Source organism: Paroedura picta, chromosome 6, assembly GCF_049243985.1.
Source record: "Paroedura picta isolate Pp20150507F chromosome 6, Ppicta_v3.0, whole genome shotgun sequence".
Taxonomy (NCBI): Eukaryota; Metazoa; Chordata; class Lepidosauria; order Squamata; family Gekkonidae; genus Paroedura; species Paroedura picta.
Window position 1 is genome coordinate 89,855,095 of NC_135374.1, and position 288,358 is coordinate 90,143,452.

Consider the following 288,358-nt stretch of genomic DNA (forward strand, 5'->3'; position numbering starts at 1 on the left):
TCAGTCTCCTTACTAAAGCCATGAACAAAAGCTTAAAAGACAGTTACAAAAGCAACACATTGCAAGCCCCTATGGGTAGGTTGCAAGCAGGACTACATGTCCGCACATCAGCAGATGGAGAGAGCTGTAAGCTTAAATGGTAGAGGGGCCTTCCTCCTCACTAACCTAGATCCTTCTTTTTCCTGAAGAAGAGTAAGTGGGTGTTGGCTTTCTCAGCAAGGAATCATAGCCAAGAAAAAGTTCAAGCTTGTTCCTCTACCAGCCTTCTTGATTAACAACTTCACTGGTGGTCAGAGCCTTCCAAGTACTAGAGGGGATCCTGCTGCAGGATCCGAAGAGGTTGATAGTCACAATGGATGCCAGTCTCTCAGGTTAGGGGAGCGGGGTTCATTGCCAGTGCCCAGAGCCTCAGGACTTGGAACAAGGTGTCCCTGAGTATCAGCCTCCTGGAACTCAGGACAATATGGTTAGAGATTATGTCCATCCAGGCCCTCCTTTCAGGTCAGGTAGTTCTGGTCCATTTGGAAAACATGACTGCCAAAATTCAGGACTCTAAATGCAAAAAAGAGACTCCCTGAGTTGTTAAGTTTGCAATTAGGGAAACTAAGATTTTGTTGAGCAACTGTGGAGCACATTTGAGGCAGAAGGAAAGATCACTGTAAGGAAAGGGACAACAGTTGTAGGCAAAGCGCAGGAATTTCCAGTGAGACTCCAGAACTCGGCCTATGAGTAGAAGTTCCTTCTTGAGGAAGTAGGTGTTCATCAACTTCACTTCCTTTGAGTGTGGCAATTCCAAACTTTTTTTTAAAGAGTAGATAAGCTTGCTCTCTGTGGGAGCGCCTAGAGGCAGGGCCAAAGATTGGGGCCAGTGGGAGAACCACCCCTTCCCTTACAGGAATTCAATAGTTTGACGACCCCACCTGCTAGTAGGAGGAGTTTCTACTCACTGTTGGAGACTGCCTCGCTTCAGAACATGAAGAAATATAATTTTGATTGCAACAGATTGGAACAGATGTAAGTTATACTGCACCCACCATTCTTCCTCTGTCACTTGGCCTACCCAAGCTTTTGAAAAAGCCAGCTGCTAATGTAATCAAAGGAAAATCTGCTATATTTCAGAATATATGTAGTTGTGTTATATTGACTGTGTCTTATTGGGGAGGTCATACTGTATTCTGTATTGTGGTGAAAAGGGGCTTCGTTAGAATGCTGTACTGAAAGGATTCCAGTTTTTGTTTACTGTTAGAGAGACGGTCAAAGAAATGTGCCACCTGAAATAATCTAATATGCCAAATAAATGATTTTTAAAAAAGCCCTTATTCAGGACAGACTTTCTAGTTGCAGAATTTATTGCATGCAGGATTTCTTTCAGGGGCTGCAAATACTTTATGCTGGTCATAAGGATCAGTATCTCAGTGGCAAATTGTCTGCCATATCTGTTTATTTTTATTTATATTTATACCACACTTTTTCACAATAGAGACCCAAAGTGCCTAACATTGTTCTGCCCTCCTTCATTCTGTCCTCACAGTAACAACCCTCTTAGGTAGGTGAGGATAAGAGTGAGAATGATTTGCCGAAGCTAACTCCACAAGTTTTGATGACAGAGTAGAAATTCACTCCTGAGTCTCCCAGATCCTACGGCTTATCTGCACCGGGCTTTTAAAGTTTGTTTGGCTTGGTTTTAAAAAAGCCATCTGCACCTGACCACAATCTCCACTCTGATCCTAGTTGGTTTTTTCTCCCATCTGCACAACTGAAAATTGACTCTGCAGTCACACTACTTATTCCCCAGCATATTCAAGAGTAGATTTTCTCCACTTCAAGAGGAAATGCAGGCCCAGGGCATTCTGTTCCAGGTGCAGATGCCTTGCCTATTTCAGAGTTACTTTACTCACCCACCTACCCATGCCTCCACATGGACATTGTGCTGAAGTCTCTGCTGATTGGTTGGCTCCCAGCAGGAGCATACTCTTTCATTTTTGGTGCCGCCTAAAATCTGTCTGAGCTAAGCTGTTTCCCCTAATTTACAAGTCCTTTTTAAGTAATGTGGGAAGCACTCATACAAGAAAGAAAGATCTTCCCACATGTGCTTCGGAGGAGGGGGGGAGGCAAGAGAAATGGGTCGTTCTCTCTTTCAAAGCTTGGTAATTTGTTTCTTAAAGAGAGGAGGAGACATTGCCTATCTTCCTTTTTTTGGGGGGTGGGGGGTGGGAATGAGAGCAAATACCAGAAAACCTGGCAGAGTGACTTTGGATGCAGTATGTCTATAGTGGGTCATCAGTAAAGATTTTTAAAAAGTGTTTCCCACCCACCCCATTTTTTAAAGAAAGTGTTAAGTGAAAGTGTTAACTTTAAGATAAGAAGCACTAACATGCAAAATGCAAAACCCGGAAGAGAAAGCTCAGCTCCTGCCTGAAACCAAGCAACACATACCAATTAACAGCTCAAACAAAGGGAAGGGGAGAAAAAAACCTTGGCAATCCGGGTTTTCTTATTAATATGCAGATTTAAACACTGCAATTTGGAGGAAAATATCTGAAAGAGAAGATAGGTGCATAGGTCAGGAACAGATGAGAACCGGATAAGGATTAAAGAGCTACTGCTTCAAATTGAAATAAAACTGTGAGTGCAGACAGGACCCTGGTCTCACACGCTAACTCAGGGATTCCCAACAGGTGTTCCGGGGAACCCCGGGGGTTCTGTGAGAACTCCCCAGGTGTTCCATGGCCTTTCCTGGAAGTGCAGGTGGCCACCTGCCGCGTCATGGTTGGGCAGGGCACTGAACAGGGGCTCACACTAAGATTCTGGGTTGGGAAATGCTTGGCGATTTAGAGGGTAGAGCCTGAAAAGGGCAGGGATTAGGGAGGAGACAGATTTCAGTGGGGAATAATGCCAGAGCCCACCTTCCAAAGTAGCCCTTTTCTCCAGGTGAACTGGTCTCTGTCACCAGGAGCTCACTTGTAATGGAGGAAGATCTCCAGCCACCACTTGGAAGTTGGGAACTCTACCCATGCAGACCAGTTGTAGTTCTTGGAGATCTCCAGGTTCTACCTAGCAATGCAGCTATTACACTAATACAAGACAGTCAAATGTAGGGGGGGTTGGGGTTAGACACATCAATTCTGGTGACATCGGAGGACAGAGGGAGACCTGGCAACATCACTTATTTATTTATTTGTGTGTTTGCTTGTTTATTTATTTATTTTATTATATTTATATACTTCCCTCCCTGGAGGCTCACAACAACTTTGTGTGATGTGGCAGTGGAAGTGGCCTGATCAGATCCAGTGGGAATGTCTGCGTGACATCACTTTCAGGGGCACGGCAACGAGGCATGGCCAGCTGACCACATTTCCAGGGTTCCTCAAAGCCTGAAAAATATTCCAAAGGTTGAAAAAGGCTGCTCCAATTACTACACTGTGTTAGCTCTCCCATTCCAGTTATAACACAGACCAGCATCTTGTGATGTGGCCTTATCACCATTGTGAATTTCCACAACCACTTTATCACTCGCTATTGACACAGAAGGGAAGCAGGAAAACCAACCACACAATGACATCATGGTCCTGTGGGAGGAAGTGATTTGGGGATGTTCTTTGGGGGGTGTTGATTTTTCCCCTGGCAATTGTAACACCAAATTTCACTCAGAAAGTAAAATTAATTGGTGATCCCACTATGTCAACACCATGCAGAGTGTATCATGTACCTTTTTTCCCTTCAGTTATCAGCATAAATTACATACTTAATTTACAATCCCCAAACAATTTGACCTGAATCTTCATTGGCTTCAATGGGGAAAGAAAATCAGAGCAAGGAATCTCTCCTGAGCAGAGTTACATGCTTCTAAGCCCCTTGACTCTGATGGACTTCAAAGGGTGTAACTCTGCATGGCATGGCACTCTAAGAGGACATAACGGACAGAAATGAGAGAAGTCTTTTCCATTTGTTTTTACTGAGCCTTGGAAATTAGGTTTTTAAAAAGAAAGGAAGTATATTTTAGTTGCTTTCCTCTTTCTAGCAGCCACAAAATTGTCTCTGAGAATGTCCGGCGAAGTTCCGATTGTCACCCATATCACATTTTAATCATTGGCTCCCATCAAGCCAAGATACAGCAGCAATGTTTCCCCGTCAGATGAGCAAAATGTAGTAAGGAGCTGTCACTCCTCACCTGATACACCATCTGCTGAAGTCCACAGACATTTAGCCACAATAGAAGCATGGAAAAGATCCTATTTTAGTATCGAAAGATGTTATTAATTTTGCTTCTCTCAAAGCAATTTCATTGACATGTGCTGGTGGGGAAATCCTTTTCTTGCAGCTTTCTCTTTCGTTAGCCCAAAAACATTTTATACTTTCATGAGTCTTTCTTCTAAGAGTGTGGAAAATCAAAAAGAGATGGACAACAAGATAGTATGGTTAAAAAGATGCGCCGATTTTATAAGAAAGTGTTTGTCTGCCTAAAGTTGCCTTTTATCATCACAATGACAATGTCTGCTCATCTCCCCAGTTTTGCAGAAGTGCTTCACTTTTAATTCATTCATAAGATGATATCTTGAGGAAGGGGGAGGTGAGCCTGCCTTCCTTTCCAAAACAAAATAATATCACTAAACAATACATATTTCATATCGCTTTAGAATTTCAAACATAGTCACGTATAAATAGCAGCATAGCTGGTTGGGAGCGAAACTCTCTGTGAAAAAAAAAGTAATTAATTGGTGCAATACACAAAAGATTTTCTCCTTTTTTTGGGTAACCAGCACAGCTTTAATTACAAGTAATTGTTCTCAAAACCCCGCTGTTCACAAGTTCTACATTCTAGACAGTGATTATGCATGAAGGCACTAATCTATCACTTCCATTATTTTAGTCATCAGGGGTATGTTCATCAAAGTCTTGTGTGTAATCCAAACAACAAATCAGGCATCTCCCAGGCCTCCTTTCATTTAAAATTTTTGTTTTCAACATTTTTTCAGCACTCCGATAAATGAAGACTTAATATATAGTTCCCCCGGTTTTGATTCTTAGGGTCTGTTTGTTTTATTGATGAAAATGCCTGGGAAGCAAGAAAGGGATTCAAGCAGTATTCCAAGGCTGGCTTTCAAGGTGTTCCCATAGCACTGTCTCTTGGCGGGCTTTAAATATGTAAAGAGAGGTGAGACAAGAAGCAACTTTGTAGAGAAAGAAGAAAGAGAGAGAGTTCTAGCTAACTGTCCAACTGTTGTCATGCATTCATTCAGTCTGTTATGGAGGCAAGAAGGGAGGAAGTGTGCTCAAAGGAGCAGGAAGTCTCCAACTGAGCCAATCAGGACCCTGGAAGAGATTATTTGAACAATGTCAGAAAGTTCCTGATCTAAGTATGCTAAGTACTCACCTCCTCCAATGTCCCCTGCAGGATATTCCCCGCATGCTTTTGAATCATGTACATGTGCGTATTCCAGTGCTATTGACGAAAGAGGTGGAACGATTCAAAATGCTTAGAAGATAGATCAAATTGGGGCTCAACTTTTTTCTTTCCTTCACAGCTGAATGTTCACATGCATATTGGGTTACCAGCTCCAGGTTTGGAAATACCTGGGAATTCTGGTGGTGGGGCCTGAGGAAGGAGTCCAACTTCCAAAGTGGCCATTTTCTCCAGGTGAACTGATCTCTATCACCTGGAGAATAGCTGTAATAGCGGGAGCTTTCCACCCACCATTTGGATTATATGCATAGTCTCCAGCAAGTCTGTGTCTTCACAGCACATGATCTCCCAAATTGACAATCAGCCACAGCTGTTCCAATGAGATTTTTAAACAGGACAGCAGGGAAGGGCAGACTTTACACTTCTGGGAGCTATTTTAATTTCTTCCCAAGAGTCTGGGGAGCTCCAAGTCACAAAAGGGTGCCATGGTTGGAGCCTCTCTAAGGTTTCCAAACTCCATTTGGTGGCTGGAGAATTGCTGAGATTATAACTGGACTCCAGAAACAAAGTTGTTCCCCTGTAGAAAATAGCTGCTTTGGAAGATGGAGTTGGTAGCAGTACAACCTGCAGGAATCCCTCCCCTCTCCATACCCACCTTTCCTAGTCTCCTTCCTCCAAATTGCCAGGAATTTCCCAATGTGGAGGTGGTAACCCTAAATCAATAGAGCAGGTTGGACAGCAGTCGCAATGTTTCAGAGTAGGTATTCAGTGCTCCAAAAGGGAAATCCCAAACTTCAGTTTAAGAAAGTCCTGAAGATTAGGGAATAGAACCTGGAGCAAGGGGGTTGGGGGAAGGGAGGTGCCTCAGCAGAAACCTCAGCTGGCTGAAGAATAGTAGTAATTGAAGGAGATCTCTAGATCCCACCTGGAGGCTCTCAACTCTAGCTCTGAAAGAGGACGGAGAGCTGCTCCTAATACACTCCCCATTTGTCACACATCTTTTGTTTGTACCCAAAGAACATCAGACTACAGCAATCCCAAGTAGTTTTCCTGCATGTCTTGGCTTAGCTCACGTTCTCCAAGCCTAAGCCAGTGGTTCTCTCATATACTCTAAGCCAGTGGTTCTCAACCTTCCTAATGCCGTGACCCTTTAATACAGTTCCTCACATTGTGGTGACCCCCAACCATAAAATTATGCAAGAGTTCTTTCACAGGAATCAAACCAAAACTGACCAATGGCAATCCATTGTCTGTGATTGTTCATCTCTACCTCTTGTCCAACCATGCCGATCTTGCTCTTTTCCGCTGCTCCAGACAGACACTCTATCTTGATCTACCCCGCAAGGCTGTTGTGTGGATGGTGCCCCCCTCGGCCAAGCTGCTTGCCCTGCCGCAACCCCTATGAAAGGATTGTTTGACCCCCAAAGGGGTCCCGACCCCCAGGTTGAGAACCACTGCCCTAAGCCTTGGTGGCCCACAGTAGAAAATTTTGATCAGCATTCCTGCAAGACCTTGTCTCTCATTAGGCTCTACTGTGATAGGTTTACTCATCTAAACGAGGCCTTCTAAAGTTGCTACCCAGCAAACAGGTACGGTCAGCAGCTGTTCATATGCATTTTCAATAGCAGCTCCCGTCTTGTGGAAGACCTGCCTGAGGTGGCCAGAATGCTACCACACATCCATTATTCTGCAGAATGCATGGAACAGCTCTGTTCAAAAGGCATTTTTTAAAAAAGAGATTAGAACTGTAGAGCAATGGAACAGCCAAGGTAGACACCTTTATAATGGAACAGTATTGTGATGATGATGTTAGACATTCAGTCATGTCCGACTCTTGGTGGTCCTATTGCTCACCTGGGCATGCCGGTCCAAAGCCTGGATACATGGGGGCGGGGTTTAAGGAAAAACCTGGCAACCAACCTTGTAAAAACTTTGCCAAGAAAATCCTATGGAATGGCTCTCAAATAGGATTGTAGTTCACTGCAATGATTATTGGAGGTATCAACTGTCTTATGCCTAGCAATCCACTTTCTGTACTTCTTATACTATACTTGTCTTTAATAATATGCTATTATTGCTCTCTAGTTTGGTAATTTTAGTCCTATTACCCTGTTTGTTGTTGTCCTATGTTGCCAGATTGCACTGTTTATATTAAGGTTGCCAACTCTGGATGGGGAAATTCCAGGAGATGTGGGGTTGGGGCTTGGGGTGGGTCCTGATCAGGGTATGATGTCATACAATCCACCTTCCAAAGTCATCATTTTTCCCCGCAGAACTGATCTTTCAGTGGTAATTCAGAGATCAGTTGTAATTCTGAGAGATCCCAACAGGTGGTTGACAAGCCTAGTCTACCTGCTATAATCTGCCTTTATTGTCCATATAGGGAGACAATAAAGTAAGTACATCGAATAAATGAAATTATCTACATATACAGCCTTGTGTGAGCTGGCCAACATTATTAGTATTATTAATGATTAGTGAGTGTATATGTAATGCTTCCGAGTGCTTTACATATATGCTGCTGTTAGCCTCACAACAGCTCCATCATGCAGATTGGCAGGGCCAAGGCTGAGTCAGCATGGCTTCTTTAAGGACACCTCATAAATACATAGTCTAGCTCCAGAGGGAAAGCTCCTTTTATATTCTCCAAGCTACCTCTCTATTTTTTGAGTTACTGAATCCCCTCTATCAGGTGATTCTGTGCCCTCCTCTGTGACCTCTACACTATAAGCTGACTTGCAGTACATCACAAGTCTTGAATTGTATCTCAATAGGAATGTCACTCATGTTTATGGTTTGGCATGGCATCTTTTGCCTTTTGCCAGCGTTTTTTGTCAGACAAATGTGAATAATCTGACATGTTTCTCATGTGACACGAAAGCCCAAGCCAGTTTCTATTACAATCAATGAAATAAGTTCCAGGGAGGAAGACTGACACCGGGCCCAGCCACTGTAAACAAAACACAACTGCATGGGAAGGAATTGTGTCATGGGTACAAAATGCTTCAGACTTTCAGACAGTGTAAAAATATAACATGATTGACTTCAATGGGCTATCTCAGTTTACAGTAGGTGATTTACAAATACAGCCCCCTTTCTTCTTTCAAAATTAGAACTACACCGTGGAATTAGAACTATACAGTGGCTACGGTCTTTTTTATGAGTGAATTTAATGTGAATGGGGAAGGCAAGGAAATATTACCCCTCCTTTATTATGGTTCCCACAATGAGTCAGCCAGACTCTTGAATTTTATAGAGGAGCTGTGGGCTTGTCATTTCCACTCCCTGCCATCCTTTCAGGACATAAATTTGTTTTTCACACTTTATGGCATGGAATTTAGCAAAACAGTTGGGAGGAAAAACATGGGGGAAAGCAGTAGGGAAATGAAGGGTTAAATATTAAACCCAGTCTCTTGAAGATGGTGGTCCTGTGGCTGGGGAAGATGGGAACAGAATAGGAAATGTGCCTCACCTGCCTTGACAGAGTACAATTAACAGCTTCGCACACCATCAAGAGCCTGAGGATGAGCCTTGATGCTTCCCTATCAATGAAGTTGCAGATCACAAATGTTGCTCATCAGACATTTTATCACCTGCACCAGGTGAAACTACTAGCGTTCTATCTGACCCCAGAAGACCTAGCCACAGTGCTTCTCCCAAAGGTCTCCTCCAGGTTGGATTATTGTAACTCATTGTATGCGGGGCTACCTTTGGCACTGATTCGGAGTTTACAGCTGGTGCAGAATGCAGCAGCACATGTCCTTATGGGGACTCCATAGAAAGCCTTTAACCCATCCTCCAGTAGTTGTGTCTACTAGTCGAGGTCCAGATCAGGTTCAAGTGGACCACCTCTCTCATTATGACCCCCAGAGAGCATTGCACTCTGCTAACACCAGTTTGTTGGTAATTCCTATCCCTAAAGACATCAACCAGGGCCAAGGGCCTTTTTGGCCATGGCTCCAACCTGGCGGAATGGGTTGCCCACTAAAATCCAGGCCCTGACACAGTTGTCAAAGGGCCTCCAAAATGGCACTCTTCCATTGGGCTTATGGTTGGGGTCATGACTGTCTGGAACCTCTATGGGTCTCCTCCTTGACTCTCCCCCCCCTTATTTTAAACCATCCCCAGTCCATAAACCCAGCAGACATTATTAAGAGGGTGGGGGAGGGATACTGGTTTTAATTGTTTAGTATTATTGCAAACCGCCCTGAGCCCATTGTGGGGAAGGGCAGTATAGAAACTAAATAAATAAATAAAAATCTTGTCCTCTACTGCTATTATCTGATCTTTTCATTAGCTTTTTCCCTGTCAGAATGCCCCCATGGCTACAACACAATCTACAATCAGACTTGGCTGGAATACGCTTTTAATTTAAAAGTGGCTTCCTTTCCCTTTCCTTTGCCCATTGACAGCATTCACACATGTACACAAAAAGAGTAGACAGGAGTCTTCAAAAGGTATTTTTCTCTGAAGGAGAAAAGCAGCTTTGAAGGAGGACATTTTGAATGGGCAAGCAGCCAGAGGGGAAAGGTCAAGCAGTTCTTCACTCATGATCTAATTTTGATTTTTTTTAATGTAACTTCAGCCTCAGCGTTGTGTGAGCAAATGCCTGACTGAGTTGGTAATTGCTCCCCTAGCTTTTAATTATATTGTCTTAGGAAGCGAAGGGCATGTTCATGTGGGGGCCTCAGATCCTCCGATTCATCGCTACTGAGGACCTTATAAGCCAGACAGCAGCTGGACTCTGGAGGGGCCGCAGTTGCAGGCCTCACAGTAGAATGCAAAACCCCAATATATGACGTCTCTTTCTCCTGACCTTTCAGTTTGGTATTGAGCATGGAACTGGCAGCATGGGACACTCCGGTGTGGACCAAATCCAATTATCTGTATTTGTTCCATATTAAGTGTAACACACTTGGTGTAGTGGTTAGGAGAGCCAGCTTGGTGCTGTGGTTAGGAGTGGATATTTCTAATCTGGCAGACCGTGTTTGATTCCCCACTTCTCCCCCACATGCAGCCAGCTGGGTGACCTTGGGCTCACCACAGCACTGATAAAGCTGTTCTGACCAAGCAGTAATATCAGGGCTCTCTCAGCCTCACAGGGTGTCTGTTGTGGGGAGAGGAAATGGAAGGTGAATGTAACTTTGTGACTCCTTCTGGTAGAGAAAAGTGGCATATAAGAGACAACTCTTCTTCTTTTGCTTTACATACACATCTCGGTAAATATTTCTATACGGCCCATTGTTACCTAGAAGTTGTCTCCAGTATCCACCCAGAAGAATAATTGTGATGTGCCGTGTACTCTTGCATTCACCTTGATTCATTCACCGTCATTTTATTCTTTGATCCAGACTTGCCCATTTTGGGTTAGGGATCCTGGGTTGACTCAATATGTAAATACATCATAAGTTCTATTATAATGTGTTAAAATTGCCTTTATATAAAAAGATGCTTATCTCTTTATTCTCTTTATAGGCAGAATGGTGGAAATACCTTATAGTATTTTATTTTTATGTCTTTATTTTATCTGCTGACCGCATAGACACAAAAGAACCAGTTTACAAGTTTCCCCTCTCCATTTCTGTTTGCCACAGGAAAAGGTCAAGAAAAGGGAATTAAGGTATAAGGTGACCAGATTTTAACATTGGTAAGCAAGACACCATTGATCGGGGGGGGGGGGGGTTCTTGATTAAAAGTTTGGTCTATATGGAGCAACAAAAATTTTCATAGAACATAAAAATAGTATTGTAATATATATATAGCTGGGTGACCTTGGGCTCGCCATGGCACTGATAAAACTGTTCTGACCGAGCAGTGATATCAGCGCTCTCTCAGCCTCACCCACCCCACAGGGTGTCTGTTGTGGGGAGAGGAAAGGGAAGGTGACTGTAAGCCGCTTTGAGCCTCCTTTGGGTAGGGAAAAGCGGCATATAAGAACCAACTCTTCTTCTTTTTCTACAGTTTGCCAGGTGCCCCCAGATGTCCCTCCAAAAGTGGGACAATCTAGTCACCTTAAGTTAAGGTTATCTTTATACCTCCCTAATGATGACCCAAGTTGTAATGAATTGTAATGATCTTTGTGATCATGAATACACCAAGATGCAGCACTCTGCTTTGCTTGAGATACAGCTGCAGAAGCTCCAATCCATACACAGAATATCCTATGGTTTCCCCATTCATTTCAATGGAGGATCTGAATGTCAAGTGTGTTCCTTTACATGTTCACACTGGCTCCTCCCATTGAAATGAATGGGGGCATCCTGTGCCCACAAGGAAATCCATGTATATGTTTCAGCATATACAAATCTGATAGCTAGTGTAGTGCAGTGGTTAGAGTGCTGGACTAGGATCCAGGAGACCCAGGTCTGAATCCTGCCCTGCAATGGAAGCTTGCTGGGTGACTATGGATCATCGCATACTTTTAGGCTGAACTCACTCACAGGGTTGTTGGGAGAATAAAATGGAGAAAAGAACAATGAGAGCCACTTTGGGTTTCCATTGTGGAGAAAGGTAGAGAATAAATTATGTAAATAAATAATCATCTCTTATCTGTGCTAGCTTCAAAAGGTTGGTAGTGGTGCTACTTAGGTGAGAACCTGGCAGCAAATAAAACATTTTTAAAGTCTTCTATAAAATAAATGTTTCTGTTCCATCTTCCCTTTGGTTGCCTGGATAGCCCAGGCTAGCCTGATCTCATCAGATCTTGGAAGCTAAGCAAGGTTGCCCCTGGCTAGTCATGGCCCAGAGGCAGGCAATGGCAAGTCACCTCCAAATGTGTCTTGCCTTGGAAACCATAAGTCAGCTGAGACCTGATGGCACTTTCCACCATCAATACACGGAGAGATCCATGTCAAGTAATTCAGGATTGGGGGAGCGGTGGAATCCTTCCCACCACTTCCCTAAACCTTTCTTCACAAAACTCATAGAAAAGGGCATTTGGCTGAATGGGTTTTGTCATTCTTGTTCCTACAAAGTACAGTATGTCTCAGATAAAAGGTCAGCCCAGGACTCTGAAATCAGCACAATTTGGATCCATCCAAATTTCATTTCCACACTTCTTTGAAAAGATAATAGGTTCAAATTTCAGAAATCTCACAAAATTTATTTGTCTGGAAATTTATTATCAGGGGGACTGGAAACCTCTAAAGTGACCTTGGATATTATTCCATTATTTAACTGATTCACTGCAGGCATTTTGCAAGTGTCAAAACAGAAGTGTTTCAAGATAACAAATGTTGTGTGATTGTTAATGAAGTACACACACACACACACACACACATGTGCCTGTAAGTGTGCATGTTTCTGCCATTGCTGAGGCATATACTTGCCCATGCTAAGGCATGATCTCTGTAAATTAATTTCCCAGAGCCAAACAGATTTTTTTCCACTGTACACACTGCTGTCTTTTTGTACAGGTCTTGCTGATTGTCAATGGCTGTGGCACGAACTCAGCTTCAAAGACTTGATTGTGGTGCAGAACAGTGTGATTCGATTGTTTATCAAATGATGAGCTCTTAAAGAATTGTATTAGCTTCAACACAAACGCTCCAGTCTTTCTCGGTACTTTATTTTTTGTGTACCAGCAGAGAATTCCACTAGCTCTGGGCTGGAGGTGCAAACTCCTAAAGAAACATGAGCACACATTGAGACTATTATAGATAATGTTTATTAAATAAGCCTCTGAGGATGTTTTTCTTGGGTTGCTCTCAAGCATTTTGAAGGAGTCATGTTCCATGTTTGAGGTCCCATGTTTCTTCCTCTCAAACTATGAGCAGCTGTAGCACATGACCTACTTCTGTAGAATCCTGTAATGATTTCCTTCCTTCAGTGGCTTCAGGAGTCCCTCTTTGCCCTGTGAAAAAAGGGACAAATGTTTTAATCCAAGCAAAATGCTAACGCAGGTTTTGTTGGTTTCAGGGAAGAAACTCAATACAGCTACATCACTGAGTGTAGGCCTCAAATTGGAACCATCTGGCCTGCAGAAGCTCCATGAGATCTTCAAGGAAGGCATGGAAGCTCCCCCCCCCCTTTCATTTTTTTTCTTTTTCTTTTTCTTTTTTGCCCTGGGCTGTAATTCATACACCTGCAAAAGAAAGGGTCTTTAATGGCCGACAAGCTGGCCTATTGCAGGAATTCAACCTTTCTCACACAACTAAAAAAGCAACAGTGGCTAAAAGTGTGGAGGTTGAACGGATATATTTCATATACACAGGCTGAATGAGTCTAGCTGGAACGTGCTGGAGTTAAGGTCATCCAAAACATGACAGTCAATTGAGCCTTTCCTTACAGAAGCACCTAAATGGCCATAAAAATGAGGGCAAAAGACAGAGCGTGAACAGAGACATAAACACATACAAAGACAAAAGGAATCTAGAGTTCCCCTTAGTCATCTATATACAGAGCTGGTTTCCTAACTGCTACTGAGAAAGCCTTGACTATTGAGAGTTTAATACTTGTTTGCAGCTACTTATAACCTATTCCTTAAAGGGATTCCTCTTCTCCCCCTTCCACATAAATTAAGTAGCAATGTAAGTTATTCAGCACACAGAGGTGGGTCTGTCTTCCTTTCCGTTCAACAAATTAATGACTTTTCCATTAGAAGATACCGTTAAGCCACAAAGCCCATCAGACTGTACTCTGAAAAATCTTCTGATATGTATTTGTTATTGGGGGGGGGGGAGTTTTTTTTTCTGTTATAGCTGATTGGATATCTCAAAATAGAAATGTAATACATTTAGTGATCAGTAAAACAAAATCGGCTATAAATTAATACAGCAACTCAATCAGAACTCTATCCGGCATTACATCTAAATAATAAAAATTATAAAGATAGTCTGGAGAGCAATTGTAATTCCGGGAGCTTTTCAGGACTCACATGGATATTGATAACCGTACATTGAGGGCTACAGATTGCCAGTTCCTAATTTGATGTAGTAAATCAGTAGGGCTTCTCTGCCATAGATAAGGTTGTTGTCTATAAAAACATCTATTTCCGATTTCTTATGTGCACACAGGAAAGCACATTTTCATGCATAAAAGGCCATGCGTATTTAATTTTTGCAACATCTATAGACACAAGTTGAATCATATTTTAAATATGTAAAGCCAATAACTATAAAACTTATATTAAAGACAGTACTCTGATTAAAAAAAATAATTATTCCTAAAAATTCTTTCTTAGATTTCCCAATTTTCTCTCATAAGTTTTTCCACCAGGTAAGGACCACAACCCAAAATGTCCAGTGTGGACTGTATGAGATCTGATTTGTCTGCAGGGAGGGATTTTCAGAGGTAGCAAGGAGGATTCAGTTGTTGTCTCCTTCATCCTACAATAATATCAGATGCAAGCAAAGAAAACACTGAAAGGCAGAATATCCAATTCAGGCTGTAATAACCAATCATTCATGGTGCCGTCCTTTGAATACTTTGCTGGGAGTAAGCCCCAGTGAATAGGTATTTTTAAATAACTATTTTTATTTTATATATTAAAGTATACAAAAGGAAAAATAGAATAAAGAGAATACAAATGTGGTTAATCGATAAACTCAGATAAATAAACTCAGATTGAGATATCAGAAAGATCTCATGGGGTGGGGAATGGGGATATATTACAATGGATTTTGTATACCCTGTGAATAGGTTTTAGCAGGATTCTGCCATTATAGCATCTGTAAATAGACACGGGCACCAGGACGACACCACTGCCATCGGAAAGTAATTTAAAAATGTTGCAAGTGCCTGAGCCTAACTAGACACACAGTGTTCTTGTTCCACATCACCATTGGGGCCTTTTCTAATGCCAGATCAACTGCAGGAGGTCATGGTGTGGCTGCCATCTGGGCATTTGATAAAACACAGGGGGAGGAGGAGAAGTAGAAGAACTGGTTTTTATATGCTACTTTTCTCTACCAGAAGGAGTCTCAAAGCAGCTTACATTTGCCTTCCCTTTCCTCTCCCCACAACAGACACCCTGTGGGGCAGGTGATGCTGAAAGAGCCCTGATATTACTGCTTGGTCAGAACAGCTTTATCAGGGCTCTGGTCACCCAGCTGGTTGCATGTGGGGGAGCGCAGAATCAAACCCAGCTCACCAGATTAGAAGTCTGCACTCCAACCACTACACCAAGCTGGCTTGGTGCCCCCTCACACCCAGGCTCTTGCAAATGCCAAGGGTAGCCTTGTAGTGACCACCATTGGTTTCCATCTGACTAGGCTTTGAATTACTGTCTTAGACAATGCCTATTTTGATGGGCTGATTATAATATCCATGAGAGATGCACCTGGTTCAGGGATCAAAGGGAAACATGGACTTGAAGGACTTTTAAGGAGAGACAAAAAGAGAAGCCTAGAGTATACAGTTGGTCAGTTAAATCAATATATTCTGCTTTCTGTGACTGGTGTTGCCTGGTATGTGAATAGCAATGCCTGGAGATCCTTTTCATAGGATCTCCTATGATCCAGTGGTCTTGAGCAATAACTAAAGGTTTAATATGTAATTTACAAAATGAAAATGTATTAGACAGAACTTTGGCAACCAGATAGGTTATGTTTGGATCACTGTCTAGCATTAGATAGGGAATATTATCCCCTTTGTGTTTATTCAATGGAGAGCATGTTCAGCAATTCCTGAAAGTAGCTAAAAAATGGCATTCCAATATTTTGAGAGAGTATCAATTGAACCCTGGCTGCAAGGTTAAAGATGATCTGAAAGTGAAATATGACAAAATCTCCCCAGTAATATTTCAGGCAAGATGGTATTAAGGTGAGCTAAAGCATGAACCCTATTTCAGGCAAGATGGTATTAAGGTGAGCTAAAGCATGTGCCCTAACAAGGTAGCAACATGCCAGTCTACAGGGTCATTGACAGGGTGGAAAAGACCTGGGTGTAAACTGCACGGAGCTTTTCTTCCAACCCCAGATCGATTCAGTCCCTGCCCTCTACACAGAATGCGATTTCCATTTGGATTTGGGGCGATTTAAATTTTCCTTCTGCAGCAAGAAGGATTGATCCGGAGTGACCCTACCTTTATTGTGCAATATCTTGGAGTGCATTTAATGCTCAATATATTTTAAAATCCGGATTGGGAAACCAAACTCCATAGTAGAGAACCTATGATAAACCTTAAAGGAGAACCTTAAAGGAGAAGCCCCTAATTTCTCTCAACTTCTGTTGGTCCTGGATTTTTCCTCCCTCCTCTGCCTTTTTCGAACCCCCCCCCCTCCAAGAAAAGAAAGAGGCTCCCTGGCTCCTCTCCCCCCCCTTCAAGAAAAGAAAGAAAGAGGCTTGGCTTCCCCTCCCCCTTCTGAACTACCCTAACCACGTGCAGAAGACTTTCCTGTTTCAATGGGGAGGGGGCGGGAGAGGAAGACCTGAGTTCAAAGCAATCTGAATTCAACAGGATTGACAATGGAATAAAGAAAGTAAGTGCAGACTCTGCCCTGGAGTGTAAACAGGAGCAGAAGCCATCATGAGTAATGACGTATACTTTTACTAGGGCATATCATGGCATCTATCAGCATCTGCGAAAAGCCAGCGACCAAATAATACAGTGGGTTATTAAACACTCCGGTACTGTTTGAAAACGTGATTTATATAGTGCAATCATGGGCTGTATAAGAAGTTTGACAGATGTCTGTTACTTCATTAACTTGCTTCTCAAGATGAAATGGGAGAGGGGAACTCCTGTTCCATTTTGCAGGGAAATATGTGACAAATTTCAAAGGAGTGAGTTATTTAGAGGGAGCATTTGTCTTTGTGTGTCAGTGGTAAGGACAAGAAAGCTTCTTTATTATAACAAATTCAGAAAAAGCCTTAAAAACAGACCAACACCAGGGTTTGCTTTATATGTAAAGGAAGGGAACATCTGCTGAATGTTGCAGATGGTTAAAACTGAGGAAGGAAGTACAGGAGCAGACAGGCAAAAAGATGAAGCTTCTTAAGGCATCTCATTTGAAAACTGACAAATTTTTCAGGCAACAAAATTTAAATTGTATCAGCTACTGAGATTTCTTGGATAAACCCTGATATAAAGAGAGAGGGATGAAAGCCAGCATGGTGTAGTGGTTAAGAGCAGCAGCCTCTAATCTGAAGAGATGGGCTTGATTCCCTACTCCTCCACAAGCAGCCAGCTGGGAGATCTTGGGCCAGTCAGTTCTCTCAGAGCTCTCTCAAACCCGTCGACCTCACAGGGTGTCTGTTGTGGGGAGAGGAAGGGAAGGCGATTGTAAGCTGCTTTGAGACTCCTTCGGGTAATGAAAAGTGAGCTACAAAAAAAAAGCTCTTCTTGAACTTTACTGTCATCAAAACACCACCAAGGTTCAAAAGAGGGCTGAATTCACATATGAAACTTGCTGCTTGTGTGCCAATCAATGACAGAAAAAGATGCTACCAGAGCCTCCAGGTATGGACAGAAGATACCAATGCCTCCAACCTGCACTGGTTTATCCATGTAGCACATGGAGGATGTGCTATGGGCCCCACACTTCTATGGGCCCTGCACGATGCTGTACCCCCCCCCCCCATGGATCTGAGATGTAGCCTCTAGGGTTCTGCGCTCCAATGCATTCAATGCACTCAGCTGGCTTCGGCAATCACTGAAGCCCGAAGTCATAGCGTGGAGGGGAGGGACAGCAGCCCTCCCCTCCCTCTGCCCTGCAGCACTGGCCGCTTCAGGCTTCAGTGATCACCGAAGCAGCTGAAGCGTGCCAGAGCACACAACCCTAGTAGCTTCTTACCTCCCCCCTTTTCCCTGTTTAAGGACACTCAGAGTATAACCCCTTTCCACTGAAGGGGGTTCCTCTGCCCCCAGTCTGGCTGCTCCGACCCCAATTGTACTCTACTAGGGCCCCACAAATCCTTAAACTGGCTGAGATGCTACAGGACCCAAAAATCCTTAAACCACTTCTGCCACCAACTATGGGAACCTATGAACTTTCTCAGTTAAATAGGAGCAAATCAACCTCAATGGCCATACAGAAAGGCCAATTTACACTGATATTTTACACTTCAGGCCACTTGGTTTTCTAAGGTGACAGACCACCTTTGTCCTGTCAAAATTAAGTTTCAGCTTTGTTCACTCTCCTCTGACCCATCACTAAAACAAATCAGCCCAGCCAGAGAGTACGGTCCTTGCTCACTTCTTAATGCTGATCCCAAAACGTGCCCACAACAGAAAGATGAACCGGATTAGCTATGGCTTCTTCCTGTACAGCCCTGGGAACTATAATTCTATGAAAAACAAAGAAGGGAATGAGAGCAGGATTCCAGTGAAACCTCGACGTTGAAAACTAGATGTATTTGACAATTACTCCATTTTGGTGTAAATGAGAAATTGTCCTTCCTTGTAAGTGTGATTACTGTCTATAGTGCAGGTCTACAACTACACAGGGCTGTTATTGAGGATTCACACCAACCTTCCCAGTTTAATTCCTTCTACTTTATGTCTTCACTTCCAAATCTCTTGATGATAAACACCCAGTTTATGGTAACTAATGCACCAACAGCAGCATATAAACAGCTATTGCATTGGCTATTGGGGGAGGGGTCATTAGAACCTTGAATAAATATCATTTGCCTGTCCCACCTTCCCTTCCACTGGGGTCAGCTTTTGTTTTGTTTTTTTGGGGAGGGTGGTTTAGAAACATTTTTAAACCACATTTTTAAAAAAGGTCCTGCACTGGACAGTTAGAGGTTGAAAAATTTCAAACTGAACATTCAGTGTTTATTTTTCTTGGAGTCTCCTGTAGAAGGAACAAAATCTGAAGGCAAGACGCCAGCATCAGAGAGGTATCCTCAACATGTTCTGTAGGTTTCTGCCATTCACACGAAAACCCCTCACACACAAACCTATCAGTTTATCGGCTTCAACCACCTCCATTTCCAGCATCAGGGTCTTCCCAGAGCCTACCAGGAGTTATCCTGCACTTCCGCTCAGAGGCACAAGGGATCTGCTAAGCATTGCCCCTTATTTCCCAAGCTCCAGCCCTCAGCCTCAAGAGGCCTAACAAGCTCAAGAGAACAACTAACTAACCCATTCCATGGCTGAAGCATGAGTGATGGAATGCACGGACTTCCAGAATAAAGTTATGAGCTCCCCAATGAGTAGGGAAGGCTGGTCTAGGCTTGGAGCAAAGATCTACAAGGTAGTCAACTTGTGGTCCTCCAGATGTTCATGGACTACAATTCCCCTACCAGCATTTTCTGGCAGGGTCTCATGGGAATTGTAGTCCATGGACATCTGGAGAATCACAGGTTGACTACCCCCCACCAAGGGGAACCGTACATTTAATAAAAACTCGTCTGTTCTCAGCATTACTGAACTAAACTGAAAGGCCTCGGACTTCCTAACTCTCACGCCGTGCTAGCTACCTTCTCCGTTGGCGGAAATACCAGCATGCGATGGAATGGACCAGTCGCTTCTCACGAGAAACCGCCTGCTCTCTGGAAAGCACAACCCACTTTCTGTTTTAATAATTAATTCCGGGAAGCCACGAACTCGTGAGAGGCAGCCCAGGAACAGTCGGCCCCAAATGCTTCGATAGCAATTTCTGAAAGGAAAGAAAACGAAGCAAACCGAGCGCAGCTTTTAATAATCGATACGGAAAAGGGAAAGGACAGGGCCTTGTAATGTAATGGAGCAGCGGACAAAACGGGTTTAATGGGAAGACTAATTGTGGCGGCTAAATGGCATCGGCAGCCGGGATTCATCCATCCAGGGAACTGACCCTTGTTCTCGCAGAGATCAGAGAAGCACGGCCCAGGCATCAGGCCCTCGGCTCCTGCCAGAAGAGAAAGGCAGCTTCTGTTTGTCCGCCTCCTTTGTTCATTAGCCAAAGCTTTGTGCTGGAAATGTAGCCGTCCGTCCTCCCTACCTCTCTTCCTTTCCCTCCCGCTGAGAGGAGAAGAGCGGCTGACACTCTCGCTGACAGGCAGGGCAAGACAAAAGGGAAAGTGTGGAATGGGAAGGGGGGGAAAAAGAAACACATGTTAGGGGGCAATGCTCCTTCCATGGTGCACTGGCTGCGTCATGCGCCACCAAAACACGCACAACGTACAAACACAAGTGTCCTTCCCTTTCTCCTTACATGATCTGAAGTGAGAACGCCACTGATCTTATCACCGTCACTTTCCATAAATCATGTCAACGGGATACATGGAAACTCCGCAAGCAAATCAAGCACCGAAGATAATCCATTCAACTTACAGTTACAGATCTTAAAACAGGTAGAAAGTCTTTAGGGGCCCACAAAATCTGCTATAATTCATGAAGGATAATCCTGCTAAAGTCGTTACATGTATTTCTCTCCCCCCCCCCCCAAGCTGACAGCTGTCTTTACAGCTTTGGATAAGACTCTTTTGCATGCTGTTAAAAGAAATTTCTAGGAAACCCTTAGAAAATATGCATGTGTGTGTATGTGTGTGTGTGCGTGCGTGCATGCACGCACAAGCTTTATCTTCATCAAATGTATCCCTCGAAGGAATTATGCAAACAAAAGATTTACCTGGATGATCAGTTAGAAGATGGAAGACAGAATTAGCTAGATACTGAGGGATACATCAGAACCCCAGCCTTATTTTTCAAGAAGGGAGACAAACAGAAATAATGTTAGGCCGGTGGGGAGCTGTAGAAGTGCAGCAAAAAACAGTTTAATTAGATATATCATCTTTTTAGGGATGGATATCTAATGATGAACCAAGCCAAAATACTTTAATTGTCTCTAGAATATGGATATATCACCTCTCCAGACACCAGCTTGAGGAGGTTTACAGCTAAACAACAAAATAAAACCATTTAAAACAATAACAATATTTTTTAGTTTTGTTGTTAAGTAATTTATGTGAAGCACATGCCTGGGTGAGTCATGTAAATTATATGGTAGTATAAAGTCCAAAGCAGCCCTGGAAAGAGTCCTCCCCTCCCCCTTTATTGTCCAAGACTTCAGCTGAAACCAAGGCTTCAACTACAGTACTGTTGTGGTCACCTAGCAACAGCTACAGGGGGTGTTTTGTTTCCTAAAGCTACAGGTGTTACTTCTTTTTTGGCTGTCAGATTTGCATACCTAGGGCTTTTCAAGGCTGTGGAAAGATCTATTTGGTCTGTCCATGAATCCAATCTCTGAAGTTTAGTATCCGAATTTGGCCATATTGAGAATTAGATATATTGATAGCATCCCGGAGTTGTTGTTCCTGAAATATAGTTAACAATAAACAAGGTGCTTGATAACAGAAACAGTGTGAAAATCGCTAAAATCAAAATATTACAGGGGCTCAAATTCTGCAATGTTAGGAGATTCATCACTGACATTTTAATGAGTCATGATTGACTCTTCTTTGTCTTTTGGATCACATGAGATGAATTTCTTCAAAATATAAGTGCCGCTACATTGCAACTAATTTATGGCGACCCCAGCATGGGATTTTCAAGGCAAATCAGAAGCAGAGGTCATTTGCCACTGCCTTCCTCTGCAGGATCTTTCTTGGTAGTCCCCCATCCAGTTACTCATCTTACTTGCTTACAAGATCAGGTGAGATTGTTCTATCACACTGCCATCAGTCTTCTCCAAACCCTTTATTATAGGAAGTGCTCAGTGCAGTTTTTTTGGCCTGCTTTGGACAATATCCACACACTAAAGGCAGAGAAAGAGACCTTGTTGGTGTGGAAAATCTCCACATGATGTGTTTTGCACTGACTTCACCAGACTTTGAAGGGTGTAACTTTCATAATCACCCAAAGAATCACTTGCAGAACTTCTGCAGCAGACACAGTATAAGACATCGAAAGACTTTATTTCAAGCCTCATTCTGCAAGGGAAATTGAATCTAGACTTCATGCAAGCTGACCTTAGACTTCATTGTCTTAAGAAAAAGACAGGCATATGTTAAAAGATCTCACAGCATGTCCCAGATTCATGGGGTCTGCCCAGCTGTCTCCCAATTTTATACCAGAAGTGGCAGCCTACCAGCAAATTAAAAGCTGCTTCAATTGTCAGTTTTGCCCCTCACCCCATGTATCAGCCAAGCTGTCCACCCTTTTGGGGAGGGGGAACTAAGAGTGCATATACCTATGTATGCTTATTAATTACAAAAACAGGACATTTTTAAGGTGCAAACTATGGGGAACTGAACAGAGGTTTCTATGGTGACATCACAGGAACATCCAATCATCACTAGACATATCTCACATACTTTAAAATAAATGCAACTCAGGTTTTTTTAGAGGTTGATGCTGGAGAGCCTGGGTTAAGCTGAGCTCATCAGATCTTGGGAGCTAAGCAGGGTCAACCATGGTCAGTATTTGGATGGGAGATCTACAAGGATGACTTGGGCTTCTATGCAGAGGAAGGCAGTGGCAAACCACACCTTGTGGATGGGGTTGCCATGAAACAGCTGCAAGTTGATGGCCTACTCCTACTCCTCTTTCTTCTTCTTAAATTTGTTACCCAGCACTATCAGCAAGCCGGTATCAGCAAGTAGGTTACAGGATAAAACCACACATAAAACAATCATCATAACTCCATTAAAATATAACCCAAACCATGGTGATTGCCCACCCCTCCTCTCCCCACCCCACAACAAATGGCCCCATCTCGGTGAGCCATGAGGGAATCAACAGATGCTGATAGTTCACCCTGGCAATGGTCTGGCCTGATGTAGACTCACCTGGAGTCTCTCCTGGAGGGACCCATGAGCTTCTGTGTTACGGCCTTAATCATAGCCCCGACAGAAGAGCTCCGTTTTACAGGCCCTGTGGAATGCAGAAAGCTCTTAACAGTGGAGAGGCATAGATATGTTTGGGGATTTTTTTTTTGCAATGAAGGAGCTTTCAGTGAATACATGAACACATGAAGCTGCAATTCACTGACTCAGAACCATGGTCCATCAAAGTCAGTATGGACTATTTAGATTGGCAGTGACTTTCCACAGTCTCAGGTCTTTCCTATCACCTCCTTCCTGACCCTTTTAACTGGAGATTCTGGGAACTGAACCTGGGACCTTTTGCATGCCAAGCAGATGCTCTGCCAGTGGACCCACTGCTATGGGGAAATGCCTCTTTTCCTTAAGGGTATTTTGTGTGATTGAAAAGTTACTTGACTGTAATGTGAGGGTCCATTCTTAAACCACTCACTAAGTCTGTGTGGCTGGACATTAAGACTTATTCAGATGATCAGATGATCTTTTCATGCAAATGAAGTCCTTTTTATGATATGGATGTTTAAAAGACACTCCAAGTATTAAGAGTCGCCTTCCTCTAACTCTTTGTCATCAGCTCTAATGGCTGAAAGGCATGGACAACTTTCTGCATTTCCAAGTGTTATGGTTACTGTCCTACCTGGCTCTTTGCATTGTCTACATAGCTTAAAGGGGTTTGGGGAGCTGGGCAAATCTACAGCATGTTCTTTTTTCAGATACCCAAATTTGTAAGTAGGAAGTTACCATATTTTGTTCAGCATCATTTTAGCTGGTGGCCATTGACATGGTAGGATAGGATTCCAACACATTCCAAATAATTCAGATTTGGAAACTGACCATTATCCAAAATCTGTTGAAAGAAAGAAAGAAAGAAAGAAAGAAAGAAAGAAAGAAAGAAAGAAAGAAAGAAAGAAAGAAAGAAAGAAAGAAAGAAAGAAAGAAAGAAAGAAAGAAAGAAAGAAAGAAAGAAAGAAAGAAAGAAAGAAAGAAAGAAAGAAAGAAAGAAAGAAAGAAAGAAAGAAAGAAAAAGTGATGTGTTAAGAGAAGATCCCATCTTGGTTATGAAAAGGAGTGATGCAGACACACATATAAATATCTTCTTTTCTGTTACTCAAGGGACTTTGAACTCTACCTTTGGTTGCGTGCAATTACCATATAACTGAGGAAGTCTAACTAAGTTAGTTTATTCTTAGGAGACTAGTCTTGGTTGGTTTTGATAGTTACTATTAAAGATACTGAAGACAATACATTTTTCTTCCTGTTCAGCTTAATGTTGACCTACAGTTGAAATATAAGACCGTATTACTGCAGTTGAAAGAAATTCATGAGAAACTTACAGTATGTATTGAGCCACCTGACTTTTTTCTTGTTTGCTCAAATCCTCCTATGTGTATTTCTACCTCACTATCTTGGGACACATGTGAAGACCGATGTGTTTATGGCTAGCACAGGAAACTTCTGCATTGCACTTTTCATAGTTACTGCAGACCCACAGTTGGGACTGGAAGGACAAACGTTCTCCAGAGGACCATGGAAACATACAGAAGCAGCACTCACAATTGGAAAGAAACACATCAGAGCAGTCCATAAGTGTATCTGTTCATGAAAGTATACAAGTGCTTATTTGTTTGCTACATTTCTCTTCCACCTGTCTTCCATTTTAGACTTCAACAGGGTTCTCAGCAGGTCTTCCCATACAATTCCCAAACAGACCAGAGCAGCTTTGTTCCAACATATGTCATGTAACATTATATATTGATCACCCCTAAAATAACTGACAGTCTGTAGAAATTGAATGCTGCAAGCATCTCTGCAAAAAAAACCCTTTGAACTATTTAAGCAATGGCACTGCTAAAGTTTTTGGACAGATCTATGTATGGGGGTGGGGGGAGACTCAGAAGTAACCAAGGGACAGCCTAAACATGAAGCTAACTCAAACATGTTCCTCTTAACCAGGAACATTTGAGATTAACAAGGCAGGGATTTCCAAGGATGAGCACAGTGCCTGTTACAAATCCAAGGATGCTTACTGAAGGAAGAGCAGAGCAAAAAGCCAGCATCCAGCATTCCATTCACCTTGAGCTGTAGAATCCTGACAGCACTCAAAGAAAGCAGTGAGGGTGGAGTGTATTTCTTCATCTGTGCCTGTTCCAGCTAGACCGTTTCGGCATAGGTACACCAGAGAAACAGTGAAAATAAGAGAAGTCCTCAGAACCTTTGTCACGAATACTGAGGAGGAAAATGTAGGGACACTGAAGGGCCTTCATCTTGGTGTTTGGGGCTCTTTTTTTTGGTAGGGAGGGTTATAGTCCTACTCATAGTAAATCTAATTGTACTGCAATTTTCTTATTTTCTACTGAATGGGATTTCAACAAAGTTTCTGAATCTTGGAAAAAAATGTTTTCTGTATTTGTGGCTTCCTTGACCTCTCTACCTTAAGAGCACTGTTTTACATTACCAGGTAAATTCCCTTCTACCTCCGCAAGTATGGAGAAACAGTGACATTCAGTGGTCAGTTAGATTTATGGCATCTTGTTTTTTCTTGCAATTCCCCGAGGGTGCAAATACCCCGAGATAATCTTCTGTTTTGTTTTCGGCTCCTTTCATCTCTAGAGAAAGTGGGGAGAAGGACAGAGCATGAGAAGGAAACGCTGCCTGTTTAAGTAGAATAAAATTGCTCCAACATTAATTTCAGATTAGCTCAAATGTGTCTGCGCTGCATTTTTTCAGGAATAAACGTAACGTAAGGCAATGCAAGTAAGAATAAAGAATGTCATGATGTGACCTTAAACTGCTTAGTCTTTCTTCTTGTCTGCTTGCTGTCTCTTGTTTCAGTGTAAGAAATGTGTCTTCGGAACCAAGAATAAAATGCAGTCATTGCCTTGGCCTTCAAACTTTCTACAGGCTTTAATGTGCACAATGTATACACTACCTATAAAAATACTTAAATTTGTAGGATGGTGGAGAATACAAGAGCATAACCGGATCTGTCTCCTGTGCAATGCAATACGAAGCAGGGGGACACACTCTGGATATGCACACCATTCTGTGCATGGAAGGAAGGGATGGGGGGGGGAGTGGCTGGTCTGTGGGCAGCCCTGTATAGATGTGTGCAAGGGCTGAAACATCCTTAAGAAGAGGGTCCCATTGCAGTCATACAGACTTCGTTCCCTGTGAACGTGCTCAAGATTCATCTGCTTGGCTATTGTCACAACAGATGCCAACAATGCTGATTAGCCCATAACGAACTCTAGTGAACATGATGGGACAGAACGAGGAAAAAAGCCCTTTGTTTTTTTAATGGAATGTGTATTCTGGTTAGGGTTCTGTATTCTGGTTGATGTCACTTTTTATTTAGTGTAGAGAACAAAGAAATACACAAACTCATTTGAGCTTTGCTTGTGAAGCTGGCCTGTGCAATGCTGGATACAGCAAAAGGAAAGACCACAGAGGTTTCCCCAAACAAATCTAGAGAAGCAAAGTGCTGGACCATTTTTCAGTGGCTTCCCAAGATTATGGCTTACACCAGTAAAGGAAGTGACAAGATGGGGTGCAAAGATCTCGTGGCATGAAACCCAGTATTCCAGTAGCATGAATTACGATGTTGCTCCAGCTCTGCAAAACAGACTGACAACTTCATTTATCTGGACAGCGTCTATGCCTACACTCTACTCAAGGTAGCTCACCACATTAAAACAGTATAATACAATCCTAAAAAAAAAAAAGTGTTGAACTATCAACAGCATAAAACTAGGAAATAAAACAAAACCCAGCCAGGGGCATAAACCCAGCCAGGGACATAAGCCCCCCCCCCCTAAAAATAAACATTCAACAACATAAAAATACTTGGCTTGAATCCAGCAATGCACTAGCAGAAATGTGAACAGACAGCCCAATTCTGCTTCTGCAAGACCTTGCACAACATCCTGCATTTTCATTCCTAAATACTACAGTTCCCAGAAATTGGTTGCACAAGGTGTTGTGCAAGAACAAGTGGGGATAAAATAAATCTGACTTTGTACAGTTCGATACCACAGTCTTCATTTATGGTTTCCTACATGTGCCAGCGTTGCAGCACAAGTGGAAACTTGCTTTACATCCAACCCCATCTTAGCAAGGAATATAAAACAGGATTCATAAAACAGTCCTCAAATTACAAGCAATAAAGAAGGCTAGCCCTTTTAAAAGCCCACGTGAGTGTATGAAATGGTTTTTTCCTAATGCTTAAATGACACTAAAATTGGGATCAGCCAAGCATCAAGGTGGAGAGCATTCCAAAGGCAGTGCCACCTCTTAAAAAAAAACCCTGTTTCTGGCTGATACCTAACATGCCTCTTGAGAAGATTATTTTAACTGATGATGGATAGTCCTCCAGGTACTGTGTCTTGCTGTACCCTATTACAGAGACCCAGGGCTGAATCTGAAAGTTCATGGCACAGGAACCCTGCTCCATCTAAGTAGATACCTGACTCGTGGAAGCCTGCATGCAAGACCTTCTGGAAACCCAGGCATGCCACCTTGAGGTCCCCCAAACAAAGATGTACATGAAACAAGCAAATACAATAACACCAAGTTCCTCCTGACCTACGAGGGTTTTTAGGACCCCTGCTTGCTCAAGTTCCTCCATTCCTTCTTTTTCCTCCCCCCTGGTGGTTGTCTCTCAATGCTTACTGCTTCCTCTTCAGCCTTCTTATCTTGGCTGCTTAGTTAATCTAATTCCTAGGGCCTTTTATAGGTCAAGAAACTGCAGAACTATTTCTAGGCCTGGATCAAGTTTCCCATCACAGGAAAATGGGCCATTTCCTCTCCTTTCAGAGGAACTGGGATTGCAAACATTATATGATCATTGCTCCTTGAGCAGTTGGAATAGCCATCAGTGGACTTTTTCACACCAGCTCAATCAACCGGGCTCAGAAGCCTTACACCCACAACTACAAAACCATGTGGAACTAAAACAATGTGGAGCCATGAGATCTGCCCATCATTTTCTACATACATCACCTACCATTGTGAGCCCAATGTATTGCATCTGAAGTAATGTGAGTCACTTTGACCATTTATGCACTAGAGGGTTCATGCCGGGCTGCAGGCTGGAGTTTTAGCCATGGCAGGTTGGCCCACCTCTTCCTGCATCCACACAGGGGAGCTTTTGGCCCAGTGCACCTCATCTGACCTCGATTTGTGCTGCTGCATGGGCGCTGGGGCAGTGAAGATCCCAGTGCATAAACGGTCCTTGAGATACATTTCCCCCCTAAATAGCAGCATTAACAAAAATGATGAATGCTACATTGGGATTCTGGCACTAAAATTAATGCATTATAATCAGCTGGTGGCAAACCCTTCTCCATTCAAACTGTATTTGAGCCACTAGCTCTAAAATGTCTTCTGGGAAATTTCCCCCCTAATATTTTAGCATATGCACATTTTTGAAACTGCCACCTAGGCAGGGCAGCAAACCGACCACATGTTTGGCCTGCAGAAGCTTTCATGATGTCAAGATCGTTGGACTGCAGACAAAGGCTACAGTTTTGTAAATGGCCTTGCCCTTTTAAAAACCTCACGTTCGTTCCAGAAATCAGGAAGGAAGGACAGTTTCGCATCAGGAATTAATAAGTAGGGGGATTAAAGCAATCAAATCTTGAGCCTGTGCCAACCGTGGCCATTGGCCTTGGCTGCCTAGTCTGATGATGCTAACTCCATAGGTCCAACAGCCAGTGCATAAACTCAAGTTACATTTAATTTGTAATTGAAAATGTAATAATATTTTCATTTTGACATAAATAACTATTATGTACACGGAGACAATGTGCATGCAAGCCCATAATTTACAAACAGCATCAGCATAAATAGTTATGATAGGCAAAGTAATCTATGCAGCATTCTAGAGGAATTTTAGAAGTCATAAATCCAGTTGTGCGCATGTGTGCAGCTGTCCATCACCCTGAAGACAGTAGGCAAGCCATTGGGCGTGAAACCTCCATTAATGTATCAGAATTCCCATGGGCATAAGGATCACTTCATCACATTACACCTAGTTGGTAGAACAAGATGAACAATGCACTTTGAATGCACTTTAGAAGTAGATTTTCCTGTTCTGCACAGGAAAATCCAGCTGCAAAAGCACAAGGAAATCACATTATCCAACATGTGCAGAATGGGCCATAGTGTAGCAAGAAAAAGTACTCCACTGTTTTGGGACAGGATGAGGAGGCTGATGTAACTCTTTCATTACCCCATAGCAGCTATGCATAATTTAAAACTATAGCTGCCAGAGTCATAACTGAGCTCTGACCCATAGCTAGAAAGGATCCTACTTTGCTTAAACACCATGGAGCAAGTTCTGAAGTTTATGTTGTTCCACTGTTTATTAAAAACGGATGGGAGCACTTGACAGAAAAATCAAACTTCTGGTCATGGCTCATTAATCTTTGTTGTATCTGTCAGATACGTGTGTTTAGAGTCTCAACAAGGCCTGGAAATTAAGATTACTGCTGTGCTTTTGTGTTTGCTCTAATTTCGACTGGAGAGAAGTGTTACCAGTAGCTTAATAAGAGAGAGATAAGGAGAGAGTCATCTTATTATACAAGACAGAGCAAATGACATTTACAAGGCACCTACTTTCATTTTGGCCCTAATTTTAAGAAGCCGTTTAGCACTTACAGATGTATGGCTGCAAATGGTCCACTTCCCTGTTAATAAAGAAGTCCCCAAATGTATAATCAAAATTCAGCCCTTTTATTATTAACTAGCAGTAAAGCCTGTTGCGTCCAGGAATGCAGTGGGCACTAGATGTGAATCATATGTTATGCTTGACCGTTTACTCGCTGGGAACTTCACTGCTCCAGCTCCCGTGCAGGAGCACAAATCGGGGGTGGATGAGGCACACCGGGCCAAATGCTCCCCCGTGTGGGTGCAGGAAGAGGTGGGCCAACCTGCCACGACTAAAACTCCAGCCTGCAGCCTGGCATGAAGCCTCCAGTGCATGAACACAATTGTTATGTGTATTGTTTGCAGAAGCATTAGCAGGATGCTAATCCTCCCAGGGCAAGAGACGTGGACTCCCTTCCAAGCTGTGAGCATGGTGTTTGTTGATAGGTATGAAGAGGGTGTCCAGCACAGGGGTGTTTAATGCTGCATGTCATGGTTGTGAATGCTGTATTTGTGTGTTTGTGGTGTTGGATTGTTCTTGTATGCTAGAATGTCATATTGTGGTTTGGGGTGTTACTTTTAAAAACAGAAATGCAGACATGAGTGGAAGTGTCTGTGTGTGCCTGTGAGTTTTGTAGGGGAGTTACGTTTTTCTGTGTTCCGGTGCTTAGGATTTGTCTCATCTTGGAAGGCTGCCTTGCATATAGGTGTATTATGTTTCTTCCCATTCTCCCCCCCCCCCATAGTGTTAGTGGAAATTGTCCTGTGGCATTCATTGTTGTCGTGGAGCATCATGTCTTGAAGCTCAAGTCCTCAAGTAATGCACTGTGTTCATGTTTAGTAAGTGATGTTCTGTATATCCTATATCCTCATAGGTGCTTTCAGGAATGCTGCTGGCATCTGAAGGTAAACCTGGTCTGATGGTTTGAGTCAGATGAGACAATCCAAACAGGTCAGCAATCCTATGGAGATGAACTAATTATAACAGCAAGGAATTAAGAACTTCTGAGTAACTACAAGCAGTACCGAGAAGCAATAGGAAGATTACTGTATATAAGCATGCTTACACATCCTGACATCACAGTGGCTGTGAGCATACTGTGCGAGAAAGTAGTCACCAAGAAAAAGAGACTGAAATGTGGTAGAAAGACTTGCAAGGTATCTTCAGGGCACTACTCAGTTAAAACTCAAATTGTCAGCAAACAACTATCTAAAACTGATAGGATACATGGATGCATACTGGGCAGGAGATACCAAGGACAGGAAATTAATCCGTGGACATTTACTTTTGTATCATTTATTTATTTAATTATTTATTTATTTATTTTTATATACTGCCCCTCCTCTGAGGCTCAGGGCAGTTTACATAAAACGTAAAAACGGCACATAGAACTTAGTTTTCATAAAAAAAACTTTCAAATTACTTTCATATTATTTAATAATAATCATCATATACTTTATTTTTTATCTCCTCCTTCCTACGCTCAGGGCAGGTAACAATAATTAATAACAATAAAATCTTTAAAACAGTATAAATACAGTTAAAACATTCTGCAACATATTGGCTCTAACTAAATCCAGATTTTGATTGGAGTGTCCAATCTTTCCAGTTCAGTCTCAGTCCATGGCAGTGAGGCCAGCATTCTTGGAGGTTTATTAGAACTCTGGCCGTATGCCTGGTGGAATACCTCTGTCTTACAGACCCTGCAGAACTAGTTAATGTCTCTCAGAGCACTGGTCTCTTCTGGTAGCATGTTCCGCCAGGCCAAGGCCAAAAAGACCCTGGTCCTGGTTGAGGTCAATTTCTCCACCTTCGGGTCAGGGATCCTCATCAAATTTTTGTTCAATGACCTTAAAGAGTAAACAACCAATCTGTGTATATAGACAGTGTAATACAACTGTTTTTTATTGATGGTAACAGTTTGAATTAAGAGTCTATATACAATATATTGAAGGACCTCTATAGATAACAGTATGTGAGAGAATGCAAGTTTTCTAAATTACCTGTAGTAATTTAGGTAAATCACCTAATAGACTGGTTTAAGATGCTGTATTACTAGCACAATGTAGTCTTTTGTTACAAATATTGTACTTGCTTTTAAGCTAAGGAAAAAAGTTTAATAAATTGTTGGTGTCCCCTTTAAGAGTCTTCTTGACTGGTGTAGATTATCTAACTATGTTAGCACAACAAACTGATATAGGCAGAAATCAAGTTTAGGTTTGTTACTGGCTTGGAGCACTATAAAGAAATATCTGAGGCTCTGTTAATCGACGGTAAGTGTAGTTTGATAACTTTTGATGTGCAATAATGATTGGATTATGTTTATGTGGTTCGCAAGATTGTAGCAGTCAGATGGTGTTTTTGTTATAGCTTATAAATCCTTTAGGAAACTCAGTGTTATGTATTTGAATATTACCATTGGGTAAGTGTTATTGGGTTTGTAATGATGTTTATATGAAGATAGGTGTTTGTACTCATTGGAGATTGTATTATTATTAGAATCTGAAGAACAATGCTGTAATTTGAAACAAGGACTACAATCCGGATAACTTTTCAGAAATGTGGAGAATTGGAAACTGCTTCAGCCCTTGAGCTTTCATCAAAAGCATCAGTTGTATTACATTGTCTATATATACATATTGGTTGTTAATGCTTTAGTTGGTATTTTTAGTGATAAAGTATAGGCCAATATCCCTATTATAGATTTGCTTCAGAAGTCAGCATCAGCCAAGCCACTGTGCCTTTCACAATTGTGGAAAATCTTGACACACGCTTATCAGTGTGATCTGAAACAATGGAGTTAAGGTTCTAGAGAAGCATCTATGTTCATCATACCTTTCATTCAGGTAGGATGAGAATAGCAACCATTTGTCTATCAAAATATCCACATGTGATTCATTCTTCAAGATACTGCTCAAGCCCAAAATGCAGAAATAAGAGGCTGAACTGACAAAAGAACAGACATCACAGTGGTTCCCAAGAGTCTTTACAACACATGCAACAAATTAGCAGAGCATACGATTCCTCATAACCCCTGCTTTCAGAACAAATTTCCCATTTGGACACAACTGTTCGGAAGGCACATTTACCAAGTCAAAGAGTTCCCACAGTGAAAAAGACTTATTTTTGAAAATGTCCCAAACAGAAGTTCTAGAGATCAGGGAAAAACAGTTTCACTCCTCAAAAAATGATCCCGTTTATAATCACTAATGCTGTAATAGCAAATGGGACAATATCAGTAAAAACGATCCATGATTAAAGGTCAACAAGTGAAGTGGCCAGTTGCGATTCTTAGGACAGCTGTTGTCCCCTCTCCGCCGTAATGTTTACGACAATGGCAGGGAAAAGAGAGTGAACATTTCCCTTGGCAGAACCAAATCATGTACCATCTGGCCACCACTGTCAGCAAAAACCCCATCAAGAAACTTCCCATGTAGTGTGAATAATCCCTCCGTCAGCATTCCAGATGCTCTTGCACCATATTACAGATAAAGGCTCATTGTATCTGGTGCTTAAGTTTATACAAGGGAGAAGCAAGGACAAATGCACTCAAAAATCCTAGCCCCCCCCCCCCATGTGAGTAATCTGCTAGCAGGGTGTCAACTTATAGAAAAGGAAGATAGTCCTGTGTTCCTCTACAGCCCTGTAAAACTGGAATAGCACTATCTTGGGAAACGTGCTTAGTAAACCACTGTGTTCTTGGACAGAAGAATATTATGCAAATATTATATATATTTCAAGGCTCAATGCATACTTTATCTGATTGTTATAATTTGTATAACTGTTGAGTGTTACTATTTTTATATACTTGAGGATTGGAAGTAATATAACGATCAAGCTACATCCTTGATTTGGAGATTTTATTTTAGTGGCAATTGAAGATTTCGCTCATTTATTATGATCATTATCCACACAGGCATAATTTTAGACTTGCTTATTTCCGATATTATCTAGACATTGCCTTGTGTGAGTTGTCTGTTTCTTTCTTTCGGGGGTGTGGGGATGTGGTTCATGTGAGTGTTCTCACCGCTTGATAACTGCAATACGAATGACCTGCAAATGTGCATGGGCCACCATTAGTACAACACAACAGAATATTTAGTACTGTTAAAACTTGATGCCTTTCAATGTTGATTCACTCATTCAGCTACCAGTTATCAGTTCACAGAGAACCAGGTAAAGAGAAGGAGAAGTTGTTGTGTTTACCATCCCAAAAACATGAAAGCACAAAGGTGAACTAGATTGTCCCTTCGTTACCTGGTATAAACAAAGTGGAGGAAGGGGCCTTTAAATGGTGACACAGCAGTGCTATATCCACTTGACAGGAGTGATACTGTTTTAGATTTGTTGGTAGTTGTGCCTATGCAGAGAGAAGTTGGTACCTCCTGGGGAAAGGCCAGATCACCATAGAGCTTCCCTGACCAACCAGGACCTGAGGGAATAGTCCATACCTTCACTCACTTCATTGGTCTTTGAAGAATGTCACTCTTCTTAAGATGGTGCTGTTAAAGGCACCATGTTAAGCTCCAACATTGTATTTAAAAAGTAGTGAGACTTATTTAATTTACCAATTAATAAATTCACTAACACTGTATTTGGATAGCAGCCAACATGTTTTGGGACTAGCAGTATAGAAGATTCAAAGAGATTAAAGATATCAAGCTTTTTTAAAAAAGATAATATTTGTTCCCAGCACCCCAGCTTTTGCCCTCAGTTACAGCTGGCTGTCACAATAGCTGTAGACATCTGGTACTGTACTTGTCTTGAAAAAACAGAAAGTAATTCATATCACAACTACCTGGTGCTTCCAAGAAAGGGAATGTCATTTTTCTGATCATCCATTCAGTTAGCATCAGGCGCATTTCACACATGAGCTAACCAAACCCTGCACTTGAATTGTTCTTTACTGAAACAACAGAAGGCAATATTTTTAAAAAGGTGAATGGGGAAGGGTGGAATGTTAAAAGGGAAGTGCTATTATTTGTACAACTGATCTAGTTACTTCAAATTTGTTCTTCATCTTGTACATCTTGTGTGAATGAGACCTTGGGTACTTGTGGATTGTAAACTAAACATGAGCAGGCAGTGCGATGCAGTGGTAAAAAAGGTGAATGCCATTTTGGGCTGTATTAACAGGGGCATCACATCAAAATCACAAGATATCATAGTCCCATTGTGTACAGCACTGGTCAGACCACACCTGGAATACTGTGTGCAGTTCTGTTGGCCTCACTTCAAGAAGGATGTAGATAAAATTGAAAGGATACAGAGGAGAGTGACGAGGATGATCTGGGGCCAAGGGACCAAGCCCTATGAAGATAGGTTGAGTTCTCCGGTTTTCATGAATATTTCCAACAGGACATCTGATTACCCCTCTACTTTGAATTTTCCATTTCTATCAAAACCCTTATTCAAATTTGTTTTATAATTTTATCTTTTCTGCTGACATCTTTTCAGTTCTTCTGCTCACCTAAGTTTTCCTTCTTCACTTGTTAATCATATTAAGTATTATATAGCACCTGTTATAATAGTCCAACCCAGCCAATGTGAAATACATCCTATTTTCTTCCTTTTATGTGTTAGAATTGTGAACCTGTAGGATGGGACCCATTTGATTTCACTGCTGTGCAGCACCTACAACATTACAGGCACTTTCATAAGTAATGAATTATGATTATTTAGGGTAGAGCTAGACATAAACGGGAACCAATGATTCTTAAATTACAGATAAAAATACACCTACAAGACTACAAAAAGCAATGAAAGATCAAATATAATTGTAATGTGGCCCTTACAGTTTGTGAAATTAAACTGTGCATGTGTATGGGGGGGCTTTACAATGTACCAAACAAGCAAAAAAAAAAACACTCATCAATATCTATTTATTGACAGCTGGAAAAGCTTTGTACATATGATGTAGAGTGACATCATCAGTAATGACATCATGGCACTGAAACATAAATCTTATATATCTTCCCCTAAATCAAGAATGAATGCAAACTGTTTCAATTACAGGTTGTTAATTAAAACAAGGCACCAGAAAAACATTAATTTAAAACTCAAGAGATGCATCAATCTAGAGATGGCCATTTTTGCCCTTTCAGCGGCTCTAGCATCAGCTCTTGAAGGTGATTAAATGTTGTTTTCCAGGATTAAAGGAATTCGTAAAAGGCATTTTATTGGGAAGATTCTTATTTAAAGAGGTGCTTCAGGAAGTAATCAGCTGTTTTACAGTTCCATTGAGAAAGCAATTTCTCTGCCAGTGTAAGCTCAAATTATAACCATATCATCAGTCTAAGCAATGAAATGTGTATAATATTTCAAGGTAAACTATGTGGAAAGCATCTTGTAAAGCTGTATAATATACATGACTTTTAAAAATATATGTGATTAATAGAACATGAGTTAGAACGACATCATACAATATCCATAACAGAGGGCTCCTGGGAAAAATTGTAGACTGAATCTTACAAAGTACAGAAATAGGAATGTACATGTACTACATATACATAGTGGTATATGAATAGATTTATTGTGTTTGTGTTACCCGGGGATATATATATCATACTGGAACAGCTAGGCAATGTATCCAACTGTTGCACAGAAAACATTGACAACTTTCATTCAAGATGTTTCTGATTATGTTCCTTTCCAATTCATCAGTTGTCACTGAGTAGAAAAATATTGTCTTTGATTTTACTGTCTGGAGTCTCAGCCATCTGTTGTCGTTCACCTATAGTTGCCTTTTCTTGGAATACATCAATCATGGGAGTTAAAACACCTGATATTTAGAAACTTGTATTACAAAAATATTCAAGGTCTACACTATAAAATGAAGTAAAATGTAGAGAACTTTAAGGTAAAGCTGTAGTACTCTTATCGTGTTGATGTAAATTAGGGTTACTAAATTTGGGCTGGGATTTGGGGAGTAGAGCTTGGGAAGGCAAGGGTTGGGAAGAGGAGGGACCTCAGCAGATACATTGCCATCAAGACCACCTTCCAGAGTGTCCATTTTCTCCAGAGGAACTGATCTCTCTGTTCTGGAGATCAGCTGTAATTCTGGGAAGTCTTCAGACCCTTTCCGGAGGTTGACAACCCTGCTGTAAATCAAGTGTTTCGAGATACATGTGACAGAGCATGTTTGATTTTCTATTCAAGGTTTTGTTTCTGTACCTTTAAAAAAAATTCTATATCTTTCTAGTGTGACTGGCATTATGTGGTATTTAATAAACAAACATGTATTCAGACTTTTGGGATCTTCTCATAGCACCAGAAGCTACAAACTGCCTGCTAAGGAGCTCTGTCCTGGCCCTGCTAACGAGCTGGCCAGCCCCCGCCTGCCCCACTATATCTGGCTGCGAGCTGTGGCCCAAAGCCACCTTAAGCTGCCTGGCCAGGGGAGGGGGCCTTTTCAAGGCCCGTTCTTAGGAACGGGCTTTGAAGCTAGCAACAGGATAAAATTTTAAACGTTTAAAACTTGCAGAATTAGCTGATACTAATGTCTTCCATATATTTATTGATGGAAAGACAAAAGTAGTAACTTTGAAGGTAACAAAAGGAACAGCGTCAGCCAATAAAAAATTAATACTTTCCTCATCTGAGCTGGAAAAATTTACAAGATGTTGATCCAGCAGTTTATTTCAAATGGACCCAAGGGTCGATGTAGAGCATAGTGTACAATGTCTTCGACCTGATTAAGCCCACAAGGGCAGAGGTGTTGTTCCATGGATGTTTTTGTTTTGTTTGTTTGTTTTGGAAATCTGCCTTGTAAGTACTCAGATGGCCTGGTTTGAAAATGTGCACTGATAAATGTCTTTCTTAGTGTTACATTAGAAATGTCAGCTAAGTAACAAGAGAAGAATATGTTTTTCTTAATCTAAGGATAACAGAGAAAATTTAGATTGTCAGACATACATATCAAGGGGAGCGTCTTTTTCAAAAAGCCAATTATGAATTTGGCATTTATGGAACAATGCGAACTAAGGCTCTGAAGACGGACAGAAGTACCAGCACAAAATACAGAGAAGAGTGAGTCTTGACATAAGATCTGGAGAGCCAGTGTGGCGTAGAAGAAGAGTTGTTTTTTATACCCTGCTTTTCACTACTTGAAGGAGTCTCAAAGTGGCTTACAAAGTATTCAACTGTTGCACAGACAACATTGACAACTTTCAAAATATTTCTGATTATGTTGCTTTCCAATTCATCAGTTGTCACTGAGTAGAAAATAACTGTCTAGAGTCTCAGCCATCTGTTGTTCACCTATAGTTGGTTTAACTTGGAATGCACAAATCATGGGAGTAAATCACCTGATATTTAAAAACTTATATTAGAAAAATATTCAAGGTCTACTCTATAAAAAGCCAATTATGAATGTGGCATTTATGGAACAATGCGAACTAGGGCTCTGAAGACTGACAGAAGTACTAGCACAAAATACAGAGAAGAGAGAGTCTTGATACAAGATCTGGAGAGCCACTGTGGTGTAGAAGAAGAGTTGGTTTTTATACCCTGCTTTTCTCCTTCTGTGATTCGAATTCCTTAGATATCAATTTTGATAAGACCAAAATATTAATCTTTTCTAAATCTTGGAAGCATGCCACTTGGAGAGTTGCAAGGAGAAAGATTGAATGGGTTGCGTCCTTCAGATATCTGGGGCTTCTTTTTCATTATAACCTAAAATGGTCTACCCACCATAACACTAGTCTAGTAACACCGTAACACAATAGACATCCTGTGAGGTAGGTGGAACTAAGAAAACTCTGAGAGAAAAGCTTTCAGGATGATGATTAGACTAAGGTCACCCAGCTTGGCTGTATGTGGAAGAATGGGGAATCAAACCTGGCTTGTCAGATTAGAAGTCACCTCTCCTAACCACTACACCAAGCTGTACTAGTCAAGACTATTGTGGTAGTATCTGGGAGATCCAGGTGTGAATCTCCACTCTTGCCATGGAAGCTCGCTGAGTGACCTTGGGGCAATCATAGCCTCTTAACCTTCCTCACAGGATCATTTTGAGGACCAAACAGAGAGAGCGGATAAGCCACTTTGGGTCCTTATGGGAAGAAAGGCACTGTAGGAATTAAATAAATATGCAAGTAACAACACAAATGTCAGATGCCACCCAAAGGCCTTGTGCATCAGCCATTCATTAGCAACAACCCATTTGTGGACTCAGTTATAACATTTATCTTCTTGGTCAGAGGATCCAGGACTTGATTTGGCAATCTCATGATCTTGCAATAGAACCCAGCCTTGTCAAATTAGAAAGAGGCACGCTTAGCCCCCAGGGCTGTCTTCAAGGCACAGAAAGTGAAAGGAATGTGTATCCCTGCAGGGAGGGGGGGGGGAGTGGAGGTGGCAGCCTCAGGGAGGGAGAAAATCCCAAAAGCAAATGTCTGCACATAAAAGAGTGGGCTTTTGGAGTGCAGTCACTTAAAAACAGATCCCAAAAATGAAGGCAAAAGTAAAACTTGCAAGGGAATAGTGACTGGGATCCAGTTTTCCTGCAGTCTTTGAACTGATGTCCTGACCAATCAGTGGCCAACTACTGTGCTACATCAGCAATGGAGGTACAGAGAAGGGGGTAGAAGTTAATCAAGAAAAAACGCCGACATCTACACTTGAAATACTGGGGCTTTCAGAATGCTTTTCTCAGATTTAGTGGGTAATAACTACTCCTGGATATCCTGGAGAAATGGTGGTTTTATCGCGAGGTTGATCACAGATGTTGCAGGGGGGAAATTTAAAGTGATCAATATCAAAATCGAAATCGACTAAGGTGCAGATTGGGGTTAAATATGAGCAAGGGAGTCTTATTTCATTTTAGGTTTTTGTTTTATAAACAGACTGCAGCTCCTTTTATTCCTCTGTCAGGCAGAAACCATTACAGAAGCCTGCTGCCTTGCCCATTGGATGGTGAAGTTAAGTCTTAGCAAACCACTGGACAGGCATGCATGCCAAAACCTTCGTGTTTCTCAAGAAATTTCCTCAGAGGTCTACTGATGGTTGTCACTCCCTTTTCCATTTAATAACATTTACTTGTTAATTCATAATAGAAAGAAAGTTGTAAGCACAATCTACTGTTCACAGATGTTCTGTCCCACTCAAGTCCCAAATGCCTCAACTGTATTATTCCAGAAAGAATCAAATTTAGTCCAGGGCAGAAATAGCACTAGGACAAAATGCTATAATCAACCAATTTCTTATTTATTCAGGAGTAAGTACATGTCTGTGCTTCTTAGAAGAAAACGCCATATCCATTAGAACAAAAATAGAGATAGCATTATCAGTTAAAGATGAAGAAACAGCGCTGCCAAGATAAGAGGGAAAATTCCTATACTAAGACAAGAATAATAGGCCTATCAAGAAAAGTGCTGAACAGATGAAAAGTGGGGATTGAGAAAAGTCATCCTGCTACAGCTACTATTCAGTCCTTCAAATATCAAGAGAAAACTACGGGATCCAATCCTGTAATTGCTGTTTGTTTAGAGAACCACTGAAGCAAATTACATGTAATATAGGTATGCCTTGATGTGGATTGGTCCAGGCCAATCTGATCTTGTCAGATCTTGGAAGTTAAGTGGGGACAGTCCCGGTTATTATATGGAAGGGAAACCACCCAGGAAATCCAGGGTTGCCCTGCAGAGACAAGCAGTGACAAACTACCTCTAAATGTCTCTTGTCTTGAAAACTGTACCACAATTGAGAACATAAAATAATAATGCCAATCATCATTTTTCTTTATGTATAAAGGCAGGTCTTATAAAATGGTTGCATTTTCATATTTGACTCTACCACCTATGTATATATGTGGAAACGCATCATAACGGGCTACAATTTACTGAAGTATAAACCATACTTGAGTTTTGATTTTTAATAAGATAAACTTTGAATACCAGCCCCATGAAAACTTTCCCCATACAGGGCAAAGGGAACTCCTGATGAGGTCAACAAAGGAACTTGGGAACTGTAGTATATAGACCCTTTTGATCACTGAACTGCCATATTCTGATAAAAACAAAAAACAGTCAATATTCAAAATAAGTAAAGCGTATGTTGATGCAGTGAATACAATTAAGATACATTTTTAGCTTACTACACATATTTTATATGTTCATACATATTTGAATTAGCAGCTGGCTACCCTTCCAGGAACACCATCTCTAGAAAAGAGATTATGAATGTGGTGGCCCTTTGTGACCTGATACACACCAAGGTGTTCCTCAGAACTTGCGAGCATCCAAAGCTACCCTATTTCCTAACCCATGCATCTCACTTTCTTATCCCATTTCAAGTTCTCTTTACCTCACTCTGCTCCATTCATATTCCATTTCTCCTCTCTTTCCTTTGTCATCCTTCACATTCCTTTCTTCCCCTTCTCTGCCTCCACTCCTATCCCACTGCTCCGGCTGGCTTTGCAGTGTGCTAAAAGCAATAAGAAGATAGGATACTTGGGGCAGTATGGGACAGCAATGGATTGGAATGACCAGAGCCACTGCATGAAAAATCCAGGCTAAGAGCCTATGTTGGCTTGAAAGTTGTGCCTACAAGAAAAGCCACCAGTAGTTAGGGAAGGAGGAGACAATCCTTTCCGTTAAGTAGTAAATATATCCCTCAAGAGAGTGGAGGAAAAAAGTGAAGGGGTTTTGCTCCACTCCATCAACTAGTGAAACTCATCGCATCTTTCCAGCACCGACCACATCCCAAATATCTTCATACACGTGCCATTTAAAAACTATTATATACAGGCTTATGCAGCCAAGAGTATTTTCAATTGGATTTCCCTTTCAGAGTTCCCATTCCTGCAAAGATTTGCAGATAGTCATTAAGACTTTCCATCAAAATTTATTTCAATTGTATTTAGTTATTACTAAGCTCAGGCAATTACAATATTATCTGCAAGATGAAATTGCTGCTAAAACAGTAACAGCGAGATACACTGGAATAGGGCTGCCAGTTCTGGGTTAGCAAATACCTGGAAATTTGGAAGGTGAGGTTTGGGGAGGGACCATAGGGTCCATAGAGACATTGCGAAGAGAAAACTGTATAACTAAGAAGCAACTTTGAACAGAGTAAGACCTATTTGGGGATTTTCTTTGCAAATTAATCTTGGACCCCCCCCCTTACAGCAACATTCAACAAAGCAAAACCATGTGCAAGATAAAATTTTAAATTATAATTAAAAAGCCAGAAAACCCAGGAAAAAAAGAGAATTAAAAATCACAATCCCCCCACATATCCATAGAAATGCAAAGAGATTTAAAAAGAAGAAGTTAAAATAAAAAGAAAAAATCAAGTTTTTTTAGAGATTCCCTCCAGCAGTGGTCTTCTCCAGCAATGGGAATCCAGTCAGCCTCAGCCAGTCAACCAGCAAAAACTCTGACAGCCAGACTCTCTCCTCTCCCCCATAGTAGACCAGCAGGCAAGTAATGGAGTCAGGTAATTCCCTTTCTTTTATACCCTCTCTGATTGGCCAAGGACAGTTCCTGTTAGAAATACTTATTACACGCTGCATTTTTTAAAAGGGCATGTTCCCACCAACAATTTCCCTGAGATTACCCAATCTCCGCCTCCGCCCCATTTCCCGCCTCCTTTTTTTATAGCCGCGAATCAGACGCGACGTTTTCCTGGCGGTGCGCGCGCTTGCGCAGCTGTGCGACGTGTCGAGAGAAAGAGGGCGTGGCTAGTTTCCCCATTGCCCTCATTTAATATGGCGGTCGTGGGAGGACGCGTGATAGTGGGTAGCTCTGTTTGGCGCGTGGTAGGGAGGACCGGAAAACCACTGCTGAGAGCGAAGGTAAAAGCTCGGGAGGCGGAACAGACCCTTCTGCGGAGCTTAACTGTGTGTAGTGTCCGGGGGGGGGGGTCAGTTTTCGTTCTCGTCTTCCCTCCTCTGTGTCTCGCGCGTTGTTTCGCATTGTCTTCAAAATGGTTGCAGCTGGTCACTGATGGTGGACGCAGCGCAGAGTGTGGTTCCCTTGCCTGGCCTCCGGACTTTACCGTGCTTGTTCCGACCCATTGCTGCACAGGCCCACCGCAGAGGAAAACATTTTAATGCAAAAGCCGCATTGGGAATAAGACTGCCATTGCGTTTCTCTACCGCTTTCATGCTTTTAGTAAATTAGCGATAAGCAAAGCGAGTACGGGACTGTTTGTCAGGGGGTAATTCACTTTTGCAGTATCTTCACCGAATGTATTAAAATGACATGAAATTTTTATTTGTGAGGGACAAGGTGTTGAAAGAGCCTTGTGAACTTCCCAAGATGAAACTTATGTTCATAAAAACAATTACCAATATATATAATTTCCATTTATGTTGTGGGGGTGCCAACCTCCAGCTGATCTCAGGGCAACAGAGATCAAATCACTTGGAGAAAATGCTGGTTTGGAAAGTGGACTCTATGGCATTAGACCTCATTGAAGTTCCTCCCCTTCCAAACCCCCACTCCTCAAACTGGATTCCCCAAATTGTCAGGTATTTTCCAACTCATAGCTGGTAAACCTATACCTGGTATTGTTATTATTGTTAGGTGTGAAGTCGTGTCCGACCCATCGTGACCCCATAGACAAAGGTCCTCCAGGCCTTCCTGTCCTCTACCATTCCCCAGAGTCCATTTAAGTTTGCACCTACTGTATCAGTGACTCCATCCAGCCACTTCATTCTCTGTCATCCCCTTCTTCTTTTGCCCTCAATCGCTCCCAGCATTAGGCTCTTCTCCAAGGAGTCCTTCCTTCTCATGAGGTGGCCAAAGTATTTGAGTTTCATCTTCAGGATCTGGCCTTCTAAGGAGCAGTCAGGGCTGATCTCCTCTAGGACTAACCGGTTTGTTCACCATGCAGTCCAAGGGACTCGCAAGAGTCTTCTCCAGCACCAGAGTTCAAAAGCCTCAATTCTTTGACACCCGGCCTTCCTTATGGTCCAACTTTCACAGCCATACATTGTAACTGGGAAGACCATAGCCTTGACTAAACGCACTTTTGTTGGCAGGGTGATGTCTCCGCTTTTTAGGATGCTGTCTAGATTTGCCATAGCTTTCCTCCCCAGGAGCAAGCGTCTTTTAATTTCTTTGCTGCCGTCCCCATCTGCAGTGATCTTGGAGCCCAGGAAAATAAAATCTGTCACTACCTCAATTTCTTCCCCATCTATTTGCCAGGAATACCTGGTATAAAGTAACCCTATTGAAATAAGTTTGGAGAGCCAGTTTGGTGTAGTGGTTAGGAGTGCGGACTTCTAATCTGGCATGCCGGGTTCGATTCTGCGCTCCCCCACATGCAACCAGCTGGGTGACCTTGGGCTCGCCACGGCACTGATAAAACTGTTCTGACTGGGCAGTGATATCAGCGCTCTCTCAGCCTCACCTACCCCACAGGGTGTCTGTTGTGGGGAGAGGAATGGGAAGGCGACTGTAAGCCGCTTTGAGCCTCCTTCGGGTAGGGAAAAGCGGCATATAAGAACCAACTCTTCTTCTTCTTCTTCTTCTTCTTCTAAGTAAATGTGCTCAGGAATGGGTGATGGAAAGGGTCAGAGATGCAGTCTGAGAAAACAAATCTCACTTTGTTAGAGTGTTAGGATTTAAAGTTTCTCATCAGTTAGAGGTATTGGAGTTGAAGTCTCTGATGATCTCTTTTGGTTATCAACTTTCTGGGTCTAACCTTTTTATGTAAGGTGAGGGGAAAGAGAAAGCATGCTATACTTTCCAGTGGAGAGATTCATTATTGAACCTTACATGGTGTGTATATTAACTATTCATAGTGCATGTCTTTTGCAGAAAATTTGGAGTAGCTTAATGGAGTTTTTTAAATTAATGTCATTATCATAATCCTATATTTAACCAAACATTACCATTTCCCCCCTCTCTAGCAACACAGCCATTGTTGGTGATGTTTGCAGGCTTCTCAGCTATGGCCTACTACAGGCAAGATGTTGGGGTGCTTGGAGAAGGCATGGATTACAAGCATTACTAGTGTGTTTACATCTAGTAAACACCGGTAAAATGAATAGCACATCTGCTCTATTGGATGGCAAAAGTACTTTCTCTTTTGAGGAAGGTTAGCCAGATGGTCAGCAACACATGCACACACGCCCTTCAACGATGAGATCATTATTTGGGCAAAGGCCCATACCTGCTTAGATTACAACAGGATTATATTTCAGTTTCAGATCTCTTCTCTAAGAGTATGTGTTCTCTCTTCATTAACATCAGCAGTGTCTAGGAGTTTCCTTGGAATTAAACTCCTTTAAACCAGAATGTTGGGATTATCTGGTGAAAATACTGGGCTGTCGTTCATCTGCAGCGTAAATTCTGGTCATGATTGGCATCCCACTCCTAAATATGTTATTTGGAAGACATATAATGGCATTTGTTCCATCTGATGTTTTTTTAGATGTTTTCTATATGTATGTTTCATTTTGGTTATGCTTTCGAACTCATTTGAAGTTGATTTTTAGCTAGTTGCCTTGGTTTTGATTGGGTTGAAAAGCAGAATATAAGTATTCTCAATAAATATGAAATGTATGACAGTGTGAATAAACGTGCTTAGAAAACTATTGAAGTAAAGAAAGTTATTGTAGATACGTGCCATAATCCCCTTCCTACAAAAACTTCTTCCTTAGTTTGTTGTTCACCTTTATTGCGCTTTTATTTTCACTGTATGAAAGTCTAGAAACTCTGATATCTTGTCATCCTGTATGTGTGATCCTTTTGATTCTTGAACATAGAGAATTACAGTTTATTATACAACCCCTATCTACTTCTTCTTGTATAATTTTTTGCAGAAAAATGAGGAAAACTATTTTCTTCCATTGCATCTGTGGAAGTGTGTTGTAACTCACAAAAATTCATACAGGAATAAATGAAAGGTGTATTTGGACTTCTGTTTTGCTTTGCTACAAACTACCACTCCTTTGGCATGGCAGTGAGAACACGATATCTTTTAGGATGCAGATATTCTATAAGTATTAGTTTGGATGGACATTAACCAGTCGGTCTTTGCTGGCCACCATTCAAATTGTTTGGGAAGGAGACAAAGTTGACTTCAGATGTTAGAGAAAATAAGAAATTAGAGAGAATCTCTCTGTGTCATTTGCCATACTGCTGCATAGGGTTATGGAAATATGTGTTCAGACTCTGCAAGGGTCTGCATTTTCAAGGTCCTCTTTTTTTAATTAAAAAAAAAATTCTATGCTGCCCTGCCAATCTAGTTCAAGGCAGAAGAAGAGTTGTTTTTTATACCTGACTTTTTCTATTCTAAGAAGTCTCAAAGCTACTTCCCTTCCTCTCCCTTGTGAGGAGCTGGGGCTGAGAGTTCTGAGAGAAGTGGGACTGGCCCAAGGTTACCTTAGTAGGCTTCATATGCAGGAGTGGGGAATCAAACTCACTTCTCTAGATAGGATTCCACCATTCGTAGCCACTACACTCTGCTGGCTCTCTTGAGGGTCTTCAGGGTGGCAAATATTAATACACGAGGCTGCCCTCTGGCGCCAAGCACACCTGGTGCCCCAGGGAGGCAGTGGGTGCGTTCCACTGGTCCGAGGAAGCCCTCCCTGGCCCCCTCCTCCCCTACTGAAGCCGCAGTTTTCCCTGGGCCCGCGGAGCACACCCGCTGCCTCTGTGAGGTGGCGGGTGTGCTCTGTGGGCCTGAGGAAGGCCCCCCCACCCGCCCCCCGCAGCTTACCGGCTTGTGGCTGAAGTTCCCTGTGGGGGGGCGGGTTGAGAGGCCCTATCAGAAGGCGCTTCACGCCTTCCGACTGGCTAGAACTCCCAGGTGAGGGCCCAATCGGAAAGCGTGACCCAGACTGGTCCCACCCACTCTCCGCCCTCAAGGCCCTTAACCAAATCTAATACCACTCTAAGAGCGGTTACAGATTTAAGATGTTAATGATACAAATACACATAAGACATTTTAAGCAATTAAATAAAATCTGTTATTAACCCATAAATGCTGGCAGGGAAAACCCTGATGGGATAATTTCTTATGTAGTTTTCAGTCTGCAGGTCTTTGAAGCTGCAAAGGGAGAGTTATCTTCTATTACATACTGTGCTAGGGGAGGAAGTATGCATGTAAGCCATGCTTTCTCAGGGTTTCATGAAATCCTGGGGTTTCTTGTTAGCCCCAAAAGGGCTTTCCAATTCGGTGAGAATTAAATTTTATATATATATATTAAAATGTATTAAACATTTATCAGGTAATTATGACCATATATGGTCATGTTGGCCCCCCATGACCAATGATGGGCCTGTAGAGGGTGGGAAGGGGAGCAGCCTCTGATGGCCATGTACACAGCTATGCTTTCTAACCATATTCCACATGATCATGCCATTTCTGGAATTTCTCAAAATCTGAAGAATGTTTCAGGGGTTTCTCAGTGGTGAAAAAATTGAGAAAGGCCTGGTATAAGCAAACAAGGAGTGAAGCACAGAACAGTGACTATCCTCTGAAAAACTATTTTCCTTGTTATACCTTTTAAAATAGAAGCCCTTGGCATGCACCATTTCAGAAACACTGCTGACCTTGAAAATGTGTATGACTTCTTACGTATAGTAACTTCCATAATATTTTCAAACCCAAACACTATCACTAGTGTGGAAACCATCCTAGTCATAATAGGGCTACAATGTATTTGTATGTTAAGCTTTGCAACCCTGAAAGCTTTGAATTCTTTAATAGCGTATTATTATATGCATTATGACAAATTAATTATAGACAGAATTAGTCACAAACATATCCTTAAATATGCTGTAGAAATTATTGCTACAGGTTTGCTTTACATAAAAATCTACATGGCAATCAAATACAATCTTAAAGTGTTTCATTTGTTCAAAAGAAGAAAATACTTTCCAGCTGGTGCTCCCCAGAATAGTCCTTGTGAGGCAGGCAGGCAGGCACATTACATCTTTAGTTTTCTGCTCTTCATACACAAATATTCTGGTGCAAGTTCGGCATACGAGAAGCTTCTCTCCCGCTTCCTACTATTCAGCATTCTGTGCGCTGTCAGTGGAAGACAAATGCACAGTCATCATCTGATTAACTGGCAGCATGGCCTTGAAGACACCACAATCCTCCCACCAGTCAAATGCAGTGTATGTGGTGACTTCAGGTTCTGTGATTTGTGGAGCCTCGGAAACCCCCTGTGCAACTGTTCCCACTTGGACTGCTTGTATGGTGAGTAAATGGCATTTGCAGGTGCATTTCAGGAGCCTTTTCAAAAGCTGCAGCTACACCCCATGTAACTCGTGGCAGATGTCTTTGTCGAGAATAGAATTGGTGAAAGCTGTGAATGCTGGCTGGGGGTGTACGACAGGGGAGTACTTGGTCACTTTTTAATTATAACTTCCTTCTGCCTTTATTCATGGGTGTCATGCTGGCATGTCAGGGAATTGTGTGTGCGCAAGTTCAAGTTCTTGCTTCTGAGACCATAATGATGTGCTTGTTTCTGTGTAGTGCGGCGTGTCTAGCACAATGAGAAAAACCCAGTCGGCAGAAAAAGAGGGCGGCAGCTGTTGCATGGAGGAGCGCCTGTTGCCGTGTTTGTACTGCGGTGGAAAGTTTGCAGAACAGATGAGACGGCTGCATGGGAAATGCTTGTCCAGGACGAATCTCAACCACAGGACCTGTGTAAAGTTGAGCAGAAGATGAGTGAACAGGAGGAAGTAACTTCAGTGCTGCTGAGAAAGAGATCAGCATGCCATCTTCTGCCATGTCATTAACCTCCTGTTTAGTTGCTTTTCCCGAGCAGTTTTCCAGTTAGCTGCAAAGGCAAGCTGCTCCTGTTAGTTATCTTATTCCGGACTCAGCACCCACACGCAGTTAGAGTCAAAGATGTTATAGCCCTTTGTTGTGTCCTAGAGAAAGACCTTTGGGTGTCACTTCTCTTTGTGGTTCCTGAAAGGGCATCTGCTCAGGGCCAGTGTAGCAGCTGCATTGTCACCTTTACCGGCAGATAGCTCCACCCAGGCACCACAGTAGCCTACTGTGGAGAAAGTAATAGGAATTGTCGGTGTTTATTTTGAAGAAAGGGAACCTGGGTTTCATAGAGACTGTTGAGCCTTGCTTGAAAGTTACCTCCATTTTACCCCCCAAAAAACTTGCTTCTTTGGCTGTTGGTGATTAGAACCTGGTAGACTATCTTCTGCCCTTTGATCCTTATTGCCACACGTTTCTGGCTCAGTTCTTAAACAGTGAGCTAGTGCTTAATGTGCACCCTCATTCTGCAGAGGAAACAACTCATCTTTCTTGTCACACGTGACATAGGTTAGCTAAAATTACATCTGACTGTGATCCAAGTATTATGAATATTGTTGAGAATTGTGAGCTTTTGTATGTTCATGCATGACATACTGCATCAATGTGGTATTTATCTGGAAAATTTCTACTTGGCCATTCCAGATATCTGTTCTTGACAACTCACAAGGTAAAGAAAGGATAGTGAAATCATAAAAACAACCATAAAATTAACAAAGCAGGCCAAGATTTTGGCTGTGACACCATTCCTAAACATGAGCACAGGTGTGAGCAGCTTGCTTATGGTGCCAGAAAAATATGTGGCCGCTTCAGTCATTCTCCTGAAGCAAGTCAAAGACACCAACTATTTTAAAGTAGAATCTGCAGTTTATGCTACTGAGAGTACTCTTTTGCTGTAATTCCACATTCGGAAAAAAGATCAGCCAATGGAGACAGAGGTTAAGGAAATCTTTTGTAGGGTTTTATATTTCGGTTCAGAGAAGATAATGAAAATCACCAATGAGACCAACATAGAATAGTAGAAATACTTATATGTTGCTGGTGCTGACAGACCTATGAGCATGATTATTGTCTGTCTTATAAGTGCCTGTTGAAATAACAGAACCAGCTGTGCTGGTCAGACTGTGGCCTACCTACAACAGTCAAAATTCCAGTTCATCGGAAGAAATAAAAAATAGCCAAAAACCTGGTGCTCCAAAAAGCTTCCTGCACCCATTCCATCTTCAACAAAATGAGAAGAGTTGGTGAAAGAAGATGAGAACTTCTGAAATCAACTTTTGAAGGAGACAGCCCTTACCGTAGTTGTAGTCCATGGACATCTGGAGAGCCACAGTTTGGCCACTATAGGGATGTTATTGCAAATGGCATCCTCGAGGTGAATTCTGTCTAGAGCACACCCATATGTGTTTTCTGTGGCAGGTGCTTCTCTTAAAGTACAGTCATTGCACTGCTAATTTGCTTATTCCTGTCAGATTGGAGAACAAGGAAAGGATGGTCCAGTGTGGTGCTTGAACTATTTATGGTAAAACTTTCTGTTTAGTATGATGCTGAGGAAAGAATTAGTCTGGTGATTTGTGATTTATTTCAGTGAGCTTAGATGATGTGATGACCACGTTAGCGATTCAGTCGAGTCCAACTCTTGGTGATCCTATGGCTTAGCTGTCACCACAATGTTTGATCTTGTCCCGCTTCTCTTAGTTTTGTAGTGTTCTGGCCAGTGTCTATTTTGATTGCTTAGATATGGGTTTGTGTGAAATTCTATGGTGAAAGTAAAGTGTTCCTTATATTTCCCAGAATTTGCTGTGACTTTGCAAGCAGTCCTTGGATAAAATCTGAGCTCAGTCTTGATCTTATAGGTTGACCTTAAAATAACTTGGGCTCTCTCTGCAGGCCAACTCTCCACTGTCCTCCATGCTAGCTTCATGCTATTCTGTGAACTCTTCCTCTCCTATGTAAACGTCAGCACTAGGCAGTTTGTGTGTGTCAACTTGTTGTGTGTGTGAGAACAGCCATATGCCACTTCTCCTCTGGTTTCTCCTTTCTGTTCTACTCAATAGAAGAATGTGTAAGTTTTCCACAGTGTTGATGGGGAGGGGAGGGGAGGGGTCATTGAGACCTGCACCCATACCTGTCAAAATAAGTGGATTGTTGCCGTTCGTGCTTTGATACATGAAACATTAGGAGATATGTTCAGTCTAGTGGGTATTATATTCATTCATTAAGAACTCAGCCTTTGGAACTGCAGAGAATTCAAGGGACTTTTAAGTTGCAATTTGAATGTGACTTATTTCCCTCTGTGCAGTAAACACAGGCCTGGTAGATCTTGACTGATGTCTGATGTAGGACATAAAACCGTATTAATGAATGGATGTTTACTGCACAGACCAATGGACTATGCACTGTACATAGATAAATATCACAGGACAAACAAATTATAAATTCCATTGCCATTAAGACTAAATGGACCGACTGGAGGGGGGAAATTGATGTAACTCATTTTCTGCACAGCATACCAAGTTGTCCACATTCCTGTTGAGATGCTTTTAAGCCTGTTGCAGACTCAGTTTGGTTCTTTGTTTGGTTAATGTAGGTTTTCTCAAACAGGATTTCATGAAACCCAGGGGTTTCTTGATGGGCCTGGAAGGGTTTCCCAAATGGTTGGGAGTTAATTTTTTAAAATATATTATTTAAATTTGTTAAGCATTTATTGGGTGATATGACCATATATTGTCATGTCGACCCACCCACCCCTCCAAAAATGGCCAGTGGTGGGCCTGGAGGGGGGTGGGAAGGGGAGGGTCCCCAAGTGGGTGTGTACACACCTATGCTTCCCAACCTGCACAGTTATACCATATTCTGCACAATTATACCATTTCTGGGATTTCTCAAAGCCTGAAGAATGTTTCGGGTTTCTCAATGGCAAAAAAGTTGAGAAGGACTGGGTTAATGGTTCAAAATATTTGGCTGATGTTTTGTTAGTGGCTGCTGTTTGCTAGGGATTAGTGCCCTGGCACCTGAAAAGTACCAGTAAAAGCCTTTTCTACTAAGCGGAAGAGAAGGAGCATGTGAAGAAATGGGAGGCTTAATTTTGAAGAAGAGAGCAGACACATAGCTGTGATTTGGCTGAAGCACTCTGGGCGTAGGATTCGGTTCTCTGGTGCAGTATAGTAGAGCCATTATCCCCTTTGCCTCTGTTTGTGCTCTGTTAGTTTGTTTGTTTGTAAATAAAGCAACTATTACATAATCGCTTATAGGTCTCCAGTGCTCTTTTCCTCCGGGTATTGCCGCACCTGGAATTTCTTGACACTCAGAGAAGTGCATAACAAACTTAATCTGACTCCTTTAAAGAAGAGTTCTTTAAAACAGATTGTGGATGAATACTCTCCAAGCCTGTGTGTCTGAGGAGATGCATTTCACAGCATGTTTAAAATGCTGATGTTCTAACAGGGGGTCAAAAGCTGACAATAGGTATTCTCTTCAAAACAGCTGATCCTAATCCTGTGAATTTGCCACGTCTGATTTTGAGTGGATCCGTCAGTGTGATTTTGCCTGAAGGGATACTTAGGAAGAATGAGATACCTGACAAAAATATGAATGGTAGTTGGCTCTTGCCAGGTTTTCTGATCACTCTTGCCTGATTCCAATTTTTACTGCACATCCCATCCTCTGAGGTTTTAGTTTCTGTGTGTTCCTAGGGTACTGATCGACTGCATAATAACCTGACAGCCTCCTGAAATGGCTGATGTGCTAGTTTGGGATCTGCTACAAGAAATCTGAAAGGGCTGTAGATAGGAAATGCTGGTTACAGCTGGAATAGGAGAGTTAGGCTAAAATTGTGAGCTTTAATAGTATAGGTAAGGAATTACAGAATTGATACAAGGGTCTGTTTTTGTATTTGTGTTGTTAGAAGGAAGTGTCCCTCCCCCAGTAATATGTCTGAGTTAAACTCATTTACTGGCAAACTTTTGATGTAGTGGTTAGGAGTGCGGACTTCTAATCTGGCATGGAGGGTTCGATTCTGCACTCCCCCACATGCAGCCAGCTGGGTGACCTTGGGCTCAACACAGCACTGATAACCGAGCATTAATATCAGGGCTCTTTCAGCCTCACCTCCCTCACAGGGTGTCTGTTGTGGGGAGAGGAAGGGAAGGCGATTGGAAGCCACTTTGAGACTTCTTCGCGTAGAGAAAAGCGGCATATATAAGAACCTTCTTCTTCTTCTTCTAGGTTCCTATAGGAATAAAGAGGAGTGAAGTCATTCTAGCCCTGATCCTGGCTACTTTACTTACGTATAAATACAGTCCATTTTAATTCAGCAGAATTGAAATAAAGATATACTTCAAGTCACAGCTTAAAAATTGGCAGATCTCTGGATGTCCCTTTTGAATGGTTGCCTTTTGTAGCCAGCTGAGTAGGATCGCAAGTTTGTACCCTTGAACTTCTGCTGGGTGGTGATTTTGTGTGTATGAGAGAGAGAGAGAGAGAGAGAGAGAGAGAGAGAGAGAGAGAGAGACGTGTTTCTTTCCAGGGAGACAACTCCAGTAATCTGTTTATGGAATAATTAGACTGCTGAGAAGCTTTGTTAATATGAACACAGGAACAAATAAAGTAGTGCATAAAGATGGCTTTTTGCCAAGCTTGAGCCATTACTGCTTTGCCAGTGATTCTTCTATTCCTTTGGCAGAGTGCTTGATTGAAATTACAGTTGTCTTCCCCACTGATTATCTTGGTTAAAAGAAAAACAAATCTGTCTAGCCGTATCTTATAGACTTCCACAAAAGCGAGAAGATAACCGTCTCTTGGACCATTGTTTCAAGCAGGGATTGTGTTCACTACTAGGCATTGATGGCAATTGTAGTAGGGTTTTAAGAGGGAGGGAATTCATTGTTCAGCCAGAAATGTTGGCCTCCAAACTAGGCATTCCAAATGGGGCTTGTCTTAGTCATTGTGTTGGGCAACTGAGCTAGCAGCCATTGGTCTGTAGCTCCAAGGGATATTGAGAAAACACTTAAAAACACAAAGCAAAATTCTGGAAATGTCAGGACACAGATGGAACCTTTTTCCCTATGTGGTGGACTTGTAAAAAAACAAAAATATATTGGAAAAAAATAACTGAACATGCAGATTATTGTACATACAGTAATTAAATATGAAAAGTTCTTAGAAAGTTCTTATGGGGGGAATAAAAGTACTGTACTGGTAGATTTGGCTGTGAGAGAATTACCATAAGGCTACCCAGTGAATGTGAGCAGAGGTTTGAATGTTTCTGGTGGGTCCCTACCAAGTGGGACAGGGTACTCCAAAGGTTTTCTGAGCTGCTAGGTTATCTGCACTGACTGGTGGGTTCTGTAGTAGTATTGTCATCTTTGTTTTTGTACCAGTGTAATAGGGCAGGCCTTAGTCGTGTCCATGCTCCCATTTTGATAATGCAGTCTTTGCTTCTATCTCTCCCTCCCCCTTTCCAGGCACCAAGGATAATCTGCGCTAATTCCGCCATAGCGCAGAGGAAAAATGTTGCTGCTCCGGGACCTGAGAAATATACAGAAGTTTTTATTAAGAAACAGATTGAAGAGTTCAACATAGGAAAGAGACATTTAGCCAACATGATGGGAGAAGATCCAGAAACTTTTACCCAAGAGGATATTGATGTAAGTATGGTTGCTCAGTTGGAGAAGTAATTTACTGCAGGGTTTCAGAATTGAAAGCTCTTTGCTTCAGCATGAGCCTCTCAGCTCTCTGTGAATTTTAATCGAACTGTCAGAATACGAGAGAATACTACTATACATAGAAAACATTGCAACTGTGGCTCTGAATAGAGATTCTGCCCCTACTACTGTGCGAGGTCAGACATCACAGTGTAGTGCTCTATACTATACCTTGCTAAAGCACAGCAGGTTCTTTTAAAAACTACTAATGGATAATCCCCTTGATCTGAGGTCGTAAGAACCACTATCAAAGTTTATATAGCATTTGGAAGCATTTACCCGTAATTTGACCTGCTGAGTATACTTACACTGGGGTTGGTGTATGATACTAGAGCAACTAGCGTTGCCGGTGACCTTTTTCAACATGGTGTGCAATTCTGTGCTTTTGGACTTGGGAGTAAGTCCCTCTGGGACTTAATTCCAGTGTGTTTATTATTATATAGCATTCAGGTGGTTTAAGAGAAACCAATAAAATAACCACCATAATAAAAGCCGTCATAAGGTAAAACAGAAACTCAAAAGAATTCACAATCAACAAAGAGAAATCTAAGCCAGACTTTGGAAGCTCACAAGGCATAATAAAGCGACAATTTTTTAAAAACCCTGAAGTTGAAACAAAAATACTAATTACCAAAGCCTTGGGGAGAGATGACAGGCTTCCCCCAATCACCTATAGTTGATGTTAGGCTAATGTCATTGGTAAATGAGGTTTGAAATATATGGGAACAACTGCCGCAAAGGCTATTTCTGTAACGGTGTATTTAACCTACAAAAGCAAGAACCTGTCTTAGATGGCTTGTTCTTCAGCAAAGTGGGTGATTTCCTTATATGAACATTTTTGAAAACAGCACTTCTCTCCAGCCCCCTCATCTGTTTCTTCCCTTATTGTCCTCTTTGGCAGCGGTCCCCAACCTTTTCCAGGTTGAGGACGGCTTCTGGGGGTGGGAGAGAGCCGGCAGGGCACAAAGACACATGCGCAGCAGCGCTGCACAAACGTTCATGTGCAGCAGCACTGCACAAACATGCATGTGCAGAGCTGTTGCGCATGCATGTTTGCGTCCGCTGGGGGCACATGTGCGGCAGCATGCCGGTTGCCGCACCTGCCTCTCCCCCCCCCTTGCAGCGAGAAGCTAGCCGGGGCCGTGAGCGAAGCGGCCACTTCGCTCGTGGCCTGGCAAACTTCTCGTGGAGGGGGGGGGGAGAGGTAGGCGTGGCGGCCCGGTACTGAGGCCTTCGCGGCCTGGCCCCTGGCTGCAGACCGGGGGTTGGGGACCACTGCACTTTGGTACCTTGTATGATAAACCGCAATATCTCTGTGTTTGAGGCAGCCTGTGTTATAGAGCAAGCAGAGTGATGGTGTTGGGTTTGAATAACTCCTTGAGCCGTGAAAGTCACTCATAGGCTTGTCTAGTCACCCACTCAGCTTGCCTAACCATGTCCCTCTGATTTCATGTGGGGGGTAATACAGGATTCAGATTCAGTCCTCTAAATACTGGATGCTAAGAGAAGGGAGAGAAGGGATTGTATGTTTCCTTGAGCTCACATAGGTGTCTGGCTGGAAGTAGAATGTTAGACTATCAAATTTAATGTTCTCATTTACCTTTTTGTGTGTCAGGCAACAGGCAGCCTATCTTTTATTTCTAATCTATATTTCTAGCCTAAATCTTACTTTAATTCTATTCTACTTGTATCTAAACTTTAAATTTCCTGGCTAAATGCTGTTTCTGGCGATTCAAAGCAACAGGAGGAGACTGGGGAGAGACAAGCCTGTAAAGGTGCACTCTGCAAGAAACAAAGGAGCACATGGCCATTTTAAGCCTCTAGGGGCTCAGGCGGCCGAGCAGCATGCAGAGATGAGGCTTGGAAGACATTCTGCTCTTGGAGACTGAAATGGAGGCTCCGATGATTGAGCAGTGAAGTTGGCAGATGGGTCCTCTCAGACTGCCCCTTTCCCAATCAATGAGGAGGCTCCATCACTTTGGCGGCAAAGTGATGGAGATTAGAAAGATCGGCAAAGGAAGCCTCTAAAAAGCGCGCCATAAAAGATGGTGGACATTTTGGGTCAGGCGGAACCGCGGTGCAGCAAAACACCCCTGATGATATTCCTTTGGACGAGAAGGAAGACACAGTAAGCGCCACCGAGCAAAAAGATTTCTAGCTCCTTGTTACAGAAAATAATGAAAATGGTCAGAGTAAAAGAAAAAATTGCTCATAGACCCCATGAGGATATGGGGGGGAGGTGCAGCAGATCCCCATCACGAGGCTGCAGCCGAGACTGTGAACAGGGAGACCTGCAGAAGAGATCTTGGAGAACTAAGGCAGCCCAAAGATTGGGTGTATTATAGTCCTTCCAGAGAGAGCATACAATCCGAGGGGGAGGAATCCTCGGAACGGGATCAGGAATTTTTATCTGATGAAGAAATTGTGGAGAAATTGGAATTACGAGAACAAAATAAAGGGTTTTCAGACCAGATGACTACCAGTACTTAGTGGGGAGATATATGGCAGCATTAAATATTAAGCAGTCTGCAGTGGAAGAAGAGGTGAATCCCAAATTAAGGTCAAAAATTACTGAAGACAATACAGAATTTTTTCCTCCAAAAGACCAATTCCCAAAGTTGCTTCCTTTGCCACAACATTTTGAGAGATTACATAGAGCCGGAATGGGTAAAACCAACGGCAAATAGACAATTCCCCAGTCAACAAAGAAATCATAGGATATGCCTAAATATGCAGAATTATTTCAAACTCCAGTTATTGGTGCACCCATTATTGCATCAGAAACATGTGGGTTATTATCAGAGGAAGGTGAAGGGTCTGCGAAGGACCATTTAGAAAAATGTGCTTTAAGGAAGACCTCTCAAGCAGTGGCAATGGCAACAAAAGCAAACCTCTGTTAGTTCTGTTGTGGCAAGAGCTTGCACAGTGTGGGTGCACGAGGTAGCCCAGTTAATTCCTGAAGGCAGAAGACTTTCAGAAGACGTTCAGAGAGTTCTGAAAGCAGTGTCATTCTTGGCTGATGCATCTCTAGACACTTCTATCTTTACAGCTAGAGCCATGGCAATGAGTGCTGCAGCAAGACGGACACTTTGGCTGAGAGCGTAGCAAGCAAATTAAAAAGCCAAATTGATTGTGACTGCGTACCTATTTTATGGTGATAAGTTTTTTGGGGAAGCGTTGAAAAGGGTATTAGTTGAAACACGAAACAAAAAGAAGGCAATGCCTAGGACCTTGAGAAGGTCAGATAAGAGGTTTCAACTGGGTTCATCCTCCACTTTTAGCACTCAGAACACCCGGCCTAGGTTTTGCCAGGAAGCCAAAAGGCCTTAGAACTGACTTTTGAAGAGGTTACAAGACAAGCAAGATAGAGAGCAGAAGCAGCCAAAACAATGACTGCACAGCAGCAATGGTGGGAGGCAGATTAACCTTATTCAAAGATCGGAGGGTAGGAGCAGAGGTGGACAGATGGTCACAGGAGATTGCCCACAAAGGTTATGCAATAGAGTTTCAGTGCCTCCCACCAGGCACAAAGTCTCCAGTTTCAAAATCAAAAGAGAAATGTCTGGCAACAAAATAGTCAATGGAACATTTAATTCAGATTCAAGTGATAGAAAAGGTCTGGCAACAAGATTGGCAATGGAATATTTAATTCAGATTCAAGCCATAGAAAAGGTGCCAGAGGAAGAAAGGAAGCAGGGAGTATATTCAATACTTTTTCTAATCCCCAAACCAAATGGAGATTGGAAGGCGGTGTTAGATTTGAAGTATCTAAACAGGCTCATAAAGACGAAGAGGTTCCGGATGGAAAAATTAAGATCAGTCATAGAAATAGTTCAGTCTAACTTCCTTAGACTTAAAGGAGATGTACCCACACGTGCTAATATTGAAAACAAAACAGGAAATACCTCAGAATGTGTGTACAAGAGAAGCACTTTCAATACAAGGCACTTCCGTCCAGTCTCTCCATGGCACCAAGAACTTTAACAAAGTTGGTGGTGGTTCCTGTAGCGATCCTAAGAGACAGAGGGGTACACCTGTATGCCTTTTTAGATGACTTGTTAAGAGCACAGAAAGACACAACTCACAATGAAATTATTTCAGGGGTTTGGTTTTGTGATAAATGTAGAAAAGAGTGCATTAGTGTTGAAGCACAAGATGGAACATTTAGGAGTGTTGATAGACTCACAACAAGCAAAATTGTTCCTGACCCAGAAAAAGTTAGAAAAGATCACAAGAGCGGGAGTGGTAGTAATACGCAAGAAGATGTCATTGCTAATGCAGCTGGCAGCTCTGATGGGAGTCATGATTTGTACTCTAGACATAGTGGTGTGGAGCAGATTACATTCAAGAACATTGCAAAGGTTTCTCAGACCTCTTCAGGGTGGCAATTGTGAACAAGGAAGTAAAAGTAAGCTTACAGTGGTGGACAAAGAAGGTGAACCTTACACTGGGGGAGACTTTCAAAGAGTTAGAGCCAATAGAGGTATTGACAGATGCCAGTCTAACCGGCTGGGGAGCATCAGTGGAGAGACAAACCAGACAGGGGTCGTGGTCCCAAACACAAAGCAGATTGCCAGTCAACGTATTGGAAACGAGAGCAGTGTCCTTGGCTTTGACGCAGTTCGCACAGTGATTGTGGCAGACGGATGTCCTAATACAAACAGACAACATGGCGGAGAAGGGCTACATAAACAATCAAGGGGGGTCCAGGTCAGCCAACCTGCACAAAGAGGCCTGGAAAGTATTAATGTGGGCAGAGAAGAGACTCAAGCCCATAAGAGCAGAGCATATAAAAGGGAAAGAAAACATGACAGCCGATTGGCTGAGCAGGATGACCATTTCGGAAGCGGAGTGTCAGCTAAACAAGGAAGTGTTCAGGGGGATCACACACAGGTTAGGGATGCCACAGATAGATTTATTTGCATCAATCTCAAACAGACAAACTCAGAGATTCATGACCCGATATTGTTATCCACAGGCCAAAGCGACAGATGTGATAACGGCAGTAGGACCAGAAATGCTGCTTTATGCCTTTCCGCCCTTACCGGTCCTACCTCGGCTATTACAAATAATTTGGCTGAGAGCAGAGATAATTGTAATAGCACCCTTCTGGCCAAGAAGGCCATGGATTTCAACACTGAAACAATTAGCAACAAGGCTACCAGTATATCCAGATCTACTGACACAACGGCTAGTCTGGCACCCAGATCCAGAATGGCTCACTTTAACCGCTTGGAGATTGAGCGGAAAGTTTTAGAAACCTTAGATTACAGTGAAGGTGCAATTAGCAATATTTTGTCATCCAGACGTCGATCTACAAATAAAATCTGCAATTATACATGGAAGGTATAAGGTGGCGTAGGAGAAAGAAAGTAAACTCTTTGAGACCAAAAGCCAAAGAGGTGCTGGATTTCCTCCAAGAGGGAGTGAAGCAGACATTAAAAGCAGTGACCTTATGGGGACAGGTAGCAGCATTAACATCAGTCCTGCCCTTAATAGATGGGAAGCGTTTCTCAAGACATCCACACATCCTCAGGTTCCTGAAGGGAGTGGTGGCGACAGGTCCCCCAGTGGTTCATCATATCCCACCTGGAACTTAAATGTGGGGTTGCAGTGCCTCACCAAACATCCATTTGGGCCATCACCTCAGCCAGGAGAGCCTCAGAGTTGGCAGCGGTGTCAGCAAATAAACATTTCTGCATCGTGCACAAAGCCAGAGTGGTGCCTGGACTGGATCCTTCATTTCGGCCTAAGGTGGCATCAAGCTTCCACGTAAAGCAAGAGGAACCTTAGCACCCACTCGCGTCAAGAAAACGGGTTATAACCCGGACAATCTCATTTTCTCCTTATTACAGGTGTCAAGTGTAAGACCAGTTCAACATTTTCATCTTATACGTGTAAAAAGGTGAAGACAACAAAGAACAACATCTTACTTAGCAAAGCACAGTGCTTGTAATGCTTGTTCGATTTGCTCACATAACATCAGGTGTTGTAAATGCTTAGGCTGTATAACGGTGTCTGTTATACATAATTAAATTTCTGTTATAAAAATATGAAAGCCGCTTAGCAGTGGCAGCACAATTACCAGGCTTTACACTTGGAATGGTAATAATTCCTTCTGATGAGTGCTTATGCATCTCCTGTCGTCTACTGTTAATCAGCGCATGCAGTGCTTTTCCAAAGTTGACATCCTTGGGTTCTTTAACTTCCTGGCATTTTGGATGTGTATGTTTTAAAACGTGCCACATCGGGAAATGTGTTAACCGTGTGTCAGTCCTTTATTTCCAGTGGATTCTTGCACAGTGCAGGTTTTTATTCGTGGTTATATTGTGAAGAAATAGAAAAAGTTAAGCTGTAAATTACAAGGGTATGTCTTGGGGTGGGGGAGAACCTAGCAAATTGATATATAACTCTGCAGAAGTCTACCAATTGCTTTTTAATTGGTATTATAGACCGTGCTCTGAAATCAGGATGTTTTATTCTCTTATGTGTGAATATGCAGTATGAAGTTTCTCTAATTGATTCGCTTTGCCCATTCCATTTGATGTATCATTTTTCACAATATTTCGTAATTTGTGCTCATTTCTAATGAACAGAGTCGTTAGGACAGGCATGTCTAAGTACAACTGACAGCTAACATTAGGTGCCAGATGCAGTTTATAAAGCAATGTAGAACTGTAGAGAACAGTTTAAATAAATTAGCACCTGTACATTAGTCTCACTTGCTGGTAATTTATAAGCGAATCAGTAGAGATGACATTTAGGTAAGTCATTGATCAAGTTAACAGCTGCATGCCCGCTGCCCAGCTGGGATACCTAATTAATAGAGATTGCAGTCCTGACCTAGAGCTTTTCCCTGGGTTGCAAATGTAATCCTTTTATTTGGCGATTTCACTTTTACCGTATGTAGTAAACAATTTGCCTTAGTTTTCAATCTGGCAGATCATTTGACATGTAGGACACTATCCTCAAAAGTTATATGTACTTCCAGCTTACTTATAATAATAATTTGCTATCTGTTGACTGCAGTAACAACTTGGTTTACATCTCTCAGTCTAATTAAAAAGGTTCCTTATTCATAGTTATGAAGAAAAGTGAATGGTGCTATTATATTGGATTAATATGTGGTTACTAAGACTCTTCAGAGGAAGGGGTAGGCCAAAGGTCTTGGTTGACATTGACTTGCTGACTACTTGTCTAATGCCTAAATGTAAAACAAATGTTTTTAAGAAATTGGTTCCATTGACAAATGCCTTTGGGCAAGGGTATTGGGAGACTGTTCTCTTTAAAAAAAGAAAGAAAAAAGAAAAAGTTGTGGCCTGAAGCGCATTGATTAAAAGGAAAAAGAGAGCTTCCTTTCCAACAACAGCATATCAATTTTATATGATACAGGTTCACAACTAGTGAAGATTTAAGACATCTTATGTTGTTTAGTGCCCAAACGTGGAGTTGCTCTAAGTTGATTTAAGGCAAGTTTGGGACTGGAAGTAAGAGCAGTGAAGCATAACCTGAAAAAACTTGAGCTTCAGAAGGTAATGTTTTATCTGTGATATCCAATTGAAAGAGAGCTGGGAAATATCTCAGTTTTCCTGAAAATCTGTTTGCTAATTCTAAAATAAATAAAAATCACCGCATGTATTAGCATGAGCACATTTGTAATAATATTATATGATTATATTATCTTTATTAGTCCTAAACAGTTTCTTGAAACCCCATAGCTTCCTTTGAAGTAATGCTGCAATACTATGGAATAACATAGTAGCATTTGTAATAATAATATGGAATAACATAGTACAGTTATATGTAATAACTGGCACACGCCAGTTTCCTTAAAGGTATATTCGATCTGCAAGGTTGATTTTTAAAGATTGTGGAGACTTAACATTATTACAATGATCAAAATAGGACAGGAATAACTATCAGTCCATTCCAAATTTGATCCTGATTATATGGCCATTTATCTGTAACACCCATGCACGTCCTACAAGATATTGGCTGACACATTTTGAGGCTCCTTTTCTATCTAATGAAGGATTATTCCAGGGTAAATTTGAGGCACTATTTGTATGATGTTTGTGTGGTTGTTGCTGAAATTCTTACACAGGTTAAGAACTACTTGTTGCTGGAACCCATTAACTTTCTTTCCAGGACGTCCCTTTATGACTGGTGGTATTGGTGTGGAAACCTACTCTGTCATATAGGCCTCCCTCTTCCCCGCAAAATCATTGTTGTAGGAGTCTCCATGTTATCATGGGAGTTAGACTACGTGGGCAGCTTCCACAGATTCTCGCTCTCATGTTGTCCTTCAGGTTCCCCTTTCCCCCAGAAGTGAAATTTAATTCTTTGTTCGGCTGATGGGAAAATTGTGAATAATTAAATAAATCATGTGAATCATTAAATAAATTATTCAAAATATGGAAACATTGTCTATCCCAAATCCTTTGTACAGATGCATGAAAACTTTTTAAGTTGATGTTTAACTGAGCAAATAAACGAAAGCTTAATTCTGATGCTGCTGAGCTTCCAGTTGGATGGAAAGAAGGGTAATCAAGGAATATGATCAAGCCTATAGTACTCCCACTTCAAAGCCAGGCTGACAGCATAAGCATGTTCTGGAACATCTTGGTGGTTGTGGTAGCCAGGAACATGTTTTCAAACACAGAAATGATTTAGCCCCTCTCACTTAGGATTTCCAACATCTCAATATTAGGACATCATGCAAAGATTCCCATATGGCATGTGCTTTGATGCACTTTGGTTTTTCCTTTTATTTCATCTGATGGTGGTACCTAGAATGGTGTTGAATTTGATATTTAAGGTTGCCCTTAGTTTGTGGCTCGCCTATTTCAGAGCTATTCTTCACATCCAAGAGTTGCCCTCTTGATTAGAGCTGCTGTTGCATTTGCTGTCTTGAGAATGTCAAAGTTTCTGAAGGGTGTTCAGAAGCTAAGCAGGTCTGGGTCTGTCCAATGGGAAATCACCTGGAACTATACACGACATTGAGTACCACGATGAAAGAAGGATGGGACATAAAATGCAACGTTGTTGAGAGTAAAAAAGAGCCATACTCTATATAATAGAAACAATTACCATGGTTTCCTTAATAACCTGATGCTAGTGATGGCTGCTAAGAGAAACAAGTCGCTATTGCACAGTAAACTTGGATGTAATTAGTTGTCCATAGAAACACCCCTTTGGGAGAAGTGGTATCAGCAACTGCAGGTTGGTTTTTTTTGTGGGGGAGGCTGCATTGACCAAATTAGATGACTGAGCGTGCTGGCCGTGGATGCACCACAACTCAAAATAAAATTTGAAGTCTTCATCGATGAATGATGACCTTAGCCACTGCAAATGCTTAATATATAGAGAGTTTTATCAGAAGTCACTTGAAGTGATTTTTTTGCAAATTGCTTGCAGTTAAGGGTTTTCAAGCAAACTCAGAGTAGCTTTTCTCTTGATTTTAACAGTATGCCTAGTTCTCAAATAAGTAAACAGTTGTCTAAAAGAGTTTGATGTAGAATTAATGTTCTTAATCTGTGACTTCATGGTTCCCTTAAGTTGCCGTCCTAGTCACACTTGCTTAAAAGTAAGTCCCGTTGAACACTGTGGGATTTGCTTGTGGATAAACATGCATAGGATTAGGCTCATAGCCTACCTGCTTAGAATGTACACAAAAAATAGCCTATTCTGTTATGGAGTTTTTGCTTTTGTAGCTGAGATTAATGTTTGAATCAAGTCAAGCAGGCTAGTAAAGAAGAGATTTCTTAATAAGTATACACAGTTGGTCCCAGAATTAGATAATATATTCTTTTCATATGTTATTTTATATGGTATTTAATATCCGTTGGCTCACAGTGGGTTTTCCTATTGTCATTATAATTAATCCCCATTTGTTCACAAATAGATGTTCACCTACTCTGTGTATGTGTACAATATCCCCATTGACTAACAAATGGGAATTTGTCAAAGTGCTAAGAGAAACAAAATACTATTCCATAAAATCAAGTTAATCCTTTTTTGTTTGCGGCTGAATTCTCAGAATTTCTGTTTAGAATGCCAATAGGGTATTAATAAAGTGGTAGGTGAAGTCTTTATACACTTCACACATATTAAGTGGTTTGACAAGATTGACAAACCAATCTGTGTCCACATAAAGTATATCATCAGCACGTTATACCCTTGAGTTAATGTAACCAGCAATGAAGTACAATTCCTCAGAGAGGAAAAAACAAACTGCAGATTTGAGACTTATTTCTCATTGTTGTGCAGTTAAAAAAGGTTTTGTCCAGAATGTATATGCATGTACATAAAAGTTCAGGACCATCTTTAATTTTGCATAACATCCTGCCAGTCCTTGAATCTTAAGGCAGTATACATAGATATTTGAGGTGGTTCCCAACCACCAATGAACTGACAAGGCCCAGGCCTGCTGACTTCAGGAAGGTTGGTGTTCCTTACACTGCATAGTTTAAAATAACAAACTGGAAATGTAGCCAAATAAATGTTTAACTAGGTATTCAGTACAATTAATTCCCTCATCCAGTACAATGCATCTAAAAGTTCTACTGTGCGGGGGGATGGGGCGTTATTTTGCATAGAACGCAATCCCACCTTCCTGCAAAATAAATAAAACAATGCCCTGGTCCACCCTACAGTGCAGTGAAGCACTGTGAAGCCAACCAGGGTATTTCTTGCCCTCTCTGGGCCACTGTAGGGCAGTTCTCTGTTCATACAGGCCTGCCACAGGACAGGCCCTGGTGGTCCCTGCAGCAGGCTAAGGGACTATGGATTCTCCTGTATTTCCTTAGCCCAGGCCAACTGAGGGCCTGATTCACAGTGGCCCAGGAGGGGGCCTGTCCAGCAGCTGCATCATCTGGAATTGGGGAGTTGCCCCATATCCATATGACCACCCTCTCGGCCCCATACAGCAGTGGTCCCCAACCTTTATTAGGCTGGGGACCGGCAGGGCATTGGGCCGCGCCCGCAGGGACCGCGCAGGCCACGCCCACGCTTCCGGCCGCGCCTGCGAGCCGCGCCCGGCCGCGCCCGCGGGCCGCACCCGCGGATCGGGCCGCGCCCGGCCGCGCCCGCGGGCCGCACCCACGAGCCGCGCCCGGCTGCGCCCGCGGGCCGCACCCGTGGATCGGGCCGCACCCGCGGGCCGCGCGGGCGCGGCCCGGCCCTGATTCCCTCTCCCCGCCCTCCCGCAGTAAGTAGCTTCCCGGGCTGCAAGCTTGCGGCCTGGGAAGTTTTTTACGGCGGGGGGGAGGGGCGGGGAAGGGGATCCGCGGCCCGGCGCCATGGCCTTTGCAGCCCGGCGCCGGGCCGCGGCCCGCAGGTTGGGGACCACTGCCATACAGAATAGGCCTATGTGATCTTGGCCAGTCACACGAAGTCAGCCTTCACAAGGTGGTTGTGAGGATAACAAATGAAGAAAGTGAATCATGTATGTGTCTTGTGCTCTATAGCAGAAGAGTTTCTGGTTAGGGTTTAATCAGAGCCAATTATTTGGATGGGTTAGAAATCACTATATACAATAGATTGAATTAAATGGGGAAAGATAATAGGTGTATGGCTGTTCATTTCTGGCGGGGCATTTTAAGCTTGCCTTGAGAACCCATTCATCTCCATGATCCTGTAGCATTGTTAACAGAAAGAAGTTGAAGCACATGGAGGGGGAATCACACATGTAGCTTTCCTAGTAGAGTTCATAACATGGAGTTCATAAAGTGCACGAATCAACTTTTATATTAAACGTTGAATAGCAGAAAATTATGTAGCCAACATTTGCCTCTTAGCCATCATTGTAACAATCACCTTTGGAGGTTACAATTGAATGGCAATGTTAAAGTTTCTGGAATGCTAGATTTTTGTGAAACACCTAACACTCTATAAAAATTATAACCAACAAAATATCTGTTTGTCTGCAGAAAGCTATCTCCTACCTCTTTCCATCTGGCTTGTTTGACAAAAGGGCCAGACCTATAATGAAGGTAAGAACCATATTCAGTCTAGTTGATATCAAGACAGGTGTGCTTTATCAGTGCATTAACTTGATTTTATTTTCTTAAACAGCATCCCACTGAAATATTTCCAAAGCAAAGAGGTAAGTGGAGGTAAATATTATGTTCAGGTATGATATTTGGTACCTGATTCTTTTTGTCATCTCCCCTTGGTTTACCTATAAAAAAAAACTTATGAAAATACTCGAAGGCACTAGTGGGCAGCGGCAAGGAGAGCAGGCCAAGTGGGGGGGGGTCCGTACCAGAGGCAATGGGTGCAGCAGCTACCAGGTTGGTGGCAGGCAGGAGGCTGGGAAGTGGCCTGAGCAGTGGCGGGCTCGCGCGGAAGGCTGGGGGCTTACATCTTGGCGGTGGAGAGGGCGGCGGCTGGTGAATGGGGACGGTGTCAGCATGTCGGCAGCGGACAGCGAGCGGCTGGGGAGTGTCATGCTTGTGGCCTGGGGCGCTGAGAGTGCATGGGTTCGGTGGCAGGCAGCGTGGGGGCGGCGTGGTGGTGCTGCGGGGAAGGCCTCAGTAGAGGCGGGAGCTCCGTGGTGGGCATAGGGGCGCGGGGCGAAAAGGTGCTTGTGGAGCAGGTAGTTCTATGGGGTGCAGGCAGAGGGGCACGGGACGTCACTGCCGGCTAGGCACGTTGAGGGCCGTTCTGGAGCAACGGAAGAGCTAAGTGGGCCAGGCACAGTCCGCACTGGCCAGGAGCTGTGTGGCAGCAAGGCTGGGCGAGTGTTCCCATGCGGCTTGGGAAAGCGGGTGGTCTAAGGCAGTGGGCCCCAACCTTTCTGAGGCTGGGGACCAGCAGGGCATTGGGCCGCGCCCGCGCATCGGGCCACAACTGTGGGCTGTGCCCGCGCGGTGCGCGGCCCGGCCCTGATTCCCTCTCCCCGCCCTCCCGCAGTAAGAAGCTTCCCGGGCCGCAAGCTTGCGGCCTGGGAAGTTTTTTACTGCGGGGGGGGGCTGGGAGAGGGAGCCGTGGCCTGGCGCCGGGCCGCGGCCTGCAGGTTGGGAACCACTGGTCTAGGGGCTGTGCTGGGTGCCACAGGATTGGCCTGCTGCCCGTGGTCTCGGAGGACCAGACAGCAGCCCTGAGACCCAGGCAGCGCCGCCCAGTTGGCCATTTCAAAAATATATAGAGGAACTGTGGTAAGGATGGAATCATGGAATCATAGAGTTCGAAGGGATCTCCAGGGCCATCTAGTCCAATTTAAGGCTGCATTCCCAATATCCAGAGCAGGTGTATTTGGAATTATGTGCTGTTAAAATAAGCAGCTCTGGAACCCAGGCTTCTCTTGCAGTTGAATGAGATGAAAGTACTGTAGGATGGTAGAACGTGCTGGACTACTCCAGCCTGCTGGCATTGAATACTGTTTTTGGAGGAGAAATTCCTTGCAAATAAGATCTTGCACAGTAGGGGTCCAATCCACTTCTTGTGCTAGTTTACTATTTGCAAGGAGAACTTTATGCATCAGGACATTTTAAAGCTGTCACCTACTTTCTTGCGTTAGTGCGATGCAATTTATCACGTTAAGACTCTCCCACCTCATTTTACCGCATTTACCGTAGCCCAGATCTGATTAGGTGGCCAGAAGCTCCTATGAGAAAGAAGGAGCACTTTATAAGGCGCTGCCTTGGTTTGTTCTCCTCCTTGCTCATTCCCTCAGCCCACAAAAGGGCAAATGCCTTGTCTGTCTCTCCCCACCGTTAAATGCGGTTGGGCTAGGAGTGTTGACAGCTTCCTCACTTTGGCAGGGATTGACAAGACCAGGTGGAGGTTCACAGCCAGGAAGTCTCGTGTGCTTTTGAAGCAGGCAACAAGGTTACATGAGGAAGAAAGGCTTGGTGGTAATTGTCACAAGGGGGGAAAAATGCATGCTTAAATCATCCCTAAAACCAGGCTGATTGGTAATAAGCTTAAAGTGAAGAATGAGAAGGTTAGGTCACATATCAGACAGGATTGTTAACCTTTAAGAGTGATTATGTAGTAGGGTAAATTATCTGTGGAGATTTTGATGTGCAAACCACTGAATGGTGAAGGGTGAAAAACGCTCAGTACATTTAGTCCTATTTAAGGAGGGTGATGTGGGCTGTAGTTTGTTCTCATTTTTTTATAATTACTGCAATTTTTAATGTCTTTCCTTTAGCAATCCAATGGGATGAAGATGGACGTCCATTTCACTTTCTTTTTTACACTGGGAAACAATCTTATTATTCACTAATGCACGTAAGTTGTGATTTCCTCCACCCCCCTGCTCAAATTAAAATTACCTTCAGTATAATGTGCATACCTAACTCATGCTGTTTTTGGGTTAAACTCCTTGGCAGTTTAAGAAATTGGACTTTTGAGCTTTAGTTTTAAGCTTTAGTCTGGTTCACTGTATTTCAAAGATTTCATGTTATGGTAGATGACTGGAGTTGAATTCAGAATCAATTTTGAATATGTTCTTCAGAGAAAGAAGTACTGCAGAAGGGGCTTCTAATGAAAGGGCTGTTATATAAGGAGTGCAGTGTTGTTGTTTTTGAAAAGGGGATACACAAAGAGCAAAAGAACAAGAAAAGAAAAAGACAAGAGACTTTAAGCAGAAGATGGCAGGGAGAGGTCCCCAGACAAAAAGACCAACCAATTTCACTGGTTCCTTAATTCTGGCCAAGGTCTATGAATCAGGCTTCTGTGCTCTTTGCAGGAACATGGATTAGGAAATGGTGCTTTCTGTGCTCATTAGTTTAAGGATTCCGTTTAGGAAGTTTGGTGCCTGTAGCCAGGAGCTGCGTAAAACTTATTCTTTAGCAATTATAGCTGCTGATCATGTGATTTAATTAGGATGCTACCAACTTTCTGCTTCCTGGGTTTGAGTGGCTGCTAAATTATTTAATGTTGCCAGCCGTCCTGTCTGTTATAGCCGTGGTGTTTTAGTTCTTTTAATCCAGATGAGCGGTTCCAGTCAGAATAGGGGAGAGAATGTTTCTATGGGGGCTTTGTCCATCAATGTGTAATTTGGGTTTGAAAATGACTGAAGCCCTTGCACTTTGTCACTATGAGCTAGTTTTCCCTTGCCTTTCCCATCAGGTGCACTATGGGAAACTTCTATTTTCCTCAGATTTGTTTTTTTGCTGCATTGTAAACTAACCCTAGCCTCATTCTTGGACAACTGTACTGATTTGGTATGATGTCCATTTTCCCATGGATTTCAGAAAGATTGACAGACAAGTACAAGTCTGCCCACCCCCAATCATTAATTGGAAACAGTACAGTTGTGTTACGGGCAGTAAGTTTTTGGACATGGAATCCACACACTGGTATATGTGATATTCATGATTTCTGTAAAGTTTCCCAGCAGTTCTAAGAAATAGGTGGTCAGTCAAACAGGCTGTGCAAGACGAGTGCTGCACAGTAAAGTTGAGGGGTTCTCAGAGAAATGCTCTGAGCCATCTGTTACTCTAAACATCAAATGTCCTTGTTCAGACTCACTGTGGCTTTACAGCTGCCAGTTGTCAAAGCCAGGCAGCCAGCAAGGCAGGTAATCCTGTAATGTACTTTGAGACTAAGGTTAAAAACCTTGAACTGGCGTTCTTGAAATAAATAACATATTCATACTGTTTGGGCCACCTATGTATTGTTGGAAGACCAGGAGAGGAAAACTGTTGACCTAAGTGCACAAATTTACACAAACATCTTGCTTAGTATGGGGACAGTGTCAAACCCTTGTTTCCCTCATTATCTATTACTGGGGGGCAGGATGCAGTCACATCTATAGGACTCCTATAAAAAGATCAGCTTTACTGGGGCTTTTTTTAGAATTATCTGGTATGTGTTTGTATTCTACACACCCAAAGGGACAAAAATCTCCACTTGTCAGGTACATTTATTATTATTTTTTTAGAGGGAAAAGAGAAGAATTCCCCCCCCCTTTTTTTTTTGGTTGACCTTGGGCAAATGAGCTTCTTGCCCTGGCAGAAATGAAATGAATGATAAATGTAGAGTGTGTCTTTGCTGAGTAATGGAGCTGCAGTGGAGGCTTTCTAGAGAGGTTTTCTCCTGCACAGCCTGAGGCAGCCTGAGGACCCCTACTGTTCATTTAAATAGGTATGTCAAATCTGCCTCGAAACGCCGCTGGTTTGATCTGTGGTAATATTTGTGAAGGTTCCATATGGACTTGAGCCCCCTGCAGTGCTAAGAAATAATGTACAACGCTTCATGGTGCAGACGCAAATTTTCTCTGAAAAGGGATGCAGCGCTGCGTTTTAGCTGTCGGAGGGGATGATGGAGCTGACGCGCTAGGCCTGTCAACTTGTTACACGGATGGGTTGCACGCAGAGAGGCTGTGGAAAATCTGTGCCTTTTAGCTTTTCTACTTAATCACGGTTGTAGCATTGCCTTTAGACTGTATGCTACATTAATTCTCTTCCTGCCTTCTGCCTTTCATCCCAAGTTTCACGGGAAAAAAGTAAAGCATGCAGGTCTTGTAAAGGAGCCTTATCAAAGCAGCTGTCATCTGACAGGCCATTTGCATTTGTTTTGGCTGAAATGGAGCAACCCAAGGGCAAGATGTTTTGTTGCATTCCATCATAATGAAGAAATTTTTTAAAAAAAAATTACAAGGAGCGCAACTTTATTTTAGCTATTGGTTGGCTTTGAAAACGGTATGTAAGGTTTTCCTGAGATGGAACCTTTCTGAAAGAATTTCTACCCTTTCTCCTTGATTAAGTCTTCCTCATGTGAAATCTATTTTGATTTTTATAAGAGATTTTAAAAGTTTGCTTGAGTAGTATTATAGTGTTGTAGATGTCCTTATTAAAAATAATGTAAATAATTTTAAATAAGATATCTAATGTTCTCAGGAGTACAGGGAGAATATTCTGAACCACTTGCATAAGAATTAAGGAAATTTTTGTCTGGGTCAGAATTGCTCCTTTAAAAAGTCTATGGGGAAAAATCACATTTTTTTTTACTCAGCCATCTGTAATTTATAACTAATTAAAAATTGAAGTTTTTCCTAAATGTGTTCCCTTTCTGACTTACCAGTTTTTATTAATTTCAATTGAGGCAAGTAATCTATGCCACTTTAACAAGTAACTATAGCCTCTAAAATTAGGTACCTTTGTAATGCCATCCATCTTCAACTCCTTTTCATATATGACTTGAATATTAGACCTTATTATAACTTCAGCAACTTTTATAGTCTCCCTTTTCACCTTTATTCTCTGCTTGTTGAATATAGTTTTGTTTGCGTCTTGCAAAAATTATATTTGAGTCAAATGCACACTGGGAAGACTTAACCTTTCAACTCGTCAAGCTTGTATAAGACAACTCGTCAAGCTTGTAAAATGTTGTGCACACTTATTTTATGGAAGTTGTGTCTGTGCCTTATTTCTAGTATGGAGAAGGTAACACGTTTCATGCTGTACGTAACAGATTTTTGGATCTCTTCACACTTTTCCATCCCCTGATAGTCACTTAAACTAGAATGCTAAGCAATATTTTAAATATACCAATTTGAATATATGTTTTTTCTAAGGAACAATAGCATAAAAATTTCATGTCTGGTGTTTGAGATTGGTTATATACAAAGCCCCGAGACACACCCTCACAATTCATAGCAAAAACTAGCTTTGAAAGGCATGAGTGTTCTTTCAGGGTATGTTTCAAAACACATCCAGTCCCGTGAGTTCTGCATCTTAAAAATATGTTCACCTTGTTAATTGACAAGATCAAGGGTTCAGTCCTTTATTTTATGACAATACATATAGAGCTCCCAAGTCTCTTAGAAAATCTACTGCAAAATAGCTAAGGTTTGTAGGGAATACAGGCATGTATATTTATGACTGTGGGTTTCACCTCTGAAAACAGCACCATCCATTTAGAAAACAGAAGGGTTTTTTCTCCTGAAATGTTTCAGGCGCGAATGTTTTCCCCAGATTCACATAACTTTGCAAGATAGCACGTACCATTATCCTATCCATTGAGCTGTTCTCCTGCTAACAATTTTGCACATGCCTACCTTTACGGCTGTACACATTCATAAATTTAAGAACCACCAAACTGTTTGAGAAATGGAGAAAAGATAAAAATGGGAATAGAATGCAGTAGGCAGAAACTTATCAAGGTAGATTACTGGTTGGTTTTGTTGTGTTTAATCTCATCTCTATAATGCCTCTGCGACTTCCTGGGACAGAATAAGTTGATGTGGCACAGACAAAGTGGAAACGTCTCATGTATCCCATGTCCCTGTAATATTGTGTGATTTCTACCTTGTTCTAGGCAAATCTATACCATGTTGTAATGGGACAGAAATATGGGTTGAGACCAGAACTCCACAGAATGTAAAATCCAGTGCAGTAACATTTTATTTTTAAAGGATTTCCAGCCCTCATGGTGAAGATAGAAACTTAAAAATGGTGAAGTATTGTCAGAAAAACTTGGGTTATCCTTTCGAAAATGTTTTTGCAGTTTGAAAAAAACCCATACATTTCACGCTGAATATATTACAAAAATTTTAAAATGCATTCTGAGTCAGAAATCAGCTCATATATGACATCGTGGGAATTAGCAGTTTAGTCTCCACGTCATCAGAATCATCATGAGATAAATTGTCATGCAGTTGCATTATCTGAAAATCGTTGAACCTTCAGATGCTTAAAGCTGGAGCAGCATGCTCCGTTCAGTCTGTGCATGTCTAGCATTATTCTAAATTATCACTCTTGAGAATCTGGAATCTTGCAAAAAAAAAAAAAGTGGGGGGGTTGGTTGGGGACCGAGCTCATAAGCTGTATTGGGAGATTTCCCAGGCTCCAGAGAAAAGGGTCCATTTTCTAGGACCTCCAGTTAAAATACTAAAGAAATTATAGTAAAAGAAGAACGCTGAGCAAGAACTGCAAGTCAAGAGTTGGATAATTTAATTACATTGGACAAGAAAGCCTGTTGTTCAAATAAGTTCAGTTAAAAGCGCAGCCTTTTGAAATTTGGTTCTCTAGCCATGCATCATTTAAGCAGCAGTTTGGAAGGGTATGTCTACCACACCTTGTTCAGTCAGTGATTCGAGGAACACTTTCTTCCTTGTTGCTGCCAAAGCTCATTGTGTATTTAGTGCTTCCTTTTGTGTCCAACTTTTAAAAAATGGGGGGGGGGTGTAATTTTTTAATTGAATGGATGTGATGCACTTTTAAGGGCAAAATAGATGTATGGCATTCTGCCTGTAGCACGGTGCAAGGTGCATGGTTTGAGAGAGTCGACCATATTATTTCTTGATCAAGTGATTAGGATGTCTGACTTTGAGATTCCTATTTCTGAAGGCAGCAGAGCTCACCCCACTAGGAAATATTCATTTATATATTCTTTGTTATGTTTGTGTATATTGTCTTTCTGTCAATACCTTCAGAACATGCTTCAGGTGTTTTTGGGTATGCCTGGTTGCTCCTTGACATTAAAATTAGGGCTTACTTTTAGAAGGCAGCTGCTATATTGTAACAATTACCTTTAGGTGCCTGTTGGTTTGAACTCTTATTACTTACATGCATGCTTATTTTTTTAAAAAATGTTTATATGAACTGAAGCATCCCTTGTATGCTTAAAGGGTAGACGGAAAGGGCATTTGGAGTAATGACAAGCAAATTTTTGGTGCTTGAATGCTTCCTTAAAAACTTTTAAAAAGTGATGTGGACCACCCATCCCAAGATGCAAGTTGTCGTGGGCAGGTTAACAATAACAAAACTGATACATTCTGGAGCCCTTCACAATACCAAGTATACACTTTTCTCCTACACATTCTGTCTTTATTTATTTCCTGCTCTCTTATAGCAGTGGCAAGTTCAGTTTTGTTTTTGTAATTAAAACTATGTCATGAAGATTCTCCCAAAGCTTGGGCCCATCTTTCTCGATTTTCTTTTATCACCGAGAAACCCCTGACACATTCTTCAGGCTTCAAGAAACCTCAAAAGTTGTATGATCATACAGAATTTGGTTGAGAAGCATAGCTGCATACAGGTCTACCTGGGACCCCTCCCCACCTCCTCCAGGCCCATCATTGGCTATTTGGGGACGGGTCAGTGGGTCATCATGGCTATATATGGTCATATCACCCACTAAATATTTAACAAATATAAAAAATATAAAAATTAATCTTCTGTATCTCTTTAGTATGACTGGCATTATGCCGTATTTAATAAACAAGCATATAAAAATTAATTGACTCTCACCCATTCAGGAAACCCTTCCAGGGACAGTCAAGAGACCCCAGTGGTTGATCCCATATTGATCAATCGGTGGTGGATCACTCTGTGGTAGATCATATATTTTTCAAACCACTAGGTATAAGAAAGGCATCCTTGCCAGAGTACTATTTCCCTGCAGTTTGAAAATAACTGGAAACTCTCTCTTCTTATTCTCATTTGTTGTAGGAAATTTATGATAAATTACTGGGTATTCAGGCACATCAAGATCAAATGCGTGCTCAAGGATTAGTTCCAGAGATCAAAGGCCACATGTAAGTTACCTTTGAGACCATAATGGTAATGTTGATGTTGGGGAGAGCGTGGAGCAGGTGCATTTTTAATATGATTAAAAATACATCATTTTGTAAGGTGCCATTTTCCTGGAGAATTTACCAGCATAATTCCATGTAATATGTTGCTGTTGCTAAAACAATATTATATCCATGAGACTGTTTAATAGTGTTTCAAAATTTCCAACCAGGAACCCAAACGTTGAGCAACTAAACAATAAAACATAATATTACTATTTATTACGCAGTACGCAGAATCATAGGATTAAAAACAACATACAAAGGTACCATTAAAGTCTAATCAGCAACAACGTGAAGTTGCACGTCTGGTTCCAGAGAATCATAATAATTGGTTGCACATATATAATAACCTTGGTCTGTGGTTTGCACATGAACACACACTGGGAATTTAATTATGACTCAGGATGGGATGGTGGTCCTTAGTGACCATGCTTGATGAGTGTGGGCTCATTAATATATGCAGAAGTGATTTATAATCATTATTTGGGGCTTCACTTTTTGTGACATATACAGTCTGCCTGGCCTTAAAAAGATACTTTATGTTGATATAGTTTGTGTGTGCTCATAATTTTGACTACCAAAGAAAGCCTTCAGGGTCCTTTGGTTATTGTACATGCAAACCATTATTGTGATTCTCTAGAATTGGATATGCTATGATTTATTTCTTAATGGTATTGCTATGTCATTTTTAACCCTATGATTCTGTGCACTATGTAATTAATATCCATATTATATTTTAATTTTTAGTTGGTCAAGTTTTGGGCTCCTGCCTTGATTTTCCAGGGGGTTGTTGTTTTTACCCCATTTTTGTTTTTTTCTAGCCTTAAAATTGACAGCCTGGAAAAAAGAAACTGGTGGTCAAGTATGAGCCCTAGGTGTTTTGGAAACTTGTATGCCTTAGTTAATTTTTTAATCTTAATGAAATAATGGGCTGATTTCTACAAATGGCAATCCAAAGCTACTTGCAGATATAGATCATCCCTAACCTTTTGTATCTCTCTGTCTCCCAGGATCTATAAAAACACTTTTAAATTAATTATGCCAAACAGGGAAAAAAACATAACAATGATAACAAGTCTACATATCAACATCTGTTAAAGGTTTCCTAATATCTAAAAGTATCTCCATGCCCATTTGTTGTCCATATGCCATACTTTCAAAAGCTGGTAAAGTAGTCATGCCTTCAGTTCGTTGAATTATTGGAGTTGGGCATTTCTCTTGTTGCTAATATTGTTTCTTGGACCTTGACCTAAGATCAAGTGAAGATCTGTAGCAACTTGATGCTGAGGTTTGTGGGAACCTCATTAACAAAATACCTTTGGATAGAAAGGGATTTAGGTGAACTTCTCCCCCCTTTTTTCTTTTATTTCCTTTTTTTGACTGCAGAAACTGGCAGTAGAAGAAAGTGATAGTGACTTGACACAGTTCCTGCTTCTCCTTACAATCAGTGTGTACCCCATAGCAATTTTGTCTCTGAGAGCCCTGTGACATAGAATCATAGAATAATAGAGTTGGAAGGGACCTCATGGGTCTTCTAATCCAACCCTCTGCACTATGCAGGACACTCACAACCCTATCGCTCATCCACTGTAACCTGCCACCCCCTTAAGCCTTCACAGAATCAGCCTCTCCGTCAGATGACCATCTAGCCTCTGTTTAAAAATTTCCAAAGATGGAAAACCCACCACCTCCCGTGGAAGCCTGTTCCACTGAGAAACCGCTCTGTCAGGAACTTTTTCCTAATGTTTAAGCAGAATTTCTTTTGAATTAATTTCATCCATTGGTTCTGGTCCGTCCCTCCGGGGCAAGAGAACAACTCTGGTCCAAACTCTATATGACTTCCCACATAAACACACACTCATCAGGTTTTGGGAGGTCACAGAGCTACTAAGGGAAGGAGACGTTGGGAAAGTTTGGATGTATTTAGTTCATGGGATCTACCTCTTGTTCAAAAGTAGACTTACAAAAAAGTAAGAACATAACATAACAAAGTTTAATAATACAGCAGCAAGAGTGGAAGAAGAAGGGAAAGGGTTTATGGACAGCATGGAACAGATAAATCTATGGACATTTGGAAGAAGACTTAAAGTGGATTTGCATGGGAAGGTGAAAATTTTGGAAAGTAAAAGCAATGTTACAAAAATCTGGGTTTATAAGAAGATATAGAAATTGAGTGATATGGGAAAGTTTAAAAAGTTACCTCTGTACTTAAACAGTAAGTTATATGAGTGGTAGAACAGCCCCTATAACCGCTTTTCTATGGATTTTTGTCTCCTTGAAGTCTGTCCTTTACATTGTTAAGATTTTTCTTAGTCCCTTAGGTAGAATTTATGAAATTTATTTTTATGTTGATTTAGAATGACCACAATGGTGCCAAATTGATGAAAAGAAAAAATTATTTAATTAGAGTCATTGGCCACAAAGAGAATTGAACAAGAATTGTCAAACAGCTCCAAATAAAGTGGAGGGGATTAAACCACAAGACAACCTTCTTGTAAACCTAAAACCTCTGTGATGTTAATAAAGAGAAGTAAAATAATCTTAGTTACAAGATTGAGAAAGTATGCTAAAAAAGGAAGAGAGAAGTCAAGGAATTGGGAAAAGGTGGGGTCAAGAAGGGAGGGAACAAAAGGAATTGATGAAAAAATAGGCTGGACTATGTTTATCTTCTTCTCAAAGATAAACTCTATATCAGGAGTGGCCAAACTGTGGCTTTCCAAATGTCCATGTACTACAAATCCCATGAGCCCTTGTCAGCCGTTTGGGTGAGCCTTCAGCCACCCCTGCTCTAAAGTAAAGGGAAAACTTTAGAATTTTAGAACTTCAGAATTTTAGAAGTGTTTTTAAAATGTGGCAAAGTCAACCCTATGCTATCTTGTATAACTCAGTAACTTTGTGCTAGTATAGACCAGCAACTTGCCTGTGTAGTGACAAAGCAGATCTCAATATGCTGTTCCAGTCCCACAAGACTTATATCCTTATCCATTGTTGTTCCTCTATATATTTATGAAACAGCCTGGGGGTGGGATGTGTCCAGCTGTACAAGTTGGAATAGGGCCAATCGGGGTGCAGCCAGCAAAGCTTTGATTGGCCCTGCCCCTGCAGCTCCCACCCGCCGTCCCTGGACACTAGCCTCTTTGCTCTCAGACGTGCCTCAGTGCCTGGAGCCAGCAGCTGGTAAGGGGAGAGGGCCCTGGGCAAAGGGTCATGGTGGAAGGCCTGCTAACGAGGGCCTCCCGGCCTGCTGACTGCCTGCTAAGGCCCGGCTGCCCTGGCCCTGCTAATGAGCTGGCCAGCCACCGCCCCACTTGAGCTGCGACCCAAAGCCACCTTAAGCTGCCTGGCCAGGGGAGGGGACCCTTTCAAGGCCCGTTCTTCGGAATGGCTTTGAAGCTAGTAATTGTAATAATTGTACTCCTGTTTTAGTTGGAACTTTGTGTAGCAGATTTCAATGCATTATGAGTGTAAATATTTAATATGTGTTTTCTGTCTTAGAAACCCGATGAAGATGAGTCTTAAATGCATTTTAGTCAAAATTATCTGTTGATCCATTAAATTGTAAAGTTACAGCTACAACTTTTTAGGGGTTTTTTTTGGGGGGGGGAATATGTTTGGGAGGGGTAAGTTTGTAAGTGTAACTTTCACTGCTCAAAGCAAAAAGTGAATTTCTAAATGAAGTGTGACTGCCTGTGTGGTCCTTAGCAATCTAACTCTAATTGCATGATTAGTTAAAAAGAGAATATATGTGATATTTTAAACAGCAACCTGATTGGCAGCAGATGGCTGATTAAGGAGGAATTGGAAGAAATGTTAGTAGAAAAACTGTCAAAGCAAGATGTGAGTAATTAATCTCCTTTATTTAATGAACCCTGTAACCTAATGGAACAGCTACTGGTGGTTGTTTTAAGAATTCAGAAAAAAAATGTCTTCCTTACAGATGAGGATTGTTTTCAATAAACCTCTCACAAAATGTTTGTGTATTCTGTGTGTGTATGTGTGTGTGTAAAATCACGCATACACACACCTTTTTATTCCTATTAAACATCACAATCAGTTTTATGTGTCACTTTATAAAAGTTCAACAGAAGCAGGTGATCACAATATACAAGGAACTGAAGTTATAAATTCAAAGACTTGCCAGTGCTTAGAATACATTACTGTAATTATTACACATAGGCAGTATGTCCAGTAAGCCATCTTCAATATAATTTCCTGATAAAATCCTATACCACCTAATATTGACCAAAGTTTCAATGAAATCTAGTTATAGGTAATAACATTTACTAAAAATGTCAAATTCCCCCCCTTCCCCCAGCCATCCAAATTCTGGCCTGTACAATGCAGGTATCTGTAACCTTTCCTCAGAGATTCTTTTTGGTAATCATGGAGAAATACCAAACTATTGATATATGCCTGGCTGTTGCACCAGATCATTTCAGTAATCTCTCTACTGCAGCGAACACAACAAATACTTCCTTTTGTGCTGTTTCCTCTTCTGACTTCTCTCACCGGAGCACTGGCCTATCCTCTGTTCCCTGCTGCTTTTAACATCTTCCCCACTTTGGAATTCTCCTACCCCAAAGCCCTTATTTAAGTTATTTTTAGCAGCCACAAACAACCATTCATTACAAATGATCCCCACTTTTCTGCCTAGCAAACACCAATGGTTTGCTTATACTTCACCGTACCAAGGTTATAGTCCTGGTGAGTTTCCCTTAGGCTTCCCTTCTTCCCCTGTGTGTTTTAGCTGCTCACCTCATAACCATATGGTTTTGAAACAGATAACAAGAACATTGGGCAGTCTTTCTGAGAGAGCAACTTGAACTCCGGCCAGAGATTGCCTTTCTGCACCTCTGAAACAAAGAGTTTATCTGTTAAGGAAAACACAGTGAAGAACATTCTTGCCTTTATGCTCTCAGGGTTATGTGACAATATCTAACCCTTACATTGGTGGTAGAAAAAAGCAAGAGTCCAGAAGCACCTTAAAGACTAACAACATTTGTGGCAGGTGTGAGTTTTTGTTCATACCCTGCTCCAAATTTTGTTAAGTCTTTAAGGTGCTCCTGGGTTCTTGCTCTTTTCTGCTGCCACAGACAAACAGGACTACCCATCTTGATCTTTCCTTTGGTAAAAAACCATTGTTTAGTGGGTGGGCCTCTCTTCATGTCACGAACTTGCAAGGTGAATTTCTATCTCTTCAGTAATGTCTGCCCTTATGTGGAAGGTCACAACTACCTCTTTAATTCCTAGTTGCCCAGGGCCAGGAAGTGATTGGGATAAAACGTCCAAACAAGGCTTAGTAATAAGACCACGTATTATCAACGAGGCATTTTACTTTCTAATCACACATTCAAGATGTAGCTAAAAAAGCACACAGTGGCAAAGGATAATTTATTTCAAGAGGTTGCCCTTTAAGTCAAGTATCTCTTGAGTTTTTGAAAAGCTTGATTGTTTGGTTTTTAAAGGAAATCATAAACATTAAAGTAACTTCAACTGAACAACCAATGGCATAGATACACTTTTCCTCTGTGTATTATGAAATATAATCACCTCAGAAGTGGCGTTTAGTAAAATAAAATGATTTCCATTTCAATGTGCGTATCAGCTTACTGGAAACAAGTTTATCCATCACTATTTCTCAAAGTATATTTCATTTTGAGGCCCACTCCACATTTCTTTTAAAATTAAGATGAAGTTCATTCTAATGTGGTAATCCTGTATTACAAACGAGTTGGTTATATTTTGAACTGCAGATTCATTTGTGCTGGGGGGGGGGGGGGAAGAGTGAGGTATCTGTACTCATATAGAAAATTATACATCTGCATGTTGTTTTGAAAGCAGCATGCAAATGTAAAAATGTCATTCTGTCAAAGTTATCAATAAAGCAGAACCAAAAAGATCAAGCATGTAAAAATAGAAGTTGTTGGCAAATGCAATTACACTTGCACCCCCACCCCTTAATGAATTTTTATTGTCTCCAGTATTTGCGCTGTATTAGTCTGCTGGAAAAATTAATGACATCGCCAAGCCCTGGCATTGAAGATTATGTGCTAAAATTCCGCAAGCAATTACCTGTACAATCTAAAAAGCATGTAATTGAACCCTTAAAGTATGATGAACAAGGAGTGGCCTTCAGCACTGCAGAAGGTAATTTTTTTTGTTTGTTTTTCCTTAATGTGGAAAGGGCAGTATTTAGGAATTAAATAATAAAATGTCTTCCGTCATTGGTCTGGCTATCCTTTGTGTGACACCGAATGTTATTCCTGCTCTCGGTACTGCACCCTATTAGATACTGTTATATCTGTTTGATGAAAGTGGAGGACCCACAAGGACTGGAGGGGGGGGCAGCAGCTCATTTCCCTTCTCTCACTATTTTTTCTCTTCCCTCTTTTGAAAGCCCTTACAGCTTCCCCCCTTTTTCATGCTTTCTTATTTCCACCTACTAGCCAAATTGTCTTTATCTGCACCTCCATCTTCAGATTTTCCACCTTCTCAGCAAACTCTGCCTGGGAAAACTCTGGCTGAGTGCATGGAACCAGCTGCTAGGCTGGGCCCAATTACCTAGTGCTGGCCAAGCTGGGCCCAGTTCTGGGTGCGGCAGGTTGGGCCCATTTGCCCAGTTAGAAATCTGCAAGGACTTGTGGGAGGCACCGAACTTCCCCTTGTATCCCCTTCCTCATGCTGTTTCTTCTTTCCTTCCTCCTGCTAGCCCCTATTTGCTCAACTTTCCCTGCTTCCTTCTCTTCATCCCATCCATCCACCAACATACTTTTTACCTGCCCCCTATCTTCAGCTAAGATTAATATTTATTTACTTTATGTCCCACCTTTCTGTGCTTACCACATTCACTTCTTGAGACACATCAGACTGAGAATGTGTAAGAGGCCCAAGGTCACCCAGTGACCTTCTGTGGCTAGTTATCACACCGTATTGGCTTTTGTGGGATGCCTGCTGTTAGCAGAGTAGCAAGAGCCAGGCTTGAGTGAGCCATGCAGGCCACCTTGTGGTCACTGCCAGACCTGGCTTCACAACTCCTTGGTCAAAGACTCTTGGGAAAGGGCCCTGGCGCCTCCTCCTGACTATCATTGACAGAAACCATATCTTCATGGCTGGCAGTATCGTTTTTGATGACACACAAGAAAGACACTCAGGCCGTAATCCTTCGGATGCTTAGTAGGCATTAAGTCCCATTCACATCAGTAGGACTGACTTCTCAGTAAACGTACATAGATGAATAAATAATAAATAAATCTTTATTTTTATAACCCATCCTTTCTAAACATTCAGGGTGGATAACAACACATAACATTAATCAATAAAAGCATTTAAATATTCAGTAAAACATTTCCTATTTACAGTAGCCCCCAACTAATTTTGAATTGGGGGGGGGTTGCAATCTCTTCCTCAATTTCCAGCAGTGAGGCCCACGCTTCTTGATGGTCCATCAGGGCATCAGTTGTAGGTCTTGATAGAACAGCTGTGTCTTACAGGCCCTGGTTGAGGCCAGTCTCATGTCCTTTGGGGAAAGGGCATAGTGGAAAAGGTGGTCCCACAGATACACCAGTCCTAGAGCATTTAAGGGTTTAAAGGTTAACATCTCTTGTGGCACAGGGTGATAAAGCAGCCGACATGCTGTCTGAAGCTCTGGCCATGAGGTTGGGAGTTTGATCCCAGCAGCCGGCTCAAGGTTGACTCAGCCTTCCAAGGTCGGTAAAATGAGTACCCAGCTTGCTTGCTGGGGGGGGGGGGTAAAACAGTAATGACTGGAGAAGGGAATGGCAAACCACCCTGCATTGAGTCTGCCAAGAAAACGCTAGAGGGCGTCACCCCAAGGGTCAGACATGACTCGGTGCTTGCACAGGGGATACCTTTATCTTTACCAAACTTTGAACCTGATCTGGTCTCCAATCTGGAGCCAATGCAGCTGGAAGAGCCCTGGCCTCATAAGCACCCTCCACTGGGTCTCCATGAGGACTCGCACCGCTGCATTTTCTGCCAGTTGGAGTTTCCAGAACAGTCTCAAGAGAAGCCCAGTAAGTTGCAGAAATGTAATGTAGCGGTGATTGTTACGTGAATCACCCAGGCTAGGTCCAAAGCTGAGAGAGAGGGCACAGGTTGTCATATCAAGATGTAGTTCCGATTAGGTTGTTAAGTGCCTGCTTCTTTCCTGCAGCTTATCCATGGATCCCTGTGTGCATTTATGACTCTTTAGAAAGTTGTTCCTAATCCTTCATTACAAAATTGGTTCCAAAGTTCAGCTATTGCTTCATACTCTTCTAGAATCAAACCCTGGGCCATTGTCTTCTGATTTTTAATTGTGAAACCAAGTGCAGTATTCCAGCTCAGCAGGTTTGTGGATCCCTTTTGATGCATGGCTCAGTGTATCATGCAGCTCTGAAGAAACCAGTTTGTTGATATGTTTTTCTGTTTTAGATGTTGGCTGCCATTTTGAATTCTCAGAGTATGCTTCCCTCTGGTGGGGGAAAAAAGGGAATATTCATAGCAATGGTAGCTGAATATAAAATGTCCATTATAGAGCCAATTTTGTCTCTCTCTCTCTCTCTAGATACAACTACTTGTGAAAAGTAAGAAAGATTGCTGAGGTTGTAGAAAGGTTAAAATTGTCTGTGATTTGATGTGGGAAGGGATGGCTCTTGGCCATTCTCACTGAGTTTTCCAGCAGCTACAGATTTCCCTATTTAACAGTCAGTTTTGCATACCGAGAACTAGTGACAGCCTTTCCTCATGACTTGAATCAGACTTGCTCACAGGCAAGAGACTTGTTCGAAGGCTGACAGATTGGTACTTCCCAGCCTAGAACCATTTTCACCCCAGGTTCAGGACCTGGTTCCATAATGAGAGGGCTTATTTTTGCCCTTGACTGGCCCTCAAGCAGAAAATATGCTTAGAAAAGTAGCTACAGCCTTGGTCCCACCTACCCTTACATGACAGTCTTGGTGTAAATAATTTTTGGGAGAGAAGTTCCACTTTTCCAAGGATGTTCCCATGCCCAGCTTGCCATACATGATAGTTGAAATGCTTTAAAAAAAAAAAAGGAATCTATAATATTTTGGGTGTTATTTTTCAAGGCCGACGAAAGAAAGCCAGAGCAACAGTTACGGTTTATGACAAGGGAAGTGGAAAAATTACCATAAATGGAGATAATTATCTACTTTTCTTTCCTGTGTTGCAGGACAGGTGAGTGGATGAAAAGAATTTGTTTTTATCTGTTTCTTAGCATTTTTTTTAATTCAAGGAGGCTTGCTTCTAAAACAAAGACTGTAGATATTTTATGGATGTACTAGTGGTTAAGCCTGTTATAAAAATGGGCTGGGAGCCCTGAAGGCCCTCACAGCTCTCCTGCCCTGCAGGAGGCCAGCGAGAGCAGCTGGAGCAGAGCACACCCTCTCTGACTCCTCCTCCTGTGGGCAGGAAGGTGTTGACAGTGGCAGGGCCCTGGCACACAGCACACCCGCTTATCCTTTCCCAGCCTCCGCCACCAGCGGGCAGGAGGGTGTAAAGAGTGGCAGGATCAGGGTGGAGAACACTTGCTGTGTCTTCCATTCCCTTCCACAGTGGCCAGGAGCCTGGGGAGAGTGAGGCAGCCTGTGCAGAACATGGTAGGAGTGCTTCCCTCGCCAGCAGTAGGGCAGGTGGACAGGTATCCAGAGCCCCATGGCTTACTTCCTGCTGGTGCTTTGCCCTAATGGGAGGAGATGGGGGGGGGAGAGCCTCTGATTGGCCCTCAGTGGGGGAGAGCTCTCACCCCATTGAGGGAATGCTCCTCCCCTGAGGGCCAACCAGTGGCACACATCGTTGGAAGGACCCAACACTTTTAATGTGGTATAATATTTGCATTTATTCTCCACCTTCTCACCAGAGATCCTTAGCCTTTTTTATCAGTTTCATGACCCTCAAGAGTTGCAGTGATAGGGAAGAATGGTGATGCATACATAACATAAGCCAAACTGTTCAGTGTTTTCACAAAGATCAGAAAAATGTGGAGGGTGGAGTTGAACATGCTAGGGAACCATCTCTGATACCGGTTGGAGTCAGATTCCAACCCAATCCCCTCAGTGGCATCTTCTCTCTAGTTCTCAGTCTCCAGCCTCTTTGTTTCACAGCCTTATACATTATGTCTTTACCACCAGACTCTCCAGGGAAGCTTAGCAGCATCTAGAACTGAACTCTGCTGAATACAGCCCTCTCCCAGTAATTTAACACAGGCAAAGGTCTGTGAAATTCTACCCCCCTGCCCTCCCCCCGAGCTATTATGAGCACTGCATATGCTGTATGCTTGATGGGAAGAGGTGGCATATTTGTTGCCTCCTGCATTACATGTCTGTAACATGGCAGAGCAAATAAGCACAAAGAACTATATACATGATGATGCTGGTATTGCAGTGGAACAGCGCTGGCAACAAGTCTGCTAAGGAAAAAGGAAAAGGTCACATGGTTGCTAGTCAGAGGCCTCCCAATTGCTTCTTCACCCCTCAGGAACTCAAAAGCATTGAGAACTGAGCTGCAGTGTAACTCAGCTCTCTGATCTGTTTTTTCCCCTGGTGGGCAGGAGTACTTGTCTTCATTGCTAATGTTCTTACGCTTCTATCTAAAATGTAGTCACACATTCAGTGCCAGATTTTCACATTTCTCAGTTCTCCACATGCTGATGGTCAGTGAAATGAAGCAGCCTCTCTGCTAATTTGTTTTTGCAGTCCTGGGCCTTAAGTTCTTTATATCTTGTGGTGCTGAGGCCTTGGGTTTTGTGTCCTACAGAAGAACCAGATGGATCGTATATTTTGCATCATATATTTGCTTTGTTTAACCATGCTTGAATCTGTTCTGATTATTGCTTTCTCTGACTGGCTTTGGTTGTTGATTTTTTGTACATGGAATAGCTTAGCAAGTGCAATTTTCCTGCCTTCCCTGAGCGACCCCAGTGAAGGTCTTTCCCCAGCATATTCTCTGCTAAAACTACACGCTTTTGCCTGCAGTGTAAATAAAGCCAAGACCTTTGAGGCATGAGCCAAGATTCTTGTACACACAAGTCGGCTGACTGAAGCAGAATATTTTTCTCCCATGTGTGGGACTACTTGTGCTCCATCCTGTGTAGGAGGGGTTTTCAAATCTGTTATCAAACAGCTTCCTTTAAGGACCCTACAGGGGCCTGACCCCTGGGACACGTTGAAGCCAGTCAGTAATCGCAGGTGAAGTGGACTGTTCTGCAAATGACTGTGAAAGGCTTATGTCAGAGGACTATACAACTCATGCTTAACCATTTGTGGAGGCTTGTACTACGATCTGCTTGTTTTTTCAGGGGGATCATTTTGGTCATTTTGGGCCCTGGAAACAGGCCTGTCTTAGAAAATGCTTTAGTGGTCTATGCTTTAGTGGTCATTAGGCTTGTGCACTTTAGCTGCAGAAGCAGCCTTTCAAGCCCGAAGCAGCCCGCGGGGAGTGGGGAGGGGCGGCGTTGGAGCAGGCGCTGGCGCACAAGTCGGCACACAGGCGCAGAGCTGGGTCGCGCGCCGCCACCGGGACCGCCCCTCCCCCCCACAGCACTGGCCGCTTGGGGATTGAATGGCCGCTTTGGTGGCCGAAACGCACAAGCCTAACACTCCTCTTTCTTACATGTTCACTAGTGAAGTTTCCCTTGTTGTGGCTCTTCCAGGCGCTGAAAGAGGCCTCTGGCCTTGGAACGGGTCTGTTTTATCTCCCGATCGGTCCCTCCTTCTCATTTTGAAAGCTTGTGTTGAGCACGTGATGTTGATATGAGTGCTTTATCCCCTTAATCATTTTTCTCAGCCAAGAGCTTTCTCCATTCCTAATGGAGCCTAGACTAGTGCCACTCAACCTCCGCACCATGCAGTATTTCTGGAGATCTGCTTCTACGTGAAACAGTTCCTAATTTTTAATTTTACTATGACACATCCTGTGCTTGATAAGAACAAAAACAGGATAGTTTTCTTCCTCGAGGATGGGATGGCTTTTCAGAAAAAGTACTTCTGGGCCCTTGGGTCCCACCTCAAATTTCCTTCCATCCACCAAAGTGCAGTTTTTCTGCCTCCGCTTGGAGCCTCAGATTTCCATGAAATACTGCTTCTAAGGGATGGGGGCTTGTAGGGAAGGGACCCAGTAGCTTGAAAGTTTGCCAAGGAAAGAGGGATTTAGTTTTTAAAAAATCACCCTTGCGCATATAAAAACATTTGGGCAGGATCCCATCTGTGGTTTAGTCTCATACTGCTTATTCTTGAAGCTGGAATAATAGTGGTGACAGTGGTGTTAATGTGTTTTTATTTACATATAAATAATAAATCATGCTTTTCAGAGAGCAGCTGATGTTCCCATTCCAGTTCCTTGATCGGCTGGGAAAACACGACATGGTTTGCTCTGTCTCCGAGACCGGGAGATCGGCACAAGCGGGCGCAATCCGCTTAGCTACTGCCAAAGCATTATGTAGTTTTGTCACTGAAGATGAAGTCGAGCACATGAGGCAAGGTATGAATGTAAAATAGCAAACGGAATCTGATGGTAGTTATTGCCTACTTCCGTGAGCAATGGCATTCAGTATATTCGTGCTAAAGGTATGGCCGGGGTGAGGAGGTCTTTTAACACTGTAGAGATGATAAGAGACTGTTGATCGGTGTAATACGTTTTGCGAGTTGGACGAAAGATGCTCTGGCTGCACTAAGCCAGTAGTAAGAAGAGCTTTGCTGGATCAGACTGGTGGTCCATCTGGTCCAGCATCCTGTTGCCACCCAGTTCCTCTAGAGCAGGGGTAGTCAACCTGTGGTCCTCCAGATGTTCATGCACTACAATTCCCATGAGCCCCTGCCAGTGTTTGCTGGCAGGGGTTCATGGGAATTGTAGTGCATGAACATCTGGAGGACCACAGGTTGACTACCCCTGCTCTAGAAGTCCAGCAACAGAGGCTGAGACATTCTTATGGCGTTGCCTCCTGGCTCACCTGTTCAGCGGTCTACTGCCTCTGAACTTGGATGCTTCCTTTTGTAGCCAATGACAGAGCAATACTTCATGAACCCATCAAATCCCTTTTTAAAGTTGGCTCTGACTGTGACAGCTAATTTCACATTTTAATCACTCACTGTATAAAGTATTTTGTCTGCCCTGAATCTGCTGCCCATCAGCATCATAGGATGCCCTCAAGTTCTAGTATTTTGAGAGAGGAAACAAGGAATTTTGTCAACTTTCTCTGTGCTGTGCATAATTTTGTCATATGTCCTCTGTCATATGTCTCCCTCCCTCCTCCCTCATCTCTTTTTGAAACTGAAAAGTCCCAGATACCTTAGCCATTCCTCATAGGTGCTCCAATTCCCTAATCAACTTGCTTTCCCTCTTCTGCATCATTTCCAGCTTGCTAAAATGATAGGAAAATGTAAACTGTAATTTGTGCCCAAACTATTAGTAGACAATATATTGTCATCAAGTCACAGTTTGTACTTTCGTAGGCAAGGGTTGATTCCTTCGTCAGTCTCGTCCCAAGCTAAGCTCCAGAACGTTTATTTATTTGTTTGTTTGTTTTATTTAATTTATATACCGCCCTCCCCAGGGGCTCAGGGCGGTTTACATTGAACTTATGAACCACACATGAAACAATCTGCATTAATAATCGAACAATAATATTAACAACAGTGGTTGTAACAATTAAATAATACAACAGAAAGTCGTAACAGCACACAATACAACAGCGCAACAGTGCAACAGTGCAATGGCACAACAGGTCCAGAGCGCTCTGGTGGATTTCTGGGGTGGGGGGAGCAGGGGCCCCTCATTCGCTGTTGGTTGTGCCTAGTCTCAACCAAATGCCTGGTGGAAGAGCTCCTTTTTGCAGGCCCTGCGGAACTGTTTAAGCTCCGTCAGGGCCCTGATCTCCTCTGGGAGCTCATTCCACCAGGTGGGAGCCAGGACAGAGAATGCTCTGGCCCTGGTTGAGGCCAGGCAGACTTCTTTAGGGCCAGGGACCATTAGCCGGTTGGTGGCGGTGGAGTGCAGAGCTCTTTTGGGGGCATAGGCAGGGAGGCGGTCCCTCAGGTACACTGTTTATCACATAGAGAAGCGATTCATACTGAGTATTAAGGCCATCAAGAATCTTTTGTGTGCTAATGAATTTTGTAAAATATAACCCAGTTAGGGACTTTCTAGATCGGAAAATATATGAAACGTAAAAATCCTTCTTGTCTTTATTTCCTCGAAACTACAATGGAAGTTCTCATGCCCAAAGTTCGTATTTCATTTCAAGCATCAGACAGAAATGCTAAACTACATAAAGTTACCCTCTTTCCCCCTGCAGCTGGTCTCCTAACAGTGGATCCACGGGTGAGAGAACGAAAGAAACCTGGACAAGAGGGAGCCCGCAGGAAGTTTACCTGGAAAAAGCGCTAGTTCTTGAAGATTCAATTGTTACATATATTTTGTATATGTATATATGAATGTATATTATAGTAAACTGTGGTATGTTTTTTATTTTTCCATTACATTCAACGTGTGGATCAATCACAAAGCAAAATGCCTACCAGTTAGTTGGCAACAGACGTGCTGTTCACAAAATGGCTTTTCTTCCAAGTAGGAAAAGGACAAAAGCAATAGGAACTAACACTAGTAAAGGCCAGGGAGGCATCTGCACACAGAAAGTGTTGAGAAATTGGCTGAAAAGTTGTGAAGAAGGCAAATAGGAGAACTTGTGAGCTTCTCCTTCCTAGATCTACAGAAGCCACAAAGCCAACATTCAACAGGAAAGATCAGGGGGCTAGGAATATCTTCTTAATGAGACCTACCTGTGTTCTAGCATCATCTAGAAATGCCAAGCGTATACAGGTAGGCATAGCTATGTTTTGTACTGAAGTGTGCATGCACAAAAAAGCTTATGCGCAGGATTAAACTTTGTAGTGCCACTGGATTCAAACTTTGTTCTGTTTTGTACTAGCATCACTGAAATTCCAGAATCATCTGTCTCTTCATAGCAGGCCTTGCAGTACATAACCATTTTCATGTTTCTAGTTCAGGCAACAGGTTTGCAGTCATTTTGCTCTGGTGGCACACTTTCCAATTATGTTTTGACTAGTGAAAAGAGTTTGAAAAACATTAGTTCACAAAACGTGGAAATATTTTTGTTAGAACAAAATGTGAGTCCAAAGTCACCTTTAAGAGCAACAAAGGTTTATTCAAGGTGTGAGCTTTCATGTGCATGCACTCTTCCTCAGACACCTTGGATAAAACTTTGTTGATCTTAAGGGTGCCTTTGGACTCACATTTTGTTCTGCTACTTCAGGCCAACACGGATACTAACCATCTGAATCTATATGTATATATATTTAGTATAGACTTTCCACCACAAGATGGAGCCCTTTGCAGTCTAATAAAATCAGACTTGCCAAAAGGAACCCATTAAAACACAGTGAGATTGGATGCAATTGTGTGTGTACTTCAAAACAGTAGCCTCACTGTTGGAGCGAAAAATGTTTCTTGGGCAACTGCCTTTTGGCGGTTAAAGGTAAAGGTAAAGGTATCCCCTGTGCAAGCACCGAGTCATGTCTGACCCTTGGGGTGACGCCCTCCAGCGTTTTCATGGCAGACTCAATACGGGGTGGTTTGCCAGTGCCTTCCCCAGTCATTACCGTTTACCCCCCAGCAAGCTGGGTACTCATTTTACCGACCTCGGAAGGATGGAAGGCTGAGTCAACCTTGAGCCGGCTGCTGGGATTGAACTCCCAGCCTTATGGGCAAAGCTTTCAGACGGCTGCCTTATCACTCTGCGCCACAAGAGGCTAAAATGATGTAAAATAGCCATCCCCCCCCCCCCCCCGAAAGAAACCTTCCTTCAGGCACAATCATAGAAGCGTGCTTTGTTCCTTCCCCCTGAAGGGAAATGGCTCTTCTGAGATTATAATTCATGCATTATCTGGGTGATTATCTTAAAAAGGAGGCTTTTTCTTTTCTTTTGCAGATTTGGACTCTTTCCCTACCCCCAGCAGATTTATTCCTGCTCTCTCTGATTTTATAGATTTAATATATAGATTTAAAAAAAACTGCTTTCTGTTCAGAGTATTTTGGGTTCTTAAATTTATATTACTAACAGAATCCTGCAGAGGTTGACGTGTTCATATCATGAGCTGCAGAAGTGCAGATATGCTGGAAAAGACCTTGAAAGGTCACCCTTCCCTGAATATGATATGGTTGGTGAGCGGGGATTTGTTCCTGGATCATTCAAGCTGTGTCTCTAGTAATGATGTATTAATTCATCATAGGCTCTTTATTTTTACAGTTTGTATACCGCCACTCCCTATGGACTGGCTCAAGGCAGTTCACAACATAAAGTCAACAGTCGTAAACATTTAATAAAATCATAACAATAACAGCACTAACTATCCTCTGTCCACTGTGAGCAGCAAAACCATGGGATTACAGAATGCAAGGAAAGCCACTTTCCCCTGTCACTGTGGCTTATTAAGAAATCTGCCTAGGTGAAAGAATGGCTCCAGTATCCTTCTGGACTCTTTCATGTAGACTGGCTTCATCCAGCTGATGGGGAGACCAGGGCCGGTGCCATCATTAAAACCAACTAGGCAACCACCTAAGCAGAGCTCAGAGGGATGCAGAACTGACCTGAGGCTAGGCAAATTTCCTTGAAAAAAAGCAACGGACTCTAAACAAAATTTAAGATAATTTTTAAAGATAAATTGTGCTTATCTAAAGGGAAAACAATTGATTATATTAGCTAGCAGAAGATCAGGCAAGAAAAACAACATTGGCAACAAATCTTGAACCCCTGATTGCTTTGGGCAGAGTTCTTGGCATGCAAGACTTGGCATTCCATGGCACAAGTTAACTTCTACAGTGCCAACAATGGAAATTTGTGAAGTTTGTAGAATATTTAGCCCTTTTTGATCCCATCATGAATGAACACTTGTGCAGAATTAAAGATGAAGAAACAATGGTTCACTACTTAGGAAAGGATATCCAAAATGAACTTGTGCAGCTTTTAGTGGGTGCTATAAAACCAAATTTTAGCAAACTCTGTTATTCTGGACTGTACATCTGATGTTAGTCACACTGAACAAATGACAGTGATTGTAGTTTATATCAATGTCATCAAACTATCTGATAATGAGATGTCTGAGCTTGAGGTTATGATAAAAGAACATTTCTTGGGATTTTTTCCACTGAAGGAGACTACAGAAACTCTTCTTGAACAGCTTGAATAAACAGGATTACCACTTGAGAATCTGTGTGGTCACAGTTATGATAATGGAAGTAACATGAAAGGTTAAAAAATGGTGTACAAAAGAGAGTCCTGAACATAAATCCACATGCCTTTTTCATGCCCTGCAATGCTCTTTCTTTAAATTGGCAGTCAATGCTGCTGCTAAGTTGTCTGGAAGCAACTATTTTCTTCAGTGTGGTTCAACAGATCTATAATTATTTCTCTGTATCGACTCAGAATTGGCAAATTCTAACTAGACATGTATTAGGTATAAGCCATTGAGTCAGACAAGTTGGGAGAGATATCATCTTGGTAGTATATATGATGCTTTAATAGTTATCTATTTAATAGAGATGCTTTGAAACCACTGAGATATCATCTTGGCAGTATATATGGGGCTTTAATAGAGATCTGTGATAACACAAGCCTAAAAGGTTTATCTGAAAATACTTCCCAGATTCCCTTGCTGATGTAATCTGTAAATTCAAGTTAGTGTTGTATCTTGTTGCATGGTACAGCATCCTTTTTGAAATTAATCGTACAAGAAAAGGACAAAATAAGGATTTAAATTCAGCTACTGGCTAATTACAAGTGACCATGAAGTACCTAGTGGACCACAGCTGTGATGAAGGTTTTTAATAAGTTTTGAACGATGCTACTGAGATTGCAAAGGAGCTAGAAATGCTACCAAACTTTGAGACAGAACAAGTTAGAAAAAGAAGAAACAGCAGTTTGAATATGAGGCACAAAAAGAGGCACCCAAAATCCAAAGCAGAAATTCAAAGTAGATTTCTATTCTGCTGTCACAGACGTGGCCACACAATCTGTTGAAGAGAGATTCCAACAGCTACAACAACGTAGTCCCCTGTTTGGCTTCCTTCATGATATATGCAGCATCAACAGAAAATTACTGAAGGTGTCCTTAAGGCCTGCAAGAATTTGGAAAAACTTGTGCTGTGAATTTACAGCAATAGCTCAAGGACATCCAAAGTCTCTGCCACCACAAGGAGTCCTTCTCTTCATACTGCCAACAAAAACTGGAGAGTGTGCCTACTGTTTCTGTTGCGTTAAGGATCCTTCTCGCCCTTCGGCATCACTGGTGAGTGCTGAATGCAGTTACTCAAAGCACAAACTGATAAAAACATATGCTCAACGATGCTGCAAAAGAGACCAGCTGGCCTGGCAACTCTACCCATCGAACATGCCCAAGCATCAGCACTTGGCCTGAAGGAATTGGTGACAAAAGCGTGCAAAGGAAAAGGCACTCAAAATGATGTTTTGATGTGCCTGAAATTGAAACTGTCAAGACATTTAAATTTTAACATCACAGTCCACAGGATTGCAACAAGTCTCTGTCCTTTCAAACATGCCTGTAAAAGTACTGGAGGTGTTGCAGAGTCTGCCTGTATATTGCCAGGAGAAAAACATTAGACAGCTCTACACTCACTTTTTAAGGGGCCGGTCATACCAATATAATTACAACTTATAATTAGGAGCAACCAGCATGTCTAGACTTCATGTATTGGCTGGGTTAAAACAATGTCCTTGATCCCTGAGTCATTGCAAGAGATATGTGCTGTATCTTGCAATCCTAACAACAGATCTGCCAGGTATGTCCAGATTATCCGCACAAGTCAGAAGGTGGAGCTAATTCTGAGAGTGGCATATGATAGGCCAGTGAGCTTGCTGCATGAACACTTTTCAGCCATAGTTGAAATACCAAAAATGTGCCTGTAATATATGGAAGTTAATGCATTAGTTATCAGTCTGGTATGCTTAAGTTCTACAACTCTAGATCCTGAGTTCAGTAAACAACGCTTTAAGAAAGAGAGAAAGCCACAAAGTATTTTTGTATACAATTAATGTTGTTGGATTCAAATTATGTGACCCCTAAATATGGGTGGTTTTAGAATTACCTTTGATGCAAAGCTTGAAGAAAACTATTCACCCTTGAGGGCCTTTTTTGCTTTGCCAACCCGTTCTTGATTGTCCATTCTCAGGTTATATAGACCAGTGGTCCCCAACCTTTTTATCACCAGGGACCAGTCAACGCTTGACAATTTTACTGAGGCCTGGGGGGGGGGTAGTCCTCTCCTCTCCACCACTGCCCTCTGTTGCAAACACATCTGTTTCTTACTCATTTTCCTCGCTTGTGGGTTCTATGTGCCTCACTATTTCTACAGCTGGGTTGAAGTGCGCTTTTTGCCTTTTGCCGAGGGATGTCGCCACCACCGCCTGAGCCCCTGTTCCGCTTGCTTTCCCGCTGGCGCCCCTGACTTCCCACCACCCGCTGGGGGGCGCTGCCAGCAGCAGCTGTATAGTGCCAGGCCAAGGGGGAACCCCAGCCATGGCGGCCGCTGGAGAGCACCAAAGGTGAGCCGGCAGCAGAGTGGCAGGGCAGCAGCCGTGGAGGAGGACAAGGAGGAGCCGCGGCTGGTGCCGGTCCCCAGACCGGGGGCTGGGGACCGCTGATATAGATGACAATTAGGCTCTCTCTCTGAGGTCTTTCTGTGCAGATTATGCCAGTTGCTTAATAGTGAAAAAATGTTTAAATTGCAAAAACCTCCATGAGGTTTAATAAACACTTATTTAAGTGTTTTTCAATCATGCTGTTGCCCTGCTCGCATTTAATCTGGAGGTTAGGGTATTGTTCCCTGTAGTGTGCCATTTTTCCTACTTTAAATTGTTCTTGAAGCTTGCCTTTTACTCCAAAGTATAATTAGAAATCTATTATGTTTTATGAAGACGGTAACGCCAGGAAGAATAGGGAGAACTAATTTACATCGGCACGTTAAAAAGAACCTGCACTGTGTGCTTTGATGGCTGCTGTAAGCGTTTTGCAGATGTAATTTTCATTTCTGTAGCTCCATTTACTCATTTTATTGTTATTTATTTATCAAGTACAATAATAGAAAGAGGAGGGGGAAGCCTGCCCCCTCAGCTACTTAATTTGCCATGAGTATATTTACACAAGCACAATTGTGCGTGCCAGCCTTTCTTTGTCCCATGGTGAGAGTATAATTTTAATTTTTATTCCACTCTTCCTTCAAGGAATTCTGGATCGGCTGCTGGTCCCTGGCCCCAAGGAAGTACGTTTGGCCTCAACCAGGGTCAGGACGTTTTCAGTCCTGGCCCGGATTGGTGGAATGAGCTCCCGGAGGAGATCTCGGCCCTTTTGGAGCAGACACAGGTCCACAGGGCCTGCAAGACAGAGCTCTTGCCCCCAGCTTTTGATTGGGGCCAATGACTTAATAACATCTGTGGCCCTCCCCTACAAAATACCCTCCATTGAATGACCCCTAGTCTCGAGACTTATGGGCAGTGAATTTCTGGAGGCTGTTATTGCTCCATGCTGCTGATTTGTTTTATATTTTTAATGGTTGATGTATTGTGCTGTTTTTTAATTATTGTTAATTTTAACTTCCCTTGTATACCATCCCGAACCATATTGGAAGGCCAGTATTCTCTCCTTATGACAATTCTGTGAGGCTGTGACTGGCCTAAGGTCACTCACTGAGCCTTTGAACTTGGAACTAAGTTTGGTTTGATTTAAATCTCTCTCCATTATAATCTGTACACAAATGAATTGGCCAGAACAACACTCTTTCCAGTCACAGAAATGACTGGGAGTATAGAAGGCGTGCATTACTCACGCCCACATATGCACCTCTCTTTCTCTCTCCTACAGCCCAATCTGTATTCACTCAGATTAAAGCAGACCATTTCGTTCTGACCTTTTGGCTTTCCAGCCAGGAGGCTTCCAATCCAAATCTCACTTTTCTCGCATTTCAGTCAGTGGCTTTAGGCAAATCCATTTAGCTCATTAGCAGCCCCACATGGTTAAAGCTTCCCTTGCAGACTGATTGAAATGATAAAGAAGTGTGTGCCACAATGATGGTTTGAGATATGCTAACCAATTGGTACTGGGGGATCATGGTGGGGATTGAGCGTGAGGGAGGAAAACGTGCCGTCCCCAGCTAGAGCCCTTGTTGGCTTCCAGATGCCCGTGGAAGAGAAGCAAGTGGGACACTGCCATTGGGTTGGGCAAGTGAGCCAAGTCCTCCAGTGGTCCCCTATGATATTGCTGCCTGCTAATAACAGAAGAACAGAAGAAACTTATTGAAGATTTGAAAATATTTATTTATAATTAAATTTATATACTGCCGTTCCCAGCAAGCTGGCTCATTGCAGTTGACAATAAAATATTTCATAAAAACAATATAATCACAAAATATTTAAAAAAAAATCCCCCCATATCCTCAAAAACCACAAGCTTCGTGGCGATAACAATTTCTCAATGTTTCCAGTACTCCATCCAGTATCGGTTCCCATCAAGATTGGGGATGATTGAATGGGGGTACATCACCAGCATCCCAGATCAAGTCTAATACCGGGCTCAGGAGCCCAAAGGGGGGGGGACCCTAACAAAACTAACATAACAAAAGATAATAAAGAAGAAATACATATATAAAGACTTCCAATGTTACGATGACGGAGCTCTTCTGCCAGGCTTTTGGTTGAGGCTGGGCTGATCGTTGGGCTAATAAGATTGGGTCCTTGCCCACCCTTGTGGCATCTGGATCCCCCAGGACCGACCATCGCCCAGCTTTACATCAGACTGACACTGCCGGGAATGGAGGAGCGATGTATATGGGTCTAGTTAGTGATTGTTATGCTGACCATCTTTACCGTTTTAAATTGGGATTATTGTATTTTGTTTTAATTCTATCGGCAAGAGGATATCTCGCCGCCTTATGTTCCTATCTTATGGTTTTATCTTGTTGTGAACCCCCACAAGCAGCAGCTGCCCCACTTCTTACCCTGATGCTGCCTTGGAACTCTTTGCTCCTGCAAGAAGTTAAGGCCTTGCCCCATCCTGTTCCTGGATGGAGAGAAATTCACTGGCATTTGTTTATTAAAAGTCACTCGCTTCATTCCACGTAATTAGATCGCAATCGACCTGGCAAGAAAGAAAGCCTGGAGGGTGGGAAGATTTCATTATGCTGTTCTTTATTATGTTTATTTGCAATTGTTATTTATGAAGTTCATTTTAAGAGCAAGGGTGGAAGCTGAGCACACAATTTTGCCTGAGGCACGAGCAGGAAAGATTCTTTTTGCGGCCTCCTCCCAGCCGGTCACATTTCCAAGTGAGCCTCTTGAAGCACTGAAGGGGACAAGCGGCTCCAAACGCGATTGGCCGCTGAAACCTGTAAGGCGAGACCGTGCAAGAGCGGCGTCCGTCCTCCACGCCTCGGGGAGAAGCGTGCGCGCCCAGTCCACTGCGGAGGGAAAGACGCGGCACATCCTCGCCCAAACGATTGCCCCTGTGGGAACAGGGCTTTTCAGCCCTGAGAGGAGACAAGCGAGTTAGGAGGCCTCCGAGCAGGCCTCACTAGCGCTGAATGCTTTAATTTGACGAAGCCTAGCAAGCCAGTATTGGAAGACCCGGCCGCCTTTTGGCCACGGGGACAAAGCCGTTTTGAGACACTTTGGGCGCTCTCCGGAGCGCCTCCATCGCCCGCTTGCTCCGGAATCCTCCAGGTCCTGAAAGGCAGAGCCGTCTCGGGCGCCTCTGCTCCGTCCCGGTCGACGGCCGGCTGGCCAAGCGCCTGCAGGGGGCGCCCGCGGCCCACGTTCTTGGCCGGCCCTGGGCGCCGAAGGACCTGGCGCATTGCGGTGGAGCGGAGAATTGCGCCGGCGGCGCTCGGGCAGGGGAGGGCTGCGCTCGGGCGCAGTCGCGCATTCCCTGGCGGGCCGGCTGCGGCGGAGGCAGGTCAGTGACCGGGACGCTCCCTGGCGGGCCGGGCGGGGGAGGGTCGGGATTGGGGCACCGGCTGCTGCTCCCGCTTTGGCCTGAATGAGCCGCCCAGCGGCACGGCGGGAGGCAGGCTGCGGGCGCTGCAGGAGTCGCCGGGCGTGGAGGAGAGGCGGCAGCGGGGTCTGCTGGGGTGGGGTGGGGTGGGGTGTGCATCCCTCGGTCACAGAGGCCCTTCCTGCACGCAGGCGGCCAAATGCGCGGGTGGAGCGGAGGAGGGGAGAGGGGGGTGGGTGGGCGGCGTTGGTTTTCCGTCAAAGGCAGCCTTCACCGAGCTGCAGGGGAGGAAACGGGTCTCCCCACCCCGGTTATGTAACCACCCCGTGGTTAAGTTTCTGCCTCTTTCCTGGTGGTTTTTGAAAATGGCATTTTACCATGTTCAGTATACAAGTAGATGGCCAAGCCACTTCAAGGCTCCGAAGTCGTGGTTGCTTTTCTCCCACAGACATTTTGACAGGAACTTTGGGGGAAATTGCATCCAGGGAACCCGACTCTGTCAAGAGAAACTCTACTGTGAACAGAATGAATTAAACTCCCCGTGGGTTTCCTAAGACAAGTATAAGGAGTGGCTCTTGGGGTTAGGAAACTGAACCCTCCTCCTTGACATCTGAATCACCCCGGCCCAGACCCAGAACTGAATCCAAGGAGGGATTTGGCCTGGAGACAACCAGTGAATAGAGTAAGTGAATGCCCAAGGAAAGACTAGTATCATGGCCAAGAGCTGAGATGCTGTCAGTTCATCAGTGAGGAAAGATTTAAACTCATAAGGTAGCATTAGACACATTTTCCATCCATGAAAACTCCCATCTTCAGTAGAAGCGTTCTGAAGTGCTTTGGCCAATCTAAGCATTATATAAATTCCAAGGTTTTGACCTCCATCATGAGACAGACCTATATGGACTTCAAGGAATATCTGGTTGCAGTTTTAAAAGAAACCCACAACTGTTGCTGTGCATGTTCGCTTAAACTATAGCTGCTGAGCAATAGAAGCAACTTTAAAACATTTTACTTCATTTCTACTTGAGCTTTCTCCCAAAGTAGCTTCCATCAGTTTCTTTTCCTCCTTTCCTCACATTAGGCTGAGAGTGTGTTATTACAAGGGAGAACAGGGAATCAAACCTGTGTTGCCCAGATCCTAATCTGTCACTCTAGCTGCCCCCAACACCACGATAACAACTGAAGTCCTTTGCCACGTCTCATATGAAAATGCCCTTAATCCTCCACCGTTAAAATGCCGAAAGACATTTTGCATGTGCTCATTGTTTCCTGAGATCTGAAAACAAGGAGAGAAAGATAACTTATGGATACCATGGTTGGCCCTGTTTTCTTATAGCGAATCAGAAATCAAGTAGCACTTTAAAGACCAACATTGTTAATTCCAGAAATAAGCCTCCATAAGTCAGACCTTAAGTATCCAGCTTGATGGACTAACTGAGGTCATAGTCCAAAGGCATTCTGTACATGTTCAGAGGCAGTGATTCCTTGGGTCCAGACAACTGTCTGTTTCTGAAAGGAAGTGCTAAAAAGACAGGGAAAAATGTCTTTCAGAAGATGCCACTAATGGACTATTTTAATATTTATGATCACACATACACAGCTGGCTCATCAAATCTGGCTCACCAGATTAGAAGTCAATACTCCTAACCACTACACCAAACTGGCTCTCAGCAGCTGTTTTTGATGTACTTTTGATATGGATGGCTCCATAAAATGCCTTCTAACTTTGAGGCAGTCCTGAAAAGCCATCTTCCAACATTTCTCAAATGACAAGGTTTCTCTTCCCTTCTGAACTGCATCGATCTTCCACTTCCCCATACCTGCTGTGGTAACTGAATGTGGTGTGCCAGTCTTGTTCTTACGTTGCCTGATAGGGTTGCCAGGATGGGTTGGGGAGACTTACCAGGAGAAAGAGAAAGGCCTAGTCCACGTTGCACAGAAGGTGATGTCATCATGCCAGCAACTTCCAGGTGGTGCCCTGGTATTTGCGCAAAAACTCTATGGTACAACTAGCTTGTTCCACAGTTTTTGCCCTAAAACTAACTTATACCATAGAGTTATTGCCCAACTACCAGAATATTGCCCAGAAGTTGCTGGTATGATGACATCATTTTTTGTCCAACACTGCCAGAATAGACTAAGCATTCTTCTTTCTACTGGTAAGTCCTAAGTCCTGATTGGCACTGGGGGGGGGGGAGGGACAGGGCCTGCTGGCATAGAACCCATGCCTCTGCCAGAGAGTCTGGAAACCCTACTGCCTTAAGCACTTCTTCCTCATTCCTTTCTTGTTTCTGAATACTGCCCCTGAACCAGTTTCTAGACAGACTTTATCTTCCTGCATCTGATCCAGATAGGCTACTCAGCTTTGTTTTGTGGACGGTTTGCACAGATTTACATGCAAATTTGCACCGTTTCATGCATCAGGGCAGCACCCAGAGCCAGGTATAAAGTATAGTGGTAGTTGGGATCTACCAGTCCTCTTGTCTTGTTCATTGCTAGAATATTCCTCGCACCAAGGAGTCTCCCAGTTATTACATAGAGTGAGAGCCAGTGTGATGTAGTGGGTTGGCTTGGACATGGACTGTCTAAGATGCAATCCCCACTCAGCCCTGAAACTCATCTTGGGTGACTTCTTCAATTTAAATTTAGTTTCAAGTGCATTCTGCTCTTCTTCAATTTAAATTTAGTTTCAAGTGCATTCTGCTCTTATGAACTATGGTTTCTGCCAGTTTGTTAAGAGAGACCGCTCACTAATTTCCTGCAGGTTTTCAGTGAGAGATTGCGATGGGCAGATGCAGAAGAATACAGATGTTGTTGATTAGCCTAAGATCAGGGCCAGCCACCCAACTGAGCCCCCAGTTGCCTCCAGTTCAGTACCTTTTGCTTACCTTGCCCTGACGTTTCATTGATTACAGATGGCTCTTATCGCAAGGTTTAAGTTGGAAGCACTCCTTTTGTCTAATATTTAACAAAACACATTTATTTAAAGGCTAATGTTTCATTTCAACAGGAAGGGTTTCAAACTGGCAGGTTAAGTGGTTCATTTAAATATTGCCCATGTCTCTCTGCTGAGCCGAGTTTTCAAAGGGTACAATTTGTCATTGATGTAACCAAGCCTGACAGACAGCTGGTTACAAGGATGAAAAGTTAAAGGGACAGCATCCTTGTGTTGGTTTCCTTCTCAAATGTCCCATTTTTGGGGGGGACAAAACTCCATAAGGATTTTTTACTTAAAGACCAAGAGATCTTTATGATAGATCTATGAACTGACTGACTGGCGTTGTCAAAAGATCATTCAGTGATGGGAATTCCCATCTATGTTGTTCAACTGGCATAGATAAGAGAGTGACTTCACTGTGGTGTGAGCTCAAAGCTGCAATTCTCTTTTCCAGAATCTCAGTTTAGCGACAAACATAAGGACAGTGCTGCCAAGCTCAGTCATCTGCCTGCTTACTTGAAAGTAAGTCCTCCTGAAGATCTCCTGGCCACATAAAACGGCAAACAACTGAATGCAATAAAAGCCTCAGATTTGCCTGTTTGTATTATTAACAGTGGTGTAGCATTAAAAGTCCTTGTTAAGGATGGCCAGGGTGGTGTATACAAACGGATGCATAAAACCGAGGGCCAAGCCATACAGGACAGTGTCATCCTGGTCTCCTTGAGGAGGCAGACACCATTTTAGTGATTTTAAAATGCTGAAAGGCCTGATCAGGCTCTTCTATTCCACCCCCCCCCCCCCAGTCTTTCCAAGCATTGAAACAGCCACAGTGTTTTGGCACCATGTTTTGGCACTAGATAGGGGGCTGCGGGGGGGGGGGGTGATACAGCTCCTCAGCCTTCTCTGTACTCTGGCTTCCCTGTGTCACATACGGTTTGGCCTGGAAATGATCTTTTTCCAGTCAAAATTTGTTGGCATTTTATCTTATACCAGTTCTCTAGGTAAACATGATGGTGGATGGAGCATGTTTGAACTTATTTTTCCCTGATCAAAAAATACTGAGATGGTTGTGACAACATTTGAACCATTTTGCCTTTGTATCCATGGATCTTCTTTTCCATGTACTGATCCCATTATTACTTCCTCTAACCCAGCCTTATCAGCTTTTTTACTGTTGAGAACCCCCTGAATCATTCTTCAGGCTTCGAGAAACCCCAGAAGTGGTGCAATAGGGCAGAATATGGTTGGGAGGCATAGCTGTGTACATGCCCACTTGGGGTCCTTCCCCCCACCCTCCAGGCCCATCATCGGCCATTTGGGGATGGGGGGGGCATATCAACATGACCATATATGGTCAGATCACCCAATAAATGTTTAACAAATTTTTAAAAATGTATTAAAAATTAATTAACTCCCACCCATTCAGGAAGGAAGCATGCGCTAACCCCTCACATTGAATATTGTGCTGCATTCTGTTAGGCCTCAATTTAACTCGAGTTCCATCCCTCACTGTGAGCAGTTTCTGGCTAAATGCTAGTCAGAGTCTGGAGTAATGATGATGAGTCAGATCTAAAAGCATGGAAGGGTGGGGGAAACAGGAGAGGCAACTGCATCATCTCTAGCCTGGCGGAATTCTCAGGGCGAGCGACCACTCAGTGTCTTGGGTCTATCTTGCTGTGAAATCAGAGGCTCTCTAGCAATGCTGCCCGGAGAAAAGCAGGAGGCAGGAGCAGCACATGAGAGCAGCCTGACGAAATTAGCAGTCTCCATAGCAACACTGGCAATGGGCACTTTCTACAGGAGGATCTCATCCGTGTTTTTGTTTTGTCTGCCTCTGTTCTTGCAATGAAACTTTTTTTCATGATAAAAAGTAGAAGCTGTGATGAGGGCAATTGGAGGAGTTTGGCTTGGAGAGTCCAGAATGGCTTTTCTGATGAACTTATCAACTCTCAGCTGCCTTTAAGTGAAGAATCAAATATCACAGTATTGGATCTGTGCATACATTGGCCTGGGACCTTAGTCTGATCGTATAAAATGTAAAGACTTGTCCCCCTATCCTAAATACACACAACAGACTTCTCCGAACCATTCTGTTTTGAGTAGCTTAGTATGATCGCCCCTGTATGTGAGATCTCTTTGTGTTGTCTATTTGACACATGGGCACCAAAGCAGAATTGAAGAATGGGTGGTATAGTGGTTAGAGCAGCCTTTCTCAACTTTTTTACCATTGAGAACCCCCTGAAACATCCTTCAGGTTTCGAGAAACCCCAGAAGTAGTGCAATCGTGCAGAATATGGTTGGGAAGCACAGCTGTGGATGCCTGCCAGGGGTTTCTCCCCTTCTTACCTCCTCCAGGCCCATCATTGGCCATTTTGGAAGGAGGGAAATTGGTTGACATTGTTAGCAGAGTGAATAAGGCAGTGAGGTTGCACATCCTGACTGAAGAGTAAATAAAGGTTTATCCAGGAATTGCCATACTCTAATAGTGCAGAGGAGAGACGGAAATGACTAGCTGGTAGAGAAAGACTGGACTGTGGCTCCCAAGAAGAATCAGGAAATTGCCCCTAAGAGTAGCAGTCTGGAGACAGACAAGGAATGACAACGGGAGAGCATCCTATCTAACACTCTTCTTGCTACCCCCTGTAGGGTCTTCTCCTTTTCTTCTTTGTACACCGGACATTGCCTATTTCAACAGACATGACCACATATGGTCATATCACACAATAAACGTACGCTTTAATATATATATATATATATATATATATATATATATATATATATATATATATACACACACATATATATATATATACACACACAAATATATATATATACATACATATATATACATATATATACATATATATACATACATATATATACATATATATATATACATATACATACATATACATACATATATATATACATACATATATATATACATACATATACATATACATATACATATATATAACAAATTAACTCTCACCCATTCAGGAAACTAGCAGGGCCATCAAGAAACCCCAGGGTTCCATGAAACCCTGGTTGAGAAAGCCTGAGTAGAGCGTCAGATGAGGATATGGGGGGCTATATGAACTACTCCTCTGCCATGGAAGCTCACTCTCTCTCAGCCTACCCTACCTCAGAGAGTTGTAGGAGGAGGGCAGAAAATTATGATAAGCCACATTTGGCCTCCACCATAGATAAAGTTAGGCATGTAAATATCTAAACAGGGAGAGGAATGGGAAGGCGACTGTAAGCCGCTTTGAGCCTCCTTCGAGTAGGGAAAAGCGGCATATAAGAACCAACTCTTCTTCTTCTTCTAAACAATTAGAGCCTCCCCCCAAAAAACCAACCTAGTTAACTTATCGGATGGAAGCATTTTCTGTGCTTGCCATTCAGTTCTTCCAGACTATTGTGGAACTGGTTGGATCTGAACAGGTGTCAGTTGCCTGTAGAGGGTATGTTTGCTGAACCAACATAACCGAGCCAGACCCAGAAGAAAGAAGACAAACAAAACTTGCCCAGGCTTGTATCACTCCTTGTTCCACTGCCCTGTTAGCACCAGAGTGAGGGAGATCTGATCTCTTGCATTCTACCTTCTCAGGATCCCAAGCACAAGACTGGAAGTAGGTTTACTGAAGGACGGCAGACTTGGAGTGATAACTACATGACTCAAAGCCAAGTCAGGTCCTACAGAGGACTGCTCGGTCCCTGGTGACAAAGAGTTCTGTCATTTTCAGCTCCACTTGACAAGTGGAATAGAACATCTTGTTATTGCAGGAGCTTGTTGAAATAACTTGTCATTCCATGTTGGGAACACTATTGTAGCAAAAGCACCTTGTCCTGATTCTGTGGCTTCTAGAAGAAGTTGATTCTTGTATGCCATTTTTCTCTACCAGAAGGAGTCTCAAGGTGGCTTACGTTCGCCTTCCCTTTCTTCTCCCTGCAACAGAAACCCTGTGAGGGAGGAGAGGCTGAGAGAGCCCTGATATGATTGCTCGGTCAGAATAGCTTTATCAGTGCTGTGGCGAGCCCAAGGTCACCCAGCTGGCTGCATGTGAAGGAGGAGCGGGGAATCAAATCCGGCTCGCCAGATTAGAAGTCGGCACTCCTAACCACACCAAGCTGGTTCTATCTGTTACATGTATATTCATACATGTGTTACATCTGCACAGATATTTAGGTTTAGCGCTCTATGATCCTACTGAACAGATCTTTCCTTTTGAACTACATCAAAGGTCACGTGTTTGATTTGTATTCATACGTATTACATTTATTGGCAAATCTTCCACAAAGCCCTTGCATATAGTTTCTAGTTAAGCTTCCATCCATACAGAGCTTGATTCCAGGCCTGTTTAGCACCTTCTTTCTCACTATGCCAAGTGCAGAAGCACAATATGTTGCAGAATGACAGGGCAATATTTCACAGGGCTCAGAGTTCTGGGCTATCACAAGGGAGACTAAAGTTAAAATCCTCTCTCAGCCTTGAAACCCACTGGGTGACTTTGTTCATTCGCTCTTAGGTTGAATCTGTACTTACTTTGTTTATTCCATTGTGGATCCTACGGAATCCAGATCAATTTGAACTCGGGTCTTCCTCTATCTCTCCCCCCCCTGAAACAGAAAAGTGTTCTGCATGTAGTTATGGAAGCTGAAAAGGGGGGGGGGGCAAGCACAGCGGGAGCCTCTTTCTTTCTTTTCTTGAAGTGGGGGAGAAGAAAGAGGATTTGAGACAGCAGAGGAAGGAGAAAAAAACCAAGAGGCAAATCTCTCCCGAGAGAAGTTAGGGCTTCTGGAACTTCTGCCGAGAGAAGTTAGGGCTTCCCCTTTAAGGCAAGCTTGCAACCTGGGAACAAGAAACTGAAGTCTTTGCCAATCAGGGCTTCTTTACCACAGAGGCTCAGCAGCCAGTTCGGAACCAGCAGAGCTCTACTTGGTTTTTTATGCCCATTTTCAAATATTGAGGGTTATGTCCACTCTAGGATACTACAGGGAAAAGGTAGGGTCACTCCAGATCAATCCTGCTTATTGCAGAGGGAAAATTTAAATTGAGCAAAATCAAAATGGAAATCGCAGTCAGTGGAGATGGCAAGGACTGAATCGACCTGGGACTGGAATAAAAGCTCTGTGCAGTTTCAGCCCTAATCTGCCTGTGAGAGCACTGTTGTGAGGATGAAATGGAAAAGGAACAGATCAAAACAGACCACCCTTTGTAGCCTTCAAGAGCAGCACAATGTGGAGTTCACTGAAGTAGGCAAAGGTTTAAGTAAAAACCATTTGGCTAGCTTCCCTCTGGAACCCCTCAAATTAGCTACCTACCAACTTTTGCTTTCTTTCTAGCACAACTGCCTTAGAAACTTGTTTCTAAAAGTTGCTGTCACTTTGCTCTATTTCTATTTATCCCCCACACACACACACACACACACACAGAGAAGAAAATGTGAAGCTGTGGGATAACTTTGATGTTCCAGGATGAAAGTTAAGAAATGTTCAGTGAATTATTCGTGTATATATAGTAACCTTTCTCAATAATCCACTATATAACATACAATTCATTACACTTCACTTCCTTTGATCCTGGTGCTTGACATTTCTAAGGGGATCAAAAAATAATCTGCTGATAGCACTTAGAGCACTTTATGCTTAGGTTGTAGTTCAAAAACCAATATTGGAATTTAGCTGGACTACAGGGCTTGATCCATATTGAATACTAGGGGCCAAGCCTGTGGCATTCAGGAATACAGTGGGTGCTAGATTGGGGTGGGTGGGTTGGAAGAACTCTGCGGACAGCCTCCCACTCCCCCAGGACCTGGAAAAGCTGCTGGCAGCTATTAGGGAAATCACCAGCAGGGGCAGCTCTCATGCAGCAGGGATCTGCAGCCTCCGAGCCTCAGAGGGAAGTGTAAGGAGGAGGGGGTGGTCAGGGGTATGGGACAGAAGGTGATTGGCTAACTGCTGGACAGGCAAGCTGGTTGGAGGAGGAGGCACTCAGGGGTGGGACAGCCACCCTGAGTGGGTGTTAAGCACTGAGTGGTACTTCAACCATGAGACACACTCCTCCTCCGAGCCCTTACCAGAAATATATTATGTTCGACAGATAATGGCATTATAAAAGGTTTCTCACCTCTCAATCAGATTTGCTAAATAGGGGAGTTCTGAAGAAAGGCATAATTTCACTGGGGGATTCTCTTCCCTATCCACCCTTGCAAGAAGTGGGAGCATTCTGGGCAAATTGTGACACCCAAATACTATAAGCCTGTTGCATCCATCTGTTCATAACAGCCAACATTCATTCGATTTACAATTGAGGCCAGGAACCAACAGCTGGATAAATGTGGAGTTTGTGTTATACTTTCAACGGTATATAATGTGAGAACGGCTAAACACACTTGGCTCCGGAGTACATTATGATCCTTCATCTTTACAACATAATGCAGTGGTTCCTGGTGGCAAGTACCGGATTAATGGCAACAGACTCTGTTAATAATATGTTGCTGTGAGTTCTTCTCATGTCTGTCTCCCTGGTATATCACTTGGGATATAGTAAAGTAGGTTTTTTGGCTTACATCTGAAAGAGAGCATGGTGAAGTGTGAACAAGCACTTATTTTTGTGTTGTGGAACAAGATACTACCCTTCATAAGTCCATTTGTGTTTCCTGTTATCATCTACTTATTCATCAGTAATTTAGGGCTGTGATTTAAAAAAAACATACATACATAACCTTCCCATTCACTTGTTCTGGGATGTTCCCCCCCCCCCCAAAAAAAAAAGCAACTAATGCCAGAGTAAGGGGTTTGACATGCCAACTCTTGCTCTATGAATCATTGATATTCCCTCTATTTTGACCTTACAAATTTAATATAAAGGGCTTGGTCCAGATCTTAATGTGTCCAACAGGTGGTTTCATGATGTAGCTAAACCAGGTGGTGGGATGGGAAAAGAGTAGCATTTTCTTTTCCCCTCCCCACAAATGTACACAATAACACTGGGCATCAAAAACTCTTCAGGTGGCTACTATCCATAGTGAACTTTCTAATTCTCACTGTCACCAAAGACAGCTTTTGAATTGGCTTGTGAATAAAGCCAACATTCAGTTGCTCATGTTGCAGAGCAGATATGTTTTTATGAATTGCTTCTACACATGATTTGAATATTTCTTGTACACCTCAGTGGAGTATTTTAGTAAGGAAACAATTTAGAAATACAGTAAACTATACTAAGTTATCAGCGGGCTTGGCAACCATTTGAAGACTATTCCTGGTCATGAAGTAAAATGATGAACAAACTTGTATATGCAATATATATATTAAACTAAGGTTCCTAAAAAAGCTAATTGGTGTAAATAAATAGAACATTAGAACATGATGTGTTATATGAATGGGAATGGGGTCGAATCAACTCACAAACATTTGTCAAGAATTTTGGCAAATTCATGGATTGCAAAGGGATGTTTGCGAACTGTAGAGCTGCATGAACTTCCATGAATTTTGACGTGGCTTGCGGCAGTTCGTGAAGAGCAGAAAGCTCACAGCCATTTAAACCCCTGCTTTTTGCTCACTGCCGGAAGCCTCTGAGCCATTTCATCCCCTGCTTTCTGCTCCCCATGAAGGGTTTGAACTTTAAATGGCTCACAAACTGATGCCTAACCTATCTGTTTGTGATTCAGTTTGTGGTTCTCCTACAAATCAAATCAAATCGCAAAAATGAAGCTCATGCCCATCCCTATGTATAAACATAAACAGACTCTTTCTATGAAAGTAAAAGCAATATGCATGTTATTAAAAAATGATAGGTGGCATCACTGTATTTCCTTTTTCCTGTTTTCTAGATTGGAGAGTCACAGACTGAATGCTTTTGGTAATGTCACTACCAACATTTCTACACAGTAGCCCAAGGAACTTCTTTTGTGCTAACTTCTCTGTAACTTGGTTCTTCTGTTACTTGTAAGACATACGCTTCAGCTATGCCTTTATTCATAGACCTACGTTGCAAGGTTGTGTGGATGATAAGATGGGAAAATGGCAACAGTCAAAGAATTAGCAGGAAGACTTGGCAAGTTTTTCGTCTCTGATGCCAGGATTTTTCACTGTGATGGCATGCAATGAGACTCCAACAGACGATTTGGGTGCCCTGAATGCAAGCACTCAGCTCACAGGCTTTAGTTCCACAATCTTACCTCAGCCACTCAGGATTTTAATGGCCATTATAATGCTTGTTATGATTGCCATTGGCTTCTTTGGCAATGCCATTGTCTGCCTCATTGTGTACCAAAAGCCAGCTATGCGCTCAGCTATCAATCTGCTTTTGGCTACTTTGGCCTTCTCGGATATCATGCTGTCTTTGTTCTGTATGCCTTTTGCTGCCGTCACCATCATAACAGTGGACTGGAACTTTGGGGCTTACTTCTGCCGGCTCTCAGCGATGCTCTACTGGTTCTTTGTCTTGGAAGGCGTCTCTATACTCTTGATAATTAGTGTGGACCGATTCCTTATCATTGTGCAGCGGCAAGACAAACTGAACCCTCATCGTGCCAAAGTCATGATTACCGTTTCTTGGGCCTTTTCCTTCTGTATTTCATTTCCCTCGTTGGTTGGGTGGACATTTGTAGAAGTGCCAAGCAGGGCTCCCCAGTGTGTCCTGGGGTACACAGAGTTCCCTGCAGACAGAGCGTACGCTGTGATGTTAATTGTGGCTGTTTTCTTCATACCTTTCAGCATCATGTTCTATTCTTACCTTTGCATTCTGAATACTGTCCGCCGAAATACTGTCAGGATCCACAACCATGCCGAGGGCATGTGCTCGAGTCAGATGAGAAAGCTGGGCCTGATGGGGCTACAGAGGCCTCACCGGATGAATGTTGACATGAGCTTCAAGACCAGGGCCTTCACAACCATTCTCATCTTGTTTGTTGGCTTTTCCCTCTGCTGGCTTCCCCACACAGTGTTCAGCTTGATGTCCGTATTCAGCAGACAGTTCTATTATAGCCCCTCATTCTACATCACCAGCACCTACGTGTTGTGGCTGAGTTACCTCAAATCGGTGTTCAACCCAGTCATCTATTGTTGGAGAATCAAGAAGTTCCGTGAGGCCTGTCGGGAGTTCATGCCAAAAACTTTAAAGCTCTTTCCTAAAGTGCCTGGACGAACAAAAAGGAGAATAAGGCCAAGCACAATATATGTCTGCAGTGAGTATCAGTCTACAGTTTAGGACTAAACCAGGAATGGGCTTAGGCAGAAACAGGAAGCCTGAATTAAGCTAGAGTCTGTTTCTTTCCTCACTACTCTTCTACTGCCAACCTGCAATGCTGACTTTGGTGTTGCCTGCACAGAACATTTGAAATGTTTTCATATTACTTGTTCAGTAACAGCACATGTAACAATAGCATAAAGGTAAAGGTATCCCCTGTGCAAGCACTGAGTCATGTCTGATCCTTGGGGTGACGCCCTCCAGCATTTTCATGGCAGACTCAATACGGGGTGGTTTGCCAGTGCCTTCCCCAGTCATTACCATTTACCCCCCAGCAAGCTGGGTACTCATTTTACCGACCTCGGAAGGATGGAAGGCTGAGTCAACCTTGAGCCAGCTGCCGGAATCGAACTCCCAGCCTCATGGTCAGAGCTTCAGACAGCATGTCGGCTGCCTTACCACCCTGCGCCACAAGAGGCTGTTAAGAAGTTATGGCTAAGCCTCACCAAACTAATGGGGAAGTATACACATTTAAAGGTTTAGTTACACAACCATCTCAGGGGAGATGGTGGCCAAAAGACAACAGTCAAATGGCACACAATCCCAGATCAGGCTGTGTGCTTAGAAAAAAGCCTTCTAAGTGCTGGTCATCCGACCTTCCATCATACCAGAAGGGGTGGGGGGCAGTATCTCTCTCACAGAAAGGAAACCATTTGACTGACTCCTGGATGCTATTAAGTTCAGAGAGACTGAATACTTAGGTAAGAATACTGCGGATCGTGTGCTTTAAGCTTGCCATCCTATATGCACTAGGACCTACATGGAAATCCCACTGAAAGTCATGGTACGTAACAACAGCTGGGTGTTAGACACAATGATTTCAGTGGGACTTGGCCAACTAACTTTTGTTAGATTATACCCTCTTTTGGGCTTTGTTTTTGTAGCAATGTCCTTCATAAACCATGATTCACTTCACACATGCTGCTACACGTTTTTCAAGATTAATGAATTTATCACAGTGTTAATGCTCCTCTATAAACTTATCAGTGGGAAAATATGACAGATACGTAAATGTGTAATTTTAACATTAGAAAGCAGGTACAAATGTACACATGCAAGCCTACTCACAATAACGTGTACCACAAAGTTCTATAATAAATTAAAGATGTAATTAACATTTGTCTCAGTGGTGCTTCTTTGTTTGCTTGGCTGGCACTTTTCATTGAAATGACAACTTTTGCTTTTTGGGGTCCAATGAGGTCCAATATTCAGCTAATTTATCATTTTGTTTTTCCCCATTGTAAATGTTATGTTTTGTACTTATTAGGATAAAAAGCTTTCCAGTTACCACATTATTTCATTTATATTCTTTCTCCAGTGAGATGCAAAAAAGCTTCCATAGTCGAATGAGGATTTGAACCTGGATCTCCCAGTTAGTAGTTTGATACTCTAACCCAGCCTTTCTCAAAGTTTTTACCACTGAGAAATCCCTGAAACACCTTTCAGGGTTCAAGAAACCATAGGAGTGGTGCAATTGTTCAGAATATGGTTGGGAAGCATAGCTGTGTAGATGCCCACCCAGGGCACCTCTCCTTCCCTCTCCCTCCAGGCCCATCATGAACCAATTTGGGGGGAATGGGTTGACATGACCAATAAATGTTTAACATATTTAAAATATATACAGAAAATTAATTAACTCCCATCCCTCTGGGAAACCCTTCTAGGCCATCAAGAAACCCCAGGGTTTCACAGAACTCTGTTTGAGAAAGCCTGTCCTAACCACCACACCCCATTGGCCCTCTGTGGGAGATAAAAGCTTTCTATAAGTATTCCTTAAAGGTTTCTAATGTACTAATAATCAAAGGTTCAAAAAGACTTTCATACCAAGTGTTGGGCTTGCATCTAGCAATGGAAGAATGGAAAGGGAATTGAAAGGATATTTTTAAAAAATAAGTTTTGCACTAAAATACATTCATTTGGATAGTTTGTGAATAGCATCTGTGCAATAGTAAATCAGATCATAAAACGTAACTAAGTTGGGTTTGATTCCACGCTCCTCCACATACAGCCAGCCAGGTGACCTTGGGCTCGCTACAACCCTGATCAAGCTGTTCTGACTGAGGAGTACTATCAGGGTTCTCTCAGCCTCACCCACCTCACAGGGTGTCTGTTGTGGGGAGAAGAAAGGGAAGGAAATCTTAAGGCGCTTTGAGATTCCTTTGGGTAGAGAAAAGCGGCAACTCTTCTAATAGCTAAGTTTCACGTTTTCTATCATTGGTCCACCATTCCATTTTCCGCCACCACTCCTTTATTTTTTAAATTTTACTAGCAGTTATATTGATCCAGTTTGTGGGGAAACCTGGCTGGAGTAGAAAAGGGCTTCTGGTACAAGCTGAATGTGTTTCCATAGGTACAAGGAAATATATTCCCCAATTTCCATGCATGGTCCCCCTACCTTGCTGTAGGCCCCATCTCAACATCCTTCAGGACTGCAGGAAATAAAGGAGGTGGGCAAGTCGTGTTCCGTGCCAAAAGCTCCACGCAAACTCCATTCATCCCATGACAATCTGAACAGCTGGGCCTGCCGTGGCTGATAGGTTTTGGAAAGGGGTAAGCTGGAACTTTCTTGTTCTAATTTGATATGTCAAGGGGGGGGGCTTTTAAATAGTGGATTAATAATATTACCCTCCCCAGGCATTCTTAAGTGAGACATCCCATTGTATCACATAGTTAAGGCAGCTATGTTCCCCCACCTCAACTGCATTTAATCCCAATTTAACCAAGACATAGCATACGGTCACAACTCTGAAAAGCTAGTGTACGGAACCGAAATCCTTTCTCTGTATCTAGTTCAGAGGACCAGAGCTCTTTTCTGCTTGCCAAACATAACACTTTCTCATATAAACAATTTTCATCCTACAAATACTGTATGCAAATTAATTAAGGGTTCAGGGCCCAAGCACAAAGAAAATCCTATTGGCAGATACGAGCTATCCAAGTGTATCTTAACGTCAACCCAGGAACGACCTTAAATTGACCAAAAGACTTTGTCAAGACCAGCTTTATAGCTTAGAAAGAAAGAAGTTCCGGTTGTTGCTGCTAAAACCACAGATATTGTGCCTATTGATAGAAATGGCTTTCCATCCGGGAGGGGGGGGGGTCAGTTGTGAATCCGTATTTGAGGATAGTACTCCTTTTTTAAAATCTCTCATCCCTTGTCTCTGCCAACTTGCCCACTTCTTAAAATGTGGTGATGTTGCTTCCAGAGGTCTTGCCCTTATGGCTAGCATTTCAGATTTGTGCAGGTTACCTGTGCAGTGCTGCTCCTGCTTGTCATGCTTGTTGCGGGAAAAGAGAGCTGGATAAATACTTTAAAGAAATTCATTCATTCATTGTGAATCCCGCTCTTTCACGTGGCCTGTCATTCAAACAGGCAGAATTGCTCACATCTCACCATTTTATTATACAAAAACCTGCACAAATATGATTTCTTCTGAAAACCATTATACACAGCCTCATTAATTTGCAGAAGCCATGAACAGTGCATCCTATTGATTTGGGACCATTATTCAAATCAATTAAATCAGAATCCAGTAGCATCTTTAAGACCAACAAAGATTTATTCAAGGCGTGAGCTTTGGAGTGCAAGTATGAGAAAGAATGCTTGCACTCAAAAGCTCACACGTTGAATACATCTTTGTTGGTCTTAAAGGTGCTTCCGACCAACAGGGCTATTCATTTGAATCAATTCAAATCAATTGTATAAGAAATCAAACGAAAGTGTTACTTAGTATTCAGTTGGAAGGCCATCAAGAGGCTTGTGACATCTATCTCTGAACTGTTACATGGGGGGAGACCCCAAGGAACTGAATGCTAGTTCCCAAATCTGAACAGGAAATGGAAGCTGACAAGCAAGGGGAAAGACTCCATGTTGCTTCTTCACCTTGATGGTACAGAAAACTGACCTTTAGAAACTTTGCGAAATACACTCAAGCTCCTGAGAACACCTCCCTGCCCCCATAGCAGTTTTTGTTTCGTTATTTAGGAAAAATATAGTCCAAGGAAACAATTTAAAGCTCCCATTCTTGAATTCTCTCACAGCAATGCTTCTGCTATTCAGTTAAAGGGCACGGGAAAGTACCCCACTAAAACTACACCATGGTGGATGTTAAAAAGCAGCCTCATATTATCTTTTACTCTTGGATTGTGGCATAGAGAAGGAGCTGAACACACAGCTTCAGAATTCACAGAGCATTTTATTAAGTATGATCAAGCTTATCAGCACTTCAGGATGCAACTACTGGTGTCTTTACTGCACCCTTAACCCCCCCCTTCCCCCAATGACCCAAGCTTCACGGCTGCAATGCAGATCAGAGGCACCATTTTTCCCCCCGCAGGGAAACATGAATTCTGTTGTCAGGTGTAGAACCCGCACCAAAAGCTATACCTGGAATTACCGGTTACACATTTTTGCTCTAGAGAACTTTTGAGATATAAAACCATTTCATTCAACTGTATTTACAGAACACCTGTATGATAATAAATAAATCATTACATTTATTAAAGCCTCATCCTTAAACCCATCCCCCACCCCCACCCCAATGGTTTGTGGTTCCATACAACAGGATTCTGCATTTGGGTGGCATTCTTGTGATTAGTGTCAAAAAGGTGTAGGGCTCTTCACCACCTGGTGCTGACATTGTTCTGTTTCCCTTTAACTTCCAAAATGAGCAGGAATTACCCAGAAGCCAGTGCTTTTGTACGGTCTGTAATAAAGGGCCAAGAAGGAAGGCGTACAAAGGCTCAAAAGTGCATCAGATCTCAATAGTATGAAGAGCACTGAACAAAAGTTCATGATGCCATCTGGTAAGCAAAATTTAAACCCACAACTGCATGTCTATTCGGCTCTAAAGAAAGTGCTGCTTCATAGCATTTATCCAAGAGACAGAAGCCTCTCCACCCCCCCCACTCCTCCCTCAACTGTCTGGCGACGAAGTTGACTTTCCTCATCAGCCCCTCTTCTTCCAACACCAGTGGATCACCAAGTTCAGTGCAAGGTTTAATTTTAAAAGGGTATTTTGGCTCCCATCCACTCCCTAACGACTTTACTGCATTTGCTGATTACGTGATTAAAAAACAAGTTTGCAATTTCTTGTGCCATCTACATTCATGAAAAGGATCAGCAGGTTTAAATGGCCCTGTTTCACACTGGCTCGAAGACTTCTTGTTGTTCCCCAGGGCAATCACATCTCTTCCGCTTGCCATGCTATCCAGCTGACCCCCTCTGGTTCCTCCAAAGAGCAACCAATTCAGCACCCTGGCACCCTTCTGCGTACATTTCATGTCCTTCCACTGGGGCTGGAGGAGGGGTGGTTTGTGTTGGAAGTCCCAAGTCTGTTTGCAGCACAGTGAGTGTGGACCATGCTGCCATTTGGATACCTGACAAAAGCAGGCTCACCGAAGGGAGTCTGGCACACCTGGCACAGTTTTCTGTCTGACAGAGCAGTGGTGTTTCCTTTTAGTTTTACCTATAAAGCGGGAGAATAATGAAAAAACATCATTGCAAACGGACACATGAACCAACACAGACAAGCCAATCATCATTTTTGGTAGATCATAGTTTCAGGCATATTCTTCAACTTGGCCAGAACTGATCCATCATTCCCTTTCCCCAGAGAAACCTGGGCTTTTGAGAGTGAGAAGGCGCAAGCAAAGGCCTGTGTATACTCTTCCAAAGCTACAATTCTGTGGATTTTTTTTTTTTTGAAAAGCTGTGTTCTATACAGTCTCGCGTAACGTACTTGTTGTATGCCCTGGCCCAGCAAGTGGTATTTGTATGAACTTTTTATAACACACTCTCGTTTGGGGGGGGGGGAATTCTTCCCAGGGTGACTGCAAAAGATTCCATTCTGACTAGTTACTGAAGGGCATCTATCAATCACATCAAGATCTGTACATCAAGCACCTGGCTCCATGTTCACAAAAGGCCTGCCTGAAGTCTTCTGGGAATTTCCTGAACAAATAAGATTCCTGAACGAAGAGATCACATTGGTTTGTTTGTTGGTATGTTAGCCAGAAACTCATCTTTTCAGCACAGCTTTGGATGCATCCTTACAGCCCACACATTAAACAGCTTAGGCTCCTATTCATGGTGCACATTCCACACATGTGGTGTGTGGCTGTGGAAAAACAGATTCTTTTGGCAAATTTAAATGACAGAAAATCAGTTAACAGGTACATTTATTTCATGTGCAGGTACTACTAAAGTACTTAGTACAGCAAGCACCAGAAAACAAGTATTCAGATCACCTGTTGTTGGCTTTTTCTTATTTGCTTTTCTGCAGACAGAGGGATTTGAGGCAAGGACCTATGGGACGGGTTTAGACAGAGGCATGCAGAGTGAAGACATAGTCACCATCAGTGGGAAAGGGGTGCACTGGAAACTGGGCATTGCACATGAACTCTAACATGTGTCTATCCGAGATCTCTGTTCTGTGTGTTTTTAAAGAGTTCCTCTACTGCAGAGCTGTTTTGCACACAAGAAAGCTGTGCCGGGGATCCTGGACACATCTTCTTTCCACGTTGTGTTCAAAAGCTAGCTTTTTGCACTTCCGTTGTTAAGCACTAGGCAACATAATACACAAAGCTGTACAGCATATGAGCCAAGAAAAAAAGGGTAAATTATACTTCTAGCACAGTGGTTCTCAACCTTCCTAATGCCGCGACCCTTTAATACAGATCCTCATGTTGTGGTGACCCCCAACCATAAAATTTTGCAAGTGTTCTTTCACAGAAATTAAACCAAAACTGACCAATGGTGTGAAGATCCAGTGTTCATGATTGTTTATAAATTGGTTCTTTTTCCCCAGGATTTCTTAGTTCAATTCTGCCTCTTGTCCCACCATACCAATCTCTCTTTTCTACTGCTCCAGAGAGATGAACACTCTTATCTCAATCTACCCTGCAAGGCTGTTGTGTGGATGAAATGGAAAAGGAGCGACATTGGCCACTTTGGGACCCCCTTGGAGAGAAGGACGGAGTACGAACCAAATAACGAAAACCAATGATTTGGAAGAACAAAAATTCCCTCAGACAAAATAAAAGGATGTGGGCCACTTTGGGTCCCCCTTGGAGAGAAGCTGCTCACACTGCCGTGACCCCTGTGAAAGGGCCATTTGAACCCCAAAGGGGTCCCGACCCCCAGGTTGAGAACCACTGTTCTAGCAGGACATCAAAAATTCATGGAGATTGTAGCATGCTCATAAAATGGACAAACCGGCATTGCTCACCTTTTCGTGCTTATAAATTAGGTTCTCAGCTTTTGCCAACCCCAGTGCAATCTGAGACATTCTCTGAGCATGGATCCTTTCCCTCATTGCTCCAGTCAGAAAAGAGGAGAGAAGCTGCACTGACCAGCTGTCAGGGAGAAGCTGCAAAACAAGGGCAGCATCAAAGTCCGCCGCATGACTGTTTAGGAGATCCACAGCAGCCATGGCCAGTTCATGTTCTGCTGAGCTGGAATTTAGGTATGTTGTGAGCAGCATATGGAACAGCTTCTGTCGGTAAGGAATGCCTTTGTTCTTGGAATTCCACACACAGTAGTCCTCAGCGGCAGCAAAGTCCTTCAATACATGGACAAGGATATGTAAAGCTTTGTCGTGCTCTTCCAGCTTCCCATACAATATTGCACTCTCCATATGAAGGTCTGAGCCACTGATCTTATCTGCCAAATGCAAACACACTTTTAGCAAAGTCCTGGGCAATGCAAAAAAACAAACAACAACAAAAAAGAACAGTAAACCATTCTCATGTGCCGGGCATCATAAATAAAAGGATAGCTGAAAGGGAATAGCTAACCCCAGAAGTTAATTGGGAGAAAAGTTTTCCCTACTTGTTGGTGAGTTGCATGTACATTGTTAGGCCAATAAATACAACCATCAGGACTCAAACAACCCACTACTTAAGCCGAAAATAACTTGGTGTGTACACGAGCAAAGTCCTTGCAATTCTGCACTCCCACCCCTTTATATCTCTCTGTAATGCACTACAGGTCACCAGGAGCAGCAGTGAAAGTGTACCTGGAAAAGCTTTCAGGTAACAAAAATGCCCAGCTTTAGAATAAGATAATAACCTCTGTGTAACAGAACACATATCTGTTTGCCTGGAGTCAAAACATATTATACAATATGCCCCATTCCCATTAGCTTTCCATTTCAGTAAAGAAGTGGAACGACTGTGGGACTTCGGCAGATAGTTCCTGTTTGGGGGTGGCCACTGGGCCTACATTATATAGGCATCTGCCAGATTCACCAGTATGTAGAACTAATTATCTTAGAACTGGAATCAGCTAAAATGCAGCAGAAAATAGCACCAGAGCAAGCCATTTAAAATGATCCTCTTGCAAATCTCCCATAAATTCTTTTCCTTCTATTCAGTTTCTGTAAAGAGCAAGTAAAATTTGGTGCTGTATTTATAACAATGTTAATTTACCTAAAATCAAGCAAGTCCTATAAAGGTCGGATTCTCGCAAGAGACTTTGCAGCTTCCCCTGTGTTTCAAACAGTTCTTCATTCCTTTCTGCCTCTAGCGACTTCAGCTTTCGCACTTTCTCCAGGTACAGCACCGCCAGGTGGGTGTGGTACTTCTCCTTCTGACAGCGTGAAACAGACAATCCATTAATTCCAGATCTCCAAAAGCCACATCCTTATCCATGGTTCCTCTATATATTTGTGAAACAGCCTGGGGGGTGGAACATGTCCGGCTGTCCAAGTTGGAATGGGGCTAATCAGGATGCAGCCAGCAAAGCTGGCTACACCCTGGTTGGCCCTGCCCCTGCAGCTCCCACCCTCTGTCCCTGAACTCTATCCTCTTTGCTCTCAGACGTGCCTCCGTGCCTGGAACCAGCAGCAGGTAATGGGAGAGGGCCCTGGGCAAAGGGTCATGGTGGAGGGCCTGCTAATGAGGGCCTCTTGGCCTGCTAAGCAGGGCTTCCTGGCCTGCTGACTGCCTGCTAAGGAGCTCTGGCCCGGGCCTGATAACGAGCTGGCCAGCCTCTGCCCGCCCCACTTGATCCGGCTGCAAGCTGTGGCCCAAAGCCACCTTAAGCTGCCTGGCTGGGGGCCAGGGGAGGGGACTCTATTAAGGCCCATTCTTAGGAACAGGCTTTGAAGCTAGTCACTGATAATGTCAAATGAACATTCACAACACATAACCAGGTTAAGATATTCATACAAAAATGATAATGCACACAAGGTATGAATCACTTAACTATGACTGGGCTACTTTTCCTAATAAGTGCAAAAGAGGAAAATTCCATCAGTGTCGCCTTCCCCAGATACTGTCATAGCAGGGATGTTTCAGAGCAACTGAAGAAGCCTTCTGCACTTTCCAAAGTTACATTAACTTTAACAAAGATGAGTGGACGTGCATAAATCCTATGCTTTTTAACTTTTATAGCATATTAGAGCCTCGTGTTTTAGATCCTTAATCTACTGAGAGCTGCCCAAATTCCTTTCCATGGAAGAGGCAGACCTCACAAAGAAAGAAAAGAGGTAGAGGGAAGTGGATCACTGACTGGGATCTACCAGGAGATCGCTGCATCAACTAGCATCCTTTTATACTAGCAGATATGTGGAAACCTCCGAATGCTAGCAATCTTCCACTGTTATAAAGCATATCCCAAGCTATTTTTCCACCCACACAAGCAATTTGTGGGCACTATAAGATACAGGGAGGAAAGCTGTAGGTCTTGCACAAGCGGAGCCATGCTAAGTCTGTTTTATGTTTCTACCTGCACATTGCAGGATCCCACCTAAAAGGCCAAATAATACCCTATGGGGTTGAAGAGTTTCAAGGCTATTCTAAGACAACCAGAGAAGGTGGGGGGGGGAGGGGAGAAGGGATGCTTTTATTATTGTTGGACAGTGGGGGTTTTATGCATTTTATTGTATTGCAGCCTACAAAGGAGAGAAAGAGAGAGAGAGAGAGAGAGAGAGAGGAAGAAAGGATGATAGGTCTAATAACCTCTGTGTAACCTTCAGCCATCTACCCTTTAGCAAGTGCCTCAGCAGCTCACACCAGGATAGAGGTGGGTGATCCAAGAACAAGAGTTGTTATAGTGTTCACTTGATGTGTACAGTCTCATTTCCCAGCTTTACTATAGCCAGCCTCCTTCCTCCAATATGGTACTGGGAGCTTGAGAGGACCAGCAGGAGGAGTCAAATTTCCAGGCAGGCCAAAGGTTCCTCAGCAGTCTAGAGAACTATTTGAGGCTATGGAGAATATCATATAGGGATGAAAGCTCCACATAGCAATATCTGTTTTGATTCTACAGAAACCACCATTACCCCCCCCCCAAAAAAAAAAAACTTACCTGTACTCTTCTTTCTAGAACCAAAAACTCTAAATATTTTACTAGTGATTTGGGGTATTTGTTAAGGCAGTTCATGACGTCATCTGGATTAAAGCTGTTCTCCTGTCCTCCTTCCTCCGGCCTTCTAGTAAAAATGTATACACCAGTCTAAAACAAAACACATGTTAGAAATCAAGGGCCATATCTGTATACATGATGAACACCACTCACACTCACAAGTTGATGGCTACTACTCAGGCCTCACATTCCTCAATTTGCTGAGGGAATTCTTATTCATTACTTTTCACGGCTACCCCATCACTGATTTCAGGACTGTGTACCTGGTTCTCCCTTCCTCCATCTTTACCCCCACAAAAAAACCCTATGAAGTACATTAGGATGAGACAGCATGATAAGGCCAAGATCGTTCTGTGAGTTGCATGGCTGAGAGGCAACCTGAACCACAGCCCTTGCCCAAAACACATCAACACTTGTGTGGTGTAGTGGTTTTAGAACATGTACGTATGTGCGCCCTTTTTTTAGCTCTGCGCTAATGACTAGAAATGGACCCAAGGAGCTAATTCTGCAGCAGTTCACTTCTTTCAGCTGGGGAAAAAGGCACAACATTCCATCTTTAATAACAGATATTTGGCTGTGAGGGGAAGAGATACAGGCATACATTTGTCCCTTTGAAGACCTGGGTGAGTGGGAGTCACATGGCACAGCTTGAAAGAACAAACCTGAGGGGAGACTCTGGAAGGTATCATAGAGGGAAGGTTGACAATCAATGACAAACCATACCAAATGGATTGAAACTGAAGCACTTCACTCTACACAACAGAAATACCCTGGAGGATAGTGACCACTCTCCCACAGCACAAGTCAATATTTTGACTGTTGGGGAGAACAAATTAGCTTAAAAGTACACCCTAGGCCAAGAATAAAGCAGATTTAGAACTAAGGCATGAAGACATTAGTTTTGAACATCAGCCTTAATTTCGCATTCATTTTAACACGAATCTGGAAGATCCAGCTCTGCCCACCCATTCTGCTACGGCTCCTCTTTCAAGCCACCCTTTCACAAATGCCCTGGCCACTTGATGGGTAACACATTCTACTAACTGTGCTTTGTTCCACATCTGGTTCTTCTTTATTACCATAATTCTGTCCAGACGGCAAAATTCTGGAACGCCATCTGACTATGGACCAAAGTATTTCATAAATAAGAGAAAACTAAGGCAGTGCAGGACCAGGCATTTTGCATCAAGCAGCCAAGGAGGAGCAGTTTCAAAACCATCTTTCAAGAGGATCCAGCTACGAACCTCCTCACTTCGCTGTAACAACCACTCGGCATACTTCCAGACCAGTTCATGGTCCGAGCAGGAAGTAAGGAAGTCCACTATGTACTCATAGAGGTCTGTGCGCGTGGAATCCTGAATGTCTCCATTGGCAATTTTTACCCATAACTGTAGAAGAGAAGAAGAAAAGGTGTCACAACTGCTCCTTGATCATTCACATCCTTTAAAAGCAAGTGTAGAATACTATTTTTCCGTGGATTCGTCAGTCAACCTAAGTTTCTCCCACCTACACAGGCTTGGTAAAACACCAACAGAAAGTGTTTCCTGGTTACTATGGAAGTTTTCACTCAATATGTAGGGAAGACACACACACACACACCCTTTCAGTGTTTAGAGACACTAGCCCAAGTTTGTGTCATTCTCAATGGTGGTTGTTTCTCTGCTCGGAATTGTTAGCCAGTGTGCCTAAAGATGGGGAGGGGAGGACTGTCCATTTTGATGGTTCCCCTGATGAGCCTAAAGCCTAGCTCCACTCTTATCCCAAGCTACATACACCGTTACCTCCACACAACTACAGAAGATCAAGCCATTAGTCATTGTGATTCTGGCTAGACATAAAAAAGAAGAGTTGGTTTTTATATGTTGCTTTTCTATACCCAAAGGAGCCTCAAAGCGGCTTACAAACACCTTCTGTTTCCTCTCCCAACAACAGACATCGGGAAAGAGAGGTGAGAGAGCCCTGACATTGCTGCTCTGTGAGAACAGGACTATCAGGCCTGTGATGAGCCCAAAGTCACCCAGCTGGCTGCATGGGGAGGAGCAGGAAATCAAACCCGACTTGCCAGATTAGAAGCCACTGCTCTTAACCACTACACCAAGCTGGCTCAAGCCAAAACAGACAATAGGTGTGAAAGAATGTCACGGGAAAGTCATTCCAACTTGACACCTAGGCTGTTCATGTGTATGCCCTAAACCCTCTTGGAATGTCTTTCAAATCTTGTGGTAAGATTAGCTTCTCCTAGTCCATTTACAACATTCAAGGGGGTGGGGGTGTAAAGTACAATTTGGGGATTGAAAAAAAATATTTGATATAATGTACTTCTATATACCAATTATTTTTAATTTAGATTTACAGTGTAATCCTAAACAGAGTTGCACGCCAAGTCACTGCTCTTACACTTTGTGTAACTGTTTAGCATAGCACTGTTCATCAGCTAGCTCAGAACTCTCCAACAAAAAGGGAGACCAAATATACAGAGAGGCAAACAACCTGGAAGCCAGACTGCTACGCATGGCTGCAATAAGAGCCAGAGTCAAGCAGGTCTACCAAGAGGGAGAGGATGTATGGGGGAGAGGGGGAGGCAGGAAGTCAACTCTCCTTTTTAAAATCAAGTCTCCAGGTCTTTTAGCTACAGAGCTATTAAGGGAAACAATGATTTGCTCCTGGTTTCCAGTATTATGATCAACAAGTGCAAAGGGCTACTCACAAGCACTTGAGTGTTTACTGTTACTGGAATGTAGATGGCTTTTATGCACTGACTTACAAAGACCACCTTCAGTTCCAGGCCACAAGCTTGCATTCAGGGGTGTGACAGCCCCAAAATACTACTGTTTTAAATTCATACCACAGGATAGCAAAGCAGAAGCCTTAGGCAGTTCAGAGATTTGAGACTTGAGAGATGTGGCTTCAGTCTAACCTGCAGTGCTGCCGCATCTTGACCGTTTGAATGGTACAGAAGTCCAAGTGCAAAATATCTATGAAAAGTGACATGAAAAAGCAAAGGCCGAGAATTACTATTTAGCATTTATCAAGCACAAGATTAATGTTATCTATTTACATTACAACCTACGTTTCTCCCCAACAGGGATCCAAAGTGCCTCATATCGTTCTTCTCTTCCCCCCTTTCCTCCTCACAACAATCCTTGGGCCATCTTAGGCAAACAGCTTGCGGCTGGCCCAAGGTCACCTCGTGAGCTGCCCGAGCAGAGTGAGGAATCCTAGTCTGACACTGTAACCCCTGCCCCACACTGGTTCTTACGGAGGCTCTGAAAGATACCATGGGTTGGACCCAGCCAGCTTTTGCACTCAGTCTTGCCCAGTTCTCACCTTTTCCCATGTTGCATGTGGCTTTTGCCCAGGCAGGTCCCCAAATCCCCAACAGAGCCTTTTAAAAGTGGCCCTCCTTTTATCGCCAGCAGAAAACCCAGCATAATCCAAGGACCCCAAACTTGTTGAGCTAGTAGGCACTTTGGAATTTTTAGAACAGGTAGGGGACACCACCGTAAAATGGGTGCCAAAGAGTATGGTATTTGGGGGGAGAGGCTAACCACAAAATAGCTTCCACATGGGCTGAGTCACAACATTCCAGGAGGTTTCAAGGATCACTGAAGTAGGCAAATAGCTTACTTTTTGTGCTTCTCCAGCCACGCGGCGCTATCTGTGAGAATGCAGAAATTCTCTGAGGCAAGCAAGTCTAGAAGGCTCTCATGATTGGCTTCTGCATAGAGTTTCAATAAAGCTGTATCGACATCTTCCTTGTAGCCGTTCGCAACATCCATGCTGCGCACTTCATTCAAGTAGCTCATAAGAAATCGCTTGCATTCAGCCATCTTCTCCTGGTCCCCTTGGGTCAACTGGTTTAAGTCAGCGTATTCGTGGAGAGGAGGATGAGACCGAATGAAGGAAGAGGAAGCAGGCAACAGGAAGGGATAGAGAGAGATCAGCTCCCGGACATCAAGCTGGCCGCTTCTGCAATTACAGTGTCAAACTAAATGAAGCAAAGAGAAAGAAAAAGTATACAAGAGGCACGCACACCACACACGCCCACACACACACACACACACACGCACAAAAAGGATGCCAAATTTTGTATGCAGACTACAATATACTTTGGCAACTCTAACACTGTCCTAAGAATTTAAAAAAAGAGACTACATCATAAGAAACGCTACAATACAAGTCATATTCAGGAAACCAGTTTATTAGGCTATTCAATTACCGTGCCATTTATAGATTCAAATGAGTAGCCGTGTTGGTCTGAAGTAGCATAATAAAATCAGAGCCCAGTAGCACCTTTAAGACCAACAAAGATTTATTCAAGGTGTGAGCTGTTGACCACAAGCACTCGAAAGCTCACACCTTTAATAAATCTTTGTTGGTCTTAAAGGTGCTACTGGGCTCTGATTTTATCATGCCATTTATAGACCTCCGAGAACAAAGCACAGCTTAATCAAGGACCGCAGATTGAGAAATTCTACTAGGGTTTCCACAAGAAGTAATAACATTATGACATAACCCCCCCCCATCCCACTGAAGCAGAAAGAGAGGACAGCCACACAAGACAGTGTTTCCCTTCTGTACTCAAGCCATTCGAAAACATCCCATAACATTTTTGAGTTACTCTAGAAGTCTGCATGTGGCTGGAAAAGTTTCTCTCTGTTCCGTCCCCGGGTAAGAGAGGTGACATGTGAATTCAACTTATGCAAGCTAGATGATATGGGGTCCTTGCCTGACAAGAAAGGAAGGGGCAAAAGAAATAAGGACTTCAAGACTACTGAGCCTTTGGACATCAAGCTGTACATGTGCACATGTCATAGTCCCAAGTGCCACTGAAGCTTGTTTGTTCATTGCAAACTGCGGCATTTGCAATTCAATAAAGAATGATTTACTCTGGAAGTGATTATTCTACATGGGATGTCACATGGTGAAAAGTCAGGCACCCAAAGCCAGCTGCTTAAGTGGGAACACACACTGAAGTTCTTCACTGTTAATCTCTAAATATACAGCCTTTTAAAATGGGAATGTAACTTGTATACCTTTTGTGGTAATACAAGGACAAACTGAAGAAAATGTATAAATCACAGTGTTAGGGCATCTGTATTTGCTAGAGTTTTAATTCTGAGCATTGTATCAAGCCTACTCCTAAGCATTACAACACTGGACACCAGCAGTTTGTATGAGTCAACAGGATGACCTAGGAATGAACACCCAGAAAACAAACAGGCTCCCCCTACACCCCACCCCCCACCCCCCCAGCCCCCGAACATTGGTTGAAGCAGCTGGCAAAATGGAGCTGACTCCAAATCAAGTCAAAAGGAGCTCACCTAGCACCATTTGAGGATTACCTGAAAAGTTCTTTTGCTTCTAGGAACTGAAGCTGTGCAAACTGTATGAAGCCTGCTTGCTGCAGAATTCGCTTGTACATTACCTGCAATAGAAAAGCATAAGAAAGGCATGCTTACTTACAGAAACAGTGACAGACTGCATGCACCAATGGCATTTCACATCTGTGGCTAACTAGCTTGATTCCAGTTTCCGATTTGTTCCCCGTTCATGCTGCTGCTTTATGCAACATGTAGAATCAAAGAGCTGAAAATGCCAGTAGACACTGCAAAGCAGGTCTACCAACCAGCCTCCATTCAGTATTTCGTGGGCTGCAAAAGGCAAAGCATAGGAGGCCTGCAACGAAAATTGCTACAGGTGTCTCAAGCCTTTTTACAGAAGCATCCCTGGGATCACAGCTTCAAATGCAGTAAGATTCCTACAGAGAAAGACATTTTGTATATGAAATAGGAAACACCCTGAGTGTCTAAAGAAGCGTACACATGTATTTTGCAGCACGCAGAGGTCATGGAAAGCAGTAAGTTGGTCATGGCATCTTAGCACAAACTTACTGCAAAATGTACGTCCGACATTTCTTACCTTTGGTATGCACATTCCCTCCTACATAGAAGTGCATTTCACATTACTTGGAAGCTGAAAACGATTTACAAGTTAATTGCTATGCACCAAGATGCATCATGAATTCACAGTAACATTATCTTCCCAATTTTTATCTAGACATTCTTTATTTGACTAATTTGAACACAAGACTGACTGATTAACATTTATATCTCCGCTTCCCACCCTCTGAGGTCTCAGCAGCAACATTCGCAAGATGGAATTAAATACATAAATGCATATTCAACATTTATTAAGGAACAAAATAAACGTTCAGTTCCAAAAAAGAGGAAGTGAGTATTTGACATCTTTTTACTCTGCCCTTCCTCCGAGGAGTTCATTGTTCCTCCCTTTTAATCCTTACAACCACCTAGGTAGGAGACACTAAAAATGCATGGCTACCCCAAGGTTGGGGGTTTTCATAGCCATAGAGCAGTTAAGAAACCTCCATGAAATGCTGAGCCTGAGCGACTGTTTATATGATGAAACCACTGAGGAACAAAGCAACTTTGAAAATAGGCTATTGAAAAAAATTGAGTTTATCCGGAACCCGTTTTGGTTTGTTTGCATATCACAGATATGAAGATAATATCTACTGAAAATTGATTATTGAAGTTATTCATTTCTTTCAATGAACTGAAACAATTATAAACAAAAGATTGCATCTTTTTGATAGCCAACGGGTCAAATTTTTCTAGCAAATTTTGCGGCAGAGCAGGGCTCTGAACTTGGTTTTCCCAGACCCCCTGACCTCCCACAACCCCCACACCGTGCTTCCTCTCCCAACATGAAAATTAGTGCAGACTCCAAGAGGAACAAAACTGAATGAAAATGAAAATGTCAAGCAATATCTGAGCTAAGGTCAGCATAGCAATTTTATGATCAGTTCCACAATAAGACTCTTAACCTTTTCTAAACAATTATAATCTAATTTGTTTAGTCACACACCAGAAAACAAAATCCGAAAGAGGCATGCAAACTGACTTTTAATATCACTTCTGTTCCAATGTTCAATGGGGTACAGAAAACAATACTCTTATCAACACCTATTTGTTGGCCTCTCATAACAGCCATTACCTGAGCAGCTACAGGGGTATCTTTATTTGCCAGCAGAGACGTTTTTTGCTGGATCAGCCTCTTTTATTTTGATAATTTGTAAAGCTGGATAGAGAAATCTAATATAGCCTTTCCATTCATGGGATGCTCAAGCAAGTTACGGATTATATCATTTCCAAAATCGTTAAAATGCATCTTCATACTCCTTCATTTCCATACAGTGTAGAAAAGGGAAATTGCTGAATTGCTAAAATGAGCACTACCATTAAAACAAATGTTTAGAACTCTCGAATCCACACTTAAGGTTAGCCGGCCTATATCGTGATGCTGTTTTAATTTCTATCAGTGACAACAGATCCTGATGAATAAACATAACCTCCTTCTAAGTCTTGATGTTAACAGCTCAAGTCCAGCAAAATACTCTAAAAAGAATCTACACAAAATTAAGCACTTTTCTGAACTCCCCAAAAAATGGACCAGAGCAATAGAAACCATTTCTAGGCAAAACGTTTTAAGTCTGCCATCGTGTTCATAATTTTAATACAGTAGATAGCAACTGACTTCACAATGGACATTTCTTAACTATCTTTATCTGAGAAAGGGGAAGAGCTGTACATGACGGGGCCTTGACTTACACCAGTCCTGTGTTTTTGCTTACAAATCTTTCTTGGGAAAAATGCCTGTTGCCACATGTGTACAGCCTGTGAAGAAGATGCTGTTTATTTATGCTGTAGTGTGGAACATCCTTACCAGGAAGTGTAGCCCATCAGACTTAGCAGGACTTCTCTCTAAACAAACATGACTATGGTCCGGCAGTTAGTTAATAAATAGACTCTAAAAAAGAAGGATCTTCTACACAGGGCAAACACCAGCTTCAGTTACATTTCCTAGACTTATTCAAGGCATGAGCTTTCGAGTGCTTTGTTGGTCTTAAAGGTGCCACTGGACTCTGATTTTATTGTGCTACTTCAGACCAACACGGCTACCCATTTGAACATTTCCTAGATTGTTATTTTTATACAAGACTGGGGGGGATTAATGTAGACTTCCTCAAATGTGCACCAGAAGGATTTCCAGAACTGAACTGACGTACAAAAGAAAAGTTCAAGAAGATAGATTCAAAGAGTACAAGATGTTTATTTTATTCACTTACTATAATTGCCACTTCCCAGCTAGCTGGCTCAAGGCGATTTACAGAAATAAGATAAAAATTCCCTATCCGACCCCACCCATCTGCCCTTCTGTCTTCAGTGGGCCCATAAGAGGGGTTCTTGGAGGAGGGACCCAACGATGTTCTGCCACCCAGCCTCAGCCATGAACTTGATCTGGAATACAACTGACAACTAAGGCAGCTGGCGAAGCACTGGCTACGTATGGGCTCTCCATGATGTAGCTGTGAGAAACTTTACAGTTGCATTTTACACCAGCTGCGGCTTCCAGGTCAAGGACAAAGGCAGGCCCAAGGAGAAGTACAGCCTGGATTGCATGGCTAGGAGCTCCTGGGACACACAGGGTGTTAGTAGCCTTGCTCAGCATAGGTGGAAAAACGCCAATTGAACTAACGTTCATGACCTGAGCCTCCATTTACAAAGAGGCATCAAAAGTCACCCCCAGATTCCTGGCCAAGGGTGAGATCTCCAATTGCATCCTGTCCAGGCAGGGGAGACGCTCTTCCTGGTCTGGCCTTTTGCTTCCCAGCCACAGGACCTCCCGTCTAAGAAGGACTGAGTTTCAAGGTGGCTCTGCTTGAGCTAGACTGTCACTGCTTCCAAGCAACCGGCAAATGTTTGCCAGGGGGAGGCGGGTTGGCCGTCCATTAGGAGTTGAGTGGCTTTATCAAGTTCAGAGGCTTCATTAAGTACTGTTGTTTGGCAATTTTGGGGCACTACTAGATGAACAGACACAATTTTCTAAATTTAGCATAGAGAGAATTATTCTCCAGCCTGGAAGCTCCCAAGCAGCTGCCCTTCATTCAACTGGGTAACCGTGTTGGTCTGAAGCAGCACAACAAAACAAAATCAGAGTCCACAAAGATTTATTCAAGTCGTGAGGAAGAGTGCTTGCACTCGAATGCTCACACCTTGAATAAATGTTTGTTGGTCTTAAAGTTGCCACTAGACTCTGATTTTGTTTCGATATAGCATGTGAAGCACATGGAACCACTGATAGCACACTTATCATTTCTTGGACCTGCTAAACCAGGGGTAGTCAAACCTGTGGTCCTCCAGATGTTCATAGACTACAATTCCCATGAGCCCCTGCCAGCATGTGCTGGCAGGAGCTCATGGGAATTATAGTCCATGAACATCTGGAGGACCACAGGTTGACTACCCCTGTGCTAAACAAGCTAAGCAAGGCCTGCTGCAATCACTGGGACTGGCTTCCAGGTGGTAACATTCAGATCAGCCCGAGGGGACATGAAGTACCATTCTGCCAGTTTCTTGCCTAAGAAGCACCACTGTGCACTATCTGAAGCAAGCACAGATCAGAATTTATTTACTGCATTTATGGCCTGTCTTTCTCCCCACTGGGGACCCAAAGCTGCTGTGATTGTTCCCCTGTCCTCCATTTTAGCCCCACAGCCACCTCGTGCAGTAGCCCAGGCTGAGAGAGTGCTACTGGCCAAGGTCACCCCAGCAAGCATACATGGCAGAGTGGAGATTCAAGCCTGGGACTCCCATAGCCTCATCTGGCACACTGATCACACCACACCATCTCTCTCTTGCTTGCCCCTCCTCAGTTTCTCCAATCCCTCTTCTTAAAATGTATCATCCAATCTTTGCTCATCAGTTGACTCATCAGACTGCATCTTGCTAGAAACACAAAGAATGAGATCTCTTTAGTATTAACAGCATTTCAAAGCTTCAGTTCTCAGAAGTATATTCAGTGGGATCTTTATGTCTTCGCAGTTTGCCGCCTACTCTACCACTTTCATATATTTAAACGTACTTGACAGACCTGAAATTTTTCTTTTGGAATATTTCTTCGCGCTCCCCTTGCTAACACCAGAGCTTCTTCGACTCTGTGGCTGGCCAAAAGGTCCTGGATCTGTCTTTCCAGTGGTAGCGGCACCAAAATGTATACCCCTTTAGTTGTCGCCACAATAACTTTGCCTGAATTTTTTTTAAAAGAAAGAAATATGACATTTACATTTCTCACTAATAACAGAGAATTTCTGGATATATTTAAACATAAAAGTTAATGAGATGTCTAAATTGCATAACATTTTCAAAGTGGAAAACACATTGCTACAAATTCAGTACAACACCACAATAATACCAGTCTGAGAGCACCCTAGGCAATGTTGTTCTACTTCAAATCAGGATGGCTGTGTATGATTTTCTCTGAAGGACTGGGCCTCCCCTCCCTTAAACTTCCAGTATAGTACAGTGAAGGCTGGTTTCAGGTTTTTGAGGAACCTGGGCAAAGAGTGCCCAGGGGCTCTCTGTCTTCTGCTCTGCCCATTACCCAGCTCCCACAGGGCTTTCCTTTCCTTCTTCCTGCTGCCCTTTAATGGCACTGGACAGCATACGGCTAGGTGGGGTCCCTGCTGTGGCTAATCAGAACCACTGTCAGTCTGCACTACCTGCACACCCTTCCATAATGCTGTGTGGTGCATATGGCAGGAAGCATGGGCAGTGAGATGCCAAGCAGAAGGGGAAGGGCACACAGGCAGATGACCGGGCAGGCACATAGGCCCCACAAGAAGCCCTGGGCTCTGGCAACTGCCCCACCTTAAGGTCTTCTGATACCGGCCCTGAGACTACAGCGTCTACAGTAGTGTCCAATATAATATTCCACATCCTGCCCCATCCTGAATACCATATTGCCAGATTTATTTATTTATTTTATCTAGACCTATCCCCACCACTCCTGGAAGCCACTCCGGCTCGTGATGGTTTACAATAAAATAATAAAATGCAATATAACATAATAAAGTACAATAAGACCCCTCAACAATGACAACAACCAAAATGGCAGGAAACAGTCTAAAAACCCACCCCATCCCCAATAGCCGCTGTCATCCTCGGGAGAGAGACTATGCCCAGTTATCAAGGCAGTGTCAGACACAGGGCCTATATAGGGAGGGACCCAATCTTCCTGGTCTGGCCTCAACCAAATGCCTGGTGGAAGAGCTCCGTCTTACAGGCCCTGTGGAACGATGACAAGTCCATCAGGGCCCTCAGCTCTTCTGGGAGCTCATTCCACTGGGTCTGTCCTACATTATGTAAGGGTTACTGCAATGTAAATAGACCAAATGTAATTACAAACATGCTATTTTACTGTGAATTCTCTTACTAAATCTTGAAAGTGCACAGTAAAACATTCAGGGGTGAGATTCTTATCATATGTTTCCTTGGGTCTCTGTGGACTGACGTACTGTGGCTGCTATGTACACTACAAGTATTAAAAACGATGACGTTCTTAAAAATCCACACGCAACGTAGTAATATGTTTTTGGCAAGTCTCTATTTTCGTTAGCATTTCCAGATTAAAAACTAGCTGGACTTAAGCCCTTTTCACATGCCACAGTACAAGGCTTACTAGACCATACCTTCAAAGTCTTGCAGGATATGACCGTCCTTAAAGACCAGAGTCTGCTTCTGCTGCTGGTCCAGCATGCTGTGAACTGTGATGAACTCCTCATCGAGAGCAACTACGTAAGGAAAACAGAGGGCAGCCCCAATCACGTTTTCCGACCAGTGAACTGGAGCCCGCTGGGAAATGCCATCAACAGTTGCAAACATACCTGCAAAATTGTAAAAGGGTCAACAAAGAAGAAGCAAACAGTTACCTGGCTGTCAAATTCTTAAAGGGATCAGATTCCCTATCGTAAAGGCTCAGTGCAGGAAGAAAGGAGGGGGTAACTTCTCTTATTTCTAAAACATCTTGAAATGTAATAAAATCCCTGTATGGTTAGAATGAAAAGCTTTCTTGCTTCTTTTTTTGCATATTTCTAGTTACTAACACACACCCATCAAGGACAGACCATCAGTACCACACAAAAGCAGCTCTCAAACTGTGGATGAAAGGACCTCAAAATGGGGTGAGAGGCTATTATAGGTGCTTGCAAAGAAACGGGGGAAGAGTCTTGAAACACACTGTAAATTTAGAAAAGGGCTTAAGAAGTGTGAGGACCATGGCCACACAAGGTGAACAAACAAGGTGAACAAAATGACACGTTAAGGGTCTGTGCTTCCGCTGCCAGTTCTAACCATTAGAAGGAAAGCAAAGACACTCTGAAACCAACTACATAGTAGTACTGAACACAAAGGGCGGAGGGAAGGGTGTTTTAAAGGGCTTTTCCCATCCAAAGAAATGTGTGGAGAAGAACACCTGAGCATCCAGACTGATAACTGCATTCTGAGGCAAGTGTGTGTGTGTGCGCGCGCATATGTATGTATATGTATACGTATGTGTGTGTGTGTATGCGCCAACTTCATTATCAGTAATATGGTAAAGAAAGGAATAAATGAAGCTGCACAACACACTCATCACGTGCATAGAAACAGGCTACAAGTTCCTTAGGGCTACCTTCATCAAAGCAGCATACACTGCAAACAATCTGATAACTGAAGTAATGTGTGAATTTACTGAATTGGCCCCTTTCTGCCAGCAGCCAATGCCGTGCCACTAGAAGTTTAGGAGCAGGACCTTTCCAGGTTTGTTCTTGGCCTCTGAGGTCCACCATGAAGAACAGCAATTTCAGCTTCCTAATACAAAGTAGGGGGATAAGAGTGAACTCTCACCTTGGTAACAGGTTTGTTCGCTCTATGTGAGACTGCTCCTATTTCAGGGACAGCTCAAGATTTTACATGGATTTTGATCTTACAAATCAAACGCCCGGACACTCTTGAGTACAGATCAACAAAGAATCCAGTTTTCCCACTAGGAAGTTTTTATAAATGATTACCAATGGCATCGCTTTGAGAAAGCTTTATTTCTATAATAATCTGTGGACCAAATTCAAGCAGGAAAGTACTGCAAGGCATAAGCAGGTGGCTGCTGAAGACCTTAATTAGCAAGCAGGCCACAATTCTTCCTAAGTGAGGAATTCCAAGTAGTCTGTACCATATACATCCCAGTATCATTTCAATAAAACCAGCCAGGGGTACCAAGGTCAAGAATCTCCTCTTGCAGCAGAAATGCCCTGGCATAACTCTTTTCTCAACTTCAGCCCTAGGATCAACCATGGGATTGCAGCCTTTGAAATTCAAACAATCCTCCTACAGTCAACTACACTAGAAATGGACTGTGACTTAGCATCCTGATCTTGTCCTTGGCATATTTCACAAAAACACCCTTTCTTCTACTTCCCCGTTCTATGGAAATGGGATGCCGTTTATTGAGAAGTGGATCTGGGCTTCTCAGACTTTTGCACAAAGTCAAATCTGACTGCAGCAAGCTTTGCTCTATCATGGGGGAAAGCACCTGCCCACCACCACCAAGGATAGAAAAAAAAACCCACACCTGAAATCTCTTTGAATGTGATGCAACATGCATTCAGCCTCACCTAATCCTCCAGGCCCAGCCAATAGGAATTCTTCTCTTCCTATTCTTTTCACAATTGGTCGCCTCTCTTCACTGGAGTAAGGAAACAGATCCTGGGAGGCTCCAGTATTGTAATTCAGGATAATGTACTGGGTGGTGAGGGCAAGACATAAGTAGTGGCCGTCCACAGCCACAGCGCAGGGCTGCTCCTGAGTAAAAACCTCCTTCACAATCTGGACTCTGTCCTCGTATACCAAGAACAGCTGGATGGTCCTCCGTTTGACTGAAACAATGCACACCTCAACACAAAACGGGTCCCCGCTCACGGGGTTCTCATTCAACGTGAACGTCACTGCTCCCTTGATCCGAGCCCCCGTAGGGATGGGTTCGAGGTTCATCATGTTCACTAGCATGATGGCACTGTCGCAAAGCACCAGAAGCCTGTTGAGGGCCGAAGCTGCTTTCAACTCACCCACAGCCTTCCTCACACTTAGGTATTTATGCAGCTGTTTGGTAACTGTAAAACTGGTTTTGTCATCTGGGGAGTTCTTTTCTTCCAGGAGGAAGTGATAAATGGAGCCCTCGTTCGTTCCGATGTAAAGATTCTTTCCGCAGCATTCAATGCATTCAATATTGATCCGAGCTTTGTCGCCCATCAACGTTTCCCGCTCAACTGCAGGGACCAGCTTGAAGGCCTTGACACTCATCGCGCTTCACGGATGGTCTGCAAAGAAAAAGAGAGAGAAATATTTTTACTCTCAGCCATGGAACAGCAACACTTAAAATTATTCAGTCCAGACCTTCGGTTCACTAACATTTCCAAAAACAACGCAAATGAAAAACCCACAGAAATTCTGGCAGTCATACGTGCAAGTTGCACTTCATTGGTCTTCAACTGATCGTCTTCTAGCCCTTATCATACAACTACATTTCTCTACTACCTGTTAAATTAAGTATACCAGGCATGGGAAATTGACTAGATCTCTACCAGTGTTTGAAGCAGGGCTACCCTCTTGCATCCACATGTTCTAAAGTAGTATGTTCACTTTTAAGGACCGCTTCTACCCCAAATGTTGAAGAATTACTATTAAGAGTTGGGCATAATCTCCCTACCTGACATTTTATGGTTTGCTACACATCCTGTGGCAGCCATTTTGTGCTTGGCTCCACCTCCCTGTGTTATAATTCCAAAGGTGTGTGCAGGCCTGAAAGTTTGGGAACCGCCGAATCAGATAATTAAAAAACAAGAGTGCTTTAAAACAAAAGCGAAAGAGAGACTTTGAACAGATTCCTTCACCTCAAATAAGGAAAATATTCTAATACTCAAGAACAACATATGAAGCAATTTGCAGAGATTGGATCCAGGTTATTAGCAATCTTATTGTAATTATTCACTGGCCCAATTTTCTTCTCTAGAGCAGCAAAACATCCATCAACAAGGATTCCTACTTCCTACCTTTGTAAAAATGCAAGAGTTCAGTCTTACCACAGTTCTATATTGGTGATCGTGGAGAAGGGAGAGCATCTGAAATCTGTTTCCTTTACTCTCACATAGGTTATCTGCACTAATTCTTACTCTCAGTACATAAACAGTGCACTGCTAGCAGATACATAACAAGGCTAGAAAGGCTCCCAAATCCTATTTCATTCTGAAGAATGGAGGGTGTTTTTATAAAAAGAACAAGGTTGCAGTTCAGGTGTCTGAAAAATGGGTTGGTTTATGGCATTGCTTTTAATTTTACAATTCACCCAGAATCTCAGAGAGAGAAAAACAGACTAAAATGAAGTAAATAAACTTTTCTAATTTTAAGCACTTGTTGAGGTGATGTCACCCGACTCAGTCATTGATGGCTACACTGAACAGATAAATCACAGCTGCTGACAAGTCCCTAAGACACAGGACAACATGTGCTGTCACTTATTACTTGTATATATACAACACCAATTCTTCTTACTTGGGAAAAAACCCTGCATTTCCTTGATTTCAATAATACTTGCTTCTATATAAGTTTGCAAATTTATGTTATCCACTACAATTACATATAGCCCTACTGTCAAAGATCATTGCATGGCCTTAAACCAATATTCTAAATTAATTTCCAGAGACTGAGATGGTTTGAACGTGTATGTTGCATTAACTATTTCCCTAAAGATTTAAGACACAATGGACAATCTGTGCTATTCTTATGTTCATTAGCTTGAATCCAACAGAATATTCCATTGACAGAAGATTTCCAATCACCAAGTGTGACCTCCCCCCTCCCAATGCAGTGCAAAATGCAACCCGAAATGTTGTTCCTGGATGTCACATCCCCCAAGAGTAGCATGTGTATAAAGTGCTGTCAAGTTGCAGCTTATGGTGACCCTGTAGGGTTTTCAAGTCAACAGAGGTTTGCCACTGCTTGCCTTTGTGGAGTAACCCTGGACTTCTTCCTTGGTAGTCTCCAATCCACATACTAACCAGGGCTGTCTCTGATTAGCTTCCAGAGTCTGATGAGATCGGGCTAGCCTGGGCAATCCAGGTTAGGGCAGGAACACATTTCAAAGTACGTTTGGGGCTGCAGCGGAAGGAGAGAAGCAGCAAAGTTACACTCCTCACCAATATGCACATCACAATCCCGAGCACCTATCTACTGTGCACAACATAATGGGAGGGGCTGCTTAACTCAATCAGGCACAATATACATAAAGAGATGATGTAGCAGGGGTAGTCAAACTGCGGCCTTCCAGATGTCCATAGACTACAATTCCCATGAGCCCCTGCCAGCAAACGCTGGCAGGGGCTCATGGGAATTGTAGTCCATGGACATCTGGAGGGTCGCAGTTTGACTACCCCATTGTAGTGTGTCAGCAGGGAATGTGGTCCAGGAAGCCCCTAGTTCACATTTTACTTCAGCCATGCTCTCTAAGCAAGCCTCCATTTTTTCAGTCATAGAAGGCTTGTGGTATAATAAGGGCTTTTGTAAGGATTATACATAAATTAATAAATTACAGTAATAATGTATGTGGATCACTTTAAGCATTTGAAAGGTACTGCTAACTGCATAAGGTTTTTTATTATAAATGCACACTGGGGATCTCATTAGAGATACAGTCTCCAGAAATCTTGATGCTATGAGGAACCCTCTGGAACCCACTCTGGAAAAACATACACATTTCAGAGAAAATAGAAATATATTCAGTATTGATCTCTTTACCAAATTTAAACTTACTGTATAGCTTTAAAAGCATGAAGTACATCATTTGTAACTCAGCATATGTTGTATTTATGAAACAGCAAAATTGTTATCTAATGTGTTATTTAAACAGACTGCTGCAAATGGACATGCCCTTTGTGACCTAAGGGCCATACACCTTGTAAAATCCCCCCTCCAGCCCATCCATCCATTCAACTCTCCTCAAGGATCCATTACGGTTTTGAATATATTAATTTTCTTTCCCCAACTTCCATTTCTTTTCAACTGTTGTTCAGCAGCTTGGAATATTCAATGTTCCCTTGCAGGCAATGAGCATGCTCAGTCCTTCTCAGGCTGCTTCTGGAGGGATCCCGGCAATACCTGGAGAGTATTCAGTGACTCCCACCTAGCACCCCCATTTCACTGCCTACTTAAAGACACTCAGTCATCAACTCCCACATTAAAGAAAACGAACTGGGAAGTCCACAGGAAAGAACAGGTTCCGGATGTGCATGAAGTGATCGGGAAAACTACCTTTCCTTAACATCACCATCAAGTCAGATTCCTGAGCTAGAGGAATTGCTTCCCTGTCATCTTGCCTTGAATTTAGAAGTCTAGCATTGCAGTAACTGTTCTTTAGCAATAGAACTGTAGAGTAGGCATTTTTTCCCTTTCCCTGTACATTAGGGAAGTGTTTTTTTTGGGGGGGAGTGAGGATGAGGAATGTATTCTTAATCCTAACTTCACCATCTTTTTCAGGATACTATAGGTTTATAGAGACTCTCTCCTCTCCTCAACTGAAAAAGTTCTTGGGTGAGTGATACATTCCTCTGACCCTGGTTAAGCAAAACCTTAGTCTAGAGGGGAGTTTATTCTGGTAAATTAGGCCCAGGAGATGCCTGCTATTACTCACTTCCTTCCCCACTCATTGTCCCCATTGTTAAGGACTTGAAATTATTTTCTTTCCCCTCAAATGTTCTCAACATTCCATGCTCCTTGAAGGAAATGGACATGCTCAGTCCTCACTGGACTGTTTTTGTTTTTACACTGACCAAGATCTCACTGCAAACTTGTAGACACATGTCCCCCCACAATATGCAGCACCAGGTAGGTGGGTAGTCCTGTTTCACTAGCCCGATAGTAAGATGGCACAGGACAAAATTATCCCTGTGAAGCTTGTATCATATCTTTGAAACCATATTCCTGAAAATGTTAACATTTTCCTAAACACCATCGACTTCTGAAAGACCATTCTATTTCTATTTAATTTTATTTCCAGGGAATTGGAGACATTATGGTCCACATAAGTTGAAATAATTTGGGAATACAAATTTCCCCCCAAAACAAATAAGGTTTGTGAGAGTTTAATCATTCAAATCTAATCCTAGGATGTATTAAGGTAGACACAGGTTTGTTTTTCACCTGGGACACTGATTTTTGCTTACGATGAAGAAAAGCACAAATCCCATTTTCACTTCTAGTGCATACGTGTTGAAGGTCTTTGCAATCCTTCTGTAATGCTGATTATATGCAGAGCTGTCTATAAATCCAGATAATAAAAACTCCTTTTATTTACCACAATATTGATTGTTTCTGTTTTTAACTCTTACTCATTCCTTATATTCCCAATTAGCAATAACTAAGACACCTTTGGGGGCAGAAACCTGCTGTTCCATATATATATATTGCATAGAAGTCTATGTTTGAAAAAGAGCCAGGCATCTACACTTTTAAAGCTCCATCCTCAATATATCAAACATAATACTTTTTATATAGGGAAAAGACATTTTTCCCAAAATGTATTCAAACTCTGAGTAATTATATGTGCTTTCCAACAGAATAAAGTATAACCAGTCTTAAATAAGATGAGCCAATGCCACAACCACTACTATTACAACACCCACACCAGTGACAAAGTAATTTCTCAATAACTTGTTCTTTGAATCAACGGAAATTTCTCTGTCCAGAATGGAACTGATTTTTAGGTTATACCAGTTCTTTATAACTGAACCATTATAAAGATTCATCCACAAGAACACACTACAAAACCTAAGTAGCTGTTGAATCTTTAAACCGCAAGACTATAATATACAAATATTACATTTTAGGAAACATTCTCAAACTTCCAAAACCTATTAACAGCTTTTTCAATTTTTTGCATTATGCCTCAACTACATTAGGTCTTTCCCCCCAGCAACAGCCTCTTTGAAATTAGGAGGGTATCTCCTTGTGACCTTATTTGGGAGTTCTGTCCTGATTTGTTAATCTCTTGTCTTAACAGATACCTTGAGTCCCTTTTAATGGTGACCAAGGAAAGATAGGAATATTTTATTTACCATGCCCCCTCTCTGCCCTAAGACGGTGATGGTAAACATGCATCTCAGGTAAACCAGCTCCATCTTCTCATCATTCAATTCTCCTCTATACATATAAAAATGCTTCTTTGTAAGAAAAGTAACAGTGCAGTCACAACTCCTGAAGCCAATGGGGTTAGAAGAGCTTTCAATGCATAGGCCTCAGAGAGAACTAGCTTAAAACCCTGCTTTTCGGTTCTCTAGAGAGGACCACACGTCCACCTCTATACGTCCTAGATATCTACACAATATTGTTTATCACTGCACTACCGCGACCATTTGCAACAACTATATCCTCTTGTCCACCAAGACATGCAGGACTGCTCTAGCGCAATAGATCCAACCACACGGGGATGCATCTCCAGACGCAGGTTACTAGGCCAGATCATATTAGCTCCTCTAACTACAGCCACAGAAACACGTTTCCCCCTCCCGTTTTTCTTTTCCGCCCTGCTCTTGGGACTCTGAAAGCCAGCACGTTATTCTGTGTCATCCAGCAACAACATCACGCAGACCTGACTTATGGACCCCACCTTGATCATAATTATTATTGGCTTTAAGTTCTGGGTGCTCCTGAACTACCCCGACTACCGCGAGCGAGCCCTCGGCCGTGCCTTTCTCTCCACGCCCACCCAGAGCCCCGCACATGAAGGAGCCCTGACATTTTGTGGCATCTCCAGCAGCCCCCGCTAAGCCTTCCCAGGCCCCGGCACCCGGGAAGCCCCGCCGCCACGCCCCCCCTTCCTTCCTTCCTCCCTCCCGGGTGGGTGCAGGCGAGTGGGCAGAGCAGGAGCTCCTGCAGCCCGGCGCAGGTCCGCCTCAGGGGTGGGCAGCAGGCAGCCGGAGAGCCGCGGCCAGGGCGGGCCAGCCGGCGTGGAGGGGCCTCGGCGCGCCCTTCTTACCCGCTCAGCCAGCGCCCTGGTCCCGCAAGGCCAACCGGTCCCCCCCGCTCCAGGCCCGGCCGTGTCAGCGCCTCTCCCGCCACCGTTGCGAGCCAGCGCAGCTGAGTCTTCCTCCGGGGGCGGCTCCCCGGTCCTTCCGGTCACAAGGCAGGCGCCATTCCCTGACAGGCTCCTCCCGACGGCTGCCGGAGGAAGGGAAAGCCAAGGCGGAGGAGCCTGTGGGGAAAGCGCTGCCGCTAGGCGGGCAGGCAGCTCCCGCTTCCCAAGGAAGGAAGGACGGAGCAGTGTGGTGCTGGGCGGGCTCTCGTGTCAGTGTGCGGCGCACACGGAGGGCAGTATGGTTGCCAACCGCGAGATGGTGGCTGGAGAGCTCTCGGATTTGCAGCTGGCCTCCCCTGGAGAAAAATGGCGGCTTTGGAGGGTGGTCTCAAGGGGATTGTATACCCTGCTGTTGTCCCTCCCCTCCCCAGGTTGGGAACCTAAATATTCTGGCTTGGCATGTCTGGAATTTTCTTGCTGTAGAATAATTATTTGTATGGGGTCTGAGGAAGAGGGCTTGCACTCGAAAGCTCACGCCTTGAATAAATCTTTGTTGGTCTTAAAGGTGCTACTGGACTCTCGTTTTATGTGTAAAACAAATAATAACTGTCTATGTGATCCAACTACACCGTTGATATCTAGCAGAGACTGTTACGGCCATCCTAAATAGTGTTACAATCTTCAAAGTTCACTGAAACCAATGGGCTTTAAACAGTGCGACTCTGCTTAGGATGGGTCTGCAAACTTCATTACATTACTTCTAAATGTTGTTCATTGTCATCTCTTCTTTTTATGGTTAGTGCCCATGAAGCAGGTGCAATTAGCCTTTGTAGTGTGTGTGTGAGGGAGAGAGGGAAAATTGATGGGTGCATATTTATTTTTATCTTTAAAAACATACACCACAAAACAGTCTCCCATATAAAATTTATTTAACCCTTTGTGTTTCTGTTTTGCAAAGGAAAGGCAGGATGTAAACTTGTGCACTTGAGAAACATCAGGAGGAGCAGTAAACAAAGTTGCCTTGCGGGAAAGGAAATTAAAGGTTGGGAGAGGGGCTGTTTTAGTTTTTGAGGGAGAATTCATTGGGGGACAGGCCTTGCAGCCATGTTACAGAAGCCGGTTTGGTACAGAATTTCAGAAAAGGACCTCAAGTCTCATTCTGCCATGAAAACTCTCATAGACCACTTACACATGCTAAGCCAAGCTCATTTCACAGGCAAGGATGGATTGGCCATTTAATGTACCTTTCACTGGGCTCATGGACTCTGCTCCAGTCAGCTTGGGCCAACCCACAGCCTCATCCACGGTGGGAGAGGTGGAGCAGGGGAGATGGATTATGTCCTGCTGCAGTCCCTTACAGAAGGCAAGATAGCAGCCAGCTCCTCACAAGGTGAAGTAAATAGTGGTGCCAGGGCTGGGTTGAAGAAGGTAACACATGACAGGGAGTGTTGCCCAGCTGAGATCCAAGTAAGGGACAGCAGTGCCCAGAATGGACAGCAGTGCCCAGCTGAGGCCAATGACATGTTTCCAGAGCGCCAACTACTGGGAGACTTCTGAGGCAGACGTCTGGGTAAAAGCTGCCCATGGGGACAGGACTTGCAGGAGGTGCTGCTCATGGGAGCAGGGTCTGATGGATGCCATGCATGGAGGTACAAACTGAAGAGGTAGAGCTCACAGGGGGTGCCACCTATGGAGACAGGATTCAAAGGAGGGGGTCAGTTTTCTTTTGAGGCTTTTGTCACTATGATTTCCCCCACCCCCAAAACTCTGCTCACTGGAATCCTGGACACTCTGTCCCCACTGAACCAAATTACCTATTCACCAACAGAAGCTCCTAAGCTGATGTCTGATATTGTATGTGGTTGTGCTGTCTCACAGAAAGAGATTTGTGTCTGCTGTCCTAGCATGGATTTGTCTCTTTCATACTTATAGGGGAAAATATGTCACAGCAGCTTTTCTTTCAGTTCTGTATTTGTTATGAGAAATATGTACTGTGCAATGGTCCATTTTGGACAATTTTACAGCCTGTGACTTAATCCAAAACTGACCTGGACAGTTGGATGAGAGGATTATTTGGTTGGATCCAGGAAGGCTCTTCTTAAGTTTTTACTTTAAACTAGGAGTACGTCAGTGCTCTCCAGGTTGGGAACATATGAAACGATAGTGAAGAGGAACGTATTCTATGAAGCATGTGCAGAATGTTTCCCTGGTGTTCCCCTCAGTATCTCTGGGATTAAAAGGGCCTATTCCAGCCTGGAATTCCAAAGGCTCTCTGAACAATTAACAGATCTCATATATTTTATAGTCTGTCTTTTTCACTGAAAAATCAGATTACATAACATAAAACTCATGATATATATTTCTATGGAAGTTTTTAAACAAGCTAGATAGTCATCTGACAAAAATGCTGATGATATGAATTTAGACAGATTGTGAGTGGGTGCGCAGGAAGGGATGTGCCAGTGTTTGTCTCTTGTGGCCTTTCCTTCCATACCCAGGGAATTGTTGATCGCCACTCTGGGATAGTAGGTGAATTTCCTCCAGGACAGGCTGGATTCAGAGACTTTTGATGGATTCTATACAATGTGCAATGAAACAATGGACTTGTGAATTTTGTGGTGCGGTTCATGGTCATAACATTAAAATAGTGGGAATGTATAATGATCCATGCCTTGGATTTTTGTTTTTGCACCATGGCCATGCCAGAAAGAAGTGGATCCGTGGAGTTTCTTTTGGGAGGGGGGTGCAATCTGTAGGCATAGACATTATATACGATTTGGTGACTTTGGGGAGACCAAAAGTACGAACTGCCCCTCAGAACCACTTTTTTGTTCACGACGAAGCAGTGGAGTCATGACTTTCGTGCTGCAAATTCTGCATATGCTAGCGAGTCTGGGACGACCCAATGCACAAATCCTTGGCATGCACGAGGACCTGCTTTGGAACTATGCTCTTGCACCTTGGCAATGCCACAAAACAGCGCACCTGTGATTTTTCTGGCGTAACCTGCGGCTATGGACAAATACTGGTCACCCAGCTCTCTGCGATTAGCACTCACCAAGCCCCAAGAAAGCATCCGCGGCAATAAACCGACCCTATCCAGGCACCTTAACCGGATGTTGCTTTCCATGTGACGTCACTCTCATGCGCTCCCGTTGCCTTCACTCTGCCGCCTCTCCCCCCTCCCAACCGTGCTGTCGCAGGAATTCCCGAGCAATCGGAAGTAAGCCCCCATGTGAGGTCAGCGAAGGAATGCTCAGGCGGCCAATCAGGTGCGTGCTCGGAAAGATGGCGGCGCGCGGGGCCCTTGAGCAGTCTGCGCGGGAGGGAAGCGGCGATGGCAGCACCGGGGGGGACCTGCTGCTGCACCCGGAGCTGCTCTCGCAGGAGTTCCTGCTGCTGACGCTGGAGCAGGTAGTGGCGGGGTGGGGCACTCCCGCACGGGGGGCGGGGCATCCCGAGCCTTAACTTGGGTCCTCCTCCGAGCCCACCTGAGGCGGGGCCGGGCTTGGCACATCGCTTCCCGCAGTTGTTCGCGCTGGGGCGCCCCTTGGTCACCTGCAGACTGGGAGGGAACTGGTCGAGACGTCCCCCGTTTGGCCCAGTGAGAGTGGCAGCCTCGAAGTTCACCGCTGCCCTTTTGGCAGAATACTGCTGGCCTGAATGGGGCGCCACTTAATCCTTGGGGCATCGAGATAAATGGCCTCAGCAGTTCAGGGTCTGCAAGTCGAGAGGCTGTGGGAAGGTACAGAAGCAGGCGCTGCTGAAATCACTGGCCGCCCGGGGCTATCGTCAGAAGCCCTTGCACCAAGACGGCTTTTCAAGGCTTCTTTGTAGGTAGGGCCCGCGTAAGTGTGACACTTAACTGTGTGTGCTTCCACCATGAGCAAAAGATGTAATGGTGGAGAAGTCTGTAGTTGCCAAAATTGGGAAGCTTTCATCTCTTGCATCTTTGCTGCCTTCACACATTAGATTGTTTATTTCTTCATTCGCACCCTGTCTTTCTCCCCAGTGGGTACCCAGAGTGGTGTCCATAGTTGTCCTCCATTTTATCCTCACAGCAACTCTGTGAGGTAGGTTATTCAGTGTGTATGACTGGCCCAAGGTCATCCAGTGAGTCTCTGTGAGAGACTGGGGATATGAACAACGGTCTCCCAGATCCAAGATCGGTACTCTAACCACCTTGCCATGTGGCTTTGTCCTTTTCTTTTTGGAGGAGGTGACATAATGTGCTAATGTATATTTGTGTGAGTTGCCACTTTTTTTGGTTTTGCTCTATTTTAAAATCAGTTATGTTAACAGCCGTCTGACATGAAGAATTTAATCAAATGAAATTTTTGTTATTTTATTATTCTGCCAAGAAAACAGCCATCTGGTGCATTTTGTAAAAATCAGCATATCTACTTGCAGATAAGAGGTTAAGCATGGCAGTATGAGAGTCATGCTTTTATTTTCATAGGGAATATATAGATACATTATTTCTTTGTACTGTGATGAAGTTCTACTGTGGAATGTGTCACCTGAACCTTCTTCTGTGTAAAGTTATAATTAAATTTGTGTTTGTGTGTGACCTTTTTGCCTACATAGGCCTTCTGCCGTTCCCAGTAGTCACTAAATTTCTTCTCTATATGGTTTTCACCTCATAAACCTGAAGGAGAGTAAAATGTGCCGCAGTTGGTGAAGTGAATTCTGTGTCCGAAAGGAAAAGTAGAATAGGTACAAAGAATATTGTATAGCTAGTCCTTCTGCTTTTCTGTTTGTTTTGATGATGCAACACTTTAAAAAATTATTTCAGTTATTTTTCATTCTTATAATATTGCGGTTTGGCTGCTTTTTTAACAGAAAAATATACCTGTTGAAGATGAAGTGAAGATCAGTAAGGAAGGTCTTACTGATCTTTATGTTCAACATGTTATACCATTGCCTCAGCGGACCTTACCTAACACAAGATGGGGGAAATTGATGGGAAAGAAAAGAAGCCAGAAGACATTGAAGTATGTTAATGAGAGGTAATTATTTTTTGCATTGTTTCTTTTGCATTATCCCTGAAATATTTCAGGAAGTATCTTACCTGTATCTTACACTGATAAATAAGATGACATGCTGTATTAGTTCTAAAGACTTATTAGTAAAACAATATAAAGTCAGTAGGAAAAAAATTGAGGACAGATCAGTTGAAGGGGGTGTCTGTATCCTTTAGTGATGCTGTTTTTGTAATACTTTTGCACATGGAGAGCTGAATATCTGGCTGCAGCTGAGGATAAAATAAAGTCTCTAGTGTGCTAGACTGCATGTTTCACTGCCACTGCCCCCCTTCCCTGCACAGTTGCAGCAGTAAATAGATATCCTGTGGCGCAGGATGGTAAGGCAGCTGACATGCTGTCTGAATCTCTGACCATGAGTCTGGGAGTTCGATCCCAGCAGCCGGCTCAAGGTTGACTCAGCCTTCCATTCTTCCGAGGTCGGTAAAATGAGTACCCAGCTTGCTGCTGGGGGGTAAACGGTAATGACTGGGGAAGGCACTGGCAAACCACCCCGTATTGAGTCTGCCAAGAAAATGCTAGAGGGCATCACCCCAAGGGTCAGACATGACTCGGTGCTTGCACAGGGGATACCTTTACTTTTATGAAGCAGGAGAAGTCAATGTAGACAGCTCTGCTCTGGTTGGCAATAAACAGAATGGGAAAATGGATCTAGTTGTTTTCAGGATAGAGATATTGTATGCTGGAAGTGGTTTTGAAAAGGCCTCTTACACAGTGTACGTGCTTTCCCCCAGAGCCTAGATATAACAATTTATGTCAGCAGCAGTGTGGAAGAAGAGCTTGGAGACCTTAGCACAAGATAGGAATGTGGAGCAGGCAACATGCAATCTTCAAATATTATGTTCTGCTAGAGGGAGAAAAACTTGCTTCTGTTAAGCTGAAGTTCAAGTCTCTAAATTTAGCTGTATTCTTTTTACTCTCACTTTGTTCTATTACTCATCCACAACCATAGATAGAAGCTTCTCTTTATGTTTGTCCTGTTTTCGCATGTAGAATCAAAATCTAGAAATACAGGAAAGAGGTATTTTACTTTCATGTTTATTTATCATGGTTCGTATTAAAAATAGGAAAAATACACAAAAATCTGGGATGGTACATCACAAATGGACAGTTAATTTAAAGCATAACCGATTTATTTAAGGAGGGGATCCATGAATTCGTAACATTTAGCCCTAAAGGAAATTTAGATGAAACAGTGCCTCATGCATTCTGTCTGTAAAGCCTAAAATAGCTTTTATTATGCCAATCTGTGGCCCATCTGATTACTAAGTGTGCTGAAGCTCATGAAAGCTGAGGCTGGAATATAATTTCGCTATTCTTCAAGTTACCATAAAGCTTCTGTTGATATTTGCTGTTATAAACACAGCTACCACACTGGAGCCCGAATATTTAAGTAGGGGAAGTATGGTGTTCTAGAACCAATAGATCTATTTATTTGATGAAAATATAGAAAGAAGGGTTTTTTTAATGACCAGTTTTAAATTTTCATAGCTCTCATGACAAGGAGTTAACTCTGAAGTAAGTGAATGCCTGTTAATTACGCTAGTAATGTACAATAATTTCCTGCAAGTTTAGGATTCTCATTTAGGCACAAAATCTTGGGGAAAGTTCCTCAAAAATGAATGGAATGATTCCAAGTGGTAAGTGTAGAGGGATATCTGTCATCTATATAATTTTTTTCTAAGAAGTAGTCACTGTTTTTGTCTAGCACTGCTGCTGTGGAGAATCTCAGGAAACGGCCCCTCATTGTATTTGATGGCAGTTCAACAAGCACAAGTATAAAAATACGGAAGACAGAGAATGTAGCGGCTGATCGTCTAAAGTTTCTTACAACTGGAAGCACCAGTACTACTTGTGGGAGACTTTCAGGTCCTGCAAATTCATCTACATGCACCTCAGCCTCCATTTTATCACAGGACGTTAATGACGCCAAGAATAACAACATTATAATTAATAACAGCAATGTAACGTCTAGTCAGAAGATCCTGCCATTAGTGTCTGCTGCTGGTTCTACTGTTGTGAAATTAAAGCGAACAGCACCAAAAGAAGAATCAGATACAGCAGTAAGTATACCCACAACATTCTGCAACTTAAAAAAACATCTAGAAAATCGGTTGCTGTTTCTAAGCATGATATACATGTAAAAGGTTTTGTTTGTATTTAGGTACTGCCTTCCCTTGTGGCTCAGGGCGGCTTACAGGAAACATTATATAAGGAAAAGTACAAGGAAGTTTGATAATTGAATCATCATGAATCATAACTTAATAACATAATATGTTCAGGTGGCAATTATGAACGCAATCTCATAGAGTGGGTTGATCTGGGGTTTTGGGATCCCAGTAAATGGTATCACTGGCCTCAACCAAATGCATGGCAGAAGAGCTCCATTTTGCAAACCCTGCAGAACTGTGGTAGCTCGGACAGGACTCGGATCCCTTCTGGGAGCTCATTCCACCAGCTGGGGACCAGGGCAGAGAACATCCTGGCCTTGGTCGAGACCAAATGTGTTTCCTTGCAGCAAGGATTACTAGCCAGTTGGTATTGGCTGAGATGGTCTCTCAGGTACACTGGACCCAAACTGTGTATGTATGAGCAAGTTCATTGTAGGTTTCTGGTTCCTTGAATCAAATGAGTTGGATCCAAATGAAGCAAGTTTGCCAGAGAAATCCTTGCCCTTACAACGCAATAGATCATCCCCCCTCCAAAGTGGGCTGAGGTTTGAGAGACTCCCCCCCATCGAGAATGGTGTGGGAGAATGAATGGGCGGGGGTCAGGCTACAGTAGGAAGAGGCAATGAACAGCAACCCTCTCTCACACTTTTGAGTGAACTCATTGTCTGCAGGAGAATTCATGTAAGCATGGGAAGAGTTGATCTTTGCTAATTCTCCTTGCTGTTTCCAAGCAACTTTTATTAGCAGCTTTCTGAAGGCTGGGGAGTGCTGCAGTAGAAAAGATGGCAAAGATCTGTTGCATAACTTTGATCTGTTTGTAACAAACCCTGTAACTTTTAGGTTAATCTAATGCTATTATCCACAATCTAAATATATAAATAGGCATAAAATAATGGATTAAGCTTATTACATCTTTATGAGATTGCAGTTAGTGACTTGAATCTAACAGAGTTTTTATGACTTGGGTTTGTCATTTTTGCCAATTCCACCTTTCTGCTGCACACGTCTGAATTACTCTTATGTTGTTCCTGGGGGCTACCAACCCCCCTCACCCCAAAGCTTCATTGTGGGGACCAAAATAAGTGAGGTGGTTAAATGGACAGAAGTGGATCCAGCCAGTGACTCCAAGCCATTATTAGCAAATATGGCAGGCTTTTTAAAACTTTCCTTTTTTTGTTATTGGGAAGAATAAACTGCATTAAAAACAGTCTGGGATCACTTATATTGGAGATAAAAGGATATCTATCAGTATTATCAGTAGATTTCTAGTGTCTGTAAGAATTTAAATATTTTAATATTCAATTTAGGAACTGCATTGGACTCTTCATTTTTGCAGCTGAATTATAATGTTAGCCACAAGAGGGCAATCCAAACCATGTTCTGTGAATCATAAGACACCTGCTTAAATGGTTCAATACACTAAATCCAGCATTATTGTTTCCCCCAGAATGGTCTGCAACCTACTGAAGCAAAAAAGAAGATCCAGCATGTAACATGGCCGTGAATCTGTAAGGTTCTTGAAATGTACATAATATTTAGCCTCCATTTTTTGAATAGTTAAGTCCTATTTAACCAGAGTTCCAGATTGCAGTGGATTTTTCATAATGTCAACAACTCCACAGTATAAAACAGAACCATCTTCTTTCTGGTCACTTTACAAGTATTTCCTGTATTGCACTTTGATTTATTTACTTCAGTTCTAATGGTCAGTTTGCAAGAGAACACGATCGTCACACCTTTGGAATTGTCAAGTATACAATGGATCAGCCCTTGTATGACGTGATACAGAAGATTTGTGTGGGTTCATGCTCACCTGTATAGTAGCACTGACTTCATTACATACAAATTCCTGTACATGTATATTTAGGAGCTGGGGAAGATAGTGCTTCCAAGTTCTGCTGGACTTCCCATGCTAACTGAACACATTCATGCAGAACAGTTCTGCAAGGGGGCTTAGGATCAGGGCTAGAAAAAAAATACAAATTCTTGGCTGAGAGTATCAATATTTAAATGACATCTGTGAATTCTTCAGCCTCCTGTGAGACTGTTATTGCTTTTAACAGACTTAGAGGAAACAGCTGAACTGTGTCTTTGCTTCAAATTGAAGTTTTTTGTTGTCATTAGAGATAAAAGGATTTCTGTGAATCATTGGAGATAAACAGATGAAAGGCACTGTCTAATTGTCTCAGTGTAGTATATAGAAGGTTTCCAAGAGAAATGTAGGTTGTGAGCTAATACTGTATTTTAAAGCAGTGCATGTATTAGCATTTTATATTATACAAATGTGGGAGACACATATATTTGAAATAAGAAGCAAAACTTGTACTGGGAAAAAGCAGTAAAAGTTTGCAAACAAATCTTGCCCCTTTATGTGAACAAACATGGTAGATTTCTTTGAAACCCCATGGATTCTTCTTGTATGTTGTGAAAACTGTCTGAGCTGAATGTAAGTGTTATAATCATGCTTCCATACACACAATATTATTACATCCTGGGAACCATTGGTTGGAAATGTGAAAAATGTTTCTTTACAGAAATGCTCTGAAGATGCTGGCGGACATCTCAGTGGAATGTTTTGTGGCAGTTTAGTTTCTCAACTTGTCAGCTTGACCCTGTGTCTTTTGAAAATGGGATTGGTTTGCCATAAGAATATCCCACCTACTTATTATAAAAATAAAGAGCAAATCCAGCCAGAATTAACTAAATTTAAGTGTCATTTCTAGCAATGGGAATGTTAAGTATGTTATTTAACACTCTTGTTGAAATCACCAGGTTTTAAAGTGTTGCTCATTTAGATGCCTCCCAGCCATTTGAAGCATTTAAAGATACAAATATATTTGAAGTGTACTTGGGCTTGATTCCTGAACACTTGTGTGAGTTTTGTACTTTGGTACAGCACAGTTTAATATTGTGTGTTTTGTATCTAACAGCTGTCTTTTTAGTATCCCTTACCAGATGAATGAATGGAGTTAAAAGTAATCGCTTAAATGGAATGGGCCCTCTCTGTGCTGTCATTTTGTCTGATTGATTTGGGGTGGATCGTGTGCCTGCATGCATATGTGTGCTTTTACAATTAAGCATGCCTGTAAGTGTGGATGCTCTAATAAATCACTGCAGGTTGTTTCTAACACGAAGCCTTGTGCCCGCTGGGGCTTTTAAGTATCCATTTTTGTAAATGGTATAACCTGAACCCTAAACCTGACTACAAACTTTTTTTTCTAATGTATTAGTTCCAAGTTTCTTAAACATGAAATTCTTTGTTCTATGTGGCTGGTTATGGCTTGGCTATATTTTGATGAATAGCATCTTTGACCAGTTCAGTTTCTTTGTATGTCCTTAAAGAACTTTAAAAGTGGGCAGGCCTGGATATAACCTTTTGGGGCTATTGAAATAAATATTTAAGGTTTGTTTTTCTTAACTTTGTGCTGTTTTAAAATAAATTGATGTCCTTATTTTTGTATTTGGACCTGAATATGAACTTGTCAATGGAAATGTTTATTTCGACATCAGTGGACCAAGTTCACAGAAAATACACGCATACTTTTCAGCCAGGAAATCATTAAAATATATATGTACAAAAACCTAAAGCCAGAGCTTGAGTCCCTGTCATGAATATGGTAGGAAAGAGCAGCTGTCAAAATCTTAAGGACTGGTTTGTGTGACTGTTTTGTGAGTGGCTGTATGGTGAAGCAACTCCTGTCTGGTCTTATGAAAGCATTTTGAGATCATGGCTCCCAGAAAACTTTTCAAATGGAAGTTGAGGCAGAAGGTGACTGGTTATTGCCTTGCCTTGTCAATGCATTCACACCATTTCCAAATAAGTAAACTCTTGTTCTCTTTATCCTGCGATCACTATGAAGATGTTTCCCTAGACTGAAGAGGGTCACATTGCATTTGCCGGTTACAGCCATCTACTAGAAAAGCATTAGGAGCTTTCTGTATCTGTGTGGATAGATAACTCCATGCAGAAAGAACTTGTCATGGTAGTTTAATGTTAAGATGGTAACAACTGAATGATTCTGCTGGTGGGGGGGGGGCATGTCTGGCTGATGTAATGTTTTACATGCAGATGATATAATACATATGGACTTGCAGGAGGGATTTAAAAAAATCTCCTGTTGTGTCCTATATTTGCATTTCTGTAGGAGACCCTACAGCTTGATCATATAGGTCCGGATTGGAAATAAGTATATATATTAAATCATCTTTCTGGGTGGCAATTGTGCTACTGCTTTTGAAACCAGCCTCAATTGCATCACCATTTAGAATGGAGGGAGTGAATGCTAATCAGGCCAGTGTGAAGCTGATCATTAGGAATGGGCATGAACCTAAAATTTCTGATGAGGTTCAGGGTGGCCCCCAAACCAACCCCTAAACAGAGCCAGAATTTCTGTGAACTGGCCAGTTCAGATCCCCTTTCTTCTGACCACAACTTTCTACAGTCAGGAATGGGAGATCACCCAGTAGGAATCAAATGGCTGCTAGTTTCAAAGTGGCAGAAGCAAAATAGGCATGCTGAATGGCTTGCAGCCATTTAAACCTAACAGCTGATGGGCAGCTCCACCACACTGTTAAGTTTAAATGGCTGACAGACATTTCAGCTTAACAGCAGGGTAAAGGCTCCCATTAGCTGTTGGGCTGCAAGCCATTTCATCAGTCTGCTTGGAAGCACGGGGGAATGCAACAAACAGATAACGTGGCTGCCAACAATTTCACCTGTTTTGTTTCCCCTCACTTTCAAGCAAGGGGAAGAGAAACAGTGAAATAGCTGAGATCTGTTTCAGTGAGGTAATGTGCCCATCAGCTTAAAAGTGGGGCAAAATGGACAGGTGGTTTGCAGCCATTTAAACCTAACAACTGAAGGGAGACTTGCTGTTAAGTTGAAATTGCCTGAACAGCCAAAGCAGACATTGGTTTGGGCCAAGTTCATGCAATTTGTGAACCAGTTTGTGCACATCCCTAGTGATCACTAATACAAAGTAGTTTGACCAGCAAGGGAATTAATCATATATTTATTATATTTACTGGTCAGTGTAGTCAAGCTTTTTAACATTTCCAAGCAGTGACTGAAAAGTGTTCTCATAACATATGAATATAAGGGACCATATTTGCTTGATAAATTAATATTTATGTTTAGTGTTGGTGAATTGCTTTGAATTTTCAAGAGCTATGCTGACGTTCTGTGTTATATACAAAAGCTGACACTTTGGTAATTATAGGTTTGCTGTACACATTCTGTGTAGAAGTGCACCTTATATAATATACATTAGAGGACAGTCTAGTGCAGAGGTACTGTACTCTTAAGACCATTGAAACCCCAAATAATTTATTGATTGTATGACATGCTCCTTAAACATTTGTTCAGTACCCAGTTGTGATCAGTGTCTTATCGTAAGTATAATAATGTATAGGGAAATATGCACATAACTGCTACCTCAGTATTTAATGTCATCTTAGATACAGATGTCTCTTTGCATGGTATTCTGGGTTGTTTACTTTTTTTTAGAAACCTTGCCTTTAAATGCTGTGGTGGTGGATATAGATATTGAATTTCATTGAATAAAAAATAGCAAACACTCAAAATGTTTTGATACACTCAGAAATGTTTCTTGATAAAGCTAACATTGGGTTAGATCTGCCTAGGTTTTGTGGTTTCATGGAGGACTTTTGCTGATTTCCCCCCAAATACTTCTCCTGTAGGATCTCCAGGCATTACTTGGCGAGGATGGGTCTGGGGGGGGGATTAGCAAAAATCTCCCTCTCCTTTAGTCTGCAAGAATCTAGGCAGGCACCAGGCCATTATTATTAAGACTTGAGATTTTTTTTCTATACCATCTTGAGAAAATTAAATGTGGAATACGATTAGTGGAGTCATTGTCAAACAGATGTTCTGTGACTTAAGGCATGCACAAAATCAAAACAATGGCTGGGATCCAAAGTGCTATTTAGATGTGCTCAGATTTGGTTTTGGTTTTGCTACGCACAGTAGACCATCATTCTCAGTCGTATCTTTTCTGGCGGAGGGAGCTGTCTCCATTTCAAGAGCTGCCATTCAAGAAAAGCCCAAAACCACACTGGGGTGCACATACTAAGTTGCATTCCTTCTGGGGTTTGTTTTGTTTTAATTTGGTTTTTGGAACCAAGCCATATTTTAAAACGCTGAGCTAAAATGTCTGCATAAAGCAAACGTCTTAATCAGTTTGGACAAAAGTTAAAACGTGAGTGCCAAGTCTGTTTAACCATATTTAATATATTTTGAAGGTTTGAAACAATCATCTGACAGCAGAGGCTGACTACTTGGAGTGGAATTCAAACAAGAAAAACAGATACCGCTCCTGAGTACCTTATTTGCTACAAAAGGACTGTGGTATCCACTTGGCTGACTATACCCCCCAAAAGGACATTAAGATCATCCTGACCCCAAAGAAGTACTTCTGGCCTCAACCAGGGCCAGGGCCTTTTCAGTCCTAGCCCCCACCTGGTGGAATGAGCTCCCGGAAGAGCTAAGTGCCTTGAAAGAACTAGGTCAGTTCCACGGAGTCTGTAAAACAGAGCTCTTTAATCCAAGCATTTGGTTGGGGCCAATGAACATCATGACAACATTGGATAAACATCGACTGGGCTCCTTCTACATGGATTACCCCCCCCCCCCGCCTGAAACTGAAAACCAACCGCAGCAGTGTGAACCAATTGGCTAGTCAGCTGGCAAGCTTGTTTTTAAGGTTTTGAGATCTTAATATATTGAGCTAAGTGTATTTTTACTGTTATGTTTTTATGGGTTTTAAAATGCTGGAAACCGCTCCAAGCTGGCTTGCTGGAAGAGGTGGTATATAAATCCCAAAATACATGAATAAATAAATTTCAGGACCTGGTAGATCTCCCAAAGAGAGGAGGACATGTGATCCATTTCCTGGCCTTGATGGGCCGGCACATTGTCATGCGCAGAAGTTTTAACTCATGGTTGCAACTCTCAGCTCCAAATGCCTTCCTATCAGGAAGTGCATGTCTACAGCAAATAGTTTTTTTAGTTTTGCTTATTAATACGGTCAATGACCAGCAATATATATGTGTGTGTGTTTGTATATATATATACACACACACACACAAAATTGATCACCAAATATTAAACTTTGCTGACATAAATTAGTACAGCATGCCAGTAAAACTGGCAAATTTTATTAGCTAAAACTTTCCTTTTCCTAAAGATTAAAAAGCAATATTTTGCTACATCACTTGAAACGGACTTAATCCTGTCTCCCAGTAAAATTGTCCCAAGATGCCCTTCTGCGTGTTCCAAATAACTTTCCGAGGGCTTAAAGCCAGACAGAACAGGGATTATTAGTTTGTTCCTTTCATCCTTATATAGTGTATAGCAGAATGTGGGATGTTTTCTTCATAGCATTATTACATAAACATTATTACAAGTCTGGAGGTTGCTGCTGATACCTGCCAAGTAGTTCTGCTGATGGAAGTATATCCATCCTTGCTCTGGAACAGGCCCACCTATGATGGGGATTATTGATGTTTGCCAGGAGCTGTGGCAATATTTGTCCATGATTTTAACCTAGAGTAAAGGAAGTGTTCTTCTGGACCTCAATGTCCAAAAGTCATTGGATCAAGCTTTTTGTTTCTAATAGTTGAACAGGGTCAAGCCCATTTGATCCTAATCTGCCTGCTACTTTATCTAGTTGTAATCCATTTGGTGGTATTCTGTATCCTTAATTAATCTTTCAGAAGAGAAAGGATTTTTAAAAAAATATCTTGCTACAAAGCTGTTGCTATTGGAAACCTGCTTGTTTTCTCCCTTTTTTCCTGGAAATCACAGATTGCAGCCACATTTGTCAAAAATTATCTGTCAATCATGCAGTGGGATCAACCAAAATATTCCAATAAGTGGGTGTTAAAAACTAACAAAATGAGGGGGGTGGCGGGAAAGTTTAATCTCTCAATTGGATATAATGGAGGGACAGGGGCACCCTCTTTGAGAGCCCCTAGACGTGGACCCCTTCGACCAATCATTTTGAAATTTGGAGGGAAGTCAGCAAAGAGCCTCCCAGACCTACCCTGAAAGTTTGGAGGCTGTACCTCAAATCACCCCCTCCCAGAAAGGCGGGAACACCGACATTCCCATTATAGTCTATGGTGCCATTGACTTCCATGGGCACCAAAGCCGAAGGGGCTGAATTGGGACCTTCATGCACAAGCCTACTTGTGATCCCATAAGGGGTGATGTTCAAAAGCACTATGCATCTATGATTCTATGCATTGGCATTGCGATGGAGAAGTGCAATTAAAAGAAATTAACGGGTATCGCGGGACCTCTAAACTGCGTCAGAATATGGAGGAAGGCTATTGGTTGCCTGAATCGATTGACAAGCGGAAGCGACACACGTATAAGGCACATTGCTCTGCCTCTTCCAGCAGCAGGTGAGGGAGGGTATGATGTGCAAAAAGAAGGCAGACAAAGGCAAGACAAAAAAAAAGGTGAGGCGGGCCGGGGGGGGCGTGATATAATGTTGCGCTTTGCCATTCTGTGGGCGTGACACTATTTTTACTAATATGCGGAAATGCCCTAAATTCTTAAAAGCACAGATCCTTCTTATTCTGTCTTGGTCCCAGATGGAGAATCCTTTCCTTTAAGGCCCCAATTTATTGTTTCCTGATACAGGGGGAGTGCAAGTTCGGTTTAGATCCAGAGTGTCCATATTAAATGTAAAATTTTTAAGATGCTAAATGATGACTAAAATGCTACATGCTTGTGTCAGAAATTTATTACCTCATAAAATACAAGGTGCAAAGAAAATCAAAACCCCAGAACGAGATGCTGACAGAGCACCTTGTGCAACAATCTTGTGTTATGTGCAATAATCCATTATGTACACTGTTTAAGCCTGGCCTGTGTACATTTACTTGGGAGTAAGGCCCCCTAGGTTTAATGGGCCTACTCCGCAGTTCATATACATAGAATTGCAGCTTTCGTTCCTTATTTTAAGGCGAAGCACAAATCTTCCTATTAATGATATCCTCTACATACCAAACATAGAATCACATACATGTTTGCCAACTCACACATCATAAATATTGGCCTTCAATCTATTAACACTAAACAGCAGTTCTTGTAATCCTTCCCAATACCCCTTCTTCGAGATTCATACATGGGATGAAAACATCTGAAAAGAGGAACTTATTTTAGTAATATTTGAACACAACTTGGTGTTTTGACTGATCCTGATTTGTCAGTTAAACTGGATGTCAGTCACCTGAGGCTCCTCCCACTTTCTCCTCCAGTGCATTTTCCTCAGCTAGGAAATAACTGTGAAGAACAGGGGTAGTCAAATTGCAGCCCTCCAGATGTCCATGGACTACCATTCCTATGAGCCCCTGCCAGCATTTGCTGGCAGGGGCTCATGGGAATGGTAGTCCATGGACATCTGGAGGGCTGCAGTTTGACTCCCCCTGGTGAAGAGTATATGATATTGAAAAACAAGACACTACATTTCTCATTTCTGGTCAGAGTTCATACACACTGTCAATACTTATTTGAGAAAACACACAGAGCTTATTTGTATTCCTCCTCGAAGTCTTAAATATCTTTTCCGCACTCTGGGCACAGAATATCATCCCTCTCTGTGAGGAAGCCGCGGCCGACTAAGGACAGGGAGCACTTCTTGCAGTTGAAGCAATCGTTGTGCCACTGGCGTTCCTCAAAGGAGATGTACTTGGTTCCTCCAAGTCCTGCAATGCAAAAGCAAAAGAGGCATTACGAAGCAGCTGTGGAGAGATCAGGGGACGTGAAGGAGCCATGTGTATGGTAAAGGAGAAGACACCAGAGGGACTGGCAAAAATTGCCTCCTCCACCACACACACACACACAAGCTGATTTGCCCCAGAAGCTGCTGTGTTCCGATGGAACGGCATCAGAGGATCCTGCCTTCCATGAGCTCATCTGTGAAAGAGCAAAAGGTGAAAAACAGTAGAGCCAGGGACAATTTCTCCCCAATTTTCCTTGGTTGTTGCTTCCACTTTTTATCCTGCTGTTTCCGAACTCCCTGGCCTGCAGGAGCACCTTTTCAATCGCTATTTCTTTTTTTCTTTGGACAGGCAGGCAGATGGGTTGACTGTCTCTTTCCAAACTGAATGGCAGTGAGATACTTACCACTTATTGGATTGGTGCACCCTGCGCACTTCTTTGCATAGAGGCTGCAGAAGCAGTTCAGGCAATAGGCAAACTCGTCCCGGGAAGTGAAGCGTTGCCCTGACAGCTGTTTCTTGCATCCAGTACACACAAAACACTCCTTGTGCCATGGCTGCTCCCGGTAAGTAATTCCTCCTGTAGTGATGGGCTGTTAAAGTAGCAGTAGAAGAAAAGACCGGTCTAAGGAAGGACTGCTGGTTGGTTCAGAATCCCCCCACATGCTTTCACTTTGCAATTTTGGGGGGAACAAGCAGCAAACAAATGATATTCAGGTGGGAAATGTATTTTCATTTATTATATTTGTATACCCCCCCCTCCCCGAAGGCTCAGGGTGGTTCACATAAAACAGAACAGAAACAGTCCAGATAGTTTCCTTTTAGTCTCTTCCACAATTCCTATTTTTATTGCACATCTCAGATAATTTACATCATTTATACCCTGCCTTTCTTTGCTTATAGCGCTGTGGGGGGAAATAAGCTCTTTCAACAATGATTTACATGCGTAGGCAAATTTGCTCACAGAAACGCCACTTCAGATTGTCAGCAAATGCCCAGCAAGCTCCAAAGGCCTGTTCTTGAACACACTGTTGAAAGTCTCGCTTACTGAGGGCAGGCTGCCGGAAGCTACCGGTCTAAAGCAAAACCCAAACGCAAAGTGGTATTTTTTATTAGAACCAGCCAAAAGTCACATAAACGCTACGCAAAGCTTGTACACTCTTGTGGCATTTTGATTGTCTTCATAAAAGATATTATAGGGCTTTAAAAAATTACCGAGCGCTTTTACTGAATGGTTGTGGTGCAGGGATTACAATGATGAGGACTAGACAGATTCACAATCGAAACCCTGCTCTGGGGTGATCCTGGGACAGTAACCCCCTTCCTCAGGCTAACCAGCCTCAGAGTTGTTGGGAAGGAAAAATGAGAAGAGGAAGAGTCATATGGGGAAAGAGTCATATTGGCTTGCTTTTCCTGTCCCCTCAAAAACAGAAAGAGACAGGATCTGAAGAATAATTCCATGCCTGAAATTTAGATGGTGGGGGCTTTCCCTTCCTTAAATGGTAACCTACCATTATTCCAAACTGAGCTCTCTTGTTACAACCCCATTTAACCATTCCCGAGGCCATATTCTTCCCTTTATCATTCCCACCCTGGCTTTGCAGATTAAGGATCTCTTTGGCTGGTGGCTTCTATTACCTATAGATTACAAGATTACTTGAATGCAACTAGCTGAAATGTGCAATATTTGCAATTTTGATAGAGTTCAGCATTTCATCAGTTTTGCATATTTGGGAGTTTTGACCTTCGGCTGCCATATTTCATTGCAAGGCTGTGTTTAAAAGGTAGCCTGGCAGAAAGTAATGGATAAGTAATACCTTCTTGCACTGGACACATTGCATGGCAAACTGCTTCTCGTAGCACGGCACACAGAAATTCTGATTGTCCTTGGGAATGAAACTCTTTGTCCCTATTGGCTGTTGGCATCGATGGCAGATGAAACAGGTCTCATGCCAGCTATTTCCTTTATATTCCATCTTGCGAGTTCCTAAGAGAAGACCACAATAAAATTCCACCCTTCTTCCTTTGAACTTAAGTGGCATTCTAATATGACTTAGCTTATTTTTCAAGGTGTTCTAGGGCAGGGGTAGTCGACCTGTGGTCCTCCAGATGTTCATGGATTACAATTCTCATGGGAATTGCACTCCATGAACATCTGGAGGATCACAGGTTGACTATCCCTGCTCTAGGGGGTGCTCTGTTCAAGGTGTTCTGTTAATATGTAATGAGAACCTGGGCAGTTAACATGTTTGGGTTGAGATCATTGATATAATGAAACCATACATCGCTCATGAGAGCCAGTTTGGTGTAGTGGTTAGGAGTGCGGACTTCTAATCTGGCAAGTTGGGTTCGATTCTGTACTCCCCCACATGCATCCAGCTGGATGACCTAGGGCTCGCCACGGCACTGATAAAGCTGTTCTGACTAAGCAGTGATATCAGGATTGGTGGCTTTGCCAAATGGGCCCTTAAGTGCTGAAATTCCTTTCTTATTATCACATCAGGATTTCTCTGGCAGCATTTGAGGCTTCTGCATGACAAGACTCTCTATTTAGGTTTATCTGCTCCAGGTTGGGGAATTGATGGAGATTTTAGGGGTAGAGTCTAAGGAGAGTTGATTTAGGGAGGGGAGGGACTTCAGTGAGGTACAATACCATAGAGCAGGGGTGGCCAAATTGCAGCCCTCCAGATGCCCATGAACAACAATTCCCACAAGCCCCTACTAGCATGTTGGCTCATGGGAATTGTAGTCCATAGACATCTGGAGAGCCGCAGCTTGGCCACCCCTGCCAGTGTCTATATTCCAAAGTGGCCTTTCCCCCCCAGGAGAACTGATTTCTCTTGCCTAAATCCCTGTGCAATCATTCTGGTAAAGTGTAAATTATTATATTCTTTGCACAGCTCTGGACAAGTCAATGCCGTGCAATCCGTGTAGAATTTCTACAGCTTGAATGCATGGCTTTCCATGGATTTCGACAGACTTAGAGTAATTGCATAGGATTGCACTCTTAATGCTGCATCCACATCATGCCCTTGGGGATTTTTATTTATAGCAAGACCTGTTCAACCTATGAAAAAAGAAAACAGTGTCTCTGAGAGAAGTGAAGAGAAATGTTCCTATTGTCAGCTGGTTATTACATCTTTACAATAACAGTTAGAGCCTGCCCAGCTCCTACGCACACACAATGAAGGTGCCTTGTGTTAAATCTTGTCTAGTATTAATATTAATACTGTCTAGTCAGATTGGCAGTGGATCTCCAGTGTCTCAGGATGAGTTCTACTGCCTGTTCCTCTAGCACAAGTTTTCATTCAGGGCTTAGTTTTGTTTATGCTCTTCAGGGTGTACAGTTTTATTTAAGGCCTGAATCAGGTCTCTGTGATCACTTTAATGTGATATCTTTGTACAGCTGGGGATTGTGGGGCACGGTGGGATGGGAGAATCAAAGCCCTTGTATCACTGGCAGAACAGTGACCGGTTGGGGGCCATATGCTTTGCATACTCTTGCATCGTGTGGTTTATATTTTCCTGCAATGTAACTAAATCCCTTCAAATTTAAATGTCACTGCTCATCAAGCATACAAATTAATCTGAAGATAATTGAGATGAAAGCCAATTCAAAATGCTTTTCTTTTCTTACCGGGGATCACCAGCTGTTGCACAATAACTTCCTGACCTAAAATATTTTTTAAAAAAGGGCAGCCCTGCGCTTAAGAATCTGCCAGTAAAAACAGTAACATCTCCAAGCTATTTCATCCTCTCCAATAACAAAGATCAAAGCACATTTAATTGGCCCATTGCTTTGAAGCCAGGATTCAGGATGTCAAGAGAGAGCTTGGGGACAGGAAAACCTGAATGAATCGATGCTATTCACCATCAGTTTTAGCACTGCAGAATTGGCCCCTTTATTAGGAGGCTGAAGTTCCTTGTTCCTTATTCATGATTTATGAAGCTTCCCAGTCCCCATAAGGAGGAAACAGTGACAGGATGATGAGTTAACTGGTGGTGTGTGTTGTGGTGGGGAGGTTTTGCTTCTTACAACGCCTAATGGTGTATTCAAACTTTGGCCACTTCTTCTAATAGTATACAAATATTCCGTAATAAAAAAAGCCTTTAATATTAAAATACTATGGAGAATACTGCCTGCCTCAAGTGAGTTCTATTTCAGCAAGTCACAGCAAACCATTTTGTAAGTCACTGTTTTATTGGGTACCTATTTGTTTGCCTTTGGGGTTTGCCATGCTTACATTTTTGTACTAGAGTTGAATACTTAGTGTTATCCCTTGAGGTTCCTAGGAATATAAGAATATAGTAGACATTGCCTTGAGTAGGTCTCTGGAAAGGCACCTTATATACAAGAATATAGCACAGTAAAGTCTTCAACGGTATGGATTTGGGAGAGGAGTTTGATCAATAATCCTTGATGTATGACTTGGACACGTGCCCTTGTTCTTCTGTGGAATGCCAGAGGGTACAGAATCCTAGAAGTGCCTTCCACTGGTTCCTGAAAGCTTTGATGGAGGTTACCTGACATTTTCCCTTTGACCCCAAAACATTCAAGTCCTAACCTGGCATGATGGTCTTCTTGCACTCACTACACTTGGAAGAGTACTCATTGGAGTAGCATTCGGTACAGAGTAGATGTTCTTCTTTAGCAGCGAAAGGCTTGTCCACTAGTGAGTTCTTGCACTGGAAACAGTGGAAACAGGTTTCATGCCAGTGTCGGTCCTTGTAGGACAGATCCTGTAGAAATTCCAAACCACAAAGCATGCTTAGCGAATTTCCTGAACGCTTGGAAGGCCTTACTAAGAAAATGTAGATGAAAGCAGATGAATACTGGAAATGTGATATATAAATGCTTATTATTTATTGGGTGAAGCATTAAGTTGTCACCAAAACCAAGGCCCCCAATATTTCATCAGCCCAGTAATACAAAAGCAGTCGGTAGTAATAGTGACCAAAAATTCAATTTAGTTAAAATTATACTGAATGATAACTGTAGTAGGTCAGCAATCAATGGCAAAAATGTATATTGGCTTTTCATGAGCTACAAAGTTAATGTAGCATAGTGCAAAAATAAATCTTAACTTTGTCCCTCAGTTTAGAGTAGCAATCCAGGCTTTCTTTCAAAAACCGTTCCATATATATGGATCAGATAGATTTTTGGAGAGCTCTCTTAAGTAAGCTGACACCGTGGTCTTAAAATCATCCTCTTCTAAAGATTCTTTGGAGCAGATAGAATGTTAAATCTTGCACTTGAGTATAATCGATGTAAATACAGCCCTATACAGAAGAGCAGGGATATGAATGATCTGCAGAACCATTTGAGCAGGGATTCCCTTCTTGCTCCTTGCCTTAATGAACTCAACCACAAACAAGGGAGCAGGCCACTTCCATTCCTCCCCTTCCAGAGCATCTCGTGGTTTCTTCGCCCTGGGCGGTGGGGCAGAGTCTGCACACCTCCTCGTGTCTTAAACCTCCTCCTTCTGCCTCCCCCCCCCCTGGCCCTGGGCACATGTCATGGCAGCCTAGAATGATTTGAACAGCTGAGTGGAAATTCTAATTCTAACTCATACAATTGTATTTGTGAACAAACCTTTGTCAAGAGAAGCATCACATTAACACAAGTGTCCTAGCCTCCAACTAGGATTGTCAGGCCCAATCTTGCAACCAGTGGAATACTTGGGGGAAAGACATGGAGGAGAACAGCCAATGATGACATCATGTCACTTCCAGGAAAAACCCAGAAGTGACATCATCATCTCTCTAGGAATCTCCAGAAACTCTATAGTAAAGCCACATAGTGACTGGGGTCACTTATAGTTTTCCTGCAGAAGGAAGATCATTTCTGTCTAGGAACTGCTGGAAACTCTATGGTTCTTACTTTGCCTATTAGAAGGTTGCTCGGCTTTCCATGTTCTTTTTAATTGTGTATCAGGTAAACGTTTTTCTGTAAAAAAAAAAATATCTGTGTCTGAAGTGCTAAAAGTGCAATGGAAATATTATTAATTCCTGAAGAGTTTTTTCAAATTATTGATTTTAAAAGTTATTTGGTTAATAGTTATGTCAGTTAATACCATTGAATTGGGCCTGAACTTCCTTGAATGGGAGGAGTCTGCAGAAGCATATATACCTTAAACCCCCCTACAAAAAAAAAAACCGAACAACCTTCTAGTAGGCAAAGTAATTTTTCCCACCCTATGTCTTCTGCTCAGAATTGAGGAGCCTTTGGAAGAAAATGCACAGAACTTTGGATCCAGCTCAAACAAACTTTTTTCTATACCAATTAAGGAATCTAGAACAGACTTTGCCTTATGGTCAAAAGGATAATTTGGATACATCCTTTTGTGAAGAACATTTAACAACTTTCCTTTACAGGGTACTATCTTGACTAGTTCTAGGGTCGGGTAAGGTGTAGTGTTGAACTAGATCCCACTAGGATCTAAGTCAAGATCCAGGTTCGAAACCCTCTCTGCTATTGAAGTTTGTTGGGTGATCTTGGGCCAGTCACACACTCTCAGGGTGACCTACCTCACAGGGTTGTTGTGACGATAAACAGGAGGAGAGGGAGATGATGTAAGCTGCTTTGCATCCCCACTGGGAAGACGGGTAGGATATAACAGAAGTAAATAAATACAAGGGGGCTGTTTTGGGAGATGGTCCTGTGGCACCCATAATACATCCCAGAAGCACATGTGCAAAGGCTCCTTGAGCTGCCCAGCAGAAATAAGGCAGCAATATTTTCCCCAGGTTAATTTTTGACCTTTTTTCCCCTTTACCTAATCCCTTGGGCACTTTGTATGTGTTGACATTCAAGAACCTCTAAGCCTGGCCAAGCTTCAGCAGATCCCCAGGCATGCAGTGAGGAATTAATCAACTGAACTTTTCAACTTGCATTGATGGATTGGGGGAGTAAAGTTGTTATCTGATCTTTCAGTGTTTCTGTTAAGCAAGAGTGTCTAGAAGGACTGACAAAAGTAGGTGATACATTTTATAGGCCAAAAGATTGCAAGGGTTTTTCTCCCACCTGAAAGGTTAGGAAAATATTTTTGCATGTATGTATTTGCATGCACACTCATCCACAGGCTGATAGCAGTCTTCTTCAGAGACCCAGGAGAAAACAACAAACCAGATGTGTATTGTGCTGGTATCTGGGCCAATTAAAATGGCATAGTCCACACACAGCACACTCATCTGCATTTAAACAGTGCCCATGACCATATCCCCAATCTCACTTTTAAATTCCTCCAGCTTGGAAAAAGTGTAACAGTCAGTGCAAAAAAGCAGGAAGCAGAGCAGGGTACCTTACAATCACAGCCAATAGGCTTTTTACATTCCTCACAGGTGTTGGAGTACAGGCTCTCGTAGCATTTGATGCAGTAGGGACTCTCCTCCCGCAAGATGTATTTCTTGCCAAAGAGGGACTCTTTGCAGTAGTGGCAGTCAAAGCGTTCTGTCATTTTGACATCTAGGCCTCTGCTGGGCTGTTAACAACAAGAAAGCAAGCAGCTTCAGGTTACACGATCAGGAGAGAAATTGACAGGGTGGTTTTTTGCCTGAGCATGCTATTGGTCGAGTACTAATGTTTTTATACACAACTTAGCCTACCTCATGAGGTTGTTGTGTGTGAGGATAAAGCAGAAGCAAGGATAACAATGTAAGCTGCTTTGGGTCCCATTGGGGAGCAAGGCAGGGTATAAATGAAGGAAATCAGTGATCTCCCATGTCATGATCTCCTTACACTAAGTAATAGCATGCTTAGGGATGAAGTTAGGCCAGCACTCTTGTCTCCTGCCAATTAGTTTTTCATGTACAGACAGGTTTATCAGATAAAGGACTAAAACATGAAATAGTGAGAAGTACATTTTCCTGTTCTGGGCCTATTATGCACGGCCGCTGAAACAGCGGCATGGAGAACGTGGAGGAGGAAGAAGCGAAGCAAACTGCTTACGCACGGGACGGAACACAATGACAGCAAAACCCAGAGTATCTGATTATGCACGCAGCTACTCCAGAGCCGCTTCTGGTTGCATCCTGGTCCCGGAAAGCTCCACTTCCGCATCTCGCTAACGCGGCTTTTTCGGCGGCATACATTGACTTTGCACCCGGTTGCCGCCTGCAGTGTGCATAATTGGTGATTTTAGCCGCCACCATTCGACCCCGATTGTGGACCTTCCCCTTCATGTATAATGGGCCCTACACAGGAATTTCCAGCTGTCAAAGCACATTGAAAGTGCATTATCCTATGTGTGCAGAATGGGCCCTTATTGTACAGGGAATCAGGTGTTCTCAGAGCCTCAGTTGCATGCCACGCCCTCTATGAAGCTTTCAAATCCCAGTCTTGGCACTTGTTACTGAAGGAGACAAGTGGAGTGGTGCTTGCTAATAGACCGCTCAGATTACTGGCTCTGTATCTGGAGATGTTGGGAGTGAAGGATGGACAGGCTTGAGGAGGGACTCATATAGTGCCAGAGTCCATCTTCCAAAGCAGCCATTTTGTTCCCTTTCTGTCACCTGAAAAGCAGTTGATCTCCAGCCACCACAGCGATTGCCAACGATTCTTGCTTAATTTTCCATTTTTCTTGTCTTTGTGACTGCTTGTAGCTCATGATATTCTGCTGGCACTCTGTTCTATAGAAGAATGGAGCTTTCCTCCAATGGTTTTAGGGATGTGCATTGGAAAGCATGCATGAGACTTCAGTTTGTGCATCCATGCAGCTTTTATGATCCATTTGTTTATGAAAGATATATGAAATTTGTATCTAGAATTCCTGTTGATATAAATCCACACAGGCAGTATGCATTTTTATTATCTTTTCAAAGGCAGAAATCTAAAGATTTACGTCTCTGTTTGCTGCAATCTAGCAAACAGAACTAGCAGGAAAGTAGTAGGTCCTTCTGCCTACAAGTACCTGGCACAAACACTTCTCTGAATTTCAGGTATCTCTCTTGAGAATCCCAGGATCTTTTTCCATTAAAAGCTACAAATCCATGCAAATATAACCTCTAGCAAGGAATGGAATGAGCCAGGAAGGGGTTAAGCCTCTGGATGCAGAAGGGGGAAGCTTGAGGTGACCAGATTTTAACAAGGGTAAAGCGGGACACCATTGACCAGCGGGTTTCTTGATTAAAAATTTGATCTACATGGAGCAACAAATATTTTCATAGAATGCATAAAGGTAAAGGTAAAGGTAAAGGTATCCCCTGTGCAAGCACCGAGTCATGTCTGACCCTTGGGGTGACGCCCTCTAGCGTTTTCATGGCAGACTCAATACGGGGTGGTTTGCCAGTGCCTTCCCCAGTCATTACCGTTTACCCCCCAGCAAGCTGGGTCCTCATTTTACCGACCTCGGAAGGATGGAAGGCTGAGTCAACCTTGAGCCGGCTGCTGGGATTGAACTCCCAGCCTCATGGGCAGACAGATTCAGACAGCATATCGCTGCCTTACCACTCTGCGCCACAAGAGGCTCACCATAGAATGCATAGAATGCAAAAATAATATTGTAATATGTTTTTTTTTTTTTAATTTCAACAAAAGTACAATTTGCCAGGTGCCCCCAGATGTCCCTCCAAAAGTGGGACAATCTGGTCACCTTAGATAGGCTCTTAACACTTTGTTTTAGGTAACTGTGATTTATGGAAGAAAACTGGTAAGGAAAGGAGACTTTTGTTCTAAATTGCAAGTTTTAGAATTATTGTTTCAGGGCTGTGTTATTAACTGGGAGTTCAGTAGGGACCCTCACCTTCTAAGTGGGTACACAGAGCATTCAGCTGCGAAGGAGGGAAACATTAATTGTATTGACATACTTTAAAAGACCGTTGTTCACTTGAGCTACTAAGTTCTATGTTTTTGTTGCATGGTCTGATGTTAAGCATAAAGTAAAAATGTGCTATTCCCCTTGAATTATTGCAAGATTGATTGCAAGAACCCACAAGCTGAGATCATACAAGCAAGAAAGAAAAAAAGATACTTGGACAAATGATGGTTATTACCTATAGAAGGTAGTCGGCAGTATTCATCTGGATAGTATGATACTGTGATTAGAAGGGTTGACTAGAGCTTTGGGGAACTTGATTTCAAATCCCTGCTCGATCTTACAATGTTTTTCTGTCTCCCCCCCCCCCAAAAAAAAAAACCCAGTCTCACAGGCAATTCATCCTTCTGTTTACACATTTCAAGAGTCATTGCTAGGGTTGGAGGACATCTGGGGATTGTGGGGAAGTAGCTAGGAACAGTAACTGAGTGTGGGTCACTGGAACCTGGCATATCCCTTGTTATTGCCTTCCAGAATGCCCTGGGTACTTCCAAATTATTCCTGGATATTCTTCATGTGGTTGTCTTTCTTAGAAACAAGGCTCTGTTAATGCTTCCTCTGCAAAGAGTTTAAATGAATGAGGGAATTTGAGGGTGTTCCCTTGTCATAAAAGGCCACCATGGCATCATCTTCTATGACCCTTGTACAATGAGGAGAATTTGAGATTTCCCCCTCAACCCTAATTATGAATTGGGACAAATCAGGAGAAAATGGGAGTTGATTCATAGATCAACATTGTCTGATAATTTTGGCATGGCCCTGCTCAAACTAGCAGTGGAGAGAAATGCTCTACTTCCTTGATGAATACTTTTGTGTATTAATCATTCCCTTTCCTGTCTATCTGAGCACATGGTTTCCAGCTGAGGACAGATTTATACAGGATAAAGAAAATATGAGGATTTGAATGTGGTATAAGACCATAAAGTCCACCTTCCAGGGTGACCATTTTCTCCAGGTGCTGATCTCCGCTCAGCTACAATAGTGGGAGATCTCCAGCCACTGCCTGGGGGATGGCATCCCTAGGAGTTAAGTACAATTCATTCCATTGACATTCGCAGAGAGGCTTTTGCTGAAGTGTGGCGCAGGATGGTAAGGCAGCAGACATGCAGTCCGAAGCTCTGCCCATGAGGCTGGGAGTTCAATCCCAGCAGCCAGCTCAAGGTTGACTCAGCCTTCCATCCTTCCGAGGTCAGTAAAATGAGTACCCAGCTGCTTGCTGGGGGTAAAATGGTAATGACTGGAGAAGGCACTGGCAAACCACCTAGTCTTGAGTCTGCCAAGAAAACGCTAGAGCAGGGGTCCCCAACCCCCGGTACCGGGCTGCAAAGGCCATCATACCGGGCCACCAGCAGCCGCGCCTGCCGTGCCAGCTACGCAAACGCGCACGCGTAGAATTGCCATGCATGCACATTTGCGCTCCCTGGTGGCCAAAGCGCATGCGCGACAACTCTGTGCATGCGTGTTAGCGCCACCTGGTGGCCAAAATGCGCATGCGCAGCAATTGGGCATGCACGTTTATGAGCAACTGCGTCAGCTGGGCCGCTGGCTCTCCCCCACCCCCGGGGGGGCGGTCCCTGACCAGAAGAAGGTTGGGGACCGCTACGCTAGAGGGCATCACCCCAAGGGTCAGACATGACTCGGTGCTTGCACAGGGGGATGCCTCTACCTTTACCTTTATACTTTATTTCCTTACATAATTTATACCCTGCCTTTGGTGACTTGTCACTTACTGTCAAGGAATGGAAACAGAGCAACTGGAAAAGGGTTACGGAGGTTCATTGCCCATCTTTTCCTTGTAATCTATCAAACCCTGCTTTCCAAGAACCTTATTTCAGCTGACAGGAACTGGGCAATTACAACTGACAGGTTGGTAAATTCTTGGAGCTTTTTTTTTTGGGGGGGGGGCAGGGGAGGTTTGGAAAGTAGGATTGCCAGTATAAAGCTTGCAAACAGCAGGAAACTCCCAGAAGTGCAGGGCACATGAGTTTTTACCCAGAAGCTATCCCCCAGCAACACACTGGTGTCACTTCTGGTCTCACTGGAGTTGTCTCCCATTTTCACCTTTATTTTTCTCCTGCTGCCCAGCTGAGCAGTGACAGGAAGAGCCTGCTGGGGGTAAAGGATGTCCCACGCCCAATGGGTGCTTGGGAAATCTAGAGGCAAAGGTCCTCAGTGGGCTATAATGCCTAGAGCCCACCCTCCAAGGCAGCCGTTTGTGAGGACAGAGAGCCATCCTTTCATCTCTGCAGCACTGCAGGGGTTGTGGGCCTATGGCAACCCACTGCAGTACTTCTTTAAAGGAGGGTTGTTTTGCTGGCAGGTGTGCTGGAATTGGCCAAACACAGCAATTGCCTAAAACATTCACACCTGTGTGATTGAGTACAGCTGGCCTGTACTCATCTTAATTGCCTTTTGCCAGCACATCAAAGTGAGTATGGGCTATCTCTGCCCCAGAACTTTGTTGTTTGAGAGCCTCAGTTCCAGCTACGAGGACACTGCATTGGAGAAACCCTGGACCCATGGGCATGGAGGTGAGGGTCTCCAGTAATAGGGGGGACCTGAGTCGAGTTAGGGTCGCTTATTCCTGTTAAAGCTCGGTCACACTGAATTTGGTTATTTTGCTGCTTGTGTATGTTGCAGCCTTAAAAAGATCTTTTATGAAATCTTTTTTGGTTTGTTTTGTTTACAAATGCTTGGTTTCTGTGTGTTTCTGCCAGCTCTCACCTTCCTGAAGGACTTGAGCTGAGTTCCTCTCCCTTCATTTGGAGTAAAACCTTACACCATTTTCTCTGGTCTGTAATCAGGAAATTGGTTTAAGGTGACCAGGTTTTAACACTGGTAAAGCGGGACACTGTTGACCAGGAGGGTTCTTGATTAAAAATTTGGTCTATATGGAGCAACAAAAAGTTTCATAGAATGCAAAAATAGTATTGTAATATATGTATTTTTTAAATTTCAACATAAGTACAATTTGCCAGGTAACCCCAGATGTCCCTCCAAAAGTGGGACAATCTGGTCACCTTAAATTAGTTGTGACTGCAGGAGGTCTCCAGGCCCTACCTCAAGGCTAGCAACCCTATCACAGCCCCTCCCCCCCCACGCACACACACAGCACATGAGAGATATGATAAATGAATACCACAGTGTTGTTACTATAATGATTTGTGTGGAAGTTTCTTTTACACTTGGCTAGAAAAAGAAGCCCCCATTAGAAGAGGAAGCAAAAGCTGCTCCAGGCATTGTGGTTTGCCACAGTTGGCCACCAACCAATACTGTTCTTTGTCATATTTTACAGTCGTTAGTTGTAAAAACATGCCTTGATAAATGCACGCGGCATGGAAGATGTGAACACTTTCACCGCCCCATATTTCTTGACTGAAACTGTTACAATACGTTCTTATTGATCAACGGATTTTGTGATCAACGTGACATGCTTTGCCAGAAATTACAAAAGAAAGTATCAGATAAAATTATTGAAAATGTTATTTTCTAGAAAGAAAGGTCAGATCATCAGAACCCACAGACCCTGTAAGTCAGGCTAAAGCAAAAACCTTCACTGAATTCAATAGTTCTTGTATATATTCTTGAGGGGAAAGTGAGAAGCCATGAAAGGAGCTCAGGGAGATTTTGCTTGTGGTGGGTTTTGTTTTGGTCGTATTGTACCCTTAGCTTGAAACTAAGAGAGGCTTTTCTATTTATGTCCTGCAGTAACCGACTCTGGTCACTGGTTATCAAAAAGAGATATGGTTGTTTTAGTTAGATGAAGTTCTGTGGTCCTAAGAAGTCATTGGCCAGGAAGCTGAGAACCACTTGAGGTGCCACCAAGGGTCTGAGCACACCCAGTGGATTAATGGCTTTCATTCTTTGAATGGAAGACACACACACACCCCAACCTTCATGCCTACTTCCAAAGTTGTGAAGGCTCTCTTATTTATTTACTTTGGGGAATTATAGGCTGCCTATCCAGGGACCTGTTGGAGGTGTTATGTAAATCCTCAACATAAATAAACAACCATCAATCACCTGCAAAAGCTTTTTGAGATATAGCATGAAGGTGAAGTGTATTTGCTATTCCAAGAGAATCATGCCTCATTTGTGTGACAAGGTGCAGAAGGCTATCACACTTCTGAAATTGCACAAACTACACAAAATAGAATTGTGCAGGAGAGCATTGTTATAGGAGTGATAGGAATCAGACTGTGGCCTGTATTACCATATATTAGAATCTATTATCTGTTGTATTATCTGCATTGTATTTCTACTTACATATTATTATTCTCTGCATTGGTTAGCATATCATTTCACTTACGCCTTGCTTTAGCATTCTACAATCCTAGTCCTATTACTTTGCTTATTAGACATTTCATCCTATTGACTGCAGTCACCTTACATTATGTAATCCACCTTTTGTCTCACTGAGAAAGGCAGACAATAAATAAATTAATTCCATTTCAGGACCCAACGATACATTCCAAACAGTGGGATACAGCTTCAACTGACTGTGGCTTTGTTTGACAATCACCTGTTGCAGAAGGCGACACTAGCAGGTAAAAAGACAGGGTTGCCCATCGAGCCTTGGGACAGGTGTTGTTGTTGTGGCATAGTGGCAAGGTGTATGGAGAGTCTCTTCACAAGGAGAATGTCTGAAGTTGCTTTCTACTTGATTAGACCATCTAGTTCTGTATTTTCTTCTCTGATGGGTAGTATCTGTCTAAGTTCTCAGGCAAAGAAAGGTCAACCTTGTGAATCTCTACTGTCCAAGCACAACGGATGCCCCCACCTCCAATTTTGGAGGCGCCAAGCATGCTATGCCCACAAGACAAGTTGAAGCCCAACAAAACTGTGGTCGTATATTGTGGGAAGGAGTTATGGGTGAAATTGCCGACAAGCTCATTTGGTCAGAGAAGCCAGCAAGAAACAGACTTCTCTTTTCTTCTGGATCGGGCCTTCCATCACTTAAGGAAGGCGAAGACTTGGGCCACAGGGTGGGATGCATTGCAGAATGGCCCAGCTGTGCACTTTCAGTAGAATGGGACCAGTCAGCTGTGCATGACAGGAAGAAAAGTATCTCCTATTATATAAGCTGCCCTGCCTCTCTTGTGGGTGTTTCTAAAGGGGTAAAGTAATGCAGCCAGCTGGGTGACCTTGGGCTCCACATGGCGCTGATAAAGCTGTTCTGACCGAGTAGTGATATCCAGGGCTCTCTCAGCCTCACCCACCTCACAGGGTGTCTATTGTGGGGAGAGGAAAGGGAGGGTAAATATAAACTGCTTTGAGACTCCTTCAGGTAGAGAAAAGTGGCATAGAAGAACCAACTCTTCTTTTTCAGAGCAGCCATTTTCTCCAGGGGAAGTGATGTTGGTCATCTGGAGATGAATTGTAAAAGCAGGAGATCTTGAGGTGCCACCTGTAGGTTGGCAACCCAACCTATTCAGAACATGTGCATGCCTTTTTAAAGGAAGCAAAACCCAGAGCAGGCTAGAAGGGGGCATCAGCATAAACAACTTATAAGAAATGCTCCAAGATGCTGTCAATGTCAGTACATTGAGTCTACACCACCTCCGGCCCCAGGTCCCATTCTAGCACTGTAATGTTCACAATCTTGACCTGCTAACATTAAAACATGCCTTTTTTTGCTTGCTGGCTTTGAAAATGCATCTTCCATTTGCTTTTTTAATACAAATAAACTTTTTAATTTGTCCTTCACAAAGTGAAAGGCTGTTGACAGAAGAAATAAACACAATGTTAATAGGGAGATTGTGTATCTGGTATAATATCTCACATATCCAAGGGCATGATGTAGCTGAATTGTGATCATGGTTCACAGTGAAAAATGGGGCTAAATATGACGTACGTTTAAAAATTATGTTAAAAAGTACTCATCAATACCCCTTTGGGTTCCTCGCAAACTTGTATTCTCCAGAAATGTCTAAAATGTATATAATTTCATTCCTGTGCCCCGCCCCTCATTTCAAGATGACAAATGTAGTAAACTTTCTATGTCGACTAAATAAAAAAATTATTTTAGCAGCCTCAAGATACCTGAACAGGTAGTAACCCAAGACATTATATTTCAGAAATCACGGCCAAAATAATGATGGAGAAAGTAATCCGCCTTAAAATTGTACCATGAACACTGAGGTTGACTTGCACATCATTTCTTAGCTGCATAAGTATTACAGATACTAACATTAATTGCAGAGCAACAGAGAAATATTTAACTCTGTGTATTGTGTTAAGATGGGTTATAATGAGATATAAAAAATGTGCTTGAGAGTGCAATCCAAAGCAGAGTTACTCCAGTTCAATCTCCTTGAAATCAAGAGGCTTCGATAAGGCAGACTCTGCACTGGATTATATTGTGGAGCAATGCCTCTCTTCTGGCCGTTCTGTGTGTGCTGCAAAAATTAATGAGGTCCTTTGTTGCTCCAGGAAGCAGGAAGAATCCACAAAGAAACCAAAACCTGAACTCTCCCTTCTCAGGGGCTTATCCAGCATGGTATTGGGTTGCTGAAACCATATCAGGGGCAGTGGAGACAATGCCTCCTGACACGTATCGCTCAGCCACGAAACATTTCATCTGAATGCAAAAGCATTGTTATTTCTCTCTGTTCTGCACACCGCATTTGCCCAAACAAAAGGCCACCTTCTATTGCTTTAACTTCTTACCCAACCCAGTTACGCCATTGAACCCACCCAACAAAGGCTATTATCCTTTTTTTTTTAAATCTTATTCCTTCAAAGCCTCACCTAACGCCCCATCCTATCCGAGCATCATCTGCTTTGTTATTTACAGCAGAGCCTCCAAAGGATTCTTATTGGCTGCCGGGTAACAAAAAGGCTTGTCTACTTACACACCGTTAATGGTGCTCTCTGGAGTTGACGTGGGGCATCCCATCCATTAGCAAAACGGGGAAGAGGAGCCGAGGATGCACAGGGCGTGGGGGAATCCTCAAGGCGAAGCACGCAGCTCTCCGGATTCCCATTCAACTGTCTGTGTTGTGTGGAAACAGGCGTCTGCCTTCACAGCCTAGTGAAAACCCCTGTGTATCATTTTACCATATAAGGAGACAAAAGCACCAGAGACACTAACTCTTTGAGGCTCAGTGCAGCTGGCACTCGACACGGTCTTCGACAGCGGCTTCTCTCCACACCTACCTCTCCCCCCAGCAAGCCTTACAATGTGCTTCATCGGCCCAGCCTTTCATTTTTTATATAGGTAAATCAAACCAGCCAGATTTTTCACTCCTCTGTGTCCTTTAAAAAAAAATGGTTTTAATTCCATAAAGCACCTAAACTGTTCTGGCAGGAACAAGGTCTAAGAATGCAAATATTGCATCACCATAGACGTTTACGCACAGCCTTCTGCTGAAGTTATGGGAGAAGATGTTTGTCCTCCTGCTGTCGCCTGCTGTAAACTGACCTACTGTGCTGAGCAAAGGTGGCCAAAGGTTAGGGAGTTTCAGGGCCATTTCTCAGCAGGGGCTGCCTATTGTCTTTAAGGGTAAGAAAAGTGGCTGGGGTAATCTTGAACAGACCTGTGCCCGAGAGAAAGCTGTGATGCAACCACCACGGTGCCAACGGGTGCTCAAAATTGCTGCAACAGGATTCTTCATTTTTAAAAAATAATAATAAAATCATAATGACTCTACATCAGATGAAGCACGGTCCTTTGAAGCTGACCTCCATTCCAAAACAAACTCTGAGTAAAGCATATTAATGCTTTGGAGAAACAATAATTTTTAAAAATCCAGCTACTGTTTGTTCCTCTGATTTTGCATCTTTAACGAGAAACGTCCTCCCTGTGCCAGAGATGGGACAGGCTCTCAAACAATTTCCGCACAAAGGGGTAAAACACAAGTGGCTTCCTGCCTGCAAATGTGAGATGGTAAATCTCGCTTTTGCAGCCCTCTTCACAGGGAGACCCCTCCTGCGTTTTCCCTCTGCCCCATCGCAGCTTTTTGCCTCATGACAAGGCTGCAAGGGAAAGCAAAACTTCTCTGTCCAGTCCTTGGCTTGTCAATCACAGCAAGCCACCAATCAAGCACAGCAGTTCTCTCATAGACTGAAACTACCCACCCCCACCCCCATTCCGATCCCTCATGTGGAAATGGTCTCAGAATCCCTAGGATATGGGGTGGGTCTGGTGGAAGAGGAGGGATAGTTGTAAACACAGATCAGGGTGTAAGTATTTCAGTAGGAACTAGGATTCTTTGAAAGTTGCCAGGCAACCCTAAGCATCTTATACATAAAACTAGCTAAAAAGCCTGTTGCAGCCTGAAATGCAGTGGGCGCTAGTGGGGCAATGGGGGGGGGGGGAGCCTTGCAGGCACACAGTAGGGAAACCCATGGCTCCCCTCCTCCCTCACAGTTAGATGCATTTAGATGCCCCCCCTGTGGCTCCTGTTGGCAGCAAGGCAGCATGAGGGCTTCCTGGGCCAAGGGGGAAAGGAAGCCACCCCTTTCCCCCCTCCTGGCAATGGCCCTCCGCATGTCCCTCTCCCACCCTCCCCCATGACCGGCAAGGCCCACTTACATCTTGCCCGTTCAGTGGCCAGGGGCAAACTGGCTGCGGCTTGCAAGATTGCCCCTGGCCATGTTGGAGAGAGTACTGCCTCACAAGTGGTACAAAGTCCGGGGAAGTGGTGCCTATCTGATCTTTTGGCCAAAAGATCAGACAGACCCCCACCTGCTATCCACCCCCCTACCCCGTAGCTTTTTATTTTTAACAGCACAAGCTGTTTCAGATGTGATTCATACTTCTGACAACATGCTGAAGGTTCCAAAGACTTCTATTGGTGGAACCTCCCATCCCCCCCAGGACCAATTGCTGTTCTTGCTCAGGATTCCACAACACACACATACAAGCATTCTGCGAAGGGAGCCTCTAACAGCCCCTGACTAAGGGGAGGCATGCGTTTCTGAGAGCAACACAGGGGAGTCAGTGGGCATGGGCATGCTTTCCTTTTGAGTGGGGAGGGGAAGCTTTCCCCTCCTGCCTAACTGCTGGCTGACAGGGGGGCACAGAAAAGCCCCCTCTCACTTTAAATACTTCTATGGCCAGCCTCCCTGCTTGAGGGCAGATACAGCCAAACCATGCATGTCTCTTCTCTGCCACTCTCTGAACGCTTGAGACCTACCATGCAAGGTTGTTGTGCAGATGAAACTGGATGCTGTTTCAGAGGTTCTTTTACCTCCCGCTTCATCTGCATGACAACACTGTGCAGCAGGCCTCAAGTATTTCATCTTCACAACAACCTGTGTGGGAGGCTGCACAACAGTTCTGTCCACACTCCAAAGCAGCCATTTCTCCCTGGGAATCTGATCTTTAAAACCTGGAGATGAGCTGTAATTCCATCCAAACCTCTTTTCCCCCATGACGTCTGAGCATGCACAGACATTGCTGTTACTTTCCAAGATATTTTTACTCTCTATTTTCAAACTTTTTGTGTTTTTATGCACACCTGGGGTTTCCCCCCAGAAACAAATTCTCCAGGGCAGTGATTACTCAGGTTGTGACCTGAACTAACGCTTTAGCCACTGGCCTTGCTCGTGATGCATCTTTTCCTGTTTTAATTGAAAATATTTGTTACAGTGATGTGATATTTAGTATTTAAATGAGGTCTCAGATTTGCAGTGTCAGAATATCGACAACTGCTTTGCTGGCATTTAGTCAGTGGGAAAGCAGTGGAAACGCAGCATAATACAAAATGTACACCATAAGAACCAGGGAATAAAACTAAAGGAAACACATAGTTTTTCAGAAAGAAGGAAGTCAAGAGCCTGACAGTCCTGGAGAAAAAATACAGTCCTATAAACAACTATATGTCTTACACTGTTCTACACATTAAACAGTACCACAGGATAAACTATTCTGTACTGCAATATCGCTCAAGGAGCCCAATTCTAACTTTTTTTCTTTCTGTCAGATGCTTTTCTTTCCATTTGTAATCAGTTTTTGAAAATCCAGTGCATTCTTTTGTGACTCACAGTCAGAACTGTTTATTCAAATTAATGCAGCAATATTTCAAGTAAATGACCATTCCTTTGAAATAGTGTCTGCATTAAAAAATTGTTTATCATGGAAGTTCTCTTTCTCTCTTGCACACACATTCTACTGGTCTGCCAAATGCAGAGCAAACTATAAACACACACATGCTCAAGAACCCTTGGAAACTCCACTTTCCCCCAAAGTACAGCAACCCCCAAGCATTTTTTCCACTTTGGGATGTATTTTAACTATCTTCCAGAGGAGAGGGAGAGAGAAGCATTGGGGTATTTTTTTCATTTAGAGGGGAAATCAATGTACAAAATCCAGCCCCCCAGAAAGAACTTCCAATCATGCATGTGGGCTGATTCTAGCTTTTCTTGGCCAAGGGAACAGAGAAGATTAAGAACTCTTTGCACAAGTAGAACCCCCCAATAAATCATTACTTTTGGATCCAGTCCAGTGAAAACCCAGAGATGGGAGAGTGAATAGTTTGATTTGAAGAAGGCATGACTGCTCCACATACTGCTCTGTCTGTCAATGAGCTGAGGGGGTGAAGAACCACAGAAAGATAGCTAACCCTATCCTTCCTCATCGATCTGAAGCAAGGTGCAGGCACATGCAAGCTTTTACCCAGAGTTAAACTTTGTTGGTCTTAAAAGTGCCACCAGACTCAAACTGTGTTGCTCTGTTGCTTCACAGGCTACTCCTCAAGGTAGTTGTCAAGAGGTGTGAACTCAAAGAATGGAAAAACAACTTGTTCAAGGTTTTTACAAAGGAGCTTATTTAGAAACAAGTCAAACCCAGGAGTGGAGTTTGGGGGCAAGTAGAACTCTAATTGGAGAACAGAGCCGATAAGTGAGTAGCCCTTTGAATTCTAGGGTTTCCCTGCATTCCCATTTTCCTTGCTTGTAAGTTCCTGCTTTTAAAGGGAGAGGGGGTTATGTTCTGCATGTGCTTTGTTCCCCCTAGTGGTCAATTTGATATCACAGAGATTTATGTCCAGTCTATTTCCCTGGAATTTTTGGCTGCAGATTTTTATGCCGAACATAAGCCTGTGTGATATCAAATTGACCAGTAGAGGGAGCAAAGTACATATGGAACAGCTCCCCCCCTATTGAAATAGGAAGTGAGGAAAATGAGAATGTGTAAAAGTCCCTAGACTCAAGCTCCCTTTCCACAGAGAAACCAGGGTCTCATTTCTTCCACTTGGGTCATTCGATTCCCCCCCCCCGAACTAATCTGGAGGGGCTGTAGACCATTTACAGTTTGCAAAGGCCACCATATTCACCCAGACCAGCTAGGCTGTCGGCTGTTGTCCTACTCTTCCCCTGAAGCAAGGAATATTGCCTTTGGGAAACGACACAGGCAACTTAAACAAAATTAATAGAAAAACATCAAAAGCTCTTTGCTGCACCTAAAGCAGCTGTTTGGATTCTGGAAGATGGAAAGATGCACCAGACTGGGTTCTGGGGCTGGAAATAACAAATTCCTCACCCCTGCTTTCCATGTCACACATTTGGCCAAAAAGCACAAGAAAGGACTAACAATAGCTGAAGTATCATGTGTGACAATTCTCTATCCTTTTTGGGCAGGTCAGCACAGTTGCTGCAAGACAGTAACGTTTCATGTAGAAAAATGTACAACATATGGAAAGGGAGGTCTGATCAATGAGTTTCCATCAAGTTTCCGAGACGCGTCTTTTAGTTTCACATCGTATACATTTGTTGCAGAAAACTTTGGGGGTAAACCCAGAGTTTCCCTCAGGAATTGGAGCATAAAGTACTGACCTAAGGTTTTCCAGAAATGTAGCTGACTGATCCCATGGAGTCATTCATGCTCATTTTACAAAGTCCACAGACCATGAAACTTGTCCAGCCAGGTTTCCCTCAGCTGACCATCAGTGCTCTGTGATGAACTGACTGTTCAGATGGACGGAGGTTCCATAGCACAGGAACTCAACACACAACGGAGAAGCCTAACAGAACCCTAACAGCAATCCATTTCACTTAAAGATCTTTGAGAAGGAAGCAGGTTCCCATAAGGCACACAGAAAGCCTTGTGCGTTGAGCAAGCAGCAAGAGAGCTTGGCCAGAACCATTCAGCCTGGCATACCAGTTTTCTCTCCTACAAGGCTTTCAGACAAAGGGCTGATGAAAGGGAGGGGGTCCCCCCCCCCAAAGAGATGTGGGTAGTCTACAGTTCCAGTGAATTTTTAAATCCAGGGCCGCTATAATAGCAATCATTTTGAAAAGCATCAGTTTTAATCTTGGTGCATAAAACTGGGACAAATCCTTGTCCCCCCCCAGGAGTGCAAAACTTTTATTGCCATAAACAAAGCAGTGAGAATCCTCATTTACACAATTTAGCTTTCCCCTGCAAGCATTTTTTTCGCAGACTCTGCTTGAAAAATATAATTCCCTTGAGATCAATTTAAAAGCCCGTTTCAGTGGGATAGACGCTTTCTAATGGGTATTCCCCAGCTGTTAATGTTATTTTGCATAACGGATATGAAGTATTCCTCTCCACTCACAAGAGCTATACATACATGCCTTTTATTTCCTCTGCCTTCAATGACTTGCACAGCAGAACTGTTTAAACATATAATCAGGCTAATCTTCTAAAGCCCTTAGTCTGAAGGGTCAAGAAAAGAAGCCCGAGAGTGATTCAGAGAAGTTGCTACCTTTGCTCTGGTTCTAAAAATCAGAGTCAAAAGGGCGGGGGGAGCAAACTTTAAAAAGAATACCTTGTCATTTCCAGTACAAATAGCCTCATTCTGTGCAGATATGCTTAGGAGACACTCTATGCCCAAACAGGTCATATCCACAAGTAAGGGGGCCAATTGCAGCCAAAATAACTTGAAAGGTATACTTTAGGGCTCCAACATTCCATAATACAATTTAGATCTTTCCAGGGGTGATACTTTCTTCTTCCCAACACAATGGCATTTTTTAGGCTATGAAAAGGGGAAAGCACTTTTGACAGGGTAGTTCAATAAAAAGTAACAGCCCTTGCAATCCCAAGCAGCATTGCACTGTTGTAATCCCACCAACTTCAGCAGACTCCGAAGGGGCTTCGACGGACTGAGAACTCTGCTGAGGATGGCTCTCCAAAACTGCCCTCTGGGCCCCTGATTTAGTCGGCAAATGGCACAGCAAAAGTATAAGCCACTTTGGTCAAATATCTAAACAACTAACCCAACAGAAGCCCTTAATCTCCTGGTTCCTGCTCAAGGAGTTTCAGCAGAACTAAACAGTAAAATGTAGGGACGTGTTGCTGTGTGCATGGACAGGGAGTGAAATACATTCTCTAAAATCCATTCCCTCTCCCCTTTATTCTGGCATTAAAAGTCGGCCGGGGACTCTGCTCTTACCTTGCCGGACTACTGCTGCGCGCTCCGGTCAGGGACTAAGGAGACAAAGCAAGGCTTTATTGGATTACCCAAACTATGTATTTAGCCTTTAGAACACCAAGAGTTCATTTGCTGGATGAGCTATAAATACAGTACCTCCAAAGCAGCGGCCAATCTGAGAGATAAGAGCCACAGCCTCTCTGCGTGGCTGGCCTTTTAAGGAATCTTCCTTGGTTGCTTCACAGGTCACCCATAGAAAGGATGGCTGAGCCCCTGGTAAAGTTCAGCATCTAGTTTATAGCGCACTTAAGCAGCAGTTTTAAGCATGCTTTCTTCACAAGTACGCCTAGTTGAACTCAGTGGAATTTACTCCCAAGTAAGCCCATAAAGGGATTGGGCTAAACAGCTGCACTCTTAAGTATGCTTACTTGGGTGTAAACCTCGCTGAATACAGGGACACTTTCTTCCATGTACGCATGAGGCTGATCAAGGAACTCTTTCAGTGAGAATCCTTATGTGAAAAGTATTGTTACAACTGGATAGAGTTATTTATCATCTCAACTTATTGTTTTATTAAAATGGAAATCATCGCCCAGGCAGATGAGTTGATAGAGGAAGTCATTTCCATGGCACAGTGGTATAATTTCAAAGATGCCAAATGTGTCCCCACATGCCTATGGCCTTCTGAACATGCAGAAGGCCATTTCTGATGGCTAGAGGCCTGCTGTGCAAGGCCCCTAGATGAAAGGACAAGCATTCTGAGCCTCCAGATTGGCAGCTGTCACAGACGGTTTCTGCACTAGCAATATCATTCAGAGTTGCATTTTAAAGGGTTGGCTTTTTCATTCGTTTCTGCACCAAAATTCGCTTTGTCAGGTGCAGACCCGAATTGCTCCCTCACTTGTCCCACAGCAAATAATCCCCAGAAAACTCAGGGGCTTTCTGCACCGGGATCCTTGTAGCAAATTGTTTGCTGAACGAAAAATTGCCATTTAAAATAGTGGAATTCGTCATTATGCATACCTGCCTTTGTAGTGGAATCCAGTTGCGTTTTGTATCGTTTCCCACAGGCTTCCGGTCTCGGTAAAAATTGCTAGAAAGGAAGCGCTATTGCCAAGCTCGTCCCGCCTCTGGCTGTCAAGCAGCCAATGGGCGGCCGTTAGCATGCTCCCAAACAGCCCCTTTCCCTTTAAGAAAGTTTAAAAAAAAAACCCACACCCGTTGCAACGAATCTGTGTTGATTCGTTGCAACGGAGAGACCCATCCAGCTTGCAGGTGTGTTTGAGCTGCCGTTTCATCGTTGCCACGCTCCTCCCAAGTGAAAAAAAAAATCCCCCCCCCCCCCCCACGGGCGCGATTTTCAGCCGAAAACAGTGTGGAAAATAAAGGGAAAATACATCAGCAAAGGGGCTTCTCTGTTGTTTGTGCTTAGTGACTAAACAGCTCTGGGGAGGGACTGAAGCCGGGGAAACCTCTAAACAGAGGCTCGCCGGTGCGTTGATCCCTGCTCGCTCGAAGAAAAAAAATGGTGATCGCTTTGCCGGAAGATCAGAGGAGAGAGCCAGGGGGAGGGACTTTGTAGAAACCACAACAATGGTAACACACAGAACTTTCCCGCTAGTGTTGCAGATTGGTTGCAGGAGTGTAGCGCTTTCCGGAGGGTGAATCCACTTTTGGGGATTTCCCTGAAAGTGCTACAACCGAAGCGCTTTTTGCGGATTGGTTTCAGGTGTGTGGCAGATTGTCAACGACGTTGTGCATAATGGCAAATCAGTAGCGTTTTCAATTGGCAACCATTGTGCGATTTTGAAGGAGTGCGGAAAGCCCCTCAATTTCATCTTTTCAAGTGGGATCTAATGGGGTCTAATTTGGGGCTGTTCAGTGTAGAAATATGTGCATTTTGGTTTTTTCTCCATGGCCGCCAATTTGAGTTGTTTGGGCACTCTCCTTTCCCCATCACCATTCTCCCTCCCGCCCCCTCCCTCTTTCCATTCTGAAAAAAATCTATCTTTTTAAAAAAGGGGTGATCTTTTCACCCTATAAATGTTTAACAAATTTTAAATATATATAAATATTAACTCCCACCCATTCAGGAAACCCTTCCAGGGCACTCAAGAAAGCCCAAGGTTTCATGAAACCTTGGTTGAGAAAGCCTGCTCTGCGAGGTCTCCATGAGTCAGCTGTGACTTGGAAATGCCTGATCATTTTGAATAGAGAAGCAGGGAATTTAACCTGATGCCTTCTGCATGGAAATCAGATGTTCTCTCATGACCCACAAACTCCATTATGTTGAATAGATGCTGTACCTCTGAGTCACAGGCCCACCCTCTCTACTGTCTCCTGGCTGTAATCTTTCCTCTTCCAGCAAAGTTCCATTTATGGGGGGAAATAGAACTATTAAAGCTTTAAAGTTACCCTCATGTGACTTCTGTTAACATTGTGACATTGTAGAAGAAAAGGCAGAAGAAATGTACTTGTTATGAGAATAAGCATTTTAAGCCAGCTTGGTGTAGTGGTTAGGAGCATGGACTTCTAATCTGGTGAGCTGGGTTTGATTCTCCCCCACATGCATCCAGCTGGGTGACCTTGGGCTCGTCACAACACTGATAAAGCTGTTCTGACCGAGCAGTGATATCAGGACTCTCTCAGCCTCACCTCCCTCACAGGGTGTCTGTTGTGGGGAGAGGAAAGGGAAGGCGAATGTCTCAGCCGTTTGAGACCTTCAGGTAGAGAAAAGCAGCATATAAGAACCAACTCTTCTTCTTTTACTCTTGCCCTACAAACTCGACTGAAGCCAGGATTTTTTCCACCACATCAGATTCTAAATGTAGTCTTTGAATTTGCACTTGGTATTTTCCATCTGTGGTTTACTCCCAGGACTCCATTTGTGGCATGTCTTTTGCATTTTTGTCACGAGAGTGGCCAGTCCTGCCTCCTGTCATGCCTCCCCCCCCCCAGGTTGTACCTTAAATCATGAAAGAGCATTTAGATGCTGGAGGAGGAGACGGAGAGGCAGGGGGAGGAATGTGGAGTCCTAGGGCTATTATGCATGTAAAAGTTTCGATCGAAATCAGAATGCTGACCCTTTAAAAAAAATAGTGGTGTTTTTCTGCAAAGATTAGAAGAAGAAGAAGAAGAGTTGGTTCTTATATGCCGCTTTTCCCTACCCGAAGGAGGCTCAAAGCGGCTTACAGTCGCCTTCCCATTCCTCTCCCCACAACAGACACCCTGTGGGGTGGGTGAGGCTGAGAGAGCACTGATATCACTGCCCGGTCAGAACAGTTTTATCAGTGCCGTGGCGAGCCCAAGGTCACCCAGCTGGTTGCATGTGGGGGAGCGCAGAATCGAACCTGGCATGCCAGATTACAAGTCCGCACTCCTAACCACTACACCAAACTGGCTCTCATTTCTTATACATTTGAAAGTTGGGCTTATGATGCCAAATAGTGTGTGAGGGAGGGTAATTGTTCTGCTGTACTGGACACTCATTGGCTGACCATGATCAGCTACAATACCACATGATTGCCACTCAGGTACATGCTACTGGCAGGGCCTTATGGGAATTGCAGTTCATGGACACGGAGCTCTAAACAAGAATTTTCCATTGGGATACACAGCCTTTTGAAAACTGTACAAGAGGTATGCTGTTCCATGTAGAGAGTGGATTGAAATGCTTGCAAATTCCTCTGAGGGAATGAATAAATTAATTTCTGCTGGTGTAGTATTGTCATAGCAGAGGTGGCAGTGTCTGCACCAAACAAGGGGTGTCTCAAACTCCCATTGTTGGATGGGGGACTAGAGCTGTCCATTTCCCCCATTGGTGTACAGTGGCACAGGGGAGGAGATCAAAACCACGTTAGCATTTATGCATACAAAAACAGGTGTTTTCATGACCATTATAGAAGAAAAGTAGCTTTAGTTTTAAATATTGCACTGAAAAGACACAGTGGCTGCTATGAGGGAAGAATGCCATACATAATCAAAAATACAACAGTGACTTTTCCATGGTGAAACCAGCTCCACGTGCAGAAATGAGAAAAACAACATCTTTTGGGGCAGAGTTTTTGCAAGGTTTCCTGCTATGCATAATACACCCTAGTTTTTATTTACTTAAGGTTAACTTTCTGTAGGGTTCTCAGAAAGTGGGTGCTATATTTATTGCAAATTTGCATTGTAATGGGATGATGTACAACATTCTTTTAAAATATGGAGGGAAGAGGGGACAGGTAGGAGGAAAGGCAGAGAGGAGGCAGAGTGGATATGTATAGATGAATGGGGGAGGAACCAGACTTGAATACCAAGCTTCCTCATTGGATAACCGCAAATTGCCTTCCAAGGGGAAGGGGGAGAAATTGCGGTTTCTGAGGATTCTCAAACTGTGCGGCAAATAGGAAGTGCGTTCAGATGTACTCCTTAAGAGCCAGATTTTTGTGTAAATGCTTATGTACAAGACTTTAGGAAGACTAGAGCAGCATTTTTTGCGACTGCAGAAACAGTCTATGGTATTGTACCCCACTGGAGTCCCTGTCCATCCCAGGCTCCATTCTCAAGTCTCCAAGCGTTTCCCAACCTGGATCTGGCAACCCCACCCCTAATCTTTGCTATCTAGAAAGAAACCTTAAGAGATTGTTGTAGGACTTTGACATCACTATCCTGCCACTCATGAGAAACACAGCTGATTAAACTCTGCTTTGTGGTGCTCCTGAGCCTTTAATCTAATTTTGTAGATTTAATAAATACGCAGCAGCTGTAGATGTGATAGGTACCTCAAGGGATCAGGGAACACAGCCAGCGAGGGAAAGTAGTACACTGAAACTTTCCAACCCATTTTCTGTCAAGAGAAATTTGGAGATTAGTCCTTTTTTCTGAGATGAAGTGAGGGATTCAGTTCATTAGAGGAGTGTTTATTCCCCAGACAGCTTTGTCTCCACCATCTTGTAATCTTAGTGTTCATTTTCAGTTCTCCATGCCCAGGAGATCTCCCTGGCAGCTTAGTTCCTACAGCCAGCAGCTTAATTTTTCACCATCCAGGTTTGTTTATTAACCTACTTGTGGTACTCTCCCCAAGGAGATTAGAATCAGAGTCATTTGGATGTGAAGACAGAAACCCAAATTAACCTGGAAGAAGTATGGAACTTTTGCCCACTTTCTTTATTGCTTATTTGATATTTCAGTTAGGATCTCTGTATAAACACTTCAATGTCCAAGTAAACCAGTCCTGAATATACTTTTTATATTTCTGGCCCAAAGTGTACAGCTTCTGTAATGCTTCTGTCTGATCAGCCCTCTCGTTCCTGGCTTCCAACCTTTCTTGTTTTGTCAATAAACTTACAATTGGACTTCTACTCACTAGGAATAGACACAGAACTTTTATTAGATTAATATTTGGTACATTTACAGTGTGTAATCCTAAACAGAGTTACACTCTTCTAAGTCCCTTGTCTTCAGTGAACTTAGGAGAGTGTAGCACTGTATAGGATTGTACAGCTAGTTAGATAATTTTGTATAGGTGGTTTTATACTAATATGAGACATGTTCAGGCCACTGGAAGATATTCCCATTGATTTCAGTGGAAAACAGATTTCTACACGTGGCTTTTATCTCCTACACCATTGACATCAGGGGGGAATGAAGTTAATATGGCTCCAGAGGCCAAACTGTGTAGTCCCTATGTCATTATGAGTCAACATGATAGGGACCACCCAGCTTTGGCCTGCTTTGCAACATCAATTGGTGGAGTGGTTAGGAGTGCGGACCTCTAATCTGGCAATCTGATTCCCTGCTCCATCTCCAAATCTCCAGGAGTTTCCCAACTTGGATCTGGCAACCCCATATTCCCTACCCCCCACTGGTGGCCGGGGGGGGGGGACCTGGAAACTCTATTTGGGAAGAAAGGGGGAAGATGCTTCAGTAGCAGACTGCACTTTTAAAAGCTTAGAAATGCTGTGTAAACCGATACTGTGAAATGTTAATTCCTCACAGTCAGAGAGTCTTGAGTGACGGACCGTTTCAGGAGATCTGAGTGGTTAGCATCAGCTGAGCAGAGAAAGACTTCTGAACTGGATGCTGAGGAGAGATGCAGTCAGATTTCAGTTCTAGCTGAGAAGAATCAAGTACTGACATTTTTTTTTAATTCAGATCTGACTAAGAGCAGTTTAACACAGACTGGAGAACTGGGGGAAAGTTGGCAAGGAAGTTTGGGAAGTAGATGAATATTCTCATTTGTGCCAAAGAAAGGGGATAGTTCTTTTAGTGAGAGAAGTTCCCTACCCAGACAAACAGGGAGTTAGCTCTGAAGAGTGTAGAGATCCCTGGTCTGGTGTGGTTAGAAGCTGTCTTTGGACTCCAGAGGATTACCCGTGTTTCAAGAGAAGGGGGTTGGATACTGGAAAGAGTGTACCAACCTTCTTGATACCAAAAGCAGTAGAGAATAGTAAAGAAAGTGTGCTGGAGTGTTTGGGGAAAACACTGGAACTAAAGCCTCTCAGCATCCTTATGTCACTGTGGAAAGCTTAAGAAACTCTCGTTAGCCTGAAGCATAAGAACTAATGTCTGTACATGTTCTGGTTTTACCTCAGAAATTTCAACCTCTGATTTCACTTGACCTTTCTACTCTATGTTAACTAAAATATTTGTTATCTTTGAATTTCTAAATACCTTGAGTGCCACTGAAGGGGCTTAAATTAAATCAGGCTCCTGATGCTTCCCTCAGGTTCCTGGGCTGAGCCAAGAACCAAAATATCATGCTGCTACAGGATAGGCCAGCCAGAGTTCTTCAGAGGGGGGGGGGAAACACATAACTAAGGCAACTCAGTCAGTAAAAGGAAAGAGAAATGGAAGGAAAATATTGCCTCTGAGGGAGAAAAGGTCCTCAGAACAGTTAAGTAATGAGAGTGGGGCAGGGTTTACTTTCCATTGCCTGTGTGTACTGTTTTGCACATGAGCAGATGGACTGAAATATACCTAGGGAAATTATTCAAATATCTCATTGCCTGGTTTCTGACAACAGGTGCAATACTTTTACTCTACTGAGAAATCTGTACAGGGAAAATGGAGCTTTCACGTCTGGTTTTTCATGTCTAGCACAACAAAACTAAGGTTGCATCCTTATGTGTGAACTAACAAAAAAATGCCTCTAGATAGATGAAAATGTATTCCCTTACAAGCGTCCCAAAATGCCTTTTAATGTCAAAGGCATTCCTTGTAGGAAGAGCTGTACAATATAACAATATTTGCTCTTTAACAGAATGAACCTATCCTGCTCATATTTCACTCATAAAGCAAAAAAGGTGAGATATAAATGTAATAAATAACAACTTTGTATGAAGCTTTCTTTGGTATCGTCTACTCTGTTCTTTTACATGGAGATCCTGGAACTGACCTTGGCACCTTCTGCTGTCTAAGCAGCTGCTCTGACCACTGAGCCACAACCTAACATACTTCTTTGTGTTGTCTTGGTTTCCCTAATGAACTTGGGGTTTTCTTCAAAATGCACGAGGAGCCATTCATGCTAACACCACAACATGCTGTGGCAAAAGCTGATTATATTTCACATGATTAAGTACATGGTTTCATCCTTCTTTAGCCAGATCCTTTTTGTGTATGCTATGTGCCGATTTATGGTGACCATATGAATTACTAGGCCCTGGATGGCTCAAGCTAGCCCAATGTCATTGGATCTCAGAAATTAAGCAAGGTTGACCTTGGCTAGTATTTGAATGGAGACCACCAAGAAATACAAGGTCATGACGCAGATGCAGGCAGTGGCTAACCACCTCTGAATGTCTCTTGGCTTGGAAATCCTAAAAGGTCACCCACTATAAGTCAACTGTGTTGTAATGACACTTTCCACCACCATGTAAATTGCTAGGTACTGAATCGTAGGTACTAATCAGGCTAGCCCTGATTAGAATTTAGATGGCCATTGTGAAGACCTTTGGCCAATACAGTAACATTTGTCTACTAGTAGTATTTGGATGGGAGCCTACCATGGAGATCCAGGGTTGCTCGGAGGCAGGCAATGGCAGCCCACCTCTGAACGTCTCTTGTCATGAAAACCTATAGGGTTGTCATAACTCAGCCATGGCCTGACATCCCTTTCCACCACTGACACCATCATGAATTAATGACCTTCCAAACCTCCTCGCATTGCTCAGACCTTGCTCAGGTATTGCAGACTGAAGGCCATGGCTTCTTTCATTGGGTCAGTCCATTTCATACTGGGTTTTCCTCTTTCCCCCACTTATTAATTTCATAGGATGGTCATGAGTACAGGTTTTTTTAATGAGCACAAATAATTTTTCTATTCAACATTTTAAGCAGCCACTCTCCTACTATCAGCTTTTCCCCATTTGCGAACAGTAAGATCTTCTAGAAAGGCAGCTGCTTCCTGGCTCCCTTGTTTGCGAATTCTTGCTCAGCTGCTGCTCAGTGACCATGCTAAAATTACGTCAGTTGACATCTACGTTCCTCCTCGTGATCCACCAATCCAAATCTCAATTAAGGGAGACAGGTTTTCATTTAAAAGTGTGCTTAGAGATAATTACATGTTGGTTGCAACCACAAAAGTAACTGAGTAGCTGGAAGAAACAAAAACAGAGCTTAAATGTCAGGAAGCTCCGTTCAAATGGTCTCTTAAGCCTCCCACATGCCATTAATTTATGCATAAGCCTGGTTCACTTAATTATTTCAATATTTATACCCCACTTAAATCCCCAATGGGGCCCCAAAATGACTTATGGAAACATGTTTCCTTCCATTTTATCCTCACAACAGATAAGGGTATGTGTGTGTGTGTGTGAGAGAGAAAGACAGACAGACAGGCCGATAGGCAGAGACAGAACTGACTTAAGGCCAGCCAGTAAACTTTCAATGCAGAGTGAGGATTGAAACCTAGATCTTGCAGGACCTGGTTCAACATACTAACCACTACAAGACCCTGGTTCTAGAGAAGAAGAGTTGGTTTTTGTACCCTACTTTTTGCTACTTGAAGAAGCCTCAAAGCAATTTACAATCGCCTTCCCTTCCCCTCCCCGCAACAGACAGCCTGTGAGATAGGTGAGGCTGAGAGAGCTATGAGAGAACTGTGACTGGCCCCAGGTCACCCAGCTGGCTGCAGGTGGAGGAGCAGGGAATCCAACCCAGTTCTCCAGATTAGAAGTCACTGCTCTTAAACACTATATCACACTGGCCAAACACACATTCATTTAATGAACTTACCTGCTATTAGGCAACATATTTTTTAATTTAATAAAACAATGAAAATGTTCTATGAAATGCTACCGGCTGGCTACGATCTGTGATTTATGAGGGGAACATGAAAGCACCTTCCCAAGAATATGGAGGCTTAGCGCAAGGCGGCTCATTTCCTGGAAGCCTTGGTTGAGGAGTTCGGCTCAAGTGGCAATAACTCTCGAATCGCCTGAAAGCCCTAAACGACAGCTGGTTCCACTCAGCAGAACTCAGTCCCTGCTACTTATTTAAACCAGCACTGAATATGTTTACCTGAAAAGACAAATGTTAGCAAGACACCCTTTTCACTTTACTGGCAGCCTTGGCTGTTTGGACAATGTGCTCTTTTCCCAAGTATCCTGGGCTGATTCTGCACTTACTGTTTTTTCTGTCGTGGATCCTACTGAATTCAGATCAATTTGATCCTCTATTCCCCCCCCCCCCATTGAAACAGAAAGTGTTCTGCACTTGATTGGGGATGCTCAGAATGGGGAGGGGAGCCAAATTCAACAGGAGTCTCTCTCTCTCTCTTTTATTTTTTTGAAGCGTGGGGAGATTGGATACAGCAGAGGAGGGGGTAATAAATCCAAGAGGCAAATCTCTGCGGAGAGAAGTTAGGGCTTCTGGAGTGCAGTCACTTTAAGACAAGCCTTGCAACTGGAAACCAGGAAGACTTTGAACTGACATCCGGGCCAATCAGAGAAGTCTGCCTTGCTATGAAGCACGGAGAAGGAAGTTAATTTGCAAAAAGCAGAAATCTGCACATTTACTGATTTTTCAAATATTGAGAGTTAAAGCGGCCAAAATTAAAATGGAAATCGAATTCAGTTTTGACGGGAGGGATTTATTTGAATTGGGAGTGGGTAGAAAGCCCCATGCAGACTATACCATGTTCTTTCTGGACCGCATGTGGCATCTACAATTCTCTCCTATTTTATCTTCATAGCAACCCTGCAAGGTAGGCTAGGCTGCCAGATAGTGACTGACTCAAGATCACTCAATGAGTTCCACAGTTGAACAGGGATTAAAACCCAACTCTACCCAGTGCTATTTGACCACTCTGGCCTATGCACCACACTGGTTTACTGTGCTGACCGTGCAGAATGGCATCTACACTAACCATGTACAGAGCAACTTTAAGCAGAGGTACATATTCCCATCATCGTATAATATACTTTTAGCCAACATGTTTTTTATTTAATAAAGCAATGAAAGTCCATTGATCTAGAAAGGGGGTGACTTTGCTTTGGGTGTCATTGTTAGCCTAAAATAAATGTGTAATCATTGACTTTGTTTTCAGAATTCAGACCCACTATAAATCCATTGAATCATATAATCTTTAACTGCTCCTGTGGAGCGGATTAAATAAAGCCCTAAGGGCTAATGGGGAGGAGTTAGGGCTGAATAAAATGAAATTTCTGAACACACCTGCTTAGATTGCTCCCAGAGTCAGTCTTACAATGATGCCAGTGATGGAAAATGGAAAGCTAATTCTGTTAATCCCTCTCTCTGCTGGTGATAGGCTATTGGTAGTTGTCTGTCCCTGACACCAAGATGAAAAATGGCCTTTGTGGCTCATCTCTTTCAGCTGGTGATGGTTTGTGGTCTTTGGTGAGTTGTGAGGAAAACAAAACGGTCAGTTTTTTTTGTATTTCTGGTGAATTTCACTGTCACAAACTTTTTACATTTGTGATTTTGAATAATCTCCTTTTAATTCTCCTTTGTCAGTCTCTGCATGCATATGTACAATGCTGTTCTGGAACAGTTTAGAAAACTAAAACCAGAAATGAAGCCATCTGTTGCTGCTTTTTCCGCCTCTGGATATTTTAAAAAACAGTGTGTCCTAAAGAAGTATTTTTTTATGGAATGATAATTCAAATCAATAAATCAACAGGACACATAAAGCATCTCCAGCATCTATGGATAAGGGCAACTTCTGAATATAGCTGGAACATCCCTTAGGGAAAATAAGCTCGAAGCAAAGATCAAATTTATTATTTCTGCAAGAGCAGCTGGCAGCAGAGCCTTAGGGATGCCAGAGCTACCAAGACTGCTGCCAAAAGTAGGTCTTTTCATGGTCCATAACATAAGACCATTTCTGACCTGTCTAGGCCCTTAATTAGCTGCTGCTTTGTGATCAGTGGTTGGCCTAATATTTAAAGCAATTGGAAATGACATTAGCTATTAAACAGAAGGAGGAAGAGGAGGAAGAAGAGGAAGAAGAAGAAGTTCTTATATGCCGCTTTTCTCTACCCGAAGGAGTCTCAAAGCAGCTTACAATCACCTTCCATTTCCTCTCCCCTGATATTGCTGCTCGGTCATAACAGCTTTATCAGTGCCCTGGCGAGCCCAAGGCCACCCAGATGGCTGCATGTGGGGGAGTACAGATTAGAAGTCCATATTCCTAACAACTACACCAAGTCATAGTTGAAATACCACAGAGAAATTGTTACCGTATAGCTATGCATAAAGGAAATCTTGGTGTGTTTGGGAATTAGTTGCTTTGGGTGCCACCCTTTTTAGCAGAAGAACAGTAGATTTTTATACCCAATTTTTCTCTACATAAAGGGGATCTCAAAGTTGCTTATAATTAGGAATGAGCATGAATGTAAAACATCCAGTTTGGTTCAGTTTGGGGTTCAAGGTAGCCCCTGAATCAAGCCTCAAACTGAATTGAGCCAAAAGTCCCTCACCTGAACTGAGCCATTCCTGTGAGTGTGGTCCCCCCCTTCTCCCAACCAGGGCAAGCATGGGGATCACCCATTAAATAGCTAGCAGCCATTTAATCTATCTATTTGGCTTCTCCCCTCTTCAAAGTGTGTGTGTATGTGAAAATGACAGGATTAATGTCTTGAAGCCATTTAAACCTAACACTGGGGCATGTATACCCATCAGGTGTTATGCTGAAATGGCTACCAACCATTTTACCAACAAGTTTTGCTTCTCCTGCTTCAAAGAGGGGGGAAGTAAAACCTATGGGTTTTTAATGGCTTGCAGCCATTTAAACCTAAGTGGGATTGGTGTGCCCATCAGCTTTAGTAAGTAAATAAGTTTGTTGCTGCAGCCTTACGCCATAACTACCACAACGACAAAAGTAAAACAGTTAAAACAAATATGTTAGCAGGCAGTAATTAAAATAAATTCAGACTAAAAATATTAAAGTTTAACATAAATTGAGCAGTTCGGCTGAAATGGCTGGCAACAGATCAGCTGCAGACCTGTGCCACACAGCTCTTAGATTAAAATGGTCCTGAACTGCTGAATCAGACAGAAATCTGGTAAATGTTCAGGGATCTGAAGTGGCCCAAGTTCATGCTGAATTTTGCCTCGTGCGCTAGTTCGTCGTTCGTGCCCATCTCTACTTACAATCTCCTTCTTTTCGAACTATTCAAATCATCTAGCATTCAAACTATCTGGAAAGTATGTTAGATAATTGCAGTACGTTATGTGTAATTTAAGACCAGAAAGGCAGGTTGAGTAGTGTTGTCCAAGCTCCCAAATCTTAGGAATCCAATGTTCTTCTTGCTCTATTGTGAAATGCTGCAAAAATACCTGTCTCTGTTTGCCTTAAAACAGGCAAAACAAGTGCTTCATTTGACTTTGTTTGGGGGTTCATGTCTTGGATATTGTCTTTAACGCCAAGTGGTACTGCTACTACTACTTTTTAAAAATTCTGCTTAGTACACGTAATTTCTTTGCTTTACTTGGGAGTCAAAGCTAGCAGACTTATGTAAACCAGACCTTATGAATGTCCAAGACAAAACTCAGGGTACTGAAAAAAAGACAGGGCATTAATAAACCAAAAATGCCTTTTCTATTAGGAGTTCAAGATATTGTTTGATTATTGTTCCTGTTCTGATGTGAAGTGTTGAGGCAGCAGTTCTTAATGCCTTTTCTCTTCTCTTAATAATTATTCTTATGGCCTAACATTTGCATACAACCTTCTGGAAGCTCCTTGAAGGCTGGGCAAATTGGTTTTTAAAGCAGCCCAGTATTTAAAACAGTTCTTTCATTGCGGAGATGTGAAATGTTGATTTTGCATAAATGCATACGGCTCCCATCAAAATCCTTACTTATGTTAATCTGTTAAATGCACAATGTCGCTAACATTTTTGGTGACAGCAAATGTATTTGATGCTTTGTGTCTATTGGATCCAGTAGGAAGTCCTGGGCCTAGTCTGCACACACAGGATAATGCACTTTCAATGTGCTTTGACAGCTGGATTTTCCTGTGCGGAACAGGAAAATCAACTTCGAAAGTGCATTGAAAGTCCATTATCTATTGTGTGCAGACTAGGGCATAGTCTATCTTCGGGTTTCAGGAGCAAGTATCTTCATGGCACGGCGGAAAACATGCAAAACACTTGTGCATTTTTCTGTTCTGTGCATGGAATGTGTAATATTTTTTCCTGGGTGTGATGCAACTTTAAGAACGTATTGGTATGAAGTACTGATCTTCATGTTGCAAAACCTCTGGAAACCGAGTCAGAATGTTGGGACTTGTCATCACTGCAGACAAAGCCGGTCGCTTGTAGTATATGAGAGGGCATGAGAGGCCTAGGCAATGAAAAGTAATTGAGTCAGGGACAGGGTGTACTTTGCAGGATCATGTAGATCTGCTCCCCTATGAAACTGGAGACCTACCATTTGATGATGGATTTAAACAAAAACAGCCCCCCCTCCAACTGTGCACACACGATTCTAAAAATACTTTGTAAATGGGAACAAACGTAGGATAATTTAATAAACTCTTAGCTTTTTAAAAAATCTGAGTCTAGCATTCAGAGTATCTGGAAAGTATGAGGTTAGATAATTGCATTAAGTTATGAGCCAAAGTGGAATTTAAAACCAGAAAGGCAGGTTGAGTAGTGTTGTCCAAGCTTCCAAATCTTGGGAATTGAGTAGTCTTCTTGCTCTGTTATGAAATCCTGCAAAAATACTTGGCCCTGTTTGCCTTAGGCAAAACAAGTACTTCATTTGGCTTATTTTGGTGGTCCGTGTCTTGGTTAATGTCCTTAATGCCAAGTGGTATTAATAACAATACTTTTTTAAAAGTTCTATTTGGCATGCATGATTTCTTTGCAAAAGGCACTGAAGCCGCCTTATGCTGAATCAGGCCCTTGATTTATCAAAGTCAGTACTATCTTCTCCAGCTGAGGTTGTGCTTGGACTTTTGGACTAGTATAAGGTGACCAGATTTTAACATTGGTAAAGTGGGACACCATTGACCGGGGGGGGGGGGGGTTCTTGATTAAAATTTTGGTCTATATGGAGCAACAAAAACTTCCATAGAATTCATAAAATGCAAAAATAGTATTGTAATATTTATATATATTTATAATTTCAACATAAGTACAATTTGCCAGGTGCCCCCAGATGTCCCTCCAGAAGTGGGACAATCTGGTCACCTTAGACTAGTAGTCTTGGTCCTAAGTCTCTCCAGAAAAATGGAGCTGCAGAGCATTTGACAGTATGCAGTTTCTAGTTAATTTTGTGGATGAGGCACAGACCCAGACTCACAGCACTAAGTTTAAAAGAGAGAATCTTTACTAAGAAGGATTATACATGAAAATATATCATATTCATGTGTCTCAGTCTCCTTACTGAAGTACAGTACAAAAGCTTAAAGATAGTTACAAAGGAAACAAGTTGCAAGGCATTATGGTTGGCCTAAACATGTGCCTACACATCAGTGAAAGAGCTCAGAGCTTAATGGAGTCTGCTCCTTGCTTCAGCAAAGTACATACACACTGAACTTCTTCCTGAAGAAGCAGGAATGGGTGGGAGCCCACCTTAAACAAAGGAGTCTCTCAGTCTATGTGCTTGAATTTTTTCCACTGCAAGCCAGAGTAACCATTAAGTACCCTAGTGAGCACAAAGGTACAGCTCAGCTGTTTAAACAGCTTAACAACAGGCTGACTTCACCAAATTACTTGCTGATTGCAATTCCAACGCATTGGCCCTCCAGGGTCTTGGGCAGAAGTCTTTCACTTCACTTACTAATTCCTTTTTTACCTGCAGATGTTAGGGGTTGCAACTAGAATCTTTTGAATGCAAGGTAGATGCTCAACCCTGCTCCATGGTCATTCACTATTTCAAAGTTGTGAACTTTCCATTTGTGGAATCCTGGCTCAATGTTAGTACATCAGTTTTGCGAGGGAATGTAACAGACACCTCACTGAAATTCTTGAGCGCAGAGTAAACAACACTGAACTTGACTTGGCAGAAAGCAGCTTCATATATGTTCCCTTCATTCATCCTCCTAACTAAACTTATCCAAAAATTGATAGGAACAAGGACTTGGATGGATCTAGGCCGGAAGTTCTAAGCCCTCATGGAAAAGTCAGAAATATTGTGGGGAATACATTTACTGTGAAAAACCTGAGCATCCAAGAAAATGTTATAAATTTCCAGCAACATTCTGAGTTGGATCCAGACAAAGAAATAAATTTCCACTGATTCCCCCTTTCTAGTGCAGATTCTATTCCAGCCTTTTTCAACCTTTTGACTGTGGAGGAACCCCTGAAATAATTATTCGGGTTTCAAGGACCCCTGGAAATGATGTCAGCTGGCCACACCTCCCTGCCATGCCCCCAGAAGTAAAATAAACATACACACCTTTTCCTCTCTTTCACTCCCTCCCTCACCTTTGCTACTGCTACAGTGACTCTGCCTCATGTAGACCAGAAAGAAGGGCATGAGCTGAGAAGATAGCCCAAATCTGCCATACCACGAAACAACTGATTCCTCCCCCCTTTTATTCTTACACCTATGGCCTACTCAGCAAGCCTTCTGGATGGAGGTGGCCAGTTCCCTAGCTTGTGACCAAACCCATTAAGGCAGGAGGGGAAAGGCCAGAGCGCCTATGTCTCCCAGGGGTCCACAGACCCCTGGATGGGTATTTCTGCCCGATTCACATTGTTCCTCAGAGTCCCCTATATGGTCGTGTTGACCCACCCTTCTAAAAACAGCCAATGATGGGCCTGGATGGGGTGGGAAGGGGAGGGCCCCTGGTTGGTATGTGTGCAGCTATGCTTCCCAACAATATTCTGCCACTTCTAGGGTTTCTCAAAGCCTGAAGAAGTCTTCAGGGGTTTCTCAAAGGTAGAAAAGTTGAGAAAAACTGACCATGGCAATATAGAAACTTAGAGCCAGGACAGTCACTGTTTGTCTAGTGAAAATATTTATATGCAAATCTAATATATAAAATCAGTGTGCATGATGCATTTTTATAATGCTCATACTAAAACTCTGGTTTCATCTAGCTCTGGTTTTAGCTGTATGATAATCCAAAAATACACAAATATATGTTCTGTCATTGTTGAGTTTTCAAACAATCCAATGAGTTTTAGAAAGTTGCACACTTTATGGAAGCTCAGAAGATAGCTCGTGTCCTGGACTACATTTTTAGGAGTACACAATCCTTTTGGAATTTTATTATGAGACACAGGTTTTTGGGAGGGTTTTTTGTTTGAAAAAACAGCTGGTTTCAATTAGATCCTATCAGCCTCTCTCTTGAAGGACTTTACTAAAATGATTCCTGATGCAAGAGCTAATTTTTAATCTTAGCAGTTTCTTGCATTGACATTCCAACTATAACACAGTCCCAAATTCTTAGATGTTATAACTATCAGCCCTTACTGGGACTATTTTGACATGTTAAATCTTTATTTAAAAATAAAATAAAATACCAGACAACTATTTGAGAAATCTGCATACTTCACTAAAAAGGAACTTTATGGACATTAGTAGTAGCTGTGGAGGAAGGGGGAAGGTAGAGATTTGTAAATGTATCTTGTGGTTTTGGTGACGCACGGTTAAAATCAAAACCAGCAGTTATTCCATTCCTCTGGTCACACTGAAGATAAAGCCCAACAAAGAAAATTTATAACAAAAAAATTATTATGCTCACTTCCTTTGAGCTCTTGTCAAATTGTCTTTCAGGGCATATCGTATCATTGATATTCCTGCCCACTGCTTCAGTTACATTTCCTCACAGGAACAGTGTGCACAGTAGCAAGCTTTTGTGCACAAAGATTTAATCAATTTGGAAGAACTTCTCGGGTTCTTTAAGGGCATGGGCACAGGCTCAGAAATAACCCACCTAACTAGCCATTAAATAAAACACACAAAGCCTAACCTCTGAGCTGTGTTCCTAACACAATGAGAAAGAGAGTATTTAACATCTGCTTTCAGATCCTCTCTCTGAGCTCCATGTATAAATTTACCTCCATCACCATCCATATCTGCAAAGCTGACTGCCCCATGCCTATCAGTTGAGTAGCTGAAATGGAGCCATGCATGGACAATATTCTGCATACGTTGGGGAGTCCTCAGATATTCATTTGTTAATGAGGGGGGGGATGAGCATGAAGTCCCTTCTCTCACAGACAAGAACTGAGCATAGTTACCTGGAAATCCACGGAACACTGTCAGCCATTGAGTGCTATTCATTAATTCATTAATTCATTAATTCATTAATTCATTAATTCATTAATTCATTAATTCATTAATTCATTAATTCATTAATTCATTAATTCATCAAGTCATTAATTCATTAATTCATTAATTCATTAATTCATTAATTCATTAATTCATTAATTCATTAATTCCTTCCTCCCTCCCTCCCTCCCTCTTTGGGGACTCATGGCAGGGTACAGTATAAAGCTGCCCATAAAGCATAATAAAACACCCATCCCATAACAAAACAACAAAACATAGATAAAAGAGGATAAAACAAGATTGGTGGTATACTCCCTCCCCCCATCCCTGCAGTCGCCCACCGTCCAGGGTGGGATATGCTGGATGTTATTGCATAAACTGAGGAAGGTCCCCTGTTGCTCCTGGCCCCGACCTCCATTTTTCAGGCCCTGTGGAACTCTGATCGCTCCATTAGGGCCCTCAGCTCTCCTGGGAGCTCATTCCACCATGTCGGGGCCCGGACCAAAAAGGCCCTGGCCCAGGTCAAGTCCAGGGACCTCCAGTAGATTAGCACCTGCAGAGCAAAGTGCCCTGCAGGGGGCATAAGGAGATGAGCGGTCCCTCAGGCAGGGCCCAAGCCATAAATGGCCTTAAAGGTTAACACCAAAACCTTGAACCTGATCTGGGCCAGCACAGGCAACCAATGCAGAGGCCTCAGCAGAGGCTGGATATGGGTCCTCCAAAATGTGCCGGTGAGGACACTAGCAGCTGCATTCTGTACCAACTGGAGTGTACAAGTCAAAGACAATGGTAGGCCTGCATAGAGTGAGTTACAGAAATCCAGCCTAGAAGTGACCTTTGCATGGATCACTGTGGCTAGACAGTCCGGGGAAAGCTAGGGTGCTACTAGCCTTGCCTGTTGAAGGTGGTAAAATGCCATGTGGGCTACCCTTGTGACTTGGGCCTCCACAGAAGGGAGATATCCAGAATCACCCCCAGATTCCTGGCAGGAGGAGGAGGAGTTGGTTCTTATATATCTTTTTCTCTACCTGAAGGAGTCTCAAAGTGACTTACATTCGCCTTCCCTTTTCTCTCCCCACAACAGACACCCTTTGAGATGGGTAATGCTGAGAAAGCCCTGATATTCCTGCTCGGTCAGAACAGCTTTATCAGTGCTGTGGTGGGCCCAAGGTCACCCTGCTGGCTGTATGTGGAGGAGCTAGGAATCAAACCCTCCTAACCACTACACTAAGGTGTTAAGTTGCAACCCAGCCAGGGTGGGCAGGTGCAATTCCTGGTATTTTGCCTTTCTGCCCAACCATATGAGCTTTGTCTCGGAGGGGGTTAAGTTTCAGGCGACTGCTCTAATCATTCAGCAACAACTTCCAAACAACTGGCAAATGTATCTGGGGGAGGAGTCTGAGTGGCCATCCATGAGGAGAATAGAGCTAGGAGACATCCACATACTGGTGACACTCCAACCCATAACTCCAGACCAGCTGTGCCAGAGGTACATAAAGATGTCTGTTGTGGGGAGAGGAAAAGGAAGGCAAATGTAAGCCACTTTGATGCTCCTTCAGGTAGAGAAAAGCAGCGTCTAAGAACCAACTCTTCTTCTTTAACTTCCTCTTGCTACTTGAAACTGACTCCTAAGTGTAGCCATATCAGTAGCCATATCAGTCTGAAGCAGCAGAACAAAAATTGAGTCCAAAGCACCTTTAAGACCAACAAAGATTTGTTCAAGGCATGAGCTTTTGAGTGCATGCTTTCCTTTTAGAATCCTAATAGCAGATGGGAGGGCTTGTTTCAAATAGAAAATCTGAGTGTATACTGAAAGGTCAAACCTTTCTTCCTTTTCTGTACAGCCCCAAGGTAAACTGAGACTGTAGCAGCCTGTAATGTTCATTTTGCACATAGACCAAGCTGCATAATCTGTTTCCTTTACCTGAGCCCAGAGCTTAGAGAATCCTGAAGACGGAGTTCTGTGGTGGGAGGTTTTCAAACTCTCCCCACCCCATGATCTATCATGGGTCCTGATCTTCTTTAAAATTAATCTTCCAATGGTCTCTTTCAAAATAATTAATATGAGGGCTGTGTCCTTGAAAATCTTTCTGAACAACCTTCATCTCCTTTGCACCAAGGAAGTGGCAAGAAAACTAAGATGAAAGTACAGAGGCCTCAGTGGAAATCTCTTCTGAAATTGTCCCATTATAATCCTATAGTTTCTTTCCCCACCTCCAGTGATAAGAGATGCATACTTGAGAACAGAATAGTTTGGCCTTCAGATTGGAGGTTATCTGAGTGACAGAAGCACGGTTATTTTTGGTCTTGCTTGACAAAAAGTATTTGCTCAGATAATAGTGAGGGTAGATCCAAACTTACATGCGTGGAAGAAAGTCAGGCAAACAGACCATGGTTCTTACTCTGCAGCAACCCTTGAAAACTGTTGAAGGTTAGAGCAGTGGTCCCCAACCTTTTTATCACCGGGGACTGGTCAGTGCTTGACAATTTTACTGACTCCCGGGGGGGGGGTAGTCTTTTGCCGAGGAACCTTGTCACCGCAGCCTGAGCCCCTGCTCCACTTACTTTCCCGCCAGGGCTCCTGACTTCCTGCTGCCTGCTGGGGGGGGGGGCACTGCCAGCAGCAGCTGCAGAGTGCCATGCCGAGGGGGAGCCCCAGCCATGGCGGCTGCTGGAGAGCACCAAAGGTGAGCCAGCAGCAGAGTGGCAGGGCAGCCCCCGAGGCAGCAGCCAGGGAGGAGGATGAGGAGGAGCCGTGGCCCGATACCGACTGATCAACGAACCGGTACTGGTCTCCTGACCGGGGGTTGGGGACCACTGGGTTAGAGGACCAATACAAACAAATTTCTCGAAAACACAGGAGGCTACAATTTGAATCTATTGTGTTCAGATTATGTCATAAGTGTGATCAAATATGCTCATATAAAATGATATTTTGACCCTTATTAGTTAACTGTGAGTGAACAATAGAGTCTGATTGTGCGGTTCCTACAACTCAAAAGAAAGACACATCAGCTTCATTCTCAAAGCTATCAGTTTTAAATACAGCATGGAACAGATGCCTAATAATCTTTTGTTAGATCCAAGGCTTGGAAGGAGTCAATGGGACATTAACACAACCAACAAACCAGTGGGTCCTTCCAGTGTCCGTTTGTCAATTCTGCTGATTAATCAGGAGCAAAATTTTAATCTTGTGCTCAAGTGTTAATTGACTATGAGTGCAATCCTAAGAACATTTTCCTTGGAATAAGTTCTGTTAAATAGACTAGAACAGGATTCTGTGTTTGCTTAGGATGGAACTGTATGCATGCTACATAACTGATTGAGGTAGGAATTCTAAAAAGGTCTACTGGAGAGCCAGTTTGGTGTAGTGGTTAGGAATGCAGACTTCTAATCTGCCATGCTGGGTTCGATTCTGCACTCCCCACATGCAGCCAGCTGGGTGACCTTGGGCTCGCCACAGCACTGATAAAACTGTTCTGACTGAGCAGTAATATCAGGGCTCTCTCAGCCTCACCCACCTCACTGGGTGTCTGTTGTGGGGAGAGGAAAGAGAAGGTGACTGTAAGCCGCTTTGAGCCTCCTTTGGGTAGAGAAAAGCAGCATATAAGAACCAATTCTTCTTATTATTCACCGGGTCTTTCTCCTTTGGTTGTAGGTTGGCATTGATGGTTGATTATGGATTTGAAAAAAACTCTAGTTTTCAGATCTACAGTCAACTACCAAGGCCAGTCTACAACATGGAACTTGTTTTTACTTTTTCACTGTATCTGACCATCTCACACTATCTCGACCAAATCTTAAGTAGGAGAGAAATTGCTGGAACCACTGGTGGCACCTATGGTTATGATTCATACAATCTGTGGGTCCCAAGCCACCCACTGGACACTGGAATAATGCTTGCAGCCCTATTTAATTCATCTGTAAGTGAACCTTTGTTATGTGCTGGCTGTTGCCCATTTTAAGTCAATGTGCGGCTGGCTTTCTTATCAGGGTTACGTTTGGTGATGTGCCTAATTTGGAGAATGATTCCTGACTCCCAGTGCTGCTGGCCAGAGTGTTGCACTCACGTATTTGCGCTTCATACCGGACCCTTTTCTGCCTCGCTGTCCTTTACAAGAAAACAGATTCTGAGAAGCCTTTCTGTCTTTCAGCAGTTTGCTGACTGATCTTCAGAGGTGACGAATGGCTGTTGATGGGCTTTCTTCAAGGTATTAACTGTGTAATGAAGAACTGTGCAGGACATACTAACCCTTTTAGAGTTTCCAAATATAAATGCACCAGCAGGATAACAGTGGGTGAGATGATATACTCATGTTATCTTTCAAGGGTGCTAAGGTGTCTGAAATAATTTCCCTTTGAACTGAAGGGTGCAGCTTGCAAACGAATGTCGTTTCATATATTCCCATTGGTGGAAGACATTTGCCTTACACTTGTAACCATAGCTAGCGCTGTGTGAAGTATGGTCTGAAAAGAAAGGCCATGTGTTGTAAGCTGTAGAAACTGGGTAAAAGTAACACAACAAAATTAGAGTCCAATATCACCTTTGAGACCAACAAAGATTTATTCAAGGCGTGAGCTTTCGAGTGCAAGCACTCTTCCTCAGACTAAATGAACAACCATCATAAGGCAAAAGCAAATTGTGGCAAATTAGTAAACTGTGTCATAATATCCAAATTAAGCCATATAATGCCAAATAATAATTCTTTGCTAAAACAGCCAATCAATCCCCTTGAGTTCAGTTGTGGGTCACAGAAATCATTGGAGAAATAAAACTGTCTACATTAGTAATTAATGGCTGACACTTTCCCGGTCGTTGCTGGCCCCATCCATCACCCAAGTATGGAAACATCCCTGCAAGGGACAAGCTGTGCTGACAGATATCTTGTCCTGAGACCAGAGAGTTAAATTCAAAATTACATTACATATTATTAACATCACATTATAATCACATTGTCCCAAATGAAATAAATTAAAAAGGAGAGAGGATTGTAAGGAATGTGGCTATAATAGTTTTTGAACTTCAAAAAATCACATAATGGGTCGAAGACCTGAAGCCACAAGTGAAAACCATACAAATGAAAAAATCATACGATGTAAAAAAAAGTCATATTACAAACATTATGTTAATAGGGATGGACATGAACCAACTCATGAACTAAGCTTCACAATGAATTTTGCATGGTTCATAGTTTGAAAACTGAAGTTCATGGCCGGTCAACTGGCATGAATGTTACACAAGCTTTTAAGTAGTTCATGGTTGTTGTTGTTGGTTCATGAATGGATACATTTCCAGACAGACTGTCACATAGAATCATAGAACCATTTTACACACGGACCAACAGTAATTTGGTGAGATCTCCAGGCCCCATTTGGCATTTTACTCATTAACATTCTCAATATATCTTTTCATCAACCCTGAGAAACCAAAACCAGCCTCATGTCCTCCCAAGGTGCTGGGGAGAATAGCAGGAAATGCTTCATTTACTGGCACTTATTTTTAAAATTAATGACCTATGTGGCTTACCTTTCAGACCAAAGAAACTTTCCAATTTTATTTTCCTCAAATAAAATGTAGTAATTTAGCTATCATCAAGGCTGATCAAATATTAGTAGCATGTATTGCTGCTTTCAAGATGTCATTGGACCTGATTGTACCATAAAAGGATATTCATTTATATCCACTGTCCTATGAAAAAACTCGGAGAGAGAGAATAGAACATCTGTTAATTGCTTGTTGACCCAAAATTGCAAAGAACAAATCGGAAGACCTTGTGGATTTAGGCTGATTTACTGATAAACAAGTTCCTGGAAAACCTTATTTCATAAATTCTCAGAAAGTTCTATGCATGTTCAGTGCAAATGGTACAGCATTTTCAATGAAGGAATCGTATAAACTCTCATGATACCTTATTAGGAAAACTGTCCTAATTCTATAAATGTTTCAGACAGTGAAATAGAATCACTTGTGTGATTAAATGTTATTCCTGTATCATGCGCTGGTACTGTTTACTCTTGGATCTCACTAATCACCCCTCCCCCCCAATCCTGTACAAAGTTGCAATCCATTTAATGTCTCCCCTCTCTCCATTCATAGTATATCATCTATTGCAGGCTATCCTATCTTCCTTTCCTATCAGTCTACAAGGTAACAAAAGTCTCAGTTTCCTGGTTTAAAAGAAAACGAGGAGTGCTTTACATGGTGTTTTCTGAACTAAGTTTCTTCAGTGGCTTAGGTGGGAGGGAAGTAGCCTAAAGAAAGAAAGGTTGTTCGTTTGATTCTACCTTTTGTCAGTAATTTTTTTTTCCATCACAGAACTGGCAAAAACACACTTCCAAAAACCCGTCACTTTTCCATGTTCTGGGCGTGATTCTGGATAATTCAGTTCACATTTTTTGCTTTTTGATAAGCTCATGTTTTAAAAATGGCTGTAAAGTCATGGCAGACTTATGTTTGTGGCCCATAACTGCACAGCCAAGCTTCCCTGCCCAACTTGGTGAGCAGCATACAGGAAACACATTTTCAGTTGCAATGCTTTCCCCATCCCATTTGGATGAAGTTCTCAGGAATTATAGCCCTCAGCCAACTGATCCTCCTTGCCAAATTGCAGAAAGATAAGGAAGAAATCTGCTTTATACACAAATAAAATTCTGACAAAATTCTGACAAAGTGAGCAAAGCATTTATTTATTTATTCACATTTACTGTGTATAACAACATATGCTAATAAGTAAGTAGATCCTTGTGCATTTATACATTCTCCCTTGTAAGAGCCAGGAATTCAGGCCAGTGAGGACACATTGACTTAGTCCTACTAGTTTAACTGGCTACAGAGGAGGATGGCAGAAACACCTAGAATGTGGTTAAGCCTTCCCTTCTCTACCAACTCTGGTTTAGAGAATTCCTGCAGATTTGGGGGTGGAGCCTGGAGGGTCTTCAGATATGATGACATAGATCCCATACTTTGAAGCTGCCATTTCCTCCAGAGGAACTGATATCTATAGTGTGGAGATCAGTTGTTATTCTGTGAGACCTCCATTTCTCACTTGGATGTTGGGAACTCTAATTCTTTTAGTCTGGGCCACTTTACCGATGCATTACAGCTCTGCTGGCTTCAGTGATACCAACATTTTCAGAAAACGAACTTGTCAAGATAAGTAGAAGTGACAGAGGTCCCGTTCCCCTGGTGGAGATGGGGAATTCCTCTGCCTCCTGATCCTGTCGCCTGCCACTGCTCTCAGAAGCGGCGGACAATTTTGTTTAACACTTGCAGTGTAGGCTGTGGCATCACACCGCTTCCAGTAGAAAAGAAAACAGCAATGTGGCATAGTTACCATAGCGTTTCTTGCAATTCCTAGAGTTACTGATATCACTTCTGGAAAAAACCCAGAAGTGGTACCGCATCCAGTATTACAGCCCCTCCTCTCATAGTCCCACTCACAGCCTTTCCACCAGCTGCCAAATACTGTAAGGCAGGGGTAGTCAACCTGTGGTCCTCCAGATGTTCATGGACTACAATTCCCATGAGCCCCTGCCAGCATGTGCCGGCAGGGGCTCATGGGAATTGTAGTCCATGAACATCTGGAGGACCACAGGTTGACTACCCCTGCTGTAAGGTATGTCACTGCTTGGAGCCCTTAAGAAGTGAAGTTTACAGATATCTATTATGATGCTTGGAGTGCACACTAGCAAGTCAAGGGTACAAATCCGCTTTATTTGAGCTGTAACACACAAAGCCTCAGCTTTATTGAGCTTTTCTGATGGCTCAATAAAGGGCACTTGCCAGTCAGCCACTAGATGGAACATATATTACAATCACTACTTCCAAAGAACTACACAGTACATTCTTAGCTAATATGAAACAACCTAAAGGGATGTAGGTGAAATAAAACTTCCGCATTAGAATTATCATAGCCAATACGACAGCAGAAGACTGGGAAATAGTATAGGTTTTGTGCAGCCCTTCCTGATTTTTTAAATAATGACTGCTGATAATTATTGGGAACTGCAATATTTATTTTTGCACTTAGCCTCTTGTAAAATATTAAATATGATAACTATATAAATTGCTTGGAAGATTTTGGAGGCAGATGATACAAGCCACCTCCATGAGTATCAAGGAATCCCTAGCACCTTTCCTTCAAGGAGTATAAGGGAAAAGGCATTTATCTGAAATAAAATGGACTAGAGACTTACTTTTTAAAAATGAAACCTGGAAATAAAGTGAACATATCACAAATATTATTATACTGTTATTTTGATATATATTTTTGCCATTAAGTCACAGCTGACTTATGGTGACACCATAAGATTTCAAGGCAAGAGATGATTTATCATTGCCTGCCTCTGCCCCAGGTACACTGTGGTGGTCTTTCTTCTAAATACTGACCATGTCCAGTCTTGCTTAGTTTCTGATGAGATCAGGCTAGCCTTGCCTAGCCAGGTCAGGGCTATTTTGATACAACACTATTCAATTGCCAATTTTAAAAGAAATTGCAGAAACCCCATGGGCCCAAGGAAGAGAGAATGGCTGTTCCTGTGGGATCTGGACAATGAAACTGCAGGGAAACCTGCTATGAGGAATCCACGGCCTTTTCTGCGCCGGGGTTATCCAGCAGGTTGCATTCCTGCCTGATTATTTTTCCCATCCTGCATTCCACCACCACCCCTTTCCGAGTGGATGTCCCTTTGGGTTTTGTTTTGTTCTGCACTGAGTTTCCACACTTTCACATTTGGCATGCATTCCGTGTGCTGTTTTCCCAGGTTTTTAAAGAGTAGATATATTACTATTCTTCCTATTTATTTTCCACAAAGCTGGAGTGTTTTCATGCAGAAATATTGTCAGACTCCCTGCTGCCTGCACCAGTTTTGCTTCAGATTACTGTTCCTTGTCTGTTATTTTCAGACTTACATTTTGCTGAGATCACTCTACTTTAAATCTTAGCATTTGTAATTAGATTAGTGGTTGCCATGCCCTATTGGTAGATGTTCATTCTCACCCATTTAGCTGTGATGATGAGACTACGTTTAAGGGGAAATGTCCAGGTCAAGGATACCAAACCCTGGATGTGCTCCGTTGCTTTCTCTGAGTCTTTCTGGCATTGAAACCAGGCCAAGGAAAAGCACTGGAAGCCAATATAACGTAGCAAGGTAGAAGAGGGAGCCTGCTGTTGCCATTTGGTTCTCCTCAACATGTGGATTATTCCTTCTACCAGTCTGAAAGGGGGTCTCATGCCAATCACATATCTTCCAGTCACTTTCCCCTCAGTCTTTCCCATGCTTCCGACTTCTTGGATGCTCAGTAAGGTAGCCGGAGCCCACAATACTAGGCAGATCTGAGGTTTTCTAAATATTGTCAATGGTAGTTAATTTTTCAATGTGGATTGATTATAATTGTGGTATTAATAAGCAAGGACATTTCAGTTTGGAGTTTGATTAGTATGGATGTAATTCCTCCTGGGAGCAGGGGGACCCCTCCTGCCTCTGACCACCTGTTACTGCCCGGAAAATTGCTAAGGGAATCCTGGCCTAAGCCCTGTCCTTTAAATCTGGTTCTGCAGTGAGGTACAGCTCAAATGAAGTTCAAATGTGTACATACTCTTCTGTCAGAACACCGCAGGGTCAATAGCACAATTGGTTAGTACAAAGCAAGCGCTAAACTAGACGGCACACGCATTGTTCATGCAAACATCCTTACCCAGAGTAACAGATTTTAGGATTAGCAGAACTGTCTGAAGAGACTATTTTCAAGATTCCAACCAAAGAATTTGCAACAGGAAGATAAAGGTCTTTTAGCAAGTACAGGCATAGATTTTATTGTGAAAGAAAGGAAATGGGACCTTCATTTTAACAGCAGTACCTCTCAGAATGATTCTTATTCTGTTTGTTCTGAAGACATTTTTCTAAGCTTGACCCCCTGGTGTCAAGCTGCAACTTTGATTATCTCGGTCTCTCCTCCCTCTAGAACAGTGGTTTTCAACTTTCCTAATGCCATGACCCTTTAATACAGTTCCTCATGTTGTGGTGACCCCCAACCATAAAGTTATGCAAGTGTTCTTTCACGGAAATTAAACCGAAACTGGCCATCGGCGTGAAGATCCATTGTTCATGATTGTATATAAATTGGGTTTTTTTTCCAGGGGTTTTCAGTTCAGTTCTGCCTCTTGCCCCAGCATGTCGATCTCGCTCTCTTCCATTGCTCCAGACAGACAAATGCTCTATCTTGATCTACCCTGCAAGGCTGTTGTGTGGATGGCACCCCCCGGCCAAGCTGCTTGCCCTGCCGTGACCCCTGTGAAAGGGTCATTCAACCCCCAAAGATGTCCTGACCCCCAGGTTGAGAACCACTGCTTTAGAGGTAGGGGCTGAGGAAGGGGGGGGAGGGGTTCTCTGCCATGTTGTTGGGCTGTTGGTCTATTGTATTGGTATTTTTCTGTCTATTTTAATGGGGTTTTAACGTGGGGGGGGTTAACTGGACATCTGTAACCCGCCACGAGCCTGCTTGGAAGTGGTGGGTAGCAACAACAACAACAATAACCCACCACCCACCACCACCACCTTTACACGACATCGTAAAGGTTACTTCCTATAATACTTTCCATAAATGTTTCAATCAATCATTTCCTCCCATTAGATTGCTGGCTGCAGCTGTCAACACTAATTTAGACATATCACAGAACAAATCCTGCTAATAAGTTTTTTTTTTTTGAGGGGGTGGGGGCGGTTCTACAAGTAGTTTTCAGACTAGGTTCCAAGGTTTTTTTTTTAAAGCTTATTGGCAGTTTCTACACAATAAGATCAATCGTGGCCCCTGAAGGAAAGTTTCTCCATCCCTAATGATTTCCTTATGCAACAAGCCGATGCTTCTGAGTGTTTGGAGTGTTCAAGGGAACAGTTTCAGTTTGCACAGGGTTTTAAGAGTGTACTCTCTGGCCTGCATTTGGCCTGATAACTTTATTTAACATATGGGTGGATATATGAAACGGTCAGTTCAGGCTTCATGTTAATACTGAGTTCTGCATCAAAGTCCTGACCTAGGTAAGCCAGGCTAGTCTTGATCTCTTCAGATCTGGGAAGCTAGATAGGGTCGGCCCTGATCAGTATTAGCATGGGAGGCCACCAAGGAAGGCCAGGATTAGGGGTGAGAACTTTGGTGCAGTTCGGCTGCCTTGGTGATCACTGAAGCCCGAAGCAGCCAGCTGGCCGCTTCAGGCTTTGGTGATTGCCAAGGTGGTCGAACCACCAAGGCGGCCAAACCTAGCCAGGATTGCTACACAAAGGGAGGCAGTGGCAAACTAACTCCAAACATCTTGTGTCCTCTCTGTCTCTCTTTCTCTTTCTCTCTTGTATAAAAGACAGGAACAATTAGTGTCACCATGAATGCAGAAGCAGACCTGCCATCTTGTGTTCAAATGGGCTACTGCAATTTCTGTTCTCATAATATGAAATAGATACGTTTTACATTGCAAATTACAGCTGATTAGTACTAGGTGTTGAGTCAGCTGATTATTCTCTTTATATTAGATTTCATTATAAACTGGCCTCTTTTTGTAACACATCCCCCTACACCAGTGGTCCCCAACGTTTCTGAGGTTGGGGACCGGCAGGGCATTGGGGCGCGGCCCGCGCGGGCCACTGCCACGCATCGGTCGCGCCCGCGGGCCGCGCACGCGCATCGGGCCGCCCCCGCAAGCCGCGCCCGCACATCGGTCCGCGATTCCCTCTCCCTCTTCCCTCTCCCCGCCCTGCCTCAGTAAGATGCTTCCTGGGCCGAAAGCTTGCGGCCTGGGAAGTTTTTTACTGCGGGGGGGGCGGGGAGAGGGAGCCACGGCCCGGCGCCATGGCCTTGGCGGCCCGGCACCGGGCCGCGGCCCGCAGGTTGGGGACCACTGCCCTACACATCCCCTCTTTCTATTCAACAGATTTTTACAGATTTGGAGAGATCTTGATAAAATGGTCTACGCGGCACTCTAATCCTATATATTTGCCTTGAACTATCACTGTGTGAGACATATTTTAATATCTAGGTTCTCCGGGGTTAATTTTCATTGTGACTATCAAGCTTGAAGGGCATCGCTGTCATAATGTTACGTATATAAAGTACTAACTATCAAGGGAGGGCAGGGCATACCTGGCTTATTGCCGAGTTCTGTTTTCTTTTATCAGAAAAAAAAATCTACTCTCTCTTTTCCTGTTGCAGTTTGTGCATCACACATGCCATATTGTTGGCTATATGAATTAAGCAGGAACTCAAAAGTTGAGGTGAACAATAAAAATAATGCAAAACTTGTTAATTATTTATTATAGTGCACAGTTAAAAACAGAATAAAAGCATCTTAAAAACTATACCGAACTAACAACACATAGGACCAAATGCGTTTTGACCCTTCCGGGTCTTCCTCAGTGGTCAAAATTATAATAATACACTATATAGCACTCTCTATAATGTGTAGCTGAATGGTTGAGTGGGGACTGTAACTTATGGTTTCAACCAATATGTATAAATTATATCCTTTTTGGAGACCAATTCCTATGTTATGTCCCTTCGCTATCATTAAGTTCTGTACTCAGAGTGTATTCTCATGTGCGTCAGAAAAAGCTACCATATATGAATTAAGCCCCCAAACTTGCAAAACTCTAGCTTATTGTGGGAACTAAATCAGCACTGACATGCTTGTGCCTTTATATGACCCTTGAATTTTCCTGACTGATGGCATGTCAGGCCCTGATTGTCTTCTGCTCTTGCCCTGGAGCAGATGTTACACTGATGTTCCCCCAACCTGACAAGGGCAGGGACTTTTTCATTCAATAAAAGGGCATCCTGTGCATCTCTACAGGGCAGCTGAAGTCAGACCGTGAGGCTGGTGGAAATAAGGGCAGGATAAAGCTTGGTTTGAGTAGACAAAATATGTTATTTTGCTCCCCCCTTAGTCTTTTCCAATTGCTTTTACCTCTAAAAACTGCCTGACTGTGTCTAGAATCATAGAGTGGACAAGAAATCAGCTACCTGAAAATATCCATCAAGGAAGATATAATATATCACAGACACTTCTGTAGTCACAGCAACATTCATTGAAACAGCAACTCGCTCAGAGGCAACCCACCCCAATATATAGGCCCCAACATGTGCAGAACTTCCTGTGCATCCCTCTTGAAGACGTCTAACTCTGCCTCAATCTTGTGCTTGAGAGTGAATGGCACTCTGTGGCTTTAGACATACTGGGCCACCGCGGGGTCCAGGGCCAACGATATCAGGGGTCCCCTGTATTCCCCCAGCTTAGCATCGAAGACCAATACATATTTCTGGAACAAGGCATCATAGCTCCCCAGTCGCACTTGATTAACCCCAGTTACCACAATGCCCAATGGACCAAACCCCAGCAAGTCGGTCCACCGCCCTGGCACGACCAACAATGGTTGGAGTCCCTTGAACTCTTTGAAATCCATGGTGCACCAAGCATGGCCAAGCATGGATGTGCTGGAAATCAGTGAGTGGCAGGTCACAAACACTGAGCTTGGGGCCACCGTTCCACCATATGCACTGGAACACAGACTCTGACATGATGGAAAATGCGGAGCTGGAGTCTTCCTCCATCTCGCAGCCTACTCCATCGATGCAAAGAGTGATGATGACCTTCCTCTCCACGCGCTGCTACACATTCTGCACCAGGAATTCAGATTCCTCCACTTTTTCCTCTTCACATGAAACCGCATGATCCTCAGAGTCTCCACTCAGTCTTCCTGGCCCCTTCTGCTGCCTCGGAGGTTGGCCCTTCCAAGCGTTGCAGACTTGGGTGATATGGCTCCATTTCCTGGCAGGCCTGGAAGCGCACCTCTTGGAGCCGGCAGGAGCTCCTAGCATGCTGACTCCCACAACTTGCACAAGTCTCTACCAATGTGTTTGCTGCCCCCGGCCGGGTGCAACAGATGAGCACGGGCAATGCACAGCATCCCCTGACGCTCTAGCGCACTCTCCCCCCAGCTCCCCAGGACTCTGGAATGACCCGACTGCCCTGGTGCTGTATTCTGCCCCCTCCACTGCCAATGCCCTGTCAACCACTTGTTGAAAGTGTTTGGAATGTGAAGAGGTTTTTCTGTATCACCTCATCTCGCAACCTACAGACCAGCTTGGTCGCACAGGGTTTCCTCAAGGTCCTTACATTTGCAGTATTGGGCCAGTCACTACAGCTCTGTCACATAAGCCACGCTCTCTCCTGGCTTCTGCCCTCGCAGGAAAAACGCATGCCATCTGGCTATCTCTGATGGCTGCAGCGTGAAATGATTTGTCAACGCGGTTATTATGTCTGTGATCGGCATTGCGATAGCAGCACCGGAGGCACCAAGGCCTTAGCCAACTCATAGGTCTTTGACCTGCACATGCTCAGGAACATGGTTCTCTTAGTGCCTGCATCCAGAATTCAGAATTCAGACCATTCAAATCCATTGAATCATATAATCATATTGAAAGGGACCTCATGGGTCATCTAGTCCAACCCCCTGCACTATGCAGGACAATCACCACCCTGTCGCTCATCCACTGTTATCTGACACCCCCTTGAACCTTCACAGAATCAGCCCTCCATCAGATGGTGATCTAGCCTCTGTTTAAAAATTTCCAAAGATGGAGAACCCACCACCTCCCGAGGAAGCCTGTTCCACTGAGAAACCGCTCTGACTGTCAGGAACTTCTTCCAGATGTTTAGACGGAATTTCTTTTGAATTAATTTCATCCCATTGGTTCTGGTCTGTCCCTCTGGGGCAAGAGAGAACAATTCTGATCCTTCCTTTTAAATTCTTGGAGATATATGGTAGCCTTTTAGAAGAAGAAGAAGAGTTGGTTCTTATATGCCGCTTTTCCCTACCCGAAGGAGGCTCAAAGCGGCTTACAGTCGCCTTCCCATTCCTCTCCCCACAACAGACACCCTGTGGGGTAGGTGAGGCTGAGAGAGCACTGATATCACTGCCTGGTCAGAACAGTTTTTATCAGTGCCGTGACGAGCCCAAGGTCACCCAGCTGTCTGTATGTGGGGGAGCACAGAATCGAACCTGGCATGCCAGATTAGAAGTCTGCACTCCTAACCACTACACCAAACTGGCTCTCTTAAATACTTAGTTGCTGAAGAGGCACCAGCACCTTAAACAAACAACTACTGAACTCAGGAGATGATCCGATGGACAGACAGCAAATTCAGATGTTCAGATCCAGAAGTATATTTCCGTTGCTTAAATTATTTGGCTGGGAAAAGGAACTCATTTGCACACCCAGAAACTTTTCTACTTTGGGGTTGGAATTTCTCCTGCGGATGAGACAAGACCTCTTCAGTAGTATCTTACCTTTATGCTGGAGAACATTGGAAGAACTTATAGAGATTTGTTAGAATAAACCCAGATGTATATGTACCATAAATTCACAGACATTGTCATCTGAAGCTGCTTTGTTCAAATTTTCTGCTCTGAGTCAGGTGAAAGGCAAACCCTGCTTAAAGGCAAGGATATTTAACTTTTGGGTATTGTCTACCTACTGTCAAGTCCTTGGCTCCACAGGAAATCCTAATGTACAGGAGCTGAATACAATGCTAGAGGGTTGCTATGGTAACCCGCTGCTGCCTCTGAAATGACAAGTGTGCTTCATTTTGTTAAACACCATGACATCTATTTCACCCAGGAAGAAGAACCTGTCTTGCAAATTCATGCATCTTATATTGAGGGTAATTTTTACATGTGACATGAGCAGTGTTTAACAAGCAAGTGAAAGTGCTAAGGAATAAAACGGGGAGACATCAGGTACCAGGCAAAGGGGAAATATTTTAAAAGATCTAGAGTTGGATCATATAACAATATTATGAAATGCGAAGGTCTTATAATATTGACATTGGAAGTGTTGTTCCTGAACCAACTTCTCTTCCAATTCCTTCTGCTACCACTTTTTGACAGGATGTCTGAAATTGCTTGCTAAATCTGTAACTGACAGCTCAAATGGGGGAAAAGAAAGGCCTCGCGCTCAGATCCTGAGCAGAGCTGATGTCCTAAAATATGAGCCTCGGGCGATTCAAGTATGATTCATGGGTCTGACATGCCCTCCCTGGTTGACCTTGAGCAAATCACTTAGGCCATGTTTGTACTTGATACTTTCCATGACCCCCTCAGTTCCACGGAAATCAGCAGGGCTGGGCAAGAACGTAGGGCTTTTTCAAACAGCCAGCCTCTCCTTTGCTTTCCAAGGAGGTGTGCTGGACTCAAAGGTTTTTCCTTTCCCCAGAGTGCTTGTGTTCTCTCAGCTTTTGCATTAGTTGTAGCACTGGCTATGATAGAGGTGTGTGGATGGGACCAAAGGATGCCCACACTTCTGTCATCAGGCCCTGAGCTTGCTAGAGTAGGCATGTTGTAAATGATGCCCTTTTTACATGTAATGAATTTGCAGCATTAACTGACCGCCCACAGCGTGCTTGAGTGCTCTTTTATGTACATTTTCTTTTAAAAGCTTCTGATTCAAAATTAAAAGGTTAAACAATGCTTTTTATTAGGTTTGGGTATTTTGATGTATCAGTATCATTGTGCTGTCATACATGCACTGGTTATTTTGTCTTTAATGGTACACTTTTATTATCTGCTGCAGGCATTTTTTTTTAAGGCAAGATATAATTGCCTATAATATATAGCACCGTTTCAGGGGGTCTCCTGATCAGCAGAAATGGATTGGGGTAGTTGTGCAGGGACAGACAGTGGTAGAAAGAAGTTAAGGCAGTGGCTAAGTAGTGGAGCGTCTGCATTGTGTGCAGAAGGTCACAGGTTCAATCCTTGGCATTTCCAGTTAATCGGATCAGGTAGCAGGTGCTGTGATGCCTTAAAAGCCTGGAGAGCCAAAGTCAGACAGAGTTGTCAGTTCTGACTGACCTTTGCTACAGTTATGATCTGACTCAGTACAAGACAGGTGTGTTCATGTGCCAGACATGTATGCCCATCATGCCTTAAAGTTTCTCAGGTACAGTTGATGTTGGAAATGGAAAAAGGACTCCTGATACATTGATCCTTGTAGGTACCTACCATTGGTTCATGAACAAAGGACTTTCGTGTCATGCTATATGAATGGGTCAATGTCCCTTTAGTACTTAGAACGTAATGGGGCTGAGAGAGCTCTGAAAGAACTGTGACTGGCCCAAGATCACCCAGCTGGCTGCATGTGGAAAAATGAGGAACCAAACAGGTCAGAGTCTGCCATTCCTTACTGGTACACCATGCTGGCCTAGTTCAAATGTTACTTAGTTGAATTCTTGTATTGCTCTCAACCAACAGAAGCTGTGATTCTCTAGGGCCAACAAGCTAGTATTTATATGTTATTACAAATTAATCACCTCTTAATAAAGGTACATGTAACAAAATCCCCAAGCCAAAGATATACACAGAAATTACTGGTTTGTGCAATTAACAGGGATGTTCTAGAATGGGAATATAAATCTGCGAATGTTGGGGTACCTTATTCAGGGCCCTGTAGAACTGGATCCCATGGTGGTGGGTTCGCCTTCTTTGGAAATTTTTAAGCCGAGGCAAGATAGCCATCAGATAGAAGTGCTGATTTTATTAAATTAGGCAGATTGTGAGTAGGTGGGCAGGAGGGGATGTGTCAGTGTTTGTCTCTTGTGGACTTTCCTTGCATACCCAGTGCTAATCACCACTGTGGGATGGTAGGTGAATTTCCTCCAGGCCAAGCTGGATTCTGGAGGGTTTTTTGGGAGGGGTACCATTTGGGCATGAAATTGGGGTTACTGTGGGTAGACAGGTAATTGTGAGTTCCTGCATTATGCAGGGGGTTAGGCCAGATGACCCTTGAGGTCCCTTCCAACTCTATGGTTTTATGATTCTATGAATCCAGGTCTAATTTTTTATCAAGTCCAAAAATATGGAGTAAATGTTCATTTTAAATGAAAACAGCAATCTGCTGACCCAAGATTAAATATGTGGATTAACTGTGAGGGAGGTTTTAGAAAATTCTCTTATAGTTGAATCAAATATCTTCTGTATTCTCCCAGATCCTCTGAAGCATTTTAGTATTTGTACTTAAGCCCGTCTTGGCCTCCCATTACCCACTAAAATCTTAGATTGTCTAACCTGTCTTTTCCTCACTAATCCCTTTAACCCACAAAATGTTCTTTTGGGGTTTCCCCCCTCCAGGTAACAGAGCGTATGCTTAGAAATGAATATACTCCCTCCATTCAGAGATTTCATACACAGTTCTTCTTCTTTCCCACTAGAGGGCATATGCCAAACATCCCTCTGAAATGATCACCATCACAAACCATAAAAGTGCAAGAAACAGACACCCCCACCCCTTTAAAAACAGTTTTTTAAGAAGTTTTTTTTTTACATATGTAAAAAGTCTTCATCACCACATAAATCTGTTGCTTGTGGGAAATCGTCAGAAACAACAAACCCTTTTCCTGCCCCTGGGATCACATTGGATGGAAAGCTCCCTGCAGAGGCCTTTTCTTGCTAATACTGCCTCCTGCTGCTACCAAACTAAATAATATTTAATCTGGGCTGAATTCAAGGTTGCCACCTCTAGGTTGGGAAATACTTGGGCATTTGGGGTGTGGAGCTGGGGCAGGAAGGGGAGAAACCTTCACAAGGGAAAATGCCACACAGCCCACCTTCCAAAGTTGCCTTTTTCTCTGGGGAACTGATTTCTGTTGCCTGGAGACCATTTGTAATGCCAGAAGACCTCCTGCCACCATCTGGAGGTTGGCAACCCTAGCTAAACCGCAAGCCTCCCTGCCTTCCTCTTTGTACTGTTACGGAGGTCTGCAGCCGACTCCAGCATCTGAGCTAGGCAGATGGCTTCTCAGAGAGGCCTCCGTTTTTAACTGAGCCAATAAAGGACAATTTGTTTGTTAGTGATCAAGTCAGAGATAAGGCACAGCCATTTGTGTAACTGTTAACACAGAACAGACCTCCAGAACAATTTATTTATGTATATTTTAACGTTTGCATTTGTAGGCTGCCCCTATTGAACCCGTCTTCTCCCCTCACACCTAACGGAACCCTCCACAAGGTTGGTCCCCTTAGTTAAGCATTTGTATTGTGGTGTTCTCCCTAAAGGGAGCAAAAACAACTTTTGGTTAGGAAAACAACAAGATAGCAGCACGGCAGTAGACTGGCTAGGGTTGCCAGGCATTGGCTGGGGATCTCTCGCTGTAATAACTGATCTCCTGGCTACAGAGATCATTTCACCCAAAGAAAATGGGCACTTTGGAAGGTGAGCTCTCTGGCATTACACCCTATTAAAGTCCCTCCTCTCTCCGTTCCTCGCTACCCCCTTAGGCTCCACCCCTAAAATCTCCAAGTATTTCCCAACCAAGTGCTGGCAGCCCTAACTACGTCATAACACTGGCTTCTCCAAAGGCCTGGGCTGCAAGTCACCAGCCAAGAGCCTATGGGTGAAGATCCCTTCATTCTGCACCTTTGGCTATGCTCAAAAATTGCAGGTACCCGGACAGGAATGGGGGGGGGGGGACGGCCCTCAGCAAGGGAGTGCAGCAGGTGAAGATATCCCTATGAGTTGCCAATCTGCAGGGTGGACAGTATGTCATTATACCTATGGAGGTCCCTCCCCTCCCAATCTCCAGGATTTCCCAACCTAGGCCCATTCTGCACACAATAGATAATGTACTTCCAATGCACTTTAGAAGTAGATTTTCCTGTTCTGCACAGGAAAATCCAGCTGCCAAAGTACATTGAAAGTGCATTATCCTATGTGTGCGGAATACTAGAGTGGGCAGTCTTAGACCATTTCTATACGTAGGGGTAAAATGCGCATGGCCTCTGGCTCGCAAACACGGTATTGTAAAACTCATGTTTGAGGCCCTCCAAGGGATATACCCATCCCGTGTTTCTCAGCCACCTTGTCGCAGAAGAGAGAGCAAAGCGAACTTTACTTACTGCTTCTCAGCCTTGCTAATCTTCAGTGGCAACCAATCCCTTCTCAGCAGAGGCTTGTGAGTCTCAGAAGTATTCCTGAATTGCAAAATTAATTTTAAAAAATGGACACATGTTGCAATGCGTGAACACTTTTTCGTTTAATTTTTCTGCCCGAGCGGCAGGCGGAAAAATTAAACTAAAAAGTTAATCCCTGTTGAAGGACAAGGCAATGCTTCAATGTGGTGGTGTTGTGCTGGTTTTTTGTGCTTGCTTGTTTTGCTGTTATTACTTCTGTTAAACCTTGTTAAATTTAAACTCAAAGAGCCTCACAAGCCCTTATTCCTAAAAGGAAAACCTCCCTGCCCTCAAACCACCAGCAATCACTCAGGCATCACAGCAAGGGAGTTTCCCCCCATGACTGCCTGACAGGTTTTTGCCCCAGTTGTGAGGGCAGAATCATGCCCAGTTATCCCCAGAAAGAGAACACAACACTGTTCATATTCAGTAAACAAACATTTTATTTTTGTGAAAAACAGAGATCTGGCTTCGGGGGTCAAGGGGAATACTGTTTACAAGCCTGTGCCTTTCAGCAGGGTCCCTGTCCACACCGGACGCCTGGTCTGGGTGCCCTGGCTTGTTCCCAGAGTGGGTGTGGTTGGGATACTGCAGGGGGGTGCCTGTTGCGTGCTCCAGAGTGGTGGGGATGGGGTTTTCCCTTCCCTTGCCCTCCATATGGTTTACCATCCTCTCCGTCAGGTCCCCCATCTTGTTGAGGGACTTGACAACCCACATGAGGACAGCATTGCTCCTCCCCATGGAGGCGCTGAAGACCTCCCTGTTCAGCCTGGCCTCCTCCCAGTCTCGCCTGGCCTCCTCCCTGTTCTACCTTGCCTCCTCTCTGTTGTCCTTCGAACAGCTGGTGAAGAACTCCCTTTCCTGTTAGAGTATCTCCCAGCATCCTAGCCTGGCACATGTCTTCTTCTCCAGGAGGCTGCGCCCCAGGGCAGCAAGGAGGGAGATGCATCTCTGCCTTCCCCTCTTCCTTTGCAGCTGCTCCTTGGCCGACTGCCCACCAGGTGCCATTCAGCTGACTCCTCCTCCACCTCCTCTCCTGTGTTTACACGTGGAAAAAGGAAAAAGGGGCATATTATTTCAAAATGAATGGAGTGAGGCATCAGTGGCCACAATCATGAGGCTTACTGTCCTTGGCAACTGTTTTAAAGCACACATGCATTTAAAAGTTGTTGGTAGCTAGCCCCTCCAATGAAGATTAATGAGTTCCTAGTAATGTGGGCTCCTGAAGGAGGGGGGGGGGACTTGTCACTCCCTGTAATTATGCTCCTGTTTATAAGCAATGCAAAGTTATTTAATAGGATTATTTGTGGTTGGGGAAAAAGGGGGTTATTTTACTGGGGTGCTATAAACATACTTTTGTTATAGGATTTTATGCATGCTGGATATATTTTATGTCCTTAGCTGTCAACTTAATGGATTGGGGGTGGGGGGAAGAGGTGTGATTAAAACTGGCCAGTTCTGCAGCAAGGGAATTGGGATTAAGAATTAATCTTACAGTCTTCATTAATAATTGACCAAAGCAGTTATTTCTACTACACGGAGTCTACTACATATGAAAAATTGCAGAGAAGACGGCAAGGCAACATTAACAAGCCATAAAACAAAATTCTTATTCTGCAACACCCTCTTCCTTTCTTTGATAAAAGTAAGATTAAGCATACACTAAATGTTGAAGGTAAGTAATAAAGAAGTTGTCAAAAGCAAAAGGCCACATGAAAACAAAAATGAAACCCTCATTAGTAAACTCTTTCCTCAGAAATGAACATGGAACAGTTATTATGGGCAATAAAATCCAGTTTCTGTTTCTGCATTTTTCCTTAGGGGATTTGAATCAAGTAAAACCTTTTCTTTTTCTTTCTCTGGGCAGAGAACAAGCAGGAATCGGGGGGGGGGGGGAGTTGATTCAGTTGCTTTCCAGACTTTTCAGACTTACCTCAGTCCACCTTCAAACAAATGGGTGGGGCAAGATCTCCCCCTTCTCCAAGCATGGAGGACTGTAGACCAGGGGTAGTCAACCTGTGGTCCTCCAGATGTCCATGGACTACATTTCCATGAGCCCCTGGCAGCGTTTTCTGGCAAGGGCTCATGGGAATTGTAGTCCATGGACATCTGGGGGACCACAGGTTGACTACCCCTGCTGTAGACTACAAAGGAAAAATGTCCAGGAAAAGCTTCTCTAACCCAGCCTGACCTGGTTAGACTGCTGATAAAACTCAGGGGACCAAGAAGGAAGCTCTCTTTGGTGTTCAGTTCATGAGAGCAGACAGAACTCTTAACTGACGACTGGAGAAGGTAGCCAGTAGCCATGTGTTGGCCTGGACAGATGAAGGAAGCTTCAAGGTAATGGAAACTCTGTAGAGAACTGCATCTCTTTAAGCTATCATGACCTGTATTTTGACATCACAGAGGGTATGTTTAGAGGGACAGAGGAATTATGTTTTACTCATTTCTTTTGCATCCCTTGCTCCGTCTGGTGCTGTGCTGAAAGTATGCTTGTGAACATTTTCTTTAAAATAAATCCTGGGGGAAGGATAGCAGTTGGCAAGCAGCTATTCCTCCAGGGGTACACCTGAAAGTAAACTATTCCTATGGTGACCAGGTGCTGGGCCGTGGGAGACAGTGAGGCTAAGCCTCAGATCTAGGAAAGGGAAGCTGGAAGTCCTGACCCTCCCATTGAGCAATTCCTTACAAAGGTCATATGTTGCCAGTGGGTTATCTGAAAGAAAAAGAAAAGACTCGCTAGGTGTAGGGAAAATCTTTGGGGGTAGGATGGAACAGGGCTTGCAGGCCAGAAGAGGCTTGTTCTGCCAGAGAAATACTAAATAGGTATGCAGGTTTTAGCCAGGAGTGAATTACTGTAACATTTCTGAGAGAGGGGTTTATTACAGACATCTTGACAGATCATTAACTATAGATTTGTGAACAGAAAGGAAAAATAAATTTCATACTACACCCCCCCCATCATCCTTACCCTTACCGTGAAATAAAAGGGAAAAAAAAAACAAATTAGTTGTTTACTTCTCACACATTATTTGTTGCAATGATCAAATGTCATATATTATTTTGGGTACATACTCGCAAAATAGCACTGGAGATATTGTGTCCCATGTTGGCAGATATTTCTTTCTTTATTCAGAGCACTTCAGCCCACTTTTCTCTGAAACTGGACTCGATGTGATAAACAATGATAAAAAAAAAGATAATATATGATCAAAAATGTGCAGAATCTCAAATGAGTAGAAGCCCTCCTAAAAACTTCAGGAAGACTGTGCCCTAAAATGCCCTGACCTGGATTGCTCAGGTTTGCCTTATCTCATAAAATTGTTGGCAGTTAGATTCTCACTCACTCTGAGAGGTCTACAAACACCCTTTGTTAAGCATGCCTGCACTCTGCTACTATATGGTTCAGCCATTACCTTTCTGGATTAGAAACATACCAGGATGTGTAAGTTCCAACATACTTAATAATTGGGCTATAAAAAGGAGACAGAGGTAGCCATCTTTGTCTCATGTTTTGGCTCTTCATACATGAACCCAGCTTGCAGGCCGGACTTCTGCTTCTTCTCCTTCCCAGTACTGGATTGCTGCACATCTTGAGAACTGCATCTTGAGAACTGCAAATATAAAATTTTGTCCCAGAAACTTAATTCCCCCCTTTGCACCTGGTCACCTCTTTTATTTCCTCTGTGTATATGTGCTTGCTTAAATTTGAGTGCTTCTGCATTAGGAGCTTTTATTTTGTTTTGCAATAAAAATCCTTTTTATTAATTTCATAGTAGATCCTTCCCTTATATCGATTGGTGGAGCTTCCAGCTGCTTGTCACTTCTCACAAAGGTATAGTCTCCTACTATTGCTAATTTCCATAAAGGAAGGAGAAAGGTCAGTTTCAGGTAACAAGCTCTTGGCAGTCAAACAGGGTTGGCCCTGGTAAGTATTTTGATTGGGGACCACCAAGGAATCCAGGATTGCTATGCAGAGGCAGGCAATTGCAAACTTCGTCATGCAGAGGCAGGCAATGGCAAAATAGCAGATAGATCTCTGTTTGTTGCTTGCCTTGAAAATGCTATGGGGTTGCCATAAATTGGCTGCCACTTGATGGCCCTTTCCACCACTGCGACCATTCCATAAATTTGGAGAAGCCAATGAGAAAGTCCAAGATCAGCCCATTGTACTTGGCACATAGGGGCGTATCTCTGCCCAAGCAACTGAGGCCCTGGCAGCACTGCTGAAGTGATGACAGAAGACTAAGTTAGGCCTTTACTGCCTCTCAGACCCTCTCAATTACCAATTGAGTCCAAGGGGAATCCTTGAGATTCTGGCAGCACAAGCTGGATTTTGGCTTGCTCCAGGCCTGTTTGGCCAAGCACCACTCTCATCTCCCCCACCCCCCATCCATTTTGGTTGCTGTGCACTACCTACACTTCATAGATGGAGGCTACATTTAAGGGGGCTCTAGGACCTGTGTGGTGTAGTGGTTGCAGTATAGGACTAGAATCTGAGAAAGACAGGTTCAAATTCTCATTCTGCATGGCAGCTCACAGGGTTGTTGTGAGGATAAGATGGAGGAGACGAGAGTGATATAAGCTACTTTTGTCTCCCATTAGGGAAAAAGGTGGAATAAAAACGAAGTGTATAAGCAAATACTTGTTTTAAAAACAACAGTGACCATCTGACCTAACTACAGGAGATCCTTTTGATATTTCCTGGCATTCAGTGGGTTCTTCCCCATAGGATTTCAACAAATGCAAACAGCCAATCTTGTCTTTCCTTCAAGAGGTACTTACTTTCGATGACCACCTTTGGGACTCCAGGGAATACCCAATCGTAGGCTTGGAATTTATAGCTGACATTTTGTGATTGATTCTGCCTCCCATGGCAAAACTCCAAATATGAAATCACTTTTTCTGAAAGCAATTAGTCTGTCATTAATGATGTGATTAAAACCTAAAAATGATCTCAGATTCATCCTCTTGCAGGTCAATGATAAACTGAGTAGGAGAATATTTATAGTCCATAGGATGGAGGAAGCTGGACAATTGGCTTGTAAACTCTTTTGATCACCAACACTGCATTTCTAAACACACACCCAAGTACTAAAGCAGAAGCAGAAGTCTGTTTAGGACTGCTTTGTAAAAATTACATTGGTTCTGAAAAAGCAGCAGCTGTTAATCAAGGCTACTTCAATAGTAAAAAAGGATGTACATAAATTGGAAGTGCCTTATTCAGAAAAGTGAAAGCTTTTACTAACATTTTGGATCAAGCAGTTTTAAAACAAGGAATTGAAATAAAATCTGTGTCTTGCTTACCCTTTTAGTGGCAACATGCTGCAATTAAAGTTACCATTTTCCTTGTGCAAAATGCATCTCACAAATGACGGGCAGAGCTTAACACACAACTAAATTTATGAAGTTCTTTCAAATATGGATTCTGCTTGGTTATTTATTTTGGGATTTATATTCCACTCTGTCTTTGGAAACTCATATTTTAATGGGTAAAAGAGAAAGGTTTATCACATTAATATTTTATTTATTTATTTATATTTATATACCACCCTCCCCTGAGGCTCAGGGTGGCTTATATAAAACGTCGAAAACAGTGAATAGAACTTAGTTTATCATAAGAACAATGATAGTATATTTAGTTAACCCAATTATTAAAGCTGATGATGATGTTGTCTTAATTCAAGATCCAGAAGGCAGATTTATAACACTCAAGATTCAGTTATTAGATGACAAGGACAGCATTTTGACAAATATTTGTGCACCTGACAATGCTAAAGATAAATTTTATGATTATTAGTTTTCGAAAGCACATTGAAGTAACAGATATAGAGTTTGTTTTGACTGGAGACTTGAACGCTGTGCCGAACCCATCTCAAGATAAGTCACATGAAAAACAAGAAGCTAAGCTACCAAGGATTGCACTAAGTTTTACCATTTTACCATTTATTGTTGGCTGAGAGAACTAAATCCACAAAAACAGAAGTATCCTTTCTATTCACAATGACATAGCTCCTATTCAAGGTTTGATCAATGTTGGCTCTCCAAGTCACTCCTTCCAATGGTAGCAAATATGGATACATTACCTAATACGTTTGCTGATCATAACCTGATGGAAGTAGAATTAAATTATCAAAGAATAGGTTTAAGAAGATTGGAGGATGAATTACTATATTTTTAATAAGAAGCAGAGTTTGGAGAAATATGAAGCAGATCTTCAAGAATTTTTTTCAAATGAATCAAACACCTGATTTCTATATGAGATGCCAGTAAAGCCTATATGAGAGGGATAGTAATCTGACAAAATAGTATTATAAAAAGGAAAAAACAAGAATTAAAAATGATTCAGATTCAATTACAGCAATTAGAAGATCTACACCAGGTCAGACAATCTAAACAAATCTGGAAGCAAATTAAGGTTATAAAATTGAAGAGAGAACTTATTAAAACTGAAGTAATGAGGAAAAAATTGAACTTTTTAAAACAAAAGAATTTTGAACATCTGGATAAACCGGGAAGGTGGCTGGCTTACAGGTTGCAAAAAAAAATTCCAAAAAACTCTATTAAACAATTGAAACATAAACAATTGAAACATATGGATTTGGGGCTGAATATTAAAATAGAACAGTTTGTGTCGTAACACCAATACTGCATCAATTAATCAACAAAATAATAGAAACATCGGAAAGATTAGTTCCAGAATCATGGGAGCTGGCCTCAATAGCTCTCATCCATAAAGAAGGGAGGGACAGACCCATGTTTACCACATTCATACAGATTGATCTCACTATTGAATGTGGTAAATTTTTGTAAAGATCTTAGCTGAAATCCTTAAGAGATCCATAGATGATGTGGTACACATTGATCAAACTGGCTTTATACCAAAAAGGCAAATGAAAAATGTATAGCCTAAATGCAACATCTTCATTTGACTTCTAAGAATTCAGCAGGCATTGTCCGTATTTTCAAGCTCCTGATCTGCAAATACTTAAAAAAAAAGAATGAAAAAGAAAGCAGAGACTTTTTCAGGATGCTGAATTCTGTACCCAGTACCAATAGCAGCATTTGCACAGCACAGTCACGCAGCCATCCTCTTTCTATATCTTTGTTTTCTGATTTATGAGGACATTGCCTTTCTGCCTGCAGCACCCATTTCCATTCTGCTCAGTCCTTGGCACATCTCCTAGAAGATTGCAAATGTCTTACATCTTAGAACATAAGAAACAATCTGCTAGATCAGTTGGAGGCCCATTAGGTCCAGCAACCTGTTTTCCAGCTGGCCAACCAATGTTTCCCAAAAGCCTACAATCAGGCAACAAAGACAAAAACCCTCTCCTACGTTGCTCTGCTGCCTCCTTAGCACCTGGCATTCAGTAGTATACTGCCTCTGAGCCCGGGGGTCTCATTTAATTATCATGGCTACTAGCAATTGATAAACTTACCTTTAGTGACAAATGCCTTTTCCTCTTTAAAGTTATCCAAGCCTGTGGCAGTGGGTTTCATAAATTAATCACCAGCTGTGGGAAGCACTCATTGTGCTTGCCTAACCTGAATCTAGCACTGCTCAATTTCGTTGTGTTTCTCTGAGTTATATTGTGGGGAAGGGGGGGGGGGAGAATCACTGTATTCACATTCTACATATCATGTGTAATTTTATAAACCTCTATTAGGTCCCCTTTGGTACCTTGTGCGTAATTAAAAAGGCCCAAATGCTCATAGCAAAGATGCTTTGGACAGTGTTATTTGGATGTCTTTTTCACTGAGCTGCACATGACCATGCATGAAGTTGCCCTATAAACAGATCATTAAAATCTGCATTGTCTATGAAGACTGGCAGTGGCTCTCCAGGGTCTCAGGTGGAGGTCGTTCACATCACCTACTGCCTGTTTTTTTTTTTACCTCGGAGATACCAGGGATTGAACCTGAGACCTCCTGCATGCAGAGGCTTTCCCTCTGATTCCAACACTATTTTAGCTCTATTTTTTTTTTGAGATGTCGTGATTCCACAAAATTCCAGATAAGGTTCCATGCTTTATGACATTATGATATTGGTTATTTTCCCCCCAATCTGTTTTCTAATAATCTTTAGCATGGAATTTGCCTTTCTCACTGCCACTGCATTCTTTATTAAGCGGTCTACTACGGCCCCAAGATTCTTTCCTAGAGAGTTGTAGTTCATTTCATTCCCATCACCACCATACATTTGTGAATGTAGCCATTTTTGTCTGCAACAGCCATTGCTTTATACTTATTTGCATCATATTTCATTTTCAGTTTTGTACCTGTTAACCAGGTACTCCGGGGAATGGTAGAGGACAGGAAGGCCTGGAGGAACATTGTCCATGGGGTCGCGATGGGTCAGACAAGATTTTGCACCTAACAACAACAACCTGTTAACCAAATGTAGACAGCCTTGAGGAACTCTTACAAACCTTTTGGATTATCAACATCTAGAATCATTTGGGTGCAATCCAAAAAAATGGCTACCTTGATGCACTCCCAAGATATTGACATTCATGTTGGAAATCCAACTTCCCTCCTCTTTAGGAAGGGAGGCAGATTTAATTTCACAACTGTACGTTTGTCGAGGGAACAGGCCCTTGTTGACTAGTGTCCATGGTGGAGCCAAATCATTCATTTCCCTTCTTCATTTATTTTGAAACACTTTTAAAATCATTGTCTATTCTGAAACATCTCTTTCAGAAACTATTTAAAAATACAACTTTGATTTAGAAAGATCAAGGGAGAACAAGATTGTTTTATCCCTAGCAAGGCCCATTTCTTTCATTTGAAACATTTTTCACTGAAATCCTCCCAGATTTCACCTACTGGGTTTTAAAGGACTTGACTTCTCACACTGAGCCAAACTATCTGTCCTAAAGAAATTTTTGACCCGCTGCCCTTGGGGCCATATGGGAAAGTACTCCTGCCGCTTCACAGGACGTTATCTGTCCTGTAGGGGGGGAGCCAGTGGAAAGTTTCCTGCTCAAGATGATTCTGTAAAGCCAGATATGGAATTGTGCCCAAAGAACTTGATGGTTATTGACTGTTTGCTCATATATACTAGGAAATATGCACAACTAATCCAAAGGAAAAATGGAAACACTGTAAGCTCTTTGTGGGTAGCTGAAATGTAATGAAGCTGTGTTGCTGCATTAAGTAAGTATGAGGAGTCTGTTAGTCAACTGGCAATCTTATTAAGGAGATTAGGGATCAGAAGGAAAGGGCAGTCGTTTCTCCCCATTCATTTTCTCTGCTGGGCCTTTCCCCAAGAGAAATAACGTGGCCTCCATTTGGAGCTATGGAATACACGTAAGTGCTTCGGCTAAGTTGTTTTGCCCATTCATTACATGGTTGTGCAAAAGTCATTTAGGCCAATGTTCCTGTCCGGAAGCACAACAACGATTTATCTTCCATGTGTGTTTGCTGACTGCTCATGCCGCAGGCTTCTGCCCTGGCCCCTGAGTCATAAATATCCCTCTTCCCCTCCCTGTCGCAGGATTTACAGAAAGTTCTGCCCCCCCCCATCAAATGAAACACAATTGCTAAGAACTTCCCTTCTGATTGTTTTTCTATATAATGTTATCCCTCAGAAACTGTCTGATGTCTCCACCCCACAGAGATCCACTCAGCAGTATAAAAATAGACGTTCACACTCCTACAACTGCAGCTGTGTTGCATGCTTAGCAAGCAAGGTTCAGTCTATTGCCAATTCTACCTAATCAATAAATCCTTGGCTAGAAAATAGGTGCGTAACTCTCTCAAGATGCGCCTCTCTGTTAGGATGTTGCAAAGGTAAAACAAACCTGGCTCCTATTCTATCCCTCCCACATCACTGTGCCTTTTGTATGGCTGCTCTAGTGCTATGTAAGGAATCCCTCTGAGTTCTGGGACACCAGTGAATGCAAACAGGCATTTGCCATAGTTATTCTGTGTCATCTTATTGGACCAGAATTAGATCCTTACTTCTGCCCTATGTTCTGCAATGCCAACACAGAACCAAAATGATATAGAGTCTGGTTTTTTATTTCTATAGACAGTTAGATCCATTTCTAGTAGGCATGCTCAGGCCTAGAATACATTATAATAATGTAAATATAATTTCCCTGAAATAGTTTCCAAGAAAGGTAAAATGGAGCAGCTATGTTTATATTTGGAACATAACTATAAGTTATGTCACCATAACTGGTAAGTTACTACATCCAAGGCCACTCCCCAGCTTTGTTTAGTGACCCAAAAGGAGCTTCCCTTAATTGGGGAGCTTCTTTCCTGGGACAGAAAAAGTAGGGCCTCCTGATAGGCTGTAATGTATGATTACCTCTACAGTCATTGGATAATGCATTTTTAACTGTGTGAAACAGGGAAATCTGCTTCTAAAGTGTGTTCAAAGTGCATTATCCAACATGCGTGAAATGAATTGTGTTTGCTTGGGTCATGTCATGTCATGGTGACCTAAACAAGAGTATTCTCCTCTTCCATTCTGAGCACTGAGGACTACTGGGTTGCTTTTCTTAGTCTGGATCACAGATTTAGAGACTAGCAGCAAAATCCTAAGAACACCTTCTTGGGAGTAAAAACCAAGCAGGCCAGCTTAGGTATGTTCTGAAAATACTGCACAATGTTTTAACTTTGGCACAGATGGTTACAATGGTGGCTGCTATTAGAATGTTCTCTCTTATTTGAGAAAATATACTTCCTGCAGTTGAAGAGGAAAGGATTAAGTTATTAGATTTCAGTTTTTCAAAGTCTGTTATTGAAGGTAAAAAGGTAAAAGTAAAGGTATCCCCTGTGCAAGCACCAAGTCATGTCTGACCCTTGGGGTGACGCCCTCTAGCGTTTTCATGGCAGACTCAATACGGGGTGGTTTGCCAGTGCCTTCCCCAGTCATTACCGTTTACCCCCCAGCAATCTGGGTACTCATTTTACCATCCTCGGAAGGATGGGAGGCTGAGTCAACCTTGAGCCGGCTGCTGGGACCGAACTCCCAGCTTCATGGGCAAAGCTTTCAGACAGCTGCCTTACCACTCTGTGTCACAAGAGGCTCTGTTATTGAAGGTAGACCCAACAATATTTGCAACTGGAAATATAGTATAAATAAAAGAAAATAAATTAAATAAATCCTTCCTTTAATATGTAGCACAATTCTATCTCACAATTCCTCCAAGGATCTCAGAACAAAATATATGGTTCTACCTTCCCTCATAACTTCCCTCGCCCTAATTGTGTTAGGATGAAAGAGGGAAACAGAGGGAGAGAGAGAGAGAGAGAGAGCAACTGGCCCAACGCCACTTAGACAGCTTCAGTTCTGAATCTGTTTCTCTAGAGCAGGGGTAGTCAAACTGCGGCCCTCCAGATGTCCATGGACTACAATTCCCAGGAGCCCCTGCCAGCATTCGCTGGCAGGGGCTCCTGGGAATTGTAGTCCATGGACATCTGGAGGGCCGCAGTTTGACTACCCCTGCTCTAGAGGAATCTTGCTCATCCATAAATTAGGGCAACTGATGTGATTTGTTCTCAAAGGGACAGCTGATTCAGATGGTGAAAAGGACATCCCAGGACCTTTAAAAGATGGCAGGCTCATGATGGCCTTGCCTGAGAATAGGGTTGCTAATTTCAGGTTGGGAATGCCTGGCAATTTGGGGCTAGAGGCTGTCTTTTCCCCACAAAGGTGGCACAAAGGAAGAGATCAAAAACATGCTAGTGTTTATATATGCAAAACCAGATTTTAATGACCGTTCTACAAGAAAACTAATTTTAAAGCTAGTTTTAAATACTGCATTGAAAAGACGCAGCAGCTGCTATGAGGGGGGAATGCCATACATAATCAAAAATACAACGGTGGCTTTTCTGTGGTGAAACCAGCTCTATGTGCAGAAATAAAGCAAACCAACATCTTTTTGGACAGAGTTTTTGCAAGGTTTCCTGCCACCCAGGACTAATATTTCCTACTGTCATAGACACTACCTCAGTTACTAATAGAAATGGATGCTTTTTATTAAGGTGACCAGATTGTCCCACTTTTGGAGGGACATCTGGGGGTACCTGGCAAATTGTACTTATGCTGCTTAAGTAAAAAAAATATATTACAATACTATTTTTGCATTCTATACATTCTATGAAAATTTTTGTCGCTCCATATAGACCAAATTTTTAATCAAGAACCTCCCCCCCCCCCCCCCCCGGTCAACAGTGTCCCACTTTACCAATGTTAAAATCTGGTTACCTTATTTTTATGTTTCTACTACTGCATCTACAGAAGTTGGTCTGTAGATGATGCAGTGTCCCTTTCCCTATGCTGGGTGTATTCCAGTCAATTAAAATTTTGGGAATTTTGCCATGGATGCAGACTGAAACACTGATGCCTCTCACAAACCTTAAACATGTATTTTAGGTTATAAAATTCAAAATGCGAGGTTTTATGTATCTGTTTCTTTATATCTGTATTTCTAGAGAGGTAATCTCAAATAATTTTATATTTTTAAATATATATTTAAACAACTTACAAAGTGGAAAACAAAATAGAAAATATATCTGTTTCAGGCTAGATGGTTTAGGCCATTATTCCGATACATTTCTGTTCAGAATGCAAGTGGTAGCCATCTGGATTCATGTTCTGTGCTTGGAACATTGACTGTTTCTGACCTACATCTGACACTAGTGAGCAGATGTGAGAACTTTAGTCAATGCCAAGGAAGATGCACACATATTGGGCAGGCTGCACAATAATAAATCTCCCATAATCACATGGAAGTAATGAAGGATATTGTAAGCATTTGTTTACAGACAAGTTGAGTGACTTAACCTATTAAATCCATTCACAATGCTAGCAAATTGATATCCATGATCTTTTCCGGATGCATTCATCTTTAAAGATCGTTTCCTGTTAAATATTATCTACTTGCACAATGACTAATCTTTTATATTAAGCTTTAATATTTCTAGCTGGAATTTATTTCAATGATTGCCTGTTACTATACTTGTCTTGTTTTATTTTTGTTTGTTATCATTGTCATGGTATAAAGCTGCAACAATAAACTTATTTACTTACTTGCATAATAATATTTTTTATATTCTGTATATTATAGAAGAAAATTAAAGTTAAGTCTGCAGTCATATTATACAACTGTGATTGCAGTATGTTCTTCCAAAGTATAAAGAAATCTCTCAAAACCTCTATCTATGAAAAAGGCTACTGAATATATATGAAATTCCTGTTTCCTGTTATATATTATCTACTTGCACAATGACTAATCTTTTATATTAAGCTTTAATATTTTTAGTCTGAATTTATTTTAATCATTGCCTGTTACTACGCTTGTTTTAATTGTTTTATTTTTGTTTGTTATCACTGTTATGGTATAAAGCCGCAACAATAAACTTATTTACCTACTTGCACAATATTTTTATATTCTATATATTATAGAAGAAAATTAAAGGTAAGTCTGCAGTCATATTATACAACTGTGGTTGCAGTGTGTTCTTCCAAAGCATAGAGAAATCTCTCAAAAATCTCTATCAAAAAGGTTACTGAATATATATGAAATTCTAGTATTCTCCAGATTTACAGAACAGAATAGTAGCTAGTAATTACAAAGGGTCTTTCCAGATTATCAGGAATAAGTTGGCTTTATGCTTTTTTATGCTTCTTGTGGTCCTCTGTTGGCTACAGTGACATCATATCCCCATCTTCTCAAATTAGACAGATAGCCTTCCCAGGTGATAAGAAGAGAGAGCGAAGACTCATAAGCAGTATCATAATGGTACTTATCTACTTAGTCATGAGATGTGCATCCCATGCTAGGTGGGAGACACATTTTTCAAAGAATTAAAATTTTAAAATAGGCAAAATAAAAAAGAACTATATACAAGGCAAAAAACAACAACAAAGAAATAAAAGATAATAGATCCATAAAGCTAGATGGTAATTATCTCCAGAGAAAGTATGGTTTAACTGGTGTTAGAGTCATGGAATCATTGAGATGGAAGGGATCTCTAGGGTCATCTAGTCCAACCCCCTGCAGAATGCAGGAACTCACAACAGCCTGCCCACCCACAGTGACCCCAGTTCCATGCCCAGATGATGCTCCCCCAAAAACCAAGAATCCTTGGACAGTCTGACCCCAAAGCAACAATTGGCATTCCCTGGACACACAAGAAAGGGCCCCAAAGGCCAATTCCTTCTGCCTACCCACTCACAATCTGCCTAAATTTACAGAATCAGCATTTATATTTAAATAACTGCACAAGTTGCTTCCCTGTGTCAGGTATTAACATACACAAAGCAAGAATCCAGTAAAATGAGAATTGGATTCCCAATCTTCCCTTCAGAGAGGCTGTTTGTCAAGGACAGAACTACAAGCTAATCAAGCCAGAGTTGGAAAAAATAACTCATGTATCTCCTGGCCTGGAAAGTCACATGAAGCTGGATAGCCAATTACATGTTGTTGAGAGAACGATTTGCAGATTACAGACTCTCCTCAATTGGGGGCGTGTAGCTGCCCTGCCCTTTCCCTTGGACAGGAGTGTTCAGAGCACATTAAAAGGGCTAAGAAAAATGTTCAGAAAAGTCACACAATAGAGGGGAACGAGAAGTGCTGCAGGCACTGACTATCCAGTTAAAGAGAGATCTGTAATGCTTGTACAGTTGTCTACCACAGGGGTAGTCAAGCTGTGGTCCTCCAGATGTTCATGGACTACAATTCCCATGAGCCCCTGCCAGCATTTGCTGGCAGGGGCTCAAGGGAATTGTAGTCCATGAACATCTGGAGGACCACAGGTTGACTACCCCAGGGCCTAGTCTGAACACAATAGATAATGCACTTTCAGTGCACTTTAGAAGTTGATTTTCCTGTTCTGCACAGGAAAATCCAGCTGCGAAAGCACATTGAAAGTGCATTAACCTATGTGTGCGGAATGGGCCCTGGTCTACCAGACAGAACTCACAAATGCAACTGTGATGAAGCTATGGGAGGGAAATGGTCTTTTCTTTGGGACAAAATTAATACTGCTATTGGAAGTCCGGAAAAAAATGGTAGCTCTATAACAGAAGGGCTGCATTTAAGAAACATGAGATACATGAATATTTGTTATCAATGCACTGGGGGAGGGGGAAGCTTATTCTCTGAAAAGTTCTCAAATGTAAAACACCAAGTATTAGAAACTGCAGTGGAAGGCCAGTGCCACAGACACATCTGAAGAACAGCAGAGTTGGTTGATGCATTTAAGGGGGAGAAGGTACTATTTTTGTCTTCTTATCTGCCTGCCTTAATAATGCTTCATTTAGTCATCTCTGCCTCCAATGGAGATATTTTTGACTAAGCTGTAACATTTCGTCCTGATTTAAGGTGTCAGCTCTCCTGTATCCGCACCTACCGCGGTATTTAGAATGATAATTAGTTTGTCTCGGAATGATGAGTAACAGAAGTGTAATTAGGTTGCTTGGCTCCAAGGTGTGTTTCTCTAAATGAGGAAGTGAATTAAAGGTGTAGGGCGAGTTACATGATTCAAGAGGGCGGAGGAGGGAATGCAGCCGTGTAACACGCTGTGAAAGGGCAGCTTCGAATTCCATGGCATGGCAAATAAGACATGAGGCATTACACTTCCCACACAGTAAACAAGTAGGTAGGTTGGCTCAAGCTTTCATTCAGCTGCCACAGGACAGTATTCATGACAAGCTTTGTGGAGGGAATTCAGGGAATAATGGGTCATGGTACAAGCAGGACTACCCATTAAGGTCTCTGGAATTACCATCCCCTGGCCAAGAAGAGGTGTGGGTCCAAGCCAGAGGCCTAGGGTAAGAAAGATGCGGAAAGATGTACCCCCTGCCATCACTTGCCCAGCACAGCCTTGCTGTGACAAGGGACAGGATATGACCCTCAGACCTCGGAGCAAGTGCATCTGTTCCATATGGTTGTATGCCATCCATTGCTATGAGGGAGGACAGAATGTGTCCACCCATCCTTGCCACAACAAGGGGTGCCATGCTCTTACCAGGCCTTGCCACAGTAATGGAGGGGATAGGCTGCCCTGCATCGCTGCGGGGGGAGGGGTTAGGAAACTCCCACCCAGCCTCATTTCACATGGTATGGGATGAGCCTTCCCTGACCAGCTTTGTCCAGCGCTTCCTGCTGGGAGGACATCGGGCAGGATCGCCATGCCTTCTTTGTGGGGGTTGGTGGCAAGGCCCTTTTCCTAAACCGTTTCTCCCCATTCTCTGTTAGTGAGTGAAAATAACCCCAACTAGGATCAAAAGCCTCCTGATGGCCTCTGGGGATCTCCCGCTATGACCGTTAATTCCCAGGCAACAGAGTTGCAGTCCTAACACCAACCAAAATATAGCGCAAATTTTCAGAATTCTTGTTGGTTAACATGCACATTTTTTCCTTATAAATGCTAATTAAAAGTTACAAGCAGGGAACCTACAAGGAGTTGCAGGAGAGCAAGGATGGACTAGGAGACTAAATAACCCTGGAAATAGTTCCCAACCTCCAGGAGGAGCCCAGATTTCTCCCAGAATTGCAGCTGGTCTCCAGACTACCGAGATCAGCTCTCCTGGAGAAAATGCCAGCTTGGGAAGATGGGCTATATGGCATCAAAGCCTGGTTGAGTTCACCTTCTTCCCCACTCTCCTCCCAGGGGGGGGGGCTGGCAATATTGTTGTGGTTGCCAATCAACCCTCACCAATGCCACTGAGAGGGCTGTTTTTTTGACCATTTACGCATTGGGAAATTCACTTCCCTAGCTCTCAGGCAGAAGCACAAATCGGGGGCAGATGAGGCGCACCAGGCCAAATACTCCCCTGTGTGGGTGCAGGAAGAGGTGGGGCAACCTGCCACAACTAAAACTCCAGCCTGCAGCCCAGCATGAAACCTCCAGTGCATAAACAGTCTTTTAGTTACATTTGCTGCCTCTAATTTTATTTTATTTTATTTTGCTTCTGTTTTTTTATTTTTCAGATTTTGCTGCGAAGCTGGGACTTTTCTCAAGTTTGTAGAAAACTTGTATACTTATGGCCCCAATCTCTGGCTTAATTATCCACAAATGTGGCCGCATTGAGAATTAGATATATTGATACAGTTTAAACAGAATTACTCCATTTCCTAAGCAGAGTTATATCTTTCTACCTCAGGCTTAAGCCACTGGTCTTTAAGGGCTTTTCCACACACCATAAATTTAGTGTCATGCTTACCTGGTGAAGATACTATATTCTTAATGTCTCAGCATGGCGTCGCCAACCTTCCGTGTCTGGCCAGCAAACTGCTCACTATATCTGCCATTTTAAAGCGCGAGTTGATGAATCCCCAAAAGTGGATTCACCAACCTAAAAAGTGCTATCCTTCAGTGGGCAACCAGCAGGCCACCAGCAAAAGAAATATATGGAAACAAAGAAGCACTACCTCTGTCTCCAATGTCCCAACGTTGCACCTACATCGCTCTCCTTTAAAAAGCACAGAAAATGCTTTTTAAAAATGGAGAACAGCCAGGGGCAGCAAATAGGTGAATAAGCGTGCAGGTGATGCCAGAAATAAAATAATTATTTCCCAAAAGAATTATTTCCCACACAGGAGTGAAACAAGCCAAGAGTAACATCAGGGCTGATTCTGTGCTTACTTTGTTTTTTCTGTTGTTGATCCTGCTGAATTTAGATCAATTTGAACCTGGGTCTTCCCCCCCCCGCCCCGAATTGAAACAGAAAGCGTTCCGCACTTGATTGGGGAAGCTCAGAGCGAGGAGGGGAGCCAAGCACACCACGAGGCTCTTTCTTTCTTTTCCTGAATGAGGGGGGGGGAGCGAAGAGGATTGGAGACAGCAGCCTCACAGAGAATGAGGAGGGGAAAATGAATCCAAAAGGCAGATCTCTGTTGAGAGAAGTATGGGCTTCTGGAGCGCAGTCACTTTAAAACAGGGCAAAAATAAGTCTTGGGAGGGAAATCTTGCAACCAGGAAGTCTTTGAACTGATGCCCTGGCCAGTCAGGGAAGACTGCTTTGCTGCATCAGCGTTGCAGGCATGGGCAAGAATTTAATGTACAAAATGCAGAACATCTACACTTATACTGGGGGTTTTTTAAGCCAGGTATTTGAATATAGCAACTTATATCCGCTCCTGGATATTGTGGGGGAAAGGTAGGGTCACTGTGGGTTAGTCATGGATGTTGCAGAGGAAAACTTTAACGCACCCAAAATCAAAATGGAAATTGAATACAATGCAGAGGGGAGGGGTTTATTCAGGCTGGGAGAAGATAAAAAGCAAAGTGCAGACTCAACCCAGTTGTCTTTTATAACTAAGGAAGAATGGGTAAGAAAAATGTGATTTACATTTTCTCTGGCCCTCCTGACTTCTGATAATAACCATGCAGTCGACAACATTAAAGGGGAAGAAATAACACTGACAATAAGATTAGGCCATGCTTACTCTGTAGGTCACTCCTTTAATTAATTCTTTCCAATGCAATATTGGATTGTGCTGCTGACCCAGCATAATTGCATCTTGCTGGCTACTCCTTCCAGTTCTGCTGTATTAGAAATGCATTCCATGATGTCAGGCATTGAGTGATTCATACATATCAGCAGAAAAGTGTAAATGTTCTTAAGACTGGTTTGATGTTAATCAAAAATTTCACACTAAGAAGGAAATTCCTCCTAGGCCTTCATTCGGCTGCCACATTTGTCCTGTTCTAATGATGGCTGTCGCAGCTTTTTAGTTGCCCACGGGATCAAGACATTTGTAGGAGATGAGCTTGAAGATAAGAATGAAGTTTCACCTGTCTGTGCAAGAGCAGAGAGAAGAAACCTACTAAGAACATGAGATCAAAATTTCACAGACCATAACATGATACGCAGCAGAAATCTAGCCATATTTCAAATCTTTTTGCATTTGTGATTTTCAGGTCTCTAATTGCAAAGCTCTGCCATGTGCTGCATCCCACATACAGAGTTTGAAATAAGCAGCCTTCAGCGACTGACCTTTCTGAGCACTGCAGCTAACAGAACGGCATCCTATGTGAACCTCAATGAATGAATTCCCAGAGACATTTAAAATACAGTGAGAAATGAAGACAGATGGCGTGTCTCATGACAAATGTGCCCTGCCCCTGCTCTGGCAATTAATGACATATTAAGGAGGAAGAATGAGTTGGTAACTCCGTTATGATGTTTGTTTGAAGAGAGAACTGCAAAGGAGGCTAGAAGACAAACACGGCTGGGGAGGTAGGCAGCGATTGCTACATCCACAGACAGGACTAACTTCCAGTACCCTTGAAAACTAACAATTACCTTTTTCCCCAGGAAACAAGCGATATTGTAGTGAGAGTGAAAGAAATCTATAATTACATGTACTGGCTGAAATCCAAATCTGTATTAGAAACAGGTTCTCGGTAAGACAAAAACAAGAGATCTGGGCCAGAAATGCACACAATGAAGACACAGTGAGTAACCTATATGGTCCTGTTTGTATTTACCTTACAAAAGGAATGGGATTTTCTGCAAATGCAAAAACGTTTTTTTTTAATCTTCATAAGTCACATTTAACTTTGATGTCATTTAAAAATAAAATCTTTAAAAAAACAAATGGTTAGCTAATGTTATCAGACCCAGCTTGTTGTTGATCTCTGCTCCTAGCCCTTGTGCTAATGCCTAGTTTGAAGGCTGATGCAGTGCACAAACAACCTTGGTCCTCCACTTGGTGCCGTCTCTCAACACTGATCCTGAATCCTCAGAGGCTTTTCAGCACAGGTTTTCTTTCAAGCACAGGCAAGGCTTACTGTTGCCGTCTCCATGAGGACCTCAGAAGTAAGCAGCAAGTCGCTTTTTAGAGGCAAGCCTAGGTAGTTCCATGCTATTCTTTGGAACCATCAGTGATTTGGGGACCCCCTCAGCGGCCAAAGTTTTTCATTAATGATGATAAACCTGCTTCCATGACTTCGTTCCTAGTGTGATATGCTGGCTGGACTTATCTGGTCATTATAGCCTTTTTACTAACCCCTTTGAAGGGAGCTTGACCCACTGTATCTCTTAGGCTGTGCTGATGATATACATGTCAGATCTGTGCCTGTGATTTGGATTGGTCTTTTTACACTGCCTTCGTCCATACTAGGAATTAGTGTGGGGTGATGGGGAGGTCCACAAAGAGGCTATAAATCCTGCATTCCAGTTGGACAGCACTCTGTGGGGAGTAACAAGCCCTGAGTCATCTCTTCTTCCCCTCCTTCACATAACATGGTATATCAGGGTTGGGCACACATTTTTTCCATGTGCAAGATGCCAGGTCCCCTCCTGGTAGAAAGTCTCTGGTAATCAAACATTCTTTAAATTCTTTTATCTATTCTCTATGGTGATTTCCTTTACAAGAGAAAAACAAACAAAAATTCTCTGGTCTGCTGGCTTGTCCACCGGGTTTTCCGAGATTTAGTTCACACCTATCTCATTTTGTGGGCTCAGACCCAAGATTTTTCACACCTCTCCTCTAAGGGAAGGTTGCATGTCTTTATTAATTGGATTATTCAGTTCAATACTATCCCTGGGAGAGAAAAGATGTGTGATTTCAGATTATTCTTACGTGCTAAGGCATACACCTGAAAAGAGCTATGACCAGGCCAGGCATTTTTCCATCTTCGCCAGGCTCGACTACTAGCGCCCTACGTGTCCCCCGACCACTTGGCTGCAGTGATTCATGCAAAAACAAACAAACACGAAAGGTCTTAGTTTTTTAGTCAGTCCTTATTTTGCTAAGACTGTCCACTCTTTTTGGGCTTCCATTACTGTTTTTTCCTGGCTTTTTACATATCTATATGTGACACCATAATAGTATTTGTATTTTTGGTATATATTTACCTTTCAGAGTAAATATTTTCCTTCCTTGCTTCCTTGCTTCCTTGCTTCCTTTCTTTCTTTCTTTCTTTCTTTCTTTCTTTCTTTCTTTCTTTCTTTCTTTCTTTCTTTCTTTCTTTCTTTCTTTCTTTCTTTCTTTCTGCAATAAACTCACACTTCATTTTTCTCAGAATATATGTATGTATCTGATGATGTGGAATGAAGCAAGTTCATAACTGGTAGTCTTGCCATACTGCACACTAAGAAATTAAAATAATCAATCTACAAACCAGATGTGATGAGATTATTTAGAAGATTTACTTCAATCGTTTTTTGAGATTATTGTATTCAACTGTACAGTCTGTTCCATACACAGTTTTTGACTGTTTATAGTATTTATCCTCTGTGTTGTTTGCATTCACTTCTGTCAGCACCCAGCAGATAGGGAAAATTTAAATGTTACTTTTAGCGATTGTATAATGAGGATACTTATTTAGAAATATGCACCTGGCTTTAGGTATTTGACAGTGTAGTCCTAAGCAGAGTTACTTTGGGCTCTGAGTGCCGTTCATTTTTTTGTCAGCAAACACCTGCCAACTAGCCACTGGAAGGGGATGGGGGGTGGGAAGGAGATTTGTCAGAAACGACTAGAGATTTGGGGGGGACAAGGACATCAATGGGGTACAATACCATAGAATCTGCCCTCCAAAGTTTCCATTTTATCCAGAGGAAATTTTATGTGTAGTCTTGAGATGGGCTGTAATTCTGGGGGGATCCCCAGGTCCCACCTGAAGGCTGGCATCCCTACTGCCAACTTTAAGTCAATTGGTAATGCGTCTGCTTAACATGCATGCACTCATGCAACTTGGCTAAATTATCTAATGACTATCCAGGAATACAATGGCTGCTAGATCGTGGGGGTGGGAAAAGTAAGTGGAAAGGACATGTGGCTGCAGAGGAGTGTTGTGTGAGTTGTGGTGGTGTGGCTGAGAACGAGGGTGTGTGAGTGGAGAGATGTGCAGCCAGGATATATACTCCTCAGGCTCAGTAGAGTTGTTGTGTGCGTCGATCAGACTGCGGGAGGCGTATTCCCTGCTCTGGTCCAGGGGCAACATGGACTCTGAGGTCTGTGAAACATCTGACTCGTGACATGGCGACATATAGTTGGATTGAATGGGGGTGAGGGGCTGCGGGGTTAGGTATGGGAAGGGTGACATGGGACGGGGGGAGGGAAGGGTGAAGTGGAAGAGGGTGAATGGGGAACATGAGATGGAGGAGGGTGCAGGGGTGGGTGGGGGTAGCAACAGGCTAACTGGGAGTTGGGGCATGGATGAGCAGGTGGATGGGAGGCGGAGGATTCAAGGATCAGTATCACTAGAAACACCAGTATCGGCCTATGCAGACCTTACAGCCAGTTTCTGGTGATAGATACATGCACAATTTCCCCCAAATCATCTGCTTCGTACCATGAGTTCTAAATCTAAGGTGTTAAAGCAAATGAGTCTGCAAAGAAGGGATAATCATGTATCAAGAAGGCACTCTGTAACACTTTTAGAGCAACTTAGACCATTCAAAGCACTTTATAAATGTTGTCCCATACATCCTTGAAGCCTGAGGTAAATTAGTATTACTATTGGATACATGGCTGAGTAGCTAAAACCATTAAGACCACTTAAATAGTCCAGAGAGTTTCTTCTTAGTAACTTCCCTGTCAACTGCTAAGCTATAACTGGTTCTCTATCTAGGCACTTGATTTGACCTTCAACCCTACATTTAGTAAATGAGAATTCAAACCCTTCAGAAACTTAGAGTGCAATTACAACCCTTTAAGCCTTTTACTGAGAAGGGTTTAAGGATTGCACAGTTTATTAAAGCTATACACTAGCTCTTCTAATGGGGGTCATTTATATTTATGCAAGTCATCTAAATCAGAAGTGATTTGGTGGACAGCCTTGAGATGAAAGTTAAAAGAATTGTCAAATATCTCTTAGGCTGATTCCCTAGTTATGATTTGTCAGCATGTTTTCACCATGTTGGATTCTAAATGTAGAATCTAAATTTGAGCCTGGCATTCTGCACCTGTGGTTTTCTCCTGTCCCTTGTTAGGAGGCCAGTCATGGCAAGTGTTTTGCATCTCTGTTGGGATAATGGGCAGTCCCCCCTTTATTCTGGCCTGAGCATGCATAATAATGCATACGCGTTGCAACACAATAAAAACAAAAATCATACACCACATCCTTTGATTCACTGGGACATTTTCTGCATCAGACTCCACGCTGTAGGCTGGAGTTTGAGCCAGGCCAGATTGCCCCCCCCCCACTTCCTGTTCCTGCTCAGGAGAGCATTTGGCCTGGGGCACCTCATCTGCCTCGGATTTCTGCTCCTGCATGGGAACCGGGGTAGTGAAGTTCCTATGTGGATCAGTTTGGATTACCCAGGTGGGGTGGGGAGCGTTCTTGTGTTGATGTACAGTCAATCACCACACATGTATGAAGACAAAGAACACCGGCTATCACTGCACAACCTTTTTCCTGCATGTAAATGTCCTATAGCAACTTAAATCATGAAAGTGCATTTAGCTGCTGGAAGGGGAAATTGGAGAGGCAGGGGGGATGTGGAGTCCTTGTTTTTTACTTCTAACTTTCTGGAGCATCCCCAGAAAACAGGCATTATTGTTACTGCACATTTGCATTGTAACATGATCATATTCAAAAACTTTTGAATATGAGGGGGAGGGCGGAAGGAGAGGCAGATAGTAAGCAGAATTGAGACATCCTCACTTGAGTTGGGAATGGAGGAAGAAGTAAACTCAAATCCTGACATTGGATAATGGTTAATTTCCTCCCAGCAGAGTGGGAGAAATTGTGTTTTCCAAGGATTCTCAAACCATGCAGCAAACAAGAAAGACATTAAGATCTGCTCTTTAACAACCCACGTTTTGTGTGGAAGATTTGTTATTCTGCAGAACCTTAGAGAGACCATTGCAGCATTTTTGTGGCTGTGGAAACTGGCTTAGTTTGTGTAATACCTGTTCTAGTAAGACAAATGTCAGACAGAAGCTTATCTCTATATGTAAAAGAATTTTAGGAAACATGTTGCAATATATTTCATGTCACATATATATTAAAAAACAGGTGTTAATGCGCACTGTTTGACTGCTGTGCTCTACCACAAGCCATCTCTGTGCCCACGTGCAGACAACACAAAGGTATGCTTAACTGAATTATAGAATAATTTGGCCACCAAATGTCTTGATGAGCTCCAGGGTGTGATCTTTAAAGATCTTTAAAAAAACATTCAATAGACTGCAGTAGGTTTAGAATTTGCTATAGGAATACTGCACAGGGGATGAGAGAACTATTGGGAATAGTCCACTCTCTGCTGAGAAAACTACAGAAGTTTTCCTTTCATTTCCAGCACTTTAAAGCTCTCCTTTGAATCTTCAGTGGCTTGACAGTCTGGAAAACATGCACCTTCTGCATTCTAAAAGCATTTTTTTTATTATTTATTTATTTATTTATTTATTTATTTATTTATTTATTTATTTATTTATTTATTTATTAAACTTATATACCACCACTCTCGGCCTAGCTGGCTCGTGGCAGTTTACAATAAAAACAGTAAAAATACATTTAAAAATCCAATATCCCATAGAATCAACAACAATTCTACAATAGATGGTGGCTACAAACAATCCCTTCTCAGCCCCCCCCCCCCACCCGCAGCATCTCAGCTCTCTGTTCACATTCGTGATGATTACATTAATGTTGTCAGGCGATGTTAGCCCAGAGGGGTACTGATTACTCAAGAAAGAAGGGGAGAACCCGATTTTATTCCCCCGGTCCCTAGCCCGGCCTCAACCAAACGCCTGACAGAAGAGCTCCATCTTGCAGGCCCTGCAAAACCCAGAGAGCTCCGTCAGGGCTCTCAGCTCTTCCAGGAGCTCATTCTACCAGGTAGGGGCCAGGACTGGAAAAGCCCTGGTCCTGGTTGAGGCCAGGTGTGCTTCTCAGGGCCCCAGGACCACCAGCAACATGCTCTGCTGGGAGCATAAGGAGATAAGTGGTCCCGCAGATAGGTAGGACCCAGGCTGCGTATTGCCTTAAAGGTCATAAACGGAACCTTGAATTTGATCTGGAAGCAAACTGGCAACCAATGCAGCTGTCTCAGTAGTGTTTGGACCTGGGCCTTCCAAGATGACCTAGTGAGGAATCGTGCAGCTACATTCTGTACTAGATGCAATTTCCAGGTCAAAAGACAAGGGTAGGCCCACATAGAGCAAGTTACAGAAGTCTAATCTGGAAGTGACCATTGCATGGCCAAGTGTTCTGTGGACAGGTAGGGCGCTAGTAGCCGTGCTTGGTGCAGATGGAAAAATGCCCTCTGGGCAACCCTCGTGACCTGAGCCTCCAAAAATAGTGAGGCATCAAAGATCACCCCTAAATTCCTGACCATTGGTGCAGATGTCAGTTGCACCCTATCCAGGCATGGAAGATGCGCTTCCTGATCCTGGGGTGGTTCTAATGTATATTTATGATTGAAACCCATTACAGGGAGTGGCAGGATATAATAAATAAATTATCTATTTATTTATTATATCCTGCCACTCCCTGTAGCGGGTTTCAATCATAAATTAGGTAGGTAGGTAGGTAGGTAGGTAGATGATAGATAGATAGATAGATAGATAGATAGATAGATAGATAGATAGATAGATAGATAGATAGATAGATAGATAGATAGATAGATAGATAGATAGATAGATAGATAGATAGATAGATAGATAGATAGATAGATGGTTGGGGTTGGGGTTGGGGTTGGGGTTGGGGTTGGGGTTGGGGTTGGGGTTGGGGTTGGGGTTGGGGTTAATTGTGGTTGAGGCCACAGTGTGACTTTATTGGGGAAGTGAATGTCTAATGTGGATTGTATTTACTGTACTGATTTGTTGATTTATATGTTTTCACTATGCTGTATTTTATAAATATATTGTTTTATTTCCCCAGCTGCTTGGAAGGCTTTTCATATCCATATTTAGTTAGACAGAGTTTTTCAAAGAGATAACCCCTGACTGAACGAGGCATATTTTAAGGGCAAGACTGAGGGCCAAAAATAGCACAATGGTTACTAATTGAAATCGCTACAGTTTTGCCGTTATGCACAACGTCGTTGACAATCTGCAACACTCCTGAAACCGATCCGCAAAAAGCGCTTCGTTGTAGCGCTTTCAGGGAAATCCCAAAAAGTGGATTCACCCAATCTGCAACACTAGCGGGAAAGTTCTGTGCGTTACCATAGTTGCGGTTTCTGCAAAGTCCCTCCCCCTGGCTCTCTCCTCTGATCTTCCGGCGAAGCGATCGCCATTTTCTTTTCTCCGATCAACGCACTGGCGAGCCTTCGTTTACCCAGTGAGGCTTCCCTGGCTGCAGTCCCTCTGTTTAAAGTCACCAAGCACAAGCAACACAGAGGCCCATTTGCTGGTTTATTTTCCCTTTATTTTTCACACTGTTTTTGGCCGAAAATCGCGCCCGTGAGGGGGGGGATTTTTTTTCACTCGGGGGGGGAGCGTGGCAACAATGAAACGGCAGCTCAAACACCACCTGCTAGCTGGATGGGTCTCTCCGTTGCAACGAATCAACACATATTCGTTGCAACGTGTGTGTTTTTTTTTAAACCTTCCTTAAAGGGAAAGGGGCTGTTTGGGAGCATGATAACGGCCGCCCATTGGCTGCTCGACGGCCAGGGGCGGGACACAGCTCAGCAATAGCGCTTCCTTTCTAGCGATTTTTGCCGAGACCGGAACCCTGTGGGAAATGATAGAAATGCAACTGGATTCCACTACAAAGGCAGGTATGCATAACGATGAATTCCACTATTTAAAATGGCGATTTTTCATTCAGCAAACAATTTGCTACATGGATCCCAGTGCGGAATGGCCCTGAGCCTATACGGAACCTCTTCCAAATCGGAGGCTTGCTTTCAGCATCTAGATAGATTTCCTCTTTCCTGTGCATATTGTTAAGAAAACATAGGCTTCATCCCACACTATAGAGATAGGTAAGAGAAGCCACTTGAGGAAAAGAGCGTGTGGGAGGATGGCTTGATCGGGTTTCGCACATTTTTCCATTTAAGGGAACACACTCAGTTGCATTTTCCTTGCAAATGAGCTTTGCCAATTCTTTTAGTCAACTTTGCATTTGCTGTTTCTTATTTCATAGTACCATGATCATATACCGTTATGGTGCTGCACCTGGTCTCTCTTCAGTCATGGCCTGCTGGTGTTTATAGGACAGTCCCTGGATACCTAAAGGCCAAAGCCAGACCTAGGAGTTTCAAAGACCCACGTCCATCATCTGCCTTTGCCAAATAGATACAAAAGGCTGTTTAAACAAACCCCTCATCTTCATTGTGATCAGTAAGTACCTTGCTGGCATGTTCAGATAAGAAGCATCCAGGACACAGAGATGAAGGGAAGATTCCAGCAGTGTGGGAGTGATGATTGTGGCAGCTCAACCCTGAGCTGAAACCTCATGGGATTTGAAGGGATGGACTTGGGCCTTGGAGCTTCAAATGTGCAGAATATGGTTGGATAGCATAGCAGTGTACATGCCTCCCAGGGGTATGGCATGCAGAAACTCAACAGAGATAACTTTCCCTGGTAAGAGAATTTGGTCATGGTTAAAACCAGGATTTTGTGCTGCCTGTAATATAGCTGTTAAACGCATAGGTCCTGAGAGCAAGTCTGGGAAGGAGGATGATTCATCATCTAGACTAGATTTTGCTCTACAGGGATGTCACCAAGCAAGTTAAGGTGTGTACTTCCGAACAATGAAACACAAACCCCGTACTGTTTTCCTGTATGGAAATAGTTGCACCCATTTGTTAATCACCGTGAAAGACTATGCAAAACTTGCCTGCCTTTAATTTTCTTAGCTAGTTTAATAAATCTGGTTCTTTTTTTTAAAAATTCCAGGTCACACTGGATATGCAAAGAACATGGCGACTGTGGTTTTCAGGTACATCATTCCGACTTCCCACTAAGGTGCCACCCTGCGAAAGAGTAAGATCAGCAGTCGCCTGTAACCCTGCATTCTCTTGATGGAACCGGCTGCCCGAGGAGGTCAGGCAGGCTCTCACACATCTGTCATTCCACAAAATGTGCAAATTTTACCAGGAGCTCATTTTCATAAAGCATAAAATAGGACTAGAATGAAAAAGTCCAGGACTGCACATATATAAGAGAATAGAAATCTATTGTAATATGATTCTCAGTATCAATCTTGTTTTTACCTTTTACTTTTATTGCGACCTAATAATACAGTTCATCAGGTTGTGGGGACCCCCAACTATAAAATTATGCAAGTGTTCTTGCACAGAAATTAAACCGAAACTGACCAATGGCATGAAGATCCAGTGTTCATGATTGTACATAAATTGGTTTTCTTACAGAGTTTCTCAGTTCAGTTCTGCCTCTTGTCCCACCATGCCGATCTCGCTCTTTTCCGCTGTTCCACATAGATGAAAGCTCTATCTTGATCTACCCCAGAAGGCTGTTGGGTGGATGGCACCCCCCCCCCAGCCAAGCTGCTTGCCCTGCCATGACCCCTGTGAAAGGTTCATTCAACCCCCAAAGGGGTCCAGACCCCCAGGTTGAGAACCACTGCCTTAGACAGTTTGGGTTTTGCACTGATTTCTACCTGTAATCCTAGCCCTATTGCATTGGTCAGTGCCAATGTGGTGTAGTGGTTAAGAGTGGTGGATTCTAATCTGTTTGAGTCCCTTCCTTCACATGTAGCTAGCTGGGTTACCTTCGGCTGGTCACAACCCTGATAGTGCTGTTCTGACCGAGCACTCCTATCAGAAGCTCTCTTAGGCTCACCTACCTCACCAAGTGTCTGTTGTGGGGACAGGAAGGGAAGATGATTGTAAGACACTTTGCAGCTCCTTTGGGCAGTGAGAAGCAGGGTATAAAAACCAACTCTTCTTCATTAGATGTGTTATGCTGTCTGGTTCCATTGTCCCTATATTCAGTATACATTGAACATGAATCAGCAGTGTGACTCGGTGGCTAAAAAGGCAAATGGGATTCTGGACTGTATCAAACGGAGTATCGTGTCCAGATCACAGGAGGTGATGGTACTGCTTTACTCTGCTCTGGTTCAGCCTCACTTGGAGTACTGTGTTTAGTTTTGGGTACCACAGTTGAAGAGGGATGTAGACAAACTGGAGCATGTCCAGAGGAGGGCAACAAAGATGGTGAGGGGTTTGGAGACCAAGATGCATGAGGAAAGGTTGTGGGAGCTTGGTCTGTTTAGCCTGCAGAGGAGACAACTGAGAGGGGATCTGATAACCATCTTCAAGTATTTAAAAGGCTGTCATAAGGAATATGGAGCAGAGTTGTTCTCTCTTACCTCAGAGGAATGGACCAGAACCAATGGGATGAAATTAATTTAAAAGAAATTCCATCTAAACATCCAGAAAAAGTACCTGACAGAGCAGTTTCTCAGTGGAACAGGCTTCCTCGGGAGGTGGTGGGTTCTCCATCTTTGGAAATTTTAAAACAGAGGCTGGATAGCCATCTGATGGAGAGGCTGATTCTGTGAAGGTTCAAGGGGGTGGCAGATTACAGTGGATGAGCAATTGGGATGTGAGTGTCCTGCATAGTGAGTGTCCTGCATAGTGCAGAAGGTCCCTTCCAACTCTGTGATTCTATGATTCTATGGTAGTCTACCTCAAGCTTCAGAGGAAAAAAAGCAGGCTATAAATAAAGTCAATAAATAATATGCTGCCATTTGCTGGTTATAATGATATAGTTACTTGAAAAAGTCACTGCACGTTGGCTTTACCAATCTCCCATTGCAAGAGCAGTTTCTGTAGTGTTCCTTGAGTGCCTACAAGAACGTGATCTAGGTTGAGTCCTATCTGTGACGCTGAAATGCCGCAGTTGCCAGCTTCCTCAGGAGGTGGAGCCTGGGGAGGGCAGGTTTGAGGAAGGAAGGGACCTCTGCAGGGTATAATGTCATATAATGTCTCACTCTCCAAACCAGCCATTTTCTCTAGCCCAGCTTTCTCAACTTTTTTTTACTATTGAGAAACCACTGGAACATTCTTCAGATATCAAGAAACCCCAGAAGTGGCATGATCATGAAGAACGAGGTGGGAAGCACATCTGTGTACATGCCCACCTGGGTCCCTCCCCCTCCAGGCCCATAATTGGCTATTTTGGGGAGGGGCAGATCTACATGACTATGTATGGTCATATCAGCCAAAACATGTTTAACAAATTTTAAAAATATATACAAAATAAATTAACTCCCACGTATTCAGAAAACTCTTCCAAGACCATCAAGAATCCCCAGGTTTTCATGAAACCCTGGCTGAATAAGGGAACTGATCTCTGTACTCTGGAGAACAGCTCTAATTCTGGGACATCTCCAGACATCACCTGAAGGTTGACAGTGCTAGCTGCTATATTGGTGTTAACTGAAACAGGAATTAAAAATTGTTGTAAACAAGCAAATCACAAGATGTCAACTGCTTTCTGCCATTTTTAAGAGGTGGCAGCTACTTGTTTACACTTCATTTTGTTTACCTCTGCTTGTAATGTAGTGGCTTATACCGACTGACAGCAAATATATTGAATTGTTGAATGTTGGACTCAAAAACTCATTTCTGCACTTGATTTGTGGGTTATACAAGACTAGGGCTTCTCTCTTGACAGGTGCTAGCACTGAAACCAGTTCTAATTTTTTGTTGCTGTCTCTCAAAATGAAATGGCAGAAATATCTATAGATAAGAGGCGTGACCCGTCTTCAAAGAAAGATGTGAGATGGTGAAATCCTGAAGTTTGAACCAATTTTGTGCTCTTGGATTACTTCCACTCTTTTAGGTTTCTGTGTGGGAGAACCATACAAATCAAATACACTGCAAAACATAAATACAGAATAAGTCAGTGGGGTCTTTTTTAACCCAGTGGAAGCCAGTGCATGGAACAGGGTCGTCCCCCCCTACCATTGTCTTACTTGATTCTGTCTGAACAGTTCTAATGATGTCAGAGGAACTATTTTTGAGGTATGGGGCAGTTCCAAATAGGGCAGTTGCAATAGGGGAAGTTTTTACCTCTGGTTGAAATCCCCCAGAAACATAAGGTCTTAAACCAATTGCTGTTGGAGAAAACCAATAATCCTTCGTACCAACATCCTGTTCCCAACAGCAGCCTGATAATATATTTATTTTCAGACTTTTAGCTCACCCTTCCCCGAGGGCTCAAGTTTGACTTACAAAAAAATAGAAATACAATCACCGCCTCTGGGGATATAAATATAATAAATAAATAAATAATAAATTAAACCTCAGCATTTAATTATAAAATAACATTATAAAATACTAGGGGCCAAGCCCGTTGCATTAAGGAATAAGGTGCTAGATTGGGGTGGTGGAGTGGAAGAACTCTGCAGACAGCCTCCCCCTCCCCCCAGGACCTGGAAAGGCTGCAGGCAGCTGTTAGGGAACTCACCAGCAGGGACAGCTCTCACAAAGCAGGGATCTGCAGCCTCCGAGCCTCGGATGAAAGTAGAAGGAGGGGGGGTGGTCAGGGTGGGGGACAGAAGGGGATTGGCTGGCCGCTGGACATACAGGCAAGCCAGTTGGAGGAGGAGGCACTCAGGGGCAGGACCGAGTGGATGTTAAGTGCTGAGTGGCACTTAAGCCATGAGACATGCTTCTCCTCCAAGGCCTCACCAGAAATATTAAGTGGAATGGATAATAAAATTCATAATTAAATATAACAATACAATTTGCCCTATTCTGTCTGTCCAGGGAGAGAGGGATTGGCTTGATAGACAGACAGGAATCTGGCAGGGAGGCCAGCTGAAATCAGCCATATCCCAGTTCTCAACCATAGGTCTGGCAGAACAACTCCATTTCACAGGCCCTTTGGAAATTCTTAAGGTCCCCCAGGGCCTTGATCTCATTAGGTAGAGTGTTCCACTAAGCCCTGGCCCTGGTTGAGGCCAGTTTGATTTCTTTGGAGCTCGGGGTCCTGAGCAGATTTTGATGACTGGATCTAAGTGCTCTTTGGGGGGTACAATGGGAAGGGCGGACCCACAGATATGATGGTCTCAAACCATTTAGGGCTTTAAAAGTTAAGACCAATACCATAACTTTGATTCTTTCTTCAATCTGCAGCCAGTGCAGCTGACAGAGCACTAGTCAAATGTGTGCACTCTGTTGGGCTCCTGCAATGTGGACCAGTTGAATTCTCTGGAGCAACTTCAAGGGCAGCCCTGCATAGAGCAAGTTACAGTAATCTAGCCTGGAGGCGACTGTTGCATGGGTCACAGTCTCTAGATTGGATGCCACCAGGTAAGGTGTTAACTTTCATGCCTGGGGAAGGTAGTCGAATGCCTGACGTATGAAAGTGGTGACCTGGGTCTCCATAGACAAGAAGGCATCCAGGATCACCTCCAAACTCCTGACGGTTACTGAAGTCATTAGTTGAACTCTGTCAAGGGCTGGGTATCTTACCTGGGGCATGCCAACCCAGCCAGAAGATCTCAGTCTTAGGTGGATTTAACATCAGCCAGCTGCCTGAGCCAGTCTACCTCCAGATACCTGGCCAAAGACTCTGGGAGGTGATGCAGGTGGTTGCACATCAACAGCTATAACTGGGTATCATCAGTATATTGAAACTGTGGACCAGCTGGGCAAGGGAATGCATACAGATGTTGAATAACATTGGAGAGAGAATAGCTTCTTACAGAACCCTGCATGTCAGGGTACATATACTACTTAGGAAATCTTTCCCCTGGCATGATCTTCTGTCCCCGGCCTTGGGGAATAGATTGCAGTCCTTTGAGAAGCAGGCAAGCAGTGCATGGGGGTGACAGTCCTCTTCTGTTGCTTCTCCACAGCCCCTTGAATTCCAAGGCATATTGCCTCCAAACACTGGATGTTCCTGTTTCTTCTTTTCTCCTGATGCCTAATAGTATGCCTTTATATTTCAATATGGGGTGGTGCGAGACTATTGAAGCCAAAGAAGTCGGTTGTGAAGGCCAAGGGTAGTAAAATCCCCATTTAAATGTCTCTTTGCAATTGTATGAAACATTTGTCACAGAGCCAAACTTTCTGCAGCAGTTGGATTAGTCCAAAAGTTCCATCCTGTAAATTACCTGAGTTGGCTTCCAGGTTTAAAAATTGCCATTACTCAAAATCTAGTGTCACCTGAAGCAGTATGCATGAGCCACACGTGCAATTAAGAGCTATTTCTATCAGGCGTTGATTCACAACTGTTCAATATCAGGGGTCTGGAGCTAAGTGGCTCCCTTTGCCGACAGCATAATCCAGTGTGGTTTGAGGCGATAAACCCAAGAAAAAACACAAATGAAGGATGAGAAAGGAACTTCTTATTAAAGGGACTGAATTTTCATATTAAGAAATACTTATTAAAATCCAGGGGAGCTCTTTGGGCTAGATGCAAGAGCAGATGATAAAGTTTTTAAAAAGACACTTCGGACCTTTGAATACCAATCTTCACCATAAGGCCAATTCCAAATGCTTCCTTTGGAGAAGAGAATAAAGAATCTTGGTGTTGGTAGTAATTGCAGTGGACTCACAATGCCCAGAGCCAGCTTGGTGTAGTGGTTAGGAATGCGGACTTCTGATCTGTCATGCCAGGTTCGATTCTGCACTCCCCCACATGAAGCCAGCTGGTTGACCTTGGGCTTGCCACGGCACCAATAAAGCTGTTCTCACCGAGCAGTGATATCTGGGGTCTCTCAGCCTCACCCACCTCACAGGGTGTCTGTTGTGGGGAGAGGAAAGGGAAGGTGACTGTAAGCTGCTTTGAGACTCCTTTGGGTAGAGAAAAGCGGCATATAAGAACCGACTCTTATCATTATTTGAGGAGTTAGTTATATTTAAATTTTTACTTAATTGGATTGTCATATGCTTTTTGTACCCTACCTTAAATGGACTCCGGGGAATGGTAGAGGACAGGACGGCCTGTAGGATCATTGTCCATGGGGTCGCAATGGGTCAGCCATGACTCTGCAACTAACAACAACAACAACGTTTTTTGAGTTTATATGATGAATTTGTAAAAAAGTTCAGATGGGCCAAAGCAGATAGAGAATCCTTTATCAACAGACACAACAACCAGACATTCATGCAACACTGTGATGGGAAAGGTAGGGTACAAAAACTCTGCCAAGGAAAATCCTGGGCTGAAAGACACTTGAAAGGCTTCCCCATGGAGAATCCACACCACAGTTTTCATCACATTTTTCTTGCTTCAGTTTCTTGGGGCCACCATTCCCTATGTCATACCCACCCCACACACACACACACCAGAGGGCTTTTACAAGCCATGACTTGTTAGCTATCGTAACATTATAACAATATATGCATTATTAATGAATGAAAAGGGCTAGGAGCGAACCTTTCCTTTAAAATGGAATTTGGGAATTAGGAGATCATGACAGTATACTGTTGTTAGGCTGCATTGTATAGAAAACTATAAATTCTCCATTTTAATACAAAAGCCCTCCCCCCCCCCAGCCCTTCAGTGGATGGGATGGGGGGGAGAAAGGTCGGCCATAGGGCTGAAGAAAATGAAACTGATGTGAGAGGGACCTGCAAAAATAAATTCGTTTGTTCGTTCATTCATTCATTCTGCTTATATGCCACCCCTCCCAGAACTAGATGGCCTACAGCGGCTCACGATAATAAACACACACCTTCCCATTGCCATGGCATGCAAAGGCTTACAGTTTTCCAAAAAGACTATACCAAACCAGGGTTGGGAAAGATTGCTGGTTAAGAATCATGTAGGTGTTTCCAAAAATAGCACTACCATGAGGCAGCCAAGGTGGGGCAAAACAGCTCTAGCAGATTCAATACGATGCTTCTTGATTTTTTAAACGATCTCAAATGCCACAAGTTCAACATAATTGTCACACAGTACGGATTACCTGTAGCATTTGGAACCTAAATTTGTATTGTATTTTCTCCTGCACCATCCCCATCTAGTATGATAGCCACTGCACAGGCCATTAACTACAAAACAAATGTAGGGTTTCAACTGCTCAAAGCCTGTGCTTGCCAGGTCAGATGATACACATGAATTCACACCTACAACAGCCAGAAGCAATGGCAGAGAACCAGGTGAGAGCTTAGGCAATTCCCCTTCCCCTTCTTCCTAGTGCATCATCTGAACTGGTCCTGGACTATTTTGAAAAACGACCAATGCATTGTGCCGGTGAACTGCAGAGACACCAGTTCAGCTCAGCCAGAGGTTTGGGAATAGCACACTGTTAAGTGACATTAGTTGAACTGAATAGGTTGTCTCCAAGTGTTAGTGTGCATTGATGAATGTAGACGTATATTTGGAAGCTTTGTCGTTAACATCATTTTTGGTCAATCGATCCATCTTGTGCAGTTCAGGCAACTCGATCCATCAATTGCCTGTGAAAAAGAGTGAGCAGGTCTTAATCAATTCCGCTTGACAGCCCCCTCAGTGATGCAGGATGTTCTAGACATGGCTGTTCTCTAGCGCCCAGAATTAGCAGTTTCAAGAACAGGATAATTAATCTTGAATTCCAGTAAACTTCTTTCTGTAAATGTCAGTGGAACCTAGTTGTTGTGAATGGAGCTAAACAAGGCAGTGCCATGGTTCTTGGGGAATCTGGGTAACAACTGTTGTCATTCTCATTAGATTTAAAACTAACAGGGACCTGCAAGGACATGTGGGGGGACATCTCATTTTCTCTTCTCTACCATTTCTTCTTTCCCTTCCCTGATAGCATTCATATCCTTAACTTTCCCTGTTTCTTTCTCTCCTTCCCACCCACCAGGCGATCTAGTTTGATTTTCCCTGCTGTCTTCAGCTTTCCCTTCTTCACTCTCCCTGGTACTACTCCTGGGAAAGTATGGCCCAGTTGTGTGGTGGGGAGCGTACGAGATCTTGCAGAGGGAACATCACTTTCTCCTGCATCCCTCCCCCATTATTTCTTTTTTTCCTCCTCCTAGCAGCCTTCATATCTTAATTGAACCTTGGTTTCCTTCCCATCCTTTTACACACCAACCTAATCTCTCCAGCTATATTTGTTATATCTTTGCCTCATTTATACCCCTTCTGTCTCCACAATGGACACCTAAAGCAGATTACATCATTCTCTTTTCCTCCATTTTATTTTCACAAGTAGATGAAGTAGGATTGCCCCTTGATGGCCCAGTGAGCACCAAGGTAGAATGGAGATTTGACCCTGGGTCTTCTAGATTAGCGATCCCCAACCTGTGGGCCGCGGACCACATGTGGTCCCTCGACTAATTGGAGGCGGGCTGTGAAGGATGCCTTCTCTCCCCCCCCCCCCGGCCCTTTACAACACACTTCGGGTGTCATTGTCTCCCATCACTCCCAGATGGGACTATCTTGTTGCAGAGAAACAAGATCAGGGTTCCCATTGATTTGTCATTGTCATGAGTTAAAATTTCCATGAAAATAAAATGTTCCTTATGTTCATTGTTGTGGCGTGTCTTATTCTGAAGGGATGTTTAAACATTACCATAGCGATCAGAGAACGTTAGGGCAGTGGTTGAGAGTAGAGGAGTAAACTACCCCCCCCACGGGCCTCAGTAAAATTGTCAAGCGTTGAGTGGTCCCCGGTGATAAAAAGGTTGGGGACCACTGTTCTGGATCCCAGCCTAAAACTAACCATTAAACCACACTGGCTTTTTGCGAGGGTGGCCACCTTTGAGTTGTAGCAAGCAGCGAGTCCTGGGTAAGTCATGAAAGTTTCATAGTATCAGCTGAGCCTGGCCCCAATATATCTAGAAAGGACACCCACTAATACCACCACCACCTTATGACAGGAGCCAAGTCTTGAAGCCTGGTGGTTGCTTAGCAATTGTTTTTTTTTTTTAAGCTCTGGTGCTGGTATTATAATTGGGAGGTTAACCCTCCTTTTTAAAAATTCCATTTTTATTCTTTTCCTCAAGCCAACTTCCAAGCTGAGTTGCCAACATCTTTAGTTTAAAACATTTCATGTTGCTAGTGTTAGGAGAGAACTTTTTTCTCTGAGACCTTGGAGAACTACCGCTGATTGGAGCAGATGGACCTAACATCCTGGCTTGGCATAAAGGAGCTTCTGATCTTGAAGTCACAAACATCTACTTCTTCTTCAGAGTTCTTGACTTCTGCCCTCTATGATCCCCCCCCCCATTTGTTAAATGCAAGGAGAATGCTGAAGCACAAGGGGGGCCAGAACTCTCTTTTCAGTGTTCACATGCAAGCTAGTCTCACTTGCAAAATCTCCATTTCAATAATATGCCTTTCTTATACCCGGTGTCATTAGATATAAACCCAGCTGTTGATATGTTTGTTTCTCTCTTTCCCTCAGATGCGAGAAACACAGAAACCACACTTCCTTTGAGGGCAAAAGAAAGGATACAGGCTTTTAATTTACAGTCCACTGAACACACTGCTACAGCTGTTGGTGTTCATACCTGCTAATGCAAACATCAGAGAGAAAAGATTTTCACACCTAACTATACTTCACTGGGCTCCCCTTCACCTTGTGCCTGCCCGCCACGTTTGTTTATTTAATTAATAAGCTCTTTTCCTTTAAAAGCTTTCTCCTTAGTTTTTGCTACTTATTAAGCAGCCACAAAGATCCAGATTCTTTCCCACTCATCTGAGTAATAGCAATGAGTTTAATCAGCCGAACTTGTGCCCCACTTGAAGGTTGCAAGCTACCTTCCTCTGACTTTTTATCTGGAGGCCAGGGGGCTGCTAATTATTATTAGGCCACGAGCTGTCATCTCTCTCCCTTGCAGATGTATGAGCCCCAAAAGCTCCACCACCAGCCCTCACTTTCCCACCAACTGGTTACCATAGCAACTCGCCATGTGCTCAGAGCTTGCAATTCCACAGTACGGATCCGTTTCTCAAAGGTAAATTTTGAAAGAGAGTCAAATTCTCCTAAACAAAATCTAAAACCTGAAAAGCAGCAACAGCGAGAGAGCCAATATAGAATAGCCCATTCCCCTCCAGCAACCTATGTGCTCTGTAAGCGTCTTATCAGCTGGATAGTTTTGGAACCACATGGCTCTGCATATTTTTTCCCCCTCTGTTACTGTGAACAGGTTGAGAGGTGATCCTTTGCCTGGGCTTGGCTTCTCTGGACACCACAGTTACAGCAGTATGTTCCTGCATGTTGCAGTTCCCATGTCTAAAATATTCTTAAAATGGGAAGGTTTAAAGACACAGATCTATTTTTAAGGGGGATGTGAGTATGCCAAGATCCCAGAACCATCTCCGTAGTACCCATGTTTTCTTCTGGGCAGAACATTCTCCAAACGTCTTTACTTCAGGAGTTGCAAATTATGTGCATGGTAGAGAAATTCACGTGGGAGAGAAATTTGGCCCAACAAGTAGAATTGCCAGGTGCCCCTTCTGAAACTTCTGCTCTGTCTTGTAGAAGGAAAACTTTGCCAGCTGCAGCTGCCCAGAGCTGCAACAGCCAGAGATACTGCACCTGGCAGCCTAGCTTGGCCTGCCCTCTCCTCCAAGGTCTTCTCAGTGACTGCACCTGGCAAGGTTTCAGGCAGTGCTCGTGTGAGGAATTACCTTGCAGCTGGCACTGTGAGAAGCCAACAGGCATGGGATGTTAATGGTTTCCACACAGCTTCTCGTTTATCCACCCATAGGGACCCTCTGTGAATCCAGGGTGCTTGGTGGAGTTGTGTATACAGGACTCTGTAGTGTAGTCCTACAGAGAGCATTTTAGACATGGGAGCTGAGCTGAACTGCAGAAATCTAATAGGGGAACAGCCTTGGTCCATTCCTGTTTTGTTTTCTTCAATTAGGTAAGAAAAACTGCTCATGCAGGCTTTATTCAAACTGTCTGTTACACATTGAAAGGCATGATGGTTTCCTTGATGGTTCACAACAGATATTTCAATAACTAGAGGGCTGGTTGGGAGCTGAACTTTCATTCTCAAAGGGCTGTATCATCAATGTATGTCTCCAAATGCCCCCCCCCCACATAGCAAAAAAAAAGTCTTAGATATAGAGAAAAGATTCCGTCTTTGACCCTTTGTCCATCACCCCAGTGTGAATTTTCACATCCCCCATCTCGGCTTGATGCCAAATATTAACATTTCTAACATTGGTCATAATAAACTCCAACAAAGTTTTATTCTAGGTGCGAACTTTCATGTTCTTGCACACTTCTTCAGACAATGAAATAGGAATCATCAGAGTATAGATATAAGGAGAGAGTAAATTAGCAGGAGATTAATAAACAGCATCATGAAGATATCCAACAAAGATGCAGCATAATGAAGAACTAATAATGCCTTGCTTAGCACTTGGGCCAAGGATAGCAGACGGAAATGGTTCAGCATAGGTCCCTGTGACAGCCAAGGGGCCTCTAGCTCACTTTCTGTGCCAAACCCAGCTGGAAGGTCCTGGAGGAGTGACAGGACTTTCTCCGCAAAAAAACTCACAACAGCCTCACAGCTAGTGTCCGATTGTTTTAAACAACTGTGCCGGGTGTGAGCTAGGGGTGGTAATGGTGGTTGCAAAGAATTCCTTCTTAGTGGCCTTCTTTGCCATCTCATAAGCTTTCATAAGCATCCTATAAGATGTTCTTGTAGCCTCGTCATGAGTTTTGTGCCAGACTCACACTAGCCATTGCAACTCCATTTGTGCAACTTTGACCGTTTATGCACTGGAGGTTTCATGCCGGGCTGCAGGCTGGAGTTTTAGTCGTGGCAGGTTACCCCAACTCTTCCTGCACCCACATGGGGGAGCATTTGGCCTGGTGCACGTCGTCCGCCCCTGATTTGTGCGCCTGCACAGGAGCTGGGGCAGTGACGTTCCCAGTGCATAAATGGTCTCTGACATGTACTATGGAGCTGTCCTTGGGCAGGAGAAGAAAGGGCATTGGGGGTGATTTTGTCAATGACTTCAGAGAGGTGGTCATTCCAGTCCTCTACCAGCACATTGACTGAATCACTGAGGGCATCCTGGAAACCAATCCATAAAGGTAAAGGTATCCCCTGTGCAAGCACCGAGTCATGTCTGACCCTTGGGGTGACGCCCTCTAGCGTTTTCATGGCAGACTCAATACGGGGTGGTTTGCCAGTGCCTTCCCCAGTCATTACCAATCCATAACTCTCCTTAAATCAGCATAAATCTGCTCTCCGTCTGTATGGGGTGGGGATGGTATATTGATCCAGACTTTTAGGGCTAAGTAGTCCAACCATAGAGCCGTAGTCATCTAGACTAGATCACCATTTATCCCTATTCCAAAGATCAAAAACAGGGTATGGCCTGCTTGGTGTGTTGGGCCAGCAACAATTGGGTTGCCATGGCTGACACTAGATCCCAATTCTGAGAGGAGCCATCTTACTCTGCATAGAGAGTCTCCCAAAAGTAGCAGTCTGGGGAACTGTACAGCCCACCCAGCAACCAGCTCTAGGAAATTTGGGAGGGCATCTGCTGGTGCATTAGGTGGTCAGTACTCCAGACAGATGGACAAACTGTCCACTGTGCTCAACATCAGACCCACACATTCAATCTATGGGATCATTTGGACTGGAAGTACCCAAAAAGAAAAGGATTCTTGGACCAACACTGCTACCTCTCGTGGACTCTTTTCTTGGATTGGTGGAGGACTGAGAACCTGGGAGGGGTAAATTGTCCCAGGGTGACCATCTTGTCCTACTCGTCCAGATTTCCATCAAGCAAGCTATACACCTTATTATTTATGAACCTTATTATTTACAGTTAATCTATTCCAAACGTTGCTCAAAACACTGATCACGTTGCCCTTCCAAAGCATGTGTGCATATTATGTAACGGTGTTTCCTCACACATCCTGTATACATGGTGCATAAGTAGCTGGGCTAAGTATTTGCATGTAATGAGCTCTTGTGAAGTACGTTTTGTGACTACATACTTAAATGAAGGAAGTTATTAGATACACCACTTCCAAGTCTCCACTGGTCCACCCATTGTATTATCCAGATTTCATTATATAGAAAGGAAATAAGGATATTTTGGCTTCTAGTTGACTACTGTTCCAGAATCTTGGCCATTTTTGCTTAGCCACTGTTCTGTTGTCACCACATAGCTTTGCATTCCACAATGACTTTTCATTCTCCAGTCTATGAGTTTGTGCCATATTTCCAAGTCTGCTAACACTGGTGAATGTATTATTGCTGCTGTTCTTTATTGCTGCTGTTCTTTATCATCAATGCTGGACTCCAGTCTACTGAAGAACTAATTCCTATTCTTAGTTATAAGGAATTCATTGGGCCTTTTTGCACGGGGATCTTTGTTGCAAATTGGTCACTGAATGAAAAATCGCCATTTAAAATAGTGGAATTCGTCATTATGCATACCTGCCTTTGTAGTGGAATCAGTTGCATTTTTTAGCGTTTCCCACAGGCTTCCGGTCTCGGCAGAAATCGCTAGAAAGGAAGCGCTATTGCCAAGCTCGTCCCGCCCCTGGCCGTCAAGCAGCCAATGGGCAGCCGTTAGCATGCTCCCAAACAGCCCCTTTCCCTTTAAGAAAGGTTTTTTTTTTTTTAAACAGACCCATTGTAACGAATCTGGGAGAGACCCATCCAGCTGCCTGGGGTGTTTGAGCTGTCGTTTGATCGTTTGATCGTTAACACGCTGCCTCCGAGTGAAAAAAAAAATCCCCCCCCCCTCTCACGGGCCCGATTTTCGGCTGAATGGAATGTGTGAAATGTGTGTGCTTAGTGACTGAAGGGGAGGGACTGAAGCCGGGGAAGCCTCTGTTTGAGCTGTCATTTGATCGTGGCCACGCTGCCTCCGAGTGGAAAAAAAAATCCCCCCTCCCCCCCCCCTCACGGGCGCGATTTTCAGCCGAAACAGTGTGAAAAATAAAGGGAAAATACATCAGCAAACGGGCTTCTGCGGGCTTCTTGTGCTTAGTGACTGTAAACAGCTCTGAGGAGGGACTGCAGCCTGGGAAGCCTCACTGGCTAAACGGAGGCTCGCCGGTGGGTTGATCTCCACTCGCTCGGGGGAAAAAAAATGGCGATCGCTTCGCCGGAAGTTTGGAGGACAGGCTCAGGAGGAGGGACTTTGAAGAAACCGCAACAATGTTAACGCACAGGTCTTTATCGCTATTGTTGCAGATTTTTTGCAGGAGTGTATCGCTTTCCGGAGGGTGAATCCACTTTTTGGGATTCCCCTGAAAGCGCTACAACGAGGCGCTTTTTGCGGGTCGGTTTCAGGAGTGTTGCAGATTGTCTACGACGTCGTGGGTTATTCCAAATTAGTAGCGTTTTCAATTAGCAACCATTGTGCTATTTTGAAGCCGTGCGAAATGGCCCATTATATTGTCTGGTACTCTTGCTGTGACTTAACTGATTGTCTGTTAATGCATTTTTGGGGGGTTGGCATATATTTTAGGGTTGCCAAACCTCCATGTGGTGGCTGGAAATCTACTACTACTACATCAGATCTCACCTTGAGAAAATGGCTCTCTTGGAGGGTGGACCACATTGAAGTCCCTCTGAAGACCCCTGCCTCCCTCAGGGTCTCTCCCTAAAATCTCCTGGTATTTCCCAGCTGGGAACTAGCAACCCTGCATGCATTTAAATGTGTGTTCGTTTTCAGACCAATACTGATTGTTGAAGTTAAGGCTGGATTTTCCCAGAATCTTCCCAACCGGAAAAAAGGGATCCAGAATGTCTCTTGGCCAGTCTTGCTGCCAATACTATGGAGATCCCAACTGGGAAAGACTTTGTATTACTAGTTCTTAAAAACCTCTTCCTGTTATTACAGCCCCAAGGAGAACATTGCTGGAAAGAACACGGGAGAGAGTCTAAAAATACCAAGACAAAAAAAGGCCAAGAGTGGAGGCTGACTACAGCCCACAATAATAGAATCTTCTAAATTTAACAGTATAATAGCTACTTCACTGCATCTGTGATCATCAGCTAATTGCTGACAGAAAGCAGGAGTTTCACAGTGGGCCCGCCTCGGTAATTCTAAAGGTTAGATAGGCATATGACAAACACTTCGGGTGTTCTCACGACGCTGGTTGATCCTCACATGACCAGGATTTTTATTTTCCAGATGAAGTTACCTTTTTTTTTATCAGTGGTCATAATGCTTAATAATATATCTTTCTTCTCAACTTGCATTAAGAGGTTTGTGATATTGCATATAATCTTGGTTTAAGCTTGTCACATAATTCAGACGTCCTGTCTACTGTGCTGAAGACAAAATGGATTAGGGGGAAGGAGCCTGATCTTATGAACAAATATCCAATAAGCACAGCTGCCAAGTTCCACAGGATTTATTACCTTTGGTGGGTAGATCATGAAACTTCAGTGGGGGGGGGGGATGTGTTTTGTCCACAGGTAGCAGCTGTAACACCTGGATCGTGACTGAATTTTGAAACTAGATGCCTTTTGGTTTGAGAAAGATTCATTGTGTCAGACATGTTGAAAAAAACACAATTAAAAAAACTACAGTGGCAGTTTTACAGTTTTACAGACGCAAGAATTGGAAACTAGCACATCTGATTAGACTATCAAGCAGCTAAAATCAGTAGCCTTTTGTGGGATTTGACAAAACATCTGTGGAACAATAGCTACAACTACACATGAATCATTAAAGATGTTTCTTATTACTACTTTCAGGGTTTCACTATGACCTAGATATTAGAAAACTGAAACACAGCATGTGCTACTGTAGAACAATTACTTCCTGCTATAGCCAGCTAGATTTGTGCAGTGGTGCCATCGTAGCTGAGCTGTGATTCAGGGCCCCAGCTCCAAAACAGAATACAGCTTTGCATTTGAAGCACACATTACCTTCAAAAGCGGACCTCCAAAGGACCGTTAAATCACATACCTAAAATGACCTATCTGCACAGTACTGTCCAGTATTATATGTGCCGCATCAGACATACCACTGGATGCACAAACAGGGATACACATGTGATGCTTTTCCTTGGAGCAACTACATTGCTACATCTGGAGCTTTTAGCTCCAGCTGATTACTTTCAAGTGTAGCCCACTGGACTGTTACTTGGCGATTACCACTAAAGACCTCTCTTTAGGAGCTGAGCTAAATGTTATGAGGGACATGGGTGCCCAACCTGACTCACCATCATATGTAACAACTCATATGCAGTTAGGATTGCCAGTTCTGCATTGGGAAATCCATGGAGATTTGGTGGTGGGACCTAGGGAGGACAGGGACCTAAGCAGGGTCTAGTGCAGTCTTTATCAATTCTTTTACCATTGAGAACATTTTTCAGGCTTTGAGAAACCTCAGAAGTGATGTGATGGTGCAAAATATGGTTGAGAAGCGTAGCTGTGTACACGCCCACCCAGAGCCCCTTCCCTTCCCACCCCCTACAAGCCCATCATTGGCCATTTGTGTGGGGGAGGGCATTGATATGATGTGGTCATCTCACCCAATAAATGTTTAATACATTTAAAATATATATTAAAACCCAGTTAATTCCCACCCACTCCGGAAACCCTTCCAGGGCTGTCAAGATACCCCAGGGTTTCATGAAATCCTGGTTGGAAGCCTGGTGTAGTGCTATAGAGTTCACCTTCCAAAGCTGCCATTTTCTCCATGGAGATCTGGGGAATCTCCAAGGACCACCTGGTTGACAGTCCCAACTCATGTTATGAAAGAAGAATCCTAGGGTGGAAAGGCAGAGAAAAGAAAATCCTGAGCTGCAACTGGCCTAGCAGCCTCAGGCTGGCGTTTCTCATTACAGGAACATCAGCCATGGCCCATAGTTCTCTTTTTCTTTGCACGAAGTGAAAGGCATCTTCTTGAACCTGAAGCTGACTTTATTCTGAGAAGCACAGGGCAGTTTTCATTGTCCTGGAGCATGGTGCAAAGGGTAGAGCTTCAATTTCCCTTCTGTGGATGGGTTGCCAGCTCACCTGCTCTTTTGGGTTCCATTGTTCTTCTGTTCATTAGCTGATAGGGTCTTGGTGTCATGAAGTTGTCTTACACTGAATCAGGCCATAAGTCTATCACATCACCTGCTACCGGATCATTTTAAGTGGAGAACCTGGTGATACAATCTGGGACTTTCTGCATGTGAAGCAGAGGCTCTACCTTTCAGCCACAGTCCCTTCCCTAAAATAGGACATGGAAGAGGGGGGTGGTCCACACAGTTTTCGGGTTTACACGCTCAGAGAGAGCATAGTTAAATGGCATAACTAATGGCCATGTATGTTCAAAATTGCCTCCAATGGTGCAGGTGAGGCAGGTAGCAACTGGAGACAGGGCATTTCTAGTGGTGGCACCTTGCCTTAAGAATGCCCTTCTGTCTTTTAGGTGCTAGACCCAAAATATTCCTTTAGTTTACTCACTGGTTCTTTTATGATTGCCTGTTTTTGTTTTTTTAAAGAAAATATTGCTGTGATTTCAGTACTGAATATTGTTGCTGTTTTATGGTTGTAAGGTATTATATTTTACTTGTGAGCCATCTTAAGTGGTTTTCTGGAGAAGTGGTGCACAAATTCCATAAACAAACAAGGCTAGAATGCCCACAAAGTATATCTCACTACGGGTGAATACAGATAATTTTTCAAGTGGTGGAGTAGCCCCCTCCCCCCCTCCCATGCTCAAGTAAACTTTAGGGTTTCCCTAATGGGTAGGAGTTAATTAATTTTCTATATAATTTTTAAATTTGTTAAACGCTTATCAGGTGATGTGACCGTATGGTCATATCAACCTGCCCCCCGCCTCAATGGCCAGTTATGGGCCTGGAGGGGATAGGAAGGGTGGGCATGAACACAGCTATGCTTCTCAACCGTATTCTGCATGATTTCGCCAATTCAGAAGGTTTCTCGATGGTGAAAATGTTGAGACTGGCTATCCTATATCCTCAGTCACAACATTCAAGGTAAGATGTGATTCTGTCATTGCATCTTCTCTCTATTGCCTGAGATTATGCCAGCAAGCAACTTGCAGAGTGGCTGTATGCATAATGGGTAAAAGTGCTGCCCCCTGGTCAGCATCAACGCCCTGTTATTTCATATCTACAGATGTACTGAGCAAGATAAATGCATAACAAAGAAATGAACTAAAGCCTCTTAAGTCCAGTTGGCAGCACCAAACATACAGCAAATCCCAGCAATTTGCTCATTTGCATCTGTACACTCATTTCCATGCACACACATTCATAAATTGCCCATTACAAGTCTATGTAATTATAATTTTGGATTTGCTTCTTATGGCGGAAAGGACAAGAAAATATTGTTTGCTGATTCAGCCTTTCGAAGGCGAGTTACACAGCAGCAATTAGGCTCTACGTTAATGTCAGTCTATGCCAGAAAAAGTCTCCAAGAAACGCTAAAGACAGCAAAGGGAACTGGTCTAAATCAGCCCATGAATCGTTCAAGAGAAAGAGGTGGAATGAAGAATCATGATGGAGGCAGCAGGCAGATTCAAGCAGGATTTATTATTTGCACCCTACTTTTCTCCCCAGTGGGTAAGCAAAGCAATTTATAACATTGTCATCCTCTTCTTGGTTTTATCCTCATTACAACAACCCTGTGAGGTAGGTTAGGTTCAAAGGATGTGGCTGGCCCAAGGTCAGCTAGCAAGCTTCCTTGTCAGGGTGGGGATTTGAGCCCGAGTCTCTCCCAGATCTTAGTCCAGCTCTCAAGTCAAAACGCTACACCACGCTGGCTTTGGGGAAGAAAAATAAGGGCAAGCAAGGAAGAAATAAAAAGTGTAGATAACCAGCAAAAAAAATAAATGAATGTTAATCAGCAAATCTGACCTCTGATCATATGCTTTGTGGAATGGCAGTAGAATTAACTAGCAATTAGCGATGTTTATTTTTTCCCCTTTGAAAGCTTGAAGAAAAGGGGGAAATGCCGTGTCAGACAGGAGGAAGTAAATCTTTAGCTAATTAGTTTAGAAGGGAAAGTATGGGCTAGTAAAGCAAACCTCTGTTCTTAATGAAATAACAAACTGTGCCTCATAGTGCACCATATTTGTGCCAAGAGAGGGAGAGAGGGGGGGGGGGAAACTGCAAATGAGCAATAATAAAAAGAGCTAACAGCACATGCCATCTGCACTTCCAAACCATGCACTCTAGCTGCAGAGAAACAAGCCAATGTGGATTGAGAGTCGCCACTGGCTATTTGCTTTTCTTGCATATCTGGCAGAAAGGTAACCAGCCCCTGTCAGCTGCTGCGATCGCATGGAATCCGGCTCAGTATGCCCAGGTGTTTTCTTCCCTCTTGTCCAGATGGGACTGGGCATGTGCTGCTGAATACGTTATCCAGATTGCCAGGAACACACATTGCTGGAGAGTGTCCTTACTCCCCTAATATTAAACCAGAGAAACCACGGGAGTCTCTTTGTCAGTGTGTGCAGCACAAGCGGTACTGTGGGGGAAATGGCAGTCCCATGTCATGTGGCAGGGGAAGTCTTAAGAAAGAAAGAGAACTATGTTTACATCCAAGAATGGTCCCCATTACTTTTGCCTAGCATGGTTCATTGGTCTCATTTCAGCTTCACTAAGGGCCTCGGTTTAGCAATTGGATTCTGAAAGGATGCCAGATTCAGTGTCCTCCTTCTTGAACGCATCTTACTCCTCATTCCAACAGCCCTCATCATAACAAACCTGCTAATAGCTTTCTTCAGCTTAATTACAGGTGTTCGGATTGATGTGAGTCCCCATTTTAAAGAGCTGGCCCTCTTTGAAGAATGAGATCTAATAATCTGCATCAGGCGAGGCCACATTGGCAATTTTAGTGGCAGAGATAAGAGACGTAGACATGTTCTTCACATTTATTTTTTACACACAGCCAGCTCCTCCTGAAGTCTGGCCTTGGCAACTCCTACACCTTCAACCAATGAGTCAAGATACCTCAGAGGGCAGCTAGAAAAGCATTTACGTTGTAAGAAAAGCAAATCTGGTTTGAATACCTTTAGAAATATGCCTTAATGCTTTCTCCTTTAACATCTGATGTGCTGCTCTTCTTGGCCCTGTAGCACTTGGGCTCTTGCATTTCACTCTTGCTTTCCTCTACATTGTCCAGAGCCATCTCAGAATGGCTAAGCACTTTAGGACTTCTAAGCCCATTTACTTTAACAGACCTAGGATGCTGTATTTCTGCTTGGGTTTGCACTGTAGTCAAGGGACATGGGAAAGGGGGGGTGGGGGGAGGGGGAGATAATTAATACACAAGCTGCAATCTACTCTCCAGGGGTATGAACTTAATTGTATGAGACTTTCAAGTAGTCCTGTTTAGGATTGCTCTCTCACAGTATCTTATGCACGCATGCTTTAAAACAAGAATGTTTGTCTTTCGTCTTTCATCCCAACATGCAACATCACATGCTCAGGCCAAATATGTGCTTGCACAGAAGACAATTCGACAAACGATTAAGCGCAACTCTTTTTTTTTAATGGATCCATGGTTTCCATTCAGAAGTAGTATCTGATTAATAGTTTTATTTAATGGGTGAATTCATAGATGTTCCTACTTGAGGAAGTACTCAGCATTTCATTAAAGGACAATTTTGTTTATGTTCCAAGAGACAATGCTACTTTTATTATGCAAAGAGGATAAGGTTGTGTTAGTGGGGCTTAGATTCAGGAGGCCTTCAGATGAGCGACATCCTCACTGCAGCCCCTACAACGCAAGACAGTTAACTAATGCAAAATCTGTAATCGATTGGCAGACCTGTCTCCAGTGGACATCTGAATAACTATTGTCTGCTACCAAGGAGAGGTGGATTTAGTACACACATATAACCCCCACCCCCTGCCCGTGGATTCCTATTGAAAAATATACCGTAAATAATGGTGTGTGCATTTGCTGTTTGCATGTTCAGCTAACAGGGCCACAGCTTTCGTTGTGCACAAACAATTTAGGAATGCAAGCCCATACATAATTCCCTACAAACCAGGCTCACCATGTGGGTGTTTGCCTAAATATTTTATAGGATAAACAATAGCCTGGGGTTCTCTTTACATTATTAGTTCGAGCAAGGTAGCTTGATTTCTTTTTTTGAACATCAATTCCAAAATTAATACGCATAAGTGATTTTGTTTCTAATTCACTCAAGCTGAAAGGCAACTTGAAATGAAAATGAAAGGCATTAATGTCTGAATCTATTATATTCCGCCCAAGGCATTAGATGTTGCCTTGTAGGAAATCTCTAGATCTTCAAAATTTAAACCATTCTAGCAAATTATTAATTGCTGGGAATTATTGTAAAAGCCCAGCCAACACAGACATAAACGTTTGCTATTATAGGCTACGTAACGATTGTATAATGGATGCCATATAAGTAGTAGCTTTACAGTGGCTTCCATCGTTCCATCTATGAATTCCTAAACATTTTAAGTGGAATTCTAAACAGAGTTAACATCCTTCACTTCTGTTGGCTTAGTAGGGAATAACTCTGTTCCGATTACACTGTCAGTGAGCTCCACGGCAGCTTCTGTTAACATTTCTACAGCACTGGCCACTGGGAAGCATTGCTTAAATAAAGGGGATAGCTCACCCTTACCTAGCTTCAACCAAGCCGAAAACTAGTTGTGAAAATTCCATGGCCTCTACTGATGCCGAACTGATAATCTTCCACAGTGTTGACTGTAAGGTTGCCAACCTCCTGGTCATGGCTAGAAATCTCCTGGGATTACAACTGATCAGTTCTCCTGGAGAAAAAATGGCTGCTTTGGAAGTTGGACTCTATGGCATTATACCCTCTTGAACTCTCTCCCCAAGTCTCCACGTATTTCCCAACTGGGAGCTGGTAAAACTGGTTGACTACCAGAGACATGCACGGCAATCAATATGGTACCAAAGTCTCCATGTCTTTCCACTGTATTGAGATATTGGCTGCCTTGATAAATGGAGACAGAAGAACTTTAATATTTCTTCATGCCCATTAATAGTTTCTTGAATAGAAATTCCGCTGTCCGTGTGGGGTCTGAAGTAGACGCTCTGCAATAATGTGCTAAGAAACACTTTGGATGGAAGAGAAATTGGATAGAAAGCCTGGAGTCCCCTAAAGATTATTCATGTCTTTATCTGGAATGCCAAATTAAACACATCTTCACTTCCTGGTAGGAGACAACGATTGAGTGGGACAAACAAGAAATCCGAGGAAGGATTTCTGTCATTTTGATGCCACAATTGAAAAGCCTTGTTGAGTTGCTGCCCAAGATAGACTGGCTATCTAAAAAAAGGCCCGCTGAAGAGAACTGCAGTAGTCAGGTAGGCTCATATATGAGTAGGCAGTCCTTACGGTTTATTGGTCCCAAGCAGTATATATGGATTTAAATGCCAGTACCAGCATCTTGAATTGAGCCGAGAAGCTGATTGGTAGCCAGTGTCGGTAGAACAATACTGACACACATCGTACTTGTGATACACCCCAGTAACCATTCCAGCTGCAACAGTCTTTCTATGCCAGCTGAAGCTTACAAACATGCGCAGGGAAATAGAGATGTTCAGGTTTGGAAGGGAGGATCTACGACTGTTGCTCTCTATTGACCTGCTACTCCTTTTTTAGTAGACTCTTTGCCTCCATGGTTCTTTGTAAACAGGGCGTAGAGTACAAACCTCTGGCGAGTCACAGCACTATCACTTCCAACAAAAGCAAGGACTAAAGACAATTTCCTGGGTGTAAGCTCTACTGAGAAACACAGGACTGGCTTTCCAGTTGGCCTGGTTTGAATCCTATACTCCTTTGGCTGGAACTTCTCATCCCTTGGAAGCAGGGAGCATATAGCAACTAAAGATGTGTATTGAAATTATATTCAGGTCATTAGTTGGGGTGGGGGGTTATCCTGTGGTTTTTAATCATTGTTTTCCCCTTCTTTATCATAGTTGGACTTCCTTATTACATTCTTTATTCCATTTGTTTTAGGGTTTCTGGATAACCTTTTCCCCCACCCACCAAGGAAGAAATCTGCTAGAACTGTATCTATCGGCAGTAGTTTCTCTCTGGGCCAAACTTCAGGCCAGTGTAAGAAAGTTTCTCTGCTTTAAAAGTCTTCCGCGGACTTGATTGCAGAACGGACCCAGGGAGACAATTCGACACAGTAGAATGTGAGCCTTTTCCCCAGAAACCTCAATAGGATCCTCAAGAGTGCATGTGCCCGTTGATATCTATTTTTTGCATAAAAACAGAGAAGTCCAGCAAGGGGAACAAAAGCCGGTCCTCTCCGATACCTGATGTCATTATGCTCTGTTGCCTGAAATATTTTTCTCTCAGCGGGGCCCCCGGACAAGAAATGAGAACCAGAATAAAATGAAGAAGAGTTTAGCTTTGTTTGTCTTTTGTTTATTAACAAGAACAACGTGTGAACTTCCCTTTTCTGTCTTTTCTTCCCCATTAACAGGCCTAATAGCATCTGAGGCTCTGAAATCTATATTGGGGAAATGGCACAAATCCTTTTATATGAAATTAAAAACATTGAGAGATCTCAGAAGTAAGATAATCTTTTACATAGAGGAGAGGTGGTCAGTGATTCTTGGGCCCTGGGCAAAAGTCTAGGTTAGGACCCCAGAATCACTGTCCCCCTACACAATTTGTGGCTCTCACAAGAGGTGGGGCAAAAACTTCTGCTGCTGCCAGAAACTAGCTCCCCCCCCCCAAAAAAAAGAGCAAGGGCAAACAAAAGCAACCACCAGGAAGTTACTCTTCTTTTCTCCTTCTTTGTAGGGTGGGGTTGTGGGTGGTTGCTCCCCTCCCAAGTGTAGGGCCTGGAGTAGTTGTCCCTGTTGCCCGTTAGCTAGGAAAGTTCCTGACACAGAAAGAACTTTCCTCATTAGCGATTTCTCATATCTCATTTGTTTTGACAAGCTGGCATTGACTGTTATCGAGGGGACAGAAATAACTTGACTCTGTCTTTTTGTATTACATTTTGTTGGTCTTAAAGGTTCCACTGAACACCAACCTTGTTCTAGACCAAACTTTCTCAACGTTTTTACCATTGAGAGACCCCTGAAATATTCTTCTGGCTTTGAGAAACTCCAGAAGTGACGCAATTGTGCAGAATATGGTTGGGAAGAATAGCTGTGAATATGCCCACCTGGAAACCCTCCCCTTCCTGCCCCCTCCAGGCCCATCACTGGCCATTTTGGGAGGGAGGGGGCAGGTCAACATGACCATAGGCAGTCAAATCACCTGATAAATGTTTAACAAATTAAATGTATATTTAAAATTAATTAACTCCCAGCCATTCAGAAAACCCTTCCAGGGCTGTCAAGAAACCCCGTGTTTCTCAAAAGCCTGGTTGAGGAAGCCTGTTCTAGACATTCTGAAAGGTATATCACACTTTCAGGTATATGGTCTACAGGGGAGTGTGACTTAGCCTCTATCTCTGCCTCTGCACAGTGCCTTCCCGATGATACAAGCAAAATGGTTTAGTTCCATGCCTATATCTTATATCTTCCCCTGTTGCCTTCTCCCTAGTCCACAAACACACTCTTCAAAGAGTACACACAAAACATTTGCTTGATAGACAGGCAGCTACAGCTCCAAAACATACAACACGACAGTCAACAAAGTTCTCCAAGGGATTGGGAACAGTGCGATGATGGGTGGGAAGCAGAAACCCTGGATTGCATTGCCTAATTCTGTAGAGCAAGTGGCACCATCTGTGAACTTAGCATTCAGTCTAGCCTATTTCCCCAGAACCATCTACATCACAGAGCGGTTTGCTAGCAGATATGCAAGGGGTCTTTGGCAGACAAGTAAAAGCGGAGTTCTAGAAACCTGAAAACCATGGCTCTGTTGCAAGAGATCTGCCAAAGGCAACCCTCTTATACCGTGAGAATTCATGCCACGGAAGAGGATGAGTTCTTCTTTTGTGACAAGGGCCAAGAGGCTAGGTCAGAGCATCCCTTGCAGTGATCTGCCTCGGGGGAACAAGTTCTTGAACAATATTGCATTCACGTTCCAAAATAACAAGCAGTGACTCATGGGCTGTTTTAGGGGAGATTACAAAGCATTTATTTAAGCTTTCAGCCATGTTGTGACTCATTCTTTGAGTCCAGTGTCCATGTCCACAGCAGTAGTCTGTTGCTTTTGCATTTCCAAAAACAGTTTATGCACCAATGATTTTTTAAAAATTAAATATTAATAATAAACTGAACCCTTAATGCAAAATTTTTGTCTATCACGAATATAGAACTATCTTTAGAAAAAAGCCGCCAAATACACATTCCATTACTTGCAACAGGCAGAGCATAGATTCTCCAAGGATCTGGGCTACTTTAAAACCAGTATCATATTTTAAAAACTCTGCAAAATCTCTGCATTTTAGAACAGTGCTGCAATGTATGTAAAAGCCTTTTCTGTCGTTTTTACACATATGCATGTCCCCTGGGAATCTTTGCTTATTCATGCTGCACTTCTAAAAGATAATATTTTGAAGCAGCAGCTGAAACAGACCGTTGCCACACAAGGAATCTGCCCCTGGACAGCCTCTGATTGCTGTTGGGTTTTAGAGCCTCCTCCACATGACATCGCCTGCATCCTGAGGCTGTCCAGGGGCTGGCTCACATTTTGCCCAGGATGTTTTTTATCTTGAATCCCACCATAGAAACAAGTGAACAACCAGAGGCAAGCTGTATGGAGGAGGAAAGGTATGATAGTCTCTGCAGTGTTGTCCTGCTCTTGCACCCACCTCTACAACTTGCACGCACCTCGGCACCCCGATCCCATCGGCCCCTCACCATGCTGCCAGATCTTCCCCACCCACTGTAAGTTGTGCAGACAGGAGGGTCCTTGAACATGGCCAGCGGCCACTGATCACTGTATAGTAATGCCTATACAACAATAACATATTGAAGTATATTGCAGAAAAAAATCTTCCTTGTAGTTGTCAGCATGAAATTCTTTATTACACATTCTAATTCTTTATATTCCATCATCCATTTCCATCAGCAGCCAGTTTTCAGCTTGTTTCGGTTGTGTTCTTCTTCAGACAAAATATTTCCATATATTGGCTTTGCTCCAATATTTTGGATCTACTTAGGCCAACATAACAAGCTAGTTCTGGAAGATAATTCTATAAAATGCTCCAAGGATCAATACTAGGCAAGTTGTATGCCGAACATCTCAAACATTGCCTTGTAGATTGGAGGTATATACATGCGTGATAGCCGAGGGGGGGGGGTAGTACAAACTTCCCACCCTTTTGTTTTAATCATCAATCACGGCCATGTGGTGAAAACTACCACTCATCTTCCAGCGCCATTTTGTCATATAGGAGCACCCCCCCTTCCAAGTCTGAAATCATGTTTTTTTTTTAAGGATGGAATTGCGTCACAACACGATTCCAGTGTAATGAAATCCACCCCCCCCCCCTGCTGCCATCCACCTCCTCTCAGCCTGGACAATAAGCAACCCTCAGTTTGGCTGGGGACCCAGCATTAAATTATGGACCCACCATTGCAACTCTACATGATCTCTTTTTTGGCATCCCCCTCACACCGTTCAATAGCCACTTGAAGTTGGCTCCCACTGGCCGCTCATTCTTCATTCGCTAATCTCACACAAGGGCTGATGTGACTTCAGTCTCTGCACCACAAAATATGAGGCTGGGAGCCAACCACAGACCCCCCCCCCCCCCATTTGCCGACCAAAGGCTGCACAACTTGCCTTCAGGGTGGCTACCAGGCTGCACAGTACTGAGGCTGCACAGCCTCAGGTCAGCATATGGGAAACGCACAGGCAAGCCCTCCTGTTCACCACCCCAAGGCTGCACAGTGCACCTCCAGTGTGGCTACGAGGCTGCAGACTCTTTCTAAAATATTAAATATGCTCCCTGCAGCCCTCCCGCAGCTCCATAGTGTGGCTCCCATTCACTGACCAGCAGCCATGCTGCGGGGCTGCAGGAGAGCTGTGGGGGCACACCGTGGCTCTCCCATGGCTCCACAGCATGGCCCCAGGCCACCAAACAGAAGGTGCGGTGTGGAGCTGTGGCAGAGCCGTGGGGAGAATTTTTTATTTTTTAACTCTTTCAAAAACAAAACAAAACAAAACATGGGAGTAAGGAGAGAGGCAGCGCGGAGAGGCCTGCAAGTGCCTGCCACCCATCCCACCCTGCAGCATCCTCATGGTCTTTAAAAAAATGGGCAAGGGAGGTAACGGGGAGAATGACAGAAGTGATGCAAGAGCGGGGTGGAAACAGTGGCAACTGACTGGGGAAAACCAGACTTCCATGCGGCCAAGCCCTAACATACACCCCATTGGATCCTGTGGACCAACTGAGGGGGCAAATTGGGCCATCCCTGGGACCACCCTGGGAGGAACCCAATTGCATGAGAAAGAGAGATATAAAACCACATGCAAACTAATGCTGATCAGAGCCTAATCCATTGTGCGGAAACAGTCCATGCCAAATTATTTTTAAACATAGATTTTGTGACATTTTCTGTGATTGCAAGCCTAAATTATGCTTAAGATATTGCACAACATATAAATATATATGGGTAGTTTGCAGAGGTTCTTAGAAAATTGCAACATAACTCAAAACATTGAAAATGAAAAACTGGGGGGGGGGGGAGGAGGCTGCCTGCAGATCTTTGTTTAAAGAATGATCATGTATACAGCTTGTGGGTAAGTTATGAAGTTGTAGAGAAATTCAATTTTAGTCATTTTTACATCTCATTTGTTGCTTTGACAACTAATCTATCCCATTCTTCAGAAGCCAAAGGTACAAAGAGAAAAATTGCATTAAATAGTTGCATTGTGTTTATTGCCGGCTTGGGAAATGCTCTCCTAATGGAATGCTTATCCACTTTAAACATAAAATGACCCTTCTGTACAAATGTACACAGCATAAATCTAATTTTTCTTCCCGTGTTTTGCTATCGATAGACCCATGAGCGCATTTATATTCAGATAATCTTTGGGTCATTGGACCCCCAAACTGAGAGTCTGCCCCCCCATATTTAATTGCTATTTTTCTTAGTTATTATTGTAAATCACCATGAGCCAGCTTAGACTGGGACTGGAGGTCAAAAATAAAATAAAATAAAATAAAATAAAATAAAATAAAATAAAATAAAATAAAATAAAATAAAATAAAATAAAATAAAATAAAATAAAATAAAATAAAATAAAATAAAATAAAATAAAATAAAATAAAATAAAATAAAATAAAATAAAAGTTATCCAGACCCAACAAAGCATACTATAAAAACAATTCTTATGAGTTGCCTGGCTTTCCAGATTGTCAAGTAGCTCCAAATGTGGTGCTTCAAATTTCCCCTTTAGCAGCCCTATCTTTACCATCTAATTGTTTTGCTTGGAGGAAAGATAGTGCTATGTGTGACAGAAATATGTGACAAGGATATCAGATATGATGTGTGTACATGAAAGTTTATACCTTGGATAAAACTTTGTTGAACTTAAAGGATAGATTCAAATGGGTAGCCATGTTGGTCTGAAGTAAATAAAATCAGAGTCCAGTAGCACCTTTAAGACCAACAAAGATTTATTCAAGGACTCGAAAGCTCACGCCTTGAATAAATCTTTGTTGGTCTTAAAAGTGCTACTGGACTTTGATTGGACTTAAAGGATTATAGTGGACTCAAACTATGTCCTGATGCTTCAGACCAACATGGCTGCCCACCTAAAGATAGACTGTGACTTTGTTTCCTTCGTTCACTATAGAAGCCAGTTGGTCTTCAGAGCTATTGATAGTGTTAAATGTGGAAGTTGCAGCTGAGCGTACCACTGAACATTTTAAAATGATAAATATGCAACCAGGAATCTGAAAACCTGATAGATGTATCTAGATGTCAAAACAATATTCCCTTTATCAAATAGGATGACATTAAGGCCCGATTATAAAGTCTTTCTGGCTGCCAAAGCAATGCATTTTGATCAGGTATGTTCTGAGATGTCCGTGTACCTGAACTTCTATATGTAGATCTTCATTCCCATTTGCACAGGCTGCTTGGTGTAATAGAGTGGCAGCTTCTAATCTGGTGAGCTGGGTTTGATTCCCCGCTCCTCCACATGCAGCCAGCTGGGTGACCTTGGGCTTGCCACAGCACTGATAGTGCTGTTCTGACCGAGCAGTAATATCTGGGCTCTCTCAGCCTCACCTCCCTCACAAGGTGTCTGTCTGTTGTGGGGAGAGGAAGGGAAGGCAATTGTAAGCCACTTTGAGACTCCTTCAGGCAGTGAAAAGCCGGGTATCAAAACAAATTCCTCTTTTTCTTCTTCTTGACTTACACCAGAACCACAGTATAGAGGTGGAGGAATCTTTATCCCTTCCCCCTGGGCCGTGATGTTAGCTTGAAGTAGCTCCAGGAGGCCCAGCTGGGAAAACTGACACATAACTATAGGTGTCTAGGCAAGTGCCAGCGATGGGAGTAGATGAGAGCCCTCCTTCCTCACAACCAATTGTGTCAGTGGAATCTTGACCAGAGGAGCTTTTGGAAGTAATTCTCTCCGAAATTTTCCAAGTGAGTAGCCTAATTTGGAAGTCGTTTCTAGGCTGAGAATGACTGAAGCACCTGCTTCTCTGGTTTCCATGGGTCATTTCAGGCTGATTGCCCAGGCAGCCCACAGGGTCCTTGTTGTGAAAGCCACAGCTTGATCCTTGTCTTTTTGATTAATTAGAAACTGCTTGGAGAGCCTGGGAGCTCCTTGGACACGGCTAATTAACACCTCCATGGTTTAGGGCCATTCTCCTCCATGGTTTAGGGCCATTTTCCATGGGCACAATGCAAGCAATTGACGACCTGTGCTGAAAATAGACTTCTCTTGATAAAATGGCCTGGCTAATTATAGGCTTATTTCCAATTTGCCGTTTTCAAGCAAAGTAGTAGAACAGGTGGTGGCGGGACACCTCCAGGTACACCCCAGTGGAGCTTTATCTCACAACTCTTTTTGATCCGGCTTCTCACCTGTTTATGGGACGGAAACAGCTTGAGTGGCACTGGTGAGCAATCTCCAGCTACCCACTGAGAAGGGCACTTTGCTACTTTTAATTCTGGTAGAGCCGTAAGTGGCCCGATGAATCTGTCAGAGCATGGTTTGAGATACAGCTGGTTTCAGTCTTGTTAGAATACCCGACTTACATGCCCCATCTTGTACTTGACTTTACTTTGTCATCAGGATATATGATTTATTATCTACAGATTGTCAACCAGACATAAGAAATTCCTGCATTCTATAGCTGAAGCAGAACAGTCAGCTGAAGAGGAAAAAAATTCTTAAACTGCTCTTGAACCTTTAGCAAAAATCTACGAGTGGAATTTTTAATGGAGTTTAATTATCACATGCTCATTTCTGCAGGTCAAGCAGCTATAATAAGAATACTGGCAGACCTAGGTGAAGTGAAAGTAATAGCTAATAAGACTTTCACAAGTTGGGGGTCCATAAGCACTCAGGGAGGAGGAAAGTTCCTCTTCTCCCCACACCATTTTGGGTGCTTAACTTAAAGGAGGGGTAGTCAAACTGCAGCCCTCCAGATGTCCACGGACTACAATTCCCACAAGCCCCTGCCAGCGAATGCTGGCAGGGGCTTGTGGGAATTGTAGTCCGTGGACATCTGGAGGGCCGCAGTTTGACTACCCCTGACTTAAAGTTATTATAATTGTAAAGACTTTTTCTCCTGAAAACATTAGGGTTTCCCTCAGGGGTAGTCAAACTGTGGCCCTCCAGATGTCCATGGACTGGCAGGGGCTCATGGGTATTGTAGTCCATGGACATATGGAGGGCCGCAGCTTGACTACCCCTGCCTAAATGATCTCTGTGGGTGGCTCTGTTGCCCAGATTTGCCTAACAATACAGGGGTCAGATTTGTCCGACCACAGGGAGAGTATCAGATATAGTGATACTCCATGTGGTTTTAGTTCTAATTGTTTTCTCATTTCTCTAAAGTCGATGCTGTTTAGACTAATGCTATTTTCCACTTCTCTCTCTTTCACTGGCAGTTCATAGCATTTCCTTTATGCACTCAATCTAGCATATTCTTTCAAAGGCACACTGAAAGTTTCCATTCAATGGAAACTTGGCAAGGCAGTCCTGTTTTTAACAAGCAAACTTGTTATACTTGTTACCATAATTCTGATGGCTATTTTGCATGTGAGGATAGGATACCCTATTAACCTGGCAAAGCTATTCAGGCAACCATGAGTTTATTGTTTTTTTTCATAGGATGATACGAAGCAGGGATGGACACAAATCAGCTCACAAACCTTTGTTTGTGATTAATTTTGGCTGGCTTGTGCACTGCAGCCCATGAACCTCCACGAACATTTAAGACAGTTTGTGGAGGTTCATAGGGAGCAAAAAGCAAGGGTTTTGGTCAGAAATAACTCTACCTACCGCTCAGCTGTTTGGGGCTGTACACAGTTGAGATTTCTCCCATACTCAGCCAGGGGTTTTCTCAGGAAGCCAATCCCTGGGTCTCGCTGCCCAAGAACGCCCCTTTCAACAACTGAGCTGAGGGGAGCACTTTGAACCAAACTGAACCATTGTGCCCATCCCTAGAGCCAACCCCCTAAAAATGCTATTCGCACCCATCCCTCATATGAAGGCCTATCTTCAGGAGCCACACTGGTGTAGCATCTACTCTGCACTGGCTTCAAACACCAGCTGAAAGAAGAAAAGAGCCGCACCAAGTCCAGCAAAGAAAATATAAAAAGAATCCTGAGCAAGAGCTGCCATTGGGGATATTCCTCCAATAGGAAAAAGGCAGTCCTATTTAGTCAACTGTTGCTGGGCAGATCCCTTGGACCGCAGAGCATGCTGGTTAACTAGCAAACCATCCTTGATTACAATTTCCCTCTTATGTGGTATGATTCTTTCCCTACGAGCTCCAACTGATTTTTTCCCTTATCTTCTTTGTTCAAACAGCAGCTGTCATACCCAGCAATGGGGGAGTTTAGTGCTGGCAACAAACTTTCATATGCCACCTGTCCCTGAGTCTCTTGACTTCCCTTCAACCTGTGAGAAATTATTTAAAATTTTTTACTGTATGCACTAAGTGCAGTTTTGATAAAAATGCTCTCAGTATGTTCAACTTTAATGATAGCTTCTCTTAGGTAAGAAACATTGCGAATAGACCTCTGTGCACCAGCACTGCCCCTCCCCGTGTCATGGCACCGTCCACTTCGGGCTCAAACGGCTGCTTCGGTGGCCGAAGCACACAACACTAATTGCGAAGCATATGGATAGGAAGCAACTAAAATGTTCTCCAAAGGTCTGCACAGGAGATGAACTGGAGCGTGTCCAGAGGAGGGCAACAAAGATGGTGAGGGGTTTGGAGACCAAGACATATGAAGAAAGGTTGGGGGAGCTTGGTCTGTTTAGCCTGGAGAGGAGCTGACTGAGAGGGGATCTTATAACCATCTTCAAGTATTTAAAAGGGTGCCATATAGAGGATAGAGCAGAGTTGTTCTCTCTTGCCCCAGAGGGACGGACCAGAACCAATGGGATGAAATTAATTCAAAAGAAATTCCGTCTAAACATCCGGAAGAAGTTTCCTGACAGTTGGAGTGGTTTCCTCAGTGGAACAGGCTTCCTCAGGAGGTGGTGGGTTCTTCATCTTTGGAAATTTTTAAGCAGAGGCTAGATAGCCATCTGATGGAGAGCCTGATTCTGTGAAGGCCCAAGGAGGTGGCAGATTGCAGTAGATGAACGATAGGGATGTGAGTGTCCCGCATAGTGCAGGGGGTTGGACTAGATAACCCATGAGGTCCCTTCCAACTCTATTATTCTATGATTCTATGAACTGTGGCAACACTCTTAGTTCTGTTAAAGAATATGCTCGGAAAGCATCTAGTTGGTTTCAGGGGCTAGAATGCATGCACTGAGTCTGTTTATGAGTGTGCTATAATGGCTGTAAATGGTCACACCCAGAAATTATTTGGGCAAGGCCGGTATAAACAATAAAAGCTGATTTTAGGAGACAGCAAACTCTAGATAGATTCAGGTGGGCAGCTGTGTTGATCTCAAGTAGCAGAACAAAGTTTTATTCAAGGTGTGAGCTTTCATGTGCCCAGCATGCTTCAGAACACACACAGCACACATTTTATTGTCTGACAAAGTGTGCCATGCACATGAAATCTTATGCCTCGACTAAAAGTTTGATAACATTGAGACCAAGTGTCTTAAAGGTGCCAATGTTATCAAACTTTGCTTAGCCAATTCTTTGTTATGTACTACAAACTTCTGGAACATCTCAAATAATTGGGGAAAGTTGACAGTGTCCATTTATGACATTCCTCTTACATTACAGAATCTGCATTTGTGGACCAATTGCCTCTCACTACCACATACACCCACTTTGCTTTTTATGCTGTTCCTGGCTGACCCGAATAAACAAAATTTAAGGAAGCTGCAGCAAAAGGGCTAAAGTGGGAGAGTCTTACTCGTTGAATTCCACAGATGGTTGGATATAGGCCAGTATTTTTTTTAGCTTTCGTCCTCAAAAAGACAGGGCAAAAAAAGAAGCATGAGAAAGTAATTTAATAATACTAAATAGAAGGGTCAAATGTACATTGTACAAAAGGACAGGATGCAGTACTGGCCTTGAAATTTGTTGCGCTTTTTCATCCAGGATATTTTCCATTTGGAATGTTATTTTTATTTTTTATTTAGCTAAAATACTTCCGTGCCTCCTATCCACCCAAATAGGGTCACCAGGGTAAATATCAAAACATTAAAAAATGTTAAAACATGTGAGCTGTTAAAGCACCATTTATATAAAGTATATATACATTGTTTAAACAGTTCACTAAAACATACAAACACACATAACAACACAACTGGGAAGAAGGCCAGTATCAGTTATTGGGAGTCGTCTAAAGCAAGGGTAGTCAACCTGTGGCCCTCCAGATGTTCATGGACTACAATTCCCATGAGCACCTGCCAGCAAACGCTGGCAGAGGCTCATGGGAATTGTAGTCCATGCTCATCTGGAGGACCACAGGTTGACTACCCCTGGTCTAAAGGAAACAATGCCTTCATTGTCTGGTGGAAGACGATGATAGAGGAAGGTATACAAACCTCCTTGGGGAGAGAGTTCCAAAATTTTGGGGCCATGAACAAGAAGGCCCTTTCTCATGTTGTCATCTGGCTAGCCTCAGATGGCAGGAAGACCTGAAGTAGAACCACCAAAGACTACTGGAGTGGACAGCTAGGTTAATATGGGAGAAGGTGGCCTCAAGCAGTGTAGGACTTTAAAGCATTCTACATTGGATCTGGAAGCCAGTGTATATGGAACAAGACTGGAATAATCCAGTTCCTATGACCTACTCCGGTCAATTTATTTTGAAGAATACTAGCATAATGGAGATGGATGGGGTACAAGGCAGAGACTATGTTCCCAAAAGAACTTCTGTATTGTTGGAATATGCAAGATCTGTAGTGTACATAATTCAAAAGTCACAAAAGGCCACCTGGACCTATATGGCTGATCTGATGAATAATCCTGTATTGCTTCACCCTAATTTGTTTTCTTAGTGAAGTAATCCTTCTAGCAGCTTCCCCCTGTCCTTAATTACTGGCACATCAAATCCCTTTAGCAAAGGGTCCACCACACCTGGATTCCCCCTCCCAGTCAAAATGCAGATGGTCCACTCTGAAGGACTCGCCTGGACTACAATATGCATCATGCTTTCCTACTGAATAATCTGACTACACAAGGCTTGCTGATGGATGATGCAGTAAAATTGCAGGGGAAGTGCACCGTTTAATTTCAATATCTGTCCATTGATTTTTGCAACTAAACCAGTTTTACTTCCCACCATATTTCTTGTACCATCAGTTGTGAGGCTTTTCAATTTACCCCAAACCAGACCAAAATTTTCCACTATTTATACACCTTCAAGAATATGTTTTCTGCAGCTGTGGTGCCTTTCAGACTCTGCAGTGCACACAGCTCTTCTGTAATTCTGAAGGTGGAATCTATCTAGGGGGCTAACTCCTCCCTTTCACATCAAATCCACTCCATTCTAGCTGATAATTTGTGGGGATTTTCAATTCGACCATGGCAAAAAAGAGACCCCTGCCCCCCCCCCCCAATTCACCACAGTTCTCAGAAGCACTGGGCTATATACACAGGCTAGGGACAATTAAAAAAAATGGATTGTGAATCTGGCCTACCAGATAGTAGAGTTGCAATCCTAAATTCATTGAATGGTATGGGTGCCTGAGCACCCAGAATGGCCAAAATGCTATTATGCAGGATAAGAGCAAGAGGGGGCTGACAGAAGGAACTATGAAGACCAAAACAAACAATGTTGCTATTGTCTTTTTTGCAAGAAAGGGACAGGATGAACAGCAGTAGATGGTGCCTCATGAGGCAGGAAGAGCAGTATGGGTCTGAGGGGAAAGGCCCTGAAGGTGATAGCAGCAGATAAGCAGGTTGGATGGTCACACAGAAAGAGGTCAGGGGCTGCATGCAGCCCACAATCCTCAGGCTGGGGATCCCTGTATTAGTGTGAAGAAATACTGGGTCGTTCATCAGATCATCCACTGGTCCAGGTGTTGTCCTGTTCCTGTTGTGCTTGAGTAGGAGAGAATCATACTGCCCAGCCCTTTTGTGAAGGTTTTACAACACTCCTATGACAGCCAGGAAATTTCTTACTGGAGACCTGGCTTCACATAGAGCCTGCTTTATGGGTAGCCTTGTCATGGCCTGACCTGTCTTCTGAATCAGAAATAAAATGAAGGATTGCAGCTACTTTCCTCTTTACACAGTGAAGGGCATACCTGGGGCATCTCTCTTGCACGGAAAGAATCATTAATATTTGTGAAACCCCAGTGTGTTTCACATCAAGCTTCTTCAGGGGAGTATCACTTCAAGTTCTCAGTAGAATGTTACTTTCCGTTCTGTAAGTATTAATATATTTTTCCATTTTCTATATATGAAAACAGCCAGCCAATGCAAAATGACATGTGTTGACATCATCTTCCTTGGTATCGTCTTCACACACCTACAGAACATGATTAGAGGAGGAGGAGGAGAGTTGGTTCTTATATGCTGCTTTTCTCTCCCCAAATGAGGCTCAAAGCGGCTTACAGTCACCTTCCATTTCCTCTCCCCACAACAGACACCCTGTGAGGGAGGTGAGGCTGAGAGACCCCTGATATCGCTGTTCGGTCAGAACAGTTTTATCAGTGCCATGGCGAGCCCAAGGTCATCCAGCTGGCTGCATGTGGGGGAGTGCAGAATCAAACCCGGCATGCCAGATTAGAAGTCTGGACTCCTAACCACTACACCAAACTGGTTCTCCTGCAAGTCTAGCAGGATCTTCCCAGCTACTTCTCCTCCCACAAATTCATCTTGTTGTGCCCAGGCTTAAGTACTTGCAAGCAAGGGAGAAAACACATTCAGCATAGATGGTATTTAGTGGCTGCTAGCTAAGTTGGATCCTGACATGGATGGTCCATGTTTGTCCAGTCTCAGCTGCTAAGAAGAGTCAGCCCTGGTTAGTATGGAGATGGGTCACAACCAAGGAAACCTAGGGCTACTATTGAGAGGTAGGCATGACCAACCACCTCTGTTAATCTCTTGCACTGAAAACTCAGCAAGGTTGCCCTAACTGGGATGTGACTTGGTGGTGTTTTCCATCAGCAGCTAGGCAGGATTTTCCCCACCTTCCTTCCTTCTTGATCATCAGACACACAGGGAAAGTCATTCTGACCATATAATTTAGAGCAGTGGTTCTTAACCTTCCTAATGTCGCGACCCTTTAATACAGTTCCTCATGTTGTGGTGACCCCCAACCATAAAATTATGCAAGTGTTCTTTCACAGAAATTAAACTGAAACTGACCAATGGCATGAAAATACATTGTTCATGATTGTATATAAATTGTATATAAATTGGTGGGTACCTTCAGGAGGAGCGGCAAGTGACGGTACCCCCCCCCCGGCCAAGCTGCTCGCCCTGCCACAACCCCTGTGTAAGGGCCATTTGACCCCCAAAGAGGTCCTGACCCCCCAGGTTGAGAACCACTGATTTAGAGACTTCCATAGAGGATGCACAAGAGCCTCTTGTGGCGCAGAGTGGTAAGGCAGCCGTCTGAAAGCTCTGCCCATGAGGCTGGGAGTTCAATCCCAGCAGCTGGCTCAAGGTTGACTCAGCCTTCCATCCTTCCGAGGTCGGTAAAATGAGGACCCAGCTTGCTGGGGGGTAAACGGTAATGACTGGGGAAGGCACTGGCAAACCACCCCGTATTGAGTCTGCCATGAAAACGCTAGAGGGCATCACCCCAAGGGTCAGACATGACTCGGTGCTTGCACAGGGGATACCTTTACCTTTATAGAGGATGCATCATGGCATTTCCCAGGAAAGGGTTCTGGGGGAAGGGGGGGAACGCTCTGAAGAGCAGCTTTTTACAAAACTGTGGACAAGGGCGGCCAACTCCAGGTTGGGAAATTCCTGATGCTTTAGGGATAGAGCCTGAGGAGGGTAAAGTTGAGGGATGGGTGGGAGGGAGCTCAGCATGGATATAATGCCATAAAACCCATCCTCTGAAGGTGCCATGTTCTTGGGAGGATAGGGGGAGGGAGACTGATCTCTGTAGTCTGGAGATCAGTTGGAATTCTGTGAGAACTCTCAAACCCACACCTGGTGTTTAGCAGTGGACAGACACACTCAGAGGCTTGGACAACAACAAGAGAACTCTTAAGTGAAAGTTCGCAGGTGTCATCTGTGTACTTTGGGGGAAATTCCACCAAGGCAGTAACTAGGGGGCTTTCCGCACCAGGATCCTTATAGCAAATTGTTTGCTGAACGAAAAATCGCCATTTAAAATAGTGGAATTCGTCATTATGCATACCTGACTTCGTAGTGGAATCCAGTTGCGTTTCCATCGTTTCCCACAAGCTTCCGGTCTCAGCAAAAATCGCTAGAAAGGAAGTGCTATTGCCGAGCTCGTCCCGCCCCTGGCCGTCAAACAGCCAATGGGCAGCCGTTAGCATGCTCCCAAACAGCCCCTTTCCCTTTAAGAAAGGTTTAAAAAAAAAAAAACACCCATTGCAACGAATATGTGTTGATTCGTTGCAACTGAGAGACCCATCCAGCTGGCAGGTGTGTTTGAGCTGTCATTTCATCGTTGCCACGGTCCCCCCGAGTGAAAAAAAAAATCCCCCCCCCCTCAAGGGCCCGATTTTCGGCCGAAAACAGTGTAAAAAATAAAGGGAAAATAAATCAGCAAACGGGCTTCTCTGTTGTTTGTGCTTAGTGACTAAACAGCTCTGGGGAGGGACTGAAGCCGGGGAAGCCTCTAAACAGAGGCTCGCTGGTGGGTTGAACTCCGCTCGCTCGAAGAAAAAAAAATGGCGATCGCTTTGCCGGAAGATCAGAGGAGAGAGCCAGGGGGAGGGACTTTGTAGAAACCACAACAATGGTAATGCACAGAACTTTCCTGCTAGTGTTGCAGATTGGTTGCAGGAGTGTAGCGCTTTCCGGAGGGTGAATCCACTTTTGGGGATTTCCCTGAAAGCGCTACAAGGAAGCGCTTTTTGCGGATCGGTTTCAGGTGTGTGGCAGATTGTCAACGACGTTGTGCATAATGGCAAATCAGTAGCGTTTTCAATTGGCAACCATTGTGCGATTTTGAAGGCGTGCGAAAAGCCCCTAGGAATTTGACCAGCAATAACCATAGCAAAATGAGAAGATGAGGCTCGACTAGAAACCACAAATTCATGGCAGACAATTCACACACCATGCAAAGACACATGATAGGACATTTGGGATCCTTCATTGGCTGTGGTGTCAAAACAAAACAGGCAGGAAAAAGATCACAGTATCGTGGAACAGTAGGGGGTAAGCGTACAGAGAACCAGCTTGATGTTGTGGCTAAGAGCAGCAGGTTCTAATCTGGCAAGCCTAGTTGGATTCCCTGCTCTCCCACAATGCAGCCTTCTGAGTGACCTTGGGCTTGTCACAACATTGATAAAGCTTTTCTGACTGAGCAGTAGTCTCAGGGTTCTCTCAACCTCACCTAACTAGCAGGGGAGAGGAAAGGGAAGGTAATTGTAAACTGCTTTGAGCCTCCTTCTGGTAGAGGAAAGTGGCATATAAGAACCAACTCTTCTTCATCTTCGACAGAGGCACTGGTCAAGGCCTGCATGTGGCTAGCTCCCCGTTAATCTTAGATGGCATTTTGGCCATCGCAGAGATTCTGCACTATCAGACCCAATACCTGAAGACAGGCAGCTCATGTTGATTATCTGCCACACAGTCATTGACTGAACAGCAAGACGAATGGAGTTGTCAATGCTCTTGGTCCAGCAGGGTTCCTATAGATTTACAGGCTGCAGTGACAGACAACACCATCCCCAGCAGAGCTGTCGCTATAACTGCATAACAAATGGTCTGCTAAGCAGCTTGCAGGAGCCATACTAGAATAAGAGCCACACAGCAGATCAGCTAGATGCAACACCGGAGGGTGTTTTTTAGCTAGGGCTGCCAGCTCTGCTTGTGAAATTCTTGGAGATATTGAGGATAGAGTTTGGGGGAGGGAGGCACCTCCAAGGAGTATAATGCCACCATCTTTCAGGGGAACTGATCTCTGCAACACAGAAACCAGTTGTAATTTGGGGAAATCTCCAGCCACCACCTGGAAATGGGCAACTGTGTTCAGCTGGTTGGTCGTATTAATATTACATAGTCTGCTTTGCCTAGAGTACTACTATAGGTATGTTATTGTCAGGTACATCTTTTTAAATCTGTAAAGCATGGCTGCTCTTCAGGAAATCTAGAACAGAGTGAATACAGAAGAACTAAAAGGCTTTGCTAGTGAGAAACTAAATATCAATTTTGTAGCCATATTATGTACAGCCCGGTTATTTAATTGAATTTCCCCCCCATAACTGCTCGATGTAAGGTTGAATTTACTTTCAAGTGTCATCATTGATACACCAGATAATTAATAATTGTTGAAAATGTTTACCCTTTTGAACAGTTTTAATTTTCTTTGATTTATGCTAATAATGTCTGTAATAAATGTTTTCATAGTTTTAGATACTAGACATCTATCCTGTGCTCATTGCTTGAACTACAAACTATTCTGTTGCCGTTCCCCAAATAAACCCTTTGTATTTGACCCAATGGTTTTCTATAATTCTCTTGTTAGTATGATATATTCATACCTTTTCATAGATTAGATTAGCCATTTAAATTGAAATCGATGGCATTAGGGGGCAATATCAATTACAGCTCTACACTATCATTTCTTTGGACTATGTTTTTCAGTTAATTCCACTGCTAATTAATTACAGCAGAAATTGATTGTACAGATGAGGTGCTCAATTACATCCACATATGTGACCAAGGTTATTCACCAAGTGCGACAGTGGAGAAAAATAGCACAAGAGAAGTCTACTAATAATGCCTTTACAAATAGTGGTGCTTCATTTGTCATTTTTTACCGTTCAGTTTTAAACGAATACCCTACATATTTTGTGTGTTATGGTTAACAGACCATATGTCAGAAATTGGGCAAGGCAGCTTGAGTCTCACCTTTTTTCCCCATCACGAAAGACAATTTGCCTAGGATCACCATCAATCTTTTCATCTGGCAGATATCTCTTGTGGGATTGTCAAGGGCCTGGCCTTTGTGGGAACTTCTGTTCTTCGAACGTGGGTCTGGGAACAGAAAATGGATATATCCTGTTATAGACTAGTTTTTTCCCTCTGGACCAGCAGGTGTTTTGCATGTGTTATGTAGAATCATAGAGTTGGAAGGGACCTCCTAGGTCATCTAGTCCAACCCCCTGCACTATGAGCTGTCTAGCTGCCTCTGAAGTAAGGAGACCCTATAAATTAATGACCTTCAAAACATCTTACCTTTAACAACCTTGCTCAGGTCTTACAAACTGAAGCCTGGGGCTTCCTTTGAGTCAATCCATCTCATCCTGGGTTTCCCTTGTTTCTTGCTGCCTTCTACTTTTCCTAGTGTTATTTTCTTTGCCAGTGAGTTTTGTCTTCTCATTAATGCAAGACCTTCTACTAGTGTGTCCTAAATCCAAAATGGATGCACTTTCGATTCAAGAATGGTCTTCAGTCTCCATATCTACCACAGTTTTTTCTTGCCTTCTCTCTCCAGCAAAATGTATCCCAAGGTAGCTGTTTGAATCTGTCTTTTCTGCAGGACAGGAACAATATAGAAATGTTGAGGATTTCACTGTTCTTTCCCACTTTCCTTGAAAATACCTTGGATCTGCAAGGCACATTAAGTTAATCCTTTGTTCTCAGCTGCTATATTGCTTGTAAATCCACTGGAGCTCTCGCTGGGGCTTGGTATTATACCAGTGTGCCTCCGGCATGGCCAATCCTTCCTTCCCCTTGCACTCTGGTTCTCCCCAGGACTTCCTGTTTTACCGCCAATCCTGCTAACCATAGTTCCTACTTGATGTCCAGATCGGGCACAAAAGCACTGTCTGCTCATGATTTCCTAAGCATATCATTTGACAGCCTGAATGTCACCAGCAAGTTAATTGCATAAGGAGGGGGCCGGAAGTTGGAGCTTGGGAGCACGCAAGGCCAAAGCGATCCACTCATACAGCACCAAACCTAGAAATCTAGCAATTCTGGGAATACGTTTAAACAGGTGCAATGGCCATCTTATTCAGTGGGCACACAACACTAGACCACTGACATTTATTGATTATGTCTTTTTTTTCTCACAATGGGGACCCAAAGCTGTTTGCAACAACATTGTTCCTTTTGTTTGCAATCTCAGCAACAACTGTGTTAGCCTGAGGGTGTATGACTGGCCCAAGATTGCCCAGCAGTGTTCATAGCAGAGCGAGGGTTCAACCGGCACCTCCCAGATGACACTAATTGTTAGAGTGAGTAACTCAGAATGCCTGGACATAGGGGTGCCCTACATCACTCTAAATGTGTATAGATGTTATCTCCTTGAATGGGATACCTCTACTTGTCTTAACTTAGGGGCTGGCCTTTGGCCTTTCCTCTTTCTCACCTGGCCCTCCAAGGAGACACATGTCTCTGCAGGTCTCTCCTGCTCAGACAACACCCTCCTACTCCCATACACATGATGCCGGACAAGCTGGCCATTTGTGATAAGGAGTGGTACTCTTTGGATGAGGCTTTTCTCTCTCCTTTGGGCTGCAACCTGAACATGAACTGGATCGACTTGAATAAACGTAAGTTGCTTTAGTGTTCACTGCCAAGTACAAGCTGCTTGCTTAAATGAGCATTGTTGGCTTTTGATGGTTCATGGCTGGAGCTGGAGAGAAACAAACTGGGAATTAGGATATATGCAGGAAAAGAGAAGCGGATGAACTTGGCATCTGGCTGACAAAGAGAAGCGAAAGGGAGGGGGTCTTCCAAGGGTCCTGAGGCTACTTTAGGGCAGTCTGTTGGGAGCTTGCTGTTCTCCTCATACTCCGCTTGCAGACATGCAAATAAACAGATGTTGCCACAAACACCATAAGATTCCAGCAGGCCCTCCTCACAAAAACACTAAGTTTCAAAAGGCTGCCCCCCTGAAATC

At 43.1% G+C, this 288,358-nt stretch overlaps 5 protein-coding genes and 1 long non-coding RNA gene across 15 annotated transcripts; 4 read left to right on the top strand and 2 right to left on the bottom strand.

The window, feature by feature from the left end:
* Positions 1-42,380: 42,380 nt before the first annotated feature.
* MRPS9 (mitochondrial ribosomal protein S9) lies at positions 42,381-89,637 on the top strand. The gene is made up of 11 exons (XM_077343583.1): positions 42,381-42,537; positions 53,948-54,130; positions 66,118-66,180; positions 66,263-66,293; positions 68,346-68,425; positions 74,596-74,681; positions 78,482-78,557; positions 80,702-80,867; positions 83,810-83,918; positions 87,049-87,218; positions 89,032-89,637. The coding sequence occupies exons 1-11, from the start codon at positions 42,451-42,453 to the stop codon at positions 89,121-89,123; spliced, it is 1,143 nt and encodes a 380-aa protein (XP_077199698.1). The 5' UTR covers positions 42,381-42,450; the 3' UTR covers positions 89,124-89,637.
* Positions 89,638-97,160: 7,523 nt separating this feature from the next.
* On the top strand, positions 97,161-111,059 carry GPR45 (G protein-coupled receptor 45). Its single transcript, XM_077343584.1, has 2 exons — positions 97,161-97,714; positions 108,527-111,059. Exon 2 carries the CDS (start codon positions 108,769-108,771, stop codon positions 109,903-109,905), a length of 1,137 nt encoding a protein of 378 aa, XP_077199699.1. The 5' UTR covers positions 97,161-97,714; positions 108,527-108,768; the 3' UTR covers positions 109,906-111,059.
* A 2,634-nt stretch (positions 111,060-113,693) lies between these two features.
* TGFBRAP1 (transforming growth factor beta receptor associated protein 1) lies at positions 113,694-140,616 on the bottom strand. 4 transcript variants are annotated; one of them, XM_077343587.1, is made up of 13 exons: positions 140,234-140,616; positions 136,208-136,359; positions 133,824-134,525; positions 131,865-132,059; positions 130,268-130,422; positions 125,659-125,741; positions 123,941-124,282; positions 123,231-123,288; positions 121,558-121,701; positions 120,257-120,403; positions 118,375-118,534; positions 117,174-117,607; positions 113,694-115,412 (listed from the first exon to the last, which is right to left on the bottom strand). In XM_077343587.1, the coding sequence occupies exons 3-13, from the start codon at positions 134,506-134,508 to the stop codon at positions 115,224-115,226; spliced, it is 2,592 nt and encodes an 863-aa protein (XP_077199702.1). In that variant the 5' UTR covers positions 134,509-134,525; positions 136,208-136,359; positions 140,234-140,616; the 3' UTR covers positions 113,694-115,223. The 4 variants fall into 4 exon arrangements, with proteins under 4 accessions (XP_077199702.1, XP_077199701.1, XP_077199700.1 ...); XM_077343586.1 differs by lacking the exon at positions 140,234-140,616 and adding an exon at positions 137,156-137,628; XM_077343585.1 differs by lacking the exon at positions 136,208-136,359 and having other exon boundaries at positions 113,705-115,412; positions 140,234-140,615.
* A 2,908-nt stretch (positions 140,617-143,524) lies between these two features.
* C6H2orf49 (chromosome 6 C2orf49 homolog) lies at positions 143,525-155,979 on the top strand. 3 transcript variants are annotated; one of them, XM_077343599.1, is made up of 5 exons: positions 143,525-143,686; positions 145,115-145,281; positions 147,023-147,377; positions 148,933-148,993; positions 153,747-155,979. In XM_077343599.1, the coding sequence occupies exons 1-4, from the start codon at positions 143,525-143,527 to the stop codon at positions 148,987-148,989; spliced, it is 741 nt and encodes a 246-aa protein (XP_077199714.1). In that variant the 3' UTR covers positions 148,990-148,993; positions 153,747-155,979. The 3 variants fall into 3 exon arrangements, with proteins under 3 accessions (XP_077199714.1, XP_077199713.1, XP_077199716.1); XM_077343598.1 differs by lacking the exon at positions 153,747-155,979 and having other exon boundaries at positions 148,933-150,957; XM_077343601.1 differs by lacking the exon at positions 153,747-155,979 and having other exon boundaries at positions 143,533-143,686; positions 145,115-145,266; positions 148,933-150,957.
* Positions 155,980-156,241: 262 nt separating this feature from the next.
* Positions 156,242-180,548, bottom strand: FHL2 (four and a half LIM domains 2). Of its 5 annotated transcripts, none has more exons than XM_077343593.1 (6): positions 180,409-180,548; positions 164,537-164,716; positions 161,801-161,975; positions 159,053-159,222; positions 157,642-157,828; positions 156,242-157,220 (listed from the first exon to the last, which is right to left on the bottom strand). In XM_077343593.1, exons 2-6 carry the CDS (start codon positions 164,690-164,692, stop codon positions 157,069-157,071), a joined length of 840 nt encoding a protein of 279 aa, XP_077199708.1. In that variant the 5' UTR covers positions 164,693-164,716; positions 180,409-180,548; the 3' UTR covers positions 156,242-157,068. The 5 variants fall into 5 exon arrangements, with proteins under 5 accessions (XP_077199708.1, XP_077199709.1, XP_077199710.1 ...); XM_077343594.1 differs by lacking the exon at positions 180,409-180,548 and adding an exon at positions 173,906-174,072; XM_077343595.1 differs by lacking the exon at positions 180,409-180,548 and adding an exon at positions 173,902-174,045.
* LOC143840281 (uncharacterized) lies at positions 169,389-237,946 on the top strand. Its single transcript, XR_013232103.1, has 3 exons — positions 169,389-169,578; positions 171,503-171,594; positions 236,935-237,946. It is a non-coding gene; the product is annotated as an uncharacterized LOC143840281 (long non-coding RNA).
* The last annotated feature ends 50,412 nt before the right edge of the window (positions 237,947-288,358 follow it).

Coding starts and splice junctions, on each gene's coding strand:
- MRPS9 (XM_077343583.1), top strand. CDS start 42,451: ATGGCGGTCGTGGGAGGACGCGTGATAGTGGGTAGCTCTGTTTGGCGC. Junction 74,682..78,481: donor CCAGAGATCAAAGGCCACAT/GTAAGTTACCTT, acceptor TATTTTAAACAG/CAACCTGATTGGCAGCAGAT. Junction 78,558..80,701: donor AAAAACTGTCAAAGCAAGAT/GTGAGTAATTAA, acceptor TATTGTCTCCAG/TATTTGCGCTGTATTAGTCT.
- GPR45 (XM_077343584.1), top strand. CDS start 108,769: ATGCCAGGATTTTTCACTGTGATGGCATGCAATGAGACTCCAACAGAC.
- TGFBRAP1 (XM_077343587.1), bottom strand. CDS start 134,508: ATGAGTGTCAAGGCCTTCAAGCTGGTCCCTGCAGTTGAGCGGGAAACG. Junction 123,289..123,940: donor TGGCTGGAGAAGCACAAAAA/GTAAGCTATTTG, acceptor CACTTTTCATAG/ATATTTTGCACTTGGACTTC. Junction 118,535..120,256: donor TTCTAGAAAGAAGAGTACAG/GTAAGTTTTTTT, acceptor TCACGCTGTCAG/AAGGAGAAGTACCACACCCA.
- C6H2orf49 (XM_077343599.1), top strand. CDS start 143,525: ATGCTCAGGCGGCCAATCAGGTGCGTGCTCGGAAAGATGGCGGCGCGC. Junction 143,687..145,114: donor TGCTGCTGACGCTGGAGCAG/GTAGTGGCGGGG, acceptor CTTTTTTAACAG/AAAAATATACCTGTTGAAGA. Junction 145,282..147,022: donor TTGAAGTATGTTAATGAGAG/GTAATTATTTTT, acceptor GTTTTTGTCTAG/CACTGCTGCTGTGGAGAATC.
- FHL2 (XM_077343593.1), bottom strand. CDS start 164,692: ATGACAGAACGCTTTGACTGCCACTACTGCAAAGAGTCCCTCTTTGGC. Junction 159,223..161,800: donor CAAGAAGACCATCATGCCAG/GTTAGGACTTGA, acceptor GTCTTCTCTTAG/GAACTCGCAAGATGGAATAT. Junction 157,829..159,052: donor AATGTGTCCAGTGCAAGAAG/GTATTACTTATC, acceptor CTACTTTAACAG/CCCATCACTACAGGAGGAAT.